At 50.8% G+C, this 215,000-nt stretch overlaps 1 protein-coding gene and 1 long non-coding RNA gene across 4 annotated transcripts; one reads left to right on the forward strand and one right to left on the reverse strand.

The window, feature by feature from the left end:
- Nucleotides 1-47,814: 47,814 nt before the first annotated feature.
- LOC140396037 (carbonic anhydrase 4-like) lies at nucleotides 47,815-168,108 on the forward strand. Of its 3 annotated transcripts, XM_072484102.1 has the most exons (9): nucleotides 47,815-47,870; nucleotides 68,965-69,059; nucleotides 93,653-93,682; nucleotides 116,791-116,958; nucleotides 143,081-143,229; nucleotides 149,589-149,678; nucleotides 150,562-150,634; nucleotides 164,198-164,361; nucleotides 165,301-168,108. In XM_072484102.1, the coding sequence occupies exons 2-9, from the start codon at nucleotides 68,996-68,998 to the stop codon at nucleotides 165,637-165,639; spliced, it is 1,077 nt and encodes a 358-aa protein (XP_072340203.1). In that variant the 5' UTR covers nucleotides 47,815-47,870; nucleotides 68,965-68,995; the 3' UTR covers nucleotides 165,640-168,108. The 3 variants fall into 3 exon arrangements, with proteins under 3 accessions (XP_072340203.1, XP_072340205.1, XP_072340204.1); XM_072484104.1 differs by lacking the exons at nucleotides 47,815-47,870; nucleotides 68,965-69,059 and adding an exon at nucleotides 74,230-74,247; XM_072484103.1 differs by lacking the exons at nucleotides 47,815-47,870; nucleotides 68,965-69,059 and adding an exon at nucleotides 80,102-80,128.
- Nucleotides 168,109-193,437: 25,329 nt separating this feature from the next.
- Nucleotides 193,438-196,542, reverse strand: LOC140395878 (uncharacterized). The gene is made up of 2 exons (XR_011936355.1): nucleotides 195,917-196,542; nucleotides 193,438-193,712 (listed from the first exon to the last, which is right to left on the reverse strand). It is a non-coding gene; the product is annotated as an uncharacterized lncRNA (long non-coding RNA).
- Nucleotides 196,543-215,000: the final 18,458 nt, after the last annotated feature.

The following is a 215,000-nucleotide window of genomic DNA, read 5'->3' on the forward strand; positions in this document are numbered from 1 at the left end:
CCTCGCGGTACACCCCACCAATCAGAGAATCTCCCTGGCCTCAGGTCCCACTCCGTGGCGATCCGGGGGTACTGTCTAGCCAGGCTCATGATCCAGGGCGTAGCATTCAGCGGCTTCCGCCCCTACGTCCTCCCCAATCTCTGCGTTGCCCTGCTACTTGGCGTGGACTTCCAGTGTAACCTCCAGAGCCGAACATTGAAATTCGGCGGGCCCCTACCACCCCTCACTGTGTGCGGCCTTGCGACCCTAAAGGTCGACCCACCTAGTCGCAAACCTAACCCCGGATTGCAAACCCGTCGCCACCAGGAGCAGACGGTACAGCGCCCAGGACAGGACCTTCATCAGGTCCGAGGTCCAGCGGCTGCTTCGGGAAGACGTCATCGAGGCCAGCAACAGCCCCAGGAGAGCCCAAGTGGTAGTGGTTAAAACTGGGGAGAAACACAGGATGGTCATGGACTACAGCCAGACCATCAATCGGTACATGCAGCTCGATGCATACCCCCTCCCACGCATATCTGATATGGTCAATCAGATTGCACAGGAGTGGGTCTTCTCAACTCTAGACCTCAAATCCACCTACCACCAGCTCCCCACCCGCAAGGCGGACCGTGCATACACTGCCTTCGAGGCAGGCGGCCGCCTCTATCGCTTCCTCAGGGTTCCCTTCGGCGTCACCAACGGGGTCTCGGTCTTCCACAGGGAGATGGACCGGATGGTCGGCTGGTACGGTCTGCGGGTCACCTTCCCGTACCTAGACAGTGTCACCATCAGCAGGACCATGATGCCAACCTTGCCAAATTTCTCCACACCGCTACTCTCCTAAACCTCACCTATAACAAGGAGAAGTGCATGTTCAGCACGAACTGCTTAGCCATCCTCGGCTACGTGGTCCAGAACGGAGTTCTGGGGCCCGACCCCGATTGCATGCGCCCCCTCATGGAGCTCCCCTCCCCCACTGCCCCAAGGCCCTCAAACGCTGCCTGGGGTTTTTTCTTACTACGCCCAGCGGGTCCCAAACTATGCGGACAAGGCCCGCCCACTCATACAGTCCACCCACTTTCCCCTGACGGCCGAGGCTCAACATGCCTTCAACCGTATTAGGGCCGACATCGCCAAGGCCGCGATGCACGCAGTCGACGAGACGCTACCCTTTCAAGTAGAAAGCGACACATCAGACGTCGCCCGAGCCGCCACCCTCAACCAGGCAGGCAGGCCCGGGGCATTCTTTTCCCGCACCCTTCATGCCTCCGAAATTCGGCACTCCTCCGTCAAAAAGGAGGCCCAGGCTATCGTTGAAGCTGTGCGGCATTGGAGGCATTACCTGGCCGGCAGGAGATTCACTCTCCTCACTGACCAACGGTCGGTAGCCTTCATGTTCAATAACACACAGCGGGGCAAGATCAAAAATGATAAAATCTTGCAGTGGAGGATCGAGCTCTCCACCTACAACTACGAGATTTTGTATCGCCCCGGCAAGCTCAACGAGCCCCCAGACGCCCTATCCCGAGGTACATGTGCCAGCGCACAGGTGGACCGTCTCCGGACTCTGCACGACAACCTTTGTCACCCGGGAGTCACCCGGTTGTACCACTTCATCAAGGCCCGCAATCTGCCCTACTCCGTCGAGGAAGTACGGACAATCACCAGGGACTGCCAGGTCTGTGCGGAGTGCAAACCGCACTTCTACCGGCCGGACCGTGCGCGCCTGGTGAAGGCCTCCCGCCCCTTTGAAAGCCTCAGCATGGATTTCAAAGGGCCCCTCCCCTCCACCGACCGCAACACGTATTTCCTCAGTGTGATCGATGAATACTCCAGGTTCCCCTTCACCATCCCATGCCCCGACATGACGTCTGCCACCGTCATCAAAGCCCTCAACACCACCTTCGCTCTGTTCGGCTTCCCCGCCTGCATCCACAGTGACAGGGGATCCTCATTCATGAGCGATGAGCTGCGTCAGTTCCTGCTCAGCAGGGGTATCGCCTCCAGCAGGACGACCAGCTGTAACCCCCGAGGAAACGGGCAGGTGGAGAGGGAGAGCGGGACGGTCTGGAGGGCCGTACAGCTGGCCCTACGGTCCAGAAATCTCCCGGCCTCCCGCTGGCAGGAGGTCCTCTCCGACGCACTGCACTCCATTCGGTCGCTCCTATCCACTGCGACTAATGACACACCCCATGAACGTCTCTTCGCCTTCCCCAGGAAGTCCACATCCGGGGTGTCGCTCCCGAATGGGCTCGCAGCTTCAGGACCTGTACTCCTCCGTAAGCACGTCCGACTCCACAAGGCGGACCCGTTGGTTGAAAGTGTGCAGTTACTCCACGCTAACCCCCAGTGTGCCTACGTAGCGTACCCCGACGGCCGCCAGGATACCGTCTCCCTCAGGGACCTGGCACCAGCAGGTTCCACACACACACATCCCTCCGGCCCGGCGCCATCCTCCCCTCCCTCGGCACACCCAGCAGCAACCCCCCCCCGGGACCATCAGTCCTCCCCCTGCCCACGCTGAGGATGAGGAGGATTCCGGCACGCTCCCGGAGTCACCGAGGACCAGACCGGCACCGGAATCGCCGCCACCACTGCGTCGCTCCCAACGGCACATCAAGGCCCTGGACCGGCTAAACCTGTAATTGGTTTGGGACTGTTAAAGAACCATGTACTGGACTCCAACATTTTTTTTGCCTCTGTATATTAAAACTTGTTCTGTGTATAGTTCTCCGCTACCCCCGCCGGACTCAATCTTAACAGGGGGTGAATGTGGTAATCACCACTGTTGTATATATTAGATGATATGTGGTAAGACCCTGTACTACAGGTTCGGGGGTAGTCCCTGCCTGTTGGCTCCACCCAGTAGGCGGAGTATAAATATGTGTGCTCCCAACACAGCAGCCATTTCGCCAGCTGCTGTAGGAGGCCACACATCTTAGTGTAAAGCCTCAGTTGTATTTAACTCTTATCGTTGTGCAATTGATTGTGCATCACACAGTGATTGAGAGAGAGAGAGAGGGATCGGTGCACAGAAAGAGGTCATTGAACCCCAACCCATTTTGAAACCTTTTTCCCCTGACGCTGGGGCGCCACGAGCAACTTATTTGTTGTTAAATGCGATGTGAACAGTTTTGGTTTCCTTGCCAAAGGAAAGATGCACTGACATTGGAGGCAGTCCAGAGAAAGTTCACTCGGTGACCCCGGGTAGGGAGGGACTTTCTCATGAGGGGAGGTTTGAGTAGGCCGGAGCCTGTACATTGGAGGGAGTCCAGAGGAGTTTCACTCGGTTGGCCCCGGGTAGGGAGGGAGTTTCTCATGACGGGAGATTTGAGTAGGCCAGGGCCTGTACATTGGAGGGAGTCCAGAGTAGGTTCACTCGGTTGACCCCGGGTAGGGAGGGAGTTCCTCATGAGGGGAGGTTTGAGTAGGCCGGGGCCTGTACATTGGAGGCAGTCCAGAGGAGTTTCACTCGGTTGGCCCCGGGTAGGGAGGGAGTTTCTTATGAGGGGAGGTTTAAGTAGGCCGGAGCCTGTACATTAGAGGGAGTCCAGAGACGTTTCACTCGGTTGGCCCCGGGTAGGGAGGGACTTTCTCATGAGGGGAGGATTGAGTGGGCCGGGGCCTGTACATTGGAGGGAGTCCAGAGAAGGTTCACTCGGTTGACCCTGGGTAGGGAGGGAGTTTCTCATGAGGGGAGGTTTTGAGTGGGCCGGAGCCTGTACATTGGAGGGAGTCCAGAGAAGGTTCACTCGGTTGACCCTGGGTAGGGAGGGAGTTTCTCATGAGGGGAGGTTTGAGTGGGCCGGAGCCTGTACTTGGAGGCAGTCCAGAGAAGGTTCACTCGGTTGACCCTGGGTAGGCAGGGAGTTTCTCATGAGGGGAGGTTTGAGTGGGCCGGGGCCTGTACATTGGAGGGAGTCCAGAGAAGGTTCACTCGGTCGATCCCGGGTAGGGAGGGAGTTCCTCATGAGGGGAGGTTTGAGTAGGCCGGGGCCTGTACATTGGGAGTTTAGCAGAATGAGAGGTGACCTTATTGAGACCTATCGGATTCTCAGGGGGGCTTTGACAGGGTCGATGCTGTGGGAGAGTCGATGACCAGAGGGCAGAATCTCAGAGTCAGGGGGCCGCCCATTTCACACAGAGATGAGGAGGAATTTCTTCCCTCAGAGAGCAGTGAATCTGTGGAATTCCTCACCGCAGAGAGCTGTAGAGGCTGGGGTGTTAAGTATGTTCAAGGCTGAGAGACAGAGAGAGAGATTTATAATCAGTGCGGGCATCGAGGGTGATGGGGACAAGGCGGGAAAGTGAGGAGGATGATCAGATTGATCGCAATCTCATTGACGGACGGAGCAGACTCGATGGGCCGAATGGCCCACTTGTGCTCCTACACCTTATGGCCCTCACTGTCCGGGCCCAGCATTTAACCCCCAGGCCCTAATTGCCCCCTCTAGAAGGTGGTGGGTGAGTCGCCATCTTGAGCCGCTGCAGTCCCGTGTGGTGTAGGTACATCCACAGTGCTGTTAGGGAGGGAGTGCCAGGATGCCGATCCAGCGACAGTTAAGGAACGACCGAGATATTTCGCAGTCAGGATGGTGTGTGTGTGGGGGGGGGGGGGGGGGGGAGGAGGTGGTCTCGGAGGTGGGGGGGGGGGCGGGGGTGTGTGTGTGTGGGGGGGTGTCTCGGAGGTGGGACCTGCAGGCAGTGGGTGTTCCCCGTGCGTCTGCTGCCCCTTGTGGTTGGAGGTGGTGGGTTTGGAAGACTGTTTTGAGTCCGTGTTTCCACTCCGCATCCCTCCCTCTCGATCCCTCGTGATTTCGGACACCTCAGTCAGGTCTGCCCCCTCAAAGAAACGAAGGTCAGCCTGTCCGGCCTTCGCTGGTACCACCCCAACCATCCGACGAGGCGGCGAGCAGATCGGGCCACGGGCAGTTCAGGCCGCTGTCCGCCCAGAGTTTCAGACGATTCAAGACTAAATTGCGTGTAAATTGAGAGAGGTGGATACTCAGCGAGACCTTGGTGTCCTCGTGCATCAGTCGCTGAAAGTACGTGCACAGGTACAGCAGGCAGTAAAGAAGGCAAATGGTATGTTGGCCTTCATAGTGAGAGGATTTGAGTATAGGAATGTTTTACTGTAATTGTATCGGGCATTGGTGAGGCCACACCTGGAGTATTGTGAGCGGTTTTGGGGTCCTTATCTGAGGAAGGATGTTCTTGCTATGGAGGGCGTGCAGCGAAGGTTTACCAGGCTGATTCCTGGGATGGCGGGACTGTCAATGAGGAGAGACTAAGTCAGTTAGGATTATATTCATTGGAGTTTAGCAGAGTGAGAGGGGATCTCATAGAAACGTACAAGGATTAGACAGGGTAGATTCAGAAAGAATTTTCTCGATGGTGGGGGAGTCTAGAACTAGGGGTCATAGTTTGAGGGTCAGGGGTAAACCTTTTGGGATTGAGGTGAGGGGAAATTTCTTCACCCAGAGAGAGCGGTGAATCTGTGGAATTCGCTCCCACAGAAAGTAGTCAAGGTCAAAGCGTTGTGTCATTTCAGGAAGGAATTAGATACAGCTCTGGGATAAAGGGATATGGGGGGAAGGCGGGATCAGGGTATTGAACTTGATGATCAGCCATGTTATAATGAATGGTGGAACAGACTCGAAGCGCCGAATGGCCTCCTCCTGCTTCTATGTTTGATGTATGTTTCTATGTATGTTGTGTATTATGGGTATTTGGTGCAGTAAGGTATAGTGCGTTTAACCGCTGTAGTAATGTTTTTTTTAAAAACCTGGTTCAAAATGTAAGTATGTAATCGGAAATACTTCAGCTCACGCAATTTAGTTTGGATTAAGCAGGTGAGGGGGTGGGGATTTCCTGTGGTGTTAATTAGATTCCAGCTGGGTAAGATGATGTAATTACTGGGAGGAGCCAAGGTTTCAGGTATTTTGCAGAGAAGCCGGTTTAGTTGAGTTTTGGATGGACATGGGAGCAGACGTTGTGCATCTCAGTTCAGTTAAAAGGTACATCTATAACTAGATGAGCAGTTACTCTCCAAATAGTTGAGAAGAGTAGGAAAAAGCAGGAAAACCTGCGTGAACCACTCTTGCGTCACCAGCCCCTGAAAGTGTGGAATTCTCCGCTCGTCCGGGGGCTAGGTGGACACTGGAGGGGATGGCGCCGCGCTAGCTGGCGGCGAAGGGACTACGCGGATTAGCGCATGCGGCGAAGGGCTGCCGTGATCTCGCGCATGCGCATAACCGCCGTAGTGGTTCCCCGCATGCGCAGAACGGCTGCCGTATTCTGGCGCATTGCAGAATGTGTGAATTTGTGTGAGTGTTTGTCAGCAGCCACACACACAGATGTACACACACTCACATCCACACACACACTGATATATACGCACACAGATGTACACACACTCACATCCACACACACACTGATATATACGCACACAGATATATACACACTCACATCCACACACACACTGATATATACGCACACAGATGTACACACACTCACATCCACACACACACTGATATATACGCACACAGATATATACACACTCACATCCACACACACACTGATATATACGCACACAGATGTACACACACTCACATCCACACACACACTGATATATACGCACACAGATGTACACACACTCACATACACACACACACTGATATATACGCACACAGATGTACACACACTCACATCCACACACACACTGATATATACGCACACAGATGTACACACACTCACATACACACACACACTGATATATACGCACACAGATGTACACACACTCACATCCACACACACACTGATATATACGCACACAGATGTACACACACTCACATACACACACACACTGATATATACGCACACAGATATATACACACTCACATACACACACACACTGATATATACGCACACAGATGTACACACACTCACATCCACACACACACTGATATATACGCACACAGATATATACACACTCACATACACACACACTGATATATACGCACACAGATGTACACACACTCACATCCACACACACACTGATATATACGCACACAGATATATACACACTCACATACACACACACACTGATATATACGCACACAGATATATACACACTCACATACACACACACTGATATATACGCACACAGTTATATACACACTCACATACATTCACACTGAAAAATACGCACACAGATGTACACACACTCACATCCACACACACACTGATATATACGCACACAGATATATACACACTCACATACACACACACTGATATATACGCACACAGATATATACACACTCACATACACACACACACTGATATATACGCACACAGATATATACACACTCACATCCACACACACACTGATATATACGCACACAGATATATACACACTCACATACACACAGACTGATATATACGCACACAGATGTACATACACTCACATCCACACACACACTGATATATACGCACACAGATATATACACACTCACATCCACACACACACTGATATATACGCACACAGATATATACACACTCACATACACACAGACTGATATATACGCACACAGATGTACATACACTCACATCCACACACACACTGATATATACGCACACAGATATATACACACTCACATACACACACACACTGATATATACGCACACATATATACACACTCACATACACACACACTGATATATACGCACACAGATATATACACACTCACATCCCACACACACTGATATATACGCACACAGATATATACACACTCACATACACACACACTGATATATACGCACACAGATATATACACACTCACATACACACACACTGATATATACGCACACAGATGTACACACACTCACATACACACAGACTGATATATACGCACACAGATGTACACACACTCACATCCACACACACACTGATATATACGCACACAGATATATACACACTCACATACACACTGATATATACGCACACAGATATATACACACTCACATCCACACACACACTGATATATACGCACACAGATATATACACACTCACATCCACACACACACTGATATATACGCACACAGATGTACACACACTCACATACACACACACACTGATATATACGCACACAGATGTACACACACTCACATACACACACACTGATATATACGCACACAGATGTACACACACTCACATCCACACACACACTGATATATACGCACACAGATGTACACACACTCACATACACACACACACTGATATATACGCACACAGATATATACACACTCACATACACACACACACTGATATATACGCACACAGATGTACACACACTCACATCCACACACACACTGATATATACGCACACAGATATATACACACTCACATACACACACACTGATATATACGCACACAGATGTACACACACTCACATCCACACACACACTGATATATACGCACACAGATATATACACACTCACATACACACACACACTGATATATACGCACACAGATATATACACACTCACATACACACACACTGATATATACGCACACAGTTATATACACACTCACATACACTCACACTGATATATACGCACACAGATGTACACACACTCACATCCACACACACACTGATATATACGCACACAGATATATACACACTCACATACACACACACTGATATATACGCACACAGATATATACACACTCACATACACACACACACTGATATATACGCACACAGATATATACACACTCACAGCCACACACACACTGATATATACGCACACAGATATATACACACTCACATACACACAGACTGATATATACGCACACAGATGTACATACACTCACATCCACACACACACTGATATATACGCACACAGATATATACACACTCACATCCACACACACACTGATATATACGCACACAGATATATACACACTCACATACACACAGACTGATATATACGCACACAGATGTACATACACTCACATCCACACACACACTGATATATACGCACACAGATATATACACACTCACATACACACACACACTGATATATACGCACACATATATACACACTCACATACACACACACTGATATATACGCACACAGATATATACACACTCACATCCCACACACACTGATATATACGCACACAGATATATACACACTCACATACACACACACTGATATATACGCACACAGATATATACACACTCACATACACACACACTGATATATACGCACACAGATGTACACACACTCACATACACACAGACTGATATATACGCACACAGATGTACACACACTCACATCCACACACACACTGATATATACGCACACAGATATATACACACTCACATACACACACACTGATATATACGCACACAGATATATACACACTCACATACACACACACTGATATATACGCACACAGTTATATACACACTCACATACACTCACACTGATATATACGCACACAGATGTACACACACTCACATCCACACACACACTGATATATACGCACACAGATGTACACACACTCACATACACACAGACTGATATATACGCACACATATATACACACTCACATACACACACACTGATATATACGCACACAGTTATATACACACTCACATACACTCACACTGATATATACGCACACAGATGTACACACACTCACATCCACACACACACTGATACATACGCACACAGATGTGTACACACTCACATCCACACACACACTGATATATACGCACACAGATATATACACACTCACATCCACACACACACTGATATATACGCACACAGATATATACACACTCACATACACACACACACTGATATATACGCACACAGATATATACACACTCACATACACACAGACTGATATATACGCACACAGATGTACATACACTCACATCCACACACACACTGATATATACGCACACAGATATATACACACTCACATACACACACACACTGATATATACGCACACATATATACACACTCACATACACACACACTGATATATACGCACACAGATATATACACACTCACATCCCACACACACTGATATATACGCACACAGATATATACACACTCACATACACACACACTGATATATACGCACACAGATATATACACACTCACATACACACACTGATATATACGCACACAGATGTACACACACTCACATACACACAGACTGATATATACGCACACAGATGTACACACACTCACATCCACACACACACTGATATATACGCACACAGATATATACACACTCACATACACACACATTGATATATACGCACACAGATATATACACACTCACATACACACACACTGATATATACGCACACAGTTATATACACACTCACATACACTCACACTGATATATACGCACACAGATGTACACACACTCACATCCACACACACACTGATATATACGCACACAGATGTACACACACTCACATACACACAGACTGATATATACGCACACAGATATATACACACTCACATACACACACACTGATATATACGCACACAGTTATATACACACTCACATACACTCACACTGATATATACGCACACAGATGTACACACACTCACATCCACACACACACTGATATATACGCACACAGATGTACACACACTCACATCCACACACACACTGATATATACGCACACAGATATATACACACTCACATCCACACACACACTGATATATACGCACACAGATGTACACACACTCACATCCACACACACACTGATATATACGCACACAGATATATACACACTCACATACACACACACTGATATATACGCACACAGATATATACACACTCACATACACACACACTGATATATACGCACACAGTTATATACACACTCACATACACTCACACTGATATATACGCACACAGATGTACACACACTCACATCCACACACACACTGATATATACGCACACAGATGTACACACACTCACATACACACAGACTGATATATACGCACACATATATACACACTCACATACACACACACTGATATATACGCACACAGTTATATACACACTCACATACACTCACACTGATATATACGCACACAGATGTACACACACTCACATCCACACACACACTGATACATACGCACACAGATGTGTACACACTCACATCCACACACACACTGATATATACGCACACAGATATATACACACTCACATCCACACACACACTGATATATACGCACACAGATATATACACACTCACATACACACACAAACTGATATATACGCACACAGATATATACACACTCACATACACACAGACTGATATATACGCACACAGATGTACATACACTCACATCCACACACACACTGATATATACGCACACAGATATATACACACTCACATACACACACACACTGATATATACGCACACAGATATATACACACTCACATACCCACAGACTGATATATACGCACACAGATATATACACACTCACATCCCACACACACTGATATATACGCACACAGATATATACACACTCACATACACACACACTGATATATACGCACACAGATATATACACACTCACATACACACACTGATATATACGCACACAGATGTACACACACTCACATACACACAGACTGATATATACGCACACAGATGTACACACACTCACATCCACACACACACTGATATATACGCACACAGATATATACACACTCACATACACACACATTGATATATACGCACACAGATATATACACACTCACATACACACACACTGATATATACGCACACAGTTATATACACACTCACATACACTCACACTGATATATACGCACACAGATGTACACACACTCACATCCACACACACACTGATATATACGCACACAGATGTACACACACTCACATACACACAGACTGATATATACGCACACAGATATATACACACTCACATACACACACACTGATATATACGCACACAGTTATATACACACTCACATACACTCACACTGATATATACGCACACAGATGTACACACACTCACATCCACACACACACTGATATATACGCACACAGATGTACACACACTCACATCCACACACACACTGATATATACGCACACAGATATATACACACTCACATCCACACACACACTGATATATACGCACACAGATATATACACACTCACATACACACACACACTGATATATACGCACACAGATATATACACACTCACATACACACAGACTGATATATACGCACACAGATGTACATACGCTCACATCCACACACACACTGATATATACGCACACAGATATATACACACTCACATACACACACACACTGATATATACGCACACATATATACACACTCACATACACACACACTGATATATACGCACACAGATATATACACACTCACATCCCACACACACTGATATATACGCACACAGATATATACACACTCACATACACACACACTGATATATACGCACACAGATATATACACACTCACATACACACACACTGATATATACGCACACAGATGTACACACACTCACATACACACAGACTGATATATACGCACACAGATGTACACACACTCACATCCACACACACACTGATATATACGCACACAGATATATACACACTCACACACACACACTCTGATATATACGCACACAGATATATACACACTCACATACACACACACTGATATATACGCACACAGTTATATACACACTCACATACACTCACACTGATATATACGCACACAGATGTACACACACTCACATCCACACACACACTGATATATACGCACACAGATGTACACACACTCACATACACACAGACTGATATATACGCACACAGATATATACACACTCACATACACACACACTGATATATACGCACACAGTTATATACACACTCACATACACTCACACTGATATATACGCACACAGATGTACACACACTCACATCCACACACACTGATATATACGCACACAGATATATACACACTCACACACATACACACACACACTGATATATACGCACACAGATGTACACACACTCACATCCACACACACACTGATATATACGCACACAGATATATACACAATCACATACACACACACTGATATATACGCACACAGATATATACACACTCACATACACACAGACTGATATATACGCACACAGATGTACACACACTCACATACACACAGACTGATATATACGCACACAGATGTACACACACTCACATCCACACACACACTGATATATACGCACACAGATATATACACACTCACATACACACACACTGATATATACGCACACAGATATATACACACTCACATACACACACGCTGATATATACGCACACAGATATATACACACTCACATACACACACACACTGATATATACGCACACAGATATATACACACTCACATACACACACACTGATATATACGCACACAGATATATACACACTCACATACACACACACTGATATATACGTACACAGATATATACACACTCACATACACACACACACTGATATATACGCACACAGATATATACACACTCACATACACACACACTGATATATACGCACACAGTTATATACACACTCACATACACTCACACTGATATATACGCACACAGATGTACACACACTCACATCCACACACACACTGATACATACGCACACAGATGTACACACACTCACATCCACACACACACTGATATATACGCACACAGATATATACACACTCACATCCACACACACACTGATATATACGCACACAGATATATACACACTCACATACACACACACACTGATATATACGCACACAGATATATACACACTCACATACACACAGACTGATATATACGCACACAGATGTACATACACTCACATCCACACACACACTGATATATACGCACACAGATATATACACACTCACATACACACACACACTGATATATACGCACACATATATACACACTCACATACACACACACTGATATATACGCACACAGATATATACACACTCACATCCCACACACACTGATATATACGCACACAGATATATACACACTCACATACACACACACTGATATATACGCACACAGATATATACACACTCACATACACACACTGATATATACGCACACAGATGTACACACACTCACATACACACAGACTGATATATACGCACACAGATGTACACACACTCACATCCACACACACACTGATATATACGCACACAGATATATACACACTCACATACACACACATTGATATATACGCACACAGATATATACACACTCACATACACACACACTGATATATACGCACACAGTTATATACACACTCACATACACTCACACTGATATATACGCACACAGATGTACACACACTCACATCCACACACACACTGATATATACGCACACAGATGTACACACACTCACATACACACAGACTGATATATACGCACACAGATATATACACACTCACATACACACACACTGATATATACGCACACAGTTATATACACACTCACATACACTCACACTGATATATACGCACACAGATGTACACACACTCACATCCACACACACACTGATATATACGCACACAGATGTACACACACTCACATCCACACACACACTGATATATACGCACACAGATATATACACACTCACATCCACACACACACTGATATATACGCACACAGATATATACACACACTGATATATACGCACACAGATATATACACACTCACATACACACACACTGATATATACGCACACAGATATATACACACTCACATACACACACACACTGATATATACGCACACAGATATATATACACTCACATCCACACACACACTGATATATACGCACACAGATATATACACACTCACATACACACAGACTGATATATACGCACACAGATGTACATACACTCACATCCACACACACACTGATATATACGCACACAGATATATACACACTCACATCCACACACACACTGATATATACGCACACAGATATATACACACTCACATACACACAGACTGATATATACGCACACAGATGTACATACACTCACATCCACACACACACTGATATATACGCACACAGATATATACACACTCACATACACACACACACTGATATATACGCACACATATATACACACTCACATACACACACACTGATATATACGCACACAGATATATACACACTCACATCCCACACACACTGATATATACGCACACAGATATATACACACTCACATACACACACACTGATATATACGCACACAGATATATACACACTCACATACACACACACTGATATATACGCACACAGATGTACACACACTCACATACACACAGACTGATATATACGCACACAGATGTACACACACTCACATACACACACACACTGATATATACGCACACAGATATATACACACTCACATACACACTGATATATACGCACACAGATATATACACACTCACATCCACACACACACTGATATATACGCACACAGATATATACACACTCACATCCACACACACACTGATATATACGCACACAGATGTACACACACTCACATACACACACACACTGATATATACGCACACAGATGTACACACACTCACATACACACACACTGATATATACGCACACAGATGTACACACACTCACATCCACACACACACTGATATATACGCACACAGATGTACACACACTCACATACACACACACACTGATATATACGCACACAGATATATACACACTCACATACACACACACACTGATATATACGCACACAGATGTACACACACTCACATCCACACACACACTGATATATACGCACACAGATATATACACACTCACATACACACACACTGATATATACGCACACAGATGTACACACACTCACATCCACACACACACTGATATATACGCACACAGATATATACACACTCACATACACACACACACTGATATATACGCACACAGATATATACACACTCACATACACACACACTGATATATACGCACACAGTTATATACACACTCACATACACTCACACTGATATATACGCACACAGATGTACACACACTCACATCCACACACACACTGATATATACGCACACAGATATATACACACTCACATACACACACACTGATATATACGCACACAGATATATACACACTCACATACACACACACACTGATATATACGCACACAGATATATACACACTCACAGCCACACACACACTGATATATACGCACACAGATATATACACACTCACATACACACAGACTGATATATACGCACACAGATGTACATACACTCACATCCACACACACACTGATATATACGCACACAGATATATACACACTCACATCCACACACACACTGATATATACGCACACAGATATATACACACTCACATACACACAGACTGATATATACGCACACAGATGTACATACACTCACATCCACACACACACTGATATATACGCACACAGATATATACACACTCACATACACACACACACTGATATATACGCACACATATATACACACTCACATACACACACACTGATATATACGCACACAGATATATACACACTCACATCCCACACACACTGATATATACGCACACAGATATATACACACTCACATACACACACACTGATATATACGCACACAGATGTACACACACTCACATCCACACACACACTGATATATACGCACACAGATGTACACACACTCACATACACACAGACTGATATATACGCACACAGATATATACACACTCACATACACACACACTGATATATACGCACACAGTTATATACACACTCACATACACTCACACTGATATATACGCACACAGATGTACACACACTCACATCCACACACACTGATATATACGCACACAGATATATACACACTCACACACATACACACACACACTGATATATACGCACACAGATGTACACACACTCACATCCACACACACACTGATATATACGCACACAGATATATACACAATCACATACACACACACTGATATATACGCACACAGATATATACACACTCACATACACACAGACTGATATATACGCACACAGATGTACACACACTCACATACACACAGACTGATATATACGCACACAGATGTACACACACTCACATCCACACACACACTGATATATACGCACACAGATATATACACACTCACATACACACACACTGATATATACGCACACAGATATATACACACTCACATACACACATGCTGATATATACGCACACAGATATATACACACTCACATACACACACACACTGATATATACGCACACAGATATATACACACTCACATACACACACACTGATATATACGCACACAGATATATACACACTCACATACACACACACTGATATATACGTACACAGATATATACACACTCACATACACACACACACTGATATATACGCACACAGATATATACACACTCACATACACACACACTGATATATACGCACACAGTTATATACACACTCACATACACTCACACTGATATATACGCACACAGATGTACACACACTCACATCCACACACACACTGATACATACGCACACAGATATATACACACTCACATCCACACACACACTGATATATACGCACACAGATATATACACACTCACATACACACACACACTGATATATACGCACACAGATATATACACACTCACATACACACAGACTGATATATACGCACACAGATGTACACACACTCACATCCACACACACACTGATATATACGCACACAGATATATACACACTCACACACACACACTCTGATATATACGCACACAGATATATACACACTCACATACACACACACTGATATATACGCACACAGTTATATACACACTCACATACACTCACACTGATATATACGCACACAGATGTACACACACTCACATCCACACACACACTGATATATACGCACACAGATGTACACACACTCACATACACACAGACTGATATATACGCACACAGATATATACACACTCACATACACACACACTGATATATACGCACACAGTTATATACACACTCACATACACTCACACTGATATATACGCACACAGATGTACACACACTCACATCCACACACACTGATATATACGCACACAGATATATACACACTCACACACATACACACACACACTGATATATACGCACACAGATGTACACACACTCACATCCACACACACACTGATATATACGCACACAGATATATACACAATCACATACACACACACTGATATATACGCACACAGATATATACACACTCACAAACACACAGACTGATATATACGCACACAGATATATACACACTCACATACACACACACTGATATATACGCACACAGATATATACACACTCACATACACACACACTGATATATACGTACACAGATATATACACACTCACATACACACACACACTGATATATACGCACACAGATATATACACACTCACATACACACACACTGATATATACGCACACAGTTATATACACACTCACATACACTCACACTGATATATACGCACACAGATGTACACACACTCACATCCACACACACACTGATACATACGCACACAGATGTACACACACTCACATCCACACACACACTGATATATACGCACACAGATATATACACACTCACATCCACACACACACTGATATATACGCACACAGATATATACACACTCACATACACACACACACTGATATATACGCACACAGATATATACACACTCACATACACACAGACTGATATATACGCACACAGATGTACATACACTCACATCCACACACACACTGATATATACGCACACAGATATATACACACTCACATACACACACACACTGATATATACGCACACATATATACACACTCACATACACACACACTGATATATACGCACACAGATATATACACACTCACATCCCACACACACTGATATATACGCACACAGATATATACACACTCACATACACACACACTGATATATACGCACACAGATATATACACACTCACATACACACACTGATATATACGCACACAGATGTACACACACTCACATACACACAGACTGATATATACGCACACAGATGTACACACACTCACATCCACACACACACTGATATATACGCACTCAGATATATACACACTCACATACACACACATTGATATATACGCACACAGATATATACACACTCACATACACACACACTGATATATACGCACACAGTTATATACACACTCACATACACTCACACTGATATATACGCACACAGATGTACACACACTCACATCCACACACACACTGATATATACGCACACAGATGTACACACACTCACATACACACAGACTGATATATACGCACACAGATATATACACACTCACATACACACACACTGATATATACGCACACAGTTATATACACACTCACATACACTCACACTGATATATACGCACACAGATGTACACACACTCACATCCACACACACACTGATATATACGCACACAGATGTACACACACTCACATCCACACACACACTGATATATACGCACACAGATATATACACACTCACATCCACACACACACTGATATATACGCACACAGATATATACACACACTGATATATACGCACACAGATATATACACACTCACATACACACACACTGATATATACGCACACAGATATATACACACTCACATACACACACACACTGATATATACGCACACAGATATATACACACTCACATCCACACACACACTGATATATACGCACACAGATATATACACACTCACATACACACAGACTGATATATACGCACACAGATGTACATACACTCACATCCACACACACACTGATATATACGCACACAGATATATACACACTCACATCCACACACACACTGATATATACGCACACAGATATATACACACTCACATACACACAGACTGATATATACGCACACAGATGTACATACACTCACATCCACACACACACTGATATATACGCACACAGATATATACACACTCACATACACACACACACTGATATATACGCACACATATATACACACTCACATACACACACACTGATATATACGCACACAGATATATACACACTCACATCCCACACACACTGATATATACGCACACAGATATATACACACTCACATACACACACACTGATATATACGCACACAGATATATACACACTCACATACACACACACTGATATATACGCACACAGATGTACACACACTCACATACACACAGACTGATATATACGCACACAGATGTACACACACTCACATCCACACACACACTGATATATACGCACACAGATATATACACACTCACATACACACTGATATATACGCACACAGATATATACACACTCACATCCACACACACACTGATATATACGCACACAGATATATACACACTCACATCCACACACACACTGATATATACGCACACAGATGTACACACACTCACATCCACACACACACTGATATATACGCACACAGATATATACACACTCACACACACACACTCTGATATATACGCACACAGATATATACACACTCACATACACACACACTGATATATACGCACACAGTTATATACACACTCACATACACTCACACTGATATATACGCACACAGATGTACACACACTCACATCCACACACACACTGATATATACGCACACAGATGTACACACACTCACATACACACAGACTGATATATACGCACACAGATATATACACACTCACATACACACACACTGATATATACGCACACAGTTATATACACACTCACATACACTCACACTGATATATACGCACACAGATGTACACACACTCACATCCACACACACTGATATATACGCACACAGATATATACACACTCACACACATACACACACACACTGATATATACGCACACAGATGTACACACACTCACATCCACACACACACTGATATATACGCACACAGATATATACACAATCACATACACACACACTGATATATACGCACACAGATATATACACACTCACATACACACAGACTGATATATACGCACACAGATGTACACACACTCACATACACACAGACTGATATATACGCACACAGATGTACACACACTCACATCCACACACACACTGATATATACGCACACAGATATATACACACTCACATACACACACACTGATATATACGCACACGGATATATACACACTCACATACACACACGCTGATATATACGCACACAGATATATACACACTCACATACACACACACACTGATATATACGCACACAGATATATACACACTCACATACACACACACTGATATATACGCACACAGATATATACACACTCACATACACACACACTGATATATACGTACACAGATATATACACACTCACATACACACACACACTGATATATACGCACACAGATATATACACACTCACATACACACACACTGATATATACGCACACAGTTATATACACACTCACATACACTCACACTGATATATACGCACACAGATGTACACACACTCACATCCACACACACACTGATACATACGCACACAGATGTACACACACTCACATCCACACACACACTGATATATACGCACACAGATATATACACACTCACATCCACACACACACTGATATATACGCACACAGATATATACACACTCACATACACACACACACTGATATATACGCACACAGATATATACACACTCACATACACACAGACTGATATATACGCACACAGATGTACATACACTCACATCCACACACACACTGATATATACGCACACAGATATATACACACTCACATACACACACACACTGATATATACGCACACATATATACACACTCACATACACACACACTGATATATACGCACACAGATATATACACACTCACATCCCACACACACTGATATATACGCACACAGATATATACACACTCACATACACACACACTGATATATACGCACACAGATATATACACACTCACATACACACACTGATATATACGCACACAGATGTACACACACTCACATACACACAGACTGATATATACGCACACAGATGTACACACACTCACATCCACACACACACTGATATATACGCACTCAGATATATACACACTCACATACACACACATTGATATATACGCACACAGATATATACACACTCACATACACACACACTGATATATACGCACACAGTTATATACACACTCACATACACTCACACTGATATATACGCACACAGATGTACACACACTCACATCCACACACACACTGATATATACGCACACAGATGTACACACACTCACATACACACAGACTGATATATACGCACACAGATATATACACACTCACATACACACACACTGATATATACGCACACAGTTATATACACACTCACATACACTCACACTGATATATACGCACACAGATGTACACACACTCACATCCACACACACACTGATATATACGCACACAGATGTACACACACTCACATCCACACACACACTGATATATACGCACACAGATATATACACACTCACATCCACACACACACTGATATATACGCACACAGATATATACACACACTGATATATACGCACACAGATATATACACACTCACATACACACACACTGATATATACGCACACAGATATATACACACTCACATACACACACACACTGATATATACGCACACAGATATATACACACTCACATCCACACACACACTGATATATACGCACACAGATATATACACACTCACATACACACAGACTGATATATACGCACACAGATGTACATACACTCACATCCACACACACACTGATATATACGCACACAGATATATACACACTCACATCCACACACACACTGATATATACGCACACAGATATATACACACTCACATACACACAGACTGATATATACGCACACAGATGTACATACACTCACATCCACACACACACTGATATATACGCACACAGATATATACACACTCACATACACACACACACTGATATATACGCACACATATATACACACTCACATACACACACACTGATATATACGCACACAGATATATACACACTCACATCCCACACACACTGATATATACGCACACAGATATATACACACTCACATACACACACACTGATATATACGCACACAGATATATACACACTCACATACACACACACTGATATATACGCACACAGATGTACACACACTCACATACACACAGACTGATATATACGCACACAGATGTACACACACTCACATCCACACACACACTGATATATACGCACACAGATATATACACACTCACATACACACTGATATATACGCACACAGATATATACACACTCACATCCACACACACACTGATATATACGCACACAGATATATACACACTCACATCCACACACACACTGATATATACGCACACAGATGTACACACACTCACATACACACACACACTGATATATACGCACACAGATGTACACACACTCACATACACACACACTGATATATACGCACACAGATGTACACACACTCACATCCACACACACACTGATATATACGCACACAGATGTACACACACTCACATACACACACACACTGATATATACGCACACAGATATATACACACTCACATACACACACACACTGATATATACGCACACAGATGTACACACACTCACATCCACACACACACTGATATATACGCACACAGATATATACACACTCACATACACACACACTGATATATACGCACACAGATGTACACACACTCACATCCACACACACACTGATATATACGCACACAGATATATACACACTCACATACACACACACACTGATATATACGCACACAGATATATACACACTCACATACACACACACTGATATATACGCACACAGTTATATACACACTCACATACACTCACACTGATATATACGCACACAGATGTACACACACTCACATCCACACACACACTGATATATACGCACACAGATATATACACACTCACATACACACACACTGATATATACGCACACAGATATATACACACTCACATACACACACACACTGATATATACGCACACAGATATATACACACTCACAGCCACACACACACTGATATATACGCACACAGATATATACACACTCACATACACACAGACTGATATATACGCACACAGATGTACATACACTCACATCCACACACACACTGATATATACGCACACAGATATATACACACTCACATCCACACACACACTGATATATACGCACACAGATATATACACACTCACATACACACAGACTGATATATACGCACACAGATGTACATACACTCACATCCACACACACACTGATATATACGCACACAGATATATACACACTCACATACACACACACACTGATATATACGCACACATATATACACACTCACATACACACACACTGATATATACGCACACAGATATATACACACTCACATCCCACACACACTGATATATACGCACACAGATATATACACACTCACATACACACACACTGATATATACGCACACAGTTATATACACACTCACATACACTCACACTGATATATACGCACACAGATGTACACACACTCACATCCACACACACACTGATATATACGCACACAGATGTACACACACTCACATACACACAGACTGATATATACGCACACAGATATATACACACTCACATACACACACACTGATATATACGCACACAGTTATATACACACTCACATACACTCACACTGATATATACGCACACAGATGTACACACACTCACATCCACACACACTGATATATACGCACACAGATATATACACACTCACACACATACACACACACACTGATATATACGCACACAGATGTACACACACTCACATCCACACACACTGATATATACGCACACAGATATATACACACTCACACACATACACACACACACTGATATATACGCACACAGTTATATACACACTCACATACACTCACACTGATATATACGCACACAGATGTACACACACTCACATCCACACACACACTGATATATACGCACACAGATGTACACACACTCACATCCACACACACACTGATATATACGCACACAGATATATACACACTCACATCCACACACACACTGATATATACGCACACAGATATATACACACACTGATATATACGCACACAGATATATACACACTCACATACACACACACTGATATATACGCACACAGATATATACACACTCACATACACACACACACTGATATATACGCACACAGATATATACACACTCACATCCACACACACACTGATATATACGCACACAGATATATACACACTCACATACACACAGACTGATATATACGCACACAGATGTACATACACTCACATCCACACACACACTGATATATACGCACACAGATATATACACACTCACATCCACACACACACTGATATATACGCACACAGATATATACACACTCACATACACACAGACTGATATATACGCACACAGATGTACATACACTCACATCCACACACACACTGATATATACGCACACAGATATATACACACTCACATACACACACACACTGATATATACGCACACATATATACACACTCACATACACACACACTGATATATACGCACACAGATATATACACACTCACATCCCACACACACTGATATATACGCACACAGATATATACACACTCACATACACACACACTGATATATACGCACACAGATATATACACACTCACATACACACACACTGATATATACGCACACAGATGTACACACACTCACATACACACAGACTGATATATACGCACACAGATGTACACACACTCACATCCACACACACACTGATATATACGCACACAGATATATACACACTCACATACACACTGATATATACGCACACAGATATATACACACTCACATCCACACACACACTGATATATACGCACACAGATATATACACACTCACATCCACACACACACTGATATATACGCACACAGATGTACACACACTCACATACACACACACACTGATATATACGCACACAGATGTACACACACTCACATACACACACACTGATATATACGCACACAGATGTACACACACTCACATCCACACACACACTGATATATACGCACACAGATGTACACACACTCACATACACACACACACTGATATATACGCACACAGATATATACACACTCACATACACACACACACTGATATATACGCACACAGATGTACACACACTCACATCCACACACACACTGATATATACGCACACAGATATATACACACTCACATACACACACACTGATATATACGCACACAGATGTACACACACTCACATCCACACACACACTGATATATACGCACACAGATATATACACACTCACATACACACACACACTGATATATACGCACACAGATATATACACACTCACATACACACACACTGATATATACGCACACAGTTATATACACACTCACATACACTCACACTGATATATACGCACACAGATGTACACACACTCACATCCACACACACACTGATATATACGCACACAGATATATACACACTCACATACACACACACTGATATATACGCACACAGATATATACACACTCACATACACACACACACTGATATATACGCACACAGATATATACACACTCACAGCCACACACACACTGATATATACGCACACAGATATATACACACTCACATACACACAGACTGATATATACGCACACAGATGTACATACACTCACATCCACACACACACTGATATATACGCACACAGATATATACACACTCACATCCACACACACACTGATATATACGCACACAGATATATACACACTCACATACACACAGACTGATATATACGCACACAGATGTACATACACTCACATCCACACACACACTGATATATACGCACACAGATATATACACACTCACATACACACACACACTGATATATACGCACACATATATACACACTCACATACACACACACTGATATATACGCACACAGATATATACACACTCACATCCCACACACACTGATATATACGCACACAGATATATACACACTCACATACACACACACTGATATATACGCACACAGTTATATACACACTCACATACACTCACACTGATATATACGCACACAGATGTACACACACTCACATCCACACACACACTGATATATACGCACACAGATGTACACACACTCACATACACACAGACTGATATATACGCACACAGATATATACACACTCACATACACACACACTGATATATACGCACACAGTTATATACACACTCACATACACTCACACTGATATATACGCACACAGATGTACACACACTCACATCCACACACACTGATATATACGCACACAGATATATACACACTCACACACATACACACACACACTGATATATACGCACACAGATGTACACACACTCACATCCACACACACACTGATATATACGCACACAGATATATACACAATCACATACACACACACTGATATATACGCACACAGATATATACACACTCACATACACACAGACTGATATATACGCACACAGATGTACACACACTCACATACACACAGACTGATATATACGCACACAGATGTACACACACTCACATCCACACACACACTGATATATACGCACACAGATATATACACACTCACATACACACACACTGATATATACGCACACAGATATATACACACTCACATACACACATGCTGATATATACGCACACAGATATATACACACTCACATACACACACACACTGATATATACGCACACAGATATATACACACTCACATACACACACACTGATATATACGCACACAGATATATACACACTCACATACACACACACTGATATATACGTACACAGATATATACACACTCACATACACACACACACTGATATATACGCACACAGATATATACACACTCACATACACACACACTGATATATACGCACACAGTTATATACACACTCACATACACTCTCACTGATATATACGCACACAGATGTACACACACTCACATCCACACACACACTGATACATACGCACACAGATGTACACACACTCACATCCACACACACACTGATATATACGCACACAGATATATACACACTCACATCCACACACACACTGATATATACGCACACAGATATATACACACTCACATACACACACACACTGATATATACGCACACAGATATATACACACTCACATACACACAGACTGATATATACGCACACAGATGTACATACACTCACATCCACACACACACTGATATATACGCACACAGATATATACACACTCACATACACACACACACTGATATATACGCACACATATATACACACTCACATACACACACACTGATATATACGCACACAGATATATACACACTCACATCCCACACACACTGATATATACGCACACAGATATATACACACTCACATACACACACACTGATATATACGCACACAGATATATACACACTCACATACACACACTGATATATACGCACACAGATGTACACACACTCACATACACACAGACTGATATATACGCACACAGATGTACACACACTCACATCCACACACACACTGATATATACGCACACAGATATATACACACTCACATACACACACATTGATATATACGCACACAGATATATACACACTCACATACACACACACTGATATATACGCACACAGTTATATACACACTCACATACACTCACACTGATATATACGCACACAGATGTACACACACTCACATCCACACACACACTGATATATACGCACACAGATGTACACACACTCACATACACACAGACTGATATATACGCACACAGATATATACACACTCACATACACACACACTGATATATACGCACACAGTTATATACACACTCACATACACTCACACTGATATATACGCACACAGATGTACACACACTCACATCCACACACACACTGATATATACGCACACAGATGTACACACACTCACATCCACACACACACTGATATATACGCACACAGATATATACACACTCACATCCACACACACACTGATATATACGCACACAGATATATACACACACTGATATATACGCACACAGATATATACACACTCACATACACACACACTGATATATACGCACACAGATATATACACACTCACATACACACACACACTGATATATACGCACACAGATATATACACACTCACATCCACACACACACTGATATATACGCACACAGATATATACACACTCACATACACACAGACTGATATATACGCACACAGATGTACATACACTCACATCCACACACACACTGATATATACGCACACAGATATATACACACTCACATCCACACACACACTGATATATACGCACACAGATATATACACACTCACATACACACAGACTGATATATACGCACACAGATGTACATACACTCACATCCACACACACACTGATATATACGCACACAGATATATACACACTCACATACACACACACACTGATATATACGCACACATATATACACACTCACATACACACACACTGATATATACGCACACAGATATATACACACTCACATCCCACACACACTGATATATACGCACACAGATATATACACACTCACATACACACACACTGATATATACGCACACAGATATATACACACTCACATACACACACACTGATATATACGCACACAGATGTACACACACTCACATACACACAGACTGATATATACGCACACAGATGTACACACACTCACATCCACACACACACTGATATATACGCACACAGATATATACACACTCACATACACACTGATATATACGCACACAGATATATACACACTCACATCCACACACACACTGATATATACGCACACAGATATATACACACTCACATCCACACACACACTGATATATACGCACACAGATGTACACACACTCACATACACACACACACTGATATATACGCACACAGATGTACACACACTCACATACACACACACTGATATATACGCACACAGATGTACACACACTCACATACACACACACACTGATATATACGCACACAGATATATACACACTCACATACACACACACTGATATATACGCACACAGTTATATACACACTCACATACACTCACACTGATATATACGCACACAGATGTACACACACTCACATCCACACACACACTGATATATACGCACACAGATATATACACACTCACATACACACACACTTATATATACGCACACAGATATATACACACTCACATACACACACACACTGATATATACGCACACAGATATATACACACTCACAGCCACACACACACTGATATATACGCACACAGATATATACACACTCACATACACACAGACTGATATATACGCACACAGATGTACATACACTCACATCCACACACACACTGATATATACGCACACAGATATATACACACTCACATCCACACACACACTGATATATACGCACACAGATATATACACACTCACATACCCACAGACTGATATATACGCACACAGATGTACATACACTCACATCCACACACACACTGATATATACGCACACAGATATATACACACTCACATACACACACACACTGATATATACGCACACATATATACACACTCACATACACACACACTGATATATACGCACACAGATATATACACACTCACATCCCACACACACTGATATATACGCACACAGATATACACACTCACATACACACACACTGATATATACGCACACAGATATATACACACTCACATACACACACACTGATATATACGCACACAGATGTACACACACTCACATACACACAGACTGATATATACGCACACAGATGTACACACACTCACATCCACACACACACTGATATATACGCACACAGATATATACACACTCACATACACACACACTGATATATACGCACACAGATATATACACACTCACATACACACACACTGATATATACGCACACAGTTATATACACACTCACATACACTCACACTGATATATACGCACACAGATGTACACACACTCACATCCACACACACACTGATATATACGCACACAGATGTACACACACTCACATACACACAGACTGATATATACGCACACATATATACACACTCACATACACACACACTGATATATACGCACACAGTTATATACACACTCACATACACTCACACTGATATATACGCACACAGATGTACACACACTCACATCCACACACACACTGATACATACGCACACAGATGTGTACACACTCACATCCACACACACACTGATATATACGCACACAGATATATACACACTCACATCCACACACACACTGATATATACGCACACAGATATATACACACTCACATACACACACACACTGATATATACGCACACAGACATATACACACTCACATACACACAGACTGATATATACGCACACAGATATATACACACTCACATACACACACACTGATATATACGCACACATATATATACACACTCACATACACACACTGATATATACGCACACAGATGTACACACACTCACATACACACAGACTGATATATACGCACACAGATGTACACACACTCACATCCACACACACACTGATATATACGCACACAGATATATACACACTCACATACACACACATTGATATATACGCACACAGATATATACACACTCACATACACACACACTGATATATACGCACACAGTTATATACACACTCACATACACTCACACTGATATATACGCACACAGATGTACACACACTCACATCCACACACACACTGATATATACGCACACAGATGTACACACACTCACATACACACAGACTGATATATACGCACACAGATATATACACACTCACATACACACACACTGATATATACGCACACAGTTATATACACACTCACATACACTCACACTGATATATACGCACACAGATGTACACACACTCACATCCACACACACACTGATATATACGCACACAGATGTACACACACTCACATCCACACACACACTGATATATACGCACACAGATATATACACACTCACATCCACACACACACTGATATATACGCACACAGATATATACACACTCACATACACACACACACTGATATATACGCACACAGATATATACACACTCACATACACACAGACTGATATATACGCACACAGATGTACATACGCTCACATCCACACACACACTGATATATACGCACACAGATATATACACACTCACATACACACACACACTGATATATACGCACACATATATACACACTCACATACACACACACTGATATATACGCACACAGATATATACACACTCACATCCCACACACACTGATATATACGCACACAGATATATACACACTCACATACACACACACTGATATATACGCACACAGATATATACACACTCACATACACACACACTGATATATACGCACACAGATGTACACACACTCACATACACACAGACTGATATATACGCACACAGATGTACACACACTCACATCCACACACACACTGATATATACGCACACAGATATATACACACTCACACACACACACTCTGATATATACGCACACAGATATATACACACTCACATACACACACACTGATATATACGCACACAGTTATATACACACTCACATACACTCACACTGATCTATACGCACACAGATGTACACACACTCACATCCACACACACACTGATATATACGCACACAGATGTACACACACTCACATACACACAGACTGATATATACGCACACAGATATATACACACTCACATACACACACACTGATATATACGCACACAGTTATATACACACTCACATACACTCACACTGATATATACGCACACAGATGTACACACACTCACATCCACACACACTGATATATACGCACACAGATATATACACACTCACACACATACACACACACACTGATATATACGCACACAGATGTACACACACTCACATCCACACACACACTGATATATACGCACACAGATATATACACAATCACATACACACACACTGATATATACGCACACAGATATATACACACTCACATACACACAGACTGATATATACGCACACAGATGTACACACACTCACATACACACAGACTGATATATACGCACACAGATGTACACACACTCACATCCACACACACACTGATATATACGCACACAGATATATACACACTCACATACACACACACTGATATATACGCACACAGATATATACACACTCACATACACACACGCTGATATATACGCACACAGATATATACACACTCACATACACACACACACTGATATATACGCACACAGATATATACACACTCACATACACACACACTGATATATACGCACACAGATATATACACACTCACATACACACACACTGATATATACGTACACAGATATATACACACTCACATACACACACACACTGATATATACGCACACAGATATATACACACTCACATACACACACACTGATATATACGCACACAGTTATATACACACTCACATACACTCACACTGATATATACGCACACAGATGTACACACACTCACATCCACACACACACTGATACATACGCACACAGATGTACACACACTCACATCCACACACACACTGATATATACGCACACAGATATATACACACTCACATCCACACACACACTGATATATACGCACACAGATATATACACACTCACATACACACACACACTGATATATACGCACACAGATATATACACACTCACATACACACAGACTGATATATACGCACACAGATGTACATACACTCACATCCACACACACACTGATATATACGCACACAGATATATACACACTCACATACACACACACACTGATATATACGCACACATATATACACACTCACATACACACACACTGATATATACGCACACAGATATATACACACTCACATCCCACACACACTGATATATACGCACACAGATATATACACACTCACATACACACACACTGATATATACGCACACAGATATATACACACTCACATACACACACTGATATATACGCACACAGATGTACACACACTCACATACACACAGACTGATATATACGCACACAGATGTACACACACTCACATCCACACACACACTGATATATACGCACACAGATATATACACACTCACATACACACACATTGATATATACGCACACAGATATATACACACTCACATACACACACACTGATATATACGCACACAGTTATATACACACTCACATACACTCACACTGATATATACGCACACAGATGTACACACACTCACATCCACACACACACTGATATATACGCACACAGATGTACACACACTCACATACACACAGACTGATATATACGCACACAGATATATACACACTCACATACACACACACTGATATATACGCACACAGTTATATACACACTCACATACACTCACACTGATATATACGCACACAGATGTACACACACTCACATCCACACACACACTGATATATACGCACACAGATGTACACACACTCACATCCACACACACACTGATATATACGCACACAGATATATACACACTCACATCCACACACACACTGATATATACGCACACAGATATATACACACACTGATATATACGCACACAGATATATACACACTCACATACACACAGACTGATATATACGCACACAGATGTACATACGCTCACATCCACACACACACTGATATATACGCACACAGATATATACACACTCACATACACACACACACTGATATATACGCACACATATATACACACTCACATACACACACACTGATATATACGCACACAGATATATACACACTCACATCCCACACACACTGATATATACGCACACAGATATATACACACTCACATACACACACACTGATATATACGCACACAGATATATACACACTCACATACACACACACTGATATATACGCACACAGATGTACACACACTCACATACACACAGACTGATATATACGCACACAGATGTACACACACTCACATCCACACACACACTGATATATACGCACACAGATATATACACACTCACATACACACACACTGATATATACGCACACAGATATATACACACTCACATACACACACACTGATATATACGCACACAGTTATATACACACTCACATACACTCACACTGATATATACGCACACAGATGTACACACACTCACATCCACACACACACTGATATATACGCACACAGATGTACACACACTCACATACACACAGACTGATATATACGCACACAGATATATACACACTCACATACACACACACTGATATATACGCACACAGTTATATACACACTCACATACACTCACACTGATATATACGCACACAGATGTACACACACTCACATCCACACACACTGATATATACGCACACAGATATATACACACTCACACACATACACACACACACTGATATATACGCACACAGATGTACACACACTCACATCCACACACACACTGATATATACGCACACAGATATATACACAATCACATACACACACACTGATATATACGCACACAGATATATACACACTCACATACACACAGACTGATATATACGCACACAGATGTACACACACTCACATACACACAGACTGATATATACGCACACAGATGTACACACACTCACATCCACACACACACTGATATATACGCACACAGATATATACACACTCACATACACACACACTGATATATACGCACACAGATATATACACACTCACATACACACACGCTGATATATACGCACACAGATATATACACACTCACATACACACACACACTGATATATACGCACACAGATATATACACACTCACATACACACACACTGATATATACGCACACAGATATATACACACTCACATACACACACACTGATATATACGTACACAGATATATACACACTCACATACACACACACACTGATATATATGCACACAGATATATACACACTCACATACACACACACACTGATATATACGCACACAGATGTACACACACTCGCATACACACACACACTGATATATATGCACACAGATATATACACACTCACATACACACACACTGATATATACGCACACAGATATATACACACTCACATACACACACACTGATATATACGCACACAGATATATACACACTCACATACACACACACACTGATATATACGCACACAGATATATACACACTCACATACACACAGACTGATATATACGCACACAGATATATACACACTCACATACACACACACACTGATATATACACACACAGATAGATACACACACACACACATACACACACACACTGATATATACGCACACAGATGTACACACACTCACATATACACACAGATATACCCACAAACAGATATATTAGAAACATAGATGTACCATTGGGAACCCCTCGATTAGATTCCAGTCTGTAACTCACACCCGGGTATCTGTTATTCTATATATAAACCCCCCCGAACCCCTCGATTAGATTCCAGTCTGTAACTCACTCCCGGGTATCTGTTATTCTATATATAAACCACCCCGAGCCCCTCTATTAGATTCCAGTCTGTAACTCACTCCCGGGTATCTGTTATTCTATATATAAACCACTCTGAACCCCTCGATTAGATTCCAGTCTGTAACTCACTCCCGCGTATCTGGTATTCTGTATATAAACCACCCCGAACCCCTCAATTACATTCCAGTCTGTATCTCACTCCCAGATATCTGTTATTCTATATATAAACCACCCCGAACTCCTCGATTAGATTCCAGTCTGTAACTCACTCCCGGGTATCTGTTATTCTATATATAAACCACCCCGAAACCCTCGATTAGATTCCAGTCTGTAACTCACTCCCGGGTATCTGTTACTCTATATATAAACCACCCCGAACCCCTCGATTAGATTCCAGTCTGTTACTCACTCCCGGGTATCTGTTATTCTATATATAAACCACCCCGAACCCCTCGATTAGATTCCAGTCTGTAACTCACTCCCGGGTATCTGTTATTCTAAATATAAACCACCCCGAATCCCTCGATTAGATTCCAGTCTGTAACTCACTCGCGGGTATCTGTTATTCTAAAAATAAACCACCCTGAACCCCTCGATTAGATTCCAGTCTGTAACTCAATCCTGGGTATCTGTTATTCTATATATAAACCACCCCGAACCCCTCGATTTGATTCCAGTCTGTAACTCAATCCTGGGTATCTGTTATTCTATATCTAATCCACCCCGAACACCTCGATTAGATTCCTGTCTGTAACTCACTCCCGGGTATCTGTTATTCCATATATAAACCACCCTGAATCCCTCGATTAGATTCCAGTCTGTAACTCACTCCCGGGTATCTGTTATTCTATATATAAACCACCCCGAACCCTCAATTAGATTCCAGTCAGTAACTCACTCCCGGGTATCTGTTATTCTATATATAAACCATCCCGAACCCCTCGATTAGATTCCAGTCTGTAACTCACTTCCGGGTATCTGTTATTTTATATATAAACCACCCTGAACCCTTTGATTAGATTCCAGTCAATAACTCACTCCCGGGTATCTGTTATTCTATATATAAACCACCCTAAACACTTGATTAGATTTCAGTCTGTAACTCACTCCCGGGTATCTGTTATTCTATGTTTAAACCACCCCAAATCACTCGATTAAATTCCAGCCTGTAACTCACTCCCGGGTATCTGTTATTCTATATATAAACGACCCTGAACCCCTCGATTAGATTCCAGTCTGTAACTCACTCCCGGGTATCTGTTATTTTATATATAAACCACCCTGAACCCTTCGATTAGATTCCAGTCTGAAACTCACTCCCGGGTATCTGTTATTATATATATAAACCACCCCGAAGCCCTCGATTAGATTCCAGTCTGTAACTCACTCCCGGGTATCAGTTATTCTATATATAAACCACCCAGAACCCCTCGATTAAATTCCAGTCTGTAACTCACTCCCGGGTATCTGTTATTCTGTATATAAACCACTCCGAACCCCTTGATTAGATTTCAGTCTGTAACTCACTCCCGGGTATCTGTTATTCTATATATAAACCACCCCGAACCGCTCGATGAGATTCCAGTCAGAAACTCACTCCCGGGTATCTGTTATTCTATATATAAACCACCCCCAACCTCTCGATTAGATTCCAGTCTGTAACTGACTCCCAGGTATCTGTTATTCTATATATAAACCACCCCGAACCCCTCGATTAGATTCCAGTCTGTAACTCAATCCTGGGTATCTGTTATTCTATATCTAATCCACCCCGAACACCTCGATTAGATTCCTGTCTGTAACTCACTCCCGGGTATCTGTTATTCTATATCTAAACCATCCCAAACCCGTCGATTAGATTCCAGTCTGTAACTCACTCCCGGGTATCTGTTATTCCATATATAAACCACCCTGAATCCCTCGATTAGATTCCAGTCTGTAACTCACTCCCGGGTATCTGTTATTCTATATATAAACCACCCCGAACCCTCAATTAGATTCCAGTCAGTAACTCACTCCCGGGTATCTGTTATTCTACATATAAACCATCCCGAACCCCTCGATTAGATTCCAGTCTGTACCTCACTCCTGGCTATCTGTTAGTCTGCATATAAACCATCCCGATCCCCTCGCTTAGATTCCAGTCTGTAACTCACTCCCGGGTATCTGTTATTCGTTAAATAAACCACCCTGAACCCCTCGATTAGATTCCAGTCTGTAACTCACTCCCGGGTATCTGTTAGTCTATATATATACCAACCGGAGCCCTCGAGTAGATTCCTAACTGTAACTCAATCCCGGGTATCTATTATTCTATATATAAACCACCCCGAACCCCTCGATTAGATTCCAGTCTGTAACTCACTCCAGCGTATCTATTATTCTATATATAAACCACCCCGAGCCCCTTGATTAGATTCCAGTCTGTAACTCACTCCCGGGTATCTGTTATTCTATATATAAACCTCCCTGAACCCCTCGATTAGATTCCAGTCGGTAACTCACTCCCGGGTATCTGTTATTCTATATATAAACCTCCCTAAATCCCTCATTTAGATTCTAGTCTGTAACTCACTCCCGGGTATCTGTTATTCTATATATAAACCACACTGAACCCATCGATTAGATTCCAGTCTGTAACTCACTCCCGGGTATCTGTTATTCTATATATAAACCACCCCGAAACCCTCGATTAGATTCCAGTCTGTAACTCACTCCCGGGGATCTGTTATTCTTTATATAAACCACCCCGAACCGCTCGATTAGATTCCAGTCAGAAACTCACTCCCGGGTATCTGTTATTATATATATTAACCACCCCGAACCCCTCGATTAGATTCCAGTCTGTAACACACTCCCGGGTATCTGTTATTCTATATATAAACCAGCTCGAACCCCTCAATTAGATTCCAGTCTGTAACTCACTGCCGGGTATCTGTTATTCAATATATAAACCACCCCAAACTCCTCGATTAGGTTCCAGTCTGTAACTCACTCCCGGGTATCTGCTATTCTATATATAAACCACCCCGAACCCCTCGATTAGATTCCAGTCTGTAACACACTCCCGGGTATCTGTTATTCTATATATAAACCAGCCCGAACCCCTCAATTAGATTCCAGTCTGTAATTCACTCCCGGGTATCTGTTATTCTATATAGATACCACCCCGAACCCCTCGATTAGATTCCAGTCTGTAACACACTCCCGGGTATCTGTTATTCTATATATAAACCAACCCGAACCCCTCGTTTAGATTCCAGTCAGAAACTCACTCCCGGGTATCTGTTATTCTGTATATAAACCGCCCCGAATCCCTAAATTAGATTCCAGTCAGAAACTCACTCCCAGGTATCTATTATTCTAAATTGCCCCTTAAGAAAAAAATAACCAAATGGCCGCCTACAGTGGCTCACTGACGTCTCAACTGCGTCACTGAGTTAAAGGTGTCAGCCACGTTTCCCGTTTCCACGTCCTTTTCCCTAGGTTTAAACTCTGCATATTGATTTGGAGCCTGTTCGCTAGCCCTGGAGATTAATTACTTCACCTAAAGACAGGATTGCACGACAAAGTAATCGCTCACTCAACCGCCCATCGTTAACGCCAACAACAATTTGATCGCGGATCATTGAATCTGATACTGACGAAAAACAGCACGTTTGAGCTCAGAGTCTGCGACTAGCAATAAATGAATCAATCGATTTGCCGTTGCTGCACCCTTTTCTTGAACATGTAGCGTGCATACGTTTCATTCACCTGGGCTTCACAATAGTTGTCGAATTCTTTAATTACCAGCTCAAATTGTTTTTATCATCGCTGTCTCAAATTAGAAAGAATTATACAACTTGATTGCTTGCGGAGTTAGGAGAAGCGTAATTTTACACTGATCTGCAGCTCATCCCAGCGTGCAGGCAGATAAATTTAATTCAAACGCCAATTTAGATTGAGTTTACCAGTCGTCTTGAAGTTCTTGGGCTTTTGTAGACCTTCCACCTTGCAGCCTGGAGTTCGGTGCTGACTTTGAGCTCATGGTCGGGATTCTCCGACCCCTGCCGGGTTGGAGAATCGCTGGAGGCTGGTGTGAATCCCGCCCCCGCCGGTTGCCGAATTCTCCGGCACCGGAGATTTGGCGGGGGCGGGAATCGCGCCGCGCCGGTTGGCGGGCCCCCCCCCCCGGCGATTCTCCGGCTCGGATGGGCCGAAGTCCCGCTGCTGGAATGCCTGTCCCGCCGGCGTGGATTAAACCACCTCTCTTAACGGCGGGACAAGGCGGCGCGGGCGGGCTCCGGGGTCCTCGGGGGGGCGCGGGGCGATCTGGCCCCTGGGCGTGCCCCCTCGGTGGCCTGGCCCACGATCGGGGCCCACCGATCGGCGGGCGCGCCTTTGCCGTGGGGGCACTCTTTTCCTTCCGCCTTCGCCATGGTCTCCACCATGCTCCCGCGTATGCGCCACCCGGCAATGTCATTTCCGCACCAGCTGGCGGGGCACCAAAGGCCTTTCCCGCCAGCTGGCGGGGCTGAAATCAGTCCGGCGCGGGCCTAGCCTCTCAAGGTTAGGGCTCAGCTCAAGATGCAGAGGATTCCGCACCTTTGGGGTGGCGCGGTGCCGGACTGATTTGCGCCGGTCGGCGGACATCGCCGGAGAATTTCGCCCCTGGTTAGTAGTGCGATGGTTCTTCCTTCTTGTCTTTGAAAACTAATGAATTGAAATAAAATGAAAATCGCTTATTGTCACAAGTAGGCTTCAATGAAGTTACTGTAAAAAGCCCCTAGTCGCCACATTCCGGCGCCTGTTCGGGGAGGCTGGTACGGGAATTGAACTGTGCTGCTGGCCTGCCTTGGTCTGCTTTAAAAGCCAGCGATTTAGCCCAGTGTGCTAAACCAGCCCCATCTGACTAATCTGACCAATCTGACTAACTAAACTATTTGCTGTGCTTTTAAGAATCACTGTCTGGTACCATGTGGCGTTCACTCTGCTGCTCTTATTCAGGATGGACTTCGTAGTGTACACAAAGACCACAAAAAGCTAAGTCAAGTAAACAAAGCTAAAATTTATTACATTACTTAACATAAAGTTCGATCACTATTCTTAAAAGAAGCAATATTATAACTAAACTACAATCTATACTATACGAAAATCTGTCTCACGCGCACTATCTTTAATTGTTCTCTGGTCTGCTCCTATTCTCTGTAGCCTTCTCCCGCCTTCTCTACCCTCTCTCCCAGAAGCCCGAGAGGCATTCCTTTTTATAGGTCGGCTCCCCAGCTCCACCTGGTGGTCGGTTAGAGTATTGCATTAACCCTTAATGTGCTAGACATTATACAGAATGTCGCAAGAGACAGAGAGTGGAAGTGGTGCTGCCTGTAGCGGAGCAGCTGCATGTCTGGGTGCTCCCGGCGGGAAATCGTAACTTTGGCACTATCGGCGTGGAAATTGCTCCCGATATTATTAACACTCGATGTCTTAGCGAATCCACAACAAAGGCAACCAGAAATGCAGGAAACAGCTCCGAAGGCAGAGACGTCACGCACCTCGGGGGAGGGGAACAAAATGGCGGCAGAGGCACTGTCAGCGCCAAGGGGCACACCCTTAACATCAAATGTCTGGCTGCGGAGCGTCAGAAACTGCGGCGTGATGTTTCAGGAGGTGGAATGGCCGAGGTTTAGAATGTAAAAGTCAGGATATAATTGTCGGGATTGTATAAAACACTGTTGAGGCCACAACTGGAGTATTGTGTTCAGTTCTGGTCACCACATCACAGGGAAGACGGAATTGCTCCAGAGAATGACACTTAGAGATTAAACTGTAAAGAAGGCTATGGTTTGGGATGCGGGATGGGTGCGTAGGGAGCAGCGCCTTACCGTTTCAGGGTGGATAAAGCTCTCCGTGCTCCCGGAGTCGAAGAGGCATGCAGTGTCGTGCCCATTGACCTGGACCTGCATCATGGAGTTCTGCAGGTGTTTTGGCTGAGTTTGATCGAGGGTGATCGCACCCAGTCGCGGGTAGTCGGCGGCGTCAGCTGAGTCGGACTCGTGAAATGGCCGCCGCCGGCTGCACATGTCGGGTCGAGAAGGTGGCCGCCGACAAGATGGACGCTCCCATGAATCGCACGAGGCTGATGACGCGTCAGAAGAGGGCGTGTCGGGTCGGTGCGCAGCACCATTGCGAGGCCTGCGGGCCTGAGAGCCTGATTTTCGGGCCGGCTGTTCTTTGTTTTTCTGGCCCCTGGGTCTGGCCAGGCAGACCCTCGCAAAGTGCCCTTTCTTCCCGCAGTCGCTGCAGGTCGCGGAGCGGGCTGGGCAGCGTGGGCGTGGGTGCTGGCCCTGCCCGCAGAAGTAGCATGGTGTGCTCCCATGGTGAGCGGGTCGACGTGTGGCGCAGGCCTGTAATATGGCTGAGTCTGAGGAAGTCCGGGGGAGGGCTGGCAGAGTCCACGGGGTACGTACCCAAGTTATGTCGGGCCACCTCCAGCGAAGAGGCGAGCGTTAGCATGTCCTGGAGGTCTTTTGCCCCATTTTCGAGCAGCCGCTGTCGGATGTAGGTCGAGCGGATGCCGGACACGAAAGCGTCCCTGATGTGCAGGTTCATATGGACTTCCCCTGTCACATCCTGATGGTCACAGTCCCTGGCAAGCGCGGTGAGTTTTTCAACAAACTCGTCGAGCGATTCCCCCGAGCGCTGCTGGCAGGTAGAGAGCAGATGCCGGGCGTGCACCTCATTGATGGGTTTGACAAACCGCTTGCGGAGCAACTCGATCACTTCCTCATAAGTCGTCGCCTTTTCGAGCATGGCGGAGATTCTGTGACTCACCCGGGCGTGGAGTAGACGCAGCTTGCGTGGCCCCAGGATGGGAGTCTCTGCGGAGTCCAGGTAGGCCTCGAAGCACCGCAGCCAGTATTTAAAAATTTCCTTCGCCTCCGGTGTTCGTGCTTCCAGATTGAGCTTCTCTGGTTTTAGGCCTGCGTACATCCTGAATCTAGTCGAGAAGATGGCCGCCGCCAAGATGGACGCTCCCATGATTCGCACGAGGCTGATGACGCGTCAGAAGAGGGCGTGTCGGGTCGGTGCACAGCAGCATTGTGAGGCCTGCAGGTCCGTGAACCTGATTTTCAGGCCGGCTGTTCTTTGTTTTTCTGGCCCCTGGGTCTGGCCAGGCAGACCCTCGCAAAGTGCCCTTTCTTCCCGCAGTCGCTGCAGATCGCGGAGCGGGCTGGGCAGCGTGGGCGTGGGTGCTGGCCCTGCCCGCAGAAGTAGCATGGTGTGCTCCCATGGTGAGCGGGTCGCCACGTGGTGCAGGCCTGTAATACGGTTGAGTCTGAGGAAGTCCGGGGGGTGCTGGCAGAGTCCGCGGGGTACGTACCCAAGTTATGTCGGGCCACCGCTAGCGAGGAGGCGTGCGTTAGCGTCTCCTGGAGGTCGTTTGCCCCGTTTTCGAGCAGCCGCTGCCGGATGTAGGTCGAGCGGATGCCGGACACGAAAGCGTCCCTGATGTGCAGGTTCATATGGACTTCCCCTGTCACATCCTGATGGTCACAGTCCCTGGCAAGCGCGGTGAGTTTTTCAACAAACTCGTCGAGCGATTCCCCCGAGCGCTGCTGGCAGGTAGAGAGCAGGTGCCGGGCGTGCACCTCATTGATGGGTTTGACAAACCGCTTGCGGAGCAACTCGATCGCAGCTTGTGTGGCCCCAGGATGGGAGTCTCTGCGGAGTCCAGGTAGGCCTCGAAGCACCGCAGCCAGTATTAAAAAATTTCCTTTGCCTCCGGCGTTCGTGCTTCCAGATTAAGCTTCTCTGGTTTTAGGCCTGCGTCCATCCTGAATCTAGTTTAGTCTAATAAATTGAAGTACCCTCAATAATGATGCTTAGAGATTAAACTGTAAAGAAGGCTTTATTAGACTAATAACTATGCTACAGCTAGAGACGAGAGCTGACTGCTACACAGACCATGAGGCAGGCCTTTATGTATGGCTCCCAGATGGGCGGAGCCAGAGGCGGAGTCCCCAGGGTTCCAAGCCCGGTCTTAAAGGGGACATCACCTTACATGATGATAAGGCAGTAACCGTTCATCACACACGAATGTTGCCAGGGCTGGAAAAGTGCGGCTACGAGGACGGATTAGATAGATTGGGGTTATTTACCTCGGAACAAATACAGGCTGAGGGGTGACTTAATTGAGGTGTACAAAATTATGAGGGGGAAGAGATAGGGCGGGACAGGATAAAATTGTTTCCCTTGGCGGAGAATTCTAGAGCCAGGGGGTGTAGATCCAAGATAAGAGGCAGAAGGTGCCGAGGGGACATGAGGAAGAGGTTTCTTCACGCAAAGGGTAGCGGGAGCCTGGGATTGGCGGAGGCAGAGACGCTCACGTCTGGATCTGCACCTTCAGTGCTGTAAGATCCAGGGCTGTGGACCGGGAGCAGGAAGGCGGGATTAGAAAGGGCCCCTGGGAGTCGGCGGGCTGGATATACACAAGATAGGCCGCAGAGCCTCTTTCTGCGCTGTAACATTCCGATGGTTCTCCGAACGTCGCCTGTCAGAGGAGCCCTGGCTGCAGCGGGCGAGGTGGCCAGGCAGCAGGGCGCGGAGCTGCGGAGGAGGTAGGGGGTTTCTCTGTCGAGGGCCGAGCGACCCCCACCGTTCGATTGGAAGTGGAAAGGGCCAAGATGGCGACCGGTAATCAGGGTTCGAGGGCGAGGACAGGCCGGCCTGGAAAATCGATCGAGGGGACAGACTTCAGAGGGTGGTCGGATTGCCCAGAGGGGGGGGGGGGGGGGGGGCCGAGGGCGCTCAGCCCGACCGGAGTCATGGCGCACGCGCTCCTGGGAGATGGTGGGGGAGGGGGTAATGGCGGCCCCCCCTGAGCTGGATCCAGCCCGCAGATGGCGGAGACAGAAGCCACGTGCTGGGCAGCTGCCTCAGGAGGATGTGTGGTCCACGGGCATTTGGGCAAAGGAGTGTCGGATGCGGGGAGGGGGGGGGGGGTCACTGGGTGAGGATATATTAAGATGTCGGATCGGAGCTTGCCGGGAGTCACGTAGCTCTCCCCAGGCTAAGGCGGCGCCGTTTTGCAAGGAAGTTGGGTTTGGCACGATTCCCCCCACATGCAATGTGGAGGAGCAGAGAGATCTTGGGGTCTATGTTCATACATCTTTGAAAGTTGCCACTCAAGTGGATAGAGCTGTGAAGAAGGCCTATGGTGTGCTCGCGTTCATTAACAGAGGGATTGAATTATTTAAGAGCCGTGAGGTGATCATGCAGCTGTACAAAACTTTGGTAAGGCCACATTTGGAGTACTGTGTACAGTTCTGGTCACCTCATTTTAGGAAGGATGTGGAAGCTTTGGAAAAGGTGCAAAGAAGATTTACCAGGATGTTACCTGGAATGGAGAGTAGGTCTTACGAGGAAAGGTTGAGGGTGCTAGGCCTTTTCTCATTAGAACGGAGAAGGATCAGGGGCGACTTGATAGAGGTTTATAAGATGATCAGGGGAATAGATAGAGTAGACAGTCAGAGACTTTTTCCACGGGTGGAACAAACCATTACAAGGGGACATAAATTTAAGGTGAAAGGTGGAAGATATAGGAGGGATATCAGAGGTAGGTTCTTTACCCAGAGAGTAGTGGGGGCATGGAATGCACTGCCTGTGGAAGTAGTTGAGTTGGAAACATTAGGGACCTTCAAGCAGCTATTGGATAGGTACATGGATTACGGTTAAATGATATAGTGTAGATTTATTTGTTCTCAAGGGCAGCACGGTAGCATTGTGGATAGCACAATTGCTTCACAGCTCCAGGGTCCCAGGTTCGATTCCGGCTTGGGTCACTGTCTGTGCGGAGTCTGCACGTCCTCCCCGTGTGTGCGTGGGTTTCCTCCGGGTGCTCCGGTTTCCTCCCACAATCCAAAGATGTGCGGGTTAGGTGAATTGGCCAATGATAAATTGCCCTTAATGTCCAAATTGCCCTTGGTGTTGGGGGAAGGTGTTGAGTTTGGGTAGGGTGCTCTTTCCAAGAGCCGGTGCAGACTCAAAGGGCCGAATGGCCTCCTTCTGCACTGTAAATTCAATGATGATCTATGATTAATCTAGGACAAAGGTTCGGCACAACATCGTGGGCCGAAGGGCCTGTTCTGTGCTGTATTTTCTGTGTTCTATGTTCTATGTGTTTGGGTGGCCCTGTGATGGGTGGTGTTCATATTTGGAATTTGTTAATTCGTTTCGGAGATTTCTGAGGTTAGTAAAGGCTCTCCCTGCGGAGCCGAGCCCTCGAGCTAGTTTAATTCACTTGTTTTTCGAAAATATTTTATCAGTGACTTTGCAGAGCAGAAGGAGGCCATTCGGCCCATCGAGTCTGCACCGGCCCTTGGAAAGAGCACCCTACCCAAGCCCACACCTGCCCCGTATCCCCGTAACCCCATCTAACCTTTTTTGGACACTAAGGGCGATTTATTCTGGCCAATCCACCTAACCTGTACGTCGTTCGGGACTTGTGGGAGGAAACCGGAGCACCCGGAGGAAACCCACGCAGACACGGGGAGGACGTGCAGACTCCGCACAGACAGTGACCCAGCAGGGAATCGAACCTGGGACCTTGGAGCTGTGAAGCAACGGTGCTAACCACTGTGCTGCCTTCAGCACCAGGGCGGGGGTTCTTGTGGATGGGTTGTAACCTATCCGTCAGGTGGCTATTTTTGGAACCTGAGACTTCCTGGAGGCATTCTCTCACCTTCACTTCCTTCAACCAACCCGGTGACCAGTCTTGTTTGACAGGAACTCATCAACAGCACCCAGTACAGAGGCTCAGCAACCTGAGGGAGTTCTGTGCTTGCAAGGATCAAGTAAGTGATGGGAGGGTCGGCCGGGGGGGGCGGGGGGCGGGGGGGCGGGGGGCGGGGGGGGGGGGGGGGGGGGGGCGGGGGGGGGGGGGAGAGTTGGTCACCGTCAGATTGCCGGGTGTGTGTGGTTTGATTGTTAGTTATTTTGGGACTGGGGGGGGGGTTTTATCAATTGTACATCAATGGTTGTAAAGATGCTATTCTGCAAATTTGTTCTGGAAAGGGGTCGGGGGGGGGGGGGGTTGGAATATATTTGTATTTTGTATCAATTTGGTTGAATATTTTTCGTTGAATAAAAATATTTTTAATAAACTGAGAGAGACCGAGAGAGAGAGAGAGAGAAACAGCAAAAGTGCTCGGGAGAGAGAGAGAGACAGAGAGAGAAACAGAGAGAGAGAGAGACACAGAGAGATATGGACAGAGGGAGAGACAGAGAGAGAGACAGACAGAGAAACAGAGAGAGAGAGAGAGAGAGTCAGAGAAAGAGAGCAATAGGATCCGAGAGAGAGAGAGACAGTGAGTGAAGAGAGAGAGAGACAGAGAGAGAGAGAGAGAGACAGAGAGCGAGAGAGAGAGTCAGAGAAAGAGAGCAAAAGGGACCGAGAGAGAGGGAGAGAGAGACAGAGACAGAGAGAGAAAGAGTCAGAGAGAGAGTCAGAGAAAGAGAGCAATAGGGACCGGGAGAGAGAGAGACAGAGAGAGAGACAGAGAGAGAGAGCAATGGGGACAGAGAAAGAGAGAGACAGAGAGAGAGAGAGACAGTGAGAGAGTCAGACAGAGAGAGAGAGAGAGAGGTAGAACGAGAGATAGAGATAGAGTCAGAGAGAGAGAGAGAGACAGAGAGAGAGACAAAGAGAGAGAGACAGTGAGAGTCAGACAGAGAGAGACAGAGATAGAAAGAGAGATATAGAGACACAGAGACAGAGAGACAGAGACAGAGATAGAGACAAAGAGAAAGAGAGAGAGACAAAGAGAAAGACAGAGAGAGAGAGATGCAGAAACAGAGAGACATTGAGGGAGACAGAGAGAAAGAGACAGAGAGACAGTGTCAGAGAGAGAGGGAGAGGCTGAGAGAGAGTGATAGAATGAAAAAAAGTGAGCAAACAGAGGGAAAGTCAAAGAGAGTTAGAAAGAAATAGAGAGAGAGAGACTGAAAGACAGAGAGTGAGAGAGACAGAGTGAGATACAGAGAGAGAGTGAGAGTCATAGAGATAGAAAAAGACAGAGAGTGAGGGTGACAGACAGAGAGAGGCAAGGAGAGAGAGACACACAGACAGACAGACAAAGGCAGGGAGAGTGAGGCAGAGAGAGACAGGGAGAGAGATTGAGACAGAGGGAGAGAAAGATAGGTAGAGACAGAGAGACAGAGATAGAGACAGAGAGAGAGACACAGAGAGACAGAGAGAGAGTGAGAAAGAGAGATGATGTGGAGATGCCGGCGTTGGACTGGGGTGAGCACAGTACGAAGTCTTACAACACCAGGTTAAAGTCCAACAGGTTTGTTTCGATGTCACTAGCTTTCGGAGCGCTGCTCCTTCCTCAGGTGAATGAAGAGGTCTGTTCCAGAAACACATATATAGACAAATTCAAAGATGCCAAACAATGCTCGGAATGCGACCATTAGCAGGTGATTAAATCTTTACAGATCCAGAGATGGGGTAACCCCAGGTTAAAGAGGTGTGAATTGTCTCAAGCCAGGACAGTTGGTAGGATTTCCCAGGCCAGATGGTGGGGGATGAATGTAATGCGACATGAATCCCAGGTCATGAATCCCAACCGGGACCTGGGATTCATGTCGCATTACATTCATCCCCCACCATCTGGCCTGCAAAATCCTACCAACTGTCCTGGCTTGATACAATTCACACCTCTTTAACCTGGGGTTACCCCATCTCTGGATCTGTAAGGATTTAATCACCTGCTAATGCTCGCATTCCAAGCATTGTTTGGCATCTTTGAATTTGTCTATATATGTGTTTCTGGAACAGACCTCTTCATTCACCTGAGGAAGGAGCAGCGCTCCGAAAGATAGTGACATCGAAACAAACCTGTTGGACTTTAACCTGGTGTTGTAAGACTTCGTACTGAGAAAGAGAGAGATAGGGGACAGGGAGAGAGAGACAGTGAGATAGAACCAGAGAGAGAGAGACAAAGGGAGACAGTGAGTGAGAGACAAAGAGAGAGACACACAGACAGAGAGGGAGAGAGGCAGGGAGAGAAAAACAGTAAAGAGGCAGGGACAGCGCATGAGAGAGACAGACAGAGAGAGAACGACAGAGAGAGAGACAGAGAGAGAGAGAGTCAGAGAAAGAGAGCAATAGGGACCGAGAGAGAGAGACAGAGAGAGAGACAGAGAGAGAGAGACAGAGAGAGAGAGCAATAGGTACAGAGAAAGAGAGAGAGACAGAGAGAGCGAGAGGCAGTGAGAGAGTCAGACAGAGAGAGATAGAACGAGAGAGATAGAGTCAGAGAGAGAGAGACAGAGAGAGAGACACACAAACTGAGAAGGAGAGAGATAGAGAGAGAGAGGGAGAGAGACAGAGTGAAGTCACAGAGGGAGAGACAGAGAGAGAGAGGGAGAGAGACAGAGTGAAGCCACAGAGGGAGAGACAGAGAGAGAGAGGGAGAGAGACAGAGTGAAGTCACAGAGGGAGAGACAGAGAGGGAGAGAGACAGAGAGAGAGAGGGAGAGAGACAGAGTGAAGTCACAGAGGGAGAGACAGAGAGGGAGAGAGACAGAGAGAGAGAGGGAGAGAGACAGAGTGAAGTCACAGAGGGAGAGGGAGCGAGACAGAGAGAGAGAGGGAGAGAGATGGCGAGGGATGGGCAGAGGGAGACTGAGACAGGTGTAACGAGTGAGACCGAAAGAGAGGGAGAGAGACAGAGAGAGAGACAGGGAGAGAGAGAGCGATGGAGATGATGAGAGAGGGAGAGAGAGAGAGACGGAGCGAGAGAGGGGGAGGGAGACAAAGAGTGGGAAGAAGATATGCAGGGGTCGGCAGAGTGACAATGGGATGGGAGATCAACAGAGCAATGTTCTGGAAATTACTGAGCTCCCAGATCACACCCTAATCATCTCAAAGAATCTCTTTGAACATGAGGCATGTTGACTGATCTTTAACCTACAGTGATTGTAGTCTGATCACTTGTTGATGGCAAAACAAGGCACACTTGTGGGAAGGTCAAAGAAATTGTTTCAGGAAGAAAGGCGATTAGTTTACAGCAACAAAAGGCAGCAAATGATATTTTCAGTTTGATGCAGCCGAGAAACAGGTTGTGATTCTGCGACCTCGTTGCCCTCTCGCTCGAGCGCAATGAGGCCAGTGAATAGCGAGAGAGGCCAGAGCGAGGCCCGGCCCCGAGCACTTTGCGATTCGCTTCACACAACCGGAGTGGATTCCCGTGGGGGGGGGGGGGGGGCATGTAGCATGTGGGAGCCGTTGCCCAGCATCCCGATCACACCCTGATGCGATGCCTGGACACTGTGTGGGAGGCAACACAACATCCGAATACCCAGGGGATGGGACACAGCTCCCGGGACATGTCCACGGCCAGAGGGTGGGTCAGCACCAGGGGCACGAGGGGGGGGGGGGGGAGGTGCCTGGAAATAAGGGCAAAGGGTTCAGAGGTCAGCCCACATCGCTGAAGGAGGTGACAGATGCATCATGATGGGGGCGCAAAAAGGTGCTGAACGTGTTGTACCCCACTCGCCGCGGTGCCAGCCCAGGTGGGCCGGAGCTGTCAGCTGCTCGACCTGCAGGAGAAGGGATTTGTGGTCAGTGGGAGGGAGGGGGCAGCTTGGTAAGGCCATAACAACTCACGTTTGGCAGGTCCCTCGGGTGGAGCCTGGTGCTTGCTGTCTATTCGCAGCGTAGGTCGTTGACCTTCTTCCCACACTAGTCCTCCTGGTCGCACTGCCCGAGCTGACAGCTGCCGCCACCGCATCCCAGAAAGCTCTGGCAGCCTCATGGCTGACCCCCCGGGGCCCTCGGGTCAACAGGACATCCCTGCCCAGCTGGCTGGGGTTGGCCGATCAAGTGCAGCTTAAGTGCTGCTCGAGATTGTTAGCGGGGGGGCTGGCGAGCGCGGTCCCGGCCAATCAGCTGGCCAGCCTTCATTTGAGGCGAGAAGCCCGGGGGGCCTGGTTAAGTGGGCCAATTAACGTTGACTTGCTTTGCCGGCCTCGCTGGGTCGAGCGTCGGGAACCTCGTGGCAATTCTCCCTCGGTAGCACATGTAGAAATCTTTCCGGCGAATTGCTGCATTGTGTCTCTGGGAGGGTTTGGGACACAGACAGGGGAGAGAACGTTACTCTGTACCTAACCCCGTGCTGCACCTGTCCTGGGGGTGTTTGATGGGGACAGTGTAGAGGGAGCTTTACTCTGTATCTAACCCCGTGCTGTACCTGTCCTGAGAGTGTTTGATGGGGACAGTGTAGAGGGAGCTTTACTCTGTACCTAACCCCGTGCTGTACCTGTCCTGGGAGTGTTTGATGGGGACAGTGTAGAGGGAGCTTTACTCTGTATCGAACCCCGTGCTGTACCTGTCCTGGGAGTGTTTGATGGGGACAGTGTAGAGGGAGCTTTACTCTGTATCTAACCCCGTGCTGTACCTGTCCTGGGAGAGTTTGATGGGGACAGTGCAGAGGGAGCTTTACTCTGTATCTAACCCCGTGCTGTACATGTCCTGGGTGTGTTTGATGGGGACAGTGTAGAGGGAGCTTTACTCTGTATCTAACCCCGTGCTGGACCTGTCCTGGGAGTGTTTGATGGGGACAGTGTAGACGGAGCTTTACTCTGTATCTATCTCAGTGCTGTACCTGTCCTGGGAGTGTTTGATGGGGACAGTGTAGAGGGAGCTTTACTCTGTATCTAACCCCGTGCTGTACCTGTCCTGGGTGTGTTTGATGGGGACAGTGTAGAGGGAGCTTTACTCTGTATCTAACCCCGTGCTGTACCTGTCCTGGGCTGTTTGATGGGGACAGTGTAGAGGGAGCTTTACTCTGTATCTAACCCCGTGCTGTACCTGTCCTGGGAGTGTTTGATGGGGATAGTGTAGAGGGTGCTTTACTCTGTATCTCACCCCGTGCTGTACCTGTCCTGGGAGTGTTTGATGGGGACAGTGTAGAGGGTGCTTTACTCTGTATCTAACCCCGTGCTGTACCTGTCCTGGGAGTGTTTGATGGGGACAGTGTAGTGGGAGCTTTACTCTGTATCTAACCCCGTGCTGTACCTGTCCTGGGAGTGTTTGATGGGGACAGTGTAGAGGGAGCTTCACTCTATATCTAACCCCGTGCTGTACCTGTCCTGGGAGTGTTTGATGGGGACAGTGTAGAGGGAGCTTTACTCTGTATTTAACCCCATGCTGTACCTATCCTGGGAGTGTTTGATGGGGACTGTGTAGAGGGAGCTTTACTCTGTATCTAACCCCGTGCTGTACCTGTCCTGGGAGTGTTTGATGGGGACAGTGTAGAGGGAGCTTTACTCTGTATCTAACCCCATGCTGTACCTGTCCTGGGAGTGTTTGATGGGGACAGTGTTCGATTGCAGAGTGTCGAACCTCGGAGGCGGTGAGGGTTCGGGAGAAGAACGCTACTGGTCTGCCTCCTTGATTGAGGGTAGCAGCCAGGGCGATGTCTGATGCATCGCTCTCTACCTGGAAAGGGATGGTTTCGTCCACCGCGTGCATGGCGGTCTTGGTGATGTCGGCCTTGATGCGGTTGAAGGCCAATTGAGCCTCAGCCGAGAGGGGAAAAGTGGTGGTCTTTAGGAGTGGGCGGGCTTTGTCCGCATACTTGGGGACCCACTGGGCGTAATAGGAGAAAAGCCCCAAGCACCGTTTGAGGGCCTTGAGGCTGCGGGGGAGAGGGAGTTCCTTAAGGGGGCGCATGCGGTCGGGGTCGGGACCTAGGACCCCGTCTTCCACGACATAGCCGAGGATGGCCAGCCGGGTGGTGTGGAAAACGTGAGGGTTTTTGAGAGTTTGGCTCAAGATAGGATTGGAACTTTATGGGAAAAACAAAATGTTAGGTAAAGCTTTGTGTGAAGAAATGTCAAGACAGGCTGTCACAGGCTCCTGATAGCAAGCTGAGAAATGTCAAGACAGGCTTTCAAAGGCTCCTGATAATACGGTTGTTTCAGTACCAGACAAGCTGCAGACGGCCTTGGGAAGGGTTGCGCTAGGCTTGAAAATAATCATAAATTAGCTAAAAGGCACAGATTGAATGCGAGGGAGCTGCCCTCAGAAATGAGCCAGAAACTGTATAAGAATTGCTGTTCGATGTAATGACTTTGGCTGGTGTAACTCTCGAGAGATACAGTGGTCTTAGCCCCGGTCGAGAAATAAACATGTTAAAGTAACGAGGTGTTCGACTGGTCATTTCCTCCGGACTGGCTGCAAAAGAATCCTCATTTGGTGGAGAATGCGGGCAATCAAGGAACCTCCCTGGAACCTGACGGCGTAACAGATTGATCGCATTCGGACGCTGAGGAGGGAATTGGCCACCAAACGTGAGTACCCTTGTTACCACTTTGGTTTCCCCCTCTGCTGTCCCGAGTGTGGCCACGCCCTGCTGTTCAGTTTCGGTGGAGGCTCTGACGAAATCAAAGCAGTCCGGCGAACCCGTTACGAAGAAGGGTTGAAAGGGTTGGAGTCCCAGGAAGGTTGGACCTTCCTAAAGTCCCGGGTTGGAAACCCTGGGAGGTTAGAGTCCTCCCTAAACAGTCCGGGTTGGAGTCCCTGGGAGGTTAAAATCCTTCAAAAGTCCCGGGTTGGAGTCCCTGGGAGGTGAGAGTCCTCCCTAAAGTCCCGGGTTGGAAACCTTGGGAGGTTAGAGTCCTCCTTAAATCTCCGGGTAAATGAGTGATGATGATCCTTAGGGTTGCCTAATACCTTCGCGATAAAAGGTGATTTTCGATAAATAAGTATATCAACCGGTGTCTAGACTTGTTCGACACTTCGCGTTGATCAGATTGAATATTACAGAGAACGGATAGCTCTGTCCAAATGATATATTATAAAATTTAAATGGTGGTGCGGATAACACCTAAAGGAAACATAATAAACAGGGCTTGACCGTTGCGGCCCTGTCGGAACACTCGAACAATTTCTTAAATCTGTTAGTTCTGTCTTTGATTCCCCGAGTCTGTCAGACTGTTTAAATCAGTCCTCTCTCTCTCTCTCTTTTCATGTTTCATTTCCAGACTTTGACCTTCTAAAAGTCACTTTCGAACAATTTGATTTCGCCTTTTGATTGGGCAACGGGGCAGGATAACCCCGTTTAAATTCTTGATTGAATAGGCGATTTAGGATCGCTACCAAAATTAAATAGGAAACCACAAGGATCATCCGAGGATAGGAGACAATGGGTAGTACTTTAGATAGCACCTCTGATAGTGGAAGCGCGCTTCAAACTCTTTGTGAATAGTACCCGGAACATTCTCAGCAGCTGCGGCAATTATCGGGAGAATTGCATAAGAAATTGGGAAAGGGGAAATGGCCCCTGGGAGGATCAAAGGATTTGCCTCCGGTTATAGAGGCACAGCAGATTATTTGGCAACATAACCTAGCTCCACGGCTAAGAAATTGATTGAGTTATGGCGGGAGTACTGCCAAAAAAAAATTAAAAGATGCATCTTTATTGGCTAATTGGCAGGCTAACGCTTTAAAATTGGGTATTGAATTAACAGAAGGGGGAATTGTTAAGACTGCGGGGGTTTTGAGAAAGGAGTGTGCCCACCATAGAAAAAGACCTAAGTCTGTAAAACCCCCCATTTCTAAATCAGGACCGTACGGTCAAATGGCCGTCCTTGCCTTGACCGAGGGAGACGATGAGGATGACCCTGAAAATTGGCAATATAGGGGACGACCGACCGTTACACCGCCACTACGACCGCCTCCACCTTACAGTCCCAGGGTTCTGATTGTAGTTTAAACTGTTCTAAAACAAATGATGTTTCAGACAAAAAAACTCTTTATTCCTCTGGTGTGACCATGTTAGAAATTACATTAAAGATGTGTACATTCAAGCCCTTTATCCACCGCTCCCCCCGCCACTGTCACCACCTCCACCGTCGCAAGGAGGTCCGGCGACTCGCACTCGTTCTAAAACCCATGCTAATCAATTCCCACAGATGAATCAAGAGTTAGTCCCGGGAAAAGAGGGGGCACCAGAGGTGGGTTTCCCTGATTAGCCAGACGATTATCAACCCCAGTGTCAGTTTCCCGTCCGGCAAGCTCCCAAAATAGCATACAACCCTGCCAACCCCGCCCAACAACCAAGCATTTCAAAATAATTTTTATAATTAATAAATTAATCAAATTTGATACCACTGATTCAGTATTAATAAATTATACAATATGTTAATAATACAGTCAAACAGTTGATTGATCAGTAACATTTCAATAATAGTATTTCAGCTCAAATTCAGCGATTGGGGGTACAGTTGGAAGATAAATTGGGGTGGATCAAGTTTCTTGATTTCGTTTTGGATATGTAATGCCAAATCTTTAACTTCTCTAGAGTTATTGGGAATGAAAGTGCAACATTCTGCACTTTGACATCTTCTGGATTATACACAAAAGCTTGTTGAAAGGGTTAATTTTCTTGCAGAGACAAAAAGAGGCGTAGAGCTTGGAATGATGCCATTCGCATCTCTAAACTTTTTTTAAAAAAAATAATTGTCACTCGAATGGACTGGGAGTAAAAGTTGGATTGCTGCCAAATTCCCATTATCGAATGTCCTTGAACGATCTGGTTTTTTTAAATCAGAGCTGTTTTGGTTCTTGTAAAACCAGCTTCCATTGTTTGAAGTTTTAATTTCCAGGCTAATTCTAAACATTTATTTTAAAATATCAAACACAATAACTTATTAAACATATAGGTTTTCTGTAGATGAATTCGTCGATTCTATTAAAGAAGGCACTACTAGCAAGATATGTTGGTTTCTTAAAATTAATAAAGCAATATTCAGAATAATGACAGTTCTCTTAAGTTGACAGTTCTTGACTATCCCTGTAGAATTCACGAGAGGCACTTAGACAGAATCTTATTCGGCAACAAGTTTTGGTTCCGTGTCGCTCTCCTTGTAATACTCCAATACTAGCAGTCCCAAAGCATGGCAAGCCAGATCAATATCGCCTCGTCCAAGATCGGCGCTCAATTAATGCCATGGTGCAGCCCCTTCACGCATTGGTCCCAAATCCAGCCCACATTTTTGCCCAAGTCCCAGCGGACGCTACAACATTTTCCCTGGTGGATCTCCAGCATGCCTTTTTCGCCCTTCCCTTGCACCCGGATTCACAGTATCTCTTTGCCTTTACATATCAAAATCAACAATACACATGGACTAGGTTGCCTCAAGGATTTATACATTCGCCTACTCTTTTCTCCCGCTGTCTCCAACAACAATTGCAGCCCCTGGAATTAAAAGGGGGATCCACCCTCGTACAGTATGTTGACGATTTACCGATCGCAAGCCCGTCAGAACAAAGTTGTAAAGAAGACACGTCTCAATTATTAAATTACCTTTCAATTTTAGGATACGTTGTGTCACCCGCCAAAGTAGTAGTAGCCCAACCAACAGTCCGGTTTCTGGGTATCCTTTTATCCGCCGATGCACGGGCGCTATCACCAAGTCGAGTTCAGCCCATTTGTCAGTACCCTGAACCCACAACGGCCAAGGATGTCCGTAAGTGGCTCGGGATGGTTAATTATTGTCGGCAATGGATTCCGAATATCGCCCTAGATACCCGGCCATTGACCCCATACACCAATAACGCTGGAGAGTTCCAGTTAAGTACGGAAGCCCAAGAGGCCTTCCATCGGCTAAAAGACGCCTTAATGAGGGCGCCAGCACTAGGACGCCCCCTTTATGATCGACCTTTCCAACTTTATTGTACTGTTTTAGCCGGTTGTGCCAGAGCGGAGTTCGATTTGGGGGGGTAAACCCTGAGAGGCTCAGAGCGCTTCTTGAGTCGGAAGATTTTGGGCGGGGTTCTCCGCTGTCGGGATTCTCCAATTGCGCCGGCAACGTTCCCATGCCCGGGGATTTCCCGATGGCGTGGGGCACAACGGGAAACGCCATTGGCCGGCTGGCAGGACAGAGAATCCCGCTGCTGGTAGGTGCGCGGGATGGAGAATCCGGCCCCATTTATTTGATGGGCTGATGGATACAAAGGATTTTGTAAAAAAACATGGGCTGAGTGAGAGTTGATCGGGGTTTGGATTTGGAATTGACTCATTGTCACGTGTACCGAGATCCAGTGTAAAGTGTTGTCCTGCGTACAGTCCAGGCCGATCGCTCCATACATGAAAACACAAAGGACATACGATAGACATCGGGTGAAGCATACAGGAGTGCCGGGCTACTCAATGGAGAAGATGTGTGAAGAGATCAGTTCAGTCCATAAGAGGGTCAATCAGGAGCCTGGTATCAGCGGGGAAGAAGCTGTTTTTGAGTCTGTTCGTGCGTGTTCTCAGGCTTTTGTATCTCCTGCCCGATGGAAGAAGTTGGAAGAGTGAGTAAGCCGGGTGGGAGGGATCTTTGATAATGCTGCCCGCTTTCCCCAGGCAGCGGGAGGTGTAGACGGAGTCAATGGATGGGAGGCAGGTTCGTGTGATGGACTGGGCAGTGTTCACGACTCTCTGTAGTTTCTTGCGGTCCTGGGCCGAGCAGTTGCCATACCAGGCTGTGATGCAGCCCGATAGGATGCTTTCTATAGTGCATCTGTAAAAGTTGGCAAGAGTGAATGTGGACTTGCCAAATTTCCTTAGTTTCCTGAGGCACTATAGAAATTGTTGTGCTTTGTTTGGTTGTAGCAACAACATGGGTGGACCAGGACAGATTGTTGGTGATGTGCATACCTCGGAATTTGAAGCTGCCAACCGTCTCCACCTCGGCACCATTGATGCTGACAGGGGTGTGTGCGATACTTTGCTCCTTGATGTTGATGACCAACTCCTTAGTTTTGCTGGCATTGAGGGAGAGATTGCTGTTGTTACACCACTCCCCTGTCAGCTACCTCCATCTCCTTCCTGTCCTCTGACTCATCAGTTGGCGAGATCTCACTATTTGGGTACTTGGATGTGGGGGTAGTATGTCCGTGTGGGGAGTGGTTGGGGTTTATTCTGAACGCCGCCATTTCTTTGTTCTTGGGTGGGTTGATGGTTTCAAAGATTGGACTTGGGTGAGGTGCTCAAGCTCATGGAGGGTTTCGTTCTTTGTGTTGCAATGTTTGTGGGGGAAATATGGCTTCCTGGCAGAGTTTGTGGTTACAAGGGGCTTTGTTCTACTTTTTAGTTGCTGTCAATTTTTCCTCTTGCCGGGGTTGCCCTGCAAGCTGAATTGTTAGCTGGTTAACAGGAGCAAAGCGGTGGGGGATAGTTTGCTGACAGTGATTGCAGATTTTTCTTTGTTTTGTCTCGATAGTGGGCCTGACGGCCATCTTGGGTGGGCTTGGTGGCCATCTTGGGTGGGCCTGGTGGCCATCTTGTGTGGGCCTGGTGGCCATTTTGGGTGGGCCTGGTGGCCATTTTGGGTGGTGTTGCTCTTATTAGCCTTAGTTTTATTCGCTCTAATTCTGTCACCTTTGCTCACGAGTCGCCAGGTATCTTTCTGATACCGCCACGTGGTTCAAGCTCAAGTTATGATTAATAATACAGCACACCGCTTAGTAAGAGTTAAAACAACGATCATTTATTATATATACAGCAATAAATACTTACACAATAATCCTACTTTCTAGACTACTACCTACCACTACTGGCCAATACTTAACTTTAGGAATGGCCCACCAGGTCAGGGAAACAAATGGTTTATCGAATTGGGTCTGGCCTGCGGGATTCAAAGGCTGATACAGGTCGATGGCTAGGAGTCTCTATCGGGTAGCGATCGCTGGAGTCAAGCTTACTTGTTTCTTTGTCGAAGGTTCTTGCGAAGGTTGCGAGCAGGAGGAGAATGGAGAGAGAGAGAGAGATCTGAACTTGGCCCCTCACTTTATAGGGCCCAGGGGCTTCCCGCCTCTCGGGGCGGCCCTCGACCCTGAGTCCCAAGTGATTGGACTTGTTCCCAATCACTGGGTTCGATACGTCCAATTGCGAGGCGATTCCTCGATCGGGGGGTGGTCATTCACCTGTCTTTGTTTCGGCCACTGCAGGCGCCGACAGGTCTGGCCCGGTATTCAATTGCTAATATGTTGCAATTGTTCCCGGGGATAGCCGATTAAACTGCAGATGTCTGGGTTGATGGGCTGCTAATAGTCCTGAGTATCGATCTGGGCCGACTTCCCCAGAGCCGAATATGATATTCTGCCTGCAGCTGTCCGTTTGTGTCTTGTTGCCTGCTTTTCCCATCAGCCTTTTTGGTTGGCCATTTTAAATCGGGTTTTGGCCAAATTAATAGGGAAGCAGCCATTTTACGTGGCTACAGTGGGCCTAATGGCCATCTTGTGTGGGCCTGGTGGCCATCTTGGGTGGGCCTGGTGGCCATTTTGGGTGGGCCTGGTGGCCATCTTGTGTGGGCCTGGTGGCCATCTTGGGTGGGCCTGGTGGCCATTTTGGGTGGGCCTGGTGGCCATTTTGGGTGGGCCTGGTGGCCATCTTGTGTGGGCCTGGTGGCCATCTTGGGTGGGCCTGGTGGCCATTTTGGGTGGGCCTGGTGGCCATCTTGTGTGGGCCTGGTGGCCATCTTGAGTGGTCCTGGTGGCCACCTTGGGTGGGCCTGGCGGCCACCTTGTGTGGGCCTGGTGGCCACCTTGGGTGGGCCTGGTGCCTGTACTCTCAAAGTTGTTGTTGGATGACTCCTCTTGGTGAAAATGGCTGAGTGCGGATTGAGGAGGGAGGGTGGGAGGCCCCCAATTTGGCTGGTCACCTGCAATGTCAGGGGGTGAAAAGGTCAAAGGGGTTTCTGGGCGCCTGAAAAGTCCGACTGTTGAGCCGTTTCGGCAGGACAGCGATCTGCGGGTAAGGGACCAACCGGACTAGGTTGCGGAAGGGGTGGGTGAGTTAGGTATTTCACTCAGGTTTTAGTGGTGGGGCCCGGGGGTGGCAATTTCTGATCAATAAAAGGGTTCAGTTTTCGGCTGCTGGGATATTGATGATCCTAATGGTAGATATAGGATTGTTAGTGGGTCCTTAGCGGGCATCTCAGAGAGTCGGGATAAATGGGTCTTTTTCTGGATGGTAAGATGTAACTAGTGGGTGTGGTGATATGCATCACTGTCAATACACAAGGGGTTAATGTAAATACACTACAACTAAGTAAACACTAGAGGGAGCACCAGAGACATGACATGCAGACGTACAGCTAATGAGCACATAGAATAGGACACGGCCAATGGGCAGTCAAGGCGCCCAGAGGTGACACTACCACAAGGGGGCAACCCATATAAAAAGACAGGGCACACATGCTCTTTCTCTTTCCACAGGCGACACTCAGAGAGAAGGACAGGGGCACATCAGAAGCATCACACCTACCGCATGGCTTAGAGCAGACTGGTTAGTTAGATTGGGTTACCGAAGCAAGATCAGCAGGAGAGTCGAACTCAAGTAGGAGAATTGTTAACTGTTCAATAAGTGTGTTAAAACAATCTCCAAGTCTGAACCTTCCTTTGTCAGAGCATACATCAAGGAAGCAGCTTATGCTACATGAAGAAGCATAACACAACATGGTACCAGTGAGTGCCTGTTGAATCTTTCTAGTTCAACTCAAGATCCATGACTACCAGCAACAGCACCCAGGCAAGATGTTCGAGATTCCGGTTCCTCAGCAACTCAGGTACCACGGCAATCTCAGTGCCAACTGCCATGCTGAGATGGTCCCAATTGGCATTCGTAAAAGCAATACCTCCGGAAGGGTGTGTTGAAGGTGGACATTTTTTTGTGCTTTATCTAGTTCCAGTTGCCAGAAGCCTTGTGACGCGTCCAGTTTGCCGAGGCAGGTTGTTCCTGTCATTTCACATGCTATCTCCTTCCTTTTTGGTACAGGGTAGTGTTCCCTTTTAATATTGAGATTCAAATCCCCCGGATCCATGCAGATTCTTAAGTCTCCACCGTGCTTCTTTACGTAGACCATGGAATTAACCCAGTCTGTGGGGACCTCAATACGCTTAATGATACCCAAGGCAGTCATTCTCTCTAACTCTGCCTTTAGTTTATCCCTCAATGCCGCCAGAACACGTCTGGGTGCAGGAATCACAGGCTTCGCATCTTCCTTCAATCGAATCTTGTCCGCGTATGGTAACGTACCAAAGCCTTGGGAGATTTCAGGGAAATCGTTCAGTACGGAGTCTCCTGAGGGATGACGGCCTGTTGCAGCATTGTCCGCACTGTCGACCCGTCGGACGAGCTGCCGCTCCTCACACGCCTCAGCTCCAATTAAAGACTCGCCGACCGTCGCCACCACAGACAATTTCACTTGTCGGGCAGCACGGGAGCACAAAGTGGTTCGCACTGTGGCTTCACAGCGCCAGGGTCCCAGGTTCGAATCCCCGCTGGATCACTGTCTGTGCGGAGTCTGCACGTCCTCCCCGTGTGTGCGTTGGTTTCCTCCGGGTGCTCCGGTTTCCTCCCACAGTCCAAAGACGTGCAGGTTAGGTGGATGGCCATGATAAATTGCCCGTAGTGACTAAAAAGGTGAGGAGGGGTTATTAGGTTACGGGGATAGGGTGGAAGTGAGGGCTTAAGTGGGTCGGTGCAGACTTGATGGGCCGAATGGCCTCCGCCTGCACTGTATGTTCTATGTTCTACATTTTGATTTTGACATCGACCTCAAGCTCACATCCTCCTAATGATGAGATTTTGTTACCACTATAATCTCTTATCAATACCGTTCGGGGAACTATTTTTGGCTGAATTTGCAGCTTTTTTATATCAGACAGATTGATGAGGTTGACTCTCACTCCAGTGTCGAGCTTGACTGTGCCATTTATCTTTAATGGCACTGCCCATTTATCTTTATGATTATCTGCCTTCAATTCACTATTGCTGCAGATCGGTACAAATACATTGTTATTTGGTCTGAATTGAGTCTCCTCGGCTTCGCTGGAGTTCATGCCTGCAGACAATGTGTCCTCTACACACACCTCATGAATGGCGCTCATATTCTTAGTTTGTTTGGGCCTTCTCCTGGAATAACATTGGGTTTCAAAGTGATTCCTGCTTTTACAGATGGCACATGTTTTTCCATAAGCAGGGCATCGCCGTGGCGAATGCCGTTTGCCACATCGCGGACACAAAATGGAGGATCGGGTCGGCCGCTCAAAATGGCCGCCCACACTGGGAGCACGTTTCTTATTCAGCTGCCACAGTAATGGCGTCTGCCGCCTCTTTCTGCACTGTAAGTTCTATGACACTCCCAGATCTCTCCGATTCCAGCCTCTTCAGCATCTTCCAATTCCCATCGCTCTACCCTTTGCAACCGTGCCTTCAATTGCCTTGGGGGGAGGGGGAGGGTCCCTAATCTATTTATCGATCTATCTATCTATCTGTCTCTGTCTATCTATCTAGTCACTCTCTTTCTGTCTATTTCTGACCCTCTCTCTTCCTGTCTCCTCTATCCCTGCTCCTCTATCTGCTTCTATTTCTCTGTCTCTCTCACTGTCTCTCTCTCCCACTGTCTCTGTGTCTCTCTCTCTCTTTCTAGGATAGAGAGAGGATAAAAGAGGAGGAAGGCTGAGAGACAGAGAGAGAGAGACAGAGAGACAGACGAGGGAGAGACAGAGGGAAAGAGAGCGAGACAGACAGAGAGAGAGAGAGAGAGGCTGACTGAGAGATGAGCCGGGAGTATAAAAGAGCGTGAGAAAGAGCGAGACTGAGAGCAAAGCCGGGAGTATAAAAGAGCGTGAGAAAGAGCGAGATTGAGAGCGGAGCCAGGGTGAAGTAGCTGAAGATGGTTGGGCCTGGAATATTTGATGATTTCAACCCACTTTACTCCATCAGATAAAACTGAAACAACTGCTCCTGTGACTAACGTATACTCTATGGAGCGACCATCATCTTCTAATTTAATACTTGAGTAATTATTTTTTGTCGCGATAACTCCTCCCTGGACACTCATGTGTTTTCCTCTCTGGCTCTTGTTATGGACGCCTGGTCAGATCTCAACAGTGGCTAAGAGGCAGAACCAGAGCCATAACCATTTTAAAGCTTTAAGATGGTGCAGAAAGATCAAATCGTTCCAGGAGTGATAATATAAGAATTTGAGCTTGGTTATTTTATAAAACAACTTTATTAAAAGGAAAGAAAACAATATTTAAACTTTTAAACATCGACCCTAACAACAACTGATTATGTGCAGTTTCTTAACCTGGACACACTAGTTCCCATTAAACAACACTGTAAGAGAACATGCAGCTCTCCTGCCACTTTCACAGATAGACAAAGACAATACTTGCATTTGTGAAGCAGTTTTTCTTCTGGGAGGGACATTCCAAAGTCTGCCTCGGTGGCAACTTTCATGACCTTCTCAGTCGATTTCCAAAGCTTTATTCTCTACCTGTACAAAACAGCATTCCTTCTCTCCCTCTCTCTCTGAGCTCCACCAGCCCCTCAAAAAAGGATTCACTGGAGGATTATCCGGGCTTGAACCCATCAGCGTTATATCTTGGCTGTTAGATTGCTCACTCCCATCTATATAAAAGAACAGGGGCATGCAATTGATATGCAACTGACCTCCCATTGACGGACAAAGAGGCCATCAGTCTCTGGAATGGGCTAATAGCTGGTCAGACAGGAGTGTCCCGAAAGACAATGGATCTGGGGAATCCTGTGTATTCCCACTAATGGGTTTACGTCTGACTGGGACAATGTAACTCGGTCAGGTGTGGACATATCCGTCTGGCTCTTTGGTAGCCGTTTCCCCCCCCCCCCCCCCCCCCGATCTGTTTAACCTCTAAATTGCCCTGCTACATTGGGGTCTCATTTCTGGACGCAATTTCCAAATATCTCTCTCACGTAACACTCTTCCAGTTATTGGTCGTTGGCCCTGATATTTTTCTTTACTCTCCTGCGCGAATCTTGTATTTTCGAACGGCACATCACTTGAAGATGTCCCAACCTTCACACAGTACGTGTGGTGCTGTGCTCCCCCTGCTGGCCATTCTTTCCCTGCCTGCTCACCGCAACAGGAGCATTTCAAGGCGGTGCATTTTTCCCCTATTTTGACGGGCTCTTCCCTTCGCTGCGCTTTCTCATTTCTGTCCGACATGCAAGACCATTATTCCAGAAGATCATAAGATTCATCTCCGAGGATCCCACAATTGCAATTTCCGACTAGCCTAGCCAGGTAATTTATGAGTTAATCCATACATTCACCCAGTTTCCATCTCCTCTTGCTAAATCTTTTTCGATAATTACATTTATTTGAACACTGTCTCCTGGAGAACTTGTCCATAAGAGCGTAAAACCTCACCGAGTCCCAGTCTTGTCATCTGCAATAGTTCCTACTGCATAGAGCAAAGTACTGACCAGATACTTCTGGTCCTCCTGATGCAAAGCTGAAGCTACCCTGCACCCAAAAACACCTCCTTCTCCGCTTGGACCAGCCTTGAACCCGTTGGGAGCCTTAAGCTCTTCTGAAGCAATTTGGGAGCGGTAGTTTGGACTCCGTGCTCGTCCGGAGCTCCGGATCTGTTGCAGTCCAGCTTGTAAACTGTAGATGTGTGGCCACTGCTATTTGGACCCCGGCTCTGCGTACCTGCAGAGCCTGACTTCTCAGGCGAGTCTTAGATCAATTTCATTTATGGCCCTTTTCCCCCTCAAGGACCCCTGGGATTTGTCGATTCTGCAGGTCTTTTCACTTGGGAGCTTTTGTTTCCTTGCTCGGTCTTATGCCCGTTCTCCGCTGCCACCATGTACCGTTTGAGTTCTCTAAGGGCGCCTTTAGGGGGTCTGTCTGTTTCCTGAAGAAGGTTACGTTCGACTGGGGGGGGGGGGGCGGTTGCAAAAGCTGTTCTTTTTTTACGTACAAACCTCTGCATGCCTATGCAAGGTAGTCCTCCTGCCTCCCCCCCCAGATCGCCGTTACTTAATCGCGTTGCATTACATCACAGCTACATAGGCGGTCACACCAGTATCAGCTGTTCCTGATGTGAACCCTTGACTCCGCAGTAATGTCACTGGGCTAGTAATTCCGAGGGGTGGAATTTCAGCTCACTGAATGAACTCCGGAATTGTAACGCTAATCTCAGTTACGGTGGTCACGCAGCGATCTATGGTCCTGTCTGGTTGACTGGCAGGTTCTAGTCCCTCCTACTAGTGGAAACATCCTCTCCACGTCCACTCTATCCCGGCCTCTCAATATCCTGTAAGTTTCAATAAGATCCCCCTTCATCCTTCTGAACTCCAACGAGTACAGACCCAGAGTCCTTAACGCTCCTCATTCCCTTCATTCCCAGGATCATTCTTGTGAACCTCCTCTGGACCGTCTCCAAGGCCAGCACATCCTTCCTTAGATACGGGGCCCAAAACTGCTCACAATACTCCAAATGGGGTCTGACCAGAGCTTTATACAGCCTCAGAAGTACATCCCTGCTCTTGTATTCTAGACCTCTCGACGTGAATGCACAACATTGCATTTGCCTTCTTAACTGCTGACTGAGCCTGCACGTTAACCTTAAGAGAATCGTGAACAAGGACTCCCAAGTCCCTTTGTGCTTCTGATTTCCGAAGCACCTCCCCATTTAGAAAATAATCTATGCCTCGATTTCTCCTTCCGAAGTGCATAACCTCACACTTTTCCACATTGTATTTCATCTGCCACTTCTTTGCCCACTCTCCGAGCCTGTCCAAGTCCTTCTGCAGCCCCCTTGCTTCCTCAATACTACCTGTCCCTCTACAGATCTTTGCACCATCTGCAAACTTAGCAACAGTGCCTTCAGTTCCTCCTTCCAAATCATTTATGTATATTGTGAAAAGCTGTGGTCCCAGCAGAGACCCCTGAGGCACACCACTAGTCACCGGCTGTCATCCTGAAAAAGACCCCTTTATCCCCACTCTCTGCCTTCTGCCAGTCAGCCAATCCTCTATCCAGGCCAAACATCATTGGCTCTTATTTTATTTAGCAGCCTCCTGTACGGCACCTTGTCAAAGGCCTTCTGGAAATCTAAATAAATCACATCCACTGGTTCTCCTTTGTCTAACTTCCTTGTTACCTTCTCAAAGAACTCTGACAGATTTGTCACACATGACCTCCCCTTGACCAATCCGTGTTGACTCAGTTTATCACACGCTTCTCAGTGCTCCGCAATCTCATCTTTAATAATGGACCCTAAAATTTTACCAACAGCAGAAGTCAATTGTATTAAGTGTTACCCTCCCACCGACCAGCCCCTCTGTCACCTGTCTGTCTCCTGTCGCTGTGACAACCACCCTTTACTCACGCTCTCTGCTGTCCAGTCGGAATGATTTTGTTTATTGTCACGTGTACCGAGGTACAGTGAAAAGTATTTTTCCGGGAGCAGCTCAACAGATTATGAAGTACATGAAAAGAAAATACATAATAGGGCAACACAAGGTACACAATGTAACTACATAACACCGGCATCGGGTGAAGCATACAGGGGTGTACAGTTAATCAGGTCAGTCCATAAGAGGGTCATTTAGGAGTCTGGTGACAGCGGGGAAGAAGCTGTTTTTGAGTCTGTTCGTGCGTGTTCTCGGACTTCTGTATCTCCTGCTCGATGGGAGAAGTTGGAAGAGTGAGTAAGCCGGGTGGGAGGGGTCTTTGATTATGCTGCCCGCTTTCCCCAGGCAGCGGGAGGTGTAGATGGAGTCAATGGATGGGAGGCATGTTTCTGTGATGGACTGGGCTGTGTTCACGACTCTCTGAAGTTTCTTGCGGTCTTGGGCTGAGCAGTTGCCATACCAGGCTGTGATGCAGCCCGATAGGATGCTTTCTATGGTGCATCTGTAAAAGTTGGTAAGGGTTAATGTGGACATGCCGGATTTCCTTAGTTTCCAGAGGAAGTGTAGGCGCTGTTGTGCTTTCTTGGTGGTAGCGTCAACGTGGGTGGACCAGGACAGATTTTTGGAGATGTGTACCCCTAGGAATTTGAAACTGCCAACCATCTCCACCTCGGCCCCGTTGATGCTGACAGGGGTGTGTACAGTACTTTGCTTCCTGAAGTCGATGACCAGCTCTTTAGTTTTGCTGGCATTGAGGGAGAGATTATTGTCGCTACACCACTCCACTAGGTTCTCTATCTCCCTCCTGTATTCAGACTGGTCGTTATTCGAGATCCGGCCCACTATGGTCGTATCGTCAGCAAACTTGTAGATGGAGTTGGAACCAAGTTTTGCCACGCAGTCGTGTGTGTACAGGGAGTAGAGTAGGGGACTAAGAACGCAGCCTTGCGGGGCCCCGGTATTGAGGACTAATGTGGAGGAGATGTTATTGTTTATTCTTACTGATTGTGGTCTGTGGGTCAGAAAGTCGGGGATCCAGTTGCAGAGGGAGGAGCCATGTCCTAGGTTTTGGAGCTTTGATATGAGCTTGGCTGGGATTATGGTGTTGAAGGCGGAGCTGTAGTTAATAAATAGGAGTCAGATGTAGGTGTCCTTGTTGTCGAGATGCTCTAGGGATGAGTGTAGGGTCAGTGAGATAGCGTCTGCTGTGGACCGGTTGCGGCAGTCTGCGAATTGGATCAAGGTGTTCTGGGAGTATGGAGTTGATGCACTTCATGACCAACCTCTCGAAGCACTTCATTACGACTGAAGTCGGGGCCACCGGATGGTAGTCATTGAGGCATGTTGCCTGGTTCTTCTTTGGTACCAGTATGACGGTGGTCTTCTTGAAGCAGGTGGGGCCCTCAGAGTGGAGGAGGGACAGGTTAAAGGTGCCTGCGAACACATCTGCCAGCTGGGCCGTGTAGGCTCTTAGTGCACGACCAGGGATCCCGTTCACAATTCATTTTTCGCCCGTTAGCCCCGACTCCACGTTTTTCCAGCCCTTCTGCATTGGTTGGCTATCGAAACTGTTGTGAAAGATCTAGATAAATTCCATCTACCGCATCGCCCTGTTCTACCCTCTTGCGGTCGCCCTCCCTGGTCAAGTACTTTGAGGGCCCAAAACTCATGTGATTGCCTTCTGTTTGTCCTCCAGAGGTTCTACCCAGAGAAATCCTGCACTAGGAATGGACGTCGTTAAGCTCTTGGTTGTCCTGGGGCTCGGCATCACGCAGGTCGAGCCCGATACAGGTGTGTATCGCATGAGACGTTGAGAACTGTTCCCTCTCCTGGCACCAGAGGGCGTCACAAAGTGTTGCGGCCCGGGAAACGGGATTCCGTTCCATCTGTTCCCTGTCAACGTTTCTACTTGACATCAGGGTGTTCGACCACCCCTCACCCCCTTCCATCCCGTCCTTCTCCCTCCCATTCTCCCTCGTGTGATTATCCACTCCCCCCTCCCCCCCAAAGCAGTTTGACACGATTCACCTCAATCGCTTATGTGGGAGCGAGTCACACATGCCCCCCCCTCTCCCTGTGGAGCAAGTCGCACATGCCCCCCCTCTCCCTGTGGGAGCGAGTCCCACATGCACCCCCTCTCCCTGTGGGAGCGAGTCCAACATTCTCCCCCTCTCCCTGTGGGAGCGAGCCCCACATTCTCCCCACTCTCTATGGCAGCGAGTTCCACATTCTCCCCTCTCCCTGTTGGAGCGAGTCCCACATTCTCCCCACTCTCTATGGCAGCGAGTTCCACATTCTCCCCCTCTCCCTGTGGGAGCGAGCCCCACATTCTCCCCACTCTCTATGGGAGCGAGTTCCACATTCTCCCCTCTCCCTGTTGGAGCGAGTCCCACATTCTCCCCACTCCCTGTGGTAGCAAATCCCACATTCTCCCCACTCCCTGTGGGTGTGAGTCCCACATTCTCCCCACTCCCTGTGGGAGCGAGTCCCACATTCTCCCCACTCACTGTGGGAGCGAGTCCCACATTCTCCCCACTCCCTGTGGGAGCGAGTCCCACATTCTCCCCACTCCCTGTGGGAGCGAGTCCCACATTCTCCCCACGCCCTGTGGGAGCGAGTCCCACATTCTCCCCACTCCCTGTGGTAGCAAATCCCACATTCTCCCCACTCCCTGTGGGTGTGAGTCCCACATTTTCCCCACTCCCTGTGGGAGCGAGTCCCACATTCTCCTCACTCCCTGTGGGTGCGAGTCCCACATTCTCCCCTCTCCCTGTGGGAGCGAGTTCCACATTCTCCCCACTCCCTGTGGGAGCGAGTCCCACATTTTCCCCACTCCCTGTGGGAGTGAGTCCCACATTCTCCGAACTCCCTGTGGGAGCGAGTCCCACATTCTCCCCCACTCCCTGTGAGAGCGAGTCCCACATTCTCCCCCACTCCCTGTGGGAGCGAGTCCCATATTCTCCCCTCTTCCTGTGAGAGCGAATCCCACATTCTCCCCACTCCCTGTGGGAGCGAGTCCCACATTCTCCCCACTCCCTGTGGGTGCGAGCCCCACTTTCTCCCCACTCCCTGTAATAGCGAGCCCCACATTCTCCCCACTGTCTATGGGAGCGAGTTCCACATTCTCCCCACTCCCTGTGGGAGCGAGTCCCACATTCCCCCCACTCCCTGTGGGAGCGAGTCCCACATTCCCCCCACTCCCTGTGGGAGCGAGTCCCACATTCTCCCCACTCTCTATGGGAGCGAGTTCCACATTCTCCGAACTTCCTCTGGGAGCGAGTACCACATTCTCCCCACTCCCTGTGGGGTGAGTCCCACATTCCCCCCATTCCCACATAGCGAGAGATACAGAGAAAGAGACACAGAAAGAGGGAGACAGAGAGAGCGTCAGAGAGAGAGAGAGAGACAGAGGCAGAGAGACAGATACAGGGACATCTAGAGAGTTAGAGAGAGGGAGAGAAAAAGGGAGAGAAGACAAACAGAGAGCAAGACAGATAGACCGAGACAAAGGGAGAGACTGAGAGATAGAGGCAGACAGAGAGACAGAGAGAGAGAGAAAGAGAGACAGGCAGACAGCGAGAGAGTCAGCAAGAGAGACAGCGAGAGAGAGACCATGGGAGAGACAGAGAGAGACAGACAGAGAGGCTGAGAGATAGAAAGATAGAAAGACAGAGAGGCTGAGGGAGAGAAACACAGAGATATAGAGAGAGACAGAAAGACAGAGTAGAGCGAAAGAGAAAGTGAGTGAAACGAAAACAGAGGGAGAGACAGAGAGACAAACGCACAGATAGAGAGAGAGAGATAGACAGAGAGACAGGGAGAGAGAGACAGAAAGAGAAAGACAGACAGAGAGAGAGTGAGACATAGAGAGAGACACAGTGCGGGAGACAGACAAAGCGAGATACTCAGAGAGAGAGAGGGACAGTCAGAGACAGTCAGAGAGAGACAGAGAGAGAGATAGAGAGAGAGAGACAGAGAGAGAGAGAGAGAGAGAGACAGAGAGGGACAGAGAGACAGAGAGATATGGTGTTCTCCGTGTTGCTAAATTCAGGATGGTTGACGTAGTGTTCACAAGACCACAAAGGAGATTTACCTTGCACAAAGCTATAAATTTATTCACACTACTAATCTGGATACGACACGTACTCTAAAAGAATACACAGTTGATAATTAACATATAACCTACACTAACCTACAACTAATCACTACACTATTATAAACTATGATCTGCTCTTACTCACACTATCTTTCGTTCAGTCTCTGCTCTCGCTAACTCCTTCACTTCTCTCCCCCCACAAGGCTTAGCATCAATGTCTTATATACTTATAACTCCAGCTCCATCTAGTGGCTGATTGAGACTTTCAATCACCTTTGCAGTTCTTACATTTATGATAATACCACAAGAGAGAGACAGAGAGACACACACAGTGAGTGACAGAGGGAGAGACAAAGCGAGATACACAGAGTACGAGACAGAGCGAGAGAGAGGGTTTGAGAGACATCCCAGATACAGCAGATTGTGAGAAAGACAGAGATATAGAGAGAGAGAGACATAGAGAAACACACAGAGAGGGAGACAAACAGAAAGAGAGAGACAAAGAGAGAGAGTGAGAGATAGAGAGAGAGAGAGAGGGTGAAAGACAGAGAGAGAGAAAGACAGAGAGAGCCACAGAGAGGGGGACAGACAGAGAGAGAAGAGAGAGAGACAGAGAGAGAGGGAGGGAATCATAGAGAGACACAGAGAGGGAGGCAGAGAGCACGCGAGAGAGGGAGGCAGAGCTAGACAGGGACAGAGAGTAAGAGAGACACGGTGAGAGACACACAGGGGGGAGACGGACAGACAGAGAGAGGGAGACAGAGAGAGGGAGGCTGAGAGAGAGACAGAACTAGAGAAAGACAGAGAGAGAGAGACAGAGAGGGGGACAGACAGCGAGAGATACAGGGACAGAAAGAGAGACATAGCGAGAGACACACAGAGGGGGAGACAAAAGACAGACATAGAGAGACAGAGAGAGAGAGACAGCGAGAGAGACAGAGAGACAGAGAGAGAGACAAAGAGAGAGACAAAGAGAGAGAGAGAGAGAGAGACAGAGGGACAGAGAGAGAGATAGCGAGGGAGAGACAGACAGAGAGAAAGAGAGAGACAGAGAGAGAGATAGCGAGGGAGAGACAGACAGAGAGAGAGAGAGACAGAAAGTGAGACAGAGAGAGGGACAGAGAAAGAGGCAGAGCGTGAGACAGACAGAGACAGAGAGTGAGACAGAGAGACAGACAGAGAGAGAACGACAGAGTGAGACAGAGAGACAAACAGACAGAGAGTGAGAGACAGAGTGAGAGACAGAGCAAGAGAGAGACAGAGAGAGACTGACAGAGTGAGAGACCGAGACAGAGAGAGACCGACAGAGTGAGAGAGAGACAGAGCGTGAGAGACAGAGTGAGAGAGAGAGTAAGAGAGAGACTGACCGAGTGAGAGACAGAGAGAGGCTGACAGAGTGAGAGAGATATACATGTTGTGTACTGTGATATAATCATTGTAATGGTGTACACAGAATATATAGTTATTTAACTATAAATATGATTTATTAACAAAGACATGGAAAGATAACTAATGAACTATAATACAGACAATGCTACTAAATGAATTCAGTGAATTCTCCTTGAGCTGCTCTAATTATCATTATCTTCCTGTACGACTTACTGCCAACTCGTGGGTGTCTCGAGTCACGTGATAGATCTCCACCGCCACCTGCTGGTCAGAGGTCGTACCTATAACTATGTGCACTAATAGACAACTATGTTTGATGATGTATACATAAATATCACCACAATATACACACACACACAGATGGAGAGACAGAGAGAGAGACAGAGACACAGAGAGAGAGAAAGACAGACAGAGAGACGGAGGGAAATAGAGATGGAGGGAGAGACTCGAAAACAGAGAGTCTGAGATACAGAGGCAGACAGAGAGACAGAGAGAGAGAGACAAAGAGAGACAAAGAGAGAGAGGGGCAGAGGGACGGAGAGAGACAAAGAGAGACAGAGAGAGAGAGGGGCAGAGGGACGGAGATAGAGACAGCGAGGAAGAGACTAACAGAGAGAGAGATAGACAGAAAGAGAGAGAAGGAGAAAGAGAGAGAGAGACACGCACAGAAAAATTAAAAAGAAAATGGCTTATTGTCACAAGTAGGCTTCAAATGAAGTTACTGTGAAAAGCCCCTAGTCACCACATTCCAGCGCCTGTTCGGGGAGGCTGGTACAGGAATTGAACCCGGACTGCTGGCCTGCCTTGGTCTGCTTTCAAAGCCAGCGATTTAGCCCAGTGAGCTAAACCAGCTCAACCAGACTGACAGAGGGAGAGACAGAAAGAGACAGAAAGAGGGGGAGATGGGAGTCAGAGATTTGTTGGGGTGCGGGAATCGCGCTGGTCGGCCTCCGCTGGCAGCGCCCCCCCATCCCGGCGATTCTCCAGCCCGCGATGGGCTGAAGTCCCGCCCGTTTTTTGCCGGTGCCGCAATTAGAGTGGGTACTGGCTGCGCGGGCGGCCTCCGGGGTCCTTGGGGGGGGGGGGGGGGGGTCGTGGGGGGATCTGGCCCCAGGAGGTGCCCCCCCCCCCCCCGGTGGCCTGGCCCGTGATCGGGGCCCACCCATCCACTGGGCGGGCCTGTGCCGTGGAGGCACTCTATTCCTCCGCGTTGGCCGGCGCGGAGATGGACCCCCCCCCCCCTGCGCATGTGCCGGGATGACGCCAGCGCGCGCTGGTGCTCCCGCGCATGCGCCAACTCATGCCGGCCGGCAGAGGCCCTTCGGCGCCGGTTGCCGTGGCGCCGAACCCTTATCCCACCAGCCGGCAGGGCGCAAACCACTCCGGGGCCGGCCTAGCCCTGAAGGGGCGGAGGATTCCATACCTTCCGGGCGGCCACACCTCTCCATCCCGCAGGGACCCCCAGCCCTGCCGGGTAGGGGAGACAGTGAGAGAGTAAGTGAGACAGACAGAGAGAGGCAGAGAGGGAGACAGACAGAGAGACAGCCAGACAGAAAGAGTGAGAGAGAGACGCACACACACACACAGACAGAGAGTGACAGAGACAAAGACAGACAGAGAGGGAGAGACTGAGAGACAGAGAGAGAGAGAGAGAGAGAGATAGAGACAGAGAGTCACATAGAGAGAGAGACAGACAGAGAGAGAGAGACTGAGAGACAGAGAGAGAGAGAGACAGAGAGTCACATAGCGAGAGAGACAGACAGAGAGAGAGAGAGAGAGAGACTGAGAGAGAGAGACAGAGACAGAGAGTCACATAGAGAGAGAGACAGACAGAGAGAGAGAGACTGAGAGAGAGAGAGACAGAGAGTCACATAGCGAGAGAGACAGACAGAGAGAGAGAGAGAGAGAGACTGAGAGAGAGAGACAGAGACAGAGAGTCACATAGAGAGAGAGACAGACAGAGAGAGAGAGACTGAGAGACAGAGAGAGAGAGAGACAGAGAGTCACATAGCGAGAGAGACAGACAGAGAGAGAGAGAGAGAGAGACTGAGAGAGAGAGACAGAGACAGAGAGTCACATAGAGAGAGAGACAGACAGAGAGAGAGAGACTGAGAGAGAGAGAGACAGAGAGTCACATAGCGAGAGAGACAGAGAGAGAGAGACAGATAGAGAGGCAGAGACAGAGAGACAGGTCGACAAAGAGTGACAGACAAAGAGAGACAGAGACTGAGAGACTGAGTGACAGAGCCAAAGAGAGACAGATAGACTGAGAAACAGAGAGAGAGACAGAGAGACACACAGACAGACAAAGAGTGACAGAGACAAAGAGAGACAAAGAGAGAGAGAGACGGAGAGAGACAGAGACTGAGAGACTGAGTGACTGAGTGTGGTGAACCACTGTAATAGGAGATGTAAGGTAGGACCTGCACTACAGGTTCGCCGGTAGCTCCTGCCGGCTGGCTCCGCCCAGGGAGAACTGTATAAATATCCATGACCTCCAGTGCCCTGCCATTTCACCAACTGCAGCAGGAGGCCACGCATCTGACTGTAATAAAGCCACAGTTGTACCCAATCTGCATCTTTGTGCAATTGATCGAGCATCACTGAGAGAGGGAGAGAGACAGATAGACAGACAGACAGAACGAGATAGAGAGAGAGTGGCAGAGAGAGAGAGAAAGAGTGAGATACAAAGAGACAGAGAGAGAAAGAACGAGAGAGACAGACATAGAGAAACCAAGAGAGAGAGAGAGACAAACAAGGGAGGCAGGATGTCAGAGAGGGTCAGATTTTCCACAGAATGGATATCCGAATTAAGCCCGATCGCCTGCAGCTGGATCCGCACTCGCCCGACGCCAGGAAAGACTTTACTCACTGGCGAGCATGTTTCGAGGCCTACATCAAGGCTGCGGACCCCGCGCCAACGGAGGCTCAGAAGATAAACGTCCTGTACTCCAGAGTGAGCTCCAGCGTGTTCCCGTTGATCCAAGACGCCACGACTTACACAAAAGCAATGGAACTCCTTAAGGAACACTACGCGCAGAAGGCGAACACGCTCTTCGCCAGGCATGTACTCGCCACCCGCTCGCAACTACCTGGTGAGTCCATCGAAGATTTCTGGCGGGCCCCAATTCCACTCGCCCGGGACTGACTCTCAGGCCGTCACGGCCGCCGAACACGCGAATCCCCTCATGCGCGATGCCTTCGTGACGGGGATTGCGTCGGACCGCATCCGAGAACGATTACTGGAAGGGGCCACGCTCGAACTGGCTGAGGCGAAAACCTTGGCGCTCTCCATGATGGTCGCATCCCGTAACGTACAATCGTACCTCTCCCGCCGCGCTGCCCACCCTTCTACCCCTTCCTGCCCCTCCTGGACCCCGCCGACGACCTCCTCAGCTGGGGCCCTGCCTTCGCAATACGCCTGCGCCGCACGCCGATCCGCGCACCCCGGGGGTCCCCGCTGCTACTTCTATGGTCAGCAGAAGCACCCCCGCCAACACTGCCCGGCCCGCACTGCTGTTTGTAAAGCCTGCAGCAAAAAGGGCCGCTTCGCGGCTGTGTGCCAGGCCCGCGCAGTCGCTGCGATCGCGCCCGCCATCGCCCCCTCCCCCACGCCAGACGCACAATGGGAGCCGCCATCTTCTCCTCCCGGGTCCATGTGCAAGCAATGGGCGCCGCCATCTTGTCCCAACCCCGCAATGTGCACACCATGGGCGCCGCCATCTTGTCCCAACCCCGCAATGTGCGCACCATGGGTGCCGCCATTTTGTCCCGACCCCGCAATGTGCACACCATGGGCGCCGCCATCTTGTCCCAACCCCGCAATGTGCGCACCATGGGTGCCGCCATTTTGTCCCAACCCCGCAATGTGCACACCATAGGTGCCGCCATTTTGTACCGACCCCGCAATGTGCTCACCATGCGTGCCGCCATCTTGTCCCGACCCCGCAATGTGCACACCATGGGCGCCGCCATCTTGTCCCGACCCCGCAATGTGCACACCATGGGCGCCGCCATCTTGTCCCGACCCCGCAATGTGCGCACCATGGGCGCCGCCATCTTGTCCCGACCCCGCAATGTGCGCACCATGGGCGCCGCCATCTTGTCCCGACCCCGCAATGTGCGCACCATGGGCGCCGCCATCTTGTCCCGACCCCGCAATGTGCACACCATGGGTGCCGTCATCTTGTGCCCCACAAGGTCTCCGGACATCCTGACATCAGAACCGCCCACGCTCGCCACCCGAAGCATCCAATGGCTACCCGCAGCTCGCTTCGATGACGCTGGACCAATCTCGCCCGCACAACCTGGCCACCGCGTCAACGACGGTTAAAATCAACGGCCACGCGACCTCGTGCCTACTGGACTCCGAGAGCACCGAAAGCTTCGTTCACCCAGATACGGTAAGGCGCTGCTCCCTCGCGGTCCACCCGGCCAATCAAAGGATCTCCCTAGCCTCCGGGTCCCACTCCGTCCCGATCCGAGGCTTTTGTACAGTCACCCTCACGGTCCAGGGTGTAGAATTTAGTAATTTCCTCCTCTATGTCCTTCCTAATCTCTGCGCTGCACTCCTGTTGGGCCTGGACTTCCAGTGCAACCTCAAGAGCCTCACCCTTAAATTCGGCGGGCCCTTACCCCCCCCTTACCGTTTGCGGCCTCGCGACCCTCAAGGTCGATCCCTCCTCCCTTTTTGCCAATCCAACTGCGGATTGCAAGCCCGTTGCCACCAGGAGCAGACGGTACAGCACCCAGGACCAGACCTTCATCCCGTCCGAAGTCCGGCGGCTGCTTAAGGAGGGTATTATCGAGGCCAGCAACAGCCCCTGGAGAGCCCAAGTGGTAGTGGTTAAAACTGGTGAGAAACACAGAATGGTCGTGGACTACAGCCAGACCATCAATCGGTACACGCAGCTCGACGCGTACCCCCTCCCACGCATATCTGATATGGTCAATCAGATTGCACAGGAGCGGGTCTTCTCAGCAATTGACCTGAAATCCGCCTACCACCAGCTCCCCATCCGGAAGTTGGACCGTCCATACACGGCCTTCGAGGTGGACGGTCGCCTCTACCACTTCCTTAGGGTCCCTTTCGGTGTCACAAATGGGGTCACGGTCTTCCAAAGAGAGATGGACCGAATGGTCGACCAGTATGGTTTGCGGGCCACCTTTCCGTACTTAGATAATGTCACCATCTGCAGCCATGACCAGCAGGACCACGGTGCCAACCTCGATAAATTCCTCCTCACTGCCACTCTTCTCAACCTGACCTACAACAAAGAGAAGTGTGTGTTCAGCACGACCCGGTTAGCCATTCTTGGCTATATAGTCCAAAACGGACTTCTCGGGCCCGACCCCGATCGCATGCGCCCCTCATGGAACTTCCCCTCCCCCACTGCCCCAAGGCCCTCCAACTCTGCCTGGGGTTCTTTTCCTACTACGCTCAGTGGGTCCCAAACTATGCGGACAAGGCCCGCCCACTCATTCAGTCCACCTAATTCCCCCTCGCGGCCGAGACACAACATGCTTTCGCCCACATCAGAGCAGACATCGCCAAGGCCGGGATGGGCGCAGTGGACGAGTCACTGCCTTTCCAAGTAGAAAGCGACGCTTCAGACGTCGCCCTAGCCGCCACCCTCAACCAGGCAGGCAGACCCGTGGCATTCTTTTCCCGCACCCTTCATGCCTCTGAAATTCAACACTCATCCGTCGAGAAGGAGGCCCAAGCTATCGTTGAAGCTGTGCGGCATTGGAGGCATTACCTGGCCGGTAAGAGATTCACTCTCCTTACGGACCAACAGTCGGTAGCCTTCATGTTCAATAACACACAGCGGGGCAAGATCAAAAATGATAAAATCTTGCGGTGGAAAATCGAGCTCTCCACCTATAATTATGAGATCTTGTATCGCCCCGGTAAACTCAACGAGCCCCCAAAGGCCCTCTCCCGAGGTACATGTGCCATCGCACAAGTGGACCAACTCCGGGCCCTACACAACAGCCATTGTCACCCGGGGGTCACTCGATTGTACCATCTGGTCAAAGCTCGCAATCTGCCCTACTCCTTCGAGGAAGTAAGGACAGTCACCAGGGACTGCCAGGTCTGTGCGGAGTGCAAGCCGCACTTCTACCAGCCGGACCGCGCGCGCCTGGTGAAGTTTTCCCGCCCATTTGAACGCCTCAGCTTGGATTTCAAAGGGCCCCTCCCCTCCACCGACCGTAACACGTACATTCTCAGTGTGGTCGATGAGTACTGCAGATTCCCCTTCGCCATCCCATGCCCCGATATGACGTCTGCCACCGTCATCAAGGCCCTCAACACAATCTTCGCTCTGTTCGGTTTCCCCGCCTACATCCACAGCGACCGCGGATCCTCATTCATGAGCGATGAGCTGCGTCAGTTCCTCCTCAGCAGGGGTGTCGCCTCCAGCAGGACGACCAGCTACAACCCTCGGGGAAACGGGCAAGTAGAACGGGAGAATGGGACGGTTTGGAGGGCCGTCCAGCTGGCCCTACGGTCCAGGAATCTCCCAGCCTCTCGCTGGCAGGAGGTCCTCCCTGATGCACTCCACTCCATTCGGTCACTGCTGTGCACCGCCACTAACAACACACCCCATGAGCGTGTTTTTACCTTCCCCAGGAAGTCCACATCCGGGGTGTCGCTCCCGACTTGGCTCGCAGCTCCAGGACCGGTCCTTCTCCGTAGGCACGTCCGACTCCACAAGGCGGACCCCTTGGTGGACAGGGTTCACCTGCTCCACGCCAACCCTCAATATGCCCACATTGAGTTCCCCGACGGCCGCCAAGATACTGTCTCACTCAGGGACCTGGCACCATCACATTCCACACCAACACCCCCCCCCCCCCCCACCTCCCACCGCGCCGCCAATATTGACCCCACCAGACCACACCCCACCGTTCCCTTTTCTGCGCAAGAGGACGAAGAGGACTTCTGTACGCTCCCGGAGTTCCCCGATGACTGGCCAGTATCAGCACCGCCACCACCGCCATCGGGGCCACCTCCACCACCGCCAGCACCGACTTTGCCGCCACCGTTACGCCGCTCCCAACGAAGCACCAAAGCACCGGACCGGCTGAACCTTTGACGGACTCTGGACCGTCAACATGGACTTTTCTTTCCCTACCACTGTACATAATTGCACTAATTGTATATAGTTCCACGTCACCCCTGCCGGACTCATTTTTAACAGGGGGTGAATGTGGTGAACCACTGTAATAGGAGATGTAAGGTAGGACCTGCACTACAGGTTCGCCGGTAGCTCCTGCCGGCTGGCTCCGCCCAGGGAGAACTGTATAAATATGCATGACCTCCAGTGCCCTGCCATTTCGCCAGCTGCAGCAGGAGGCCACGCATCTGACTGTAATAAAGCCACAGTTGTACCCAATCTGCATCTTTGTGCAATTGATCGAGCATCACTGAGAGAGGGAGAGAGACAGATAGACAGGCAGACAGAAAGAGATAGAGAGAGAGTGGCAGAGAGAGAGAGAAAGAGCGAGATACAAAGAGACAGAGAGAGAAAGAACGAGAGAGAGAGACATAGAGAAACCAAGAGAGAGAGCGAGGGAGGGAGACAAACAAGGGAGGCAGGATGTCAGAGAGGGAGAGAGAGAGGGAGAGAGACACAGAGAGTGAAAGCGAGAGAGTCAGAGAGAAAGAGTCAGAGACAGACAGAGGAGTCAGAGAGAGAGAGAGAGATTGACGAGAGTGGTTTCAGAGCAGCGGGAAGGTCAGTGATGGGGAGATTGGAGACGTTGAGGACTGTCCTCCATGGGGATGGGAAGGAGGAGTGGAGATTTGGGTCGAGGGTTTGAAATCAGTTTGGTGGGGAGACTGGGCCAGAGTCAAGAGGAAGCAGATTCCTGGACCAGGAGGGATAGGACGGGATGAATGGCCACTTCCGAGAGCGGCCAACCTCATTCCTCGGCCTTCAGCGGTGGCTGACGCAGGAATGAACAAGCATGTTGTCTTGGTAACGATGCGCTGGGGGCAGCAGGGGGCCAAACACATCGCGGGTGAGGGTGACATCTGAATTCCATAATAACAAACGGAGCCAGCACTCTCCTTCCCGCTCTCCTTCCCTCTCTCCTTCCCTCTCTCCTTCACTCTCTCCATCCCTCTCTCCTTCCCTCTCTCCTTCCCTCTCTCCATCCCTCTCTCCATCCCGCTCTCCATTCCTCTCTCCATCCCGCTCTCCTACCATCTCTCCATCCCTCTCTCCTTCACTCTCTCCATCACTCTCTCCTTCCCTCTCTCCATCCCTCACTCCTTCCAGCTTCCATCCCTCTCTCCTTCCCTCTCACCATCACTCTCTCCATCCCGCTCTCCATCCCTCTATCCTTCCCTCTCTCTATCCCACTCTCCATCCATCCCTCCATCCCGCTCACCGTCCCTCTCTCCTTCCCTCTCTCCATCCCTCTCTCCTTCCCTCTCTCCATCCCTCTCTCCATCTCGCTCTCCATCCCTCTCTCCATCCCTCTCTCCATCCCTCTCTCCATCCCTCTCTCCATCCTTCCCTCCATCCAGCTCACCATCCCTCTCTCCTTCCCACTCTCCATCCCTCTCTCCATCCCTCTCTCCATCCCTCTCTCTATCCGGCTCTCCATCCCTCTGTCCATCCTTCTCTCCAGCCCTCTTTCCAACCCTCTCTCCTTCCCTCTCTCCATCCCTCACTCCATCCCACTCTCCATCCCTCTTTCCATCCTTCTCTCCATCCCTCTCTCCATCCCTCTCTCCATCCCTCTCTCCATCCCTCTCTCCATCCCTCTCTCCATCCCTCTTTTCATCCCACTCTCCTTCCCTCTCTCCATTCCACACTCCATCCCGCTCTCCATCCCTCTTTCCATCCCTCTCTCCTTCCCTCTCTCCATCCCTCTCTCCATCCCACTCTCCATCCCTCTCTCCATCCCTCTCTCCTTCCCTCTCTCCATCCCTCTCTCGATCCCTCACTCGATCCCGCTCTCCATCCCTCTCTCCATCCCTCTCTCCATCCCTCTCTCCATCCCTCTCTCCATCCCACTCTCCATCCCTCGCTTCATCACTCTTTCCATTCCTCTCTCGTTCCCTCTCTCCATCCCTCACTCGATCCCTCTCTCCATCCCTCTCTCCATCCCTCTCTCTATCCCTCTCTCCTTCCCTCTCTCCATCCCTCTCTCCATCCCTCTCTCCATTCCTCTGTCTTTCCCTCTCTCCATCCCTCTCTCCATCCCTCTCTCCATCCCTCTCTCCTTCCCTCTCTCCTTTCCTCTCTCGTTCCCTCGCTCCATCACTCTCTCCTTCCCTCTCTCCATTCTTCTCTCCTTCCGTCTCTCCTTCCCTCTCTCCGTCCCTCTCTCCTTCCGTCTCTCCATCCCTCTCTCCCTCCCTCTCTCCATCCCTCTCTCCATCCCTCTCTCCAGCCCTCCCTCCCTCTCTCCTTCCATCTCTCCATCACGCTCTCCATCCCGCTCTCATTCCCTCTCTCCCTCCCTCTCTCCTTCACTCTCTCCATCCCTCTCTCCATACCTCTCTCCCTCCCTCTCTCCTTCCATCTCTCCATCCCTCTCTCCATCCCTATCTCCTTCCCGCGCTCCCTCCCTCTCTCCTTCCATCTCTCCACCACTCTCTCCATCCCTCTCCCCATCCCTCTCTCCATCGCTCTCCCCGTCCCTCTCTCCATCCCTCTCTCCATCCCTCTCTCCAGCCCTCTCTCCTTCCCTCTCTCCATCCCTCTCTGCTTCCCTCTGTCCATCTCTCTCTCCATCCCGCTCTTCATCCCTCTCTACATCCCTCTCTCCAGCCTTCTCTCCATCCCTCTCTCCATCTCGCTCTCCATCCCTCTCTCCATCCCTCTATCCTTCCCTCTCCCCTTCCCTCTCTCCATCGCGCTCTCCATCCCTCTCTCCATCTCTCTCTCCATCCCTCTCCCCATCCCGCTCATCATACCTCTCACCATCCCTCTCTCTATCCCTCTCTCCATTCCTCTCTCCATCCCACTCTCCATCCCTCTCTCCATTCCCCTCTCCATCCCTCACTAAATCCCTCTCTCCATCCCTCTCGCCATCCCTCTCTCTATAACTCCATCCCTCTCTCCATCCCTCTCTCTATCCCTCACTCCTTTCCTCGAGCTATCCCTCTCTCCATCCCTCTCTCCATCCCTCTCTCCTTTCCTCTCTCCATCCCTCTCTCCATCCCTCTATCCTTCCCTCTCTCCATCTCTCTCTCCATCCCTCTCTCCATCCCTCTCTCCGTCCCTCTCTCCATCCCTCTTTCTATCCCTCTCTCCATCTCTCACTCCTTCCCTCTCTCCATCCCTCTCTCCATCTCTCTCTCCATCCCTCTCTCCATTAGTCTCTCCAACCCTCTCTCCATCCCTCTCTCCATCCCTCTATCCTTCCCTCTCTCCACCTCTCTCTCCATCCCTCTCTCCATCCCTCCCTCCGTCCCTCTCTCCATCCCTCTTTCCATCCCTCTCTCCATCTCTCACTCCTTCCCTCTCTCCATCCCTCTCTCCATCTCTCTCTCCATCCCTCTCTCCATTAGTCTCTCCAACCCTCTCTCCATCCCTCTCTCCAGCCCTCTATCCTTCCCTCTCTCCTTCACTCTCTCCTTCCCTCTCTCCATCCCTCTCTCCTGCCCTCTCTCCTTCCCTCTCTCCATCTCTCTCTCCATCCCTCTCTCCATCCCGCTAACCTTCCCTCTCTCCTTCCCTCTCTCCATCTCTCTCTCCATCCCTCTCTCCATTAGTCTCTCCAACCCTCTCTCCATCCCTCTCTCCAGCCCTCTATCCTTCCCTCTCTCCTTCACTCTCTCCTTCCCTCTCTCCATCCCTCTCTCCTGCCCTCTCTCCTTCCCTCTCTCCATCTCTCTCTCCATCCCTCTCTCCATCCCGCTAACCTTCCCTCTCTCCTTCCCTCTCTCCATCGCGCTCTCCATCCCTCTCTCCATCTCTCTCTCCATCCCTCTCTCCATCCCGCTCATCATACCTCTCACCATCCCCCTCTCTATCCCTCTCTCCATTCCTCTCTCCATTCCTCTCTCCATCCCTCTCTCCATCCCCCTCTCCATCCCATACTCCATCCCTCTCTCCATCGCACTCGCCATCTCTCCTTCATTCCCTCACTCCATCCCCCTCTCCGTCACTCTCTCCTTACATCTCTCCATCCCTCTCTCCCTCCCTCTCTCCATCCCTCTCTCCATCCCTCTCTCCAGCCCTCTCTCCCTCCTTCTCTCCTTCCATCTCTCCATCACGCTCTCCATCCCTCTCTCCTTCCCTCTCTCCCTCCCTCTCTCCTTCACTCTCTCCATCCCTCTCTCCATCCATCTCTCCCTCCCTCTCTCCTTCCATCTCTCCATCCCTCTCTCCAGCCCTCTCGTCATCCCTCTCTCCCTCCCTCTCTCCTTCCCGCGCTCCCTCCCTCTCTCCTTCCCTCTCTCCACCACTCTCTCCATCCCTCTCCCCATCCCTCTCTCCATCGCTCTCCCCGTCCCTCTCTCCATCCCTCTCTCCACCCCTCTCTCCAGCCCTTTATCCTTCCCTCTCTCCTTTACTCTCTCCATCTCTCGCTCAATCCCTCTCTCCATCCCTATCTCCTTCCCTCTCACCACCCCTCTCTCCATCCCTCGCTCTATCCCTCTCTCTATCCCTCTCTCCAACCCTTTCTCCATCCCTCTCTCCAAACCACTCTCTATCGCTCACTCCATCCCTCTCTCCATCCCTCTCCATCCCTCTCTCCATCCCTCTCTCCATCCCTCTCTCCATCCCTCTCTCCTTCACTCTCTCCATCCCACTCCCCATCCCTCTCTCCATCTCACTCTCCATCCCTCTCTACTTCCCTCTCTCCGTCCCGCTCTCTATGCCTCTCTCCCTCCCTGTCTCCATCCCTCTCTCCATCCCTATCTCCATCCCTCTCTCCTTCCCTCTCTCCATCCCTCACTACTTCCCTCTCTCCATCCCTCTCTGCATCCCTCTCTACATCTCACTCTCCATCCCTCTCTCCTTCCCTCTCTCCGTCTATCTCTCTATTGCCTCTCTCCTCCCTCTCTCCATTCCTCACTCCATCCCTCTCTCCTTCCATCGGTCCATCCCTCTCTCTATCCCTCTCTCCATACCGCTCTCCATCCCTCTCTCCTCCCCCTCTCTATCGCTCTCTCTATCCCTCTCTCCAAACACTCTCCACCCTGCTCTCCTTCCATCACTCCATCCTCTCTCCTTCCCGCTCTCCATCCGTCATTTCATCCTCTCCCCGTCCCCCTCTCCTTCCCTCTCCATCACACTCTCTATCCCTCACTCCATCCCTCTCTCTTCCCGCTCTCCATCCGTCATTTCATCCCTCTCTCCGTCCCCCTCTCCATCCCCCTCTCTATCGCTCACTCCATTCTCTCCCCAACCCTCTCTCCATCCCTCTCTCTGACCCTCTCTCCATCCCCCCTCCATCCCTCTCTCCATCCCTCACTCCCTCATCTCCTTCCTCTCTCATTCCTCTCTCCATCCGTCACTCCCTTATCTCCTTCCCCTCTCCTTCCCTCTCTCCATCCCCTTCTCTATCACTCACTCTCCCAGTTAATCCCTCTCTCTCTCCCTCTCTCTCTCCCACTCTCTATCCCTCTCTCTATCCCTCTCTCTATCCCTCCCTTCCCTGTCTCTATCCCTCTCTCTCTATACCTCTGTCCCGTCCCTCTATCCCTCTCTCTCTATCCCTCTCTCCATCCCTCTCTCAATCCCGCTCTACGTTACTCTGTCTATCCCTCTCTCCATCCCTCTCTCGCTTCTCTCCTTTCTTCTCTCATTCCCCCTCTCCTTCCCTCTCTCCATCTTGCTCTCCTTCCCTCTCTTCATCCACTCTCTATCCCTCTCTTCATCTCTCCCCTTCCTCTCTCTATCGATCTCTCTATCCTTTCTCCTTCCCTTTCTCCATCCCTCTCTCTATCATACCCTCCACTCCTCTCGCCAGACCTCACTCCAGGCCTCTCTCCTTCCCTCTCTCCATCCTGCTCTACTTCCCTCTCTCTATCCCACTCTCCATCCCTCTCTCCCTTATCTACATCCCTCTCTCCATCCCTCTCTCTACCCCTCTCTCCTTCCCTCTCTCCATCCCGCTCTCCATCCCTCTCTCCATCCCTCTCTCCATCCATCTCTCTATCTCCATTACTCTCTCCGTCCCTCTCTCCTTCCCCCTCCCCATCCTCTCTCCATCCCTCTCAGCATCCCTCTCTCCTTCCCTCTCTCCATCTCTCTCTCCATCCCTCTCTACATCACCCTCTCCATTCCTCTCTCCATCCCACTCACCATCCTCTCTCCTTCCTCTCTCCATCCCTCTCTCCTTCCCTCTCCCCATCCCTCTCTCCATCTCTCTCTCCATCCCTCTCTCCTTCCCCTGACCATCCCCCTCTCTATCGCTCTCTCCATCCCTCTCCCCAACCCTCTCTCCATCCCTCTCTCCGTCCTCTCTCCATTCCTCTCTCTATTCTTCTCTCCATCCCTCTCTCTATCACATTCACCATCCCTCTCTCCATCGGTCTCTCCATCCCTCTCTCCGTCCCCTCCCCAACCATCTCTCCATCTCTCTCTCCACCCCTCTCTCCTTCCCTCTCTCCATCCCTCTCCCCATCCTTCTCTCCATTCCTCTCACCATCCCTCTCTCCATCCCTCTCTCCATCCTCTCTCCATCCCGCTCACCATCCCGCTCTACATCCCTCACTCCATCCCTCCCTCCCATCCATCTCTCCATCGCCCTCTCCTTCACTCTCTCCATCCCTCTCTCCATCTCACTCTCCTTCCCTCTCTCCGTCCCTCTCTCTATGCCTCTCTCCCTCCCTCTCTATATCCCTCACTCCATCCGGCTCTCCATCCATCGCTCCATCCCTCTCTCCATCCCTCACTCCATCCCTCTCTCCATCACTCTCTCCATCCCTCGCTCCATCCCACTATCCATCCCCCTCTCCTTCTCTCTTCTATCTCGCTCTCTCCTCTCCCTTTCCTCTATCCATCACTCTCTCCATCCTCTCTCCATCCCGCTCTCCATCCCTCTCTCTATCCCTCTCTCTATCCCTCTCTCCCTCCTCTCTCCATCCCTCTCTCCAACCCTCTCTCCATCCCTCTCTCTATCCCCCTCTCCTTCCCTCCTTCCATCCCTCCTCCATCCCTCTCTCCATCCTTCTCTCCATTCCGCTCTCCATCCCTCTTTCCATCACTCTCTCGATCCCTCTCTCCTTCCTCTCTCCATCCCTCCTCTTCATCCCCTCTCCTTCACGCTCTCCATCCCTCTCTCCATCTCACTCTCCATCCTCTCTCCTTCCCTCTCTCGTCCCTCTCTCTATGCCTCTCTCCCTCCCTCTCTATATCCCTCACTCCATCCCTCTCTCCATCACTCTCTCCATCCCTCTCATCCCACTATCCATCCCCCTCTCCTTCTCTCTATCTATCTCGCTCTCTCCCTCTCTCCTTCCCTCTATCCATCACTCTCTCCATCCCTCTCTCCATCCCGCTCTCCATCCCTCTCTCTATCCCTCTCTCTATCCCTCTCTCCATCCCTGCTCTCATCCCTCTCTCCAACCCTCTCTCCATCCCTCTCTCTCTCTCCCTCCTCCTTCCCTCCTTCCATCCATCCCTCCATCCCTCTCTCCATCCTCTCATCCGCTCTCCATCCTCTCATCCTCTCTCATCCTCTCTCCATCCCTCTCCTCCTCTCATCCCTCTCTCTCCTCTCCATCCCTCTCTCATCCATCTCCATCTCTCTCCCTCCTCTCCCTCCCTTCTCTTCCCCCCTCCCCATCCCTCTCTCCATCCCCTCTCACCATCCCTCTCTCCTCCCTCCTCCTCTCCCTCTCTCTCATCCCTCTCTCCTTCCTCTCCCCAACCCTCTCTCCATCTCTCTCTCCATCCCTCTCTCCTTCCCTGACCCTCCCCTCTCTATCACTCTCTCATCCTCTCTCCAACCCTCTCACCATCCCCTCTCTCCGTCCCTCTCTCCATCCTCTCTCATCTTCTCTCCATCCCTCTCTCCTCTCACCATCTCTCCATCCCTCTCTCCATCTCTCTCTCACCATCCCCTCTCTCCTCTCCCCCTCCCATCCTTCTCTCCATCCTCTCACTCTCCATCCCTCTCTCCATCTCTCTTCCTCTCTCCTTCCCTCTCTCCATCCGCTCACCTCCCGCTCTCCATCCCTCACTCCATCCCTCCCTCCATCCCTCTCTCCATCCCCCTCTCCTCTCTCCGTCCATCCCTCTCTCCATCCTCTCTCATCTCACTCTCCTTCCCTCTCTCCGTCCCTCTCTCAATGCCTCTCTCCTCCCTCTCTATATCCCTCACTCCATCCGGCTCTCCATCCATCGCTCATCCTCTCTCATCCTCACTCCATCCTCTCTCCATCACTCTCTCCATCCTCTCTCCATCCACTATCCATCCCCTCTCCTTCTCTCTCTCTATCTCGCACCCTCCCCTCCCCTTCCTCTATCCATACTCTCTCCATCCCTCTCTCCATCCCGCTCTCCATCCTCTCTCTATCCTCACTCTCCTTCTCCATCCTTCTCCATCCTCTCTCCAACCCTCTCTCCATCCCTCTCTTATCCCCTCTCCTTCCCTCCTTCCATCCCTCCCTCCAATCCCTCTCTCCATCCTTCTCTCCATCCGCTCTCCATCTTCTTCCATCACTCTCTCGATCCCTCTCTCCTTCCCTCTCTCCATCCCTCTCTTCATCCCCCTCTTCTTCACTCTCTCCATCCCTCTCTCCATCTCACTCTCCATCCCTCTCTCCTTCCCTCTCTCCGTCCCTCTCTCTATGCCCTCTCTCCCTCCCTCTCTATATCCCTCACTCCATCCCTCTCTCCATCACTCTCTCCATCCCTCTCTCCATCCCACTATCCATCCCCTCTCCTTCTCTCTCTCTATCTCGCTCTCTCCCTCTCTCCTTCCCTCTATCCATCACTCTCTCCATCCCTCTCTCCATCCTGCTCTCCATCCCTCTCTCTATCCCTCTCTCTATCCCTCTCTCCATCCCTCTCTCCATCCCTCTCTCCAACCTCTCTCCATCCCTCTCTCTATCCCCCTCTCCTTCCCTCCTTCCATCCATTCCTCTATCCCTCTCTCCATCCTTCTCTCCATTCCGCTCTCCATCCCTCTTTCCATCACTCTCTCGATCCCTCTCTCTTCCCTCTCTCCATCCCTCTCTTCATCCCTCTCTCCATCCCTCTCTCCATCTCGCTCTCCATCCCTCTCTCCATCCCTCTCTCCATCCCTCTATCCTTCCCTCTCTCCATCTCGCTCTCCATCCCTCTCTTCATCCGCTCTCCAACCCTCTCTCCATCCCCCTCTCCATCCCCCTCTCCATCCTCTCCCATCCCTCTCTCCCTCTCTCTCATTCCGTCTCTCCTTCCCTCTCTCCACCTCGCTCTCCTTCCCACTCTCCATCCCTCTCTCCTTCCCTCTCTCCATCCCTCTCTCCTACCCTCTCTCCTTCCCTCTCTCCATCCCCCTCTCCTACCCTCTGTCCATCCCTCACTCCATCCCTCTCTCCTTCCCTCTCTTCATCCCTCTCTCCTTCCCTCTCTCCGTCCCTCTCTCTATGCCTCTCTCCCTCCCTCTCTATATCCCTCACTCCATCCCTCTCTCCATCACTCTCTCCATCCCTCTCTCCATCCCACTATCCATCCTCTCTCCATCCCACTATCCATCCCCCTCTCCTTCTCTCTCTCTATCTCGCTCTCTCCCTCTCTCCTTCCCTCTATCCATCACTCTCTCCATCCCTCTCTCCATCCCGCTCTCCATCCCTCTCTCTATCCCTCTCTCTATCCCTCTCTCCATCCCTCTCTCCATCCCTCTCTCCAACCCTCTCTCCATCCCTCTCTCTATCCCCCTCTCCTTCCCTCCTTCCATCCATTCCTCTATCCCTCTCTCCATCCTTCTCTCCATTCCGCTCTCCATCCCTCTTTCCATCACTCTCTCGATCCCTCTCTCCTTCCCTCTCTCCATCCCTCTCTTCATCCCTCTCTCCATCCCTCTCTCCATCTCGCTCTCCATCCCTCTCTCCACCCCTCTCTCCATCCCTCTATCCTTCCCTCTCTCCATCTCGCTCTCCATCCCTCTCTTCATCCGCTCTCCAACCCTCTCTCCATCCCGTTCTCCATCCCCCTCTCCATCCCTCTCTCCATCCCTCTCTCCCTCTCTCTCATTCCGTCTCTCCTTCCCTCTCTCCACCTCGCTCTCCTTCCCTCTCTCCATCCCTCTCTCCTTCCCTCTCTCCATCCCTCTCTCCTACCCTCTCTCCTTCCCTCTCTCCATCCCCCTCTCCTACCCTCTGTCCATCCCTCACTCCATCCCTCTCTCCTTCCCTCTCTTCATCCCGCTCTCTATCCCTCTCTCCATCTCTCTTCTTCCCTCTCTCTATCACTCATTCTATCCCTTTCTCCTTCCCTTACTCCATCCCTCGCTCCATCTGACTCTCCTTACCTTTCTCTAACCATCTCTCTATCCCTCTCTCCTTCTCTCTCTCTATCCCTCTCTCCATCCCTCACTCCCTCATCTCCTTCCCTCTCTCATTCTCTCTCTCCATCCCTCACTCCCTTATCTCCTTCCCTCTCTCCTTCCCTCTCTCATCCCCTTCTCTATCACTCCCTCTACCAGTTAATCCCCTCTCTCTCTCCCTCTCTCTCTCCCACTCTCTATCCCTCTCTCTAACCCTCTCTTTATCCCTCCCTCCCCTCTCTCTATCTCTCTCTCTCTATACCTCTCTTCCGTCCCTCTATCCCTCTCTCTCTATCCCTCTTTCCATCCCTCTCTCCCTTCTCTCCTTTCTTCTCTCATTCCCTCTCTCCATCCCTCTCTCCATCTCGCTCTCCTTCCCTCTCTCCATCCCTCTCTCTGACCCTCTCTCCTTCCCTCTCTACGTCCCTCTCTCCATCCCTCTCTCCTTCCCTCTCTCCATCTCGCTCTCCTTCCCTCTCTCTATCGCTCTCTCTATCCCTTTCTCCTTCCCTTTCTCCATCCCGCTCTACTTCCCTCTCTCTATCCCTCTCTCCTTCCCTCTCTCCATCCCACTCTACTTCCCTCTCTCTATCCCACTCTCTATCCCTCTCTCCCTTATCTCCTTCCCTCTCTCATTCCCTCTCTCCATCCCTCTCTCCAGCCCTCGCTCATTCCGTCTCTCCTTCCCTCTCTCCTTCCCCTTCTCTATCCCTCACTCTCACATTTAATCCCCCACTCTCACCCTCTCTCTATCCCTCTCTCCTATCTCTCTATCCCTCTGTCTCTATCCCTCTCTCCCTCTCTCTATCCCTCTCTCTCTCATTATCCCTCTCTCTATCCCCCCTCTCTCTCTCTCTATCCCTCTCTCCATCCCTCCTCTCCCTTCTCTCACTTTTTCTCTATCCCTCTCTATCTCTCCCTCTCTCTATCCCTCTCACCCCCAGTCTCTCCGCTCTCTCTCTCCCTCTCTCTCTTTCTCCCTCTCTCCCCTCTCTCTATCGCTCTCTCTCTCCCTCTCTCTATCCCTCTCTCTCCCCTCTCTCTATCCCTCTCTCTCTATCCCTCTCTCTATCCCTCTCTCTCCCCAGTCTCTCGCTCCCTCTCTCTCTCTACCTCTCTCTATCTATCCCTCTCTCTCTCTCTCTCTATCCTTCTTTCCCCTCTCTCTGTCCCTCTCTATTTCTCTCTATCCCTCTCTCCCCTCTCTCTATCCCTCTCTCTCTCTCTTTCTATCTCTCTCTCCCTTCTCTCATTCCCTCTCTCCAGCCCTATCTCCTTCCCTCTCTCCTTCCCCCTCTCAACCCCTCATTCTCCCAGTTAATCCTCCCTCTCTCTCCCTCTTTCTCTCCCTCCCCTCTCTCTATCCCTCTCTCCCCCTCTCTCTCTCCCCTCTTTCTATCCCTCTCTCTCCTAATTAATCCCCTCTCTCTAACCCTCTCCCTATCTCACAGACTCTATCTCTCCTGCCCTCCCACCCCAGACTCTCCCTTCTCTCTATCCCTCTCTCTACCCCTCTCCCTATCCCTCCCCTCTCTCCACCAGTCTCTCTCTCTCTATCCCCCTCTTTATCCCTCTCTCTATCTCTCTCTCCCAGTCTCTCCCCTCTCTCCGCCAGTCTCTCCCTCACTCTCTCCCCTCTCTCTATCCCTCTCCCTATCCCTCTCTCTATCCCTCTATCCACAGTCTCTCTCCTCCCTCCCCGTCTCTCTCTCTCTCTCTCTCTCACAGTCTCTCTATGTCTCCATCCCAAACTCCCTCACTCTCTGCCCTCTCTCTATCCCTCTCCCTATCCTTCTCTCTATCCCTCTATCCTCAATCTCTCTGCTCTCTATCCCTCTCTCCACAGTCTCTCCCCTCTCTCCCCGTCTCTCTATCCCTCTCTCCACAGTCCCTCCCCTCTCTCCCCGTCTCTCTCTCTCTCACAGTCTCTCTATCCCTCTCACCCCCAGTCTCTCCGCTCTCTCTCTCCCTCTCTCTCTTTCTCCCTCTCTCCCCTCTCTCTATCGCTCTCTCTCTCCCTCTCTCTATCCCTCTCTCTCCCCTCTCTCTATCCCTCTCTCTCTATCCCTCTCTCTATCCCTCTCTCTCCCCAGTCTCTCGCTCCCTCTCTCTCTACCTCTCTCTATCTATCCCTCTCTCTCTCTCTCTCTATCCCTCTCTCCCCTCTCTCTATCCCTCTCTCTCTCTCTTTCTATCTCTCTCTCCCTTCTCTCATTCCCTCTCTCCAGCCCTATCTCCTTCCCTCTCTCCTTCCCCCTCTCAACCCCTCATTCTCCCAGTTAATCCTCCCTCTCTCTCCCTCTTTCTCTCCCTCCCCTCTCTCTATCCCTCTCTCCCCCTCTCTCTCTCCCCTCTTTCTATCCCTCTCTCTCCTAATTAATCCCCTCTCTCTAACCCTCTCCCTATCTCACAGTCTCTATCTCTCCTGCCCTCCCACCCCAGTCTCTCCCTTCTCTCTATCCCTCTCTCTACCCCTCTCCCTATCCCTCCCCTCTCTCCACCAGTCTCTCTCTCTCTATCCCCCTCTTTATCCCTCTCTCTATCTCTCTCTTCCAGTCTCTCCCCTCTCTCCGCCAGTCTCTCTCTCTCTCTATCCCCCTCTCTATCCCTCTCTCTATCTCTCTCCCAGTCTCTCTCTCTCTCTCTCTATCCCTCTCTCTATCTCTCTCTCCCAGTCTCTCTATCTCTCTCTATCCATCTCTCTATCCCTCTCTCTATATCTCTCTCCCAGTCTCTCTCTCTCTCTATCCCGCTCTCTATCCCCTCTCTATACCTCCCTCCCCAGTCTCGCCCCTCTTTCGACCCCTCTCTCTATCCCTCTCTCTATCTCTCTCTCACAGTCTCTCCGCTCTCTTCATCCCTCTGTCCCCAGTCTCTCCCCTCTCTCTATTCCTCTCTCTCTATCCCTCTCTCTCTCTCTCTCTCTCTATCCCTCTCTCTATCCCTCTCTCTAACCCTCTCTCTATCTCTCTCTATCTCTCTCTCCCAGTCTCTCCTCTCTCTCCTCCAGCCTCTCTCTCTCTCTCTATCTCCTCTCTCCCCTCGCTCTATACCTCCATCCCCAGTCTCTGCCCTCTCTCTCTCCCCTCTCTCTCCCTCTCTCTGTCATTCTCTCTATCCATCTCTCTCCCCCAGTCTCTCCCTCTCTCTATCCTGCCATCCCCAGTCTCTCCCTCTCTCTATCCCTCTCTGCCCCAGTCTCTCCCCTCTCTCTCTCCCTCTCTCTATCCCTCGCTCTACCCCAGTCTCTCCCTCTCTCTATCCCTCCATCCTCAGTCTCTCCCTCACTCTTTCTCCCATCCCGTCTCTCCCTGTCTCTATCCTCCTATCCACAATCTCCCCCCTCTCTTTATCCCACTCTTCCAGCTGTCCATATCTCTTTTATACAGTGAGTCCTGTTCCTTCACAACGTGAATAATTTTTTTGTTTTGATCTTTCATTACAGGAAACTTCTGTTACTACAAGGCGACATGCGGTAAGACAGACGTCATCCGATTGCAAAAATATATATTGATCTCATACACTGTCTTGTGTGTCACATTGCGTTAGATACACTGTCCTTTCCCCCTCTGGGACCAGGTGTCACAGTGTGTTAGATACACAGTCCTTTCCCCCTCTGGGACCAGGTGTCAAAGTGTGTTAGATACACTGTCCTTTCCCCCTCTGGGACCGTGTGTCACATTGTGTTAGATACACTGTCCTTTCCCCCTCTGGGACAGGGTGTCACAGTGTGTTAGATACATTGTCCTTTCCCTCTCTGGGACAGTGTCACAGTGTGTTAGATACACTGTCCTTTCCCCCTCTGGGACAGTGTCACAGTGTGTTAGATACACTGTCCTTTCCCCCTCTGGGACCGGGTGTCACAGTGTGTTAGATACACTGTCCTTTCCCCCTCTGGGACCGGGTGTCACAGTGATTTAGATACACTGTCCTTTCCCCCTCTGGGACAGTGTCACAGTGTGTTAGATACACTGTCCTTTCCCCCTCTGGGACCGGGTGTCACAGTGAGTTAGATACACTGTCCTTTTCCCCTCTGGGACCGGGTGTCACAGTGTGTTAGATACTCTGTCCTTTCCCCCTCTGGGACAGTGTCACAGTGTGTTAAATACACTGTCCCTTCCCCCTCTGGGACCGGGTGTCACAGTGTGCTAGATACACTGTCCTTGCCCCCTCTGGAACCGGATGTCACAGTGTGTTAGATACACTGTCCATTCCCCCTCTGGGACAATGTCACAGTGTGTTAGATACACTGCCCTTTCCCTCTCTGGGACTGGGTGTCACAGTGTGTTAGATACACTGTCCTTTCCCCCTCTGGGACTGGGTGTCACAGTGTGTTAGATACACTGTCCTTTCCCCCTCTGGGACCGGGTGTCACAGTGAGTTAGATACACTGTCCTTTCCTCCTCTGGGACCGGGTGTCACAGTGTGTTAGATACATTGTCATTTCCCCCTCTGGGACAGTGTCACAGTGTGTTAGATATACTGTCCTTTCCCCCTCTGGACAGTGTCACAGTGTGTTAGATACACTGTCCTTTCCCCCTCTGGACAGTGTCACAGTGTGTTAGATACACTGTCTTTTCCCCCTCTGAGACAGTGCCACAGTGTGTTACATACACTGTCCTTTCCCTCTCTGGGATCGGGTGTGACAGTGTGTTAGATGCACTATGCTTTCTCACTATGGGACCGGGTGTCAAAGTGTGTTAGATACACTGTCCTTTCCCCCTCTGGACAGTGTCACAGTGTGTTAGATACACTGTCCTTTCCCCCTCTGGACAGTGTCACAGTGTGTTAGATACACTGTCTTTTCCCCCTCTGAGACAGTGCCACAGTGTGTTACATACACTGTCCTTTCCCCGTCTGGGACCGGGTCTAACAGTGTGTTAGATACACTGTCCTTTCCCCCTCTGGGACAGTGTCACAGTGTGTTAGATACACTGTCATTTCCCCCTCTGAGACAGTGCCACAGTGTGTTAAATACACTGTCCTTTCCCCCTCTGGGACCGGGTCTAACAGTGTGTTAGATACACTGTCCTTTCCCTCTCTGGGACAGTGTCGCAGTGTGTTAGATACACTGTCCTTTACCCATCTGGGACAGTGTCACAGTGTGTTAGATGCACTGTCCTTTCCCCCTCTGGGAGCGGGTGTCGCAGTGTGTTAGATACACTGTCCTTTCCACCTCTGGGACCGGGTGTCACAGTCTGTTAGATACACTGTCCTTTCCCCCTCTGGGAGCGGGTGTCGCAGTGTGTTAGATACACTGTCCTTTCCCTCTCTGGGACAGGGTGTCACAGTGTGTTAGATACACTGTCCTTTCCCCCTCTGGGACCGGGTGTCACAGTGAGTTAGATACACTGTCCTTTCCCCCTCTGGGACCGGGTGTCACAGTGTGTTAGATACACTGTCCTTTCCTCATCTGGGACCGGGTGTCAGAGTATGTTAGATACACTGTCCTTTCCCCCTCTGGGACAGTGTCACAGTGTGTTAGATACACTGTCCTTTACCCATCTGGGACAGTGTCACAGTGTGTTAGATACACTGTCCTTTCCCCCTCTGGGAGCGGGTGTCGCAGTGTGTTAAATGCATTGTCCTTTCCCCCTCTGGGAGCGGGTGTCGCAGTGTGTTAGATACACTGTCCTTTCCCCCTCTGGGACCGGGTGTCACAGTGTGTTAGATACACTGTCCTTTCCCCCTCTGGGAGCGGGTGTCGCAGTGTGTTAGATACACTGTCCTTTCCCTCTCTGGGACAGGGTGTCACAGTGTGTTAGCTACACTGTCCTTTCCCCCTCTGGGACCGGGTGTCACAGTGAATTAGATACACTGTCCTTTCCCCCTCTGGGACCGGGTGTCACAGTGTGTTAGATACACTGTCCTTTCCCCCTCGGGGACAGTGTCACAGTGTGTTAGATACACTGTCCTTTCCCCCTCTGAGACAGTGCCACAGTGTTTTAGATACACTGTCGTTTTCCCCTCTGAGACAGTGCCACAGTGTGTTAAATACACTGTCCTTTCCCCCTCTGGGATTGGGTGTCACAGTGAGTTAGATACACTGTCATTTCCCCCTCTGAGACAGTGCCACAGTGTTTTAGATACACTGTCGTTTTCCCCTCTGAGACAGTGCCTCAGTGTGTTAAATACACTGTCCTTTCCCCCTCTGGGACCGGGTCTAACAGTGTGTTAGATACACTGTCCTTTCCCCCTCTGGGACAGTGTCACAGTGTGTTAGATACACTGTCCTTTCCCTCTGGGACCAGGTGTCATAGTGTGTTAGATACACTGTCCTTTCCTCATCTGGGACCGGGTGTCACAGTATGTTAGATACACTGTCCTTTCCCCCTCTGGGACCGGGTCTAACAGTGTGTTAGATACACTGTCCTTTCCCCCTCTGGGACAGTGTCACAGTATGTTAGATACACTGTCCTTTCCCTCTGGGACCAGGTGTCATAGTGTGTTAGATACACTGTCCTTTCCTCATCTGGGACCGGGTGTCACAGTATGTTAGATACACTGTCCTTTCCCCCTCTGGGACAGTGTCACAGTGTGTTAGATACACTGTCCTTTCCTCATTTGGGACCGGGTGTCACAGTGTGTTAGATACACTGTCCTTTCCCCCTCTGGGACTTGGGGTCACAGTGTGTTAGATACACTGTCCTTTCCCCCTCTCGCACTGGTGTCACAGTGTGTTAGATACACTGTCCTTTCCCCCTCTCGCACTGGTGTCACAGTGTGTTAGATACACTGTTCTTTCCCCCTCTGGGACCGGGTGTCACAGTGTGTTAGATACACTGTCTGTTCCCCCCTGGGACAGTGTCACAGTGTGTTAGATACACTGTCCTTTCCCCCTCTGGGACAGTGTCACAGTGTGTTAGATACACTGTCATTTCCCCCTCTGAGACAGTGACACAGTGTGTTAGATACACTGTCCTTTCCTCATCTGGGACCGGGTGTCACAGTGTGTTAGACACACTGTCCTTTCCACCTCTGGGACAGGGTGTCACAGTGTGTTAGATACACTGTCCTTTCCCCCTCTGGGACCGGGTGTCACAGTGTGTTAGATACACTGTCCTTTCCCCTCTGGTACAGTGTCACTGTGTGATGGATACACTGTCCTTTCCCCCTCTGGGACCGGGTGTCACAGTGTGTTAGATACACTGTCCTTTACCCCTCTGGGACCGGGTGTCACAGTGTGTTAGATACACTGTCATTTCCCCCTCTGAGACAGTGACACAGTGTGTTAGATACACTGTCCTTTCCTCATCTGGGATCGGGTGTCACAGTGTGTTAGATACACTGTCCTTTCCCCCTCTGGGACCGGGTGTCACAGTGTGTTAGATACACTGTCCTTTCCCCCTCTGGGACCGGGTGTCACAGTGTGTTAGATACACTGTCCTTTCCCTCTCTGGGACCGGGAGTCACAGTGTGTCAGATAAACTGTCCTTTCCCCCTCTGGGACCGGGTGTCACAGTGTGTTAGATACACTGTCCTTTCCCCTCTGGTACAGTGTCACTGTGTGATGGATACACTGTCCTTTCCCCCTCTGGGACCGGGTGTCACAGTGTGTTAGATACACTGTCCTTTACCCCTCTGGGACCGGGTGTCACAGTGTGTTAGATACACTGTCATTTCCCCCTCTGAGACAGTGACACAGTGTGTTAGATGCACTGTCCTTTCCTCATCTGGGATCGGGTGTCACAGTGTGTTAGATACTCTGTCCTTTCCCCCTCTGGGACCGGGTGTCACAGTGTGTTAGATACACTGTCCTTTCCCCCTCTGGGACCGGGTGTCACAGTGTGTTAGATACACTGTCCTTTCCCTCTCTGGGACCGGGAGTCACAGTGTGTCAGATACACTGTCGTTTCCCACTCTGGGACTGGGTGTCACAGTGTGTTAGATACACTGTCCTTTCCCCCTCTGGGACAGTGTCACAGTGTGTTAGATACACTGTCCTTTCCCCCTCTGGGACCGGGTGTCACAGTGTGTTAGATACACTGTCCTTTCCCCCTCTGGGCCCGGGTGTCACAGTGTGTTAGATACTCTGTCCTTTCCCCCTCTGGGACCGTGTCACAGTGTGTTAGATACACTGTCCTTTCCCCCTCTGACACAGGGTGTCACAGTGTGTTAGATACACTGTCCTTTCCACCTCTGGAACCGGGTGTCACAGTGTGTTAGATACACTGTCCTTACCCCCTCTGGGACAGTGTCACAGTGTGTTAGATACACTGTCCTTTCCCCCTCTGGGACCGGGTGTCAAAGTGTGTTAGATACACTGTCCTTTCCCTCTCTGGTACAGTGTCGCAGTGTGTTAGATACACTGTCCTTTCCCCCTCTGGGACCGGGTGGTCACAGTGTGTTAGACACACTGTCCGTTCCCCCTCTGGGACTGGGTGTCACAGTGTGTTAGATACACTGTCCTTTCCCCCTCTGGGACAGTGTCACAGTGAGTTACACACTGTCCTTTCCCCATCTGGGACAGTGTCACTGTGTGTTAGACACACTGTCCGTTCCCCCTCTGGGACCGGGTGTCATAGTGTGTTAGATACACTGTCGTTTCCCCCTCTCGCACTGGTGTCAAAGTGTGTTAAATACACTGTCCTTTCCCCCTCTGGCACCGGGTGTCACAGTGTGTTAGATACACTGTCCTTTCCCTCTCTGGGACAGTGTCACAGTGTGTTAGATACACTGTCCTTTACCCATCTGGGACAGTGTCATAGTGTGTTAGATACACTGTCCTTTCCCCCTCTGGGAGCGGGTGTCGCAGTGTGTTAAATGCATTGTCCTTTCCCCCTCTGGGAGCGGGTGTCGCAGTGTGTTAGATACACTGTCCTTTCCCCCTCTGGGACCGGGTGTCACAGTGTGTTAGATACACTGTCCTTTCCCCCTCTGGGAGCGGGTGTCGCAGTGTGTTAGATACACTGTCCTTTCCCTCTCTGGGACAGGGTGTCACAGTGTGTTAGCTACACTGTCCTTTCCCCCTCTGGGACCGGGTGTCACAGTGAGTTAGATACACTGTCCTTTCCCCCTCTGGGACCGGGTGTCACAGTGTGTTAGATACACTGTCCTTTCCCCCTCGGGGACAGTGTCACAGTGTGTTAGATACACTGTCCTTTCCCCCTCTGAGACAGTGCCACAGTGTTTTAGATACACTGTCGTTTTCCCCTCTGAGACAGTGCCACAGTGTGTTAAATACACTGTCCTTTCCCCCTCTGGGATTGGGTGTCACAGTGAGTTAGATACACTGTCATTTCCCCCTCTGAGACAGTGCCACAGTGTTTTAGATACACTGTCGTTTTCCCCTCTGAGACAGTGCCTCAGTGTGTTAAATACACTGTCCTTTCCCCCTCTGGGACCGGGTCTAACAGTGTGTTAGATACACTGTCCTTTCCCCCTCTGGGACAGTGTCACAGTGTGTTAGATACACTGTCCTTTCCCTCTGGGACCAGGTGTCATAGTGTGTTAGATACACTGTCCTTTCCTCATCTGGGACCGGGTGTCACAGTATGTTAGATACACTGTCCTTTCCCCCTCTGGGACCGGGTCTAACAGTGTGTTAGATACACTGTCCTTTCCCCCTCTGGGACAGTGTCACAGTGTGTTAGATACACTGTCCTTTCCCTCTGGGACCAGGTGTCATAGTGTGTTAGATACACTGTCCTTTCCTCATCTGGGACCGGGTGTCACAGTATGTTAGATACACTGTCCTTTCCCCCTCTGGGACAGTGTCACAGTGTGTTAGATACACTGTCCTTTCCTCATTTGGGACCGGGTGTCACAGTGTGTTAGATACACTGTCCTTTCCCCCTCTGGGACTTGGGGTCACAGTGTGTTAGATACACTGTCCTTTCCCCCTCTCGCACTGGTGTCACAGTGTGTTAGATACACTGTCCTTTCCCCCTCTCGCACTGGTGTCACAGTGTGTTAGATACACTGTTCTTTCCCCCTCTGGGACCGGGTGTCACAGTGTGTTAGATACACTGTCTGTTCCCCCCTGGGACAGTGTCACAGTGTGGTAGATACACTGTCCTTTCCCCCTCTGGGACAGTGTCACAGTGTGTTAGATACACTGTCATTTCCCCCTCTGAGACAGTGACACAGTGTGTTAGATACACTGTCCTTTCCTCATCTGGGACCGGGTGTCACAGTGTGTTAGACACACTGTCCTTTCCACCTCTGGGACAGGGTGTCACAGTGTGTTAGATACACTGTCCTTTCCCCCTCTGGGACCGGGTGTCACAGTGTGTTAGATACACTGTCCTTTCCCCTCTGGTACAGTGTCACTGTGTGATGGATACACTGTCCTTTCCCCCTCTGGGACCGGGTGTCACAGTGTGTTAGATACACTGTCCTTTACCCCTCTGGGACCGGGTGTCACAGTGTGTTAGATACACTGTCATTTCCCCCTCTGAGACAGTGACACAGTGTGTTAGATACACTGTCCTTTCCTCATCTGGGATCGGGTGTCACAGTGTGTTAGATACACTGTCCTTTCCCCCTCTGGGACCGGGTGTCACAGTGTGTTAGATACACTGTCCTTTCCCCCTCTGGGACCGGGTGTCACAGTGTGTTAGATACACTGTCCTTTCCCTCTCTGGGACCGGGAGTCACAGTGTGTCAGATACACTGTCCTTTCCCCCTCTGGGACCGGGTGTCACAGTGTGTTAGATACACTGTCCTTTCCCCTCTGGTACAGTGTCACTGTGTGATGGATACACTGTCCTTTCCCCCTCTGGGACCGGGTGTCACAGTGTGTTAGATACACTGTCCTTTACCCCTCTGGGACCGGGTGTCACAGTGTGTTAGATACACTGTCATTTCCCCCTCTGAGACAGTGACACAGTGTGTTAGATGCACTGTCCTTTCCTCATCTGGGATCGGGTGTCACAGTGTGTTAGATACTCTGTCCTTTCCCCCTCTGGGACCGGGTGTCACAGTGTGTTAGATACACTGTCCTTTCCCCCTCTGGGACCGGGTGTCACAGTGTGTTAGATACACTGTCCTTTCCCTCTCTGGGACCGGGAGTCACAGTGTGTCAGATACACTGTCGTTTCCCACTCTGGGACTGGGTGTCACAGTGTGTTAGATACACTGTCCTTTCCCCCTCTGGGACAGTGTCACAGTGTGTTAGATACACTGTCCTTTCCCCCTCTGGGACCGGGTGTCACAGTGTGTTAGATACACTGTCCTTTCCCCCTCTGGGCCCGGGTGTCACAGTGTGTTAGATACTCTGTCCTTTCCCCCTCTGGGACCGTGTCACAGTGTGTTAGATACACTGTCCTTTCCCCCTCTGACACAGGGTGTCACAGTGTGTTAGATACACTGTCCTTTCCACCTCTGGAACCGGGTGTCACAGTGTGTTAGATACACTGTCCTTACCCCCTCTGGGACAGTGTCACAGTGTGTTAGATACACTGTCCTTTCCCCCTCTGGGACCGGGTGTCAAAGTGTGTTAGATACACTGTCCTTTCCCTCTCTGGTACAGTGTCGCAGTGTGTTAGATACACTGTCCTTTCCCCCTCTGGGACCGGGTGGTCACAGTGTGTTAGACACACTGTCCGTTCCCCCTCTGGGACTGGGTGTCACAGTGTGTTAGATACACTGTCCTTTCCCCCTCTGGGACAGTGTCACAGTGAGTTACACACTGTCCTTTCCCCATCTGGGACAGTGTCACTGTGTGTTAGACACACTGTCCGTTCCCCCTCTGGGACCGGGTGTCATAGTGTGTTAGATACACTGTCCTTTCCCCCTCTCGCACTGGTGTCAAAGTGTGTTAAATACACTGTCCTTTCCCCCTCTGGCACCGGGTGTCACAGTGTGTTAGATATACTGTCCTTTCCCTCTCTGGGACACTGTCACAGTGTGTTAGATACACTGTCCTTTCCCCCTCTGGGACAGTGTCACAGTGTGTTAGATACACTGTCCTTTCCCCCTCTGGGACTGGGTGTCAAAGTGTGTAAGATACACTGTCCTTTCCCCCTCTGGGAGATTGTCAAAGTGTATTAGATACTCTGTCCTTTCCCCCTCTGGTACAGTGTCACATTGTGTTAGATACACTGTCCTTTCCCCCTCTGGGACCAGGTGTCACATCGTGTTCGGTACACTGTCCTTTTCCCCCTCTGGGACCGGGTGCCACAGTCTGTTCGATACACTGTCCTATCCCCCTCTGGGCCCGTGTGTCACAGTGTGTTAGATACACTGTCCGTTACCCTCTGGGACAGTGTCACAGAGTGTTATATACACTGTCCTTTCCCCCTCTGTGACCGGGTGTCACAGTGTGTTAGATACACTGTCCTTTCCCCGTCAGGGACAGTGTCACAGTGTGTTAGATACACTGTCCTTTCCCCCTCTGGGACAGTGTCACAGTGTGTTAAATACACTGTCCTTTCCCCCTCTGGCACCGGGTGTCACAGTGTGTTAGATACACTGTCCTTTCCCTCTCTGGGACACTGTCACAGTGTGTTAGATACACTGTCCTTTCCCCCTCTGGGACAGTGTCACAGTGTGTTAGATACACTGTCCTTTCCCCCTCTGGGACTGGGTGTCAAAGTGTGTAAGATACACTGTCCTTTCCCCCTCTGGGAGATTGTCAAAGTGTATTAGATACACTGTCCTTTCCCCCTCTGGTACAGTGTCACAGTGTGTTAGATACACTGTCCTTTCCCCCTCTGGGACCGGGTGTCACAGTGTGTTAGATACACAGTCCTTTCCCCCTCTGGGACTGTGTCACAGTGTGTGAGATACAGTGTCCTTTCCCCCACTGGGATCTGGTGTCACAGTGTGTTAGATAAACTGTCCTTTCCCCCTCTGGGACAGTGTCACAGTGTGTTAGATACACTGTCCTTTACCCCTCTGGGACTGGGTGTCACAGTGTGTTAGATGCACTGTCCTTTCCCCCTATGGGACCGGGTGTCACAGTGTATTAGATGCACTGTCCTTTCCCCCTATGGGACCGGGTGTCACAGTGTGTTAGATACACTGTCCATTCCCGTTCTTGGACCGGGTGTCACAGTGTGTTATATGCACTGTCCTTTCCCCCTCTGGGACTGGGTTTCATAGTGTATTAGATACACTGTCCTTTTCCCCTCTGGGTTCAGTGTCCCAGTGTGTTAGATAGACTGTCCTTTCCCCCTCTGGGACAGTGTCACAGTGTGTTAGATACAGTGTCCTTTCCCCCTCTGGGACCTGGTGTCACAGTGTGTTAGATACACTGACCTTTCCCCCTCTGGGACGGGGTGTCAGTGTGTTAGATACACTGTCCTTTCCCCCTCTGGGACAGTATCACAGTGTGTTAGATACACTGTCCTTTCCCCCTCTGGGACAGTGTCACAGTGTGTTAGATACACTGTCCATTCCCCCTCTGGGGCCGGGTGTTACAGTGTGTTAGATACACTGTCCTTTCTCCCTCTGGGACAGTGTCACAGTGTGTTAGATACACTGTCCTTTCCCCCTCTGGGACTGGGTGTCGCAGTGTGTTAGGTACACTGTCCTTTCCCCCTCTGGGACCGGGTGTCACAGTGTGTTAGATACACTGTCCTTTCTCCCTCTGGGACAGTGTCACAGTGTGTTAGATACACTGACCTTTCCCCCTCTGGGATTGTGTCATAGTGTGTTCGATACACTGTCCTTTCCCTGTCTGGGACAGTGTCACAGTGTGTTAGATACACTGTCCTTTCCCCCTCTGGGACTGGGTGTCACTATGTGTTAGATACACTGTCCTTTCTCCCTCTGGGACAGTGTCACAGTGTGTTAGATACACTGACCTTTCCCCCTCTGGGACTGTGTCATAGTGTGTTCGATACACTGTCCTTTCCCCCTCTGGGACTGGGTGTCACTATGTGTTAGATACACTGTCCTTTCTCCCTCTGGGACAGTGTCACAGAGTGTTAGATACACTGTCCTTTCCCTGTCTGGGACAGTGTCACAGTGTGTTAGATACACTTTCCTTTCCCCCTCTGGGACCGGATGTCACAGTGTGTTAGATACACTGTCCTTTCCCCCTCTGGGACTGGGTGTCACAATGTGTTAGATACACTGTCCTTTCCCCCTCTGGGACAGTGTCACAGTGTGTTAGACACACTGTCCTTTCCTCCTCTGGGACAGTGTCACAGTGTGCTAGATACACTGTCCTTTCCCCCTCTGGGACAGTGTCACTGTGTGTTAGATAAACTGCCCTTTCCCCCTCTGGGACCGGGTATCACAATGTGTTAGATACACTGTCCTTTCCCCCTCTGGGACAGTGTCACAGTGTGTTAGATACACTGTCCTTCCCCCTCTGGGATTGGGCGTCAAAGTGTTTTAGATACACTGTCCTTTCCCCCTCTGGACCGGGTGTCACAGTGTGTTAGATACACTGTCCTTTCCCTCTCTGGGACCGGGTGTCACAGTGTGTTAGATACACTGTCCATTCCCCCTCTGGGACAGGGTATCACAGTGTGTTAGATACACTGTTCTTTCCCCCTCTGGGACCGGGTGTCACAGTGTGTTAGATAAACTGTCCTTTCCCCCTCTGAGACAGTGTCACAGTGTGTTAGATACACTGTCCTTTCCCCCTCTGGGACCGGGTGTCACAGTATGTTAGATACACTGTCCTTTCCCCCTCTGGGACAGTGTTACAGTGTGTTAGATACACTGTCCTTTCCACCTCTGGGACCGGGTGTCACATTGTGTTAGATACACTGTCCTTTCCCCCTCTGGGACAGTGTCACAGTGTGTTAGATACACTGTCCTTTCCCCCTCTGGGACTGGTTTTACAGTCTGTTAGATACACTGTCCTTTCCCCCTCTGGGACCGGGTGTCACAGTGTGTTAGACACACTGTCCTTTCCACCTCTGGGACAGGGTGTCACAGTGTGTTAGATACACTGTCCTTTCCCCCTCTGGGACCGGGTGTCACAGTGTGTTAGATACACTGTCCTTTCCCCTCTGGTACAGTGTCACTGTGTGATGGATACACTGTCCTTTCCCCCTCTGGGACCGGGTGTCACAGTGTGTTAGATACACTGTCCTTTACCCCTCTGGGACCGGGTGTCACAGTGTGTTAGATACACTGTCATTTCCCCCTCTGAGACAGTGACGCAGTGTGTTAGATACACTGTCCTTTCCTCATCTGGGATCGGGTGTCACAGTGTGTTAGATACACTGTCCTTTCCCCCTCTGGGACCGGGTGTCACAGTGTGTTAGATACACTGTCCTTTCCCCCTCTGGGACCGGGTGTCACAGTGTGTTAGATACACTGTCCTTTCCCTCTCTGGGACCGGGAGTCACAGTGTGTCAGATACACTGTCCTTTCCCCCTCTGGGACCGGGTGTCACAGTGTGTTAGATACACTGTCCTTTCCCCTCTGGTACAGTGTCACTGTGTGATGGATACACTGTCCTTTCCCCCTCTGGGACCGGGTGTCACAGTGTGTTAGATACACTGTCCTTTACCCCTCTGGGACCGGGTGTCACAGTGTGTTAGATACACTGTCCTTTCCACCTCTGGAACCGGGTGTCACAGTGTGTTAGATACACTGTCCTTACCCCCTCTGGGACAGTGTCACAGTGTGTTAGATACACTGTCCTTTCCCCCTCTGGGACCGGGTGTCAAAGTGTGTTAGATACACTGTCCTTTCCCTCTCTGGTACAGTGTCGCAGTGTGTTAGATACACTGTCCTTTCCCCCTCTGGGACCGGGTGGTCACAGTGTGTTAGACACACTGTCCGTTCCCCCTCTGGGACTGAGTGTCACAGTGTGTTAGATACACTGTCCTTTCCCCCTCTGGGACAGTGTCACAGTGAGTTACACACTGTCCTTTCCCCATCTGGGACAGTGTCACTGTGTGTTAGACACACTGTCCGTTCCCCCTCTGGGACCGGGTGTCATAGTGTGTTAGATACACTGTCCTTTCCCCCTCTCGCACTGGTGTCAAAGTGTGTTAAATACACTGTCCTTTCCCCCTCTGGCACCGGGTGTCACAGTGTGTTAGATATACTGTCCTTTCCCTCTCTGGGACACTGTCACAGTGTGTTAGATACACTGTCCTTTCCCCCTCTGGGACAGTGTCACAGTGTGTTAGATACACTGTCCTTTCCCCCTCTGGGACTGGGTGTCAAAGTGTGTAAGATACACTGTCCTTTCCCCCTCTGGGAGATTGTCAAAGTGTATTAGATACACTGTCCTTTCCCCCTCTGGTACAGTGTCACATTGTGTTAGATACACTGTCCTTTCCCCCTCTGGGACCAGGTGTCACATCGTGTTCGGTACACTGTCCTTTTCCCCCTCTGGGACCGGGTGCCACAGTCTGTTCGATACACTGTCCTATCCCCCTCTGGGCCCGTGTGTCACAGTGTGTTAGATACACTGTCCGTTACCCTCTGGGACAGTGTCACAGAGTGTTATATACACTGTCCTTTCCCCCTCTGTGACCGGGTGTCACAGTGTGTTAGATACACTGTCCTTTCCCCGTCAGGGACAGTGTCACAGTGTGTTAGATACACTGTCCTTTCCCCCTCTGGGACAGTGTCACAGTGTGTTAAATACACTGTCCTTTCCCCCTCTGGCACCGGGTGTCACAGTGTGTTAGATACACTGTCCTTTCCCTCTCTGGGACACTGTCACAGTGTGTTAGATACACTGTCCTTTCCCCCTCTGGGACAGTGTCACAGTGTGTTAGATACACTGTCCTTTCCCCCTCTGGGACTGGGTGTCAAAGTGTGTAAGATACACTGTCCTTTCCCCCTCTGGGAGATTGTCAAAGTGTATTAGATACACTGTCCTTTCCCCCTCTGGTACAGTGTCACAGTGTGTTAGATACACTGTCCTTTCCCCCTCTGGGACCGGGTGTCACAGTGTGTTAGATACACAGTCCTTTCCCCCTCTGGGACTGTGTCACAGTGTGTGAGATACAGTGTCCTTTCCCCCACTGGGATCTGGTGTCACAGTGTGTTAGATAAACTGTCCTTTCCCCCTCTGGGACAGTGTCACAGTGTGTTAGATACACTGTCCTTTACCCCTCTGGGACTGGGTGTCACAGTGTGTTAGATGCACTGTCCTTTCCCCCTATGGGACCGGGTGTCACAGTGTATTAGATGCACTGTCCTTTCCCCCTATGGGACCGGGTGTCACAGTGTGTTAGATACACTGTCCATTCCCGTTCTTGGACCGGGTGTCACAGTGTGTTATATGCACTGTCCTTTCCCCCTCTGGGACTGGGTTTCATAGTGTATTAGATACACTGTCCTTTTCCCCTCTGGGTTCAGTGTCCCAGTGTGTTAGATAGACTGTCCTTTCCCCCTCTGGGACAGTGTCACAGTGTGTTAGATACAGTGTCCTTTCCCCCTCTGGGACCTGGTGTCACAGTGTGTTAGATACACTGACCTTTCCCCCTCTGGGACGGGGTGTCAGTGTGTTAGATACACTGTCCTTTCCCCCTCTGGGACAGTATCACAGTGTGTTAGATACACTGTCCTTTCCCCCTCTGGGACAGTGTCACAGTGTGTTAGATACACTGTCCATTCCCCCTCTGGGGCCGGGTGTTACAGTGTGTTAGATACACTGTCCTTTCTCCCTCTGGGACAGTGTCACAGTGTGTTAGATACACTGTCCTTTCCCCCTCTGGGACTGGGTGTCGCAGTGTGTTAGGTACACTGTCCTTTCCCCCTCTGGGACCGGGTGTCACAGTGTGTTAGATACACTGTCCTTTCTCCCTCTGGGACAGTGTCACAGTGTGTTAGATACACTGACCTTTCCCCCTCTGGGATTGTGTCATAGTGTGTTCGATACACTGTCCTTTCCCTGTCTGGGACAGTGTCACAGTGTGTTAGATACACTGTCCTTTCCCCCTCTGGGACTGGGTGTCACTATGTGTTAGATACACTGTCCTTTCTCCCTCTGGGACAGTGTCACAGTGTGTTAGATACACTGACCTTTCCCCCTCTGGGACTGTGTCATAGTGTGTTCGATACACTGTCCTTTCCCCCTCTGGGACTGGGTGTCACTATGTGTTAGATACACTGTCCTTTCTCCCTCTGGGACAGTGTCACAGAGTGTTAGATACACTGTCCTTTCCCTGTCTGGGACAGTGTCACAGTGTGTTAGATACACTTTCCTTTCCCCCTCTGGGACCGGATGTCACAGTGTGTTAGATACACTGTCCTTTCCCCCTCTGGGACTGGGTGTCACAATGTGTTAGATACACTGTCCTTTCCCCCTCTGGGACAGTGTCACAGTGTGTTAGACACACTGTCCTTTCCTCCTCTGGGACAGTGTCACAGTGTGCTAGATACACTGTCCTTTCCCCCTCTGGGACAGTGTCACTGTGTGTTAGATAAACTGCCCTTTCCCCCTCTGGGACCGGGTATCACAATGTGTTAGATACACTGTCCTTTCCCCCTCTGGGACAGTGTCACAGTGTGTTAGATACACTGTCCTTCCCCCTCTGGGATTGGGCGTCAAAGTGTTTTAGATACACTGTCCTTTCCCCCTCTGGACCGGGTGTCACAGTGTGTTAGATACACTGTCCTTTCCCCCTCTGGGACCGGGTGTCACAGTGTGTTAGATACACTGTCCATTCCCCCTCTGGGACAGGGTATCACAGTGTGTTAGATACACTGTTCTTTCCCCCTCTGGGACCGGGTGTCACAGTGTGTTAGATAAACTGTCCTTTCCCCCTCTGAGACAGTGTCACAGTGTGTTAGATACACTGTCCTTTCCCCCTCTGGGACCGGGTGTCACAGTATGTTAGATACACTGTCCTTTCCCCCTCTGGGACAGTGTTACAGTGTGTTAGATACACTGTCCTTTCCACCTCTGGGACCGGGTGTCACATTGTGTTAGATACACTGTCCTTTCCCCCTCTGGGACAGTGTCACAGTGTGTTAGATACACTGTCCTTTCCCCCTCTGGGACTGGGTGTCACAGTGTGTTAGATACACTGTCCTTTCCCCCTCTGGGACCGGGTGTCACAGTGTGTTAGACACACTGTCCTTTCCACCTCTGGGACAGGGTGTCACAGTGTGTTAGATACACTGTCCTTTCCCCCTCTGGGACCGGGTGTCACAGTGTGTTAGATACACTGTCCTTTCCCCTCTGGTACAGTGTCACTGTGTGATGGATACACTGTCCTTTCCCCCTCTGGGACCGGGTGTCACAGTGTGTTAGATACACTGTCCTTTACCCCTCTGGGACCGGGTGTCACAGTGTGTTAGATACACTGTCATTTCCCCCTCTGAGACAGTGACACAGTGTGTTAGATACACTGTCCTTTCCTCATCTGGGATCGGGTGTCACAGTGTGTTAGATACACTGTCCTTTCCCCCTCTGGGACCGGGTGTCACAGTGTGTTAGATACACTGTCCTTTCCCCCTCTGGGACCGGGTGTCACAGTGTGTTAGATACACTGTCCTTTCCCTCTCTGGGACCGGGAGTCACAGTGTGTCAGATACACTGTCCTTTCCCCCTCTGGGACCGGGTGTCACAGTGTGTTAGATACACTGTCCTTTCCCCTCTGGTACAGTGTCACTGTGTGATGGATACACTGTCCTTTCCCCCTCTGGGACCGGGTGTCACAGTGTGTTAGATACACTGTCCTTTACCCCTCTGGGACCGGGTGTCACAGTGTGTTAGATACACTGTCATTTCCCCCTCTGAGACAGTGACACAGTGTGTTAGATGCACTGTCCTTTCCTCATCTGGGATCGGGTGTCACAGTGTGTTAGATACTCTGTCCTTTCCCCCTCTGGGACCGGGTGTCACAGTGTGTTAGATACACTGTCCTTTCCCCCTCTGGGACCGGGTGTCACAGTGTGTTAGATACACTGTCCTTTCCCTCTCTGGGACCGGGAGTCACAGTGTGTCAGATACACTGTCGTTTCCCACTCTGGGACTGGGTGTCACAGTGTGTTAGATACACTGTCCTTTCCCCCTCTGGGACAGTGTCACAGTGTGTTAGATACACTGTCCTTTCCCCCTCTGGGACCGGGTGTCACAGTGTGTTAGATACACTGTCCTTTCCCCCTCTGGGCCCGGGTGTCACAGTGTGTTAGATACTCTGTCCTTTCCCCCTCTGGGACCGTGTCACAGTGTGTTAGATACACTGTCCTTTCCTCCTCTGACACAGGGTGTCACAGTGTGTTAGATACACTGTCCTTTCCACCTCTGGAACCGGGTGTCACAGTGTGTTAGATACACTGTCCTTACCCCCTCTGGGACAGTGTCACAGTGTGTTAGATACACTGTCCTTTCCCCCTCTGGGACCGGGTGTCAAAGTGTGTTAGATACACTGTCCTTTCCCTCTCTGGTACAGTGTCGCAGTGTGTTAGATACACTGTCCTTTCCCCCTCTGGGACCGGGTGGTCACAGTGTGTTAGACACACTGTCCGTTCCCCCTCTGGGACTGGGTGTCACAGTGTGTTAGATACACTGTCCTTTCCCCCTCTGGGACAGTGTCACAGTGAGTTACACACTGTCCTTTCCCCATCTGGGACAGTGTCACTGTGTGTTAGACACACTGTCCGTTCCCCCTCTGGGACCGGGTGTCATAGTGTGTTAGATACACTGTCCTTTCCCCCTCTCGCACTGGTGTCAAAGTGTGTTAAATACACTGTCCTTTCCCCCTCTGGCACCGGGTGTCACAGTGTGTTAGATACACTGTCCTTTCCCTCTCTGGGACACTGTCACAGTGTGTTAGATACACTGTCCTTTCCCCCTCTGGGACAGTGTCACAGTGTGTTAGATACACTGTCCTTTCCACCTCTGGGACCGGGTGTCAAATTGTGTTAGATATACTGTCCTTTCCCCCTCTGGGACAGTGTCACAGTGTGTTAGATACACTGTCCTTTCCCCCTCTGGGACTGGGTGTCACAGTGTGTTAGATACACTGTCCTTTCCCCCTCTGGGACCGGGTGTCACAGTGTGTTAGACACACTGTCCTTTCCACCTCTGGGACAGGGTGTCACAGTGTGTGAGATACACTGTCCTTTCCCCTCTGGTACAGTGTCACTGTGTGATGGATACACTGTCCTTTCCCCCTCTGGGACCGGGTGTCACAGTGTGTTAGATACACTGTCCTTTCCCTCTCTGGGACCGGGAGTCACAGTGTGTCAGATACACTGTCCTTTCCCCCTCTGGGACCGGGTGTCACAGTGTGTTAGATACACTGTCCTTTCCCCTCTGGTACAGTGTCACTGTGTGATGGATACACTGTCCTTTCCCCCTCTGGGACCGGGTGTCACAGTGTGTTAGATACACTGTCCTTTACCCCTCTGGGACCGGGTGTCACAGTGTGTTAGATACACTGTCATTTCCCCCTCTGAGACAGTGACACAGTGTGTTAGATGCACTGTCCTTTCCTCATCTGGGATCGGGTGTCACAGTGTGTTAGATACTCTGTCCTTTCCCCCTCTGGGACCGGGTGTCACAGTGTGTTAGATACACTGTCCTTTCCCCCTCTGGGACCGGGTGTCACAGTGTGTTAGATACACTGTCCTTTCCCTCTCTGGGACCGGGAGTCACAGTGTGTCAGATACACTGTCGTTTCCCACTCTGGGACTGGGTGTCACAGTGTGTTAGATACACTGTCCTTTCCCCCTCTGGGACAGTGTCACAGTGTGTTAGATACACTGTCCTTTCCCCCTCTGGGACCGGGTGTCACAGTGTGTTAGATACACTGTCCTTTCCCCCTCTGGGACCATGTCACAGTGTGTTAGATACACTGTCCTTTCCCCCTCTGACACAGGGTGTCACAGTGTGTTAGATACACTGTCCTTTCCACCTCTGGAACCGGGTGTCACAGTGTGTTAGATACACTGTCCTTACCCCCTCTGGGACAGTGTCACAGTGTGTTAGATACACTGTCCTTTCCCCCTCTGGGACCGGGTGTCAAAGTGTGTTAGATACACTGTCCTTTCCCTCTCTGGTACAGTGTCGCAGTGTGTTAGATACACTGTCCTTTCCCCCTCTGGGACCGGGTGGTCACAGTGTGTTAGACACACTGTCCGTTCCCCCTCTGGGACTGGGTGTCACAGTGTGTTAGATACACTGTCCTTTCCCCATCTGGGACAGTGTCACTGTGTGTTAGACACACTGTCCGTTCCCCCTCTGGGACCGGGTATCATAGTGTGTTAGATACACTGTCCTTTCCCCCTCTCGCACTGGTGTCAAAGTGTGTTAAATACACTGTCCTTTCCCCCTCTGGCACCGGGTGTCACAGTGTGTTAGATACACTGTCCTTTCCCTCTCTGGGACACTGTCACAGTGTGTTAGATACACTGTCCTTTCCCCCTCTGGGACAGTGTCACAGTGTGTTAGATACACTGTCCTTTCCCCCTCTGGGACTGGGTGTCAAAGTGTGTAAGATACACTGTCCTTTCCCCCTCTGGGAGATTGTCAAAGTGTATTAGATACACTGTCCTTTCCCCCTCTGGTACAGTGTCACATTGTGTTAGATACACTGTCCTTTCCCCCTCTGGGACCAGGTGTCACATCGTGTTAGGTACACTGTCCTTTTCCCCCTCTGGGACCGGGTGCCACAGTCTGTTCGATACACTGTCCTATACCCCTCTGGGCCCGTGTGTCACAGTGTGTTAGATACACTGTCCGTTACCCTCTGGGACAGTGTCACAGAGTGTTATATACACTGTCCTTTCCCCCTCTGTGACCGGGTGTCACAGTGTGTTAGATACACTGTCCTTTCCCCGTCAGGGACAGTGTCACAGTGTGTTAGATACACTGTCCTTTCCCCCTCTGGGACAGTGTCACAGTGTGTTAGATACACTGTCCTTTCCCCCTCTGGGACCGGGTGTCACAGTGTGTTAGATACACTGTCCTTTCCCCCTCTGGGACAGTGTCACAGTGTCCTGGATACACTGTCCTTTCCCCCTCTTGGACTGGGTGGCACAGTGCGTTAGATACACTGTCCTTTCCCCCTCTGGGCCAGTGTCACAGTGTGTTAGATACACTGTCCTTTCCCCCTCTGGGACCGGGTGTCACAGTGTGTTAGATACACAGTCCTTTCCCCCTCTGGGACTGTGTCACAGTGTGTGAGATACAGTGTCCTTTCCCCCACTGGGATCTGGTGTCACAGTGTGTTAGATAAACTGTCCTTTCCCCCTCTGGGACAGTGTCACAGTGTGTTAGATGCACTGTCCTTTCCCCCTATGGGACCGGGTGTCACAGTGTATTAGATGCACTGTCCTTTCCCCCTATGGGACCGGGTGTCACAGTGTGTTAGATACACTGTCCATTCCCGTTCTTGGACCGGGTGTCACAGTGTGTTATATGCACTGTCCTTTCCCCCTCTGGGACTGGGTTTCATAGTGTATTAGATACACTGTCCTTTTCCCCTCTGGGTTCAGTGTCCCAGTGTGTTAGATAGACTGTCCTTTCCCCCTCTGGGACAGTGTCACAGTGTGTTAGATACAGTGTCCTTTCCCCCACTGGGACCTGGTGTCACAGTGTGTTAGATACACTGACCTTTCCCCCTCTGGGACGGGGTGTCAGTGTGTTAGATACACTGTCCTTTCCCCCTCTGGGACAGTATCACAGTGTGTTAGATACACTGTCCTTTCCCCCTCTGGGACAGTGTCACAGTGTGTTAGATACACTGTCCATTCCCCCTCTGGGGCCGGGTGTTACAGTGTGTTAGATACACTGTCCTTTCTCCCTCTGGGACAGTGTCACAGTATGTTAGATACACTGTCCTTTCCCCCTCTGGGACTGGGTGTCGCAGTGTGTTAGGTACACTGTCCTTTCCCCCTCTGGGACCGGGTGTCACAGTGTGTTAGATACACTGTCCTTTCTCCCTCTGGGACAGTGTCACAGTGTGTTAGATACACTGACCTTTCCCCCTCTGGGATTGTGTCATAGTGTGTTCGATACACTGTCCTTTCCCTGTCTGGGACAGTGTCACAGTGTGTTAGATACACTGTCCTTTCCCCCTCTGGGACTGGGTGTCACTATGTGTTAGATACACTGTCCTTTCTCCCTCTGGGACAGTGTCACAGTGTGTTAGATACACTGACCTTTCCCCCTCTGGGACTGTGTCATAGTGTGTTCGATAAACTGTCCTTTCCCCCTCTGGGACTGGGTGTCACTATGTGTTAGATACACTGTCCTTTCTCCCTCTGGGACAGTGTCACAGTGTGTTAGATACACTGTCCTTTCCCTGTCTGGGACAGTGTCACAGTGTGTTAGATACACTTTCCTTTCCCCCTCTGGGACCGGATGTCACAGTGTGTTAGATACACTGTCCTTTCCCCCTCTGGGACAGTGTCACAGTGTGTTAGACACACTGTCCTTTCCTCCTCTGGGACAGTGTCACAGTGTGCTAGATACACTGTCCTTTCCCCCTCTGGGACAGTGTCACTGTGTGTTAGATAAACTGTCCTTTCCCCCTCTGGGACCGGGTATCACAATGTGTTAGATACACTGTCCTTTCCCCCTCTGGGACAGTGTCACAATGTGTTAGATACACTGTCCTTCCCCCTCTGGGATTGGGCGTCAAAGTGTTTTAGATACACTGTCCTTTCCCCCTCTGGACCGGGTGTCACAGTGTGTTAGATACACTGTCCTTTCCCCCTCTGGGACCGGGTGTCACAGTGTGTTAGATACACTGTCCATTCCCCCTCTGGGACAGGGTATCACAGTGTGTTAGATACACTGTTCTTTCCCCCTCTGGGACCGGGTGTCACAGTGTGTTAGATAAACTGTCCTTTCCCCCTCTGAGACAGTGTCACAGTGTGTTAGATACACTGTCCTTTCCCCCTCTGGGACAGTGTTACAGTGTGTTAGATACACTGTCCTTTCCACCTCTGGGACCGGGTGTCACATTGTGTTAGATACACTGTCCTTTCCCCCTCTGGGACAGTGTCACAGTGTGTTAGATACACTGTCCTTTCCCCCTCTGGGACTGGGTGTCACAGTGTGTTAGATACACTGTCCTTTCCCCCTCTGGGACAGTGTCACAGTGTGTTAGATACACTGTCCTTTCCCCCTCTGGGACCGGGTGTCACAGTATGTTAGATACACTGTCCTTTCCCCCTCTGGGACAGTGTCACAGTGTGTTAGATACACTGTCCTTTCCCCTTCTGGGACTGGGTGTTACAGTGTGTTAGATACACTGTCCTTTCCCCCTCTGGGACCGGGTATCACAGTGTGTTAGATACGCTGTCCTTTCCCCCTCTGGGACCGGGTGTCACAGTGTGTTAGATACACTGTCCTTTCTCCCTCTGGGACAGTGTCACAGTGTGTTAGATACACTGTCCTTTCCCCCTCTGGGACAGTGTCACAGTGTGTTGGATACACTGTCCTTTCCCCCTCTGAGACCGGGTGTCACAGTGTGTTAGATACACTGTCCTTTCCCCCTCTGGGACCGGGTGTCACAGTGTGTTAGATACACTGTCCTTTCCCCCTCTGAGGCCGGGTGTCACAGTGTGTTAGATACACTGTCCTTTCCCCCTCTGGGACCGGGTGTCACAGTGTGTTAGATACACTGTCCTTTCCCCCTCTGGGACCGGGTGTCACAGTGTGTTAGATAAACTGTCCTTTCCCCCTCTGGGACAGTGTCACAGTGTGTTAGATACACTGTCCTTTCCCCCCCTGGGACCGGGTGTCACAGTATGTTAGATACACTGTCCTTTCCCCCTCTGGGACAGTGTTACAGTGTGTTAGATACACTGTCCTTTCCACCTCTGGGACCGGGTGTCACATTGTGTTAGATACACTGTCCTTTCCCCCTCTGGGACAGTGTCACGGTGTGTTAGATACACTGTCCTTTCCCCCTCTGGGACTGGGTGTCACAGTGTGTTAGATACACTGTCCTTTCCCCCTCTGGGACCGGGTATCACAGTGTGTTAGATACACTGTCCTTTCCCCCTCTGGGACCGGGTGTCACAGTGTGTTAGATACACTGTCCTTTCCCCCTCTGAGACTGGGTGTCACAGTGTGTTAGATACACTGTCCTTTCCCCCTCTGGGACAGTGTCACAGTGTGTTAGATACACTGTCCTTTCCCCCTCTGGGACAGTGTCACAGTGTGTTAGATACACTGTCCTTTCCCCCTCTGAGACCGGGTGTCACAGTGTGTTAGTTACACTGTCCTTTCCCCCTCTGGGACCGGGTGTCACAGTGTGTTAGATACACTGTCCTTTCCCCCTCTGGGACTGGGTGTCACAGTGTGTTAGATACACTGTACTTTCCCTCTCTGGAACCGGGTTTCACAGTGTGTTAGATACACTGTCCTTTCCCCCTCTGGGACAGTGTCACAGTGTGTTAGATACACTGTCCTTTCCCCCTCTGGGACCGGGTGTCACAGTGTGTTAGATACACTGTCCTTTCCCCCTCGTGGACAGTGTCACAGTGTGTTAGATACACTGTCCTTTCCCCCTCTGGGACAGTGTCACAGTGTGTTCGATACACTGTCCTTTCCCCCTCTGGGACAGTGTCACAGTGTGTTAGATACACTGTCCTTTCCCCCTCTGGGACCGGGTGTCACAGTGTGTTAGGGATCTGAGAGAGAGACACCGGTCAGTGTACAGATATCCCCCTGAAAGAGAGAGAGAGCTGACTGGGAAATGGGGATTCATGTGTGATTATGTAACATTATATTTCTTTTTTCAGGTCCCTCTTCCTGGCCTACAACATATCCGACCTGCAATGGCTCCGAACAATCTCCAATTAATATCCAGAAAAGCAAGGCCGTCAGGAATGAGATGCTGGGCCCGTTTCAATTCCACTATTACGATAATCGGCAATTTGTGAAGAAGATTGAACGCACGCCCACCTCAGGTACTCGCAGTAAATAACCTCCATCACAACAAATATTCACCCTCAGCACTGACCCTCTGACAGTGCGGCACTCCCTCAGTACTGATAATTCGACACTGCGGTGCTGCCTCAGTACTGACCATTCAACAATGCGGCGCTCCCTCAGTACTATCCCTCCAACAATGCGGCACTCCCTCAGTACTGACCCTCCAACAGTGCGGAGCTCCCTCAGGACTGACCCTCTGACAGTGTGGCACTCCCTCAGTACTGACCCTCTGACAGTAGGGCGCTCCCTCAGTACTGACGCTCTGACAGTGCGGTGCTCCCTCAGTACTGACCCTCTGACAGTGCGGCACTCCCTCAGTCCTGACCCTCCGACATTGCGGCACTCCATCAGTACTGAACCTCTGACAGTGCGGCACTCAATCAGCACTGAACCTCTGACAGTGCGGCATTCCCTCAGTCCTGACACTCCGACAGTGCAGCACTCCCTCAGTACTGAAACTCCGACAGTGCAGCACTCCATCAGTATTGACACTCCGACAGTGCAGCACTCCCTCAGTACCGACCCTCTGACATAGCGGCACTCCCTCAGTACTGACCCTCTGACAGTGAAGCACTACCTCAGTACTGACCCTCTGACAGTGCGGCGCTCCCTCAGTATTGACCCTCTGACAGTGAGTTACTCCCTCAGTACTCACACTCTGATAGTGCGGCGCTCCCTCAGTACTGACGCTCTAACTGTGCGGCACTGCCTCAGTACTGACCCTCTGACAGTGCGGCACTCCCTCAGTACTGACCCTCTGACAGTGCGGCACTCCCTCAGTACTGACGCTCTGACAGTGCGGCACTCCCTCAATACTGACCCTCTGACTGTGCGGCACCCCCTCAGTACTGACCCTCTGACAGTGCGGCACTCCGTCAGCACTGACCCTCTGACAGTGCGGCACTCCCTCCGTACTGACCCTCCGACAGTGCGGCGCTCCCTCAGCACTGACCCTCAGATAGTGCGGTTCTCCTTCAGTACTGACCCTCTTACAGTGCGGCGCTCCCTCAGTATTGACCCTCTGACAGTGCGGAGCTCATCAGTACTGACCCTCTGACAGTGCGGCACTCCTTCAGTACTGACCCTCTGACAGTGCAGCGCTCCCTCAGTACTGACCCTCTGACAGTGCGGCACTGCCTTGGCACTGACCCACTGACAGTGCGGCACTCCCTCAGTACTGACCCTCTGACAGTGCGGTTCTCCCTCAGTACTGACCCTCTGACAGTGCGGCATTCCGTCAGTACTGACTCTCTGACAGTGCGGCACTCCCTCAGTACTGACCCTCTGACAGCGCGGCATTCCCTCAGTACTGACCCTCTGATAGTGCGACACTCCCTCAGTACTGACCCTCTGACCGTGCGGCGCTCCCTCAGTTGGGACCCTCCGACATTGCGGCACTCCATCAGTACTGAACCTCTGACAGTGCGGCACTCAATCAGCACTGACCCTCTGACAGTGCGGCGCTCCCTCAGTACTGACCCTCTGACAGTGCAGCACTCCCTCAGTACTGACCCTCTGACAGTGCGGCACTCCCTCAGTACTGACCCTCCGACATTGCGGCACTCCATCAGTACTGAACCTCTGACAGTGCGGCACTCAATCAGCACTGACCCTCCGACAGTGTGGCGCTCCCTCACTACTGACCCTCTGACAGTGCGGCATTCCCTCAGTACTGACACTCCGACAGTGTCGCGCTCCCTCAGTACTGACCCTCTGACAGTGCAGCACTCCCTCAGTACTGACACTCCGACAGTGCAGCACTCCCTCAGTACTGACCCTCTGACAGTGCAGCACTCCCTCAGTACTGACCCTCTGACAGTGCGGCACTCGCTCAGTACTGACCCTCTGACAGTGAAGCGCTCCCTCAGTACTGACCCTCTGACAGTGCGGCGCTCCCTCAGTACTGACCCTCTGACAGTGCGGCGCTCCCTCAGCACTGACCCTCTGACAGTGCGGCGCTCCCTCAGTATTGACCCTCTGACAGTGAGTTACTCCCTCAGTACTCACACTCTGACAGTGCGGCGCTCCCTCAGTACTGACCCTCTGACAGTGCGGCGCTCCCTCAGTATTGACCCTCTGACAGTGAGTTACTCCCTCAGTACTGACGCTCTGACAGTGCGGCACTCCCTCAGTACTGACGCTGTGACAGTGCAGCACTCCCTAAGCACTGACCCTCTGACTGTGCGGCAACCCCTCAGTACTGACCCTCTGACAGTGCGGCGCTCCCTCAGTACTGACCCTCCGACAGTGCAGCGCTCCCTCAGCACTGACCCTCAGATAGTGCGGTTCTCCTTCAGTACTGACCCTCTGACAGTGCAGCACTCCCTCAGTACTGACCCTCTGACAGTGCGGTACTCCCTCAGCACTGACGCTCTGACAGTGCGGCGCTCCCTCAGTACTGACCTTCTGACAGTGCGGCACTCCGTCAGAAATGACCCTCTGACAGTGCGGTTCTCCCTCAGTAATGACCCTCTGACAGTGCGGTGCTCCCTCAGCACTGACCCTCTGACAGTGCGGATCTCCCACAGTACTGACCCTCTGACAGTGCGGCACTCCCTCAGTACTGACCCTCTGAAAGTGCGGCATTCCCTCAGTACTGACCCTCTGACAGTGCAAGCACTCCCTCAGTACTGACCCTCTAACAGTCCGGCGCTCCCTCAGTGTTGAACCTCTGACAGTGCGGTTCTCCCTCAGTACTGTCGCTCTGACTGTGCGGCACTCCCTCAGTACTGACCCTCTGACAGTGCGGCGCTCCCTCAGTATTGACCCTCTGACAGTGCGGCACTCCCTCAGCACTGACCCTCTGACAGTGCGGTACTCCCTCAGCACTGACGCTCTCACAGTGCGTCACTCCCTCAGTACTGACCCTCTGACAGTGCGGCACTCCCTCAGCACTGACCCTCTGACAGTGCGGTGCTCCCTCAGTACTGATGCCCTGACTGTGCGGCACTCCCTCAGTACTGACGCTCTGACAGTGCGGCGCTCACTCAGTACTGATGCCCTGACTGTGCGGCACTCCCTCAGTACTGACGCTCTGACTGTGCGGCACTCCCTCAGTACTGACCCTCTGACAGTGCAGCACTCCCTCAGTACTGACCCTCTGACAGTGCGGCGCTCCTTCAGTATTAACCATCTGACAGTGCGGCACTCCCTCAGTACTGACCCTCTGACAGTGCAGTTCACCCTCAGTACTGACGCTCTGACTGTGCGGCACTCCCTCAGTACTGACCCTCTGGCAGTTCTGCATTCCCTCAGCACTGACCCTCTGACAGTGCAGCGCTCCCTCAGTACTGACCCTCTGACTTTGCGGCACTCCCTCAGTACTGACCCTCTGACAGTGCGGCGCTCCCTCAGTCCTGACCCTCTGACAGTGCGGCACTCACTCAGCACTGACCCTCTGACAGTGAGGCATTCCCTCAGTACTGACCCTCTGACAGTGCGGCGCTCCCTCAGTATTGACCCTCTGACAGTGCGGCACTCCCTCAGTACTGACCCTCCGACAGTGCGGCGCTCCCTCAGTGTTGATCCTCTGACAGTGCGGTTCTCCCTCAGTCCTGACGCTCTGTCTCTGCGGCACTCCCTCAGCACTGACCCTCTGACAGTGCGGCATTCCCTCAGTACTGAGCCTCTGACAGTGCAGCACTCCCTCAGTACTGACCCTCTGACAGTGCGGCGCTCCCTCAGTACTGACCTTCTGACGGTGCGGCATTCCCTCAATACTGACCCTCTGACAGTGAGGCATTCCCTCAGTACTGACCTTCTGACAGTGCGGCACTCCCTCAGCACTGACCCTCTGACTGTGCAGCACTCCCTCAGTACTGATCCTCTAACACTGCCGCATCCCCTCCGTACTGACCCTCTGACAGTGTGGCACTCCCTCAGTTCTGACCCTCTGACAGTGCGGCACTCCCTCAGTACTGGCCCTCTGACAGTGCGGCACTCCCTCAGTACTGACCCTCCGACAATGCGGTGCTCCCTCAATACTGCCCTTCTGACAGTGCGGCACTCCCTCAGTACTGACCCTCTGAAAGTGTGGCGCTCCCTCATTACTGACCCTCTGACAGTGCGGCACTCCCTCAGTACTGACCCTCTGCCAGTGCGGCACTACCACAGTACTGACCCTCTGACAGTGAGGCACTCCCTCAGTACTGACCCTCTGACAGTGCGGTTCTCCCTCAGCACTGACGCTCTGACTGTGCGGCGCTCCCTCAGTACTGACCCTCTGACAGTGCGGCACTCACTCAGCACTGACCCTCTGAGAGTGAGGCACTCCCTCAGTACTGACCCTCTGACAGTGCGGTTCTCCCTCAGTACTGACCCTCTGCCTGTGCGGCTCTCCCTCAGTACTGACCCTCTGACATTCCGGCGCTCCCTCAGTACTGACCCTCTGACAGTGCGGCATTCCGTCAGTACTGACTCTCTGACAGTGCGGCACTCCCTCAGTACTGACCCTCTGACAGCGCGGCATTCCCTCAGTACTGACCCTCTGACAGTGCGACACTCCCTCAGTACTGACCCTCTGACAGAGCGGCGCTCCCTCAGTACTGACCCTCTGACAGTGCGGCACTCCCTCAGTACTGACCCTCTGACAGAGCGGCGCTCCCTCAGTACTGACCCACTGACAGTGCGGCACTCCCTCAGTACTGACCTTCTGGCAGTGCGGCATTCCCTCCGTACTGATCCTCTGACAGTGAGGCATTCCCTCAGTACAGACCCTCTAACAGTGCGGCTCTCCCTCAGTACTGTGCCTCTGACAGTGCGGCGCTCCCTCAGTACTGATTCTCTGACAGTGCGGCACTCACTCAGCACTGACCCTCTGACAGTGAGGCATTCCCTCAGTACTGACCCTCTGACAGTGCGGCCCTCCCGAAGTGTTGATCCTCCGACAGTGCGGCACTCCCTCAGTACTGACCCTCCGACAGTGAGGCATTCCCTCAGTACTGACCCTCTGACAGTGCGGCACTCCCTCAGCACTGACCCTCTGACAGTGCAGCACTCCCTCAGTACTGACCCTCTAACAGTGCCGCTCCCCCTCCATACTGACCCTCTGACCGTGCGGCACTCCCTCAGTACTGACCCTCTGACAGTGTGGTTCTCCCTCAGCACTGACGCTCTGATTGTGCGGCACTGACTCAGTACTGACCCTCCGACTATGCGGTGCTCTCTCAATACTGCCCTTCTGACAGTGCGGCACTCCCTTAGTACTGACCCTCTGACAGTGCGATTCTCCCTCAGCACTGACGGTCTGACTGTGCGGCACTGCCTCAGTACTGACCCTCGGACAGTGCTGCACTCCCTCAGTACTGACTCTCCGACAATGCGGCACTTGCTCAGCACTGATCCTCTGACAATGCGGGACTCCCTCAGTACTGACCCTCTGACAGTGCAGCACTCCCTCAGTACTGACCCTCTGACAGTGCAGCACTCCCACAGTACTGACCCTCTGACAGTGCAGCACTCCCACAGTACTGAACCTCTGAGAGTGCGGCACTCCCTCAGTACTGACCCTCAGACAATGCGGCGCTCCCTCAGTACTGACCCTCTGACAGTGCGGCACTCCCTCAGTACTGACCCTCTGACAGTGCAGCACTCCCTCAGTACTGACCATCCGACAGTGCGGCACTCCCTCAGTACTGACCCTCTGACAGTGCAGCACTCCCTCAGCACTGACCCTCTGACAGTGCGGTTCTCCCTCAGTACTAACCCTCTGCCTGTGCGGCACTCCCTCAGTACTGACCCTCTGACAGTGCGACACTCCCTCAGTACTGACCCTCTGACAGTGCGGCACTCCCTCAGTACTGACCCTCTGACAGTGCGGAGCTCCCTCAGTACTGACCCTCTGACAGTGCGGCGCTCCCTCAGTACTGACCCTGACAGTGCGGCGCTCCCACAGTACTGAGCCTCTGACAGTGCGGCACTACCTCAGTACTGACCCTCTGACAGTGCGGCGCTCCCTCAGTTCTGACCCTCTGATTGTGCGGAGCTCCCTCAGTACTGACCCTCTGACAGTGCGGCATTCCCACAGTACTGAACCTCTGACAGTGCGGCACTACCTCAGTACTGACCCTCTGACAGTGCGGCGCTCCCTCAGTACTGACCCTCTGACAGTGTTGCGCTCCCTCATTACTGACCCTCTGACAGTGCTGCACTCCCTCAGTACTGACCCTCTGCCAGTGCGGCACTACCACAGTACTGACCCTCTGACAGTGAGGCACTCCCTCACTACTGACCCTCTGACAGTGCGATTCTCCCTCAGCACTGACACTCTGACTGTGCGGCACTGCCTCAGTACTGACCCTCTGACAGTGCGGCGCTCCCTCAGTACTGACCCTCTGACAGTGCGGCATTCCCTCAGTACTGACCCTCTGACAGTGCAGCTCTCCCTCAGTACTGACCCTCTGACAGTGCGGCACTCACTCAGCACTGACCCTCTGAGAGTGAGGCTTTCCCTCAGTACTGACCCTCTGACAGTGCAGCTCTCCCTCAGTACTGACCCTCTGACAGTGCGGCACTCACTCAGTACTGACCCTCTGACAGTGCGGCGCTCCCTCAGTACTGACCCTCTGACAGTGCGGCACACCCTCAGTACTGACCCTCTGACAGTGCGGCACTCCCTCAGTACTGACCCTCTGACAGTGCGGCACACCCTCAGTATTCCCTCTCTGACAGTGCGGTGCTCCCTCAATACTGACCGTCTGACTTTGCGGTTCTCCCTCAGCACTGACCCTCTGACAGTGCGGCACTCCCTCAGTACGGACCCTCTGACAGTGCAGTTCTCCCTCAGAACTGACCCTCTGACAGTGCGGCACTCCCTCAGTACGGACCCTCTGACAATGCGGCATTCCGTCAGTACTGACCCTCTGACAGTGCGGCACTCCCTCAGTACTGACCCTCTGACAGTGCGGCACTCCCTCAGTACTGACCCTCTGACAGTGCAGCACTCCCTCAGTACTGACCCTCTGACAGTGCGGCACTCCCTCAGTACTGACCCTCCGACAGTGCGGAGCTCCCTCAGTACTGACCCTCTGACAGTGCAGCACTCCCTCAGTACTGAGCCTCTGACAGTGCGGCACTCCCTCAGTACTGACCCTCTGACAGTGCGGCGCTCCCTCAGTACTGACCCTCTGACAGTGTTGCGCTCCCTCATTACTGACCCTCTGACAGTGCAGCACTCCCTCAGTACTGAGCCTCTGACAGTGCGGCACTCCCTCAGTACTGGCCCTCTGACAGTGCGGCGCTCCCTCAGTACTGACCCTCTGACAGTGTTGCGCTCCCTCATTACTGACCCTCTGACAGTGCTGCACTCCCTCAGTACTGACCCTCTGCCAGTGCGGCACTACCACAGTACTGACCCTCTGCCAGTGCGGCACTCCCTCAGTACTGACCCTCTGACAGTGCGATTCTCCCTCAGCACTGACACTCTGACTGTGCGGCACTGCCTCAGTACTGACCCTCTGACAGTGCGGCGCTCCCTCAGTACTGACCCTCTGACAGTGCGGCACTCACTCAGCACTGACCCTCTGAGAGTGCGGTTCTCCCTCAGTATTCCCCCTCTGACAGTGCGGTGCTCCCTCAGTACTGACCGTCTGACAGTGCGGTTCTCCCTCAGTACTGACCCTCTGCCTGTGGGGCTCTCCCTCAGTACTGACCCACTGACAGTGCGGCATTCCGTCAGTACTGACTCTCTGACAGTGCGGCACTCCCTCAGTACTGACCCTCTGACAGTGCGGCGCTCCCTCAGTACTGACCCTCTGACAGTGCGGCACTCCCTCAGTACTGACCCTCTGACAGTGCAGCGCTCCCTCAGTACTGACCCTCTGACGGTGCGGCACTCCCTCAGTACTGACCCTCTGACAGTGTGGCACTCCCTCAGTACTGATCCTCTGACAGTGCGGCACTCCCTCAGTACTGACCCCCTGACAGTGCAGCGCTCCCTCAGTACTGACGCTCTGACTGTGCGGCACTCCCTCAGTACTGACCCTCCGACAATGCGGCACTACCTCAGCACTGATCCTCTGACAATGCGGCACTCCCACAGTACTGAACCTCTGACAGTGCAGCACTCTCTCAGTACTGAACCTCTGACAATGCAGCACTCCCTCAGTACTGACCCTCCGACAATGCGGTGCTCCCTCAGTCCTGACCCTCTGACAGTGCAGCACTCCCTCAGTTGTGACCGCCAGACAGTGCAGCACTCCCTCAGTCCTGACCCTCCGACATTGCGGCACTCCCTCAGTACTGACGCTCTTACAGTGCGGCACTCCCTCAGTACTGTGCCTCTGACAGTGCGGCGCTCCCTCAGTACTGATTCTCTGACAGTGCGGCACTCACTCAGCACTGACCCTCTGACAGTGAGGCATTACCTCAGTACTGACCCTCTGACAGTGCGGCGCTCCAGAAGTGTTGATCCTCTGACAGTGAGGCATTCCCTCAGTACTGACCCTCTGACAGTGCGGCACTCCCTCAGCACTGACGCTCTGACAGTGCAGCACTCCCTCAGTACTGACCCTCTGACAGTGCAGCAGTCCCTCAGTACTGACCCTCTGACAGTGCGGCGCTCCCTCAGCACTGATCCTCTGACAATGCGGCACTCCCTCAGTACTGACCCTCTGACAGTGCAGCACTCCCTCAGTACTGACCGTCTGACAGTGCAGCACTCCCACAGTACTGACCCTCTGACAGTGCAGCACTCCCACAGTACTGAACCTCTGAGAGTGCGGCACTCCCTCAGTACTGACCCTCAGACAATGCGGCGCTCCCTCAGTACTGACCCTCTGACAGTGCGGCACTCCCTCAGTACTGACCCTCTGACAGTGCAGCACTCCCTCAGTAGTGACCCTCCGACAGTGCGGCACTCCCTCAGTACTGACCCTCTGACAGCGCAGCACTCCCTCAGCACTGACCCTCTGACAGTGCGGTTCTCCCTCAGTACTGACCCTCTGCCTGTGCGGCACTCCCTCAGTACTGACCCTCTGACAGTGCGACACTCCCTCAGTACTGACCCTCTCACCGTGCGGCACTCCCTCAGTACTGACCCTCTGACAGTGCGGAGCTCCCTCAGTACTGACCCTCTGACAGTGCGGCATTCCCACAGTACTGAGCCTCTGACAGTGCGGCACTACCTCAGTTCTGACCCTCTGATTGTGCGGAGCTCCCTCAGTACTGACCCTCTGACAGTGTTGCGCTCCCTCATTACTGACCCTCTGACAGTGCGGAGCTCCCTCAGTACTGACCCTCTGACAGTGCTGCACTCCCTCAGTACTGACCCTCTGCCAGTGCGGCACTACCACAGTACTGACCCTCTGACAGTGAGGCACTCCCTCAGTACTGACCCTCTGACAGTGCGATTCTCCCTCAGCACTGACACTCTGACTGTGCGGCACTGCCTCAGTACTGACCCTCTGACAGTGCGGCGCTCCCTCAGTACTGACCCTCTGACAGTGTTGCGCTCCCTCATTACTGACCCTCTGACAGTGCAGCACTCCCTCAGTACTGAGCCTCTGACAGTGCGGCACTACCTCAGTACTGACCCTCTGACAGTGCGGCGCTCCCTCAGTACTGACCCTCTGACAGTGTTGCGCTCCCTCATTACTGACCCTCTGACAGTGCGGCGCTCCCTCAGCACTGACCCTCTGACAGTGCGGCATTCCCACAGTACTGAGCCTCTGACAGTGCGGCACTACCTCAGTACTGACCCTCTGACAGTGCGGCGCTCCCTCAGTACTGACCCTCTGACAGTGTTGCGCTCCCTCATTACTGACCCTCTGACAGTGCTGCACTCCCTCAGTACTGACCCTCTGCCAGTGCGGCACTACCACAGTACTGACCCTCTGACAGTGAGGCTTTCCCTCAGTACTGACCCTCTGACAGTGCGATTCTCCCTCAGCACTGACACTCTGACAGTGCGGCACTCCCTCAGTACTGACCCTCTGACAGTGCGGCACTCCCTCAGTACTGACCCTCTGACAGTGCGGCGCTCCCTCAGTATTGAACCTCCGACAGTGCGGCACTCCCTCAGTACTGACCCTCTGACAATGCGGCATTCCGTCAGAACTGACCCTCTGACAGTGCGGTTCTCCCTCAGTACTGAACCTCTGCCTGTGCTGCACTCCCTCAGTACTGACCCTCTGACAGTGCGACACTCCCTCAGTACTGACCCTCTGACAGTGCGGCACTCCCTCAGTACTGACCCTCTGACAATGCGGCATTCCGTCAGTACTGACCCTCTGACAGTGCGGTTCTCCCTCAGTACTGACCCTCTGCCTGTGCGGCACTCCCTCAGTACTGACCCTCTGACAGTGCGACACTCCCTCAGTACTGACCCTCTGACAGTGCGGCACTCCCTCAGTACTGACCCTCTGACAGTGCGGAGCTCCCTCAGTACTGACCCTCTGACAGTGCGGCATTCCCACAGTACTGAGCCTCTGACAGTGCGGCGCTCCCTCAGTACTGACCCTCTGACAGTGTTGCGCTCCCTCATTACTGACCCTCTGACAGTGCTGCACTCCCTCAGTACTGACCCTCTGCCAGTGCGGCACTACCACAGTACTGACCCTCTGACAGTGAGGCACTCCCTCAGTACTGACCCTCTGACAGTGCGGCACTCACTCAGCACTGACCCTCTGAGAGTGAGGCATTCCCTCAGTACTGACCCTCTGCCTGTGCGGCACTCCCTCAGTACTGACCCTCTGACAGTGCGACGCTCCCTCAGTACTGACCCTCTGACAGTGCGGCACTCCCTCAGTACTGACCCTCTGACAGTGCGGAGCTCCCTCAGTACTGACCCTCTGACAGTGCGGCACTACCTCAGTACTGACCCTCTGACAGTGCGGCACTCACTCAGCACTGACCCTCTGAGAGTGAGGCATTCCCTCAGTACTGACTCTCTGCCTGTGCGGCACTCCCTCAGTACTGACCCTCTGACAGTGCGACACTCCCTCAGTACTGACCCTCTGACAGTGCGGCACTACCTCAGTACTGACCCTCTGACAGTGCGGCGCTCCCTCAGTACTGACCCTCTGACAGTGTTGCGCTCCCTCATTACTGACCCTCTGAAAGTGCTGCACTCACTCAGTACTGACCCTCTGACAGTGCGGCACTCCCTCAGTACTGACCCTCTGCCAGTGCGGCACTACCACAGTACTGACCCTCTGACAGTGAGGCACTCCCTCAGTACTGACCCTCTGACAGTGCGATTCTCCCTCAGCACTGACACTCTGACTGTGCGGCGCTCCCTCAGTACTGACCCTCTGACAGTGCGGCACTCACTCAGCACTGACCCTCTGCCTGTGCGGCACTCCCTCAGTACTGACCCTCTGACAGTGCGGTTCTCCCTCAGTACTGACCCTCTGACAGTGCGACACTCCCTCAGTACTGACCCTCTGACAGTGCGGCACTACCTCAGTACTGACCCTCTGCCTGTGCGGCACTCCCTCAGTACTGACCCTCTGACAGTGCGACACTCCCTCAGTACTGACCCTCTGACAGTGCGGCACTACCTCAGTACTGACCCTCTGACAGTGCGGCGCTCCCTCAGTACTGACCCTCTGACAGTGTTGCGCTCCCTCATTACTGACCCTCTGACAGTGCTGCACTCCCTCAATACTGACCGTCTGACAGTGCGGTTCTCCCTCAGTACTGACCCTCTGCCTGTGGGGCTCTCCCTCAGTACTGACCCTCTGACAGTGCGGCGCTCCCTCAGTACCGACCCTCTGACAGTGCAGCACTCCCACAGTACTGACCCTCTGACAGTGCAGCACTCCCACAGTACTGAACCTCTGAGAGTGCGGCACTCCCTCAGTACTGACCCTCAGACAATGCGGCGCTCCCTCAGTACTGACCCTCTGACAGTGCGGCACTCCCTCAGTACTGACCCTCTGACAGTGCAGCACTCCCTCAGTACTGACCCTCCGACAGTGCGGCACTCCCTCAGTACTGACCCTCTGACAGCGCAGAACTCCCTCAGCACTGACCCTCTGACAGTGCGGTTCTCCCTCAGTACTGACCCTCTGCCTGTGCGGCACTCCCTCAGTACTGACCCTCTGACAGTGCGACACTCCCTCAGTACTGACCCTCTCACCGTGCGGCACTCCCTCAGTACTGACCCTCTGACAGTGCGGAGCTCCCTCAGTACTGACCCTCTGACAGTGCGGCATTCCCACAGTACTGAGCCTCTGACAGTGCGGCACTACCTCAGTTCTGACCCTCTGATTGTGCGGAGCTCCCTCAGTACTGACCCTCTGACAGTGTTGCGCTCCCTCATTACTGACCCTCTGACAGTGCGGAGCTCCCTCAGTACTGACCCTCTGACAGTGCTGCACTCCCTCAGTACTGACCCTCTGCCAGTGCGGCACTACCACAGTACTGACCCTCTGACAGTGAGGCACTCCCTCAGTACTGACCCTCTGACAGTGCGATTCTCCCTCAGCACTGACACTCTGACTGTGCGGCACTGCCTCAGTACTGACCCTCTGACAGTGCGGCGCTCCCTCAGTACTGACCCTCTGACAGTGTTGCGCTCCCTCATTACTGACCCTCTGACAGTGCAGCACTCCCTCAGTACTGACCCTCCGACAGTGCGGCACTCCCTCAGTACTGACCCTCTGACAGTGTTGCGCTCCCTCATTACTGACCCTCTGACAGTGCGGCGCTCCCTCAGCACTGACACTCTGACAGTGCGGCACTACCTCAGTACTGACCCTCTGACAGTGCGGCGCTCCCTCAGTACTGACCCTCTGACAGTGTTGCGCTCCCTCATTACTGACCCTCTGACAGTGCGGCGCTCCCTCAGCACTGACCCTCTGACAGTGCGGCATTCCCACAGTACTGAGCCTCTGACAGTGCGGCACTACCTCAGTACTGACCCTCTGACAGTGCGGCGCTCCCTCAGTACTGACCCTCTGACAGTGTTGCGCTCCCTCATTACTGACCCTCTGACAGTGCTGCACTCCCTCAGTACTGACCCTCTGCCAGTGCGGCACTACCACAGTACTGACCCTCTGACAGTGAGGCACTCCCTCAGTACTGACCCTCTGACAGTGCGATTCTCCCTCAGCACTGACACTCTGACAGTGCGGCACTCCCTCAGTACTGACCCTCTGACAGTGCGGCACTCCCTCAGTACTGACCCTCTGACAGTGCGGCGCTCCCTCAGTATTGACCCTCCGACAGTGCGGCACTCCCTCAGTACTGACCCTCTGACAATGCGGCATTCCGTCAGAACTGACCCTCTGACAGTGCGGTTCTCCCTCAGTACTGACCCTCTGCCTGTGCGGCACTCCCTCAGTACTGACCCTCTGACAGTGCGACACTCCCTCAGTACTGACCCTCTGACAGTGCGGCACTCCCTCAGTACTGACCCTCTGACAATGCGGCATTCCGTCAGTACTGACCCTCTGACAGTGCGGTTCTCCCTCAGTACTGACCCTCTGCCTGTGCGGCACTCCCTCAGTACTGACCCTCTGACAGTGCGACACTCCCTCAGTACTGACCCTCTGACAGTGCGGCACTCCCTCAGTACTGACCCTCTGACAGTGCGGAGCTCCCTCAGTACTGACCCTCTGACAGTGCGGAGCTCCCTCAGTACTGACCCTCTGACAGTGCGGCACTACCTCAGTACTGACCCTCTGACAGTGCGGCACTCACTCAGCACTGACCCTCTGAGAGTGAGGCATTCCCTCAGTACTGACTCTCTGCCTGTGCGGCACTCCCTCAGTACTGACCCTCTGACAGTGCGACACTCCCTCAGTACTGACCCTCTGACAGTGCGGCACTACCTCAGTACTGACCCTCTGACAGTGCGGCGCTCCCTCAGTACTGACCCTCTGACAGTGTTGCGCTCCCTCATTACTGACCCTCTGACAGTGCTGCACTCACTCAGTACTGACCCTCTGACAGTGCGGCACTCCCTCAGTACTGACCCTCTGCCAGTGCGGCACTACCACAGTACTGACCCTCTGACAGTGAGGCACTCCCTCAGTACTGACCCTCTGACAGTGCGATTCTCCCTCAGCACTGACACTCTGACTGTGCGGCGCTCCCTCAGTACTGACCCTCTGACAGTGCGGCACTCACTCAGCACTGACCCTCTGCCTGTGCGGCACTCCCTCAGTACTGACCCTCTGACAGTGCGGTTCTCCCTCAGTACTGACCCTCTGACAGTGCGACACTCCCTCAGTACTGACCCTCTGACAGTGCGGCACTACCTCAGTACTGACCCTCTGCCTGTGCGGCACTCCCTCAGTACTGACCCTCTGACAGTGCGACACTCCCTCAGTACTGACCCTCTGACAGTGCGGCACTACCTCAGTACTGACCCTCTGACAGTGCGGCGCTCCCTCAGTACTGACCCTCTGACAGTGTTGCGCTCCCTCATTACTGACCCTCTGACAGTGCTGCACTCCCTCAATACTGACCGTCTGACAGTGCGGTTCTCCCTCAGTACTGACCCTCTGCCTGTGGGGCTCTCACTCAGTACTGACCCTCTGACAGTGCGGCGCTCCCTCAGTACTGACTCTCTGACAGTGCGGCATTCCGTCAGTACTGACGCTCTGACTGTGCGGCACTCCCTCAGTACTGACCCTCCGACAATGCGGCACTACCTCAGCACTGATCCTCTGACAATGCGGCACTCCCACAGTACTGACCCTCTGACAGTGCAGCACTCTCTCAGTTCTGAACCTCTGACAATGCAGCACTCCCTCAGTACTGACCCTCCGACAATGCGGTGCTCCCTCAGTCCTGACCCTCTGACAGTCCAGCACTCCCTCAGTTGTGACCGCCAGACAGTGCAGCACTCCCTCAGTCCTGACCCTCCGACAGTGCGGCACTCCCTCAGTACTGACGCTCTTACAGTGCGGCACTCCCACAGTACTGACCCTCTGACAGTGCAGCACTACCTCAGGACTGACCTCTGACAGTGCGGCACTCACTCAGCACTGACCCTCTGACAGTGCGGCACTCCCACAGTACTGACCCTCTGACAGTGCGGCACTCCCTCAGTACTGACCCTCTGACAGTGCGGCACTCCCTCAGTACTGACCCTCTGACAGTGCGGCGCTCCCTCAGTACTGACCCTCTGACAGTGCGGCACTCACTCAGCACTGACCCTCTGACAGTGCGGCACTCCCACAGTACTGACCCTCTGACAGTGCGGCACTCCCTCAGTACTGACCCTCTGACAGTGCGGCACTCCCTCAGTACTGACCCTCTGACAGTGCGGCGTTGCCTCAGTACTGACCCACTGACAGTGCTGCACTCCCTCAGTACTGACCCTCTGACAGTGAGGCACTCCCTCAGCACTGACCCTCTGACAGTGCGGTGCTCCCTCAGTACTGACCCACTGACAATGCTGCACTCCCTCAGTACTGACCCTCTGACAGTGCGGTGCTCCCTCAGTACTGACCCACTGACAGTGCAGCACTCCCTCAGTACTGACCCTCTGACAATGCTGCACTCCCTCGCACTGACCCTCTGACAGTGCGGCACTCCCTCAGTACTGACCCTCTGACAGTGCGGCGCTCCCTCAGTACTGACCCTCTGACAGTGCGGCACTCCCACAGTACTGACCCTCTGACAGTGCGGCCCTCCCTCAGTACTGACCCTCTGACAGTGCGGCGCTCCCTCAGTACTGACCCTCTGACAGTGCGGCACTCCCACAGTACTGACCCTCTGACAGTGCGGCACTCCCTCAGTACTGACCCTCTGACAGTGCGGCACTCCCTCAGTACTGACCCTCTGACAGTGCGGCGCTCCCTCAGTACTGACCCTCTGACAGTGCGGCACTCCCTCAGTACTGACCCTGACAGTGCGGCGCTCCCTCAGTGTTGATCCTCTGACAGTGCGGCTCTCCCTCAGTACTGACCCTCTGACAGTGCGGCACTCCCTCAGTACTAACCCTGACAGTGCTGCGCACCCTCAGTGTTGATCCTCTTCCTGTGCGGCACTCCCTCAGTACTGACCATCTGACAGTGCGGCTCTCCCTCAGTACTGACCCTTCTGACAGTGCAGCACTCCCTCAGTACTGACCCTCTGACAGTGTGGCACTCCCTCAGTACTGACCCTCTGACAGTGCGGCACTCCCTCAGTACTGACCCTCTGACAGTGCAGCGCTCCCTCAGTACTGACGCTCTGACTGTGCGGCACTCCCTCAGTACTGACCCTCCGACAATGCGGCACTACCTCAGCACTGATCCTCTGACAATGCGGCACTCCCACAGTACTGACCCTCTGACAGTGCAGCACTCTCTCAGTACTGAACCTCTGACAATGCAGCACTCCCTCAGTACTGACCCTCCGACAATGCGGTGCTCCCTCAGTCCTGACCCTCTGACAGTGCAGCACTCCCTCAGTTGTGACCGCCAGACAGTGCAGCACTCCCTCAGTCCTGACCCTCCGACAGTGCGGCACTCCCTCAGTACTGACTCTCTTACAGTGCGGCACTCCCACAGTACTGACCCTCTGACAGTGCAGCACTACCTCAGGACTGACCTCTGACAGTGCGGCACTCACTCAGCACTGACCCTCTGACAGTGCGGCACTCCCACAGTACTGACCCTCTGACAGTGCGGCACTCCCTCAGTACTGACCCTCTGACAGTGTGGTGCTCCCTCAGCACTGACCCTCCGACAGTGCGGCGCTCCCTCAGTACTGACCCTCTGACAGTGCGACACTCCCTCAGTACTGACCCTCCGACAGTGCGGCGCTCCCTCAGTACTGACCCTCTGACTGTGCGGCACTCCCTCAGTACTGACCTTTGACAGTGCCGTGCTCCCTCAGTACTGACCCTCTGACAGTGCAGCACTCCCTCAGTACTGTCCCTCCGTCAGTGCGGCGCTCCCTCAGTACTGACCCTCTGACATTGCGGCACTCCCTCAGTACTGACCCTCTGACAGTGCGGCGCTCCCTCAGTACTGACCCACTGACAGTGCTGCACTCCCTCGCACTGACCCTCTGACAGTGCGGCACTAGCTCAGTACTGACCCTCTGACAGGGCGGCACTCCCTCAGTACTGACCCTCTGACAGTGCGGCGCTCCCTCAGTACTGACCCTCTGACAGTGCGGCACTCCCACAGTACTGACCCTCTGACAGTGCGGCCCTCCCTCAGTACTGACCCTCTGACAGTGCGGCGCTCCCTCAGTACTGACCCTCTGACAGTGCGGCGCTCCCTCAGTACTGACCCACTGACAGTGCTGCACTCCCTCGCACTGACCCTCTGACAGTGCGGCACTCGCTCAGTACTGACCCTCTGACAGGGCGGCACTCCCTCAGTACTGACCCTCTGACAGTGCGGCGCTCCCTCAGTACTGACCCTCTGACAGTGCGGCACTCCCACAGTACTGACCCTCTGACAGTGCGGCCCTCCCTCAGTACTGACCCTCTGACAGTGCGGCGCTCCCTCAGTACTGACCCTCTGACAGTGCGGCACTCCCACAGTACTGACCCTCTGACAGTGCGGCACTCCCTCAGTACTGACCCTCTGACAGTGCAGCACTCCCTCAGCACTGACCCTCTGACAGTGCGGCACTCCCTCAGTACTGACCCTCTGACAGTGCGGCGCTCCCTCAGTACTGACCCTCTGACAGTGCGGCCCTCCCTCAGTACTGACCCTCTGAAAGTACGGCACTCCCACAGTACTGACCCTCTGACAGTGCGGCACTCCCTCAGTACTGAGCCTCTGACAGTGCGGTGCTCCCTCAGTATTGACCCTCTGACAGTGCGGTGCTCCCTCAGTATTGACCCTTTGACAGTGCGGCTCTCCCTCAGTATTCACCCTCTGACAGTGCCGTGTTCCCTCAGTACTGACCCTCTGACAGTGCGGTTCTCCCTCAGTACTGACCCTCTTCCTGTGCGGCACTCCCTCAGTACTGACCCTCTGACAGTGCGGCACTCCCTCAGTACTGACCCTCTGACAGTGCGGCGCTCCCTCAGTACTGACCCTCTGACAGTGCGGCACTCCCTCAGTACTGACCCTGACAGTGCGGCGCTCCCTCAGTGTTGATCCTCTGACAGTGCGGCTCTCCCTCAGTACTGACCCTCTGACAGTGCGGCACTCCCTCAGTACTAACCCTGACAGTGCGGAGCTCCCTCAGTGTTGATCCTCTTCCTGTGCGGCACTCCCTCAGTACTGACCATCTGACAGTGCGGCTCTCCCTCAGTACTGACCCTTCTGACAGTGCAGCACTCCCTCAGTACTGACCCTCTGACAGTGTGGCACTCCCTCAGTACTGACCCTCTGACAGTGCGGCACTCCCTCAGTACTGACCCTCTGACAGTGCAGCGCTCCCTCAGTACTGACGCTCTGACTGTGCGGCGCTCCCTCAGTACTGACCCTCCGACAATGCGGCACTACCTCAGCACTGATCCTCTGACAATGCGGCTCTCCCACAGTACTGACCCTCTGACAGTGCAGCACTCTCTCAGTACTGAACCTCTGACAATGCAGCACTCCCTCAGTACTGACCCTCCGACAATGCGGTGATCCCTCAGTCCTGACCCTCTGACAGTGCAGCACTCCCTCAGTTGTGACCGCCAGACAGTGCAGCACTCCCTCAGTCCTGACCCTCCGACAGTGCGGCACTCCCTCAGTACTGACGCTCTTACAGTGCGGCACTCCCACAGTACTGACCCTCTGACAGTGCAGCACTACCTCAGGACTGACGTCTGACAGTGCGGCACTCACTCAGCACTGACCCTCTGACAGTGCGGCACTCCCACAGTACTGACCCTCTGACAGTGCGGCACTCCCTCAGTACTGACCCTCTGACAGTGTGGTGCTCCCTCAGCACTGACCCTCCGACAGTGTGGCGCTCCGTCAGTACTGACCCTCTGACAGTGCGACACTCCCTCAGTACTGACCCTCCGACAGTGCGGCGCTCCCTCAGTACTCACCCTCTGACTGTGCGGCACTCTCTCAGTACTGACCCTCTGACAGTGCAGCACTCCCTCAGCACTGTCCCTCCGTCAGTGCGGCGCTCCCTCAGTACTGACCCTCTGACAGTGCGGCACTCCCTCAGTACTGACCCTCTGACAGTGCGGCGCTCCCTCAGTACTGACCCTCTGACAGTGCAGCACTCCCTCAGCACTGTCACTCCGTCAGTGCGGCGCTCCCTCAGTACTGACCCTCTGACAGTGCGGCGCTCCCTCAGTACTGACCCACTGACAGTGCTGCACTCCCTCGCACTGACCCTCTGACAGTGCGGCACTCGCTCAGTACTGACCCTCTGACAGGGCGGCACTCCCTCAGTACTGACCCTCTGACAGTGCGGCGCTCCCTCAGTACTGACCCTCTGACAGTGCGGCACTCCCACAGTACTGACCCTCTGACAGTGCGGCCCTCCCTCAGTACTGACCCTCTGACAGTGCGGCGCTCCCTCAGTACTGACCCTCTGACAGTGCGGCACTCCCACAGTACTGACCCTCTGACAGTGCGGCACTCCCTCAGTACTGACCCTCTGACAGTGCAGCACTCCCTCAGCACTGACCCTCTGACAGTGCGGCACTCCCTCAGTACTGACCCTCTGACAGTGCGGCGCTCCCTCAGTACTGACCCTCTGACAGTGCGGCCCTCCCTCAGTACTGACCCTCTGAAAGTACGGCACTCCCACAGTACTGACCCTCTGACAGTGCGGCACTCCCTCAGTACTGAGCCTCTGACAGTGCGGTGCTCCCTCAGTATTGACCCTCTGACAGTGCGGTGCTCCCTCAGTATTGACCCTTTGACAGTGCGGCTCTCCCTCAGTATTCACCCTCTGACAGTGCCGTGTTCCCTCAGTACTGACCCTCTGACAGTGCGGTTCTCCCTCAGTACTGACCCTCTTCCTGTGCGGCACTCCCTCAGTACTGACCCTCAGACAGTGCGGCACTCCCTCAGTACTGACCCTCTGACAGTGCGGCGCTCCCTCAGTACTGACCCTCTGACAGTGCGGCACTCCCTCAGTACTGACCCTGACAGTGCGGCGCTCCCTCAGTGTTGATCCTCTGACAGTGCGGCTCTCCCTCAGTACTGACCCTCTGACAGTGCGGCACTCCCTCAGTACTAACCCTGACAGTGCGGAGCTCCCTCAGTGTTGATCCTCTTCCTGTGCGGCACTCCCTCAGTACTGACCATCTGACAGTGCGGCTCTCCCTCAGTACTGACCCTTCTGACAGTGCAGCACTCCCTCAGTACTGACCCTCTGACAGTGTGGCACTCCCTCAGTACTGACCCTCTGACAGTGCGGCACTCCCTCAGTACTGACCCTCTGACAGTGCAGCGCTCCCTCAGTACTGACGCTCTGACTGTGCGGCGCTCCCTCAGTACTGACCCTCCGACAATGCGGCACTACCTCAGCACTGATCCTCTGACAATGCGGCTCTCCCACAGTACTGACCCTCTGACAGTGCAGCACTCTCTCAGTACTGAACCTCTGACAATGCAGCACTCCCTCAGTACTGACCCTCCGACAATGCGGTGATCCCTCAGTCCTGACCCTCTGACAGTGCAGCACTCCCTCAGTTGTGACCGCCAGACAGTGCAGCACTCCCTCAGTCCTGACCCTCCGACAGTGCGGCACTCCCTCAGTACTGACGCTCTTACAGTGCGGCACTCCCACAGTACTGACCCTCTGACAGTGCAGCACTACCTCAGGACTGACGTCTGACAGTGCGGCACTCACTCAGCACTGACCCTCTGACAGTGCGGCACTCCCACAGTACTGACCCTCTGACAGTGCGGCACTCCCTCAGTACTGACCCTCTGACAGTGTGGTGCTCCCTCAGCACTGACCCTCCGACAGTGTGGCGCTCCGTCAGTACTGACCCTCTGACAGTGCGACACTCCCTCAGTACTGACCCTCCGACAGTGCGGCGCTCCCTCAGTACTCACCCTCTGACTGTGCGGCACTCTCTCAGTACTGACCCTCTGACAGTGCAGCACTCCCTCAGCACTGTCCCTCCGTCAGTGCGGCGCTCCCTCAGTACTGACCCTCTGACAGTGCGGCACTCCCTCAGTACTGACCCTCTGACAGTGCGGCGCTCCCTCAGTACTGACCCTCTGACAGTGCAGCACTCCCTCAGCACTGTCCCTCCGTCAGTGCGGCGCTCCCTCAGTACTGACCCTCTGACAGTGCGGCACTCCCTCAGTACTGACCCTCTGACAGTGCGGCGCTCCCTCAGTACTGACCCACTGACAGTGCTGCACTCCCTCGCACTGACCCTCTGACAGTGCGGCACTCGCTCAGTACTGACCCTCTGACAGGGCGGTACTCCCTCAGTACTGACCCTCTGACAGTGCGGCGCTCCCTCAGTACTGACCCTCTGACAGTGCGGCACTCCCACAGTTCTGACCCTCTGACAGTGCGGCCCTCCCTCAGTACTGACCCTCTGACAGTGCGGCGCTCCCTCAGTACTGACCCTCTGACAGTGCGGCACTCCCACAGTACTGACCCTCTGACAGTGCGGCACTCCCTCAGTACTGACCCTCTGACAGTGCAGCACTCCCTCAGCACTGACCCTCTGACAGTGCGGCACTCCCTCAGTACTGACCCTCTGACAGTGCGGCGCTCCCTCAGTACTGACCCTCTGACAGTGCGGCCCTCCCTCAGTACTGACCCTCTGACAGTACGGCACTCCAACAGTACTGACCCTCTGACAGTGCGGCACTCCCTCAGTACTGACCCTCTGACAGTGCGGCACTCCCTCAGTACTGACCCTCTGACAGTGTTGCGCTCCCTCATTACTGACCCTCTGACAGTGCTGCACTCCCTCAATACTGACCGTCTGACAGTGCGGTTCTCCCTCAGTACTGACCCTCTGCCTGTGGGGCTCTCCCTCAGTACTGACCCTCTGACAGTGCGGCGCTCCCTCAGTACTGACTCTCTGACAGTGCGGCATTCCGTCAGTACTGACGCTCTGACTGTGCGGCACTCCCTCAGTACTGACCCTCCGACAATGCGGCACTACCTCAGCACTGATCCTCTGACAATGCGGCACTCCCACAGTACTGACCCTCTGACAGTGCAGCACTCTCTCAGTACTGAACCTCTGACAATGCAGCACTCCCTCAGTACTGACCCTCCGACAATGCGGTGCTCCCTCAGTCCTGACCCTCTGACAGTCCAGCACTCCCTCAGTTGTGACCGCCAGACAGTGCAGCACTCCCTCAGTCCTGACCCTCCGACAGTGCGGCACTCCCTCAGTACTGACGCTCTTACAGTGCGGTACTCCCACAGCACTGACCCTCTGACAGTGCAGCACTACCTCAGGACTGACCTCTGACAGTGCGGCACTCACTCAGCACTGACCCTCTGACAGTGCGGCACTCCCACAGTACTGACCCTCTGACAGTGCGGAACTCCCTCAGTACTGACCCTCTGACAGTGCGGCACTCCCTCAGTACTGACCCTCTGACAGTGCGGCGCTCCCTCAGTACTGACCCTCTGACAGTGCGGCACTCACTCAGCACTGACCCTCTGACAGTGCGGCACTCCCACAGTACTGACCCTCTGACAGTGCGGCACTCCCTCAGTACTGACCCACTGACAGTGCGGCACTCCCTCAGTACTGACCCTCTGACAGTGCGGCGTTGCCTCAGTACTGACCCACTGACAGTGCTGCACTCCCTCAGTACTGACCCTCTGACAGTGAGGCACTCCCTCAGCACTGACCCTCTGACAGTGCGGTGCTCCCTCAGTACTGACCCACTGACAGTGCTGCACTCCCTCAGTACTGACCCTCTGACAGTGCGGTGCTCCCTCAGTACTGACCCACTGACAGTGCAGCACTCCCTCAGTATTGACCCTCTGACAATGCTGCACTCCCTCGCACTGACCCTCTGACAGTGCGGCACTCCCTCAGTACTGACCCTCTGACAGTGCGGCGCTCCCTCAGTACTGACCCTCTGACAGTGCGGCACTCCCACAGTACTGACCCTCTGACAGTGCGGCCCTCCCTCAGTACTGACCCTCTGACAGTGCGGCGCTCCCTCAGTACTGACCCTCTGACAGTGCGGCACTCCCACAGTACTGACCCTCTGACAGTGCGGCACTCCCTCAGTACTGACCCTCTGACAGTGCAGCACTCCCTCAGTACTGACCCTCTGACAGTGCGGCACTCCCTCAGTACTGACCCTGACAGTGCGGCGCTCCCTCAGTGTTGATCCTCTGACAGTGCGGCTCTCCCTCAGTACTGACCCTCTGACAGTGCGGCACTCCCTCAGTACTAACCCTGACAGTGCGGCGCTCCCTCAGTGTTGATCCTCTTCCTGTGCGGCACTCCCTCAGTACTGACCCTCTGACAGTGCGGCGCTCCCTCAGTACTGACCCTCTGACAGTGCGGCACTCCCTCAGTACTGACCCTGACAGTGCGGCGCTCCCTCAGTGTTGATCCTCTGACAGTGCGGCTCTCCCTCAGTACTGACCCTCTGACAGTGCGGCACTCCCTCAGTACTAACCCTGACAGTGCGGCGCTCCCTCAGTGTTGATCCTCTTCCTGTGCGGCACTCCCTCAGTACTGACCATCTGACAGTGCGGCTCTCCCTCAGTACTGACCCTTCTGACAGTGCAGCACTCCCTCAGTACTGACCCTCTGACAGTGTGGCACTCCCTCAGTACTGACCCTCTGACAGTGCGGCACTCCCTCAGTACTGACCCTCTGACAGTGCAGCGCTCCCTCAGTACTGACGCTCTGACTGTGCGGCACTCCCTCAGTACTGACCCTCCGACAATGCGGCACTACCTCAGCACTGATCCTCTGACAATGCGGCACTCCCACAGTACTGACCCTCTGACAGTGCAGCACTCTCTCAGTACTGAACCTCTGACAATGCAGCACTCCCTCAGTACTGACCCTCCGACAATGCGGTGCTCCCTCAGTCCTGACCCTCTGACAGTGCAGCACTCCCTCAGTTGTGACCGCCAGACAGTGCAGCACTCCCTCAGTCCTGACCCTCCGACAGTGCGGCACTCCCTCAGTACTGACTCTCTTACAGTGCGGCACTCCCACAGTACTGACCCTCTGACAGTGCAGCACTACCTCAGGACTGACCTCTGACAGTGCGGCACTCACTCAGCACTGACCCTCTGACAGTGCGGCACTCCCACAGTACTGACCCTCTGACAGTGCGGCACTCCCTCAGTACTGACCCTCTGACAGTGTGGTGCTCCCTCAGCACTGACCCTCCGACAGTGCGGCGCTCCCTCAGTACTGACCCTCTGACAGTGCGACACTCCCTCAGTACTGACCCTCCGACAGTGCGGCGCTCCCTCAGTACTGACCCTCTGACTGTGCGGCACTCCCTCAGTACTGACCCTCTGACAGTGCCGTGCTCCCTCAGTACTGACCCTCTGACAGTGCAGCACTCCCTCAGTACTGTCCCTCCGTCAGTGCGGCGCTCCCTCAGTACTGACCCTCTGACAGTGCGGCACTCCCTCAGTACTGTCCCTCTGACAGTGCGGCGCTCCCTCAGTACTGACCCACTGACAGTGCTGCACTCCCTCGCACTGACCCTCTGACAGTGCGGCACTAGCTCAGTACTGACCCTCTGACAGGGCGGCACTCCCTCAGTACTGACCCTCTGACAGTGCGGCGCTCCCTCAGTACTGACCCTCTGACAGTGCGGCACTCCCACAGTACTGACCCTCTGACAGTGCGGCCCTCCCTCAGTACTGACCCTCTGACAGTGCGGCGCTCCCTCAGTACTGACCCTCTGACAGTGCGGCGCTCCCTCAGTACTGACCCACTGACAGTGCTGCACTCACTCGCACTGACCCTCTGACAGTGCGGCACTAGCTCAGTACTGACCCTCTGACAGGGCGGCACTCCCTCAGTACTGACCCTCTGACAGTGCGGCACTCCCTCAGTACTGACCCTCTGACAGTGCGGCGCTCCCTCAGTACTGACCCACTGACAGTGCTGCACTCCCTCGCACTGACCCTCTGACAGTGCGGCACTAGCTCAGTACTGACCCTCTGACAGGGCGGCACTCCCTCAGTACTGACCCTCTGACAGTGCGGCGCTCCCTCAGTACTGACCCTCTGACAGTGCGGCACTCCCACAGTACTGACCCTCTGACAGTGCGGCCCTCCCTCAGTACTGACCCTCTGACAGTGCGGCGCTCCCTCAGTACTGACCCTCTGACAGTGCGGCGCTCCCTCAGTACTGACCCACTGACAGTGCTGCACTCACTCGCACTGACCCTCTGACAGTGCGGCACTCGCTCAGTACTGACCCTCTGACAGGGCGGCACTCCCTCAGTACTGACCCTCTGACAGTGCGGCGCTCCCTCAGTACTGACCCTCTGACAGTGCGGCACTCCCACAGTACTGACCCTCTGACAGTGCGGCCCTCCCTCAGTACTGACCCTCTGACAGTGCGGCGCTCCCTCAGTACTGACCCTCTGACAGTGCGGCACTCCCACAGTACTGACCCTCTGACAGTGCGGCACTCCCTCAGTACTGACCCTCTGACAGTGCAGCACTCCCTCAGCACTGACCCTCTGACAGTGCGGCACTCCCTCAGTACTGACCCTCTGACAGTGCGGCGCTCCCTCAGCACTGACCCTCTGACAGTGCGGCCCTCCCTCAGTACTGACCCTCTGACAGTACGGCACTCCAACGGTACTGACCCTCTGACAGTGCGGCACTCCCTCAGTACTGACCCTCTGACAGTGCGGCACTCCCTCAGTACTGACCCTCTGACAGTGCGGCACTCCCTCAGTACTGACCCTCTGACAGTGCGGCGCTCCCTCAGTATTGACCCTCTGACAGTGCAGCACTCCCTCAGTACTGACCCTCAGACAGTGCGGCACTCCCTCAGTACTGACCCTCTGACAGTGCGGCACTCCCTCAGTACTGACCCTCTGACAGTGCGGCTCTCCCTCAGTACTGACCCTCTGACAGTGCGTCACTCCCTCAGTACTGACCCTCTGACAGTGCGGTGCTCCCTCGCACTGACCCTCTGACAGTGCGGCGGGAATCAAAGGAGTTTGAGGCAGTCTGGTGGAGGTAGTCAGCTGGGCTGTGTTCGATTGGGTAACGCCAGGGCGTGTGCGGGCTGACTGGGCCCGCTGTGCTGCCAGGAGCCAGCCCGGATTTTGAACTGGAGCTGCCTTTGTCTTTCAGTGAAGGTGACGGTGAACTCCAGCATGTGGCTGAGTGGCGGGGGGCTCCATGCTGATTATGCTGTGGCGCAGTTCCACCTGCATTGGGGGAGCAGCGTGACGTCTCGAGGGTCAGAACATGCGCTGGACGGGAAACGGTCAAGCATGGAGGTGAGCGGGCGCTGGGTTCCACAACAGGGGTCCCTGTGGTTGTGATGCCTTCTCTCTCTCTCTCCCTCTCTCTCTGGCGGCAGAATCCCTGCGCTGCAGGAGTCTGCTCGGCCCGTCGCGTCTGTCCCGACACCCTGAAAGAGCAACCCCTCCCCCATGCACCCCCCCCCCTCCCCTCCCCTCCCCCGCCACCCACCCCACCCCGGCCTATCCCTGTAACTCTGCCTAATCCTTCGGACACGATTGGACCCATGTTGGCGAGTCCAATCCACCTAAATGCACGTCTTTGGACTGTGGGAGGAAACCCACGCAGGCACGGGGAGAACGTGCCGACTCCGCACGGAGAGTGACCCGACGGGGAATCGAACCTGGGACCCTGGCGCTGTGAAGCCACAGTGCTAATCGCTTGTGCTACCATGCTGCCCTCTTCGACGGCCTCCCCCTTCGGCAGCAGCCCTCAATTGTTCCCCTCCCGGTGTGTTTGACTTACTCGAGGTATAGAAACTCCCTCAGAAATGGGTGGTTGTAAAAAATAGCTGTAGTGGATGTACCTTTAAGAAATTGGTGTTTATGTGGGTGCAGCTGGGCTGTCTGTCTGCTTTACTTTCGTTTTCGGCTGTTTGCTACGGGATGTGTTTTAGTTTTGTTTTGGGAGCTGGATCGCTGCAGGCAAAGCAAGGAGCTGGAAAAGGATCTCTCTCTGCAAACTAAAGACTGTCTCCAGATCAATTGGGTGATTTCAAAGTGCTGACTGCTCTCAATTGTGAATTTAAACCTGATCTCTGTCTTAAAAAGGGCCTTTTGTCTTATGGATGTTAATAAGGAAAGATTAAGGTTTACTTACAGAATATTTTATCTGCGGGGTGGATTGGTATTGATAGTTGTTAAGATGTTAACTGTGGGTTTATAAAGTGTTAACTGGTTTCATTAATAAACATTGTTTTAATTTAAAAGTCCTGTGGATCTCTGTTGCATCACACCTGTAGATTAGGACCGTGTACTCCCCATAACCACTATTAAAAGTTGTGGGTCAGGTGAACTTCATGATACACTTTGGAGTTCTCTAAACGCTGGCCCTTAACACTCGGGGCAGCTGAATTTCACTTTCAGAGGTTCGCCTTGCAAAGGCAATGATACCAGTACCTCGCCTCTCGCTCCCAGCCTGGCAGGTTTGTCTTCCCACATGTCCATTCTCGCTCCCGAAAATACCCTCGGGCTACCTGACAAGCTGCTTTCCAGAAACGTGGGCACGTCATCCAACACTGAGCATTTGCCCTTTTTTGGCTCAGAGGCTTCTCTTTCATCGGTTTTAATGGCCCCTGTATTTCATGTCCGTCACTCAATCCAAATGGGCTGAACCGATGACCGGACAGGTATGACAGGATCTACAGAACCGCACCACATCCTGGTGCAGTCCAGGCCAGGAGCGATGCCTCTTGACTGATGCTTGATGCCTCACAAGTCCTGCCATTGGTATCTCATGTGCCAACCACTTACCGTACGATATTTGGTTGGTACCACTATCTGATGATCAAGGGTCCATTCCTCATCCAGAGTTCTATGAGGAGTGGATTGTTGATTAGATTTCATTTATTGTCGTGTATACCGAGGGACAGTGACAAGTATTGTTCCGCGTACAGTTGAGACAGATCATTCCGTACATGAAAAACATCTGGCACACATAAATACACAATGTAAATACATAGACACAGGCATCGGATGAAGCATACAGGGTGTAGTGTTAATGAGGGCAGTCCATAAGAGCGTCGTTTAGGAGTCTGGTAACAGCGGGGAAGAAGCTGTTTTTGAATCTGTTCGTGCGTGTTCTCAGACTTTTGTATCTCCTGCCCGATGGAAGAAGATGGAAGAGTGAGTAAGCCGGGTGGGAGGGGTCTTTGATTAATCTGCCCGCTTTCCCAGGGCAACGGGAGGTGTCGACAGAGTCAATGGATGGGAGGTGGTTTGTGTGATGGACTGGGCTGTGTTCACGACTCTCTGAAGTTTCTTGCGGTCCTGGGCCGAGCAGTTGCCATACCAGGCTGTGATGCAGCCCGATAGGATGCTTTCTATGGTGCATCTGTAAAAGTTGGTAAGAGTTTAATGTGGACATGCCGAATTTCCTTAGTTTCCAGAGGAAGTATAGGCGCTGTTGTGCTTTCTTGGTGGTAGCGTCGACGTGGGTGGACCAGGACAGATTTTTGGTGATGTGTACCCCTAGGAATTTAAGCTGTCACTCATCTCCACCTCGGCACCATTGATGCAGACAGGGGTGTGTGTGATACTTTGCTTCCTGAATGGTCAATGACCAGCTCTTTAGTTTCGCTGATGTTGAGGGAGGGATGTCTCCACTTTCTCATCAGAACTTTGTTCTTAGCGTAATAGAACTCTGGAACCCCCTCAGCCTCAACCTCTGGCAGAGCTGACTGTGCTAATCTCTGTAGCTCCGGGTCTGCCTCTTGGGCGTCAATTAATAAAGTCCCACCAATCACTTACTCCGAATTACCCTCATCCTCAAGGAGAGTTTCAGCTTCTCTACCATCCGATGGTGGCGGAACTTCCACCTCCGGTGGTGAGCTTTGTTTAGCCATTGTCCTGGTCAGCACACAAGACAGAAAAATATCTGGAAATTGTTCCTATAACTGTTCGGTCTCCTTCTTTTCCCTCGGACTCTCTGTAATCATGGGTGAATCTGCAACCTTCACTCCTGCCAAATCGTTCCCCAAAACTAAGTCGACTCCATCTACTGATAACTTCTTAACTACTCCGACAACCATTGGACATGATAATAAATCACACTCCAATTGTACTTTATACAATGGAACGGGTATATAGCCTCCACTTATCCCATTCACTAATACCTTAGCTTTTAATTGAACTCTACGGAGGGGAAACCAAATCCCTCTCCAGCAATAGGGTTTGTGTAGCATCTGTGTCCCTTAAAATAGTTAAAGAATTGGCTGCATTATTTGATGAAAATGTGGTAATCTTCCCATTCCCCTTCTCCATAGCTTCCATCTACCTCATCCACCACACCCACTCCCACAACAGTGTTTACCTCAGGTCTCCTCATTCTAGTTAGAGATAGTCTGGTCCTATAGTATTCTCCACTTTCATTCCCTTTTCAAAATCCTCCTTATGAACCCCAACAAGCCCCATGGGCTTTCCTTGCAACTTCCAACACCCTGAACTAATGTGCCCCACTTTATTGCAATGGTGACATCTCAGCTGTTGAGTCTCACCCCCACCCGAAGTACCTTCCTTCCTGGTCTGAGGAGGAGATCTGGGAGCATTCCCAACTATCCGTTCCCTACCTTGGCTACCCACATTCCTTTCACTCTCCCACTTCCTATCCTTTTCAAAATTAGAAGGATGTTCAAATTTATGGATCAGTTCATCACCGGCACCCACTATTGCTGCTTGTCGAGCAGTCTTTACCCTTCGGTGTTCAACATGGGTTCTTACAGAAGGAAGTGAATTCTTAAATTCCTCCACAAGATCGTACCCACCGATTAAACATGTTCTGCTTAACCCATTCAAATTCAACATATGTCTGTCCTGCTGTTTCCTTAGATTCTGAATCTTTTGCCTATATTCCTCTGGAACTAATTCATATGCACCCAGAATAACCTTTTTTACCTCGTCATAAACTTTATACACCACTTCTGACATGGAAGCATAAGCTTCCTACACCTGCCAGGTGACTTTACTTTGCATGCCCACTTTTCCTTCGGCCACACCATTTGAGTTGTTATTTTCTCAAATGTCATGAAGGAGGCCTCTACATCTTTTCCCTCAAATTTTGGTAGGGCCTAAATGGATATTTAAGCCTATCCCCACTAGAATTTGGAATGGAAAGGGTTACTCCGCCCTCTTCACTTTCCTCAACTTCTGCCTTTAACTCCAACCTGTTATGCTGATATTCACACACTAATCTTTCCATTTACACATCAGGTTTCCTCATTTCAATCCTTTTGAAAAGTTCTTTTCTGTCCCTTTGTGTCTCACTCTGTCTCCCTCTGTGACTCTCTTTCTGTTGCTCTCTCTGCCCCCCCCCCCCCTCCCGCCCCGCTCTCTCTTTCTCTCTCTCTGTCCCCACTCCCCCTGTCCCTCTGTGTGTGTGTGTCACTCTCTGTCTTTCTCTCTGTCCCTCTCTCCGTCTCACTCTGTGGCTCTCTCTCTCTCTTTCTCCCTCTGTCTCCCCCTCTCTCTTTCTCTCTCTCTGTCTCCCCTCTCTCTTTGTCTCCCTCTGTTTTACAGTCTCTCTCTCTCTCTTCCTCTCTCTCTGTCCCTCTCTCTGTCTCCCTCTCTCTCTCTCTGTCTGTCTCTGTCTCTCTCTGTCTCTCTCTATGTGTCTTTTGATCTGTCCATCACTCTCTGTCTCTCTCTCTGTCTCTATATCTGTGACCCTCTCCATCCCTCACTCTGTGTCCCTCTCCATCATTCTCTTTGTGTGTGTCTCTCTCTCTCCCACTCTCTCCCACTGTCTCTGTCTCTCTCTGTCCCTTTCCGTCCCTCTGTCTCTCTCACTGACAATCTCCCTCCCTCTGTCCCTCACTCTGTCTCTCTTTCTCTCGCTCTCTGTCTCCCCCATTCTCTGTCTCTATATCTGTGTCCCTCTCTATCCCTCTCTCTGTGTCCCTCTCCATCATTCTCTTTGTGTGTCTCTCTCTATCCCTCTCTCTCCCACTGTCTCTGTCTCTCTCTGTACCTCTCCGTGCCTCTGTCCATTTCCACATCAGTTTTCCTAATTTCAATCCTTTTGAAAAGCTCTTTTCTGTCCGTTTGTGTCTCTCTCTGTCTCCCTCTGTGGCTCTCTCTCTGTTCCTCTCTCTGCTCCCCCCTCTCTCTTTTTCTCTCTCTGTCTCCCCTCTCTCTTTGTCTCCCTCTGTGTTCCTGTCTCTGTCTCTTTCTCTCTCTCTCTGTCTCCCTCTGTGGCTCTCTCTCTCTCTTTCTCTCTCTCTGTCTCCCCTCTCTCTTTGTCTCCCTCTGTGTTACTGTCTCTCTCTCTCTCTTTTTCTCTCTTTGTCCCTCTCTCTGTCTCCCTCTCTCTGCATGTCTCCATCTGTACCCCTGTTTTTCGCGCTCTCTCTGTCCCCCTCTGTGTCTCTGTCTCACTGACCATCTCCCTCCCCCTCTGTCCCTCTCTGTGTGTGTCTGTCTCTCTGTTTCTCTCTCTCGCTCTCTCTTTGTGTATTTTGCTCTGTCCCTCACTCTGTCTCTCTTTCTCTCTGTCTCTGTCTCCCCGTCTTTCTGTCTCTATTATTTTGGGCCAGGGTTTAGAGAACCCCAAAGTGCATCATGGAGTTCACCTGACCCACAACTTTAAATAGATTGTGGTATGGGGCGCACACGGCCCACTCTACAGGTGTGGGACAGCAGAAATGGAAAAGTAATTTTTAAAGCAAAACAATGTTTATTCTATGAACTCAAGTTAACCTTTTTGAAACATCTTAGCAACCATCAATTCAAATACAACCCCCAAAGAATACAACAATAAGTAGTCCATAAGCTGTTCTTTTAACATCCAGAAGACTTAAGAAACACCTTTAAACAGAAGCACATTAGGTTTACATTCACTACGGAGAACATTTATAATTCTTAATTCACCAAATTATCAAGAGACAGTTTTTTCATGGCAGAGAGATCAGCAGTACACCTGCTCTGTCTGGCTTCAGCTAAAGACACACCCTGCAGCAAACAGCCTAAAATGAAAGTAAAAAGCTGACAGACAGCCCAGCTCCACCCACTCTCTGACATCACTGCAGTAATAAACACCCATTTCTTAAAGGTACTCTCACTACAGATATTTATATACACACCCATTTATAAACACCCATTTCTTAAAGGTACTCTCACATGACACTATATCTGTGTCCCTCTCTATCCCTCTCTCTCTGTCCCTCTCCATCACTCTCTTTGTGTGTCTCTCTCTATCCCTCTCTCTTCCACCCTCGCTCTCTGTCCCTCTCCGTGCATCTGTCTCTCTCACTGGCAATCTCCCTCCCTTTGTCCCTCTGTCTCTCTCTCTTCCTGTCACTGTCTCTGCGCCTGTCTCTGTGTCTGTCTGTCTCCCTCTGTCTATCTTTCTCTATGTGTATCTCTCTCTCTATCCCTCTCTCTCCTTTTATCTGTCCCTCTGTGTGTGTGTCTCTCTCTGTCTCTTTCTCTCTCTCTCTCTCTGTCTGTCCCTCTCCATGTCTCTTTCTCTCTCTCTCTCTGCCCCTGTATGCTGCTCGTTTAATACTCTAACTGAGCTCTTAGTCTCGCCCCTCTCGGTGTCCCAGTGTGAAGTTCGGTTTGATATCACTTTTCGATGTAAACGGGGACGAGATTATTGCAACTTGTCCTTTTCCTGACAGCTGCACATTGTACATCGGCAAAGGGATTTGAGCCTGTCACAGGCGTTCGGGGTTCGAGAGGGGCTAGCCGTCCTGGGATTCTTCATCGAGGTGAGTCAAACATGGAGTCATTAGCTTCACCGAACAGAGAGAGAGACAGATAGAAGGAGAGGGAGAGATAGATGGATAGAGAGAGAGAAACAAACAGAGAGAGAGAGACACACACAGAAAGACAGGAACACAGAGACAAAGACAGAGAGAGAGAGAGAGAGACAGGGGGAGAGATAGAGAGAGAGTGACAGAGAGAAAGAGACAGAGAGAGTGAGACAGAGAGAGAGTGAGACAGAGAGAGAGAGAGAGAGCTTGAGAGAGACAGGCAGAGATAGAAAGAGAGAGAGAGACAGACAGAGATAGAAAGAGAGAGAGAGAGAGCGCCACACAGTCAGACAGAGAGACAGAGCTAGAGAGAAGGAGAGACAGAAACAGACAGAGAGACAGACAGGGATATAGAGACAGAGAGAGAGCGAGACAGAGAGAGAGAAACAGTGAGGGTGAGAGACAGAGGGACAGAGAGAGACAGAAACAGAGAGACAGAGACCGACACTTGGAGAGACAGAGAGACTGACAGAGACAGAGGGAGAGACAGAAGGAGAGACAGACAGACATAGAGAAAGAGACACAGAGAGGGAGACAGTAAGCGAGAGAGAGACAAAGACATCAGAGAGAGAGAGACAGACAGAGAGAGAAACAGAAATAGACAGAGACAGAGCGAGAGAGACAGAGGCACACAAAGTGAGAGACAGACAGGCAGAGACAGCGAGAGACAGATATGGACACACACACAGAGACAGAAAGAGACAGAGAAAGAGAGTGACAGAGAGAGACAAACAGAGAGGGAGAGCGAGAGAGAAAAAGTAAGAGCGAGAGAGTGAGACATTTGGGAACATCAATAGAGAGGATAATGCCTTCATTGACATGTTTTTTTCGGTTACAGGTTGAAAATGGAACAGCTGAGGACCCAGGGTGGAAAAACCTAACCAGAACAGTCAAGTATCTGAAGCACAGTGGTAAGTCAGCAACATGTGACAAATAAATCTGACTGGTGTCTCAGTCACTCCCTCTCTCAGGGAGATATCTGTACACTGACTGGTGTCTCTCAGTCCCCTCTCTCTCAGGGAGATATCTGTACACTGACTGGTGTCTCTCAGTGGCCTCTCTCTCTCAGGGAGATATCTGTACACTGACTGGTGTCACTCAGTCCCCTCTCTCTCATGGAGATATCTGTACACTGAATGGTGTCTCTCAGTCCTCTCGCTCTCAGGGTGATATCTGAACACTGATTGGTGTCTCTCAGTCCCCCCTCTCTCTCGGGGAGATATCTGTACACTGACTGGTGTCTCTCAGTCCCCTCCCTCTCTCAGGGTGATATCTGTACACTGATTGGTGTCTGTCAGTCCCCCCTCTCTCGCAGGGAGATATCTGTACACTGATTGGTGTCTCTCAGTCTCCTCTCTCTCTCAGGGAGATATCTGTACACTGTCTGGTGTCTCTCAGTCCCCTCTCTCTGTACGAGATATCTGTACACTGACTGGTGTCTCTCAGTCTCCTCTCTCTCAGTGAGATATCTGTACACTGACTGGTGTCTCTCAGTCCCCTCGCTCTCAGGGAGATATCTGTACACTGACTGGTGTCTCTCAGACCCTCTCTCTCAGGGAGATATCTGGACACTGACTGGTGTCTCTCAGTCCCCTCTCTCTCTCAGGGAGATATCTGTACACTGACTGGTGTCTCTCAATCCCCTCTCTCAGGGACATATCTGTACACTGACTGGTGCCTCTCAGTCCCTTCTCTCTCTCAGGGAGATATCTGTGCACCGACTGGTGTCTCTCAGTCCCCTCTCTCTCAGGGAGATATCTGTACACTAATTGGTGTCTCTCAGTCCCCTCTCTCTCAGGGAGATATCTGTACACTGACTGGTGTCTCTCAGTCCCCTCTCTCTCAGGGAGATATCTGTCCACTGACTGGTGTCTCTCAGTCCCCCCTCTCTCTCAGGGAGATATCTGTAAACTGACTGGTGTCTCTCAGTCTGCTCTCTCTCAGGGAGATATCTGTACACTGACTGGTGTCTCTCAGTCCCCTCTCTCTCAGGGAGATATCTGTACACTGACTGGTGTCTCTCAGTCCCCTCGCTCCCTCAGGGAGTTATCTCTGCACAGACTGGTGAGTCTCAGTCCCCTCTCTCTCTCAGGGTGATATCTGCACACTGACTGGTGTCTCCCAGTCCCCTCGCTCCCTCAGGGAGATATCTGTGCACAGACTGGTGTCTCTCAGTCCCCTCTCTCTCAGGGTGATATCTGTACACTGATTGGTGTCTTTCAGTCCCCCCTCTCTCTCAGGGAGATATCTGTACACTGACTGGTGTCTCTCAGTCCTCTCTCTCTCTCAGGGAGATATCTGTACACTGACTGGTGTCTCTCAGTCCCCTCCCTCACTCATGGTGATATCTGTACACTGATTGGTGTCTCTCAGTCCTCCCTCTCTCTCAGGGAGATATCTGTACACTGACTGGTGTCTCTCAGTCCCCTCGCTCCCTCAGGGAGATATCTGTGCACAGACTGGTGTCTCTCAGTCCCCTCTCTCTCAGGGAGATATCTGTACACTGACTGGTGTCTCTCAGTCCCCTCGCTCCCTCAGGGAGATCTCTGTGCAGAGACTGGTGTCTCTCAGTCCCCTCTCTCTCAGGGTAATATCTGAACACTGTTTGGTGTCTCTCAGTCCCCCCTCTCTCTCATGGAGATATCTGTACACTGACTGGTGTCTCTCAGTCCCCTCCCTCTCTCAGGGTGACATCTGTACACTGATTGGTGTCTGTCAGTCCCCCCTCTCTCGCAGGGAGATATCAGTACACTGATTGGTGTCTCTCAGTCTCCTCTCTCTCTCAGGGAGATATCTGTACACTGACTGGTGTCTCTCAGTCCCCTCTCTCTGTACGAGATATCTGTACACTGACTGGTGTCTCTCAGTCTCCTCTCTCTCAGGGAGATATATGTACACTGACTGGTGTCTCTCAGTCCCCTCGCTCTCAGGGAGATATCTGTACACTGACTGGTGTCTCTGAGACCCTCTCTCTCAGGGAGATATCTGTACACTGAATGGTGTCTCTCAGTCCCCTCTCTCTCTCAGGGAGATATCTGGACACTGACTGGTGTCTCTCAGTCCCCTCTCTCTCTCAGGGAGATATCTGTACACTGACTGGTGTCTCTCAATCCCCTCTCTCAGGGAGATATCTGTACACTGACTGGTGCCTCTCAGTCCCTTCTCTCTCTCAGGGAGATATCTGTGCACCGACTGGTGTCTCTCAGTCCCCTCTCTCTCAGGGAGATATCTGTACACCAATTGGTGTCTCTCAGTCCCCTCTCTCTCAGGGAGATATCTGTCCACTGACTGGTGTCTCTCAGTCCCCCCTCTCTCTCAGGGAGATATCTGTAAACTGACTGGTGTCTCTCAGTCTGCTCTCTCTCAGGGAGATATCTGTACAGTGACTGGTGTCTCTCAGTCCCCTCTCTCTCAGGGAGATATCTGTACACTGACTGGTGTCTCTCAGTCCCCTCGCTCCCTCAGGGAGATATCTGTGCACAGACTGGTGTCTCTCAGTCCCCTCTCTCTCTCAGGGTGATATCTGTACACTGATTGGTGTCTTTCAGTCCCCCCTCTCTCTCAGGGAGATATCTGTACACTGACTGGTGTCTCTCAGTCCCCTCCCTCACTCATGGTGATATCTGTACACTGATTGGTGTCTCTCAGTCCTCCCTCTCTCGCAGGGAGATATCTGTACACTGATTGGTGTCTCTCAGTCTCCTCTCTCTCTCTCAGGGAGATATCTGTACACTGACTGGTGTCTCTCAGTCCCCTCTCTCTGTGCGAGATATCTGTACACTGACTGGTGTCTCTCAGTTCTCTCTCAGGGAGATATCTGTCCTCTGACTGGTGTCTCTCAGTCCCCCCTCTCTCTCAGGGAAATATCTGTACACTGACTGATGTCTCTCAGTCTCCTCTCTCTCAGGGAGATATCTGTACACTGAATGGTGTCTCTCAGTCCCCTCTCTCTCAGGGAGATATCTGTACACTGACTGGTGTCTCTCAGCCCCCTCTCAGGGAGATATCTGTACACTGACTGGTGTCTCTCAGTCCCCTCGCTCCGTCAGGGAGATATCTGTGCACAGACTGGTGTCTCTCAGTCCCCTCTCTCTCAGGGAGATATCTGTACACTGACTGGTGTCTCTCAGTCCTCTATCTCTCTCTCGGGGAGATATCTGCACACTGACTGGTTTCTCTCAGTCCCCTCTCTCTCAGGGAGATATCTGTACACTGACTGGTGTCTCTCAATCCCCTCTCTCTCAGGGAGATATCTGTACACTGACTGGTGTCTCTTAGTCCCCTCTCTCTCAGGGAGATATCTGTACACTAATTGGTGTCTCTCAGTCCCCTCTCTCTCAGGGAGATATCTGTACACTGACTGGTGTCTCTCAGTCCCCTCTCTCTCAGGGAGATATCTGTCCACTGACTGGTGTCTCTCAGTCCCCCCTCTCTCTCAGGGAGATTTCTGTAAACTGACTGGTGTCTCTCAGTCTGCTCTCTCTCAGGGAGATATCTGTACACTGACTGGTGTCTCTCAGGGAGATATCTGTACACTGACTGGTGTCTCTCAGTCCCCTCGCTCCCTCAGGGAGATATCTGTGCACAGACTGGTGTGTCTCAGTCCCCTCTCTCTCTCTCAGGGTGATATCTGTACACTGATTGGTGTCTCTCAGTCCCCCCTCTCTCTCAGGGAGATATCTGTACACTGACTGGTGTCTCTCAGTCCCCTCCCTCTCTCAGGGTGATATCTGTACACTGATTGGTGTCTCTCAGTCCCCCCTCTCTCGCAGGGAGATATCTGAACACTGATTGGTGTCTCTCAGTCTCCTCTCTCTCTCAGGGAGATATCTGTACACTGACTGGTGTCTCAGTCCCCTCTCTCTGTGCGAGATATCTGTACACTGACTGGTGTCTCTCAGTTCTCTCTCAGGGAGATATCTGTCCACTGACTGGTATCTCTCAGTCCCCCCTCTCTCTCAGGGATATATCTGTACACTGACTGGTGTCTCTCAGTCCCCTCTCTCTCTCGGGGAGATATCTGTACACTGACTGGTGTCTCTCAGTCCCCTCTCTCTCAGGGAGATATCTGTCACTGACTGGTGTCTCTCAGTCCCCTCTCTCTCAGCGAGATATCTGTACACTGACTGGTGTCTCTCAGTCCCCTCGCTCCGTCAGGGAGATATCTGTGCACAGACTGGTGTCTCTCAGTCCCCTCTCTCTCTCAGGGTGATATCTGTACATTGATTGGTGTCTCTCAGTCCCCTCTCTCTCTCAGGGAGATATCTGTGCACCGAATGGTGTCTCTCAGTCCCCTCTCTCTCAGGGAGATATCTGTACACTGACTGGTGTCTCTCAGTGCGCTCTCTCTCAGGGAGATATCTGTACACTGACTGGTGTCTCTCAGTCCCCTCTCTCTCTCAGGGAGACATCTGTACACTGACTGGTGTCTCTCAGTCCCCTCTCTCTCTCAGGGTGATATCTGTACACTGACTGGTGTCTCTCAGTCCCCTCTCTCTCAGGGAGATATCTGTACACTGACTGGTGTCTCTCAGTCCCCTCTCTCTCTCAGGGAGACATCTGTACACTGACTGGTGTCTCTCAGTCCCCCCTCTCTCTCAGGGAGTTATCTGTACACTGACTGGTGTCTCTCAGTCCTCTCCCTCTCTCAGGGAGATATCTGTACACTGACTGGTGTCTCTCAGTCCCCTCTCTCTCTCAGGGAGATATCTGTACACTGACTGGTGTCTCTCAGTCCCCTCTCTCTCTCAGGGAGATATCTGTACACTGACTGGTGTCTCTCAGTCCCCTCTATCCTTCAGGGAGTTATCTGTACCCTGACTGGTGTCACTCAGTCCCCTCTCTCTCTCAGGGAGATATCTGTACACTGACTGGTGTCTCTCAGTCCCCTCTCTCAGGGAGATATCTGTACACTGATTGGTGTCTCTCAGTCTCCTCTCTCTCAGGGAGATATCTGTACACTGACTGGTGTCTCTCAGTCCCCTCTCTCTCTCCGGGAGATATCTGTACACTGACTGGTGTCTCTCAGTCCCCTCTCTCTCTCGGGGAGATATCTGTACACTGACTGGTGTCTCTCAGTCTCCTCTCTCTCAGAGAGATATCTGTACACTGAATGGTGTCTCTCAATCCCCTCTCTCTCAGGGAGATATCTGTACACTGACTGGTGTCTCTCAGTCCCCTCTCTCTCAGGGAGATATCTGTACACTGACTGGTGTCTCTCAGTCCCCTCGCTCCCTCAGGGAGTTATCTGTGCACAGACTGGTGAGTCTCAGTCCCCTCTCTCTCTCAGGGTGATATCTGTACACTGACTGGTGTCTCTCAGTCCCCTCGCTCCCTCAGGGAGATGTCTGTGCACAGACTGGTGTCTCTCAGTCCCCTCTCTCTCTCAGGGTGATATCTGTACACTGATTGGTGTCTTTCAGTCCCCCCTCTCTCTCAGGTAGATATCTGTACACTGACTGGTGTCTCTCAGTCCCCTCCCTCACTCATGGTGATATCTGTACACTGATTGGTGTCTCTCAGTCCTCCCTCTCTCGCAGGGAGATATCTGTACACTGATTGGTGTCTCTCAGTCTCCTCTCTCTCTCAGGGAGATATCTGTACACTGACTGGTGTCTCTCAGTCCCCTCTCTCTGTGCGAGATATCTGTACACTGACTGGTGTCTCTCAGTTCTCTCTCAGGGAGATATCTGTCCACTGACTGGTGTTTCTCAGTCACCCCTCTCTCTCTGGGAGATATCTGTACACTGACTGGTGTCTCTCAGTCCCCTCTTTCTCAGGGAGATATCTGTACACTGACTGGTGTCTCTCAGTCCCCTCCCTCTCTCAGGGAGATATCTGTACACTGACTGGTGTCTCTCAGTCACCTCTCTCTCAGGGAGATATCTGTACACTGACTGGTGTCTCTCAGTCCCCTCACTCTCTCAGGGAGATATCTGTACACTGACTGGTGTCTCTCAGTCTCCTCTCTCTCAGGGCGATATCTGTACACTGACTGGTGTCTCTCAGTCTCCTCTCTCTCAGGGAGATATATGTACACTGACTGGTGTTTCTGAGTCCCCTCGCTCTCAGGGAGATATCTGTACACTGACTGGTGTCTCTCAGTCCCCTCTCTCTCTCAGGGAGATATCTGGACACTGACTGGTGTCTCTCAGTCCCCTCTCTCTCTCAGGGAGATATCTGTACACTGACTGGTGTCTCTCAATCCCCTCTCTCAGGGAGATATCTGTACACTGACTGGTGCCTCTCAGTCCCTTCTCTCTCTCAGGGAGATATCTGTGCACCGACTGGTGTCTCTCAGTCCCCTCTCTCTCAGGGAGATATCTGTCCACTAATTGGTGTCTCTCAGTCCCCTCTCTCTCAGGGAGAGATCTGTACACTGACTGGTGTCTCTCAGTCCCCTCTCTCTCAGGGAGATATCTGTCCACTGACTGGTGTCTCTCAGTCCCCCCTCTCTCTCAGGGAGATATCTGTAAACTGACTGGTGTCTCTCAGTCTGCTCTCTCTCAGGGAGATATCTGTACAGTGACTGGTGTCTCTCAGTCCCCTCTCTCTCAGGGAGATATCTGTACACTGACTGGTGTCTCTCAGTCCCCTCGCTCCCTCAGGGAGTTATCTGTGCACAGACTGGTGAGTCTCAGTCCCCTCTCTCTCTCAGGGTGATATCTGTACACTGACTGGTGTCTCTCAGTCCCCTCGCTCCCTCAGGGAGATATCTGTGCACAGACTGGTGTCTCTCAGTCCCCTCTCTCTCTCAGGGTGATATCTGTACACTGATTGGTGTCTTTCAGTCCCCCCTCTCTCTCAGGGAGATATCTGTACACTGACTGGTGTCTCTCAGTCCCCTCCCTCACTCATGGTGATATCTGTACACTGATTGGTGTCTCTCAGTCCTCCCTCTCTCGCAGGAAGATATCTGTACACTGATTGGTGTCTCTCAGTCTCCTCTCTCTCTCTCAGGGAGATATCTGTACACTGACTGGTGTCTCTCAGTCCCCTCTCTCTGTGCGAGATATCTGTACAGTGACTGGTGTCTCTCAGTTCTCTCTCAGGGAGATATCTGTCCACTGACTGGTGTCTCTCAGTCCCCCCTCTCTCTCAGGGAAATATCTGTACACTGACTGGTGTCTCTCAGTCTCCTCTCTCTCAGGGAGATATCTGTACACTGAATGGTGTCTCTCAGTCCCCTCTCTCTCAGGGAGATATCTGTACACTGACTGGTGTCTCTCAGCCCCCTCTCAGGGAGATATCTGTACACTGACTGGTGTCTCTCAGTCCCCTCGCTCCGTCAGGGAGATATCTGTGCACAGACTGGTGTCTCTCAGTCCCCTCTCTCTCAGGGAGATATCTGTACACTGACTGGTGTCTCTCAGTCCTCTATCTCTCTCTCGGGGAGATATCTGCACACTGACTGGTTTCTCTCAGTCCCCACTCTCTCAGGGAGATATCTGTACACTGACTGGTGTCTCTCAATCCCCTCTCTCTCAGGGAGACATCTGTACACTGACTGGTGTCTCTTAGTCCCCTCTCTCTCTCAGGGAGATATCTGTGCACCGACTGGTGTCTCTCAGTCCCCTCTCTCTCAGGGAGATATCTGTACACTAATTGGTGTCTCTCAGTCCCCTCTCTCGCAGGGAGATATCTGTACACTGATTGGTGTCTCTCAGTCTCCTCTCTCTCTCAGGGAGATAACTGTACACTGACTGGTGTCTCTCAGTCCCCTCTCTCTGTACGAGATATCTGTACACTGACTGGTGTCTCTCAGTCTCCTCTCTCTCAGGGAGATATATGTACTGACTGGTGTCTCTCAGTCCCCTCGCTGTCAGGGAGATATCTGTACACTGACTGGTGTCTCTCAGTCCCCTCGCTCCCTCAGGGAGATATCTGTGCACAGACTGGTGTCTCTCAGTCCCCTCTCTCTCTCAGGGTGATATCTGTACACTGATTGGTGTCTTTCAGTCCCCCCTCTCTCTCAGGGAGATATCTGTACACTGACTGGTGTCTCTCAGTCCCCTCCCTCTCTCAGGGTGACATCTGTACACTGATTGGTGTCTGTCAGTCCCCCCTCTCTCGCAGGGAGATATCTGTACACTGATTGGTGTCTCTCAGGGAGATATCTGTACACTGACTGGTGTCTCTCAGTCCCCTCTCTCTGTACGAGATATCTGTACACTGACTGGTGTCTCTCAGGGAGATATATGTACACTGACTGGTGTCTCTCAGTCCCCTCGCTCTCAGGGAGATATCTGTACACTGACTGGTGTCTCTCAGACCCTCTCTCTCAGGGAGATATCTGTACACTGACTGGTGTCTCTCAGTCCCCTCTCTCTCTCAGGGAGATATCTGGACACTGACTGGTGTCTCTCAGTCCCCTCTCTCTCTCAGGGAGATATCTGTACACTGACTGGTGTCTCTCAATCCCCTCTCTCAGGGAGATATCTGTACACTGACTGGTGCCTCTCAGTCCCTTCTCTCTCTCAGGGAGATATCTGTGCACCGACTGGTGTCTCTCAGTCCCCTCTCTCTCAGGGAGATATCTGTCCACTAATTGGTGTCTCTCAGTCCCCTCTCTCTCAGGGAGTGATCTGTACACTGACTTGTGTCTCTCAGTCCCCTCTCTCTCAGGGAGATATCTGTCCACTGACTGGTGTCTCTCAGTCCCCCCTCTCTCTCAGGGAGATATCTGTAAACTGACTGGTGTCTCTCAGTCTGCTCTCTCTCAGGGAGATATCTGTACAGTGACTGGTGTCTCTCAGTCCCCTCTCTCTCAGGGAGATATCTGTACACTGACTGGTGTCTCTCAGTCCCCTCCCTCACTCATGGTGATATCTGTACACTGATTGGTGTCTCTCAGTCTGCTCTCTCTCAGGGAGATATCTGTACAGTGACTGGTGTCTCTCAGTCTCCTCTCTCTCAGGGAGATATATGTACACTGACTGGTGTCTCTCAGTCCCCTCGCTCTCAGGGAGATATCTGTACACTGACTGGTGTCTCTCAGACCCTCTCTCTCAGGGAGATATCTGTACACTGACTGGTGTCTCTCAGTCCCCTCTCTCTCTCAGGGAGATATCTGGACACTGACTGGTGTCTCTCAGTCCCCTCACTCTCTCAGGGAGATATCTGTACACTGGCTGGTGTCTCTCAATCCCCTCTCTCAGGGAGATATCTGTACACTGACTGGTGCCTCTCAGTCCCTTCTCTCTCTCAGGGAGATATCTGTTCACCGACTGGTGTCTCTCAGTCCCCTCTCTCTCAGGGAGATATCTGTACACTAATTGGTGTCTCTCAGTCCCCTCTCTCTCAGGGAGATATCTGTACACTGACTGGTGTCTCTCAGTCCCCTCTCTCTCAGGGAGATATCTGTCCACTGACTGGTGTCTCTCAGTCCCCCCTCTCTCTCAGCGAGATATCTGTACACTGACTGGTGTCTCTCAGTCTGCTCTCTCTCAGGGAGATATCTGTACAGTGACTGGTGTCTCTCAGTCCCCTCTCTCTCTCAGGGTGATATCTGTACACTGACTGGTGTCTCTCAGTCCTCTCGCTCCCTCAGGGAGATATCTGTGCACAGACTGGTGTCTCTCAGTCCCCTCTCTCTCTCAGGGTGATATCTGTACACTGATTGGTGTCTTTCAGTCCCCCCTCTCTCTCAGGTAGATATCTCTACACTGACTGGTGTCTCTCAGTCCCCTCACTCACTCATGGTGATATCTGTACACTGATTGGTGTCTCTCAGTCCTCCCTCTCTCGCAGGGAGATATCTGTACACTGATTGGTGTCTCTCAGTCTCCTCTCTCTCTCTCAGGGAGATATCTGTACACTGACTGGTGTCTCTCAGTCCCCTCTCTCTGTGCGAGATATCTGTACACTGACTGGTGTCTCTCAGCCCCCTCTCAGGGAGATATCTGTACACTGACTGGTGTCTCTCAGTCCCCTCGCTCCGTCAGGGAGATATCTGTGCACAGACTGGTGTCTCTCAGTCCCCTCTCTCTCAGGGAGATATCTGTACACTGACTGGTGTCTCTCAGTCCTCTATCTCTCTCTCGGGGAGATATCTGCACACTGACTGGTTTCTCTCAGTCCCCTCTCTCTCAGGGAGATATCTGTACACTGACTGGTGTCTCTCAATCCCCTCTCTCTCAGGGAGACATCTGTACACTGACTGGTGTCTCTTAGTCCCCTCTCTCTCTCAGGGAGATATCTGTGCACCGACTGGTGTCTCTCAGTCCCCTCTCTCTCAGGGAGATATCGGTACACTGACTGGTGTCTCTCAGTCCCCTCTCTCTCAGGGAGATATCTGTACACTGACTGGTGTCTCTCAGTCCTCTATCTCTCTCTCGGGGAGATATCTGCACACTGACTGGTTTCTCTCAGTCCCCTCTCTCTCAGGGAGATATCTGTACACTGACTGGTGTCTCTCAATCCCCTCTCTCTCAGGGAGACATCTGTACACTGACTGGTGTCTCTTAGTCCTCTCTCTCTCTCAGAGAGATATCGGTACACTGACTGGTGTCTCTCAGTCCCCTCTCTCTCAGGGAGATATCTGTACACTAATTGGTGTCTCTCAGTCCCCTCTCTCTCAGGGAGATATCTGTACACTGACTGGTGTCTCTCAGTCCCCTCTCTATCAGGGAGATATCTGTCCACTGACTGGTGTCTCTCAGTCCCCCCTCTCTCTCAGGGAGATATCTGTAAACTGACTGGTGTCTCTCAGTCTGCTCTCTCTCAGGGAGATATCTGTACACTGACAGGTGTCTCTCAGGGAGATATCTGTACACTGACTGGTGTCTCTCAGTCCCCTCGCTCCCTCAGGGAGATATCTGTGCACAGACTGGTGTGTCTCAGTCCCCTCTCTCTCTCTCAGGGTGATATCTGTACACTGATTGGTGTCTCTCAGTCCCCCCTCTCTCTCAGGGAGATATCTGTACACTGACTGGTGTCTCTCAGTCCCCTCCCTCTCTCAGGGTGATATCTGTACACTGATTGGTGTCTCTCAGTCCCCCCTCTCTCGCAGGGAGATATCTGAACACTGATTGGTGTCTCTCAGTCTCCTCTCTCTCTCAGGGAGATATCTGTACACTGACTGGTGTCTCAGTCCCCTCTCTCTGTGCAAGATATCTGTACACTGACTGGTGTCTCTCAGTTGTCTCTCAGGGAGATATCTGTCCACTGACTGGTATCTCTCAGTCCCCCCTCTCTCTCAGGGATATATCTGTACACTGACTGGTGTCTCTCAGTCTCCTCTCTCTCAGGGAGATATCTGTACACTGACTGGTGTCTCTCAGTCCCCTCTCTCTCAGGGAGATATCTGTCCACTGACTGGTGTCTCTCAGTCCCCCCTCTCTCTCAGGGAGATATCTGTAAACTGACTGGTGTCTCTCAGTCTGCTCTCTCTCAGGGAGATATCTGTACACTGACAGGTGTCTCTCAGGGAGATATCTGTACACTGACTGGTGTCTCTCAGTCCCCTCGCTCCCTCAGGGAGATATCTGTGCACAGACTGGTGTGTCTCAGTCCCCTCTCTCTCTCTCAGGGTGATATCTGTACACTGATTGGTGTCTCTCAGTCCCCCCTCTCTCTCAGGGAGATATCTGTACACTGACTGGTGTCTCTCAGTCCCCTCCCTCTCTCAGGGTGATATCTGTACACTGATTGGTGTCTCTCAGTCCCCCCTCTCTCGCAGGGAGATATCTGAACACTGATTGGTGTCTCTCAGTCTCCTCTCTCTCTCAGGGAGATATCTGTACACTGACTGGTGTCTCAGTCCCCTCTCTCTGTGCGAGATATCTGTACACTGACTGGTGTCTCTCAGTTGTCTCTCAGGGAGATATCTGTCCACTGACTGGTATCTCTCAGTCCCCCCTCTCTCTCAGGGATATATCTGTACACTGACTGGTGTCTCTCAGTCTCCTCTCTCTCAGGGAGATATCTGTACACTGACTGGTGTCTCTCAGTCCCCTCTCTCTCAGGGAGATATCTGTCGCTGACTGGTGTCTCTCAGTCCCCTCTCTCTCAGCGAGATATCTGTACACTGACTGGTGTCTCTCAATCCCCTCGCTCCGTCAGGGAGATATCTGTGCACAGACTGGTGTCTCTCAGTCCCCTCTCTCTCTCAGGGTGATATCTGTACATTGATTGGTGTCTCTCAGTCCTCTCCCTCTCTCAGGGAGATATCTGTACACTGACTGGTGTCTCTCAGTCCCCTCTCTCTCTCAGGGAGATATCTGTACACTGACTGGTGTCTCTCAGTCCCCTCTCTCACTCAGGGAGATATCTGTACACTGACTGGTGTCTCTCAGTCCCCTCTATCCTTCAGGGAGTTATCTGTACCCTGACTGGTGTCACTCAGTCCCCTCTCTCTCTCAGGGAGATATCTGTACACTGACTGGTGTCTCTCAGTCCCCTCTCTCAGGGAGATATCTGTACACTGACTGGTGTCTCTCAGTCTCCTCTCTCTCAGGGAGATATCTGTACACTGACTGGTGTCTCTCAGTCCCCTCTCTCTCTCCGGGAGATATCTGTACACTGACTGGTGTCTCTCAGTCCCCTCTCTCTCTCGGGGAGATATCTGTACACTGACTGGTGTCTCTCAGTCTCCTCTCTCTCAGGGAGATATCTGTACACTGAATGGTGTCTCTCAATCCCCTCTCTCTCAGGGAGATATCTGTACACTGACTGGTGTCTGTCAGTCCCCTCTCTCTCAGGGAGATATCTGTACACTGACTGGTGTCTCTCAGTCCTCTCTCTCTCAGGGAGATATCTGTACACTGACTGGTGTCTCTCAGTCCCCTCTCTCTCTCAGGGAGATATCTGTACACTGACTGGTGTCTCTCAGTCCCCTCTCTCTCAGGGAGATATCTGTACACTGACTGGTGTCTCTCAGTCCTCTCTCTCAGGGAGATATCTGTACACTGACTGGTGTCTCTCAGTCCCCTCTCTCTCGGGGAGATATCTGTACACAGACTGGTGTCTCTCAGTCCCCTCTCTCTCTCAGGGAGATATCTGTACACTGATTGGTGACTCTCAGTCCCCTCTCTCTCTCAGGGAGATATCTGTACACTGACTGGTGACTCTCAGTCCCCTCTCTCTGTGCGGGATATCTGTACACTGATCAGAGAATCACAACAGTGTAAAAGGATGCCTTTCGGCCCATTGAGGCTGTACCATCCCTCCGAAAGATCTCTCTCCCCAGATACACTCTCGTGCCAACCTCACCCGACTCACCTGCCCACCCCTGGGCACTAAGGGGCAACGGCGAATGAGCCTTACCCGCACATCCTTGGCCTGTGGGAGGAAACCGGAGCACCCGGAGGAAACCCACGCACACACGGGGAGAACGTGCAGACTCCGCACAGACAGTGACCCGAGGCCACTGATGCTGTGAGGCAACAATGCTAAGCACTGCGCCACTGTGACGATTACTGGTGTTTCTCAGTAACTCCTTTCAGTTCCTAACCGCGCCTCTGTCATCTTCCCAGGCGATCACCGAGATTTGAATGGATCTGTTTCGCTGATGGATTTGATCAAGAATGTTAACCCCCTGAAATATTTCCGCTACAATGGCTCCCTGACTACACCAGAATGCAATGAAGTGGTTGTTTGGACTGTCTTTGAGGAGCCCATTCGCCTCAACGCATCGCTGGTACGTATCAAAGCCTCTTATCGCAGTGCTATACCTGTCCTGGGGGTGTTTGATGGGGACAGTGTAGAGCGAGCTTTACTCTGTATCTAACCCCGTGCTGTACCTGTCCTGGGAGTGTTTGATGGGGACAGTGTAGAGGGAGCTTTACTCTGTATCTTACCGCGTGCTGTACCTGTCCTGGGAGTGTTTGATGGGGACAGTGTAGAGGGAGCTTTACTCTGCATCTAACCCCGTGCTGTACCAGTCCTGGGAGTGTTTGATGGGGACAGCGTAGAGGGAGCTTTACTCTGTATCTAACCCTGTGCTGTACCTGTCCCGGGACTGTTTGATGGGGACAGTGTAGAGGGAGCTTTACTCTGCATCTAACCCCGTGCTGTACCAGTCCTGGGAGTGTTTGATGGGGACAGCGTAGAGGGAGCTTTACTCTGTATCTAACCCTGTGCTGTACCTGTCCCAGGAGTGTTTGATGGGGACAGTGTAGAGGGAGCTTTACTCTGTAACTAACCCCGTGCTGTACCTGTCCTGGGAGTGTTTGATGCGGACAGTGTAGAGGGAGCTTTACTCTGTATCTAACTCCGTGCTGTACCTGTCCCGGGAGTGTTTGATGGGGACAGTGTAGAGGGATCTTTACTCTGTATCTAACCCCATGCTGTACCTGTCCCGGGAGTGTTTGATGGGGACAGTGTAGAGGGAGCTTTACTCTGTGTCTAACCCCGTGCTGTCCCTGTCCTGGGAGTGTTTGATACGGACAGTGTGGAGGGAGCTTTACTCTGTATCTAACCCCGTGCTGTACCTGTCCTGGGAGTGTTTGATAGGGACAGTGTAGAGGGAGCTTTACTCTGTATCTAACCCCGTGCTGTACCTGTCCTGGGAGTGTTTGATGGGGACAGTGTAGAGGGAGCCTTACTCTGTATCTAACCCCGTGCTGTACCTGTGCAGGTGGAAGGTTTATTCCGCGATCTCTACGTCAACGAGACTTCTGGCGTCAAGCTGTTGAACAATTTCCGGACCCTCCAGATGAACGTCAACCCGGTGTGGGCCTCTGCAGCCGTGAGCGCGGACACTACAAGCGCACCTCCCGCAAAGACCGCTCCCTCAAAGACCACTCCCTCAAAGACCACTCCCTCAAAGACCACTCCCTCAAAGACCGCTCCCTCAAAGACCACTCCCTCAAAGACCACTCCCTCAAAGACCACTCCCTCCGGCGGTGCCCACCGCGAGCTGTCTTCACTCGCTCTCCTGCTGCTCCTGACCTCCCTCTCCCTGCTCCCTATCTGAGTGGGCATGGGCACCTTCCCTCCCTGCTCCGTCCCAGGGCGAGCGTGTCGTCCGCGTGGTGCTCGGAGAGCTGAAACAAAGCTCGGAGGGGCGAAGAGGTCGCAGGTGGCGTTTCTCTCTCTTCTCTCTCGCTTCCTGAGGTTTGAAATTGGGTATTTTCTGTTGGTGACCATTCAGAATTCTTGGTGCCTGGTACCCTGCCGGCTCCCGGTGCCTGGGCTCCAGGGAGGCGAAAACCAGCTTCAATAATTTCTCGCTGCCCCTCCCTTGCAGAAACTCGCAGGCACACTCGCATGCACTCACACACGCATGCACTCACACACATGCATGCACTCACACACGCATGCACTCACACACATGCATGCACTCACACACGCATGCACTCACACACACATGCACTCACACACATGCATGCATGCACTCACACACGCATGCACCCACACACGCATGCACTCACACACACATGCACTCACACACACGCATGCACTCACACACGCATGCACTGACACACACATGCACACACACACACACATGCACTGACACACACGCATGCACTCACACAGACATGCACTCACACACACGCATGCACTCACACACGCATGCACTCACACACACATGCACTCACACACATGCACTCACACACGCATGCACTCACACACACATGCACTCACACACGCATGCACTCACACACGCATGCACTCACACACACATGCACTCACACACACGCATGCACTCACACACGCATGCACTCACACACACGCATGCACTCACACACACACATGCACACACACACACACATGCACTCACACAGACACATGCACTCACACACACGCATGCACTCACACACACGCATTCACTCACACACACGCATGCACAGGTATGCTCATACATAAGTACTCGCACACTCACACAAACACACATGAAGTTACACTCTCACGTTTGCACTCACTCTCACACTCTCCCCCTGCCACTCTGTCTCACACTCTCTTAGTCTCACATTCCCTCACTCACTCTCTCACATCACACTCTTACTCACACACTCCCTCTGACACTCCCACACACACTGTCTCAATCTCAGCCTCACAATCTCACACTCTCTCCCACACGCAGTCTCATTCACACACTTTCACATGCATGCACTCTCTCACATACACACATTCTCACACGCACTCGCTCCCTCACACATTCTCTCTCACTCACACACTCGGGCTCTCTCTCTCTCTCTCACTCGGTCTCTCTCTCTCTCTCTCTGTCACACTCGGTCTCTCTCTCTCTCACACTCGGTCTCTCTCTCTCTCTCTCTCACTCGGTCTCTCTCTCTCTCTCTCTCACTCGGTCTCTCTCTCTCTCTCTCTCACACTCGGTCTCTCTCTCTCTCTCTCTCTCACACTCGGTCTCTCTCTCTCTCACACACACTCGGTCTCTCTCTCTCTCACTCGCTCTCTCTCTCTCGCACACTCGGTCTCTCTCTCTCTCACACTCGGTCTCTCTCACACTCGGTCTCTCTCTCTCACACTCGGTCTCTCTCTCTCTCTCTCTCACACTCGGTCTCTCTCTCTCACACACTCGGTCTCTCTCTCTCACACTCGGTCTCTCTCTCTCACACTCGGTCTCTCTCTCTCTCTCTCTCACACTCGGTCTCTCTCTCACACTCGGTCACACACTCGGTCTCTCTCTCTCTCTCACACTCGGTCTCTCTCACACTCGGTCTCTCTCTCTCTCTCTCTCACACTCGGTCTCTCTCTCTCACACACTCGGTCTCTCTCTCTCACACTCGGTCTCTCTCTCTCACACTCGGTCTCTCTCTCTCACACTCGGTCTCTCTCTCACACACTCGGTCTCTCTCTCTCACACTCGGTCTCTCTCTCTCACACACTCGGTCTCTCTCTCTCACACTCGGTCTCTCTCTCTCTCTCTCTCTCTCACACTCGGTCTCTCTCTCACACTCGGTCACACACTCGGTCTCTCTCTCTCTCTCTCTCACACTCGGTCTCTCTCTCTCTCTCTCTCACACTCGGTCTCTCTCTCTCTCTCTCACACTCGGTCTCTCTCTCTCTCTCTCTCTCACACTCGGTCTCTCTCTCTCTCTCTCTCACACTCGGTCTCTCTCTCTCTCTCTCACACTCGGTCACACACTCGGTCTCTCGCACACATTTCCACACATTTCCACACAAGAATGATCGAAGTCTCCGCCTGCGACGTGCTGGTTTGAAGTTTACCCACCCCCAGCTGGCTGCAGGACCAGGCATCGCACACAGGGCGTGCAGGACGGTCCCATCTTCCAATGGTGTGCCTGGCTATCCTTTCTGGGCTGGGCTCTGGATCCGAGTGCGGGAGTGACTTTGATCCTCTGCAACTCCTCCTCGAGTGACTCTGGGATAATCGAGGTGGGGAATCTCATTATGTTACAGAAATTAATGATGGTATTTTATAGAGGTTTATCCTGTTGATTAAAAAGCTGCAAACTGACTTGGTCTTCGTCGTCAACTTAATCTGAATCATTCCCTTGTGATCAAAGTATCGAGGGGAGCGGGTAAATGTGCATTTTTGAGTCTGTGTCTGGGTAAGAAAGTGTACGTGACAGTGTGTGTGAGTGTGACAGTGTGTGTGTCAATGTGTGTGAGTGTGACAGTGTGTGTGTCAATGTGAGTGTGACAGCGTGTGTGTCAATGTGTGTGAGTGTGACAGTGTGTGTGTCAATGTGTGAGTGTGACAGTGTGTGTCAATGTGTGTGAGTGTGACAGTGTGTGTCAATGTGTGAGTGTGAGTGTGTGTGAGAGAGAGACAGTGTGTGTGAGAGAGACAGCGTGTGTCAATGTGTGTGAGTGTGACAGTGTGTGTGTCTGTGTGAGTGTGACAGTGTGTGTGAGTGTGACAGTGTGTGTCAATGTGTGTGAGTGTGACAGTGTGTGTGTCAATGTGTGAGTGTGACAGTGTGTGTGAGAGAGACAGTGTGTGTCAATGAGTGTGTGTGAGAGGGTGTGTGTGAGGGTGACAGTGTGTGTGAGAGTGTGTGTGTCAATGAGAGTGTGTGAGAGACAGTGTGTGTGTCAATGAGTGTGTGTGAGAGGGTGTGTGTGAGGGTGACAGTGTGTGTGAGAGAGACAGCGTGTGTGTCAATGAGAGTGTGTGAGAGACACTGTGTGTGTGTGAGGGTGTGTGTGTCAATGAGTATGTGTGAGAGGGTGTGAGAGACAGTGTGTGTGTCAATGAGTGTGTGTAAGAGGGAGGGGGATTGGGGGGAGGGGGGATTGGGGGCGAGGGGGGATTGGAGGGAGGGGGGAGTGGAGGGAGGGGGAGGGGAGATTTGGGGTAGGGGGAGGGGGGAGTGTGAAGGGGAGGGGGGATTGGGGGGGAGGGGGGAAGGGGGGTTGGGGGAGGGGGAAGGGGGGTCGGGCGGGAGGGGGAAGGAGGGGATTGGGGGGGGGAGTGTGAAGGGGGGTTGGGGGAGGGGGAAGGGGGGTCGGGGCGGGAGGGGTAAGGGGGTTTGGGGGAGGGGGGTCGAGGGGGAAGGGGGGTCGAGGGGGAGGGGGAAGGGTGGTTGGGCGGGAGGGGGAAGGGGGGGTCGAGGGGGAGGGGGAAGGGTGGTTGGGCGGGAGGGGGAAGGGGGGTTGGGCGGGAGGGGGAAGGGGGGTTGGGGGAGGGGAAGGGGGGTTCGGGGAGGGTAAGGCGTGAAGGGGGGTTGGGGGTTGGGGAGTGGGGGCTGGGATTGGACCCTCTATCTGGACCTTCAGAAAGATGACACCAGCCCGGTTGTAATGGACGAACCGTTTTATTGATGGGCCCTGAAGACGGGGGCGTCACTCGCCGCTCCCCAGCCGCAACGCGCTCCACTTCCCTGACCCCTGGATGACCCTCGCCCTGGCCTCCCCCGGGACCTCCAGTCCCCCCGGGGTCGACCCCTGAACTCCGAGCCTCTGCCGCTGCTCCCCCGAGCCCGGGGCCTGGGGGGCGGAGGCGAGGCCTGGCGTGGCGTTCCCGGGTCTCCCCGCTCAGGTACCGCCTCCGGCAGCCGCGGTTGCTGGTCGAGGCCGAGGTCCCGGGGGAGGGGCTCCTCCTGCGGCCCGGCTCCCTCCCCAGGGGGCCGGGGGTTCCTGGGGTGGGCCAGGCCTCTGGCACCCGGCCTGCCTCTCCTCCAGGGGCCTGCGCACGCGGGCCGACTCTGGAAGGGGGCCAATGCTGGCTCGCTGCCCGTCGCGGAGGGTGAGGCAAGGTCCCTCTCGCCACCCGGATCGTCCTCCGCGTCCTGGAGAGAGGCTCATTCAGAAACTCTCCAGCCTGTTACACAGGAACAGGAGGAGGCCCATTCAGCCCCTCGAGCCTGTTACACAGGAACAGGAGGCGGCCCATTCAGCCCCTCTCCAGCCTGTTACACAGGAACAGGAGGAGGCCCATTCAGCCCCTCGAGCCTGTTACACAGGAACAGGAGGCGGCCCATTCAGCCCTTCTCCAGCCTGTTACACAGGAACAGGAGGCGGCCCATTCAGCCCCTCTCCAGCCTGTTATACAGGAACAGGAGGAGGCCCATTCAGCCCCTCTCCAGCCTGTTACACAGGAACAGGAGGCGGCCCATTCAGCCCCTCTCCAGCCTGTTATACAGGAACAGGAGGAGGCCCATTCAGCCCCTCTCCAGCCTGTTACACAGGAACAGGAGGCGGCCCATTCAGCCCCTCTCCAGCCTGTCACACAGGAACAGGAGGAGGCCCATTCTGCCACTCTCGAGCAGGAGGCCCATTCAGCCCCCCGAGCCTGTTTCACAGGAACAGGAGGAGGCGCATTCAGCCCCTCGAGCCTGTTACACAGGAACAGGAGGTGGCCCATTCAGCCCCTCTCCAGCCTGTTACACAGGAACAGGAGGTGGCCCATTCAGCCCCCCCCCCCCCCCCCCACCCTCCGAGCCTGTTGCACAGGAACAGGAGGAGGCCCATTCAGCCCTTCTCCAGCCTGTTACACAAAAACAGGAGGAGGCCCATTCAGCCCCTCGAGCCTGTTACACAGTAACAGGAGGCGGCCCATTCAACCCCTCTCCAGCCTGTTACACAGGGACAGGAGGAGTCCCATTCAGCCCCTCTCCAGCCTGTTACACGGGAACAGGAGGAGGCCCATTCAGCCCCTCTCCAGCCTGTTACACAGGAACAGGAGGAGGCCCATTCAGCCCCCCTCGAGCATGTTACACAGGAACAGGAGGAGGCCCATACAGCCCCTCTCCAGCCTTTCACACAGGAACAGGAGGCGGCCCATTCAGCTCCTCTTAAGCCTGTTACACAGGAACAGGAGGAGGCCCATTCAGCCCCTCTCCAGCCTGTTACACAGGAACAGGAGGAGGCCCATTCAGCCCCTCTCCAGCCTGTTACACAGGAACAGGAGGAGACCCATTCAGCCCTTCGCTAGCCTGTTACACAGGAACAGGAGGAGGCCCATTCAGCCCCTCGAGCCTGTTCCACAGGAACAGGAGTCAGCTCATTCAACCCCTCTCCAGCCTGTTACACAGGAACAGGAGGCGGCCCATTCAACATCTCGAGCCTGTTACACAGGAACAGGAGGCGGCCCATTCAGCCCCTCTCCAGCCTGTTACACAGGAACAGGAGGCGGCCCATTCAGCCCCTCTCCCGCCTGTTACACAAAAACAGGAGGAGGCCCATTCAGCCCCTCTCCAGCCTGTTACACAGAAACAGGAGGAGGCCCATTCAGCCCCTCTCCAGCCTGTTACACAGGAACAGGAGGCGGCCCATTCAACCACTCTCCAGCCTGTTACACAAAAACAGGAGGAGGCCCATTCAGCCCCTCTCCAGCCTGTTACACAGAAACAGGAGGAGGCCCATTCAGCCCCTCGACCCTTACACACTGGAACAGGAGGCAGCTCATTGAACCCCTCTCCAGCCTGTTACACAGAAACAGGAGGAGGCCCATTCAGCCCCTCGAGCCTGTTACACAGGAACAGGAGGAGGCCCATTCAGCCCCTCTCCAGCCTGTTATACAGGAACAGGAGGAGGCCCATTCAGCCCCTCTCCAGCCTGTTACACAGGAACAGGAGGCGGCCCATTCAGCCCCTCTCCAGCCTGTCACACAGGAACAGGAGGAGGCCCATTCTGCCACTCTCGAGCAGGAGGCCCATTCAGCCCCCCGAGCCTGTTTCACAGGAACAGGAGGAGGCGCATTCAGCCCCTCGAGCCTGTTACACAGGAACAGGAGGCGGCCCATTCAGCCCCTCTCCAGCCTGTTACACAGGAACAGGAGGTGGCCCATTCAGCCCCCCCCCCCCCCCACCCTCCGAGCCTGTTGCACAGGAACAGGAGGAGGCCCATTCAGCCCTTCTCCAGCCTGTTACACAAAAACAGGAGGAGGCCCATTCAGCCCCTCGAGCCTGTTACACAGTAACAGGAGGCGGCCCATTCAACCCCTCTCCAGCCTGTTACACAGGGACAGGAGGAGTCCCATTCAGCCCCTCTCCAGCCTGTTACACGGGAACAGGAGGAGGCCCATTCAGCCCCTCTCCAGCCTGTTACACAGGAACAGGAGGAGGCCCATTCAGCCCCCCTCGAGCATGTTACACAGGAACAGGAGGAGGCCCATTCAGCCCCTCTCCAGCCTTTCACACAGGAACAGGAGGCGGCCCATTCAGCTCCTCTTAAGCCTGTTACACAGGAACAGGAGGAGGCCCATTCAGCCCCTCTCCAGCCTGTTACACAGGAACAGGAGGAGGCCCATTCAGCCCCCCTCGAGCATGTTACACAGGAACAGGAGGAGGCCCATTCAGCCCCTCTCCAGCCTGTTACACAGGAACAGGAGGAGGCCCATTCAGCCCTTCTCCTGCCTGTTACACTGGAACATGAGGAGGCCCATTCAGCCCCTCTCCAGCCTTTCACACAGGAACAGGAGGAGGCCCATTCAGCCCCTCTCCAGCCTGTTACACAGGAACAAGAGGCGGCCCATTCAGCCCCTCTCGAGGCTGTTACACAGGAACAGGAGGAGGCCCATTCAGCCCCTCTCCAGCCTGTTACACTGGAACATGAGGAGGCCCATTCAGCCCCTCTCCAGCCTGTTACACAGGAAGAGGAGGAGGCCCATTCAGCCCCTCTTGAGCCTGCTACCTCGCCTTGATCAAATATGGCCTCTCTTCCCCTCGCACCTTTCTTACCCTGGTGAGACTGACGAAGAAGCGATTCCTCTCGGCCTCGGGGTCAATGATCCCCCCTCTCTCCAGCTGCCTCTGGAAGATATCCTGCAGTTCCAAACGTTTCCTCAGTGATGCCTCATCTGGCTGGTAGGGTTCCTGGGGGAACGGAAGGGCAGGGGTTAGATGCCATCTCGGGGAGCGTGCGCCGAGAAGGGAAGGGGGGTGGGCTTCACCTACTTTATCCCCAGGAGCTCGGAGAGAGACAGGGCCACGTGGGGAGGGGGCTGGTGACCCATTCCTGCTCCTGGGCGGGTGGGAATGATGGAGGGACAGAGACAACGTGGTTCTGACCTCGAATCCGGAGAAGGGCCAGGGGTTCGAGGTGAGCAATGGGAAGGCCTCCTCCCCCTCTGGCAGGAGCATTGAATGAGGGAGGGGTGGAGCACCAAATGAGGGCTGGTCATTGTGGTGATATTGCATCACTGTAAATACACAAGGGGTTAATGTAAATACACTACGCCTAAGTAAACACTAGAGGGAGCACCGGAGACGTCATGACATGCAGACATACAGCTAGTGAACACATAGAATTGGACACGGTCAATGGGCCCAAGATACCCAGAGGTGACACTACCACAAGGGGGCATTACACAACCCATACAAAAGGACAGGGCACACATTCTCTGTCTCCTTCCACAGGCGACACTCAGAGAGAAAGACAGGAGCAGATCAGAAGCATCACACCCTGCACGTGGCTTAGAGCAGACTGGTTAGTTAGACTGAGTTACTACAGCAAGATTAGCAGGAGTCGAACTCATAGAGAACTGTGCTAATGGTTCAATAAATCACATTGAACTTACTTCAATGTCTGGAGTATCTTTTGGTCAAAGCTGCATCGAGTTGCAGCCTGTGTTATCCCAGAGTACATAACACATCAAGGGCGACCATCATCTTGCCGGCCACTGGGAGCGGGTGTCCTACCCCATACCCCCGCGGTGCCAGGTGCACCATCATCTGCTAGATATGTCGCACTGTCCCCCTGCTCAGCCAGAGCCTCTGTCTGCCTGCCCGGTCCGGCAGGTCTTCGAATGACAGGCGGACCGGTACACACGAGGCCTCATGTGGGGCCTCCTTGGCCTCCTCCTCCTCGGCTTGTTGGACGGCCGGCCCTCCAGCCTGTGCGGCCACAACCTGCCCCTTTGCAGCCCGCTCCGCTGCTGCCCGCTCCGCTGCTGCCCGCTTCCTACTGCCCACTTTGCTGCTGCCCGCTCCACTGCTGCCCGCTTCCTACTGCCCACTTTGCTGCTGCCCGCTCCGCTGCTGCCCGCTCCGCTGCTGCCCGCTCCGCTGCTGCCCGCTCCACTGCTGCAGATTCCCCCTCCTCTTCAAGCGGCTCCCGCTCATACGACCGCAGTGTATCTCGCAGAGCTGTGACCATCACCTGGGCGGCCACCATTGCAGGTCAAACTCCAAATGCCATTGCCTGCACGGGGGAGTGAAAGGCCAACATGTTCGTCTGGTGCTCCCCCCCCCCCCCCTGCCCATCCAGGTTCTATTGGCTACACGGTGGCCCCACATGCCCCTTCCGCACCCACAGGTGCCCAGAGACCAGGCCCCCATACTTCAGGGGTAGCATTGGCTGGCATTGCCCTCACTGGGGGCTGCCTTGGGCGTGGTCCTCGGTGGGTGGCAGCCGGTTGGGCGAAGTGCTTGGGGCCGTGGCGGGGGCTGGGGTGCAAGGGTGGGCGCACCCATACGTCCGGTGTCACTGTGTCGAACCAGGGGCCGGGGTGGGTGGTCAGTGGGTCCGCAGCAAGATGGCCGCCGTAATGGCGGTCGGTGCCTGGGCACCGCCCCAGTCCTGTTGGGGGGGGCACGCCAGCTGCTCGGCCTGTCCCCCCCTCTCCCTCCCCTCCCCTGGCCCTCGCAAGGCCCCCCCCGCCCCCCCGCCACGGCCAGCACTTCCAGTGTCCTGGCCGGCAGCCCGCAGTCACTCCACGCCATTTCCTGCCTCCTCTCTCTCGCTCAGCAGCCTTCACCATTTTTTATGCCCATAACGTTGACGCCGCCCCCACCGTGATCCTCCACCCAGTTGGGGGCGAGCAGTCCCCGGACCACCCCGCCCCCCCCCCCCCACGCCAGCGGAACGGCTCCCCCCCCTCCCCCGACTGTGGCGGCGGTGGACACCGTCGGCAGCGAGGTGCCCGATGGTTGCGAGCACACGCGCCCCACGCCAACCTGCGCCTCCTGCGATTTTGGCATTGTAGGCTTTAATAACGGGGAACAAGAAATGGCTGAGGAACTGTATCCGTACTTCGCTTCTGTCCTCACACAGGAAGGCATGAATAATGGACCGGAAGTTCTGGGAAACACAAGTTTTAGTGAGGAGCTGAAGGACATTAGTATTAGCAGAGAAATGTTTTTTGGGAAATTAATGGGATTGAAGCTGGACAAATCTCCAGGGCCGGATAGCCTTCATCCCGGAGCACTGAAGGTAGTGGCCCGAGAAATGGTAGATCTATTGGTGGTCATTTTCCAAAATTCTGTGGGCTCTGGACTGGTTCCTACAGATTGGAGGTTAGGGAATGTAACCCCGCTATTCAAAAAGGGAGGTAGAGAGAAAACAGGGAACTATAGACCAGCGAATCTAACATCGGCAGGAGGAAATTTGCTGGATCAATTATCAAGGATTTCATAGCACATCATTTGGAAAGCTGCGGTGTAATCAGACAAATTCAGCATGGATTTACAAAAGGGAAATCTTCCTTGTCAAATCTACCAGAATTCTTTGAAGATGGGACGAGTGGGGTTGACCAGGGAGAACCAGTGGATGTGGTTTATTTAGACTTTCAGAAGGCTTTCGACAAGGTCTCACAGAGCAGATTACTCAGTAAAGTTAAAGCTCATGGGATTACGGGTAGTGTCTTGAGATGGGTAGACAGCTGGTTAGCAGACAGGAAGCAACATGTTGGAATAAATGGGTCTTTTTCTAATTGGCAGGCAGTGACTAGTGGGGTTCCGCAGGGATCAGTGTTGGGACCCCAACTGTTCACATTCTATAGTAATGATTTGGACAAGGGAACTAAATGTATTACCTCCAAATCTGCAGATGACAGAAAGTTGGGTGGGAGGGTGAGCTGTGAGGAGGATGCAGAGATGCTTCAGCGGGATTTGGACAGGCTGAGTGAGTGGGCAGATGCAGTATAATGCGGATAAATGTTAGGTTATCCAGTTCGGAAGCAACAATAAGAAGGCAGATTATTATTTGAATGGGTGTAAATTGAGAGAGGTGGATACTCAGCGAGACCTTGGTGTCCTTGTGCATCAGTCGCTGAAAGTACGTGCACAGGTACAGCAGGCAGTAAAGGAGGTAACTGGTATGTTGGCCTTCACAGCGAGAGGATTTGAGTATAGGAATGTTTTGCTGCAATTGTATCGGGCATTGGTGAGGCCACACCTGGAGTATTGTGAGCGGTTTTGGGGTCCTTATCTGAGGAAGGATGTTCTTGCTATGGAGGGCGTGCAGCGAAGGTTTACCAGGCTGATTCCTGGGATGGCGGGACTGTCAATGAGGAGAGACCAAGTCAGTTAGGATTATATTCATTGGAGTTTAGAAGAGTGAGAGGGGATCTCATAGAAACTTGTAAAATTCGCACCCCTGGCACGATGGAATAGAAAGGCCGTTCGGCGAAACACCCAGGACACTTTCGGATGCTGAGCAGAGATATTCTCAGATTTATGCCATTGACAAGAGTGGAATGATGGCACAAATGGTAACTCTCTCTCTGCTGTATGAGGCTAATTTTAAATACAGCAACGTATTCGTGTCAACCCTGTCCAGCTCGATCATTGATCAGATCAGTACCTCCACAGGTTAATGAGAAACCGACTGGATTCCAGTTAATGTCGGACACGGTTAATGAACCGTCCATTCAACCTGTCCAAGGTGGAGACTACCCGCGTCGTGTGTGTGTGATTATTTTTTTTTTAAAATATACTTAATTCAAGATTTTTTTGGCCAAACATAACAGTACGTAGTGTTTCTTTTAAACAACAACAAAGCAATATAAATAACAGTGGCCAGTTTTAAACAAATAAATAAATAATATATGCACAGAAACAAAAAACAAACTAAATGGCAACTGCCTTGTCAAAAATAAATACTCTCCAAAGATACAATCCAACAGTCCAATATACATTACCTAAAACAAGTGCCTATACATATACAATAACATCCCTGAGAGTCCGTCCGATTCCTCCCCCCCCCTCCCCCTCCCCCCCCCTCCACCCTGGGTTGCTGCTGCTGTCTTCTTCTTTTCCATTCCCTCTATCTTTCTGTGAGGTAGTCGACGAACGGTTGCCACCGCCTGGTGAACCCTTGAGCCGAACCCCTTAGTACGAACTTAATCCGTTCTAACTTTATAAACCCTGCCATGTCGTTTATCCAGGTCTCCACACCCGGGGGTTTGGCTTCCTTCCACATTAACAATATCCTGCGCCGGGCTACTAGGGACGCAAAGGCCAAAACATCAGCCCCTCTCGCCTCCTGCACTCCCGGCTCTTCTGCAACCCCAAATATAGCCAACCCCCAGCTTGATTTGACCTGGACCCCCACCACCTTCGAAAGCACCTTTGCCACCCCCACCCAAAACCCCTGTGGTGCCGGGCATGACCAGAACATGTGGGTGTGATTCGCTGGGCTTCTCGAGCATCTCGCACACCTATCCTCTACCCCAAAAAATTTACTGAGCCGTGCTCCAGTCATACGCGCCCTGTGTAACACCTTAAATTGTATCAGGCTTAGCCTGGCACACGAGGACGATGAGTTTACCCTACGTAGGGCATCAGCCCACAGCCCCTCCTCAATCTCCTCCCCCAGCTCTTCTTCCCATTTCCCTTTCAGCTCATCTACCATGATCTCCCCCTCGTCCCTCATTTCCCTATATATGTCCGACACCTTACCATCCCCCACCCATGTCTCTGAGATCACTCTATCCTGCACCTCCTGCGTCGGAAGCTGCGGGAATTCCCTCACCTGTTGCCTCGCAAAAGCCCTCAGTTGCATATACCGAAATGCATTCCCTTGGGGCAACCCATATTTTTCCGTCAGCGCTCCCAGACTCGCAAACATCCCATCTACGAACAGGTCTCTCAATTGTACTACCCCTGCCCTTTGTCATGCTCCAAATCCCCCATCCATTCTCCCCGGAACAAACCTATGGTTATTTCTTATCGGGTACCGCACCGAGGCTCTCGTCTTTCCCCTGTGCCGTCTCCACTGCCCCCAAATTTTCAATGCAGCCACCACCACCGGGCTTGTGGTGTATTTCTTCGGTGAGAACGGCAACGGCGCCGTCACCATAGCTTGTAGGCTAGTCCCACTGCAGGACGCCCTCTCCAATCTCTCCCACGCCGCTCCCTCCTCTTCTCCCATCCACTTACACACCATTGAAATATTGGCGGCCCAGTAGTACTCACTTAGGCTCGGTTGTGCCAGCCCCCCCCCCCTGTCTCTACTACGCTGCAAAAATCCCCTCCTCAATCTCGGGGTCTTCCCGGCCCACACAAAACTCATAATACTCTTCTCGATTCTTTTGAAAAAAGCCTTCGTGACCACCACCGGGAGGCACTGAAACACAAAAAGGAATCTCGGGAGGACCACCATTTTAACCGCCTGCACCCTCCCTGCCAGTGACAGGGACACCATGTCCCATCTCTTAAAGTCCTCCTCCATCTGTTCCACCAACCGCGTTAAATTTAACCGATGCAATGTACCCCAATTCTTGGCTATCTGGATCCCCAAGTACCGAAAGTCCCTTGTTACCTTCCTCAACGGTAAATCCTCTATTTCTCTACTCTGCTCCCCTGGATGCACCACAAACAACTCACTTTTCCCCATGTTCAATTTATACCCTGAAAAATCCCCAAACTCCCCAAGTATCCGCATTATCTCTGGCATCCCCTCCGCCGGGTCCGCCACATATAGCAACAAATCATCCGCATACAGAGATACCCGGTGTTCTTCTCCCCAACTGAGTACTCCCCTCCACTTCCTGGAACCCCTCAATGCTATTGCCAGGGGCTCAATCGCCAGTGCAAACAATAACGGGGACAGAGGACATCCCTGCCTCGTCGCTCTATGGAGCCGAAAATAATCAGACCCCCGTCCATTTGTGACCACGCTCGCCATCGGGGCCCTATACAGCAGCTGTACCCATCTGATATACCCATCTCCAAAGCCAAATCTCCTCAGCACCTCCCACAAATAATCCCACTCCACTCTATCAAATGCTTTCTCGGCATCCATCGCCACCACTATCTCCGCTTCCCCCTCTGGTGGGGGCATCATCATTACCCCTAGCAACCCCCGTATATTTGTATTCAGCTGTCTCCCCTTCACAAACCCAGTTTGGTCCTCATGAACCACCCCCGGGACACAATCCTCTATCCTCGTTGCCATTACCTTGGCCAGAATCTTAACGTCCACATTCAGGAGGGAAATAGGCCTATAGGACCCGCATTGCAGCGGGTCTTTTTCCTTCTTTAGGAGGCGTGATATCGTTGCCTCTGACATAGTCGGGGGCAGCTGCCCCCTTTCCCTCGCCTCATTAAAGGTTCTCATCAGTAACGGGGCCAGCAAGTCCATATATTTCCTATAGAATTCAACTGGGAATCCGTCTGGTCCCGGGGCCTTCCCCGCCTGCATGCTCCCAATCCCTTTCACTACTTCCTCCGTCTCAATCTGTGCTCCCAGTCCCGCCCTCTCCTGCTCCTCCACCTTAGGAAATTCCAGCTGATCCAGAAAGCACATCATTCTCTCCTTCCCATCCGGGGGCTGAGCTTCATATAATCTTTCATAAAATGCCTTGAACACTCCATTCACTCTCTCCGCTCCCCGCTCCATCTCTCCCTCCTCATCTCTCACCCCCCCCCCTATCTCCCTCGCTGCTCCCCTTTTCCTCAGTTGGTGGGCCAGCAAGCTGCTTGCCTTCTCCCCATATTCGCACTGTACACCCTGGGCCTTCCTCCATTGTGCCTCTGTATTACCCGTAGTCAACAAGTCAAATTCTACATGTAGCCTTTGCCTTTCCCTGTACAGTCCCTCCTCCGGTGCCTCCGCATATTGTCTGTCCACCCTCAGAAGTTCTTTCAACAACCGCTCCCTTTCCCTACCCTCCTGCTTTCCATTATGTGCCCTAATAGATATCAGCTCCCCTCTAACCACTGCCTTCAGCGCCTCCCAGACCACTCCCACCTGAACCTCCCCATTATCATTGAGTTCCAAGTACCTTTCAATACACCCCCTCACCCTTAAACACACACCCTCATCTGCCAATAATCCCATGTCCATTCTCCAGGGTGGACGCTGTTCTTTTTCCTCCCCTATCTCCAGGTCCACCCAATGTGGAGCGTGATCCAAAATAGCTATAGCCGTGTACTCCGTCCCTGTCACCTTGGGGATCAGTGCCCTTCCCAAAACAAAAAAGTCTATCCGTGAATAAACTTTGTGGACATAGGAGAAAAACGAAAACTCCTTACTCCTAGGTCTACTAAATCTCCAGGGGTCTACTCCTCCCATCTGCTCTATAAAGCCCTTAAGCACCCTAGCTGCAGCCGGCCTCCTTCCGGTCCTGGACCTCGATCTGTCCAGCCCTGGGTCCAGCACCGTATTAAAATCTCCACCCATTACCAACTTCCCCACCTCTAGGTCCGGGATACGTCCTAACATACGCCTCATAAAGTTGGCATCATCCCAGTTCGGGGCATATACGTTCACTAAGACCACCGCCTCCCCTTGCAATTTGCCACTCACCATCACGTATCTGCCCCCGTTATCCGCCACTATGGTCTTTGCCTCAAACATTACCCGCTTCCCCACTAGTATAGCCACCCCCCTGTTTTTTGCGTCTAGCCCCGAATGAAACACCTGCCCCACCCATCCTTTGCGTAGTCTAACCTGGTCTATCAGTTTCAGATGCGTCTCCTGCAGCATAACCACATCTGCCTTAAGTTTCTTTAGGTGTGCGAGTACCCGTGCCCTCTTAATCGGCCCGTTCAGCCCTCTCACATTCCACGTGATCAACCGGGTTGGGGGCTCTTTACCCCCCCCCCCCCTTGTCGACTAGCCATCTCCTTTTTCAATCCAGCTCCTTACCCGGTTCCCACGTAGCCGTATCTCCCCCCAACGGCGCCCTCCCGCCCCGACCACCCCACCCCATAACAGCTCCCCCCTTCTCCCCAGCAGCAGCAACCCAGTAACCCCCCCCCCCCCAACCCCCCCCCCCCCCCCCCCCCCCCCGCTAGGTCCCTCACTAGTGTAATTGCACCCCCCATGTTGCTCCCAGAAGTCAGCAAACTCTGGCCGACCTCGGCTTCCCCCCGTGACCTCGGCTCCCACTGTGCGAGACCCCCTCCTTCCTGCTTCCCTGTTCCCGCCATGAGTACCATAGCGCGGGAACAAAGCCCGCGCTTCCCATTTGGCCCCGCCCCCAATGGCCGGCGCCCCCAGCTCCTCATCCTCCCTCCCCCCCTCCCCCACGACATGGGGAAGAGAGAAAAGTTACAGGGTCGCAGGATTAACAACTTAGGAAATCATCTCTTCCCCCTTTTCCCCCTCTTCACCCCACATATTCGCCCCACCACTTTGTCCCAAACGTTCTTTTTCTAGCCCGCTTATTCCAGTTTGTCCTCGACAATAAATGTCAACGCCTCTTCTGCCGTTTCAAAGTAGTGGTGTTTCCCTTGATGTGTGACCCACAGTCTTGCCGGCTGCAGCATTCCAAATTTAACCTTCCTTTTGTGCAGCACCGCCTTGGCCCGATTAAAGCTCGCCCTCCTTCTCGCCACCTCTGCACTCCAATCTTGATATACGCGGATCACCGCGTTCTCCCACCTGCTGCTCCGAGTTTTCTTTGCCCATCTGAGGACCATCTCTCTGTCCTTATATCGGAGAAATCTCACCACTATGGCTCGAGGAATTTCTCCAGCCCTCGGTCTTCGCGTCATAACTCGATAGGCTCCCTCCACCTCCAACGGGCCCGTCGGGGCCTCCGCTCCCATTAACGAGTGCAGCATCGTGCTCACATATGCCCCGACGTCCGCCCCCTCTGGAAGACCAAGAATCCTTAAATTCTTCCTCCTCGCATTATTCTCCAGCACCTCCAGCCTTTCCACACACCTTTTGTGTTGTGCCTCGTGCATCTCTGTCTTCACCACCAGGCCCTGTATGTCGTCCTCATTCTCAGCAGCCTTTGCCTTCACGACCCGAAGCTCCTGCTCCTGGGTCTTTTGTTCCTCCTTTAGCCCTTCAATCGCCCGTAATATCGGGGCCAACAGCTCCTTCTTCATCTCCTTTTTAAGTTCTTCCACGCAACGCCGCAGGAACTCTTGTTGGTCAGGGCCCCATATTAAACTGCCTCCTTCCGACGCCATCTTACTTTGTGCTTGCCTTCCTGGCCGCTGCTCTAGAGGCTCCACCGCAATCCGGCCACTTTCCTCTCCTTTTTCCATCCGTATCCAGGGGGGATTCCCTTCTGGTTTACCGCACAGTGTTTTTAGCCGTTAAAATTGCCGTTGGGGCTCCTATCAAGAGCCCAAAAGTCCGTTTCACCGGGAGCTGCCGAAACGTGCGACTCAGCTGGTCATCGCCGCACCCGGAAATCCGTGTGTGTGATTATTAACCACAGCAGGCTCAGCGTGTTGATAGAAAAGGCTCCTGTGCCCCAGCTATCTCATTGTGACCGAGAGGAGATCAGTGGAGAAGGATGAAAGGACTGCTCTTGCTGCTGGGGTTGCTGCTGCTGACACTGGAACTGAGTGAATGGAAGGCAGGTTAGTATCTCGCTCCTTACACATTGTGTAGAAGGGTTCAGATGGGCATCGGATTGTGCACAAGATGGTGCCAGTCCTCACCATGGGTGTGTGTGCGTGACTATCTTCAACAGAAAGCTCAGGGAGAGAACGTCCGTGCTCCCAGTCTGCAAATTCTGAAACAGAATCACCTGAAACATTAGGAGTCTCTTCAGCCCCTCATTTCCCTGTTAGCACACACTGGGAGCACTGTGCACAGTTCTGGTCTCCATACCCCTCAGTTAGATCACACTGGGAGCACTGTGCACAGTTGATGTCTCCATATCCCTTGGTTAGACCACACTGGGAGCACTGTGCACAGTTCTGGTCTCCATATTCCTCAGTTCGACCACACAGGGAGAACTGTGCAGAGTTCTGGTCTCCATACCCCTCAGTTAGACCACACTGGGAGCTCTCTGCACAGTTCTGGTCTCCATATCCCTCAGTTAGACCACACTGGGGGCACTGTGCGGAGTTCTGGTCTCCAAATCCCTTGGTTAGACCACATTGGGAGCACTGTGCACAGTTCTGGTCTCCATGTCCCTCAGTTAGACCACACAGGGAGAACTGTGCAGAGTTCTGGTCTCCATACCCCTCAGTTAGATCACACTGGGAGCACTGTGCACAGTTGATGTCTCCATATCCCTCGGTTAGACCACACTGGGAGCACTGTGCACAGTTCTGGTCTCCATATTCCTCAGTTAGACCACACAGGGAGAACTGTGCAGAGTTCTGGTCTCCATACCCCTCAGTTAGACCACACTGGGAGCTCTCTGCACAGTTCTGGTCTCCATATCCCTCGGTTAGACCACACTGGGGGCACTGTACGGAGTTCTGGTCTCCATATCCCTTGGTTAGACCACATTGGGAGCACTGTGCACAGTTCTGGTCTCCGTGTCCCTCAGTTAGACCACACTGGGAGCACTGTGCACAGTTTTGATCTCCATATCCCTCATTTAGACCACACTGGGAGCGCTGTGGACAGTTCTGGTCTCCATATCCCTCATTTAGACCACACTGGGAGCAATGTGCACAGTTCTGGTCTCCATATCCCTCGGTTAGACCACACTGGGAGCACTGTGCACAGTTCTGGTCTCCATATCCCTCAGTTAGACCACACTGGGAGCGCTGTGCACAGTTCTGGTCTCCATATCCCTCGGTTAGACCACACTGGGAGCGCTGTGCACAGTTCCGGTCTCCATATCCCCCGGTTAGACCACACTGGATTCATTGTGCACAGTTCCGGTCTCCATATCCCCCGGTTAGACCACACTGGATTCATTGTGCACAGTTCTGGTCTCCAGATCACAGGTGGGCGATGGAACATCCAGAATATTAGTATCAATGAATTCTTGCTTTCTCTTTCCCATACGCTGCTGCAAATATCTGCATAGATATTGGAGGCAGAGGCTCCTATGAACCTTGTCAACCGTTTGAACACATCACGGTCAACCAATGCCCCTTTAAGCTGAGGTGTTGTATTAAAGGTGCTGCCAACTGATAATGTCCTCCACTGTGACATCCAGCCATTACTCTGAATGGTGCTCACTCTAATCTCTGTAATTCAGGCTCGTGTGTAGGCCCAATGACACCTGACCCCCTGCTTTCAGAATCATGTGAATAAAACTGGCTTCATTGTTCTCCAACGCTTGTTCGCTTCTGATTTCTCACTCGGTTCTGTGTGTCAGTCAATGGAGTTGGATTGGCGGGGGGGTGGGGGGGGGGGGGGTGCTGGTGGTGAGAAAGAGTTAAGAAAAGGACAGGTCCCTCACTGTTGTTCTCTGTCCATTAAGTTTTTCTCTCACTATCCCGCCCCTCTTTTCACTCCCCCTCCCACTTTTTGCCCACTGTCACTATTCTTTCTCACGTTTTCTCTTGCAACCAGTTTTTTAAATCTATCCTTCCTCGCTCTTATTTCATTCCCTCTATCTGTTACCTATTTAATTTTTCTCTCAACTCTCACTTTATTTCTCCCCTGCTCCTCTCCCATCCTTTTCATTGTATCCTTTCACGCTTTGCTTCTCTCCATATTTCCTTTTGTCTATCTCACAGTCATTGTCTCTGTATGTCCCCAGTCTCTCAAACTCACCGCCTCCCTCTTTCTCTCCCTGCTGAGGGAGGGGGAGTTAGGACTTGTTCTCTCTATTCCTCTCTTTTTTCATGATCCTCTCACAGGATCTCGAATCTTTATCTCCCTCTGTCTCGATCATTTCTCCATCCGTTCAATGTATATTTAGTAAGAGAGAGAAAGGGAGAGGTAGAGAGAGGGGGAGAATTAGAGAGAGGGGGAGAGTTAGAGAGGGGGAGAATTAGAGAGAGAGGGAGAGTTTGTCATCTGAGAGTACCTATAAGAAATGGGTATTTATAAATGGGTGTGTATATAAATATCTGTAGTGAGAGTACCTTTAAGAAATGGGTGTTTATTACTGCAGTGATGTCAGAGCATGGGCGGAGCTGGGCTGTCTGTCAGCTTTTTACTTTAGTGTTTGAGCAGGCTGCAGGGTGTGTTTTAGTTTTGTTTTCAGTGTTGGAGCTGAAGCCAGACCAAGCAGGTGTACTGCTGATCTCTCTGCCATCAAAAGACTATCTCTTCATCATTTAATGAATTCAGAATTATAAATGTTCTCAATAGTGAAGTCAAGCCTGATGTCTTTCTGTTTTGTAGGTTTGTTAAGTCTCATGGATGTTAAAAGGACAGCTTAATCATTACTTAATGTTGTATTCTTTGGGGGTTGTATTTGAATTGATGGTTGGTAAGATGTTCACTGTATTTTTCAAAAAGGTTAACTTGAGTTCATAGAATAAACATTGTTTTGCTTTAAAAAATACTTTTCCATTTCTGCTGTACCACACCTGTAGAGTGAGCCGTGTGCTCCCATTCCACAATCTATTAAAAGTTGTGGCTCAGGTGAACTCCATGATACACTTTGGGGTTCTCTAAACCCTGGGACGTTTTTGGAGGTGGAGACGGTCACATGCAGTACCTTACGGACAGAGACGAAAAGCAGACTTTTACATTTGGTAAAAACATTGCAGTTAACATGACCTGACAAAATGCGAAAAGATGACGTAATTATGGCGGTGGCTAAGTATTTAAAGTTGCCTGAGATACAACTCTCTCTTTCGTATTTAAGCTGCTTTAATTCTTTCTCATGTTCCATTTGGTTAATTTTCAACTGAATGTTTGCCATTTCCAATTACTCAAACTGTATCTCAGGCAACGTTAAATGCTTAACCACCGCCATAATTACCTCATCTGTTCGCATTTCGTCAGGTAATGTTAACTGCAATGTTTTTGCCAAATCTAACAGTCGACTTTTAGTCTCTGTACGTAAGGTACTGCGTGTGACACTCTCCACCCCCCAAAACTTCTGAGCCTCTGAAAGAGACATTGTCCACAACACACTCCCTACTTAAACTAAAATACCACACCTGAAATATGCTCACAATGAGGAATTGAACAAACGAATGTGATATAAAATAGTTAGTTCAAATATTAGTTACAGTAATGTAGATGTGAGCCAGTCTAATAGTAGTGAGTTCACAAAAGAACAAAGGACAGAGGAATTCAGAAAGCATCTCGAGTTTTATTGAGGCCACACAGACGGGTAAAGAATTCAATATTGTAATTTGGTGCCGAAACCCGGGATTTCTCCAGACGGTCACCGGCCAGCTGCAAAATCAGAATTAGACTGATGTTGGACAAGGACAGTGGAAATGGGCCCACATTGTGTGTAGCTGGAAAATGACCACATTGATTTTCCCCTCTTCTCATGCTCTGATTGGTCTGGTCACCCACGGTTGGCACGGAAAGATCGTCTCAACTAAATAAAACATCAGTCTGGGGATTAGAAAATTAAACTGATGGGACATCATAATATTGATAATTCAGTTTTGGGTTAATTGTGGAATTGATGGGACATCGGAAGGATGGTTCAGTTCCACGGGTGTTTTTGATTGGGGAATTGATGGGACATCGGAAGGATGGTTCAGTTCCACGGGTGTTTTTGATTGGGGAATTGATGGGACATCGGAAGGATGGTTCTGTTCCCTGTGTGCTTTTGATTGTGGAATTGATGGGATATCGGAAGGATGGTTCAGTTCCACGTGTGTTCTTAAAACTATAGTTGATTAAGCTAAAATTGTATCCTTGGACTGTAGTGGCGAACAACGCAGTCTTGAGGACTAGTTCAAGATTATGGGGAATTGCTTGGATAACACGAGTAATCCAAACAGTTCATTGCAAATATTATGTGCTACTTATCCAGGTAAAGTGAGGGATTTAGAAAAATGTCAGAAACTTTAAGGGAGAAATTGGGTGACGAATGACCACTAGGGGGCACTAAAGATCTGAACATCATTAAGAAAATTCAGGGTGAAATCTGGAAAAAGAGCCAAAATATGAAAGCAAAAGAGTTAATTGGATTATAGAGACAATATTGTCAAAAGGAGAGGGATAAGATCATGTTATCAAGTTGGCAAGAAAATGCCCTTAAAATGGGCATTCCAATTCGTGAAGGGGGGAACCGGAAAACTCTGGAGATCTTGAAAAAGGAGTGTGCATTCAAAAAAACGCGCAAGTAAAGAGAGGGTGGACTCGAGTAAACAAATGGGCTACGTAGTTCAATGGCTGGCCTTGCATTGACAGACGCAGATGATGACCTAGAGAATTGGACCATGTCGGGTAGAGTCCCGACTGCACCAGTAGCATTGTCTGCACGAATTCCAGAACCACCAGGGTATCATAATTTAAATCCAGTCACTGCTCCCCAGTTTCAAATCATGCCAGCCTCTCCAGTCCCTTCGGTTAATAGTTTGGGTTCTATTTCTGCACCTTCACTGTCTGATAGAGAAGGGGAGCTCTGTTCCACAAGCCCAGTTAGCTCTAGGACCCGATCTCGGACAATGAGAGAGGGCCCTGATCCTGTCCAGAAACAATTATGCATACCACCCTTAAGACCGATATGGTAGGACAGAAAGGTATGTGATCAAAGAAAGAGGGCGGGAATTGTTCTGAGGAGTCGGAGCTCCCCCTATCAGAACGGAAGGACGTCAAAGTTTTTGAAGAGTCAGAGGAATCCGCTAAAGCGCCCCCTAGTGAGACTCTGAGACAGTTGCCGATTAGGAAAATACCCAACCCTGATGCAGCAACAGCAGCAGCCCAGCCCAGCCCACGATAGATGTTTATTTCCCATGGAGACCCAGTGAGATGATGGCTATTCTGGCTGCAATCCCAGACAGGAAGAAATCTCCTGCTGCTTTCGTGGACTATCTGAGAACCACCATCTCAGTTTATCAAGCTGATTCTAGGGACCTCTGGGCCCTAGTCCAGCAGGTTTTAACCCCAGCAGAGTACCGCAGTCATCTCAACCACTTGAATTATGCTAGCCACGCCGCACTTCAGCAAGCCCATGCTTTGGACGGGCACAAATCCTGAATGCGTTGAATGCCACATTTCAAAAGCCCATAAACATCTCTGCTATTTTAGATCTCAAACCGAAAAAGACTGAAGAGCCAGAGGAATTTCTGGAACGTTTTAATGAAATCTACCGGGGGCAGTCAGGCGACTTGCCATATCAAAATGGTCAGAATTCCCCTCAATATTGTGCTATGTTAATGCATTGCCTACCACCTTCCGTGGCTACTGCCGTGAAATGTAATAACATGAATTGGACAGAGAACGACCCTTCCCAGATGGCAAGGGCAGCCAGATTTTATTGGAAGGAGGGTGTAGGCCAGGAAGGAGGCTCAGTTACAAAGATTAAGACTGAGTATGTAATGAGAAAGGATGATCTGAGACCCCAACAAGTGGCAGAAATGGTAGTTTACCAGCAGGAGCCCCCATATTGTGACTTTGGGTGGGTGGATCAGCGAGGGGGAGGATATCAAACCCACCCAAAGGGACCCTCAGCTCCTTTTTATGGCCCACCGTATGCACCAACAGCTTTACAACCGCCGCCCCCTCTGAGGGGCCATTGGTCTACTGGGGAAAGAGGATGGGGCAGATATAGAGGGAACAATGCATGTTTTAATTGTGGCCGTGCCGATCACTGGCATCAGGAATGCCCCTTTAAAAGACCGGCAGCAGAAGGAGACTACCCGACCCAAAAGGAGGGGGTACCCACCAAGGGGAGGACAGACGAGGTACACCGACTTCTCCCAGGTAAACCCTTTCCCAACACAAGATTGACTAGCGAATTGAGTCATAAGGACTCTCCAATCGGACAGGGAACCTATTGTCTCTCTGCAGACAGGAGATCAACATCACCCATTTGTAATCGACACTGGAGCAGCCATGTCTTCGGTCGGTGCAATCAGAACTTCGACTACCACTACCTGACCACACCCAGCATTTGCCGGGGTTCCAAGGACAGGTGTGTGAGTATCCTATTTCTGAACCTGTGACAGTCACTTATGAGAATAAGTCTGCGGATCATCAGTTTGTGGTGACTACTGGATTGGACTGTAATTTGTTGGCCCGAGATTTACTGTGTACCTTCCAGCTACAGCTAGAGTACGGAGACGAAGGGGTAACGGTCCAATCATGGAGGATGAGACAACAGTGCTATATTTTTATCACCCCCCAGTGGTGGACGTCAGACATTGAACATTCACTGCATCACGTTACCCTGGCCTATGACAGAACCGGACAGAACAGGGAGTTGGAGGACAAATACCAGCCGTTAATTGGGACTGAATGGCCAGTCAAGGTTACAGCCACAGTCACGTGAAAAGAAGGTACAGCTGATTTTGTTACAATACCACCACATTTATGGCCACAGTCAGTTTCTGTAGGCTCTCATGTTACACGTCAGGTCCACGACCAGTACCATGCCAGGGATCTGGGATCTATGGTAAGGAGGGCAGTGGATCATTCAGATCCAACAGAGTACGCACTTCAAGTCACGCCAGACGGCACTTCCAAAAAATATTTTGAGGTCCCTGAAACGATTAACACTCGACTTCAGCATCACCAGGGACGTGACGTTTTGGGATATGTCAACCCACAGCTCTGGAAGAATAGGGGATTCTGTACCCCGGCCGGCACGGAAATATCCCACCGGAGTTTAGTTAATGACCTACTGCAGGCCCTCCTTATGCCCGCGCAGATTTCTGTCATTAAATGCGCTGCCCATACAAATGGTAAGACCCCAGTTGGCATTGGTAATGAACGAGCAGATTCTGCAGCCCAGACAGCTGCGCAAATTCAGCAAGTGATGGTGCCTCAAATGTTAAGTTGGACTAAACATTCTGCAATAAATAGGTCTGCCTCTGACAAGCCAATGCCAACCATCCAAGATGCCATAAGGTTACAGGAGGATTCTCTTGAGAGTTATAAACAAATGTGGAAACGGTTAGGTCGTACATATGATTCTGTTTCCTCTTTATGGAACACGCCAACACATCAGACTTGTATGTCTGAGGTACTGGCTTTATGGGTCATCGAATGTGTACACTTTGCAACTCATTGTGGGGCTCGGGGGACTAGTGATTTGTTGCTGGACACTTGGTGGCACCCTAAAATGCAGGGGCTGGCCCAGAGTATCAGTAATCGGTGTTTGATTTGTCAGCAATATAACACCGGCAAAGGTATCCCTTGTGGTATGGGGCAAACCCCGTTGCCCAGTGGTCCCTTTGAGACGCTCCAAATGGATTACATTGAGTTGGAAAGATGTCAATGTTATAAATATGTTTTGGTCATTGTGGATGTGTTCAGCAGATGGGTCGAGGCGTATCCGACTACCGATAATAAAGCTGCTACTGTGGTTAAAGTTCTGATGCGGGAAATCATTCCCCGGTACGGTATACCAGCTCAGTTAAGTTCTGATAACGGGCCTCATTTTATTGGACAGATTAACCTGCCTCCCTTCCCCAGCGCTGTTTTACAGGTGTGGAGCATGATGGGGTGGCTACGCTCCGCCTGTGTAATCGTCGGCCTCGCCTCGCTTGGAGTGACATCGGCAACAGACATGGAAAATGGAAATATCATCTACATCTGTAACCCCAACCAAACTACACGGACATTTCATTTATGCAGAGGTGATGTTCTTCGCTGCCCCCATATACGAGGACATGGTATCGACTCATGGAAGGTCATCAGGTTAATGGACAATGCAGGACTCATGAAGCAATTGCACCGGTCTCGGCGATGGGAATGGATCATTGCATGGACATTGCCTTGTTTTTGGAGTACATTTAAATTTGATTTTGGATGTGTTAAGCTTGGTGCCATAAAGGTAAAGTCAGACTGTGCGGAGAGGGTAGGAAGAGGTTGTGAGAGAGAGAGGGGGACTAGAGAGGGGACGGAGCATGTGAGAAGGGGAGTACAACTAGAACGTAGGTTATAAGGAGATATATTTAATTCATTTAGGACCCAGAATGAGGGAAACCTGGGTAAAATGCAGGGTGCACTGGAACAGATAGACACCCTAGAATTTTGCTGTTAGGATCCACGAGAGTGCAGCGGATGACGGGGGGCTGCAACAGGAATTGGAAATGCAGCGACGAATCTTCTTAGATGAGGGGCCGTAGCTACGGGTTGGACAGATAGGTTACCTTGAAATGATAAAAGGAGGGAATGAGGAATTGAACAAACGAATGTGATATAAAATAGTTAGTTCAAATATTAGTTACAGTAATATAGATGTGAGCCAGTCTAACAGTAGTGAGTTCACAATGGACAAAGGACAAAGGAATTCAGAAAGCGTGGCAAGGATGGGGAAAAGGATGCTGGGTAACAAGAGGCCCAGGGTTAAGGAATGCGAAGTGAGCCAATCAGGATATATGGCCAGGTCAGGAGGGGTATAAGAAGACCTATGGGAATCTTGTATGTGAAACTTGATGCCATTTGAATGTATTTGCAGAGATTTCTTTGTCTCCGACCTCACTCGGTTCTGGAGCTCCAGGAGACAGCTCATGCGTTCTGGGTCTCTGTGAAGTGAGTCAGCCTTTCAAGTTGGTTAAAAATAAATAATACTATACGTACAAATCCATCTCGAGTTTTATTGAGGCCAGACTGACGGGTAAAGAATTCAATATTGTCAACCCCTCACTGTCTTTAAGTTCACTAAGCCAATCCAATAGAAAGATTTTTATCGCGGACGAGCCCCCAATTTGTTATGGGCCAGGGTTTAGAGAACCCCGAAGTGTATCATGGTGTTCACCTGATCAACAACTTTTAATAGATTGTGGTATGGGGAGCACACGGCCCACTCTACAGGTGTGGTACAGCAGAAATGGAAAAGTATTTTTAACTGTGCGCCGCGGGATCTGGCATGCACAGTGGCTCCTTCAACGCGCCGGCCCCGACGCAACATGGTGCAGAGTTACAGGGGCCAGCATGGAAGAAAGGAGGCCCCCAGTCAGGGAGGCCGGCCCGCCGATCAGTGGGCCCCGATCGCGGCCAGGACACATTAGAGGCCCCCCCACAGGCCGCCCCCGGACCCGTCCACGCCGAGTTCCCGCCGGCTGAGAGCAGGTGTGGACGATGCCGGTGGGAACTCAGTGTTTTCACGGGCCGAGAGGGACAGCCGCTTCGAGCGGCCCCCGAACGGCACCGAGCCAACCACGCCGGCCCCAATGGCGCCAACCTTTCTCTGTGGAGAATTGCGTGTCGGCGCCGGGGCGGCATGGCGCGATTCCCGCCGGTCGCGGGGATTCTCTGGCTCGACGTCGGCCTGACAGAATCCCGCCCAAAGTTTCAAGATCCTGACAGAGGGTCATGAAAAAAGAGAGGGCCAGAGTGAGCCAATTTCCTAACTCCCAGGAGGGGAGAGAAAGAGAGAGGCGGTGAGTGAAAGAGTGTGGGGGGTTTACAGATTCTCCCGAATCCCGCAATGGCCCGACGCCGGCGGAAAAAAAATGGCGCGAACCTCTCCGGCGTCGGGAAAACCGGAAGTGGGCTCGGCTGGGGCCGGAGGGGTTGGCGGCGAAGGGCTGGAGCGAGTGAGCGCATGCGCAGAATTGCCGGGGTGATTCCGCGCATGCGCAGACCGGCAGGCGTATTCTTGCGCATGCGCGGGTGGGTGTCTTGCGGCTCCACCACGGCCGGCGCGGAAGGAAGGACTGCCCCCACGGAAGACCCGCCCGCAGAACGGTGGGCCCCGATCGCGGACCAGGCCACCGTGGGGCCGGATCCCCCCCCCCCCCCCCCCGCGATCCCCCGAGGACCGCACCAGCCGGCCGACCAGCCAGTTCCCGCCGCGTGGGCCCACGTCCATTTCACGCCGGCGGGACTGGCCAAAAACCGACGGCCGCTCGGCCCATCGGGGCCCGGAGGATCGCCGGGGGGGGGGGGGGCCCTGACAACGGCCCCCGACCGGCGCGTTGTGATCACCGCCCTCACCCGAAAACCGGCGCAGGAGAATACGGCAGCTGGCTTCGGAGCAGCGGGGCGGGATTCATGCCGCTCCCCCCCCCCCACCCCCCCAGCGGTTCTCCGACCCGGCGGGGTGGGGGGGGGGGGGGGTCAGAGAATCCCACTGCACGATGAAGGGATAGACAAAAAGGAAATGTGTGAAAGGAGGCTACGACATGGATGGGAAGAGAACCAGGGGAGAATAAGAGTTGAGAGAGATACTAAATAGTCAACCGATAGCGAGAACGAAATAAGAGAGATGAGGAGAGAAAGAGAAAGGGTGAGAAAGATTAGTGACGGTGGGCAAAAAGAGGGAGGGGGAGTGAAAAATGCAATAGAAAGACAGGGAACAAGAGCGAGACACCTGTCCTTTTCTTAACTCTTTCTCACTCCCACCCCCCCTTCACCACCCCCCCATTCCAACTCCATTGACTGACACACAGAAACGAGTGAGAATTCAGAAGCGGACAAGAGGTGGAGAACAATGAAGCCAGTTTTATTCACATGATTCTGAAAGCACGGGGTCAGGGGTCATTAGGCCGACACACGGTAGCCGAGTCTGAATTACAGAGATGACAGTGTCATTCAGAGTAATGGCTGGATGGCACAGTGGAGGACATGATCACTTGGCAGCATTTCTCATGCAGCACCTCAGCTTAAAGGGACATTTGTTGTCCACCTGATGTTCAAACGGCTGACATGGGTCATAGGAGCAGCTGCCTCCGATATCCCGACAGGTCGATTCAGCACCTGGGAAAGAGAAAGGAAGAATTCATTGATACTGACAATTTGGATGTTTCATCGCCCAACTGTGATCTGGAGACCAGAACTGTGCACAGTGCTCCCAGTGTGGTTTAACCGAGGGATATTGAGACCAGAACCCTGCACAGTGCTCCCAGTGCGGTCTAACCGAGGGATATGGAGACCAGAACAGTGCACAGTGCTCTCAGTGTGGTCTAACTGAGGGATATTGAGACCAGAACCCTGCACAGTGCTCTCAGTGTGGTCTAACCGAGGGATATGGAGACCAGAACAGTGCACAGTGCTCTCAGTGTGGTCTAACCGAGGGATATTGAGACCAGAACCCTGCACAGTGCTCTCAGTGTGGTCTAACCGAGGGATATGGAGACCAGAACAGTGCACAGTGCTCTCAGTGTGGTCTAACCGAGGGATATTGAGACCAGAACCCTGCACAGTGCTCCCAGTGCGGTCTAACCGAGGGATATGGAGACCAGAACTGTGCACAGTGCTCCCAGTGGGGTCTAACCGAGGGATATGGAGACCAGAACAGTGCACAGTGCTCTCAGTGTGGTCTAACCAAGGGATATTGAGACCAGAACCCTGCACAGTGCTCCCAGTGCGGTCTAACCGAGGGATATGGAGACCAGAACTGTGCACAGTGCTCCCAGTGGGGTCTAACCGAGGGGTATGGAGACCAGAACTGTGCACAGTGCACCCAGTGGGGTCTAAGCGAGGGGTATGGAGAACAGAACTGTGCACAGTGCACCCAGTGAGGTCTAACCGAGGAGTATGGAGACCAGAACTGTGCACAGTGCTGCAAGTGTGGTCTAACTGAGGGATATGGAGACGAGAACTGTACACAGTGCTCCCAGTGGGGTCTAACATAGGGATATGGAGACCAGAAATGTGCACAGTGCTCCCAGTGTGGTCTAACCGAGGGATATGGAGACTAGAACTGTGCACAGTGCTCCCAGTGAGCTCTAACTGAGGGATATGGAGACCAGAACTGCGCAGTGTGCTCCCAGTGTGGTCCAACTGAGGGATATGGGGACCAGAACTCCGCACAGTGCTCCCAGTGTGGTCTAACTGAGGGATATGGAGACCAGAACTGTGCACAGTGCTCCGAGTGTGGTCTAACTGAGGGATAGTGAGACCAGAGCTGTGCACACTGATCCAAGTGTGGTCTAACCGAGGGATATGAAGATCAGAACTGTGCACAGTGCTCCCAGTGTGGTCTAACTGAGGGATACGGAGACCAGAATAGTGCACAGTGCTCCCAGTGTGGTCTAACTTAGGGATAGGGAGACCAGAACTGTGCACAGTGCTCCCAGTGTGGTCTAACTGAGGAATATGGAGACCTGAACATCGCACAGTGATCACAGTGTGTTCTAACTGAGGGATATAGAGACCAGAACTGTACACAGCGCTCCCAGTGTGGTCTAACCGAGGTATATGGAGACCAGAACTGTACACAGTGCTCCCAGTGTGGTCTAACTGAGGGATACCGAGACCAGAACTGTGCACAGTGCTCCCAGTGTGGTCTAACCGAGGGATACGGAGACCAGAACTGTGCACAGTGCTCCCAGGGTGGTCTAATTTAGGGATATAGAGACCAGAACTGTGCACAGTGTTCCCAGTGTGGTCTAACAGAGGGATATGGAGACCAGAACATTGCACAGTGCTCCCAGTGTGTTCTAACTGAGGGATACTGAGACCAGAACTGTGCACAGTGCTCCCAGTGTGGTCTAACAGAGGGATATGGAGACAAGAACTGTGCACAGTGCTCCCAGTGTGTTCTAACAGAGGGATACTGAGCCCAGAACTGTGCACAGTGCTCCCAGTGTGGTCTAACTGAGGGATATGGAGACCAAAACTGTGCACAGTTCTCCCAGTGTGGTCTAACCGAGGGATATGGAGACCTGAACTGTACACAGTGCCCCCAGTGTGGTCTAACCGAGGGATATGGAGACCAGAACTCCGCACTGTTCTCCCAGTGTGGGCTAACAGGGAAATGAGGGGATGAAGTGACTCCTAATGTTTCAGGTGATTCTGTTTCAGAATTTGCAAACTGGGAGCACGGACGTTCTCTCCCTGAGCTTTCTGTTGAAGATAGTCACGCACACACACCCATGGTGAGGACTGGCACCATCTTGTGCACAATCCGATGCCCATCTGAACCCTTCTACACAATGTGTAAGGAGCGAGATACTAACCTGCCTTCCATTCACTCAGTTCCAGTGTCAGCAGCAGCAACCCCAGCAGCAAAAACAGTCCTTTCATCCTTCTCCACTGATCACCTCTCGGTCACAGTGAGATAGCTGGGGCACAGGAGCCCTTTATATCAACACGTCGAGCCTGCTGTGGTTAATAATCACACACACACGACGTGGGTAGTCTCCACCTTGGACAGGTTGAATGGACGGTTCATTAACCGTGTCCGACATTAACTGGAATCCAGTCGGTTTCTCATTAACCTGTGGAGGTACTGATCTGATCAATGATCGAGCTGGACAGGGTTGACACGAATACGTTGCTGTATTTAAAATTAGCCTCATACAGCAGAGAGAGAGAGAGAGTTACCATTTGTGCCACCATTCCACTCTTGTCAATGTCGTAAATCTGAGAATATCTCTGCTCAGCATCCGAAAGTGTCCTGGGTGTTTCGCCGAACGGCCTTTCTATTCCATCGTGCCAGGGGTGCGAATTTTACAAGTTTCTATGAGATCCCCTCTCACTCTTCTAAACTCCAATGAATATAATCCTAACCGGCTTAGTCTCTCCTCATTGACAGTCCCGCCATCCCAGGAATCAGCCTGGGAAACCTTCGCTGCACTCCCTCCATAGCAAGAACATCCTTCCTCAGATAAGGACCCCAAAACCGCTCACAATACTCCAGGTGTGGCCTCACCAATGCCCGATACAATTGCAGTAAAACATTCCTATACTCAAATCCTCTCGCTATGAAGGCCAACACACCATTTGCCTTTGTTATGGGCCAGGGTTTAGAGAACCCCAAAGTGTATCATGGAGTTCACCTGACCCACAACTTTTAATAGATTGTAGTCTGGGGAGCACACGGCCCACTCTACACGTGTGGAACAGCAGAAATGGAAAAGTATTTTTTAAAGCAAAACAATGTTTATTCTATGAACTCAGTTAACCTTTTTAAAACATACAGTGAACATCTTAGCAACCATTAATTCAAATACAACTCCCAAAGAATACAACACTAAGTACCCCTTAAACTGTCCTTTTCACAACCATAAGATTTAAAAAATAACTTTTAACATAAGCACATCAGGTTAAGTCACGACTGAGAGCAGTTATTAGTTTTAAATCACCAAAGGATCGATTTACAGTTTTTAGATTACAGAGAGAGAGAGACTGCAGTGAAGTGGTCGTAGGAGTAATAGAGAAACTATCTTGTCCAGGAATACAGTTTATCTTGAATAATGAGATAGCTGGATCGCAGGTGGGAGTGATGCCTACTGTGGTTGACAAGCCAGTGGAAAATCAGATAACTGAAGTGTTGAAGGACGAATATCCTGGGATTTTTCCGGATTGTGTAGTAACAAGGTCGCAAAGTCACAGGTTAAGTCAAGAGGAGAAATCAACGAGTGAAGATGAAGTTGAAGTGCAATTATCAGAGACGATTTTTGATCAGATGGTTGACAAAGAACAAGAATACGTTGCTGTAATGAAATGAAAAATGAAAATCGCTTATTGTCACAAGTAGGCTTCAATGAAGTTATTGTGAAAAGCCCCTAGTCGCCACATTCCGGCGCCTGTTGGGGGAGGGTGGTACGGGAATGAGGCGGATAATTTTAGTTCAGGAAAGTTGGCAGAGTTACAACAAAAAGGTGTAGAAATAAAACGGATGTATCAGAAAGCATACACGGAAGAGGAATCTGAGTGTATACCAGAGTGTTATTACCGTACAAATGATGTCTTGATGAGAAAATGGAGACCTGTACATATGCAGGCGGATGAAAAGTGGGCAGAAGTTCATCAAGTGGTATTGCCGGTAGGGTATAGAAAGGAGGTGTTGCGAGTTGCACATGGGGTACCAGTGGGAGGTCATTTGGGAATAAGGAAAACTCAAGCTAAAATCCCAAAACACTTTTATTGGCCTGGTCTACATAAAGATGTAGTTAAATTTCGTCAATCATGTCACACATGTCAAGTGATAGGGAAACCTCAAACAGTGATAAAACCAGCGCCCTTAATACCCATTCCAGCATTTGAGGAACCTTTTACAAGGGTCCTAATTGATTGTGTAGGACCGCTTCCTAAAACAAAAAGTGGGAATCAATATCTTTTGACGATAATGGATGTGTCTACTAGGTTTCCAGAGGCCATTCCAGCACGCAATATTACAGCTAAAAAGATTGTGGAGGAGTTACTTAAATTCTTCACTAGATATGGACTACCCACAGAAATAGAATCGGATCAAGTATCAAATTTTACCTCCAGGTTATTCAAAGAAGTTATGGATAGCTTAGGAATAAAACAATTTAAATCAACCACGTACTATCCAGAATCACAGGGAGCATTAGAAAGGTGGCATCAGACATTAAAGACAATGTTGAGGGCTTATTGTCACGATTATGCAGAGGATTAGGATAAAGGAATTCCATTCGTACTGTTTGCAATTAGGGATGCACCTGATGAGTCAACCAAATTTAGTCCTTTTGAGCTAATTTTTGGTCATGAGGTAAGAGGACCACTTAAATTGATTGAGGAAAAATTGGTGGGTGAGAAATCGGAAATTACACGATTGGATTACGTGTCAAATTTTAGGGAACGATTAAATAGAGCAGGTGAATTGGCTAGACAACATTTGAAAGCTGCACAAAATGTGATGAAATGGGTAGCAGACAAGAAATCCAAAGTTCGTAGTTTAGCCAGTGGGGATAAAGTTTTAGTGTTGTCACCCGTGGGAGGGGAGCCTTTAAAAGCTAGGTTTTGTGGACCGTATCAGATTGAAAGGAAATTAAGTGAGGTGAATTATGTGGTAAAAACACCAGATAGAAGGAAGACTCACCGAGTGTGTCATGTGAATATGCTTAAAAGGTACTTTGAAAGGGAAGGAGAGAAAAAGGAGGAGGTTTTAATGATTCTAACTCAAAGTGACGAACCAAATCCAGATGACTGTGAATTTGACATACCTCAAATTAAATTGGAAAACGAGGATGTTCTTAAAAATTGGGATAAATTGTTGAATTACCTTCCAGAGGAAAAACGGACTGACCTGAAAGAGTTATTGATATCACGAGGGCAAGTTTGTAGCAAAAAATTGGGAAGTACTAAAATGGCTATACATGATGGAGATGTGGGAAATGCTGTTCCAATCAAGCAACATCCATATAGACTTAACCCTTTAAAATTGGCACAGGTTAAAAATAGAAATTGAAAGTATGCTTAAAAATGGCATAATTGAAGTGGGTTGCAGCCAATGGAGCTCACCCATAGTGATGGTACCAAAACCGGACGGTACCCAATAGTTGTGTGTTGACTATAGAAAGGTTAATGCAGTTCCAAGAACGGACTCTTATCCTATCCCACGTTTGGAGGATTGCATTGAGAAAGTGTGACAATCAGCTTTTATTTCCAAATTGGATTTACTTAAAGGTTACTAGCAGGTACCTTTATCCGAAAGGGCGAAGGGGTTTTCAGCTTTTGTGACTCCAGATGGTCTATACCAATTCAAAGTTATGCCATTTGGCATGAAAAACGCCCCAGCCACATTTCAACGGTTAACTAACAAAGTTGTTTCAGGATTACCCAATTGTGCGGTATACATTGACGATCTGGTAGTTTTCAGCCAGACATGGAAAGAACATTTGAAACATCTGATGGAGTTATTCGATCGACTTCAGGAGGCGGGTTTGGTGATAAACCTAGCCAAAAGTGAATTTGGAAAAGCCCAAGTCACTTTCCTTGGCCATACAATCGGACAGGGTCGAATAGTCACACGGGATATGAAACCAACAGTTATTGAGGAGTTTTCAAGACCCACAAAACAACGGGAAATAATGCAATTTCATGGTAAGAGTGGATTTCACCGGAAATTTGTACTGAATTTTAGCAGTGTGATCGCTCCACTGAAGGACTTGCTCAAGAAGCGTAACGAATTCCAGTGGAGGGCGGAGTGTCAACAGGCATTTGATGGCCTGAAGGCTGTGTTAACCACTGCTCCTGTGTTAGCCATCCCAGATTATACCAAACCATTCAAAGTGGCTGTTGATGCGAGCGATGTGGGCGTAGGTGCGGTGCTTCTACAAGAAGACGACGAAGGGCGAGAGCGGCCTGTTGGTTATTTTTCATAGAAATTGATTATCATAGAATTTACAGTGCAGAAGGAGGCCATTCGGCCCATCGGGTCTGCACCAGCTCTTGGAAAGAGCACCCTACCCAAGGTCAACGCCTCCACACTATCTCCATAACCCAGTAACCCCACACAAAACTAAGGGTAATTTTGGACACTAAGGGCAATTTATCATGGCCAATCCCCCTATTGTATTCTCACCAGAAAAATTATTCAACAATTGAGAAGGAGACTTTGAGTTTGATGCTGGCTTTGCAACATTTTCACATTTATGTGACCAGAAATCCGTCTGCCGCCATTATATATACGGATCATAATATACGGTGACTTTTTTGGAGCGATTCCGGAATAACAATGCACGGCTGTTTCGCTGGAGTTTATTGTTGCAGCCATTTCATTTAAAAAATAGTCCACGTGGCGGGATGAGAAAACGTGATAGCCGATGCTTTGTCAAGAATGTGGTGAATGGAAGCAGTTTCAGTTGGAGGAAGAAGAACAAAAATGGACGATATTATTGTACCTGTTTGCGTGTGTTAATTTTTGAAACAAAAAAGTATATTTATTGTGTGCATTTCTTAAAGGATAGTGAAAAGGTGAAAAATGAAACCATCTTGAAGCTTATGGTTTATTTTTTGTTCTTGGGGGAGGTGTCATGGAAGGGTACCTTTAAGAAATGGATGTTATAAATGGGTATGTAGATAAATATCTGCAGTGAGAGTACCTTTAAGAAATGGGTGTTTATTACTGCAGTGATGTCAGAGTGCGCTGCCTGTCAGCTTTTTACTTTCGTTTTAGGCTGTTTGCTGCAGGATGTGTTTTAGTTTTGTTTTCAGAGCTGGATAGCTGCAGTCACAGCCAGAAGGTGTGTGAGTCTCTCTCTCTGTAATCAAACAAACTGTAAATCGATCCTTTGGTGATTTAAAACTAATAACTGCTCACAGGAGTGACTTTAACCTGATGTGCTTCTGTTTAAAGGTTTTTTTCAATCTTATGGATGTTAAAAGGACAGCTTCAGGATTACTGAATCAAAGAGTCATCGGACTCGAAACGTTAGCTCTTTTTTCTCCCTACAGATGCTGCCAGACCTGCTGAGTATTCCAGCATGTTCTCTTTCATTAAGGATTACTTAGTGTTGTATTCTTTGGGGGTTATATGTGAATTAATGGTTGCTAAGATGTTCACTGCATGTTTCAAAAAGGTTAACTTGAGTTCAAAGAAAAAACATTGTTTTGCTTTAAAAAATACTTTTCCATTTCTGCTGTCCCACGCCTGTAGAGTGGGCCGTGTGCTCCCCATACCACAATCTATTAAATGTTGTGCATCAGGTGAACTCCATGATACACTTTGGGGTTCTCTAAAACGTGGCCCTTAACACCCAACCCAGAGAGACCCGCCCAGTACCCGACACGGAGGGACCACCCAGTACCATCCAGGGGGAGGGGGAGCAGCCAGAAGTCGTGGTGCACATTGGTACCAATGATGTAGGTAGGAAAAGGGGTGTGGAGGTAATAAAAGGCTTTAGGGAGTTAGGCTGGAAGTTAAAAGCCAGGACAGACAGAGTTGTCATCTCTGGTTTGTTGCCGGTGCCACGTGATAGCGAGGCTAGCAATCGGGAGAGAGTGCAGTTGAGCACGTGGCTGAAGGAATGGTGTAGGAGGGAGGGCTTCAGGTATTTGGATAATTGGAGCGCATTCTGGGGAAGGTGGTACCTGTACAGGCAGGACGGGTTGCATCTGAACCAGAGGGGCACCAATATCCTGGGAGGGAGGTTTTCTAGTACTCTTCGGGAGGGTTTAAACTAATTTGGCAGGGGAATGGGAACCGGATTTGTAGTCCAGCAACTAAGGTAGCGGATATTCAGGACGCCAATGCGTGTAGTGAGGCAGTGGGGAAGGGAACACTGACAAAGTAGAGTACTTACAGGCACGGAGATGGGTTGAAGTGTGTATACTTCAACGCAAGAAACATCAGGAATAAGGTGGGTGAACTTAAGGCATGGATCGTTACTTGGGACTATGATGTGGTGGCCATCACGGGAATTTGAATAAAAGAGGGGCAGAAATGGTTGTTGGAGGTCCCTGGTTATATATGTTTCAATAAGATTAGGGAGTGTGGTAAAAGATGTGGGGAGGGTTGTATTATTAATTAGAGATAGTATAACAGCTGCAGAAAGGCAGTACGAGGGGGGATCTGCCTATTGAGGTAGTATGGGTTCAAGTCAGAAATAGGAAAGGAGCAGTCACCTTGTTGGGAGTTTTCTATAGGCCCCCCAACAGTAGCAGAGATGTGGAGGAAAAGATTGGGAATCAGATTTTGGAAAGGTGCAGAAGTCAAAGGGTAGTAGTCATGGGCGACTTTAACTTCCCAAACATTGAGTGGAAACTCTTTAGATCAAATAGTTTGGATGGGGTGGAGTTTGTGCAGTGTGTCCAGGAAGCTTTTCTCACACAGTATGTAGATTGTCCGACCAGAGGGGAGGCCATATTGGATTTGGTACTTGGCAATTAACCAGGGCAAGTGATAGGTTTGTTAGTGGGGGAGCATTTTGGAGATAGTGACCACAATTCTGTGACTTTCACTTTAGTAATGGAGCGGGATAGGTGTGTGCAACAGGGCAAGGTTTACAATTGGGGGAAGGGTAAATACGATGTTGTCAGACAAGAATTGAAGTGCATAATTTGGGAACATAGGCTGTCAGGGAAGGACTCAAGTGAAATGTGGAACGTGTTCAAGGAACAGGTACTATGTGTCCTTGATATGTATGTCCCTGTCAGGCAGGGAAGAGATGGTCGAGTGAGGGAACCATGGTTGACAAGAGAGGTTGAATGTCTTGTTAAGAGGAAGAAGGAGACTTATGTAAGGCTGAGGAAACAAGGTTCAGACAGGGCGCTGGAGCGATACAAGATAGCCAGGAGGGAACTGAAGAAAGGGATTAGGAGAGCTAAGAGAGGGCATGAACAATCTTTGGCGGGTAGGATCAAGGAAAACCCCAAGGCCTTTTACACATATGTGAGAAATATGAGAATGACTAAAGCGAGGGTAGGTCCGATCAAGGACAGTAGCGGGAGGTTGTGTATTGAGTCTGAAGAGATAGGAGAGGTCTTGAACGAGTACTTTTCTTCAGTATTTACAAATGACAGGGGCCATATTGTTGGAGAAGACAGTGTAAAACAGACTGGTAAGCTCGAGGAAATACTTATTAGGAAGGAAGATGTGTTGGGCATTTTGAAAAACTTGAGGATAGACAAGTCCCCTGGGCCTGACGGGATATATCCAAAGACTTTATGGGAAGCAAGAGATGAAATTGCAGAGCCGTTGGCAATGATCTTTTCGTCCTCACTGTCAACAGGGGTGGTACCAGGGGATTGGAGAGTGGCGAATGTCGTGCCCCTGTTCAAAAAAGGGAATAGGGATAACCCTGGGAATTACAGGGCAGTTCGTCTTACTTCGGTGGTCGGCAAAGTAATGGAATGGGTACTGAAGGATAGGATTTCTGAGCATCTGGAAAGACACTGCTTGATTAGGAATAGTCAGCACGGATTTGTGAGGGGTAGGTCTTGCCTTATAAGTCTTATTGAATTATTTGAGGAGGTGACCAAGCATGTGGATGAAGGTAAAGCAGTGGATGTAGTGTACATGGATTTTAGTAAGACATTTGATAAGGTTCCCATGGTAGTCTTATGCAGAAAGTAAGGAGGCATGGGATAGTGGGAAATTTAGCCACTAACCGATAGAAGTCAGAGAGTGGTGGTGGATGGCAAATATTCAGCCTGGATCCCAGTTACCAGTGGCGTACCGCAGGGATCAGTTCTGGGTCCTCTGCTGTTTGTGGTTTTCATTAATAACTTGGCTGAGGGAGTTGAAGGGTGGGTCAGTAAATTTGCAGACGATACGAAGATTGGTGGAGTTGTGGATAGTGAGGAGTGCTGTTGTCGGCTGCAAAGAGACATAGATAGGATGCAGAGCTGGGCTGAGAAGTGGCAGATGGAGTTTAACCCTGAAAAGTGTGAGGTTGTCCATTTTGGAAGGACAAATATGAATGCGGAATACAGAGTTAATGGTAGGGTTCTTGGCAATGTGGAGGAGCAGAGAGATCTTGGGGTCTATGTTCATACATCTTTGAAAGTTGCCACTCAAGTGGATAGAGCTGTGAAGAAGGCCGAAGGTGTGCTGGCGTTCATTAACAGAGGGATTGAATTTAAGAGCCGTGAAGTGATGATGCAGCTGTACAAAACCTTGGTAAGGCCACATTTGGAGTACTGTGTACAGTTCTGGTCGCCTCATTTTAGGAATGATGTGGAAGCTTTGGAAAAGGTGCAAAGGAGATTTACCAGGATGTTGCCTGGAATGGAGAGTAGGTCTTACGAGGAAATGTTGAGGGTGCTAGGATTTTCTCATTAGAACGGAGAAGGATGAGGGGCGACTTGATAGAGGTTTATAAGATGATCAGGGGAATAGATAGAGTAGACAGTCAGATACTTTTTCCCCGGGTGGAACAAACCATTACAAGGGGACATAAATTTAAGGTGAAAGGTGGAAGATATAGGAGGGATATCAGAGGTAGGTTCTTTACCCAGAGAGTAGTGGGGGCATGGAATGCACTGCCTGTGGAAGTAGTTGAGTTGGAAACATTAGGGACCTTCAAGCAGCTATTGGATAGGTACATGGATTACAGTAAAATGATATAGTGTAGATTTATTTGTTCTTAAGGGCAGCACGGTAGCATTGTGGATAGCACAATTGCTTCACAGCTCCAGGGTCCCAGGTTCGATTCCGGCTTGGGTCACTGTCTGTGTGGAGTCTGCACATCCTCCCCGTGTGTGTGTGGCATTCCTCCGGGTACTCCGGTTTCCTCCCACAGTCCAAAGATCTGCAGGTTAGGTGGATTGGCCATGATAAATTGCCCTTAGTGTTCAAAATTGCCCTTAGTGTTGGGTGGGGTTACTGGGTTATGGGGATAAGGTGGAGGTGTTGACCTTGGGTAGGGTGCTCTTTCCAAGAGCCGGTGCAGACTCGATGGGCCGAATGGCCTCCTTCTGCACTGTAAATTCTATGATAATCTATGATTAATCTCGGACAAAGGTTCGGCACAACATCGTGGGCCAAAGGGCCTGTTCTGTGCTGTATTTTTCTATGTTCTACCCGACCCGGAGAGACCCGCCCAGTACCGGACCCGGAGAGAACTGCTCGGCCCAACGTCGCAAAAAACTTCAGAGAGTCGTGAACACAGCCCAGTCCATCACACGAACCTGCCTCCCATCCATTGACTCCATCTACACCTCCCGCTGCCTGGGGAAAGCGGGCAGCATAATCAAAGGCCCCTCCCACCCGGCTTACTCACTCTTCCAACTTCTTCCATCGGGCAGGAGATACAGAAGTCTGAGAACACGCACGAACAGACTCAAAAACAGCTTCTTCCCCGCTGTTACCAGACGCCGAAACGACCTTCTTTAGGACTACCTGATCTCGCTACGCATCTTCTTTACTGAGCAGCATGACACTACTATATGCTTCGCCCGATTGTGTACCTATCGTGTGTCCTTTGTTTTTCATGTACGGAATGATCTGTGTGGACTGTACGCAGAAAAATACATTTCACTGACCCTCGGCACGCGTGCCGATAAACCCAATCCAGTCCTTCCAGGTGGAGATCTCTGGTCAGGCAATTGGCCATTGCCAGCGATGTGGATGGAGCAGCCTGGGACGCTGCCCGTAGTGTCAGATCCCTGTGCCAACCCCCCGCCCCCCCCTTCCCGGTCGGAGTAACAAATGAGACAGTGACAGAAAGCAGTAACCAATGAATCAGCTTCATTCACGTGACTCAGAGAGCAGTGGGTCAGAGGCCGGGTTGCCAACATCAGGGCGTGGGTGGGCACCTCCTCGCCGTCTCAGCTTCATCAGGGTTACATGAGCCCCTCCCGCAGGTTCCGCCGTGAGACTCACAGTTATCACCTAACCCTGTCAAACAGGAAGGTGGAGGAGCGCAAAGGCGCGAGAGAGAATCCTTGTGACGCCAAATGTCTTCAACCTGGAAACTGCACAAAATACGCCCAGTGTGGTCTAACTGAGGGATATGGAGACCAGAACTGTGCACAGTGCTACCAGTGTGGTCTAACTGAGGGATATGGAGACCAGAACTGTGCACAGTGCTCCCAGTGTGGTCTAACTGAGGGATATGGAGACCAGAACTGTGCACAGTACTCCCAGTGTGGTCTAACCGAGGGATATGGAGACCAGAACTGTGCACAGTGCTCCCAGTGTGGTCTAACCGAGGGATATGGAGGCCAGAACTGTGCACAGTGCTCCCAGTGTGGTCTAGCTGAGGGATATGGAGACCAGAACTGTGCACAGTGCTCCCACTGTGGACGAACTGACGGATATGACTGGGCACATTGCTCCCAGTGTGGTCTAACTGAGGGATATGGAGACCAGAACTGTGCACAGTGCTCCCAGTGTGGACGAACTGACGGATATGACTGGGCACATTGCTCCCAGTGTGGTCTAACTGAGGGATATGGAGACCAGAACTGTGCACAGTTCTCCCAGTGTGGTCTAACCGAGATATACGGAGACCAGAACTGTGCACAGTACTCCGAGTGTGGTCTAACCGAGGGATATGGAGTCCAGAACTGTGCACAGTGCTCCCAGTGTGGTCTAACCGAGGGTTATGGAGACCAGGACTGTCCACAGTGCTCCCAGTGTGGTCTAGCTGAGGTATATGGAGACCAGATCTGTACACAGTGCTCCCTGTGTTGTCTAACCTAGGGATATGGAGACCAGAACTGTGCACAGTACTCCCAGTGTTGTCTAACCTAGGGATATGGAGACCAGAACTGTGCACAGTGCTCCCAGCGTGGACTAACTTACGGATATGACTGGGCACATTGCTCCCAGTGTAGTCTAACTGAGGGATATGGAGACCAGAACTGGGCACAGTGCTCCCAGTGTGGTCTAACCGTGATATATGGAGACCAGAACTGTGCACAGTGCTCCCAGTGTGGTCTAACCGAGGGATATGGAGACCAGAACTGTACACAGTGCTCCAGGTGTGGTCTAACTGAGGGATATGGAGACCAGAACTGTGCACGGTGCTCTCTTTGTGGTCTTACCGAGAGATATGGAGACCAGAAATGTGCACAGTGCTCCCAGTGAGGTCAAATTGAGGGATATGGAGACCAGAACTGGGCACATTGCTCCCAGTGTGGTCTAACTGAGGGATGTCGAGATCAGAACTGTGCACAGTGCTCCCAGTGTGGTCTAACCAAGGGATATGAGAACAGAACTGTACACAATGCCCCCAGTGTGGTCTAACCGAGGGATATGGAGACCAGGACTGTGCACAGTGTTCCCAGTGTGGCCTAACTGAGGGATATGGAGACCAGAACTGTGCACAGTGTTCCCAGTGTGGTCTGAGGGATATGGAGACCAGAACTGTGCACAGTGCTCCCAGTGTGGTCTAACTGAGGGATGTGGAGACTAGAACTATGCACAGTGGTCCCAGTGTGGTCTAACCGAGGGATATGGAGACCAGAACTGTGCACAGTGTTCCCAGTGTGGTCTGAGGGATATGGAGACCAGAACTGTACACTGTGCTCCCAGTGTGGCCTAACTGAGGGATATGGAGATTGGAACTATGCACAGTGGTCCCAGTGTGGTCTAACTGAGGGATATGGAGACCGGACCTGTACACATTGCTGCCAGTGTGGTCTAACCGAGTGATATGGAGACCAGAACAGTGCACAGTGCTCCCGGTGTGGTCTAACTGAGGGATATGAAGACCAGAACTGTGCATAGTGCTCCTAGTGTGGTCTCACTGAGGGATATGGAGACCAGAACTGTGCACAGTGCTCCCAGTGTGGTCTAACTGAGGGATATGAAGACCAGAACTGTGCATGTGCTCCCAGTGTGGTCTAACTGAGGGATTTGTAGACTAGAACTGTGCACAGTGCTCCCAGCGTGGTCTAAACGAGGGATATGGAGACCAGAACTGTGCACAGTGCTCCCAGTGTGGTCTAACCGAGGGATATGAAGACCAGAACTGTGCACAGTGCTCCCAGTGTGGTCTAACCGAGGGATATGGAGACCAGAACTGAACAGTGCTCCCAGTGTGGTCTAACTGAGGGATATGAAGACCAGAACTGTGCATAGTGCTCCTAGTGTGGTCTCACTGAGGGATATGGAGACCAGAACTGTGCACAGTGCTCCCAGTGTGGTCTAACTGAGGGATATGAAGACCAGAACTGTGCATGTGCTCCCAGTGTGGTCTAACTGAGGGATTTGTAGACTAGAACTGTGCACAGTGCTCCCAGCGTGGTCTAAACGAGGGATATGGAGACCAGAACTGTGCACAGTGCTCCCAGTGTGGTCTAACCGAGGGATATGAAGACCAGAACTGTGCACAGTGCTCCCAGTGTGGTCTAACCGAGGGATATGGAGACCAGAACTGTGCACAGTGCTCCCAGTGTGGTCTAACTGAGGGATATGGAGACCAGAACTGTGCACAGTGCTCCCAGTGTGGTCTAACGGAGGCATATGGAGACCAAAACTCAGCAAAGTGCTCCCAGTGTTAGCGGGCTGATATTTTAACATCAGATAATCATAGAATTTGCAGTGCAGAAGGAGGCTATTCGGCCCATCGAGTCTGCTCTGGCCCTTGGAAGAGCACCCTGACTAAGCCCAGACCTCCACCCTTTCCCCTTAACCCCACCTAACCTTTTATTGTGGACACTAAGGGCAATTTATCACGGCCAATCCACCTATCCTGCACATCTTTGGACTGTGGAGGAAACTGGAGCACCCGGAGGAAACCCACGCAGACACGGGGAGGACGTGCAGACTCTGCACAGACATTTACCCAGCGGGGAATCGAACCTGGGACCCTGGAGCTATGAAGCAACTGTGCTAACCACTGTGCCGCCGTGCTGCCCTTATGTGACCCAAATAATTGTTAAATAGCTACATTTTTGCGCAATCATGAAATGAAAATCGCTTATTGTCACAAGTATGCTTCAAATGAAGTTACTGTGAAAAGCCCCTAGTCGCCACATTCCGGCGCCTGTTCGGGGAGGCTGGTACGGGAATTGAACCGTGCTGCTGGCCTGCCTTGGTCTGCTTTCAAAGCCAGCGACTTAGCCCTGTGCTAAACCAGCCCCATGTTGAAGTAGTGGGTAAATGATAAATGAGGCGCAGTGGTGATGGAATTCCGGAACAATCCGTGTCACACCATACCAGCCATAGACGCACCGGAGTGTACCTTTAAGAAATGGGTGTTTACTACTGCAGTGATGTCAGAGAGTGGGTGGAGCTGGGCTGTCTGTCAGCTTTTTACTTTCGCTTTAGGCGTTTTGCTGCAGGGTGGGTTTGGTTTCATTTTAGTTTTGGAGAAGCTGCAATCACAGCAGGATGTGTGTGAATCTCTGCAAGCTTATGAATGTCCATTTGCTGATTTCAAAGTGGTAACTGTTCTCAGCAGTGAACTTAATGCTGAGGTGCTTCAGTTAAAAGGGTTATTTTTGTCTTATGGGTGTTGAAAGGAAAGTTTAAGGATTACTTAGTGTTGTATTCTTTGGGGGTTGTATTTGAATTGATGGTTGCTAAGATGTTCAGTGTATGTTTTAAAAAGGTTAACTTGAGTTCATAGAATAAACATTGTTTTGCTTTAAAAATTACTTTTCCATTTCTGCTGTACCACACCTGTAGAGTGGGCCGTGTGCTCCCCAGACCACAATCTAGTAAAAGTTGTGGGTCAGGTGAACTCCATCATACACTTTGGGGTTCTCTAAACCCTAGCCCATAACAGTATACTGTTTTCTTTCAAAGCTGTACTAACCTCCATATCTGACCCTCGCATGCAGACGTCCATCGGCAGTGCTGAGCTGTAGCAGCAAAAGCAGTGTTTCCCGCATCCCCCGCTGACTCCTCGCTGTCACTGTGAGATGTCTGGAGCACGGACGCTCTTTATAGGAACACAGGGCGTGGTCTGCTGTGAATAATCACATCGCACACACTGGGAATTGGCTCCTTGTTGGATAACCTTCCCTCTATCGCTGCATCCACATCCCGTGCTCTCTAACGAACTGGAACTGTCTCTCCTCTCCCTCACCTCTGTGTCTCAGTTACAATCTCACCATTTCACCGGGTGAGAGGGCGACAAGAAAGGTGCCTGGGGAATTTGCCGCCCGCATAGCGTTGCACAGGTCAAAGAGACACAGCATGAGTGAGTGAGACACATCCAGAGTGGGAATTTGAAACTTGGTAATTTGGTGCAGTGAGGTAACCAGGAAAGGTAAGTGGTAAATCTAATTCTGCTGTTTTTCAGTTAAAAGCGCAGTGTAGATTAGTGTCTGATTGGGTGAAGCTGCCCCCACGCTAATTGCTGAGAGGCAGTTATCTGGCAGTCACCTGAGGCCTGTTTAGGGGCACAAAGGTACACATTGTATTCTTCTCTTTGAAGTTTTAGTGTGAGTCATCCTGAAGTCTGTATAAAAGACAGACAGAAAGCGCACTCAGTAAACGTTGCGCAGGTCAAAGAGACACAGCCTGAGTGAGACACATCCAGAGTGGGAATTTGGAACTTGGTGATTTGGTGCAAAGTGGGAGAAGGTGCTTTTTCCCTACTGTTTTGTTCTCTCTCTTTCTTCTGGCCTGTAACTTTTAATCAGCAGGGAGAGAACCTGAGAGCATCTGAGACCCTCAGAAGGTAAGTAAGTGATTTTTACTCATTTTTACTTTTATTACCTTTTCAATTTGTGTGTGTGTGTGGGGGGAGGGGGGGGGGGACTGAAGTGACATCACAGAAAAGCTGTGACCTGAGTGGCTGGTTGGGAACCTACACTAAATTTAAAAAATTAAGCATTGGTAAACGAATTAAACATAATTACTTAATTATAATTTAGAGGCGTATCTAAGCCAGAGATCGGAGAGTACTGTATTTAGCTTTCACATTTATAGTAGAAATCTAGTGCTAGGAAACAGATAGTTAATCGTAACTTTTTTTTCAAAAATTTTGACTTTTAACTTTAATTTACTAATTAATTGACACAATGTCAGTTAGAGGGGTTCAGTGCTCTCACTGTGAGATGTGGCAGGTCCGGGAGGCTTCCAGCGTCCCGGATGACTTCATCTGCAGAAAGTGCACCCAACTGGAGCTCCTCACAGACCGCATAGTTCGGTTGGAGCAGCAATTGGATGCACTTAGGAGCATGCAGGTGGCAGAAAGCGTCATAGATAGCAGTTATATAAATGTGGTCACACCCAAGGTGCAGGCAGAGAAATGGGTGACCACCAGAAAGGGCAGGCAGTCAGTGCAGGAATCCCCTGTGGTTGACCCCCTCTCGAACAGGTATACCCCTTTGGATACTGTCGGGGGGGAATAGCCTATCAGGGGAAAACAGCAGCAGCCAGAGCAGTGGCACCACGGCTGGCTCTGATGTTCAGAAGGGAGGGTCAAAGCGCAGAACAGCAATAGTCATAGGGGACTCTGTAGTCAGGGGCACAGATAGGCGCTTCTGTGGACGTGAAAGAGACTCCAGGATGGTATGTTGCCTCCCTGGTGCCAGGGCCCAGGATGTCTCCGAACGGGTAGAGGGCATCCTGAAGGGGGAGGGCAAACAGGCAGAGGTCTTTGTACATATTGGTACTAACGACATAGGCAGGAAGGGGCATGAGGTCCTGCAGCAGGAGTTCAGGGAGCTAGGCAGAAAGTTAAAAGACAGGACCTCTAGGGTTGTAATCTCAGGTTTACTCCCTGTGCCACGTGCCAGAGAGGCTAGAAATAGGAAGATAGAGCAGCTAAACACGTGGCTAAACAGCTAGTGTAGGAGGGAGGGTATCCGTTATCTGGACCACTGGGTGCTCTTCCAGAGCAGGTGTGACCTATATAAGAAGGACGGGTTGCATCTAACCTGGAGAGGCATAAATATCCTGGCCGCGAGGTTTGCTAGTTTCACACGGGAGGGTTTAAACTAGTATGGCAGCGGGGTGGGCACGGGAGCAATAGGTCAGAAGGTGAGAGCATCGAGGGAGAACTAGGGAATAGGGCCAGTATGGCTCTGAGACAGGGCAGACAGGGAGAAGTTGCTGAACACAGCGGGTCTGATGGCCTGAAGTGCATATGTTTTAATGCAAGAGTATTACGGGTAAGGCAGATGAACTTAGAGCTTGGATTAGTACTTGGAACTATGATGTTGTTGCCATTACAGAGACCTGGTTGAGGGAAGGGCAGGATTGGCAGCTAAACATTCCAGGATTTAGATGTTTCAGGTGGGATAGAGGGGGATGTAAAAGGGGTGGCGGAGTTGCGCTACTGGTTAGGAGGATATCACAGCTGTACTACGGGAGGACACCTCAGAGGGCAGTGAGGCTATATGGGTAGAGATCAGGAATAAGGAGGGTGCAGTCACAATGTTAGCGGTTTACTACAGGCCTCGTAACAGCCAGCGGGAGATAGAGGAGCAGATAGGTAGACAGATTTTGGAAAAGAGTAAAAACAACAGGATTGTGGTGATGGGAGACTTCAACTTCCCCAATATTAACTGGGACTCACTTAGTGCCAGGGGCTTAGACGGGGCAGAGTTTGTAAGGAGCATCCAGGAGGGCTTCTTAAAACAATATGTGGACAGTCCAACTCGGGAAGGGGAGGTACTGGACCTGGTATTGGGGTATGAGCCCGGCCAGGTGGTAGAAGTTTCAGTAGGGGAGCATTTCGGGCACAGTGACCACAATTCAGTAAGTTTTAAAGTGCTGGTGGACAAGGATAAGAGTGGTCCTAGGGTGAATGTGCAAAATTGGGGGAAGGCTAATTATAACAATATTAGGCGGGAACTGAAGAACCTAGATTGGGGGCAGATGTCTGAGGGTAAATCAACATCTGACATGTGGGAGGCTTTCAAGTGTCATTTGAAAGGAATTCAAGACCGGCATGTACCTGTGAGGAAGAAGGATAAATACGGCAATTTTCGGGAACCTTGGATAACGAGAGATATTGTAGGCCTCGTCAAAAAGAAAAAGGAGGCATTTGTCAGGGCTAAAAGGCTGGGAACAGACTAAGCCTGTGTGGAATATAAGGAAAGTAGGAAGGAACTTAAGCAAGGAGTCAGGAGGGCTAGAAGGGGCCACGAAAAGTCATTGGCAAATAGGGTTAAGGAAAATCCCAAGGCTTTTTACACATACATAAAAAGAAAGAAGGTAGCCAGGGATAGGGTTGGCCCACTGAAGGATAGGCAAGGGAATCTATGTGTGGAGCCAGAGGAAATGGGCGAGGTACTAAATGAATTCTTTGCATCAGTATTCACCAAAGAGAAGGAATTGGTAGATGTTGAGTCTGGAGAAGGGGGTGTAGATAGCCTGGGTCACATTGAGATCCAAAAAGACGAGGTGTTGGGCGCCTTGAAAAATATTAAGGTAGATAAGTTCCCAGGGCCTGAAGGGATCCACCCCAGAATACTGAAGGAGGCTGGAGAGGAAATTGCTGAGGCCTTGACAAAATTCTTTGGATCCTCGCTGTTTTCAGGTGATGTCCCAGAGGACTGGAGAATAGCCAATGTTGTTCCTTTGTTTAAGAAGGGTAGAAAGGATAATCCAGGGAACCACAGGCCGGTGAACCTTACTTCAGTGGTTGGGAAATTACTGGAGAGAATTCTTTGAGACAGGATCTACTCCCATTTGCAAGCAACTGGACGTATTAGTGAGAGGCAGCATGGTTTTGTGAAGGGGAGGTCGTGTCTCACTAACATGATAGAGTTTTTCGAGGAGGTCACAAAGATGATTGATGCAGGTAGGGCAGTGGATGCTGTCTATATGGACTTCAGTAAGGCCTTTGACAAGGTCCCTCATGGTAGACTAGTACAAAAGGTGAAGTCACTCGGGATCAGGGGTGAGCTGGGAAGGTGGATACAGAATTGGCTAGGTCATAGAAGGCAGAGAGTAGCAATGGAAGGATGCTTTTCTAATTGGAGGGCTGTGACTAGTGGTGTTCCGCAGGGATCAGTGCTGGGACCTTTGCTGTTTGTAGTATATATAAATGATTTGGAGGAAAATGTAACTGATCTCATTAGTAAGTTTGCAGACGACAAAGGTTGGTGGAATTGCGGATAGCGCTGAGGACTGTTAGAGGATACAGCAGGATTTAGATTGTTTGGAGACTTGGGCGGAGAGATGGCAGATGGAGTTTAATCCGGACAAATGTGAGGTAATGCATTTTGGAAGGTCTAATGCAGGTAGGGAATATACAGTGAATGGTAGAACCCTCAAGAGTATTGACAGTCAGAGAGATCTAGGTGTACAGTTCCACAGGTCACTGAAAGGGGCAACACAGGTGGAGAAGGTAGTCAAGAAGGCATACGGCATGCTTGCCTTCATTGGCCGGGGCATTGAGTATAAGAATTGGCAAGTCATGTTGCAGCTGTATAGAACCTTAGTTAGGCCACACTTGGAGTACAGTGTTCAATTCTAGTCGCCACACTACCAGAAGGATGTGGAGGCTTTAGAGAGGGTGCAGAAGAGATTTACCAGAATGTTGCCTGTTATGGAGGGCATTAGCTCTGAGGAGAGGTTGAATAAACTCGGTTTGTTCTCACTGGAACGATGGAGGTTGAGGGGCGACCTGATAGAGGTCGACAAAATTATGAGGGGCATAGACAGAGTGGATAGTCAGAGGCTTTTCCCCAGGGTAGAGGGGTCAACTACTAGGGGGCATAGGTTTAAGGTGAGATGGGCAAGGATTAGAGGAGATGTACGAGGCAAGTTTTTTACACAGAGGGTAGTGGGTGCCTGGAACTCGCTACCGGAGGAGGTAGTGGAGGCAGGGACGATAGTGACATTTAAGGGGCATCTTGACAAATACATGAATAGGATGGGAATAGAGGGATACGGACCCAGGAAGTGTAGAAGATTGTAGTTTAGTCGGGCAGTATGGTCGGCACGGGCTTGGAGGGCCGAAGGGCCTGTTCCTGTGCTGTACATTTCTTTGT

This window comes from Scyliorhinus torazame, chromosome 19 (genome assembly GCF_047496885.1).
Source record: "Scyliorhinus torazame isolate Kashiwa2021f chromosome 19, sScyTor2.1, whole genome shotgun sequence".
In the NCBI taxonomy this organism is placed as follows: Eukaryota; Metazoa; Chordata; class Chondrichthyes; order Carcharhiniformes; family Scyliorhinidae; genus Scyliorhinus; species Scyliorhinus torazame.

Bases quoted from the DNA above. Each gene is read 5' to 3' on its own strand.
- LOC140396037 (XM_072484102.1), top strand. From the start codon at position 68,996: ATGGACGTCGTTAAGCTCTTGGTTGTCCTGGGGCTCGGCATCACGCAG. The intron at 149,679-150,561 runs GTGAGTCAAACA...TTTCGGTTACAG, and splicing joins TCCTGGGATTCTTCATCGAG to GTTGAAAATGGAACAGCTGA. The intron at 164,362-165,300 runs GTACGTATCAAA...GTACCTGTGCAG, and splicing joins TTCGCCTCAACGCATCGCTG to GTGGAAGGTTTATTCCGCGA.